At 27.3% G+C, this 288,358-nt stretch overlaps 16 protein-coding genes across 29 annotated transcripts in view; 9 read left to right on the top strand and 7 right to left on the bottom strand.

The window, feature by feature from the left end:
• LOC103570629 (kinesin-like protein KIF21A) overlaps positions 1–1,368 on the top strand; it is a 10,525-nt gene extending 9,157 nt beyond the window's left edge. For both annotated transcript variants that reach the window (XM_008548428.3, XM_008548426.3), the window contains one exon: positions 1–1,368. This exon is cut by the window's left edge and continues 684 nt beyond it. The gene's annotated coding sequence lies outside the window, so the exon portion shown is untranslated.
• Positions 1,172–5,054, bottom strand: LOC103570628 (bifunctional arginine demethylase and lysyl-hydroxylase PSR). Its single transcript, XM_008548425.3, has 5 exons — positions 4,537–5,054; positions 4,236–4,441; positions 2,883–3,165; positions 1,610–2,198; positions 1,172–1,332 (listed from the first exon to the last, which is right to left on the bottom strand). The coding sequence occupies exons 1-5, from the start codon at positions 4,607–4,609 to the stop codon at positions 1,308–1,310; spliced, it is 1,176 nt and encodes a 391-aa protein (XP_008546647.1). The 5' UTR covers positions 4,610–5,054; the 3' UTR covers positions 1,172–1,307.
• Positions 5,055–12,317: 7,263 nt separating this feature from the next.
• On the top strand, positions 12,318–52,490 carry LOC128667986 (uncharacterized). Its single transcript, XM_053740035.1, has 19 exons — positions 12,318–12,430; positions 12,492–12,556; positions 16,956–16,985; positions 18,009–18,111; positions 22,977–23,094; positions 35,667–35,790; positions 42,097–42,216; positions 42,628–42,797; positions 42,911–43,104; positions 45,143–45,175; positions 45,404–45,516; positions 45,622–45,805; positions 48,686–48,883; positions 48,950–49,794; positions 49,861–50,110; positions 50,222–51,070; positions 51,304–51,407; positions 51,495–51,700; positions 52,461–52,490. Exons 2-19 carry the CDS (start codon positions 12,535–12,537, stop codon positions 52,488–52,490), a joined length of 3,693 nt encoding a protein of 1,230 aa, XP_053596010.1. The 5' UTR covers positions 12,318–12,430; positions 12,492–12,534.
• Positions 52,491–110,782: 58,292 nt separating this feature from the next.
• LOC103570661 (uncharacterized) lies at positions 110,783–174,004 on the top strand. The gene is made up of 21 exons (XM_053739855.1): positions 110,783–115,007; positions 115,041–116,311; positions 126,576–126,619; positions 133,281–133,371; positions 139,668–139,676; positions 143,382–143,456; positions 148,083–148,302; positions 149,935–150,055; positions 156,385–156,491; positions 162,160–162,301; positions 162,382–162,828; positions 162,916–163,066; positions 166,820–167,554; positions 168,847–169,068; positions 169,140–169,592; positions 170,155–170,286; positions 170,385–170,610; positions 170,752–170,901; positions 172,380–172,472; positions 173,176–173,329; positions 173,407–174,004. The coding sequence occupies exons 1-21, from the start codon at positions 110,783–110,785 to the stop codon at positions 173,705–173,707; spliced, it is 9,369 nt and encodes a 3,122-aa protein (XP_053595830.1). The 3' UTR covers positions 173,708–174,004.
• Positions 174,005–184,003: 9,999 nt separating this feature from the next.
• On the bottom strand, positions 184,004–196,953 carry LOC103570625 (ran-binding protein 9). 2 transcript variants are annotated; one of them, XM_008548422.3, is made up of 9 exons: positions 196,752–196,953; positions 195,037–195,392; positions 194,096–194,283; positions 192,077–192,189; positions 191,438–191,998; positions 189,952–190,269; positions 189,134–189,317; positions 184,296–184,660; positions 184,004–184,185 (listed from the first exon to the last, which is right to left on the bottom strand). In XM_008548422.3, the coding sequence occupies exons 1-7, from the start codon at positions 196,951–196,953 to the stop codon at positions 189,184–189,186; spliced, it is 1,872 nt and encodes a 623-aa protein (XP_008546644.1). In that variant the 3' UTR covers positions 184,004–184,185; positions 184,296–184,660; positions 189,134–189,183. The 2 variants fall into 2 exon arrangements, with proteins under 2 accessions (XP_008546644.1, XP_014297880.1); XM_014442394.2 differs by lacking the exons at positions 184,004–184,185; positions 184,296–184,660 and adding an exon at positions 188,138–188,866.
• Positions 196,954–197,433: 480 nt separating this feature from the next.
• On the top strand, positions 197,434–200,186 carry LOC103570660 (cytoplasmic tRNA 2-thiolation protein 2). Its single transcript, XM_008548464.3, has 2 exons — positions 197,434–197,517; positions 198,893–200,186. The coding sequence occupies exons 1-2, from the start codon at positions 197,453–197,455 to the stop codon at positions 200,184–200,186; spliced, it is 1,359 nt and encodes a 452-aa protein (XP_008546686.1). The 5' UTR covers positions 197,434–197,452.
• Positions 200,187–202,303: 2,117 nt separating this feature from the next.
• Positions 202,304–203,015, top strand: LOC103570624 (uncharacterized). The gene is made up of 2 exons (XM_008548420.3): positions 202,304–202,414; positions 202,588–203,015. Exon 2 carries the CDS (start codon positions 202,597–202,599, stop codon positions 202,906–202,908), a length of 312 nt encoding a protein of 103 aa, XP_008546642.1. The 5' UTR covers positions 202,304–202,414; positions 202,588–202,596; the 3' UTR covers positions 202,909–203,015.
• Positions 203,016–204,541: 1,526 nt separating this feature from the next.
• LOC103570623 (partitioning defective protein 6) lies at positions 204,542–208,907 on the bottom strand. Its single transcript, XM_053740152.1, has 4 exons — positions 208,399–208,907; positions 207,019–207,381; positions 206,671–206,949; positions 204,542–206,604 (listed from the first exon to the last, which is right to left on the bottom strand). The coding sequence occupies exons 1-4, from the start codon at positions 208,453–208,455 to the stop codon at positions 206,242–206,244; spliced, it is 1,062 nt and encodes a 353-aa protein (XP_053596127.1). The 5' UTR covers positions 208,456–208,907; the 3' UTR covers positions 204,542–206,241.
• A 292-nt stretch (positions 208,908–209,199) lies between these two features.
• LOC103570621 (vacuolar fusion protein MON1 homolog A) lies at positions 209,200–213,159 on the top strand. The gene is made up of 5 exons (XM_008548418.3): positions 209,200–209,550; positions 209,616–209,926; positions 211,647–211,890; positions 211,955–212,430; positions 212,716–213,159. The coding sequence occupies exons 1-5, from the start codon at positions 209,356–209,358 to the stop codon at positions 212,957–212,959; spliced, it is 1,470 nt and encodes a 489-aa protein (XP_008546640.1). The 5' UTR covers positions 209,200–209,355; the 3' UTR covers positions 212,960–213,159.
• Positions 213,160–213,177: 18 nt separating this feature from the next.
• Positions 213,178–215,401, bottom strand: LOC103570619 (pre-mRNA-splicing factor 38). Its single transcript, XM_008548416.2, has 2 exons — positions 215,286–215,401; positions 213,178–214,149 (listed from the first exon to the last, which is right to left on the bottom strand). Exon 2 carries the CDS (start codon positions 214,128–214,130, stop codon positions 213,237–213,239), a length of 894 nt encoding a protein of 297 aa, XP_008546638.1. The 5' UTR covers positions 214,131–214,149; positions 215,286–215,401; the 3' UTR covers positions 213,178–213,236.
• A 160-nt stretch (positions 215,402–215,561) lies between these two features.
• On the top strand, positions 215,562–219,331 carry LOC103570618 (ubiquilin-1). 3 transcript variants are annotated; one of them, XM_053740150.1, is made up of 5 exons: positions 215,562–215,670; positions 215,829–215,985; positions 216,188–216,383; positions 216,475–216,766; positions 217,935–219,331. In XM_053740150.1, exons 2-5 carry the CDS (start codon positions 215,884–215,886, stop codon positions 219,091–219,093), a joined length of 1,749 nt encoding a protein of 582 aa, XP_053596125.1. In that variant the 5' UTR covers positions 215,562–215,670; positions 215,829–215,883; the 3' UTR covers positions 219,094–219,331. The 3 variants fall into 3 exon arrangements, with proteins under 3 accessions (XP_053596125.1, XP_053596124.1, XP_053596126.1); XM_053740149.1 differs by having other exon boundaries at positions 215,562–215,740; XM_053740151.1 differs by having other exon boundaries at positions 215,568–215,670; positions 215,797–215,985.
• Positions 219,332–220,824: 1,493 nt separating this feature from the next.
• On the top strand, positions 220,825–230,902 carry LOC103570617 (uncharacterized). The gene is made up of 5 exons (XM_008548411.3): positions 220,825–221,520; positions 224,791–226,081; positions 228,380–228,465; positions 230,106–230,230; positions 230,306–230,902. Exons 2-5 carry the CDS (start codon positions 225,051–225,053, stop codon positions 230,807–230,809), a joined length of 1,746 nt encoding a protein of 581 aa, XP_008546633.1. The 5' UTR covers positions 220,825–221,520; positions 224,791–225,050; the 3' UTR covers positions 230,810–230,902.
• Positions 230,903–232,277: 1,375 nt separating this feature from the next.
• On the bottom strand, positions 232,278–238,543 carry LOC103570616 (adrenodoxin-like protein 2, mitochondrial). Its single transcript, XM_008548409.2, has 4 exons — positions 238,248–238,543; positions 238,069–238,181; positions 232,569–232,701; positions 232,278–232,482 (listed from the first exon to the last, which is right to left on the bottom strand). The coding sequence occupies exons 1-4, from the start codon at positions 238,403–238,405 to the stop codon at positions 232,392–232,394; spliced, it is 495 nt and encodes a 164-aa protein (XP_008546631.1). The 5' UTR covers positions 238,406–238,543; the 3' UTR covers positions 232,278–232,391.
• LOC103570615 (uncharacterized) lies at positions 233,119–235,642 on the top strand. The gene is made up of 5 exons (XM_008548408.2): positions 233,119–233,224; positions 234,042–234,272; positions 234,350–234,591; positions 235,007–235,179; positions 235,256–235,642. The coding sequence occupies exons 2-5, from the start codon at positions 234,061–234,063 to the stop codon at positions 235,412–235,414; spliced, it is 786 nt and encodes a 261-aa protein (XP_008546630.1). The 5' UTR covers positions 233,119–233,224; positions 234,042–234,060; the 3' UTR covers positions 235,415–235,642.
• A 105-nt stretch (positions 238,544–238,648) lies between the features above and the next one.
• LOC103570614 (uncharacterized) lies at positions 238,649–250,642 on the bottom strand. Its single transcript, XM_008548407.3, has 6 exons — positions 250,039–250,642; positions 248,530–249,972; positions 240,586–240,706; positions 239,917–240,510; positions 239,096–239,233; positions 238,649–239,009 (listed from the first exon to the last, which is right to left on the bottom strand). Exons 1-6 carry the CDS (start codon positions 250,495–250,497, stop codon positions 238,891–238,893), a joined length of 2,874 nt encoding a protein of 957 aa, XP_008546629.1. The 5' UTR covers positions 250,498–250,642; the 3' UTR covers positions 238,649–238,890.
• A 6,662-nt stretch (positions 250,643–257,304) lies between these two features.
• LOC103570658 (CUGBP Elav-like family member 2) lies at positions 257,305–284,472 on the bottom strand. 10 transcript variants are annotated; one of them, XM_053740086.1, is made up of 16 exons: positions 284,413–284,472; positions 284,046–284,152; positions 281,479–281,555; positions 280,730–281,414; positions 276,772–276,947; positions 273,453–273,535; positions 271,801–271,849; positions 268,318–268,526; positions 265,243–265,380; positions 264,890–265,175; positions 264,711–264,824; positions 264,587–264,628; positions 263,917–264,099; positions 262,334–262,615; positions 260,827–260,980; positions 257,305–259,733 (listed from the first exon to the last, which is right to left on the bottom strand). In XM_053740086.1, the coding sequence occupies exons 4-15, from the start codon at positions 281,326–281,328 to the stop codon at positions 260,853–260,855; spliced, it is 2,289 nt and encodes a 762-aa protein (XP_053596061.1). In that variant the 5' UTR covers positions 281,329–281,414; positions 281,479–281,555; positions 284,046–284,152; positions 284,413–284,472; the 3' UTR covers positions 257,305–259,733; positions 260,827–260,852. The 10 variants fall into 10 exon arrangements, with proteins under 10 accessions (XP_053596061.1, XP_053596059.1, XP_053596060.1 ...); XM_053740084.1 differs by having other exon boundaries at positions 260,823–260,980; positions 284,327–284,466; XM_053740085.1 differs by having other exon boundaries at positions 257,305–259,730; positions 260,823–260,980; positions 284,327–284,466.
• Positions 284,473–288,358: the final 3,886 nt, after the last annotated feature.

The following is a 288,358-nucleotide window of genomic DNA, read 5'->3' as shown; positions in this document are numbered from 1 at the left end:
AAATTTTTTTATTACAATATTTAGGATATTTACGAGCGAGTTGCAATATAATTGTATAGGGTTCAGTAAACAAAAGTTTATGTGAAGTTATATGTAAAAATTTTTCTGTAAAAGTATATAGTAGGATTGTGCAAATAGTTTGAATTAAAAAAACAGTTTTTGAATTTTAAAAAAATCTGACTTCGTGAGATTTCAAATTCGAAAAATTCAAATTACTTGTGGGTTTTTAAATTATTAAAAAAATTTGAATTATTTGTAAGTTTGAAAAGTAACAGTAAAGTAATAGAACTAATACCCGATTACTCCATGTATTTGTATATCTATATTTATAAATACATGGAGTGATTGGGTACTAGTCTCTAATTGGATATTACGTTTTTTATCTTGACTTATAATAAAAAAATTTTTATAATTTAACAGAAATTAGTTAAAAATTTTATGATAGAAATTCAAATCGAATATTCAAATTTGAATAGAATGATACAAAAACTTGAAGATAATTAAAAAATTTACGAATAATCCAAATTATTCGATTTGCACACCTAATATATAATATATAGCAATATATACGAAGTAAAAAAAAATGTTATAATAAGAGAAATATTGTTGATTACTAAATTTTTTTAATTGATGATCATGATCATCAATAAAATATATATTTATCTAAAAAATGTATTGTCCATTATTTTAAAAATTTTCTTTACACTGAAAATCGCCATATTGTAATCGAAAATAATTATTTTAAATCTTTTTGTTATGTATGGTATTTTTACTCGGGCTACAGGGGTAGATAATTAGTGATTTATTGTACTATAGAATGAATGAATTAATTAATTAGATAATCTAATAATGAATTAGTTAAATGACCAACTGAAGAGATTTTAAGTGCAGTATTTTTTTTGTTGTTGCATTTAAGTATTGATGAATTTAAATTGATGTAAATTTTTTTTTACTTTTTTATTGTAAAGCAAGTGATGGGGTCATTAGAGTTTAGAAATAATTAAAAATAAAAGATACCGTCGCCTAATATTTAGATACTGAGAAATAATTTTTATGTAAATTGACTAAGTAGATGCATCTATATATAAATATACAGATACATTTATATATATTATATATTTGAATATATTGAAGGCTGTTCTGATACGAGGATTAAATTAAATTTTGGCAATATCTAGCATTCATTTTATTATGAACAGATAGATTGTTCCAATAGTAATTATAATATTTATTCTCAGTACAAACAATAATAATGAATTAATACTGTACAGTTGAACCTTATTGAGGGCTTCAAGTACGTGACATTGTCAGGGCTGATTGTTTAATTTTCTTCTGTAAAATAAAATTTAATAAAATTAATTTTCACTATTTTTGTCTTACTTATTTTATTACTTAACTAATAAAAATATTTATTTATCACAAACTATTAAGTTTGAGAATAAATACATCCGAACATTTTATTACAGAATTTAATTCTCAATAAATTTGTTCTGATATATTTTTATCGTATTTCCAGTAGTTTAGCCGGAAATGTGATATAAATTTATAAAGTCCACTCAATAATTTTTTCTATATTAAAACTTTTTTATAAAAAAAAATAAAAAAATACCTTTTCTTTTTTTTGTGTGCGGACAAAGATTCTTGTCCACTATCCTCTTCACTGTCCTCAGACTGACTGGAAGAACTGCTAGAGGATGAACTACTGGAAGATCCGCTAGAGGAATCACTTGCAACTCCCGTATCCTTCTCGACGTCAATAGTTGATGCCAGTGCTGCTAACTCAGGCTCCTTGTCCATCAAAACCTTTAGCCATTTACGAGATAATTTAGGTCTACCGCGTACAGTTTTGTGCCAGACGACAGGAAAATTTGTACGGGAACAAAAGTTTTGAGTGATGGCTATCGTCTCGTCGAGATTTAAGACGACGTGCCACCAGCCACCAGGTACAAAGACGGTATCTCCTGGATTCTGCAAGACCTCTATTGGCAAACAGTTTTGTGGCCACGTTGGTAACTTCGTTCGTGGATAAATAACTGAAAACCATGTAATAGCCTCATCACGCTGTTTTCCACCTTCAGAACCAGTTACTTTTAATAATTCACGTGGTGTGTGAGTTGGGAAGAGACACCAGCGCTTGTGGCCAGAGATCAGAGCATTCCATGCACTTGTGCCCAACGGGTCAATGTGGATTCCAGTTCCTAAATTTATTTTCATAAAAATAATGCCTTTTTTAAATTTTATTTTTGTATTTATATTAATTTTAAAAGTATTTATTTTTACATGACAAAATTTGTGAAAAGGAAAAATTAATTAATTGTATAACTAAAAGTGACTCATTCGCCATAAAAAAAAGTTTTTTTTTTCTAGAACTTTAAGTAAAATTTAAAAAAATTCTTAGTGCGATTTTTTACCGGAAACCAGTAACTTAAAATTTAAAAGTTTAAAAAATAAATGATGATAAAAAATTGTAATTGGAGTAATTTTAATAATTAGACTTCCGGTTGTAATTTTTATAAATTTTTAATAATTAATTCTTTAAATATTAAATTTCGAAAATTTATTCAGACCCAAATTTTATTTATTAAATTTAACAAATTAATTATTCCAAAATGATAAAATAAAAAAGTTTTGTTAAAACCCATTTTGAAGATTGAATTCTGATTACAGTTATAATAATTTATAAATATTTATTATTAATTTTGTCTAATATGTAATTTATTGATAAAAAATTATATGGTCAGTAACATTCGATAACGAAAAAATTCCCAGTAAAAAACAAGAACTAGAATTTTTTTTCTAATTACAATTTCAATTAATAAATTTCTTTTCTAAAAATATTTTAAACAAAATTCTTTTGCTCTACAAAGAAAAAAAAAATTTACCCGATCTCGCTGGACCCATGACAAACCACCGATAAGGAGGTCTGCGATGTTCGCCAGCATGCTGGAATAAATCATCACGAAAATACTTAGGTACAACATAATCTTCAAGAAGTTTTTTTCTCCTCGGATGTTCTCCAAACGAGCTGTCAAATATATAAAGCGGCGAGTCATCATCATTATTACGCATATACTGGACGTAATACTTCATTTTCATTTTAACGCTGTATCCCTCATTGTCTTCTCCACATTTAAATTTTTGGTTACGATACTTTTTGGCTAATCTCTGTTACAAAGTATAAATTAAAATAAATTTTTAAAAAATTACCAAACAATCAACCAACAATTAATCAGACAAATTTAAAATCATAAATAAACAGAGTAAATAATCAAAAAAATAATATTTATAAAAAATCCACTGATCAATTTCAAAATTTTTTAAATGCGCATTCTTAAAATTTTTATTTTATTAATTGTTTACTCTACTTATTAACAATTTTAAATTTATCTGATGTCTGCAACATTTGCACTCATTTATATTATAAATTAAGTTCATTAATTAATTAATAAATTATATGTGTGGCTGTTATTTTTATTGCTAATTATATTATTTTAAAAGTTGGAATTTATAAAAATTCAATCCTTAAGAGCTTAATTTTTTAAAATTCAAATTGTCTGAAGTTCAAACTACAAAAAGTTATATTTTAATGAGTTTGAATGTAGCAGACATCAGACAAATTTAAAATTATTAATCAATAGAGTAAATAATTAATAAAATAAAATTTAAAAAAAATGCGCTTTTAAAAAATTTTGAAACTAATTAGTGCATTTTTTATAAATATTATTTTTTTATTTATTTACTATATTTATATATCATTTTAAATGCCTGATGTCTTCTACATTCACACTCATTATATTTTACAAACCCAAGTAGCACACATACTTTTGAGACATCTATAAGATATTAGTTTTCAGGATACTTTTTGAGATATCGATAAGGCACCAATATGTTGATTAAACGATCAGAAATTTATGTCACCAAAAAAATATCAACTTAAAAGACTTGATACATGTGACGACAAAAAGTAAATTACAAATAGTGGTAAAATAAGTCTAAATGACTTGTCAATTGACATAAGACAGGAAAAACAACACAAATTTTCTGTCTCCGGAACCAACATTTGCATGTCGTATTTATACCAAAAAAGGTGACTGAGACAAAAAAAAATTTATCTTTTCCTTTTAAAAGACATCTTAAAGTTGACTCTGTGTTACTTGGGAGTTGAAATTGTAAAAATTAAATTTCAAAAGTTATTTTGCTATGGAATCAATTATACAATAATAAAAATAATGAACCTCTATTGTCCATTTATATTGGGCTTTCCAATCAGTTTGAACACCTTTAATTATCACAGGTTTGTAGGGTTTCTCATATAATTTAATAAATTCATCACAACTAACTAGTGATTCATCAATACGATCAATGTTGTCTTTAAACTTCCAAAATTCACTAAATTTTTTAACATACTCGTGTTGATTCCAAGCTGATTTATCAGCTAGCTCTGCAACAATATGAGAATAATAATTAATTAATTAATAATTCAATAGATTAACAATTGAAATAAAAGAAATAAGAGGTTAGAAAATAATAAATTACCAGGTCTTGCTTTTTTTTTAACTTCTTTAATACGCTTCCTGGCTCGGTGATCAATTTTTTGTTCCTCAGACATAATTATATAATATTTTTTAAATAATTTATAAAATATATATATTAATTAAACGTATTTACAAATTTAATATGAATAAAAAAAAAAATACGTTATTGTTAGTGTCGACTGTACAGTTTGATTTATATTACAATATCTATAGTTAAGACACAACTTCAATGTTTTTTATTATTTAATTAATTAATTGTTAATATTTAATAAGTTTATTTATAAAAATATTTATGTAAAAATTATAAAAATAATATTTTCGGCAGTTCTTTTATTATTCGAGACGATTTTAGTCATTGGTGGTATAAAAGTGAGGTTGTAATTCAAATTTGATAGTTGCTGAGGTCGATTGTTGATTATTCGATAATCGACACATCGATAATCGTGCCATGAGATTGAAAAATTTAAGTAGAGTAGCGACTTGAAGTATGTCGATTGAGCTTTCGTTTGTTTTAATGCAGTTATTTTATGATACTGAAATTATACAGCTGATGTCTAAACATTTTTGGATTTTTTTACAAGCGATAAATTTTTAAAAATAGAAAATTTGTCAGTTATCTTTGTAATGTAATATACTATTTATGACTATGCGACGCTTGATGCATCTAATTTGATATTTTTTTTTTTTGAAAGCTGAGACTTTTTCATCAAATATGTAATTTTTACAATATGTATATTTTTTGTTTAAACAGAATTATTAATTGTTGAAATACATTACCGTTATACACTATATTTTTCATGATGACCTGCATTAAAACTTGAAGTTTCAGTGTCAGCAACAAGCCAGAAGCTAGTTAATTTAAGACCAATGGTGCGATCAACTATTAGCCTACGCGTAAATTATGATTTGCAATTTATAATCAAGCAGAAACTTTAAATACTATTTATTATTTACAGTAATTTTTATAAAACAATCACACAGTCAGAACTGTCCTTGACGCAAATAAAATTAATAGTCTGAAATTGCTGTTAAACTAATTAACAGTAACAACTAAGTGAGCAACAACACGTGGAATTTACATCAACTAAAAATCTAGGTGTCATTATTGATGAAAAGCTGAGTTTCTCTAGTCACGTGGATAAAATAACTTCACAAGCATATAAGATTCTCGAGTTCACACTAAGATCGGGAAGAGAATTCAGGGAATCTCATACGTTAGTTCGACTTTTCTCAGCTCTCGTGCGTCCGATACTTGAGTAGTGCTCTATAATTTGGTCACCCTATACCAATCTTCTTGTCAACAAGGTGGAAAAGACACAGATCAAGCTTTGCAAATACATAGCATACTATATGCGAACTAAAGGATTAAATATGAGAATCAAAGAAGTGTATGATCAATTTAAGATCAGCAAACTCTCCTACAGAAGAGATGTTGCTGATCTTGTATTTTTCTACAAAACCATAAACGGCCACATTGATTTCCCAGAAATTGTGGAACAATTTGGTTTTGTTTGCAATAAAGTAGGAATAAGATCACGAAGGTTGCTGAGTACAACTCAATCATCAAAAAGCTACGTGCACTATGGACCGAGGAACAGGATAGTGAATTCAATTAACGGCTATTGTGCTTCCATAAATTTCTTTGGTGTTTCCTTATCAGGTTTCTCAAAAAAAAAAATAAAAAATATTGGACCATGTCATTGATATAAAACATTAATATAAAATAATAATATAAAATAGTATATTATATTATATTCTCGTTCAATGTAGTTACTAATTAATCACTACTTTTGTAATAATTAAACAAGATGTACAAAGCCGATTGGCGTAAACAAATAAATAAATGAATACACTAGTCCCAAAAATTAAGGGATCGAAAAAAAATTCGAAATTTTTGGGTGATTTTCAACATGCTGTAACTCGGTGAAAAATGATCATAGAGTGAAAATAAAAAAAGCAAATTGTAGCCTCAAGTTTTTAGTTTTCAGATCTGAGCCTTAAATTTTTTTATCATGCACGGTTCCGGAGTAATCTTAAGAAAACTGACGAAAAAAAAAAATTTCAAAATTTTTGCTAGTCTTTCAACAAGTCTATGGACTTCAATAAATTTTTTTTGATAATCTGGCTTTATGACTCTTTTAGGAAATTTTATGCTCTTTAATTTGACGGCCTCAAAAAGTCTCTACAAAAATTTGGCGCCGAGTTATCATTCCCTGATTAAGAAGTCTAATTTGAAATGATTTGAAAAATCTAAATTATTTAATATTGTTTCATATCATAAATGATTCAATTTAATTTGAAATGATTCGAGCGTTTAAATTATTTCAAATAATTTTAAATCATAAAATAATATTTCGTTATTTTTTAATTCATTATGATTTAAAATTATTCATTCCAAAATTTATAATCAATGCAAAATAATTTAGACAATATAGAATGATTCAAAATAATTAAGAGTTACGTAATCTCAAATCATTGCAAATGAGATTTCTTAAACAGGGTTGATCAAAGCAAAAAAGTTCATTTTGGCTTTGATAATCAATAACTCCGGACGTATTGGCCGTACAGAGAATGGAAGTAGAGTTTTGAAAACTGGAAAACATTCTCTATAAGACAAAATTAGTGGCTTTTGATGGAAAAATTTTTTTTGAAGCGATAATGTTTATTAAAAAACAGATAAAAATTCGCATAATTAAGGATATTTAGAAATCTTGCTGTAACTTTGGATATAATAGATGAACAAAGGATGTCGTTTTTTTTTAACCTCAAAGTATCCTGAAAAAACCCTGAAAATTTCAAAGAGCTGCGAGTTTTCTTAGAATTTTTTTCGATAATTAATCTTTTTGATTGAAGAAATCAAGATTATTGGTGAAAAAAACATTTTGAAATCGAAAAAATGAACAAAAACCGGGAAACTACAAATTCTGAATGCCTTTTGCCAGCAGGAAAAAACATTACTTCTTTCTTTCCAAGGGACGAAACACATACGTTTCTGATACCCGCTGAATGAATGCATTCGCAGTTTACGTGTTTGCCTATATTTAGTCACGGCATTAGACTAGAATTAGCTAGTTTCGACTGGCTGTACAGACACTGAAATTTGAAATTTCAATGCTAGTATCATAAATAATATGTAGTTTTTTTGCTTAGTAATTAAAAATTATTATAGCAAATTAATTATTATATTTATGTATTAATTATTATCTATATATTATATAGTATAATATATTAAAACTAATAAAAATTATTAGTATTAATAATTTTTGCTGCCAGAGTTTCACTGCAAATAGATTCCAGAAAACATATCCTCACACCTCGAGATTTATACATCTGGGCTACTCAAAATTTTACCGGCGTTGATTTCACTTTTATAACAAATGATGAGTACTTACAAAAAAAGAATGTTTCAGACATACAACACTTGGAGTCAAATACGATGAAAGGCATACATAACAAGCATTGCACACTTTCTCATCTATTATTGATAGCTCAAGATTGTATTAAAAATGTATTAACATCCTCAAAAAGTTCAAAAATTAAAGTTCGTTAATCATAGAGTTGTGATTATATTTAATTATTCATTTTTTATTATTCAATCAATGAAGTAAATATTTTTTTTTTTATGATTTCAAATATTTGATAATGATCGTGATATATTATTAAAATATGATACAAGTAAGATTTAATTCGGAAACACCACAGCATGGATGGACAAAAGAATGGACGTTACTGCTTCATATGGTACCAGCTCGCCACCTTACATTGGATTACCCGTTGCCGATCCACATTCAAAACTAGCCGTCGTTAAGAAAGCTCATGAAGAGCGTTCAAGTTTGATGTCACGATTCTTCCCATTGCTATAAAATTATACTTTAAATTTAAATGGTAAGGTTTTAATTACATACCAACACTGACCCGAACCAAATACTCAAAAAATGATGAAAATCGATTTATAACCTGTCATTTTATTTTATTATTCATTCATTTACTTCAGATATATAAATTTTTTTTCCATTACTTTAAAAACATCTTCCATCAAGGAATTATTACTTGAACCAAAAACTTAAAGTTCTTAAAATAATATATATAATACGACATTTTTAGTTGAAGACAAGTGGTCTTGCTTGAAGAATTCAATAGTATCGATTGAAGATAATATGGTTTCGGGTCAAGACATGAGAGTTATCCATCAAAGATACAAAATCTTTAGAGCCAAGAAAATCTAAATCAAGATAAGAATTTCTTGAAGCGAGACAATTGGTTTTCTTCATGAATAAATTCTTGGCTCAAGAAAATATTTCTTGAGTCAATATTAAATTTCTATCAGTATAGGAGTGAAACCCATATAGATAGAAATAATTACCATTTATATGGGTACCATTCTTTAATCGGGATTACAACATATTGTGACCGTTACTTTAAACTTTTCTTCGTGTAGTAGTGATCGATTGTTGGGAATATCAATAAGATAGAATAATAAATGATGCAGCGATTGAGAACACATCGATCGGGATAGTGAGATAGATAAGTCTGAATATTAAATTGACTTGGCAAGGTCGATTGTGACATATAATAATACAATACATATATAAATACTTAAATATATATATGTTGTAGGTTAGATACATGAGTCACGGTATCGCGTGACGCCGTAATGGACAGCATCGAAAATGTAAGCAGATATATCAATGGATTTGTCGATTAGTTTGCTTGATGACGCTTATTGTTCAATTGCATGTGTTATTTTTGTTTTATTGAACGCTATTTCTCGTTAATAGTTCATTCATATATTTATTTATATCTAACTCTATTGAGTTTTCACAGTATTCCCAGAAAAACGGTTTCGTTATTTACTGTAGAATTTAATTCGCGTTTAACTTTTAATCTAATTCATGACTTAACTATCGAAGTTACGTAAAAAAACATTGATTAAATTTCTTTAGAAAGTTTGATTCCCTAAAAGTTTATTTTTGCTGTATCTTAAATAGTTTTGTTATAATCGTTATTTCAAGAATTACACTTTTTGTTACAATTTCAAATTTTTGTCATTGAGAATTCAAAATTAAAATTTTTGTGAAAATGTCAAATTTAGATAAAAAGTCATTGATATTTTTTTATTTTTAGTAAATTTTGCACTAACTTTTAATAACTTCTGACAATTAAAATTCAAAAAACTCAAATTTTCAAAAATAATTTCCCATGTCAAATCAAATTTTTTATTACACTATTAAATTAACTATTAATTAAATTTATGACTGAACTATCAGAATTACGTAAAAAATTTTTGCTTATTTTTTTTTTTAGAAAATTAAATTTCTTACAATTTTTCCATATATTCAATAATTTCCTTAAAATTTAATGAAATAAAAATTTTCAATGCAAAATTACTTCTTCTATTTAAGGGTGCAGTCTAGTTGGTCATTTTTGAAAAATCGTTTTCGTTTTTTTTTAGATTTTTTTAATGTATATATCCAAGCATTTCGTGCGAAATTTTTATAGAGATCCGAGCAGTGTAAGTGTATTTTTCTGAATCTGAAGGTCGACAACCACGAATTTACGCGTATCGAATATGTGAATCGCTACAGCTTGGACATTAAAAGAGAGCAGAACAGAAAAAAAGAAGACCAAGTTAGAAGCAAACGAAAGTTTTGAACAAAAAAAAAGGCATTTTGTACGGTGCAGGCATCGCAAATTAAATTTTGGTAAGTTTTTTTTTTTTTTTTTTTTTTATTTAAAAAAACTTTAAACAAGTTTATCTCAAAACTACGTATTCGTCGACGCCAATCACGCTTTCTCCAGAACCAGTGGGCTGATCCCTCTGAAAGTGTAACCATATATTTTACACATGATTACTTACCGGATAGACTGAAATCATATTAAAATTTTGATTTTAACTAATTGTTTTTTACAAATAACAGGAAAAAAAAAACACTTTTTTCGTGATTGAGCTGACTTGCCTTTAAATTATGGCGCTCCGTTACAGTAAACCTTTTGTATGAACATACTTATAAAAATAAATAAAATGTTTTTTTTTTTTTAATATTCAAGACTTCATTTATCATCCCTAACAGTTTTTGTATATTTATCTTTCATAGCAAGCTTGCAAGAAATTCCCAAAAATAGACTATTTTTTTAGCCCACAACAAGACTACACCCTTCAAGAGAGTATAGTAAGTTTTGTCCAAGCTTTTCCTTTAAATTAAATCTCTAAACGCGAAATAAAGAACAAGACAGGATGCATTACTCAATAATCGAGCAATCTTCGTTTATATTTTTCAAAAATTTTCATTTGTTCAAGAGAATAAAGTGGACAAAGTTTGAATTAACTGCGCAAGTGCAACAAGGATAGCATCATTCGTCGACTTGAGTGTGATAAAGAAAAAAGTAGAGATCTCTCTCAAAAAATAATTTCCCTTCTTTATATTACACTTCTCACTCATCGATCAAAGTAACCAAAAAACCTCCATGAATATTTCTTATAAATAATTAAATTTCCTGAAAAAAAGGTTCCTTGATATTTTTACCTAAACTTGACAATTAATTTTAATAAAATCAAATAAAAAAAACGATTTCATCTTTTTACTAAAGAAAAAAATAATCAAATAAATAAATATATAAAGAAAAAAACTACCGTATAATTAAAACTCATGAAAAAATATAAATACTAAGCAATAAATTGAATGACAAAAAACAAAATATTTGAATCCCAATATAAACGTTTTACTCTTTAAGCTTCACCCTTCTTGACCCGTCCTACGTCACGAGTCTACCCCCGATATAAAAAAACAAGCTAACGGGGTTAGGGGTAGTAAGTAGTACGCTCAACGTTTGGCGTCTGCGTCCTAAATACTCATTACCTCGCAGGCGCGTTACGTCACAGTTGACGTATCAAGATGGCGTATCTTCAGGCGTCTGTATTTCCGAACAGTGCTCGAGACCGAGCTTTCCGCGTAAGCTCGTAACTCTTAATAAAAATAAAATTCTAGTACTATCACATCAATTAAGTTATAATTAAATTAAATATTAATAATAATAATAACAATAGTTTTAAAAAAGTATAAACTTTGAAATATTAATAAAAGTTTAAACGAAATGTACTCGCGTGTTAATATTTTAACACTAGGTGAATTTTTAACAATAGTAAGAAACGAATCCTGACAACTGGCTTTCATTGCCGGCTTGTTAACACATCGATATGTTAATAAGGACAAAAATAAATCAGGCCCTAATAATTGGACCTCATCAGAAATTTATAAATAATAATAATAATTATTTAATATCAAGTTCCGATTCACTTACGAGTAAATTAAATAGTGGAGGTAAAAATAAGTGTATAATGCTCGGTGATAAAAATAAATTAAATTGTTGGAGATTAATGGACATAACAACAATAATAATAATAATTAAAAATTTAAAAGTATTTTATTTTTTAGAAAAGGTGAACGTGTTAAGCCGCGACATCGGTGCAACGCTGTCTTATTCTTACATAGAGAACACGCGAGGATGGGCTTGCAACCGCGCGGCCCGTTTGTTGTACAACTACCCCTGCTGCGCGTGACCACAACCGAGTTTCTGTACCTCGCAACCTCCTGGTTCTTCACGTCGATGCAACCGCAAGTGTGTGCGCGAGTTACACGCGCTTGACCAACAACTATTTATTATTTTATTATTTTTATATTTTATTTAAAACGACATTTTATTATTTATTTATTTATTTATTTTTTTTTTTATATAAATATATTATTTTTTATCAACAAGGACTTTTTTAACCGGTTTCGAGGTTAACGCTCGAGCTCCGCTGGCCATAACCTCAAGATTTTTACCGGTCGGAAGTTTTTTTTTATTGCGATCAATTTTAAGAGATCGATTTTATGTCAAGATAAAAATTGCTGCAAGTGAGTTTTATTTCTTCATTTTTTTGTGTTGATTGTAAATAGTTTTTTTTTTTTTTTTTAGAAAAGGATTCGAAAACGATAAAAAACTTTTTTAAGGATTTACAATGTCACTACTTAGTGTTACTGGTAAGTTTTACTCTTGTAATTTTTTTTTTCAAATTTACCAACTAGATAAAATATTTTATCGCGTGACCTAGGGGTCATTCCCTCTAGATACTCGTTTCCTTATCAGATTTTGTTAATCCGGGGGTGAATTTTATCTAAGCCAGATTTATTTCATCTTTGATGTAGGATTTGCTACTAAATTCTTTTAAATCTATTGATCCTGAAATATTTCTCATTTTAATAAATATAGAGGAGATATTTAGTTTTTATTTACCGCTGTCGGTTTTTGAGATTAGTGAGACGTGAGAGTTTATGTAATTTAGTGAGCTTGAATGGTGACACGAGTCAGTTTTTTTTAGACACAGATACCTGGTCCTAAATTTACCTTGCTCCGGTTATTTTCCACACGGTTCAGTGACATCAATCGGGGATCGATTTTAGGTATACAATATAAAAAAAACTTAAAAATATAAAAATCAATAGTGATATTGTTCGCTGGGGAGATATAAATTGCTGGGAATAATAATCGAGTAAATTTAACGGTATCATGAACTCAAATGTCCGGTCTTTGGCTCTGATGTTCAACATGCGTTGCTTCTGTGATAATTCAATTCAACCACAGTATGTTATGGGTTCATAACCCAATTCACTTTATAGATATATTATTATTATTATTATTATTATTATTATTATTATTATTACTATATTGTGTAGTTTGTTGTTCGATAACAATTCAGATGCAAGCTTATAATTTATCGTTAAATATTGATTTAATTTACTCAAAGTTCATTATTATGCCAACGATAATATATTGCACAGTCTTTACTTGTAATACATTGCACAGTCTGTTTACTTGTAATATATATATTTTATTTTTTTTGAGTTTGAAATTCACTTTCTGAGATCAAACTTGATTTTTTTAGTTCTGGCTTTTACTTTTGGATAAAGCATTATTTAGAGATAATTTAGTTTTTATTTTAACCCTTACACGTTCATAACTATTCCAAGACAGTAGAAATGTTTTTGTTTATTTATGTCTACCTACTTTGATCTAATTCAACATAAAAGTAATACATAAGATAGAAATTGTGTATATTTCAGTGTTTTTGGAATGGGGACACATATATCCCTATATGCCTTCAGGTATTTATTTTTTAATGGATCACAATAAAATTCTTGTCGCTTTTATTTAAAAATACACAGAAACTATGGTACAAAATACAATTTATTAAATTATATACTTATTTATAATACTAAATATTATGAAATTCTACAAAACTATTACGATTTGAAGTATAACATAAATGAACATTACATGGAGAGCGCTGTATATTTTCTATTACTAACTTTTACCATTAGATGTGAATGTGTTCCGCGAAAACTTGAAAAAGTACTATAAAATTCAACATTATAAATCTTAAAAAGATTTTACTTAGCCAGTATATTATCGTAAATCGGAAAAATTATGCGGGGACAAATGTGTAACTTATGCGTGAAAGGGTTAAACTTTAATTTTGAAGTTGAATTTTAACTAAAATTTTAATATTTTGTTTGAATTTCAATTGCTTTCAAAATTAATCGTTGAGCTTAGATGTTTATTTGCACGAGAAAATTTTATTTTTTCAATTAAATTTTATTTTTTTTTAGTTTGCTGTTGTGAAATTACTATTCGAAATTTCAATTTTGGATTTAGAAGTGTGGCTAATGATTTTTAATTTAATAATTTATAACTTAAAGTTTTTATTTTTCACTGATCAGCAATTCCAAAATTTATTAACTGTAATTTAAATTTTTATATAAAATTTGAATTTTAAACTTTAAAAATGGCGAAACATTTAAAAATTAAATTTTGATTTTTTAACTTCAAACATAAATAAAAGCTTTCATATTATATACAATAGTAACATTTAAAATAAACTCCGAAAATTTTTTCTATTATTTTCTTTGCCAAAAAAAAAAAAAATTAGTAAAAAATAGTTAATATTTCCCTGAACAGCAGCAAAATTATTTTTCCATCTCAAAGCTCTAGAAGAAACAAACTAAAGGTTCGTCTCTTCTTTCTCCTCTTGTTATTTTTTCTTTCTTTTTTTATCTCAGAAGAGCGCGTGTGAGATTCAAGTGCCTACGATAAGGGTCGTACGTCTCGAAAGTGTCTCACCTCATTTCTCTTAACACTTTTCTCAATGAACAAAACCTCCTCGTCCATTATCACCAAGAAACAATAAACCAACAAAAAAAAAAAAATAAAAATAAAATCTTGTAAAATCCAAATCAGCCCTTCACACTATTAAAACAATAAAAAAATCACTCATTATTTGTCCGCAAAATTTTATCACAATAATATCGTGGTAAAAAAATAATGATAAAAGTAAAAAAAGAAAAAGAAAAGTAAATTATGGAAAGTGTAGTATAATGAGGCCACCGCGTGTTGAGTCTGTCATCGACGAGAAAGAGCTTTTCGTGTCTCTGCATACGTCAGAGACACAGGAATAATAAGAGACACGAGAACGAGAATGAGAATGAGAAGTAGTAAAGGCGTTGGCGCATTTGAAAAGGACACATTCTCTCGTTGTTGACGACAGCCAAGTAGAAAACGAGCTGCTGATGCTTTTTACTTACTCACTCACTCATTTTCTCTTCCACATTCCACCTCCAGTTTACTCATTTTTTTTTCTTTTTTTTATGTATTTTTATTATCATCATTATACTTCTTATAATTTTTTTTTGCACATGGCAAAAGCTCGTTTCATTGTTTTTAACAAATATATTTTTGTTATCAACTTTTATTTGTCTTTAGGGATATAATTTTATTTAGGGAAAATGAGTCCCCTAAGAAAAAAAATATAAGTAGTGTGAGTAATATATATTGTGTGCTCAAATAAGTAGTCGAGATTAATATAACTCAGACAAAAAAATTTAAAATGGAAAAAATGAGGTCTTATAAAAATTAAAAATTTTTTTTATCTAATTTTACATTATTTTGATCGTCAGCAACTTGATAACAATATGACCCAGCTGTGGATAAAAAATTTTAATATGGGGAAAAATGAGCAATGAAAATAATTAATCAAAGTTACAAAATTTACTTTCTTTTTGTTCTATCAACTAAAAGTTAATTTTTTATAGTTATAAATACTCAAATATTTATATTAAAATATTGATAACTTTTAAAGATATTGAAGGAATCTAAGTAAATAATAAAATAAAATAACGTGTCAATAATTGGGTCTGTTATCATAAAAATCCTTTCTACTGAATAATATTTAAAATAAAAAATAGTTTAACCAGTATTTGACTAACTTATCTAACAAAAATTTTAATTAAATTATTTAAATATAAATTTTTACTGAAATTAGATTTAAAAATTTTTTTAAGAGTTGTAAAGTTAAAAAATACATTTGAGGCTCCATTTTACCTCGTGTGATTTTAATTTAATAAAATTACTTGAATAAAAATTTGTACTCCAGATTTTAGATTTCAAAATTTTTTTTCTAAAGAAATTTTGGATGGCTCTTTTAACCCCACGTTTCCCATATACCCCCATTTTATAATCAAAAAAATATTTTGAAGTCCCATTTTACTCCATGTAATTTAATTTATGAAAATTTTATAGGATTCATCTTGTCCCATTTTCATATAAAAATTTTAATTTAAAATATAATTTATTTGTTATATTTATTTCATTACTTTATACAGTAATTTAGTATAAATACCTACGTATATACTTTTTTTTTTATTATCTTGTTGATTCAACTCAACTGGCTCCCTTCGTTCTCATGTGTCATGAAGATACCGTAAGATTTTTATCACTGAAAGAGAGAGAGAGAGAGAGAGAGAGAGAGAGAGCGAGTGAGAAGTAAAAGTTTCAACAGGTATCCAATATCTACCCCTTGGTAAAAGACTTGATAAAATTTAACCATAAACTCCTCGTCATGTTAAATATAAACGTCTGTAACAAAAGTTTTTTAAGGTATATCCCTTTTTTTTATTGTAGGCAGAGTATTAAATATATTTCACAAATAAATAAATGGCTACTAAATATTTAAATAAGTTTATGTGGGAAATAATTCACAAACTGGCTGCCAAAATAATTTGTAGGGAAATATATGAATAAGTTACGTCACGTAGATCAAGTAAAAATTTTTTTTTAAATTTACGTAATGTTTAGTCTGTGGGTGTTATTTTTTTTTTTTTTTTGTTTGAATAAAATATTCGGTCACGTTTTTCCGCAATCTGTTGATCGGAATTACCAACACGAAATTTTTATCGTTATCTTGGATATTTTATATTATGGATTATAAACTTTTTCAATACGACAAACTTTGTTGACGGAACTGAAAAATCTAAGGAAAAACGTGATACTCTTTTTGTTTCATATATTTTTATTTTAGTTCTAATATGAATTTTTTTATTTTTTCAGTTAAAAAAGCCGCATTCGTTGGGGTCCAAGGTAAGAAAAATTTTATTTTATATTTTTTAATTAAAAATTTTGTATTATTTTAAAAAAAATATAACATCAATAATGTTTACTTTAACGTTAATTTTTAATCCTCATTTTTCATTTAAAAAATGAATTTTTATTTTTTATTGTAATTTTTTTAAAATTCAAAATTGCTTTTGATCAAATTAATGATCGATATTTACTATCCGCGAAGATATAAAACATTTTTAATTTTAAATAATGACAAAATTTCAGTAAGAACATTTTTTTAAAAAATATTCTCAGGCTTTTTACTAAAAAAAATATAAAAAATTCAAACATTAATACATGAAGTTGACAAAAAAACGATAAAAAATTTTCTTGAAGAACAGGCCTATAGAAGAAAACAGTTTTTTGATAATTTTTTTTTTTTTAAACCGTCGTCTCCTTTTTCCAAAAGTATGAAAAAAAATATGTGCCACAGTAGTGTAAGCATGTTTTACAAAAAGTTCCGTCATTGTACCAGGGCATTGAAGTTATAAAAAAATCATTACTCTGTAAAAATAATTTTATTTTTACAATTGGCATGAAATAAATTTATTTTTTTTTTTTATTTGTTGAATTTTCATGCCAAGGCACAGGCCAAATGGCAAGGTGAAATCATACAGACGATCTTACAGCAGTAGAAAAAATTTTAAGTGATCAAAGAACAATAATATTATTCATTTAAATCAGTCATTCAGACAAAAATACAATTAACAATGAGAGATGTAAAGTTCAACGATACACCGTTACAAATTTTGCTAATTTAAAGTTATATTTAGTAGATAATCATACAACTTGTTCTTATTGAATAATTTCGTAGGAAAAATTAATTAAATTTTTATAAGTATTATTGCAAGCAGTTTGGATCTCTAATTTTCAATTTGACAACAAATTTGACCAATAGCAACTTGAAGTAAAAAAAAGAAAAAAAAATTAGCTTTTACTTGAATTGAAATTCTAAATAATATTTCTAAAAATAATTAATCAAAAATAAAAACATTTTTATAGCTCAACAATTCAACACTTATGTGACATTAAAATTACAAAATGTCAAGTCTACAACGGTTACCGTAAAAGGGGCCAATCCATGCTGGGAGCAAGATTTTCTTTTGTAAGTACTTAATATTTATAATAAAAAATCTCTTGTTTATTATTCTTTCATACTCGAATGACTGAAACATAAAAAATAAAAATAAAAAAAAAAAAAAAAAAAAGAGACAAAAGAGGTTCCACGGAAGTATGTCTGGACATGAGTCGTGCCAAGAGTCTGTGAAAGAAGTTGGATCCGTAACGTAAATGTATATCATTGCATACTTGAGGATGAGAAATGAGGTGAAATGGACTTATTCCTGGGCGGAATATCTAGGGCTATATTTCCAGCGTTATAGAGTATGACGAAGCGTGCGCGAAGTGAATGGGAACTGGGTTAAAGGTCACTGGAGGTTATTTTGCGAGCTCAAAGGGCGTCGTCCGACAATTTTCTCCATGCCGTGATAGTTAATACAATTGTAATTTATATATATATATATATATGTAGACCACATGTAGACATATATGTAATTAATCAAACAATTAGTGTGTTACCCTTGTTGTCTAGGTAACCCCTTCAAACAAATATATTCCCCGATTATGTGGAGAATAATAAGACAAAAAATACGGGAAATGATGATAGTAAACACATAAAATTTTATTATGCTAGATCAAACTGTAGAGCCCAGTTTTTTTCTATAATTTGCAGTAGCTTATAAAAATTAGTACTTAATATATTCAATTTTATAATGATTGATTTTATTTTTACACTATAGGTTAAAACATTTTTTAGTAAGGGCATTCTTAAACACTGTCCTCTCATTTTTTTGAAATATTCAATGGTTTTCAACTGTCATGACCGTGTTAAAATTTTGTTAAGTAATTAAGCAAAGGGCGTGTTCAGAAATACACTCTGGAGATTGACAAATACTTATCCAGATGGTTAGTACTCGGAAAGTCACGTAGTTTACTTCAAGCCAGAGGAACGAAAGAGTACCTGATACCATATTTACCTTCTCCGCAGAGTTTATGAACGCTTTATGGTAATATCGAATTGTTCCTCTGGTTTTACCAGGGGATATTTGTGAACGCAGGAATTGCACATTTCTCTTCCAGAGTGTATTTCTGATCATGCCCAAAGATTGAAGTATTAATTGGAAAAATTACAACGTAGTTACAATCTCGCCGAGAAATAAGTCTAAAGAAAAACATAAACTTGCAGTTGTCATCAATTAAAAGTTAAACGAAATTTAGTAAATAAATTTAGCCTAATAAATTTGGCATTTTGCATTATGATAATAACATGAAAATTTTACCGAAATTTCTTCAACAAATTTTATTTAACTCCTAATTGATAAAAACTGTAAGTATACCAGGGTCAAAAATAAAACTTGATTCAGGCTCGCTTCGCTTTATTTTCTTTTGAAGTTATCGATTTGCCGACGATTTTTCGATAAGATCTCGACTTTTTCAACTTGAATTAAAGTTTTTTCAACTTTTTTCATCTTAGTTTCAACTTATTTCAACTTATTTATATTTTTTGGTCTTAGTTTGAACTTATTCGTCTTTACTTCGAGCACGATAGTCATTTACATTACTTTTGACTTGCTAAACCAAGTCGAAAAAAAGTTATTTATTCGCCTTTCTTTCGCCTTAGTATATAAAAATTATTTCACCTTAGTTTTGACTTTTTTGCCTTATACTTTAAGTCGAATAAGTCTACATCAAGTCAGTTTCGACTTGATTTAGATTTTTTCGCCTTACATTTTAAGTCGAATAAGTCTAAACCAAGTCTATTTCGACTTGATCTTGACTTTTTCGTCTTAAAATTTAAGTCGAATAAGTCTAAACCAAGTCAATTTCGGCTTGATTTAAACTTTTTTGTCTTAAATCGTGACTAAGTAAGCCAGTTAAGTCTAAACCAAGGCGAAAACTCGACTTGGTAAACCAAGTCTAAATCAAGTTTTATTTTTGACCCGGGTAATATTTTTCAAAATTCAACCGTTTACTTTTTTTTAATTAATTAATAAAATTTTTAATACAGTTATGACAGTTCAAGGTTGTTGAATATTTATAAAAAGTGGGAGTTATTGTCTGAGAATGCCCTTAAACTCATTATATTTTTTAAAATAATTAACATAATTTTATTAATAAGCTATACTTTTTGAGAAAAAATCTGAAAACCGCCTGACCCTGCGGGCTAGCCCCAGAACTTCCAATTGTTTCCGAGCTCAGGGAGCTCACATAAATTCACATAATTACTTGTGAATTTTTGAGCTCTGCGAGCCTAAAAATTTGTTAAACCGGTAAAACATACCTTCACTGAAAAATTATAATTTTTGTCCGACGATATCTTTGGAACAAATGAACAGATTTGAACGTTCTTGGTGGCTATCGAAATGGCTCAACAAGACTTAAAACTGATTTGTAAGTTACTAGCGTACATGTTTCGCGCGCAAGCGCGCGCGTGTCGTTTTTCATATATTTATTTTAATGTATATTATCGTGTCATTTGTATATATGTTTTTGCTTTCGACTAATTACATTACGAATAGTTTGGCTTCACATATATTTCATCTAAATTTTATTATTGGATACACAAAAAACCAAAAACAAAAAATCAGTCTATCGGTTGACCCTGTGGGCCAGCCCCAAAACTTCCCGCTGTTTTCGAGCTCCTTGAGCTCGAAAACATTGTTATAAATACATTTTCGAGCTCTTCGAGCTCGAAAATACTTTTGTCTACCTTTAGTTTCGAAAAAAAAACGTTTTTAGCATTTCTTTCTTCCACAATATCTCTCAAACACATCAACCGATTGAGATAGTTAAGGTGGCACTCGACGCGTTTTATTAGGTTCTAAAGCTTATTAGATTCTAGAGCTTATTAGATTTTGAAATTGATCAGATGAGTCACTTCAAAGATAATCGAAAAAAACCATTTCTTACCATTTCTTTCTCCCGCCATAACTCTCGAACGAATTATCCGATTCTGATATTTGAGGTGGCAATCGACGCGTTTTAATAGATTCTAAAGCTGATCAGATTGTGGAATTGTTTGGTTGAGTTGTTTCAAAAATGTTCGCAAAAAACTGTTTTTTACCATTTCTTTCTCTCGCGATAACTCTCGAACGAATTATCCGATTTTGATGTTTGAGGTGGCAATCGAAGCGTTTTATTGAGTTTTAGAGCTGATTAGATTTTGAAGTCCATCGTATAACTCGTTTCTGAGAAATCCATAAAAAACTAAAAAAAAACTTTTTTTTTTCGTAATTGGCCAATATCTTCGAGTCTACTTGATTAAATGATCTGAAAGTTTCAGAAAAGTTGATGGCCAAAAAGCTCTTTCGATTGCTGACTTAACCATCCAAATTGGTTTATTAGTTAAAAAGATATAAAGAGTTTACACACACACACACACAAAACGTCGACATCTGATGAAAACTCGATTTTCGAAAATCGGACCGAAACCAATAACTTCCCTTTTTTTGAAAATTTGCAATTTTCTTAGCGGAAAGTTAAAAAAGGGGGATCTTTGAAATAATGGTTAAATGCAGATATACTTCTTATCGGCGAAGTTGAATTTTTTTTTCTTTTTCTCAAACCTGGGAGCGATTATCAGCCCTCGGAGTTTCTGGGTGAGTCCTCTATTCACATAGTTGTTCGACTTCAAGTGAAATTACGCACTGTTTACATGTTTTTTAATGGGATATACTTTATCTTATTTAAAAATTATATTATAAATAGTATTAGTTGATATTTTTTCTAATATTTCGTTGAGCAAATTAATAATCGCGATGTTAATTTGTATAATTTGCTGCAAAGCTATAATTATTACAGAGTGCTCGATAATTTAATTATGCTGTCACTGTAATTTTTGTATATATTCTTGTGTAATAAATCCATTCGAACAAACGAATTATTAATATGGAGTAATTAAAAAATTAACATGTGTAGCAAATATTAATAAAACTACACTTTTTGATTTCCCGCTATGAAAATTAAAAATTTTTACAAAAAAAGGCAAGTTTTCGGTTTCGGTCCGATTATCGAAAATCGAGTTTTCATCAGATCTCTACATTTTGAGGTCCTAAAAATCTTTTCTGACGATTTCCGGATGAAAGCGCGCATGTGTGTAAACTAATTTTTGTTGTACGATATCTTTGGAACGAATCAACAGATTTGAACGTGCTTGGCGGCAATCGAAAGGGCTCATTAGAGCTGATGAGATTTTGGAAGCGATCATTCGAGTAATTTTCACGTAATTCGAATAGTAAAAGTTTTTTGGGGTTTTTTGTGGCATAACTCGAGATTCACGCAACCGATTTGTTTCAAAATTTAATCAAATCTAAGTCTTAAGAAACTCTATCGATTACCGTAAAGAATGTGCAAACTGGGTTAATTCAATCCAAAAATATAGCCGGACAAAAATTACCTTTATTAAGTGAAATGTACTTTCTTTAATTTACAAATAATTACGTTTTCGAGTTCAGGAGCTCGTAAAACAGCGGTAAGTTTTGGGGTTGGCTAATTTTTCAGATATTTTGTTATCAAATTAGTAATGATATTTATTTTTACTCAAATAAATATTTTTAGCTACTGCAAAGTTTATTGTTTAAATTTCAAAAAAATTAAATTATAAATCACAAACAAAATTCAAATTAGCTCTCATAAATTGCTACTTGTCATATTTTTTTTCCAGTCTTGTTATTTTCTCCATAATAAATTACAGAATTAATTAAAATTTCATTAAAAATTATACTTATAAAACTTGTATACCAGCATTACAATTATTACATTTGTATATCATCCAAGAAGATTTTATGAAATACGCTCAAGTATATTTTCTTTAATACATATTTTTTGGGTTGTATATTTTTATAGAAATATCTATTTGTTCAAGTTTTGTTGCTAATTTTTCTTTAATTTTATTTTTTTTTAATTTTACAGTGAAACGAATGACGTTAATACTGGGTTATTGGTGGAAGTTTGGAGCAAAGGGATGCTGTGGGACCGAGCACTTGGTTATCACTACATACCACTGCCTGAAGTCTCATATGCAAATGAGGTAAATACCGTTAAATGCATAATTAAATCTCAAATAGTTAGCAACATTCTTTAAAGGATCCTCAGGCTCCGTTATGTAGAAATTCATTTTTACACTCGATAATTCATTTTCTAATCAACAATATCTACATATATACATTCATACATATATCTAAGCTCTCATTAAATTTCGCGACTTTGAATTTTATAATTACAATCTTCAAATTCATAACCCGAGTGGTCGATAATATTAATAATTCTGCTCTTGCTTAACTGAAGTTTTAGTCTTTTGGCTATAATTTCGATAATTTATTTCTCAATTTTAAACTGTTAGTTTTTGAAATATTGAAATTTTAAGTCGGTGTTAATTTAGCTACAAGTTTTTCCTAAAAAAGTATATGAAATAGAAGTAATTATATTTATGACATAAAAAAATTATTGTTAAATTTTTTTAGTTAGCAAAAGTCTTAACCTATCTTAGTTTCCGGTGTACTGGAAGTCACTGGTTTTATCAGGTGCGATAAATAACAAACTGTCGCAAAAGCTCATAAAATCTAAACCAATTACCCGACCATGAAGTAGTGTAAAAAATATATACCGGTAATTAATGTTGTTTTCAACTCACATAAATAATAAATTACCCAACTTCAGTACACTACATATATATACATTTATATTTATAAAGAAGGGCGGGCAAGATAGATCTAGATGGCCTCAACGGGCTATCTTAAAAATTTCGTCAAAAGTTCATTTTTTTCTAAAATTTGGTTTTAAAGGATATTTAAAACACTTATCGTCATTTTTGTAGAAATTTGAAGGTCCCAAATTTTTTTTATGAATTTTCTAGTGGACTCAATAGGGTTTTCTGCGTGTGAGGGTATTACTGCGGATTTTTTTGTTTTGATTATAAATAAACATTAAATGAGCTTTTTAATTTTAAAAAATTACTGCTAAGTGATTGAAACCTTAAAGAAAGTAACTGCACAGTATAGTTTTCATGTACAACAATTATTCAATTTGTTATTAATAAATTAAAATTGAATGGTTATAGTGGTAGAAAGTTAAGTTTTTTTTGTGAGTTCGTGTGCGAAAAAAAGTGGTACTAAAAGGTTTTTTTTTAAATAAATAACTCAATTTGTATATTTATTGCATCCAGAAGTAAGATAACCCTATCTTTAATATCAAAAGTTCAATAAAAATTGAATCATGATCAATTAATATTATTTATTTACGAACGCAGTCTTCGAACCGCCTATAGTTGAATGCATTTGCACCCATTACTGCGGTAGTAAAATGCTTTTATTCTAACCTATAAAAATAGTGGATCAAAATTTTTTCTCTTCGATCAAGTTAATCTTTTTGTCAGTATATAAATTGTATCTATGATGTTAAGCATCACAATTCTTGTCAATATTAGGAATGTAACGTGTGTTGTGTTAATATGTCATATATGTTTTTATAAATGATGATTCTAAGTTCTTTTAGTAATTTATATTATTAAGATATATTATAAATTTATATTATTAAGAGAATGAGGAAAATTTTGTTCCAGCCATATCTGATAGAATAAGTTAATGTTATTTGATATCGTTCAGAAAGGTCTTGACTTGGATTAGTGCTTTTTCATAGTTTAAACTATTTTTTATTGCCGAGTATCGATATAAATCAATTTATCTATATCATTCAAAATACATTCAAATTACTTGGAAAAAAATAGACGATCTTATTTATTTTTTTCGAATAAATTAATATTTTAATTATTCTATCACTAAATATCCCTGATTAAAAATATTCATTGAAAAGGATTGAAAAAGATGAGAATTGAATACTTTTGAGTACTTTCTATACCTCCAGATTTTCAGCTGGGCCTAAAATTAATACTTTTCAATTCTATTGAATCCAAAAATAACATAAGAATTTCTAAACTTCCGAGGAATTGAAAAAGATTCAAAAGAATTGATATTTTTAATCTTTCTGAATACTTTTCAATACCAAAATAATTTCACATTTCGGGTCACGTGTGGGATTGAAAAAGATTCAAGTGAATTGACATTTTTCAATCTTTCTGAATCCTTTTCAATACCTAAATAGTTCGATATTTTGGATCGAGTGTAGGATTGAAAAGAATTCAAATGAATTTAAATTTTTTAATCTTTTTCAATCTTTCTCGATACCAAAATAGTTCCATATTGGAAGGTATTGAAATGATGAAAGATTAAATTCCTTTCAATACTTTTGAATTCCATTTTAAGAATTACAAAGTATTCAAATGATCAAAATTTCAATTCTATTCAATACTTTCCAAAACCTCCGTATGGATTGAAAAGAAATAAAATCATTTTCAATTCTTTACAATGAGTATTTTTAATCAGGGATTACTGAATATATATAACTATTGTACATATAATTAAGAAAAAATAAGAAAAATTTAATCCATGCCATGTTTTCTATGATATAAATTTTAAAAAATTTTACTGTGTGTAGATTTTTTTTCTAGAATCGATTTTAATGAACAGTTAAATTCAAGTCATATTTCATAAATTGGGTAGTAATATTCGGGTAGTCACGTAATGACTAGGTTGCTCGTAAATTTTATTAATCAAGTTATTTTATTAAACTAATAATTATCTTTTGAACTTGTTTTCTTTTATTTCTTATCTGATCCCGAAGGTTTTCATAATTGAGTTAGCCGCAGTAATATAGGCACTAAGTAGTTGGGTCATTCGCAGTAATATATGCATATGACTTTTTTCTTAAACACTTATTATTAAAAGAAAATATGAATTTATCGCATTGTTGATTTTTTTTTCAAGTTAATAATCAGTAAAATTTTGGCAAAAGAAAAAAACAATTTATCGTTCTCGTAATAAATTTTATAAAATACTTCTTTACGTTAAGTCACCTATTATAAGTATTTATTCTTGTTCAGAAAATTTTATTCAAAACCAAATAAAATATTTTTAGACAAAACTAAAAATCGTAATCCGCGATTTTTACACAAAGAAGCATATAATTCTATCTTCTGTGATTTGTTTATCATATATAAATTACTTTTAGTCAAAAAAATCTATTATTTTGGTTTTAGAGCTGGTCAAAAACGGTTAGAACCCGTGTTCAGAACGGTTATTCTTAAGAAATTGACATTTAAATGCAAATAGCTTATTCGCATTACTGAATTTTGAAAACTTAGCAGCAAATAATTTATTGAGAATGAAATAGTCTACAAAAAAAGACCTATGACATTATGTGATAAAACTGATATTTTCGTCAGGAACGTTAAATAATACTGAAATTTACCATGAGTTTAAATTTGACGTTAAATAACTTTTGAAAGAATAAATTCATCGGAAAATTTTAAGAGACCTTTATTGTAGAGTTTTTAATTTCCAACAAGAATCTGCATTTACTTTTTTGGTACAATAATTAGCTGATGAGTTATAAAATTCCAAATTAAAAAAAAAAAAATTCCTCGTTTTATTTAAATGGGAAATAGAAAATTACAGTCAGGAAGTACTTAATATTAATATTAAAAGCTCAAATTTTAACAAGCCCTTTGTTTTATCCTACTGAGACTTTTGAAATAGTCTTTGAAAAAAAAAAAAATATTTAATTTTTTTTGAATCGGTATAATATATATATATTTACAAAAAGCGCGAGTATGCCCAAAAGGGCGAGGAATCGGCCTCCGGTCGACGGAGGTGGACTTAGTTCCCGTTACATTAATTATAATATTTAAAAGATGAAATTCTTTATTACTTTTGTCTCTTAGAAAAATTTTTTCCTTTAATTAATGTAATTACTGGTGGCTTATTATCTTCATAAAATAAGTTAACAATTAGATTAGAAAAAAAGGGTGAAGAAGTGATATGGTGATTATTAGGTCAAAGGTCAAATACAGTTAGTTAGGTGTATATATATTACAAGGTTCAGATCTTTTGCTCATTCAGTTAATAATCTCGTCATACACATGGACCTTTTGAACACGTGCGGAAGCTTTATTGATCCGTGGACGGTTGTAATGGATAAATTATTTGCATACAACACGTCCCTTCCTCATCATCTGTTAATCCGTTAGCTATGTTTTAATCCTATATAAATTTTTTTATTTTATACTATTCTTGTTTTACGAATTAACGATAAATCTTTTTTTTTGTACTCTTATTTTGACTCGACCATTTTTAAAGTCTGCAGTTTTCAAATTTGAAATTACAATAGTGGTTTCTTAGTTTTTATGATTATATTTTGTAATTTTAAAAATAATATCATTATATATGTTTATAGATGTTCTAATAATTTGGTCAAAATTTTCATTTAAAAATTAAAAATTTTTAGTTTCAGATATATAGATTTTGAGATCGAGTATTAAAAGTTAATTATTAATTAAATTATCGATGTAATCTTCCATATATATAGAACTTAGTTTGTAGGAAATACAAATATCTAACAAATCTCTAATAGTTTAGCCAAAATTTTAATTTATAAATTCATTCAGTAATCAAAAGTTTCAAAATTTTAAAACCGAATCTTCAAAATCCAAATTCAGGTTAAACAATCAAAGACACACGAATAATGTATATAATGTCATTTTTAGGAAATTAAATTTTCTAATATAAGATTGTATTGATACTCATCGTATGTTTAGAGATCAAAAGCTTAAAAATTGGAAAATTGAGTATTTAAAATTCAAATTCTGGTTAAACTATCAAAGGCACATGAAAACTGCATATAACTTGATTTTTAGGGTAGTAAATTTCTTATAAATTTGTATTGATCCTTTTTTATCGTACCTCTAATAATTTTGTTATAATTTTAATTTCAATTTTTGTTTTTTTTTTTTTATAAATTTTGAGTTATTTTGTCATGAGACATATTTTTCATGTATATATAAAATATAAAAAACTGGACTTTTAAATTAAATTTGAATGAGGAAAAGTTAAAAGTATATCTAAAGTGCACAGTAAGTAATGAACTAAATTAGGTTACGTTTAAGAAGACACGGGTTTCGTATCTCGAGATCTTCTTCTTGCTCAACAAGACTAAACTCATATTAAAACTAGTAGTTGAATAGGTATCGTAAACTCAAAACCACCTGTCTCTGGTGTGTCCTTTTTGGTCTCATCTCTCGAATCGACTTTAACTATTATATATATACATATATACTGACAGCGACTTCCTTTACCTGGCGTCACGCCAACTTTTCATTCAATGGAATAGTCGACAAGCATTTTAAAAAGTCCAAGATGTCTTTTTTTTTTTTAATGACAGTATTATGCTGCGTTAACATAACCGCGGTTTTTATAAACTGACCCTTTTAAATTTTACCTTGAGCAGATAACACTGACTGTGAGCTACACGTGTTCTTTATTATAAATTTTTTCTTTTCAACAATATTTTTTTTCCAATAAAATTCTTTTGTCATGAAATGTAGAACGTAATGGCGGTGTATTAATATTTTTTCTTTCTGTTTTTAAACTATTAACTCTTTTATCAGATATACTTTTTACATATTTATTTATGTGTATATAAATATGACTTTTAGGTTTTTTTTGCTGCTTCACCTCTGCCCTATTATTATTGTTTATTTAATGGATCAATGCTTATTACCGAGTTATTAAAGATGCATCGATTACCGCGAGGTAAATGTGGCAAAAGGTAACTGAGACAGGAGTTTATAGTTTAAACTTTTTCGAATGTATAACTCACACTACTAATCAAGGTTATTATATATATACTTTCGTTTACTGTAAAGATGATAATTTTGGATACGATTTTTATTATTCACAAGTTTATTCCTGAGATGAGGTCACAGTGGGTACTATTTTAAATACACAGTCTTTATAGGGATTATTTTAAATTCTTAATTTGAAATTCAAATTTTTTTTTGAGTCAATAAGTGACGATTTAACTAAAAGGAGTTTTAAAATGATACAACGATAATTGCAGTCAAGCAATTTAAAATGTCGAATAACAGTTTTTATTTAGAGAAGAAGGGCCAAGATGAATTCTCAAATTTTTTTCCTCTGAAACGAGGCGATATGGACATTTTGGGATTAAATGAGCCACCCGAATTTCTGATAAAAATATTTTTTAATCTAAAATTATAAGTACTAATTTTCAATTTAACTCACCACATATAAAATGGGATTTTAAAATATTTTTTTGATTTTAAAATATAGAGCCATAGAGCTATAAGTCCATAGAGCCATATGGACAATGTTAAAAGGACCACCCAAAATTTCTTTAAAAAAAAAATTTTGAAATTTAAATATGAAGTACAAATGTTTATTTGAGTAATTTTATTAAATTGAGAATTGCATGAGGTAAAATCAAACCCCAAATGTATTTATTAACTCTACAAAGACGCAATATAGGGGTCGAAGGAAAATACGAGCCATCTAAAATTTCTTTAAAAAAATTTTTAAATCTAAATTCGGTAAAAATTTATATTCAAATAATTTACATAAAATTTTGTTAGATAAGCTAGTCCAAGATTGTTTAAATTATTTATTATTATAAATATTATTCAGTAGAAAATATTTAATGATAGCCGACCCAATTATTGGCACTTTATTTTATTTTATAATTTTATTATATAGATTCCTTCAACATCTTTAAAAGTTATTAATATTTTTATAAAGGGGAGGGCCGGGCAAAACGGAGTACTTAAGGAAATGCTAAGTTTTCGAGGACTCAAATACGCTAAATCTATTTTTTTTAATAATAATCAAAGTCAATAAATAAAATTTTCAGTTGCCGTTGAAAAAAAATAATTTCCATTTTTTCGGGCAAAATTGGGTACCTCCTAAAAAACGTAAAAAAAAAAATCTAGATTTTAAATGAATTTGATACAATTAAATTGATTGTAAGTAATTTACACAAAGAAAAATTAAAGTTTACATGATTATTGGATACGAAGAAAGAAAAAGAAATTTTAATAGTTTTTATCATAAAACAAAATTCATTAACATTTTTCGACTGACACTCAATTTTTGAAAAAGTTTAACGAAAAAAAAATTCAAAATAATGCTCAATTATATATACAAAAGTGATTTTGGAATGGTTAAAAGGCATTAAGAAAAAAAGTTTTTTTTTTTTTTATAAAATTTCGGGGGTACCCCGTGTTGCCCGGCTCTCCCCTAATTTTTTGAGTATATATAACTATAGAATATTACCTTCTAGTTGATAATACAAAAGATTGAATAAGAAATGTCAAATTTCTTAATTGATTAATTAAAAAAATTTTCTTACCGCAGCTCATTTTATCCCATATTAAAATTTTTTATTCATAACTGAGTCATATTGTTATCATAGACTTGCCTGACGATTAAAATAAAGTAAAATTAGATAAAAAAAAAATTAATAAATTTTTACGAGAATCTCATTTTGTCCATTTAAAATTTTTAAGTCTGAGCTACAGTAATTCCGACTACTTACTTGAGCACAAAAAAAAAAATACATAAAAAAAAAACACGCTATTGACCTTTTTTTCTTGGGTCCATTTCCCTTTCTTCTTTCTTTATACCAACACTCTTTTCTCTATAAAATATTCAAAACCGTCCCAATTAAAACCGCACTTACAAAACCTTATTTAATTTTTTCGTTTTTTAAAAAACCAATAACAATAATCCTTACATATTTACAATTGATTATAAATACATATGATAAAGGTCCATTACTCTTGACTAACATCTAAAAGAAAATGGTAAATTTTTAAAATTTTAATGGAACAATGAGTATCCCTTTCGCTAATTAAAGATCGATTAATTGCAAGTATAATTTTTTTTCTTTTTTAATGAACTGGAGTCGTACGAACAAAAAAGAAATTTTTTCTCAAGAGTACTAATGTTGTTGCATAGGGACAATCTAGGTCATGCTTCTTTTTCTCTTAAAATATTCACTGAGAGTAACACGCTAGATCTACATACGTGGCTGGGATTCGATTCTCGTTAGTATTGCCGATGTAGGTTATAAAAAACACCAACCCGGAGTACGATAACATCTTTAAGCAGTCGTTAAAGGATTATTTTTAATAGGAAATATTACCATTTATGTATATATATTTCTGTTATATCCATTATTTTCTATCTAAATTTTATTTGTATTCAGAAATGGCTTAAATATCCCAAGTCATCAGAAAACGTTGAATGAATACACACATAGATTTATATATAAATCGATAACAAGTATGTGAAACCTTAAAAATAATGTACTTTTATGATTACTTTAATATTTTTTTTTACTCAAATACTTACAAGTGATAAAATCCCTTAATAGCTTACACTTTATCGAGTCTTATAAATTTACATTATGATTATTTAATTTTTGTTAAATAAAAAAAAAGAGTTTTTTTTCTTTATATAAGTAATATATGACCTTTTCTTTTTATCGGAAGTAATATAAGGAAAGACGCTATTTCTAACATGGACATGATAAGAAAGCACTTGAGAAAAAAAACATATCATACTCGGTTCAGTAAGCAATCTCCTTTACGTCTTGCCCTTGATTTATTTCCTTATTTTATTATTATGTAATACTGTATAATAATAATCATAATAATAAATTGTTTCTTGGAAAATTTTAACTTTTAAGGCTTGTAGTCTTTTAAAGGGTTTATTGTTATCGAGGGATTAGTAGATAGTTAAGTAGAAAATTTTATTATCTATCAAAATTTTTAAATTCATTTTTATCATTGAATCAACCGGAATTCGAATATTTTTAAAAAATGTTTTGGAGAAAAATTTTCGAAATTAAATGTATATTTTTTAGACTTTAATTACTTGTAATTAATTGAATAATTATTATATTTTAACGATTAAGTAATTTACAAGATAGAAAATTTTATAATCTACAAATATCTATTTATACATTTCTATCCTACTATTAACCGGAAGTAAAAAATTTTAAAAAATCTTAACAATTTTTTTAGAAAATCGTAATTTCTGTCTACTGCAATAAAAAATAATAATAATGACAAATGTCTAGTATGTGATACAATGTATATTCATTACCTGAAACATAAATATGAATTTAAATATAATATTGAATTTATCTCACTAATAATTTAATTTAAAGCAAAATGCATAGGTGGTCTGAGACGTTTTGTCATATTTAATAGTTGAGTTAAACGTGTGCATATTCAACATTTATGTAATATATACATATAATATTATTGTATATATTTAAATGAAAGAAATATGCTCGAGTAGTAGTTTCACTACCGCTTACGTCAGACCCTCGGCGTTATATTCTCATTGTTCTCCTCATTTGATAAATGTTGTTATATACAAACGCATTTACGTCGACTCTATAACACCGACACTTGTGAACAATATAATAACAAGGACATTGCAATCATGCGATACATGCTAGGGATCATGGGGAGAAGAATAATTTATGGCATACATACATACATACATACATACATATATATATATATATATATATATATTTATACTGAAACATTATCTAATAAACATACCAACACTTTTATACTTATTTAATTTTTATTTTAATTAAACTAATTTTTCACTTTTTTTTTTTTTTATTTAAATTTCCTCACGCTTTTCTTTTACTCATTTTTTGGGTTAATCGATTTTAATAACTTGCGTGAGAAAATGACTTTGAAAAAAAAAAAAAAAAAAATTTTTTTTTTTTTCTATTTAATTTCATTATTATGATCCTGGCTGATAATGTTAACAACTTTTTTTTACAAACATGACAATGGGGTTTTAAATAATTTATTATTATTAGTATTTTATATATTTAGTTCAAGTTCGAGTTCAATATCGCGTTTTTTTTTTTTTTTTTTTTTTTTTTTTTTTTTTTTTTTTTTTTTTACCTACCGAATAAATTTTCAGTAGTTACTTTAGGAGTAAGATATCAATCGATTTAAAATCATAGTAAAGTTGTAAAGTTATTTTTATACTTTTATCATATTGAATTTTAGACAAAAATATATTTAAAACTGGGTCAAAATTTTTTTTTTTATAGAAAGTAATAAAAATATTACAATAAATATGTTACATTAAATTGCGATATCACCCAAATTATCAGAGATCAAAAATTTTAAATCTAACTTTTTGGAAGGAAATTTAATTTCCTAAAAGTATTTACTCTTCGAAAAAAATCTGGAGACACGGTAATATTTTGCGCTAAGTACACATTCCAACACATATGTACATGGCGGTGCGAGACAACCGTGTCTATATCGGAATCGTATATCTACTGAACCTCTTGCATAATTTTATCTACTAATTACGATAAAATATTACTTATTACTACTATATACCCATTTAATTATTAATATTTAATCATTCTCTATCCAGTTCAATCGAAAATTATTGAACTGAATAGTCCCGAGTCAAAAAACAATTTCGGATTCAGGTCTCAAAGTCCTCAATAAGGTTTTTGAGGATCAATTTAGAATTTGAAGATTGACAACAGTATAGAAAGTTATCCTAGTTTAGTCCCCAAAGTAGTAGTTATGTCCAATGTTACCACTTTAAGGACTGAACTGGAATAACAAAATCTGGATTAGAGCCTCAAAATACTCAAAATATAAAGGAATAATTTTATCTGCATTTAAGCCTCAAAAGTCGCATTCGTCGTTTTCTCTCCCCTCCTCTTTTCTACAAATAAAATGACCTCCTCTTTTTTCTTGAATGCAATATTGCTGGTAAATTATTATAACAGCATAATTAAATGTCGAAATGAAATGACATGAGTGTCAAAACTGTTGTATTGTTTCAGTTTCAACGCTTTTTAATTAAAAAGTAATTAATTTTTTTTTGTACCTACAATTTTTCTATCTAAAATTTTTCAAAGTCGGAAGTATAAATTTTGATTCGTTGAGGATTTTAAGATCTTAGTTATAAATTAAAATCGATAAATTATTCGCATTTAGACCTCATAATTCTCATTGAGGATTTTTAGTACTAAAGTAGAGTTACATTCTGGGGGGCAAATAAAATATCAAAGGAATTAAGGCTTTTGAGGACTAAACTAGAATTTGTTTTTTAACTCAGGGTTATTCATAACTATATCTATAGTTTCATAATTTGTATATTTTTTCAACCTGGCAGAAAAGTTTACTCGAATATTAATTATAATATATGCTAACTCTGAAGTTAGCTAATGATAGATAAACTATCAATTAAAATCACTAAATTTTTACCAAAAACAGATTTTTTGCAATGGGTACGACGATCGCAAGAAAGACCAAGTAACTGCGATAATGTAGAGTTGAAAAAAAAAAATTATTATTTTTTGTTAAATATACAATTAAAAAATAATTTTTGAAAATATTTAGTATATGCTATTAAAATCAATTCTAAGTATTTAGATATCAAACGTTTAGAAGATACGATACGACTAAATAATATTTTTTCACCATACCTGCACCGAAAATTTAAATCTGCCCTTTTTATAAGGAAGAAAGTCGTTCTTTTCTTTCATGAGACTTCAAAAGATAGATAGATTTAGCGCATGCGCCATTCTTCCTACAAACAGAGGCAAAAATTTAAACTTTCAGATGCAAATCTGGTGAGAAATCGTATACATACAATGGAAGAAAGTAGGACGTCCAAATCCACGTGTCTGCCACCCTCTCCTTCGGCTCGGACAGGCAATTATACACGTGGGCTGGAATGTCCTATTTTCTTCCCTCGGTGTGCAATATACTATTGTGTGTTAACGCACACGAAGTAAGTTCAAATATTTTTTTTTATTTGTACAATTGAGTCGCGTTATAAGTCCACTTAGTGTCTCTCTCATATTAAAGCGAGTCTGGTTAAAAGAAAAAGATACAAGCCGGACTTAAAACGCGATTCGACTTATACTGAATCTTTTTTTGGTGAGATTATGAAATCATAATTAAAAAATTATAGCTAAATTAATTATAGTCAGACCTCGTTATAAGACTAGTTCGGGGCTGTAAGGGAAAAATTCTGAGAATTGAGGTTCTCCCACTATTGTGCTTAACAGTGTTTTTACCCAAACCTCGCTATAAGACTATCGTCATTTTGTGTTTTATTTATCTATTATTCGGTTCAACTTGCCTCTATTGTACCGTGAATCTATTTTATGTATAATTATAAATACACAGAATTTTGTCGTTCTTTTTCCTTAATTAATTATTTAAAACCACGAAATTGTAAGTGTTCTTTATGAAAATAAATTACTTAATTTACAATCTATATGTATGTACATTTTATCTCGACTTAAATTGTACTATTCGTTAGTTTTACAGCGAGGTTTCGACGTAAAATTTTCATTGAGTTGTTGGTGGGGGAAACGTTCCGAGCGAGTTTTAACAAATTGAGAAGAAGAGGGTTATAACGAGGTCCGGCTGTAATTTTCATATTACATAATTTCTTATAAAAATTTTTTCTATCTTCTAAGATATTGATTTTACGACCTTTATTAAGGAGACTAAAGTTGTAGAACCTCCTTAGTTATAAATTTATATTAAATTATTATTGAGATATATTTAAATCAAAGAATAAAAATTTTATTTCGTCAAAAATTTTTGGAAATCTGTAATTAATTGTGTGAATTATTTTATTAATTAATGACAATCATAAATTAAATTTTCAGGATGATTGTGGACAATGGGTAAGCTTAGACTCTGAGGTAGAAATGCGTGGAGGAGAAGTTGTAGGTACAAAAACACCAACTGGGCACAGTCTTCTGATATCCTGCCGCTTTGAACAACCTTTTGGTAAATACAATTAATTAATTAATTAATTAAATCGACTGAATATATAATAATAGAATAAAATAACCGAATAAGAAACCGAGATCTAAATTTTAAGTTTAAAATGATAATAATAATTAAATAAATTAGCTGAGACAATAAATAAGTTTAAAAATAAAATTTATGAAATTTTAGTGATAGAAGTTTACTATTAATAAATAATAAGTTTATGTAGTGAAAAAAGGGAAATTATTTTATGTAAACGTGAACGTTAATGAATTAGGAAGATGGTGTGATCCACGAAGCGGATGGAAAACCGTGATAACGAGCGATACTGCAATCAAGTTATGGGCATCACGGCCTATGTGTGGTTCAGGTACCCTCCGCATCATCACACCGTGACATCCCAATGGAAATAAATATATATTATCCATGGATGTGTAAATATCCTTACAGTTAAACTCAAATTTTAATTGTTATCATTTGTTAAATAAACTACATTTTATTTTACTGATCTTTATACTTTAAATTATGGTAATCGTGCAGTAAAATTAATTTTTTTTGGGATAGTAAATATGCTATTCAATTTTATATTTAACTAAACTGTTGATGTTATGAAAAAAAAGTTTATTACAATTCTTAAGAAATTTTACTTACTACAAAAAAGGTCCTCATAAATTTTAAGGCAAACTCAATAGTTTACTAGTTATTTTGAATTGAAAATAAAAATTTAAAGAAAAATAATTATTTTTGAATTTTAAGATTTAGAATAGAGTTTTAATTTTGGATGAAGGATCAAAAACATCATAAATGTGTAAAAGAAAACATTCATTGGAAATTAAATTTATTACAAACAAAGTCCTTATAAATTTGTATGTGAGATTAATAATCTGGTAGTTATTTTAGATTAAACTTAAAAGAAAAAAATATTATTTTTGAATTTCAATATTTAGAGTAGAATTCAAATTTGGATTAAGAATAAAAAATATGCATAAGAAAATTTTTTTAGGAAACCAAATTTCCTACCAAATTTTTCTATACATTTTTACTGTATTTCTAATAATTTATTCAAAATGAAAATTGAATCAGATCAAAACTAAAAATTTTTAGAAATTAATTTTAAAAAATGAATACTAAAAATATTTTTTATGCAAAAAAAAGTTACAACTGCATAATAACCAAAAAATTTACGCATCCACGGTATCGAGCTTTATCCGTAATTAGCGTGACAATCCTCTAGCCCGCCACTGCACCATCTTGAGTGTTAAAAAAATCATTTTTTATTTAAATATCTTTAGAGTGACCCGAATATCTCAGTAGCCGTGAATTTTTTTACACCTCGTAGTATTTTTTTTTTTAATTCTTTCTCCCGCTACACTCACTTTGATCATTCAATTAAATTAATTTTCAAATTATCTTAGCCCACACACTACCCCACCACTATATATATATACGTATATATTTATTAGCTCTAGTATATTTTCTTCATCATTTTTACTTCCTTTCTTAATCACTTATTTGTTATTTTTAATTTAAAAAAACAATATATATATATATATATATATATATATATATATATATATATATATCACGTTTGTTATTTTCCTTAGTTCTTTATACTTTTATTTTCTCTCACAAACAAAAGTAAATAAAAAAAAAAGTTTTAAAACGTGAATGTTTTTGCTTAGCACTATAAATATTGTCCAGTTATTTTTCTGACCTATTTTAAAAAACTTTAATACTTTTATTTACGTCTGTGTGTTAATACCAAATGTATTAAGTGTTATAGCATACACTGAAAATAATTTTTTTACGCCAGCACTTGAGTTTGTGTGTATACGTGATTTATTATTTAACCAAAGTTGAATAAAATAATATATATATATATATATATATATATATATATATATATATATATTATTTCATTTATTTATTTATGAAACTAAATAACGATAACAAGGAAACATGTAAATTGTAAACACGTATTTTTTTTTTTTATTTTCTGAATTTATTCGCGACTAATCGCACTTGAAAGTGAGCAGTGGCGCGGTGATAGCAAGGATTCAATTTTTTATTTATCAATTTTTTTTTTTTTTTTAAATTTATTTTCAAAGGGTTTTTAAATTTAAAGCTGAGGGTACCTGGTTAAGCTATGGCTGCGGCACTGTATTTAAAAATAAAAATATCCTTGTTATTTTAAATACTTAAGTTGATTATGTTAATTTTAATTCCCGAATGATAGATGTTTAGATTTTTAGTATAGATTTTTTTTTTTTTAAGGAACTTGGGGCTTTTAATTAACATTTTTTAATTCTCTGAGATCTTATAAATTTCCGGTTTATATTATTTTTTAAGGAAACGAAACTAAATATCTAAATATTTTTTGTAATTTAAAATATGGTTAAATTTTAGTTCATTTAAAATTATATATTTGGAAATTGATTAATAAAAATTTGATTAATGAGTTGAGAAAATTATAGCCAACGATTAGATTTTGAAAATGGATCCAAGTTAAATTTTTTTTTCTTTTAATTTTCGAAATATAAATTTTTTAAGTTTTAATTTTTAAATCTTTTGTTGTTTACTTCTGATCTTAAGGAAAGGATAAAAATTTCTTTTACAACAGATTGAGTAAAAAAAAATTAAAAATAACGTTTGATAAGGAAAAAATAAATAATGAAAGAGCTACCAGTCTTTTGATTAAATTATCAAAATGATTAAGTATTGAAATGACTTTCCAGAGGTCTTATTTCTCCTTCTACCTCATTAGCATACTCTCATTTATTTAAGTTGTCACCTTTCATCTTTTACAAATTAACTATTTCCGCTTTAAAAATCTCATTTTTTTTTTTTTTTAAATAAAAAAAACTTGAAACTTTATCAATAGCTAGCAGGCGGATATTTTTTTTTTTTGTGCTTTAAACGTAACAGTTCACTACTATTGTGAAAGAACTGAACTCAACGGAAAAAGAACTGAATCGAGATAAAAAAAACCCAGATAACATAAAAATCAAAGATTCCCATGAGATCGCTAGTGCAACTTTTCTAACCAACTGGGAATATTTTTCTTTGTAATAAATAACAAAGTTTAAAATTTTTTCTTTTTTTATTTACTGTACATATTTATTTATATTTATATTTTGATATAATAATATGTGAATACATATATTAAGAATTTTATTAGAAAACATACTTAATGTAAATACATACCGTGTAAAAAAAGTTAATTCCAAGAATATATAAACAAAGTTTGACATGGAGAACTTCTAAATTCGACATAGAATGGAATTTCAAGTTTAACATTTTTTTAACTTTTAGGATTTTAATATTAAAAAGTATTATTGATTTCGAAGTTTATGTGGACAAATTTCAAATCAAATGGAAACGTTTTTAAACCATAACTCTGAGAACGTGCATTAAATAAATTTTTTACTTCCAATAATGAGATTTCAAATTAGAGATTTTTTTAATTTTTCTGAACGAGGGAAAAATTTAGTAAATAGTATCTTATATAACTAGTGTTGTCATTGAGTATTATACTCGATGTCACTAGTTGTATACGATATATTTTATATAACGAATGCGCAAAATTATAATGCCGTTAAATTTCTAAAAACATTATTTTTTTTCAAAATATATAAGCATTTTTTTCATCACGGGCGTAAAGGTGTAAGTAAAAAAATTTTACGTTCGGTTACTTTCGTAACTGCTCGTATATACCTTCAGTAGTCTGCGGTGTTCGGAATTATTCGGTTGGATTCGTTAAAGTTTAAATTATGATTATTAATCGTAAATAAATTACAATTATCATTTATTCATTTATTATTATTCTAATAATACATAGAGTAATGAATTTATAAGAAATATTGTCTTCTTTAAAATTAAAAAAATTTGTTTGGCGCCTGCGCGCGTGCGCGTTAAGCGTGAGCAAAACTCTCATCACGGGCGGAGAGCACATCAAAAAGCTGATTGGAGTGCTGACGTGTTAATAATAGTAATCTAAGTTACCTGTGAACTAAGCAGCGAATAATTTGACAATTATGTTGTTGCGACATAAGCGTAAAGCTTATGGTGCATTAACATGAGGACGAATGTGATGGTCGTTATGAGCCGTAGACGAGTGTGTCATAACCTTAAAAAGAATGGCGTGATCATGACTGTCATGTTCGCTTCTTAGTCCACCTGTAGGATACAGTATTTTTTGCAAATCCTGCTATGAAAGTTTAATTGTCGAGAAGTAGAAAATAATGATTTTATTTAAAATCAAATTTTTAAGAATATTCAATTGTTTATAATACATGATGCATATCACATGAGCGACAAAAAGTAATGCGTGATTCCAATGTGTGGTGGCGTTTCATTTGCTTCAATTAGAATCACGTGGTTAGTTATAGAGAGCAAAATTAAATGAAATCATTGGTCGTGACATATTATTACTGCGTTAGTATAGTAAAGTAAAAACTGTATAATTATAACTTTATTTAACGCACAAGTGCGTTCTAGATAAATGTATAGGCAATGCTGAATATATTTGACGCTTCCGATACGACTTATAGTGCTCGGAGATTGAACTTTCAAAGCAGGTCTTGCAAAAAAATTTATCTTCAGATATATCTAGGCCAAACTGCATACATATAACATATATAAAAATATATGTCTTATATATGCAGTTTGGCCTGGACATATCGGGATGTATATTTTTTTCGTATGGGAAATAAATTGCATGAATTTTATTCGATAACTTATCAAATTAAATACTTAGGAAAAATATTGTAATTATATTTGCTATAACTTTGATTTTTTTTATAAGGTATTAACTGATTAAAATATAATAGATTAATTCTCGTTGATTTAATTTTCAAAGACTTTTGAATCATAAAAATCTGTTTCCCATAGTTTATACAATAGCATTAACGTGCCAATGGGGACAAATATTCTTTGGATTTTTCTATAAATTGGGAAATCTGCCGTATCATTCATTTTTGAAACAATAAAACTTTACACCCTAGTTGAACTAAATTACGGTAAATTACCGCATTTTTACCGCAAGCCCGTAATTTACTGCAAATATGCTGCATATCGCACCAATTTACGACAAAAATAGGTAATTTACGGTACTAAGAAAATTACCATAAAATACAGCATTTTACGATAAAACACCGCAATGTTAACGCAAATTTGCGGTAAAATACCGCACTTTTACCATAAAATACCTGCGGTATTGCCGCAGTTTTACCGTAAATTTATTGCAAAATGCAGTATTTTACGGTAAATTACCAGAATTGACCGTAATTCGGATCCGCTAGGGCAAATAAAACTACTTTTTTTTTTTACCGCTTAATTAAAAGCTCGGGATTATAACATCGGAAAAAAATTTAACATCACTACCAGTGTTATTTTAGCACCGTTTTCGGGGTTGAATCTAACACCAATAAAATCTTAACAACGGAATAGCCAGGACTTACATCAGTTTTTTTTACAGCGTCATTTTTAGTGTAATATTCTTTGCGTATACATTGTATATATAATATTAAACTAAACCACTTATATATATGATACTATTACCGTTGTTTTCGTTTTATACTAAACAAATTTGTGCTGGTTAAGCTGGTTAGCAAGAATATCATCATCTCAACAGAATTTATCTCATTGTCCCCAAGATATTTCAATGAAATTGTTGAAAATAGTGTTATATGTACAGTAATAGAACTAGCAAAAGGTCATGGGAATAAAGCTACATTACTACTATACAGATTACTACGATGGACTATCTAGATTTCTTATCGTAATAGTCTAGTTATAAGAAGACATTTTATTTTATTTTATTTTAGTTTCATTTCATTTTCATTTATTTTTTTATTTTTTTTAGAAATAAAAATAGTAGTTGTAGAAAAAATAATAAGAAAATATGTCTTTAGCATCGTTTTTTTTTTTTTTTTTTTTAAATAGAAATACTTTTGTCAACTGGCATTGAGGTACGTTTTTGTCGTATGACTTTACTCAAAAGAAAATAATCTAAACCCTCAAACACGTAGTCTCTGGAAAGTCTGTTGCAATAATGAGGGTTTCGAGAGTTTAAAAATAATAAAACCTCCAGAGGGAGTTTTATCTATTTATTTTTTTTTTACATTTTAACTTCTATTTATTATCATTATTTTTTTTTTGTTTCCTATCTTAATAAACATGTAAAACTTGCTCGTTAGACATTAGACAACTGTGCACAGAATAGAAGAAATGTGTTATTGATTTCGAGTACTTTCCACAATTGATTTTACTTTTTTTATATTTTTGTTAATTGCTTTGTTTTTTTTTTTTTTATTTTGTCAAAAGACCCAGAGAATACGGAAGCTGCGGATTTGCAGAGGAAACTCGAGATGTTGAATAACACGATGGACCAAGAGACAAGAGCCGAACAGGCTAGGAGACAAATACTTTATAATATAGGACACTGTAAGTATTCTCGACTATTTTCTACAATTATTTCAAATCATACTTCGCTGTATCACTTTTTTTTTTGCTTAATTTTTGTTTTTACTCTTTTAATTAAAATCACGAATTAACTGATACGTTTAGGTTAAAAATTACAGAGAATTATATTTTCTACAAAATTGTTTATATGCATTTTTATCATATCTTTGATAATTTAGTCAGAATTTTAATTTGGAGCAACGTAAAAAAAATATTGGTAGAAAAAATATTATTTTTGGAATCTAAAAATAAAAATTATGATTAGGTATGATTAAAATAAAATGAAAACAATCAACAGAGAAAAAAGTATCTTGGGTATATTTATTTATACAAAAGTTAACCAGTTATATCACAAGTTGACTAAAAATAAAATAAAATATTTTTTTTTTCCAGCGGGTTACTCAGAAGATTCCGACTACACGTCAGACCTAAATTACCCAGTGGGAGGGCAGGGTGCTAACAGTTCAGCCTCACAATTTCGTACCGCCGCTAATCAACTGGCAACTCCCCAACGTTCACTAGAAACCTCAAGGGAAAATAGCTACGAGCGTGATGATCACCAAGTACTCAATAATTTTAATTTATTTAAAGTCATAAAGTCTTATTTAATTAATTAAGCCGCTTTCATGTCTAAACTATACTAAACTAAAAAATTAAAATTATAATTTTCATTAAGATTCCAGCAACAGTAGGCGGTAGATTGACTGCGAGTTACCCTAACTACGGTACCGGAAGTCGTGGGCATAGTCCGCGATACGATGAACCATATCCTGGTGAAAATATACCTCAACGTTACATTACACCCCAGAGTGGGGAGTCTTCCGAGCCACTTTCATATAACAGTAGACCTCGGGGTTATAAAGAGTACAGGTAAAAGCTTTAAATATATTTTTAAATCCCTGGAAATTTTTTAAAATAATAAAATACACTTACATACATCGCGGTACTTTCTATTATTTTTTTTTTTTCAATTTTTAATACAACTACTAGTGCTATTTTTATTACACGGAGAAAAATGAGGCTCAGAAATATAAAAATTGATAACAGAAAACAGATTAAATTTTTTTTTACCAGACCAAACTTTAAAGGGTCTAACTATTTATTTTTGTTGTTGTAATTTTTATCAATTTAAAATTGAGCATAATAAAAATTATAACAATATTTTCAAAATTTTTTTTGTGTAATTTATAAAAATTATTACTTAGTACAATAAATTTTTTAATAATTGATTTCATTTTCTCACCGGAGGTTAGATTATTTTTTATTTCTTAAAATAATCAGCATAATTTAAATTAATAAGCTATATTTCTTCAGAAAATGAGAGAGGGTTCTGTTTCCCAACGGAAGACTTTACGTTTACTGACAGAGCTTAGAAATAGAAAATCAGGTTTAATACAAAGTTTCGGGTGATGATTAAATGCAGATATATTCCTTATGGGCGAACTTATTTGTTTATTTATTTATTTTCAATCGTAAGGTTTGACCTCTTTCGATCATATACAAAATATTTAATACATTTAGTGAAAAAGCTTAAATGTATAATTTGTAATTAACAGTTTAACCCAGACTCGACTCAAAACTCAGACTCAGCTCAAATCAGCCCGACATACTTTTAACAGTTCCATACTCATAATTATTAATATCGATAATTCATTTGATTCTTCCAAATCGATTAAGTAATTAAAGCATCTTTGACGAAATAAATCTAGTGATTCTGATGAAGTAATCTCAAATGGAAGTGAGTTCCAAAAAGTACAACCTACTATAATAAAAGACTTTTGATAGCAAGCTGTGTGTGCTAAAGGAACCTGAAGTGTATCAGTTCGCAATGGATTTCTACGTGAAATTACATTAGATCTAAGTTTTAGTTGATGATTAAATAAACTCGGTCTTCCAAGACACAACACTTTATAAAACTCGCACGCAATGAGGTATAATTACGATTCCGTAACTTTAGCCATCCTAAATTACGCCTGTGCTGTAATAGATGTTCATCACGTCTAAGACGCAAAATAAAACGCACACAATTATTTAATGACACTAAAAGTGATCTTTTAAGATCGCTTAAATTTTTTTTCCGAAAAAGTTACGCGCTATTTACATGTTTTTGTTGAACTATGCTTTATTTTATCTAAAAAGTAAAAATTATATTATAAACAGTATTAGTTGTTATTTTTTTATAATATTTCGTTTACTTAAAGCTGTTGTCTTTCATAGATACAAAAAATTCAGTATTTAATTTCAAAATATTAAAAAAAATTCGTCAGTAATTTTGTAAGATGAATATCAACATCTTTTAGCGCGAAGTTAATATATATATATATATATATATATATATATATATATATATATGTATATTAATAATTATTTATAATACATTGAACCAACAATTGCAAAAAAAAAATCTAAACCTACAAAAGGCACAAATTGAAAATCAAGACTTCTTCACTGATAATAAATTAAACATGTTGAGTTTTTATAATCTTAAAGACGAGTCATGAACTCAATTTTTCTTATTCTTTCATAATAATATAAATAATAGATATATATTTTGTGACAGGTTAACTAAAATATTAATTTATTTAAAGGAAATAAACAAAATTTTTTCCCGCGTAATTTTAATGTAATTCGAATGATATAACATAAAATTAGTAACATTAACTACTTTTTTATTCAGAAATGGCTGAGACAAAATTTTCCTATTTCTTTTCGTAAAATAGATTGTATTAAAAATTATACTTTTAAAACTTGTAAGCCAGTATTACTATTATTACATTTATATATTGTCTAATAAGATTTTATAAAAATACGCTCAAGTATAATTATTATTCGAGCCATTTTTCTCTGTGTAAACTAACTGGCTATGGCCAGTAGTTCTTTCTTTACTTATTTTGAAATTTTTTAACAGACGACGGAAGCACACATGGGATTATGAGGACAGGTACGATCGAGTGATTGTGTTTTTTTTTTCTTATCAATAATTATTTCCGTCATCCATCAAAATAATTAAAATCACTCGCTATTTTAATGTTTTCTCACCGTTCTAATGTATATAAATAATCACAATCGTTTGTAAATAAACACATTAAACATCGCTACACTCATAAAAATTTCATTGTCAAATTTTAAGATAATTAATATTTAATACTAACTAACTGTTCAATTACAGTCAAGACGGATGGTACAGTGAAGGATACGATTATCAGGGAACGAGAATTGATGATTCCCGGGTATTTAGCGATACTGAATATTATCCTAGTACTACAAGTTCTATTCGGCGTGGTAATTATGATTATATTAGTAATAATAATAATTAAAATATTTTAATATAATAATAAATTCCAGAGGTTTAGTAATTAACGTATTAATGTTTTGTTTATCTTGTAGTCCCGCATAGAAAACCGTCGTTAGAAAGGCAAAATACATCGTACGATGAACAGCATTACAATACTGACGGATATAGTTATAATGACACTAGAATATCTAAAATGAGCGCCGTATATCCAGAATGTCAGACAGATATTATGCATAATGATTATTATGACTCACGATATATCTACCAGGATGAAAGGTAATTTTATTATTTATTTAACGAGAAAAAGGTCAAGTAAAATACTTTTTTTTTAAATAATTAATTTTAATAACCAAATTTTATTTTATATTAATAATTTATTACAGACCTTTTTAATTTATAGTATAAATTTATTATTTTAAATGTAACTATAAAGAAAAAATATTAACGCTATTAATTATTTTACTTGATTTTAAATTCAAGACGTAACAGACTCATCCCTATAGAGTTTTATTTTTTTTTTTTATGTTATTGAACTATTTTGTAGATAGATTTTTTTTATTTTTTCGTCGACGAGATCTCCCGAATGTATTATCCGATAGAGACGTTTCTATCACCAGTTGAAAATAGATCTTGAAATTGATCGCTCAAACAGTTTTCAAAATATTTGAGAAAGAAAGAAAAAAAAATTTTTTTTTTTGTTTTTCTCAAAAATCTCGGGGTCTGATTAACTGGATTAAAATTAGCATAGAGTCTAAGTTTAAAAAAACTCTTTCAAATGTCGCAAGAACCATCTAGATCGGTTCATTTATTAAAAAGATATGGGAAGTTTTCATTCACACACGCACACGCACGCACGGACACACGCATATCTCTGAAAATGTTAGAATAGCTTCCTAGTACGTCAAAACGTCGATATCGGGGTCAAAAAAATAACTTTGAATTTTTTAAAATTTATAATTTTATTAGCGGGAAATTGAAAAAATAAATTTTTTTATTTTTATTAATTTTTCTTTTGCAATAACATAAGATTTAATTTCTCATTAAAAAATAATATATGTTCCTGATTAACAGAATCGATTCGAAACGATTTGCAATGCTAAATGCCTATAAGAAGGATGATTCAAATGTATTCGCAGTATTCAAAAGCATTGAGAAGGATTTTAAAATTTTGTTTTTCTAATCGTTTCTTTTAGTTAATCGTTTCTTTTATTTAATGCCGTAAGATGGATGGTGGAGTTGGATTTGAAATTTTCGAAAAAATCAAAATATACCTGCAAATAACATCAAAAAGGATATGGCACTCGTTATGAAGGATATAGTATATTTTTCATGTATATCTTGACATAAAAACAAGAATTTCATATTCATAATTGTTTAAAATATTTATTTATTTTTTTTAATAAACTGCTTTTCACAGCTGTACAATTGTTATATTTTTTTATTAAAGCAATATTTTGATTTTCTTCTTATTAACAATCCATTTAGTTTTAATCAAAACTTCCTTTTTTGGTTTCGCAATTTAATTTTCAATTTTCTCATTGATATCAAAGTAACTTTAACCTAAATTCAATTTAGTAGCTATTAAATTGCGTAAATTGAACGTAGATAAGCAATAACATAACCAGCATAGATGCAATTTCGAGAAAATTACGTTTAAAGATTTCAAATTATTTTTATTAAGATTTATCTCAAAATTATTCGAGCACAAATTGTGATTTCATTAATCAATAACCAAGAAAAAAAATGTAATAGTTTGAGGATCTAAAGTAAGCGAATCCATTAAAAATGAAATTAAATTTTGTAGTATAAAATATAAAATACTCAATCTCATTCTTAAAAATTTTACATAAGACTTGACTCAGATTTGAAAAATTACTAATCGTACACTGTAACAAAAAAATCGATATAAGTCAACGCTATACCGGTGTTGAGGTTTTATCGGTGTTAAATTTAACCTCGGAAACGCTCTCTTCAAATGAATCAGTAAAAAGTACTCCAATCAGTAAACATTCATTGCACCAATAGTCCCAAGTATATTACTAATTCAATCAGTGACATACTTGGACTGATTCAAAGTGAATATTCACTGATGTGCAGGTTTTACGGATTCATTTTAAGAGAGCGGTGTTAAGATTTTTCCCGGTTTTAAATGATGTTAAAAAAAAGAAGTTTGATGTGTGAAGTATCAGTAGTCAAATGATATTTCAAATACAAAAATTTTCATTGTTTCAAAAATGAATGATATGACAAATTTACTCATTTATGAAAAAATATAAAGAATATTTGTCCACAATGGCTCGTTAATATAATTTTATAAAATATGGGAAACATTTCTTCCGATAATTGACGAAACTATAGAACGTTATATGAAAAATTAGCTGTTTTACTTTTCAATATGATTTTACTATAGAAATTGTAGTATTTAAGAACTCATAAATTAATATCACTTATACTACAATAATAACTCGCTCAAATTAGGAATAATACCACAATTAACAGCGGTAAAGAAAAGGCAAAGAAAGAATGTTTATTGAATTACAAGATGTTCGTTGTTTAATTGTCAAATTAAAACTGACAGGCTCTAGTCGCGTTTCTATAAAACAAGAGAAGAAGGCATTTGTTTTCTAGATATTTAAATATTTAAAAAGATCGGTTACACTTTCGTTACAGAATCATTTATAAGTCAGGGGCGATCGTCGATCACTCTAGACAGAAAAAGATAGAGAAAATGATCTCTCGGAATACTCTTATCATCTTATTTATTTATCCGCGCAGATGCAACTCAAGAATAAATATACTATTTTGTAACGATTATTATTTTGAAAAATTGAAGTTACTAAATTTTAATTTAAATGTAATTCATAAATGAATCAAAAATTCTTAAACTAGATAAAAAATCAAACACATAAACAGGTTATTGCACAAATACATTATACATTCTCTTGTACAACTTTATATTCTTTCATTAAATAATAATTGTTTTTTTTTTTTTTTTCAATGCATACTCTCATTTTAATCCTATGTATCAAAAATATCTATTTAATTGTTTAGGAATCATTTGGTACAAAATTCTAAAAAATCGATATTGATACGTTATTGCTTATCTACGTCTAACTATTAAGTCTATAATTAAATCTTAATATAAAATAATTTAAGATATGGCCAAGATGATGAAGATCGTCAGTGGGACAGCGGAGGAAAATGGTATCTAGGACCTAGTATTTATCATGAAAATAAAAGAAACCGTAAAAGTTTACCTCAAAGACCAGCATCAAGCATCGGGATTCATCGACCTAATTATCGGCCCACAGTAACGAGACAACGTAGTTACGAATCCGAAGAACTTGACTACAGGTAACTTTTCATAACCTCGTTATCCTTCCAATCAATCATTACTTAACTAACCAATAATAATTTCAGTGGCTCGCGCCGAAAGAAAACATCTCGCGCCTTATCTCGCCAAGAAGGAATAGCAACTGGTAAAAAATTACCCCCCACTCCGACTAAACCCAGCAACGTCTTACTAAACCGTAAACCGATATCTCTACCTGCAACTCCCGGACGTCAGTTGCCACGCACACGAACGCCCTCTGAAGAAAGTTACTACAAACAAGAATACAATGAAGACTACAACTACGCGTATCGTAGTAGCCAAGACAACTTGGAACAAGAACAAGAATTAGAACAAAATCAACAACTCAAAGTACTAGGAATAGTACCAGTATCAGCTTACGATTATTCCCAAACAGTAATGAGCGTTCAGGACAATCAATTTGATGATTACTCAGTAAATCAGTATGACTATCAAGGTACACAGCAAATAAATTCAACAGTATATACAAATGATTATAATCAAAGTTTGTATGACCAACAAACAGTTGTCCAAGATACCCAACAAATAAATAATGATTACTATCAAGGTTATGTTGGACCTGCAACAAGTTACGCAGATGAAATTTATCAAGACAATACATATCCTAAAACTTCAATTAATGATCAACAATATCAATCAACAGATATGATTATTGATGATAATTATCAATCTTATGATGATAAAATAACTGATAATTATCATGATTCATATATCGATTCTTATAAACAAGATGCATTTCAAGAATCTTATAAACAAGATTCGTTTCAAGATTCTTATAAACAAGATTCATTTCCAGAATCTTATAAACAAGATTCATTTCAAGATTCTTATAAACAAGATTCATTTCCAGAATCTTACACTGATTCATACAAAGAAGATAATTATCAAGATAGTTATAAAAATGTTATCGAAGATGACAATAATAAAATTGATTATAACGATTACAATAATGTGCCAGTAAGTAATTATGATGATAAAAATATTGTTAGTACTTCATCATCAATACAAACATCTAAAATATATGACAATGAGGATCAGTATATACAACAACAACAACATGACAATAATAAATACAAAGTTGCTACAAGTGTATACGACAATTATCAGTTAGATCAATCGGTACCAGTTACAGTTGATAATTATGCTAACCATGTTACCGATAATAATTACGATAAAGAAAAAATAACTGCTGATTATAATAATCATGGGTCAAATTATTATGTTGAACAAACAAATTTTAAAGATTATGATAATTATAATAATGAAGGTTATGATGAAAATTATCAAGATAATTATCAGTATGAGTATGATGAGAGCAGGGAAAATCAGGTTCCTGAATTATCGGTCACAACTCCTAAGGGACAGACTAAAGTAAATGGTTATCAGATACCGGTTGATAAGAGTGAGGATTATTATTATGATGATGAGGAAGTAGTGCATGAGGTAAAGAGAAATGGAGATCTGGTACAAGAGGTTCCGACTAAGGACTCATTTGAGACGGCGATGATTTCAGTCAGTGGATTACTGGAACGCAAGGGATTTGGTGACTCGACGGCGGTATCTAATGCGGGTTTAATTGACCCGGGGATTACTTCTACAGGAATGACTGTGGGAATTACTTCTGTGGGTCAGGTAATCACGAGTCAAGTGGAGACGGTAACTAGTGTCACCACCACGGCGATGGTCCATCCGATGAGCAATGGTAAGCGACCATTGACTAGGACTGAGTCTTATATTGAGGAACCGATGGAAGATGAGTTTGTGGGAGAATTACATCGCAAGGACTCACAAATGTCACATCAAAGTCAGGCCAGTCAAAGAAGCAATCAGAAACCTAAATTAAGCAGAGGTGATTCTTATGCGTCTGATTTTGAGGCGAGAGACCGGAGGGAAAGTTATCAGGCGAATAGAGATGACTCTTATGGGTCTACTGAGGAACAGGATAGCTTTAAGGAACCGCTTTCTAGGACTGACTCGTATCAGAAGAGAGAGTTTAGCAGAGGTAACTCGGTTTATGGACAGAATTACACAACCCCGCAGCCTATCTCCAGGGCGGAGAGCTATCAGAGGGGGTACTTTAAGAATCAAGATTCTATTGATGAGACTGAAATCGTTTTAAGTAGCGCTATTAATGGAGAGTACAAAATGAGGGATGAAACTCTTGAAAGGTGAATTTTTTTTTTTTTTTATTAAAATATATTGATGTGGGTATTCGTTCCACAGGAAATTCAATAATTTATTAGATGAAATGAAAAAAAAAAAAATTTATTTCATTTTGAAAATTTTTTTGAATTTTAAATATATTGATGTGGGTACTCGTCTCACGGAAATTTTAATTCTAAATACCCTAAAAATATTTTTATTTGCTAATTTTTAATAATGAAAAAATAAATATTTCTAGATACGAGAAAGGTGAAGAAGCACTTGCTCGAGGTTCAAGAGAAAATTCCCTCGTAGAACCATACAAACCAACACCACCGATGTCCAGATCAGCAAGTCCTCGAGGTAACTTTATAAAATATTTAACAAAATTATTTTTCTGCCATATGTGAGAATTTGAATTTAATTTTCCATTTTATTAATCCAACTAAGCAGAGAGTATAACGAAACAGGCCTCGTTGGAAGAAAGTGTGCAAATGGACACGCCACCGCGAAGTCCTCCCGAGCCGCCTGCGGACGAAGAACTACTGGATCTCGTTGGCGCACCACCTGTGCCAACTCAATTGAAAGAGCGCCCCGAGATGACTGCTAAGCAGCGTTGGCACTGGGCTTACAATAAAATCATCATGCAGCTAAATGTAAGTTCTTTTTTTTTGTTTTGCTTTTTACAGGATTTTACTACCGAAATAATTAAATGAACTTTTACAATTAATTACTTTTGAAAGTTGACATTGACAAACCCGCATAACGTCATGTCCTTCCTCGTTATTTTAAATCAATAAAATCTCGAAACAATGAGTAAATAAAAAAGATATATGTATACATATATATTGTAGGCATTCATGTAAGTTTTAATCGATTAAAGTCTATTCAATGGCCTTTATTTTTATTGCATGACCTTACTCAGGGTCACTCGGTCATAGACCGAACATTGAACTTTAATTAATTTTTTTTTTCTTATATTTTTATTAGGATACGAAATTATTTTTAAACAAATTTTACCATACTTGACATTATTTATCTACTTGAAAATAAATCATAAACTATTGAATTTAATGTAAAAGATTGATCAGTACTTTTTTTAGGAAATTTAATTTTCTACAAAAAAAGTTTTTATAAAACAAATAATTTTTTAAAATTCAGATTTAAGTCTTTAAATGAGACCACTAGTGAAATTTTGAAAAATCAATTTTTTTTTCTTTTGCATACTTCAATAGTCTATACCTTCTAAAATAACATACAACAACTTGTAGTGCATATCTCGAATAGTTTCTTTGAAGAGCAGCCGCTTATCGGTTCTTGAAAATACATTTTTCAAAATTGTTGCATCTATAACTCGAAGACAAATCATCCGATCGATTTGATTTAAATTGCAGTTTCTTTCAATTTTTTTCTTAGTCTGAGGGTCATGATACGGGAAATACCTAGTTTTATAAACTGTTTGGTTTTTTTTATTTCATGCACTGTAAAAGTCGCTATCACTGTAGCAGTGGGGGACTTTTTTTAACGTTAGGAGATTGTGAATAACTCGCTGACTTTTGAATCTTTTGGTCCAAAAATTTTATCTTATATTGATTATATATTCCAAAATATATCCTCAAAACATTAAAACATTCCATGCATTAGTTTTCTTTAAAAAAATTCCCAAAAATCATCGTTTTTTCAGGCGATCACACTAGTGATCCTCCTTAAATTAAAATTTTGTGAAAAATATCAATAATATGACAAAAACATATGAGAGCAAATTTTTAGGAAATTATATTTCTTACAAAAAAGGATCTTATAAAATTTTATGCAAACTCAGTACTTAATGAGTAATTTAAATTTAAATCTTTATTATTAATAAAAAATGATATATAAATGTCGATATTTTTTGTATTAAGTTAAACTATTAATGTACTATTATTATTATTATTATTATTATTGTTTATTGACCATGAAGTTGTAACTCTTTGCGGCCATCCAAAGCTCATACATTTATTCATATATCATACATTCGTGTAATTAACATTAGGCGATTATTCACATTTATTTAACATATTTAACAATCTAGTCTCAATCTCAATCATCATTCAATTATCAAAACGAAATCCACGCAAGATAATTCGTAACTTGATTTACGGAATTCCAGAAAAGTTGGCTGTTGTGTACAATTAGCTGGTAACTTATTCCAAACTCTGATAGCACTAACCAGAAATGTCTTATCTTATTTAGCACTATGACCAGTAGGCAGCACAAGATAATCTTGACGAATGTCACCTCTGCGAATATGAGGCTCGATAATAGATAGATAAATCATTTCTAATTAGTGGTTTTTGATTTAGATATATAATAATACTCTAATAGTTTAATCTATCAATCTCGCGATGTCTACACGAAACAAAAATTTTTGACGGGTAGACCGCAAGCTACATAATTACCATGTGTATTTATGTATGAGTTTTTATAGTTTTTTTTTATTAGAATAAAATGAAAGAAAATGTAGAGTTGGATTAGCGATAGCTTACATGGAAGTTCCATTAAAACGAACTTGTCAGCCAAGTGGATATCGCACTCGATCGTGTGTGAAACATCCTCAATTTCTGAGTACTGCACCAGAATGTAGACTAAAGTCTATAGATTGTACCCTAGCTATACTTTCGACACCTGACTCTCACAGCAGTCGTGTGTGTCACAGCCGGAATATTGGAGCAGAAAAACGACCTGACATTGTCACGTTTTTTACAAACATGTGATTTTACAGGAAATCGTTATATTTAGAAAAAATAAAAAACAATTAGAAAAACTTGGAAATATCATTTTTTTTCACAAGCACTCGAGCTTTCAATTTTTTAACAAAAAAAAAAAAAAAAAAAAAAATTATCATTCATTATTTTTAACAAATTTTCTTCAAATTTGATATTATTTAACGCGCAATTTAAAATTACTCATTCACTATTGAAATTGCAATAAAAATTTATTAGTACCTTTTTTTAAGAAATTTAATTTGCTACAAAACAGGCCCTCATTGATTTTCATATAAATTTGATAGCTTAGTGAAAAATATAATTTATGTATAAAATGTTTTTATGAAACAAATTTTTAAAATTAAGACATGTCTTTAAATTGAAATCTTGTAAAAACTATCCAAGATATAATAAAAAAATATAAAAGAAAATTTATAGGAAATTGAATTTCCTGCAAAAATGTTTAATATATATATTTTTATATAAATTTGAGATTTTAGCTAGATATTTAATTAGAAGATGAAACAATTTTAGAAAATTAAAAGTAAGGGCTTAAAATTATAATTTCCGCTAAATTATAAGAAAAATAAAAACAAAGTAATAGGAAATTTATTTAATTACTTGCATTTATTGACGTCATCTTACGGAAATTCATTAAAGTTTTAACAAGGAAAAAAAAATTCATCAAAATTCCAACTTTCCTCTTTGTAAAAAAATAGACGGAAAAAAAAAAATGATATTGAGGAGAGGCGTATTTTTAAATAAAAATAAAGTATTCCAATAATAGGGAAATAAAACGACTTTTGTACAATTGCACTAGTTTATTGGTGGTTTAGATTTTTTTTTTCAACGATAAATGCAGTCATGAGTTCTTTCAACTGTATCTTTAAACTTTTTTTACTACTTTGCATTTTAAATACTGACTCGACTATTTTCCTGACATTTTAATTGCTATTTTAGTTAAAACTATTTTATAACTTAACCAATAGAACTAATGTTTTAAATAATAAATTACTTTTAAATGTTAATTATTCCTGATAATTCTATTATCTTGCTTATATTATAAACTAAAATAGATAAAAATTTTAAATGCAATTTTAACGATTTATAAATATTTTTCTTGAATATAATCTAAAATAATTCTCAATATTTATTTCTGTAAATATTTAATCATATTCATAATTTATATTTCAATATTCAATATCTCGAAAAGTTATTTTTGGAAATCGATTATCAGGCGTCTGAATTATGGCCGATGATTTTTTACTCCGCTAAAGAAATTTTTTTTTTACTTTTATTAATTTTTAGAAAATTAGTTGTCAAAACTTGATTACTAAGTTGTCAAATTTGTAGCCTAAAGTCTCATTAGTATATTTCAAAGAAATCTATCGTTTGCATTTGTTCTCATGGTGGAATTTTCAAAGAATTTTGCTATGATCTATCGTAATTCATTGATGTAATAACGCGCCATGTTGCGATGATAGTGGCCACAATTTTTAACGGATTTTAATGAAACTTGGCACTCTTATTCTATGAATGATTAGCTCAGTTCAGTTCGAAGATGAGCGAAATCGCTCCACTATTTTAGAAATGTCGGATATTTTAAATTTTAAAAATAACGAAAAATGCTACTTTTTTTTTTTTTTTTTTTTTTTTTGTACATAACCTTTTAACGGACATATCTATCCTTACTATGTAAAAGAAAACTTGATAGCTGATAAAATGAGTTATACTTTTAATGTGTTATATTTAGTTTTATGATAATTTTTTCCAATTTTAATAAGGATTCAAAGTTACATGATTGACTTTTGTGATATGGTAAAAATGTCATTGACTCATTATTATATATCTTTGAAAGTTTTCGAGGTATGATTATAAAATTTTATATACTGATTCTTCAGGCAATTATATTAATCAAATTCAAAAATTTAAAAGATCGGTTGAGTAATTAGAAAATGACGGCAATTCAAAGTTTTCAAATTAATGAAAAATGTTGCTTCGATGGTTTTTTTCTTTAATATCTTTCTAACTGACACTTCTATTTTTATAATTTTTCAAATTTCGATAATGGTTTGAAGTTACATGATTGATTTCTGTGTTATGGTTAAAATTCCATTGTTCTATCTTTGGCGGTTTTCGACCTCGAAATTCATCAAAAATGTCATTAAAAAATTAATTCATATTTTAATTTTATCTTAGAACTTCAAAAATAATTAAAGCATGAGATATTTATTCCCATTTCGGATGCCGAATGGCTTTTTTTTCTATTGAATTCTTAAAAAAGTCTAAATTTCTATTGATTTTCAAGTTATAACTTTTTTTCATTTAAATTTAAAAACCTCGCGACAATTTTATTATTAAAGCCTAGAAAATATTTTTATTCTCTTTAATAAAATTCATTAAAAAAATACCCTAGTTAATAAATATTCATGCCTTTCTAGCCCTTAGTTATTTAATAACGTTTACTTACAAACTTCATAAATAAAATATATGTTAAATTAATATTCTCGGTAGAGGAAAAATCACAAAGTCGTACCATGATAATATACATAAGCAAAGAGCTTATCATCATGTTATAAACACACGTCTTACATACTATATACAGTCTCCAGTATCAAAGTAATTAGATTAATGTACAATAAGATTGATGATCTGAAAATAATAAAAGATTTTTTTTTCTTTTTGTAATATAAAATTACTCAACTTATTAATTTTATCTGGTTTCAAAATAAAACCAATTAAATTAATTACCCAAGTTAGCAAGTGGATAAAAAATGTGTATAGCAATATCCGGTTTTAATCTATGTAGGCCATAGAATAGCATTGAAAGCCCGTATGAGTTAGTGGTATCACTTTTTTTTTCTCAAGGACTTTTCCCGCAGCGCGGGTTATCACAAGTAAATTAACTCGGATGTTTAGGGTTTTTTTTTGAGTCTCATTTGTATCGTCACGATTACCGTTGGTTAGAAAAAAATAAAGAAAAATTAAAGTTAGTTCATTACTTTTAATTGTAATAAAATTAAATAATAAGAGATAGAATTGTTTTGCGAGAACAAAAAATTTAGAATAGGATCTTGGAGACAGGATATAGGATACGGAATGCATAGCAGGAATTTTATTAATATAGTTTTTATATAAAAAGTAAAGTGGGTTTGAAACTGCGGGAGTAAAGAGACTCAGCAGGAGAAGCTATTGTGTTAAGTGAAAACGGCAAGTGGTCTATCGTAAACTTTATTATTGTTTCTGTTTGTATGATGTCGTCCGTAAGATCTGAGATCTTGCTGGTCTGCTATTCATTTGATCGAGGACATCAGAGTGTTGTTGTTGTTGATGTGGAATGCTAGATGATAGGTTCTTGATTGTCGTAATAAAATTCTTGCATATTTTGTGTAAATAATTGTTATCGGTGTTATTGTTTTTTATTGGATACTTTTTATTGCTGTGTTAATGAATGGAAATCAAATTTTGTTGTTAATTATAGAGTTTAGATAAGCGCGGATGTGTTTTGCCGGACGAGGTTGCTGGTGTTCTGATAGAAAAGTTAGTCACTGTTGGACTTGAGAACGGTCTTGTGTTTTTTTTTAAATTTTATGTAAAAATAATTTTATTGAGTAATTTATTGAAAGCAAAATTATTAATTAATTACAAGTTTTTGTTTTATAAAATTAATTGAAGTTACTAATTAGTTTAATTGATTGTTAATTAATAATAATAATTGGTGGCTACATAAAACTTTTTTTTATGTGAATATTAAAAAATTAATTAATAGAAAAATAATAATTGGTGACTAAATAAATTATTTTTACATGAACATTGAAATTATTAATTAAAACATTTTTTAATTAAATCAATAAAACTAATAATTACTAATTAATGATTAGAAAATTATTTTAACTAAAATGACTAGAAAATAATTGACAATTTTAATTCTATTAAAATGTGATTTATTAAAAAAAAAATTAATAAGTAATGAATAAAAATTATTCAATTAATTTATAGATAATTAAAATAATTAATACTAATAAATTATAGTAGAAATAAAAATATTTAAAAAATGTATCGCCGAGAAAAATCAACTGAATGGGCATTATTATTTCCTTTAAAAGCCGGTTTATTTGCTGTCAAGTCGTCAATATCATGTACAATAAATCGTGAAAAAGATAAAAATCAACATCAACAGCAAACAAACATATCAAAAAAAAGTAAAATGCGTCGTGGTTCATCACTCTCAGATTTAGATAAACTCCAGGGTAAAATTTTATTACCGACTCATGTTAGGTCAACTGAAAAATGTTACGAGTCACTTCCACAATCACCAGCGCTGTCAAGAACAAATTTAATTCAAATATCTAGTAATCAAGTGCGAGGAAGTATAGGCGATTTGATGAATCTTAAAAAATATGCTAGCTCGACTTGGAGTGTACGCAGCGAGACACTTATTACTAAATTTGTTCCTCTGAGTACCGTGACACCGCGTGGCAGCCCTTCGATGGAAAATCCTGAGGATGAGGCTGATAAAGGTGAAAATAATGACCAAGAAAGTGCGGGTGCTTGTGCTTGTGCTGGTGAACCTTTGACATGTGCACAAAGAACTCAGCGATTGAGTCGGCTCATTAAAAAACATCGCCAGACTGTTCGTAGTCCTTTGAAAAAAGATATTGTAAGTTTTTATGATTGAAAGATATTTTTTTTTTTTTTCTTATTTTACGTCACTTTTTTCGCTGACTCAAATATTTTTAAGTTATTGACTTAATCCCTCAAACTTTTTTTTATTTTAAATGAACATTAAATATTTGCATAAGATGCTAACGGCAAATATTTATTGAAAATAAAAAAATTTATCTTGTGTCGGCACTTTGAAATTGAGATGAATTTTATTTTTTAAGACTTTTATTTTTCAATGGAAAATTTTCATGACAAAAATATTTTTTAATAAAATTAATTTTTTTATTGGATAGAATATTAAATTTTGGGTAAAATTAGTTAAGATTTCATTTGAATTGCTGTATGAAATATTTTTAAAGTTTTATTTAAATCATTAAAAACCACGTTTTTTATTTTTTGGTAGTTGATTAAAATTTTAAGGTAAATTTTTTTTTCTATATAATTAATCGTTCAATTTTATGAATTATTTCAGTAAAATGACATACAATCTATACTTAAAATAATAAGGAAAATTTGGTTCTAGTTATTGCTCAATGATAAAATTAGTTAATGTCATTAAATTTGGTATTGCTGTAAAGATCTTGACTTTAACTTGTGCCCTTCCATGGTTTCAATTTTTTTTTATTGCCAAATAACGAGATAACTCAATTTTTCTATATCATTTGAAATATATTTAAAATACGATCGTATTTATTTTCTTTAAATGAATAAATATTTTAATTATTCTGTCACTGAATCTAGCTGAATATCAATAGATATATATATATATATACATAGATATTATTATCTATATTATTAAGAGAGAAAGAAAAATTCAATCCATGACATGTCTCTGTGAAAATAAATATTAAATAAATTTAATTCGGTTTCAATGAAAAGGTCTTGACGTTTTCATAGTTTCAAATGTTTTTATGATGATTTTTTAAATAAATAATCTATCTATCAATTTTATCTTTTAAAATGAATCAGTGAAAAGTATTCCAATCAGTGAATATTCACTGCATAAATAGTCCCAAATATATAATTCAATCGGTGATATACTTGAGACTGATTCGCAGTGAATATTCATTGATGTGCAGCACTTTTCACTGATTCATTTTAAGAGAGTCCTATATAAATAAAAATTAATAACTAAATGTGTTTCTAATAAGCACAAAGTTCGAGAACTACTGGATCAATTTGGCTAATTTTTTTTTTTTAATTTTCGCCGAAGTCCGAGAAATGTCTTTATGAAGAGTAAAATTGGAAAAATTAGACGGAAAAACGTAAAAACCCCATTTTTCTTTTTTCCATTCAATCCTTTCTTAGCTGTCAATTCTAGGGGTGGCGATCTGAGATAGATTAATCGATTTTTCAGGGTCGTAAAGATCGATTTGAGTAATGAGTCGAGTAAGTGAATTAATTTCAGATACCCTAAAATCGATTTTCGATTTATTTACTTACTGTTTCGTTTTATTCAAATAGAACACATGAGTACCGAACCATAATATAAAGAAAAATACATTGGAAGTTTAATTAGTAACTTTATAATTACACTGTAAAAAATTTTCGGAGTGGATGACTTTTTATTTATTTACTTCCCTTCTGAATAAAATTCACTCTGAAGGAATTATCGCGAAGTGGATGATTTTTAATTTATTTAATAGCCTCGGAGTTAATGTCACTCCAAAGGGGAGTTTTGAGAATATTATTTATCAGAAAAATTACTAATGCATAGTGAAGTTAAAGCTTTTATATTTTGATATTTATATAGAGTACGGAAATAACTACGTGCTCCCTTTCCAAATATTCACGCGAAATAATTTTAAAAAATTCTAGGCATCTTATAGTGATAACTTTCACGCTTATATAGTTAAAGAAATAGACTTAATAATTCTACTGAGTTACAAACTGTCATATGACTCATATCAACCATTCCACGAAATAACATTTTATATCGTACCGAAATATAAAATATTCTCATAAAAACCATGTCTCTATAGCTATTAAATAATTAAATGTTTTCACTATGTATTATATGAAATTATAGTTTAGTGAGTTAGTAAAACATTTAATAAATTAAAAATATAATATTTTACGTTTAATTATTACCTGTCAATTACTTATTGAAATAATTATATTTCTCATAAACAGTTATTTCTATTAAATTTAAATTCATATAACCATTAAAACTGCGGATCGGATTGAAATAACAGCCGCGTCATCCCGAAATCCGTTCAAAAAAATCTCTATTCACTCCCAATTTTTTTTCAGTGCATAAACGCAACCTTAAAATTAATATAAACTACTTAAATGCATCAGTCGGTTTGACACATTCTCTTTCTATGATATTCAGTGACAAATAGTTGTTGTTTATTACTGTGACATTAAAAATGTAAAAAATATAATAACATTATGTAAATTTATTATTGATATTACGGTGGTTATTTGATAGCCAATCAATAAAGTGATCACTCTGAAATATATTTATATTCAATTTTTTGTTTGAATTATACATTTGTGACTGTATAGCACCACAAACTAATCTGTTCTGGAGACCATTACTATAAACTAAAAATGTCATAACGACATGTAAACTTTACAAGCGACATTACTAGAAATTTACCAGAAAAGATAAGTTTGTGGGATTGCAACATTCCAATAGCTTTTAACAAGACAGAAGGACGTCTGTAGGGTCAGCTAGTTTTTTATAAGAATCCCGGGGTTGTACAATTATTAAAATCAATAAGTTTAAAAATTAATGACAAGAATTGTTTTATTGAACCTTAATGATGGTAAAAATAAACGAAATATCTGAGAATAAATCGGTCAGGATTTAATTAAAATTATATTTAATAAACGTGGTAATGATACTCGGGCAGTCACGTAATGACTGCAGGTTAATCGTTTTATTTATTTTTGCCGTTTCAAATATTAAAAAAAAATTACTAAATTATTGATAGATAAAATTGTTTAGTTTTCAAACTTTATTAGAACCCAATTTTCTAAAAAATAAAATTGAAAACTTTATGTTGTTTATTATTGAAGTTTACTTCGAATGACGTAAGATTTAATTATATCTTTGCCCACAACAATTATAATTGAAAAATAATTCCCCGGAAAAGTTTAAAAATTAAATTGCCCGTTTGAAAAATATTAATTCTGACAATTTCTCTTGACAAAGCCCTTGAATTGATGATTATTACAATAATAATAATAAATGGTTGACAGTGGAAAGATTTTTAATTAAATTTCCGAGGATTTATTTCGTTATTTTTATTTTTGCTTCCTCATTAGAAAAATAGCAGACGTGAAACCTCTGTTATGGATCTCTTGTCTTATTTACCATTACTGTTATTATTTTTATTATTATTTTTATTCACAACACAATTACTATCATACCTCTGATATTGCTGGCAATTAGTAAAGTTGCAATTCCATTTTTCCTCAAGCTAAAAAAGCTTAAAAACAACAATATGATTAACTGAGTTATTATTTTTAAATTTTTATTATATATATTAATTAAAATAATAATTAATTAAAATTTTTATTTGATTCTGTAACGTGTTAATTATAAATTTAAATGTGTAAATTTGAGATAATCATATTTATTAAAAAAGTTTTAAGTTTTTTTTTTTATTTATATTTTCTATTGCCTGAATAATGAGGAAAAAGAATAAACGTTGAGTAGTTTAATGAACCATGAGAACGAGGAGGTCGGACTTAACAAGTCCAACAGATTACATAAAAGGTCTAAAGAACAAGTCTTACTTGAAACGTAAAACTTTATAATTTTTTTTTTTTTTTTTTTTTTTTATTCAAAGCTCGTTTTCAAATTTTTCTCTTACGTCACTTGTTACGTAAATTTTTTTTTTCTTTGCCGGTGGATATAATGTAAAAATGTAAAGAGGGTAAAGCTGGTCATTTAAAAAAAAATTACAATGCGAGGTTAAATGAACCCATAAGAAATAAAGTTAAAAAAATTTTAAAATTGAGAAAAAAAAAATTAACAGGAGTAAATGAGCTTTGACCATTATTTCTTTTTAAATGTGGGATTAAAGTGCTAATAAAAAATTCAACTTATAATTTTCCAAATTGATAAAAATTAAAAACAGTCAAATAAGCCATTCAATTTTTTTTTTTTACTGTTGGATTTAATGGACTTCCAAGAAATCAAATTTTTGAAATTTCAAAATTGGTAAATAATAAATGTAAAAGACGTAAAATGGGTCATTACAAAAATCAATATAGAGGTAAATAGACTTTTACAAAAATTAAATTAACACTTTCTTTCTACATTTATAAAAGAATTTGGCGCCATTTTTAGACCGGATTGCGATTTTTTTTTCTGTCCTCCCGTTTATTACGTAAAAGGAAATTCATTCTCATTTTGATCTACTTAAAATGGTTAATATTGTAACATGTTTCGAAGTCTCCAGAGTTACAGGCTTTAAAATATTCATAATACTTTTTTACAACATAGTGCTTTAGATTTATTTAACAGTCTTGTAAATTTATTTTCTCGTAAAATTATTAAACTGATGAAACATTTTTTTATAGAAATGAATAATGTCAAGTTAAGGAGATTGCTATGTAAAAAAGTTAATATCAATTTAAAATAAAATCAAATAATTGGTTTAATCACATTAAATGACCATTTTACTCTTTCAAATTAATTAAATTTAAAACTTATTGGAATGTTAATATTTTAGTAAATAATAAAATTTATTTTAAATCTCCAATTATTTAAAAAAATTTTTTGTTACTTTGAAGTATTTAATTGATCTTTAATGCGCAAAAAATTTTTACCAATTTTATCTGAAAGTTTAATTTTTTTTTTTCGCAATTACTCGTTTTGTTGAAAGCAATACAAAAAAAATAGTTTCGCAACTTTATTAAAAAAAAAAAAAAAAAAAAAAAAAAAAAAAAAAAAACAATCCTTTAAATTTTAATTTGCCGCTCAAACTTTAATCACTCACCAAAGTAATTCTGCATTTTTTTTTGCGTCCCCTTGAAACCAATTTAGATTTTTTTACGTAGAAAAATTTTTCTAAAATAATAATAAAAAAGGCCATTCGGCAGCCGAAATGGAAGTAGATTTTTCATTATTTCTTTAATTATTTAAATCCGTAAAGTAGACGGTGGCGTTTGAAGGTTCATCTAAAGCTTATAAGATCAATTATATTTATGCTTGTCAATTTTTAAAAAATACTTTGTGTATACTTTAATGTTGAAATTTCAAAAGTGTTACACGGCAGTAATCAGAATTGGAACAGTTACATAAATTTATTAAAAAGTATAAGAACGAATGCACTAGCTAAATTTCAATAAATAAATAGGTAACTTTCGTTAAATATAAAAAAAATAGTACTGAAATATAAAGCTCATTTGATAAGCTACCTGAAAATATTTACAAAATTCAACTATTATGAATTACTTGAAAGTTATTAAATGAGAAAGTAAAAAAAAATGTTTTTTTCTATTTTTCTGAAAATTTTGGAATTCATCAAAGTACTAGAAAAAATTATCAAAAGAATAAGCAACATAGCTTAAATTAAAGCAAATCAAATGAACATGAAGATTCAATCACCAAAAATAGATTATCTCTTTAAGATCAAAAGTTATTTGACGATAAATAAAAAATAGTTGAATTTTTTGCAAAATTAAAAAATCTTGAAAAATAAAAAAAAAAATAAATAAATATATATATATATATAAACTTTTTCAGCAATAGTATTTTTGGAACCTACTTGAGTCAAATAGATAGAAAATGTTAAAATTTTTGTAAAGTTGCGTCATGAGGACAAATACAACAGTTAGATTTTTATAAAATCTACTAATTAATAGACATTTTTTTAATTTCAATAATTCGTAGCCTAGTGTCCGTTAAAAAAAAAAATTTCACCTTAACAGTAACTGGAAAATAACAATTAAAATTTTCCACATCATTAAATTTATTAAATTATGTATAAATTATAATTTTATTTGTTTAATATAAAATAAATATCCTGAAAATAGTTAAGTCTCAAGAGTTTGTATAAAAAACTATGCTAAATAAAAAAGTTAATAAAAGTAAAAAAAAAATATAAAGGTTAGAGGGAAGGAATGGAAAGGAAGTTGAGCAGCGAGGTGCAGTCATTTCCTGATTTTCAAAGCTTCACTTTTTTACATGTTAAGTTTAAAAATAGTTTTTAGTTACAAAGGTGCTTTTAGTTGAAATAAAAATGAGGTCGAGATTTCTATAAAATAAAAAAAAACCATATATTTTAAAAGTAATACAGTTTGTCTGAATAAAAAAAAAACGAGAATATAGAATTTTTTTTTTATCATCCATGAGTATGATCCCAGTGGATTTATATCAGTACTCAGCGTTGAGTTTATTTTTTTATTTTTATTTATTTATTTTTTTTCTCAAATATCTCTATGAAAAATGATCATTTTTCTGATATCAGTCAAATTTTTATTTAAACGAATTACTTTGTCAATAATTTTTTTTTCCTCCGACACTTAAGTCTCAATAGAGTTTATAAAAAGAAAAGAAAAGAAAAGAAATAAAATTTATTTGTAAAAAAAGACACCTTTTGCTACTTTGGAAGATACTTTTGTGAGACCAAAGAGTCGTATCGTAACGACGACTCTTTTTAGTCTCTTAAAACTTTACTGAGATCGAGATCGATTTAAGAAGTTTGAAATATTGAAAACGATACTGAAATCTTTCAAAGAAAATATATATTTTATATTTTTCATTGTGAAAGTCAATATTTTTTTTTACGTATATATATATATATATATAAAGATTATCAAGTACATGTATGAGTTTAATCGAAAATTGTATTTTACTATTGCGCGAAACCAATTTCAAAGCGTTTGTACGCTACATAAAATATATAACTTGTTCAAGTGTGTACTCGAGCCTTTATTCACCTTTTGAATATTTTCTCACTATTTGTCCCATTAAAACTTTTTTTTTGTGCATCAAATTCAAATACCTTTTGTTAAAGTGATAGCATGTATTTTTTAATTATTTTTTAAAAACAATCAAAATATTTTGTTTTAGTTATAAAACTGTTACTTTCCCGTAAAATTTATTTAATAATAATTAAATAAACATAATTGATTTAATTATTATTTTTAATCTATAGTTATTGATCTATTTGAACGACAATATCGCTGATAAGCATTTTTAGAACGTCGACGCAGTCCACCTGTACACGCAGAGAAATTTTTAGTTAAAATTCCCAAAAAGTATGATACTGTGAGGACATGTGGTAAATATCTAAATTTTTCCCATTCGATCCATTTGTCTACACGGAAAGAAAATTATGGGAAGTATTCCTATGTATCATGGGAATGGTTCCCATAATGGTGTAGGAATTGTACCCATACTATTATAGGGATAGATCCTATATATTATGGGAACCATCCCTATAATAGTATGGGAGTAGTTCCTATACCAATATGGGAACCATTCTCATAATATTATGGGAACTATTCCCGTACTATTGTGGGAATGGTTCCCTTATTGGTATAGGAACTATTCCTATAATATCGCGTTACTAAAACCAAAAGGGCGTATCTCAAAATATACGCCCTTTTGGTTCTGCAGAACCAAAAGGGCGTATAAAATTTTTTTTTTTGCTCCAATCAATGTAAAAATATTGAAAACATTAAAATCTATGGAAAAAACGAAAAAAAAATTTTTTTTGTTTTACGCCCTTTTGGTTTTAAGCAAAAATTTTTTTAAAGTCATAAGGGCGTATCCTATTTTTTCGGTTTATTATTAATTATAGGTCAGAGTAAGAAAAAAAATTGCAAGGGTAATAAGAATTATCACTCCACAACTTAATTTATCTGAACAAATATTTATTTGAATAAAAAACCAAATTTCTTTATTTAATTTTGATCGAATCTTAAGTTTGTCACAATTTTTTTAATTCAACAATTAATGTAAAAAATATGCATAATTCGGGAACGAAAAAATTCTAAATTCTATGAGTGCTGTGAAATTTAATTTAATCAAATTAAAAAAATGCACATTTAGATGGTTCAATTTTTCATAGGTGCATTTTTTCATTTTTCAATCAAAGTTTCATTTTCTGTTTCCTGTTTTTTTTTTTTGCTTTTTATTTTCAAAAATCAATTACCGTTGTTCTTGAGAATTGTTATGGTTCTAGAATACCAATATATCAAAGCAAGTTTAATGACCTAAATCATTTTTGTGCATCAGGCACCGTCCCACAAAAATATTATCAATATTATTAAAGATTAATTTTCAGCGATGGTAATAGTTTATAAATTTTTTTATTATTGTCAAATTATGTTCTAAAAAAAATTAAAAAAAATTTTTTTCATACTCTTAGCTACAGATGATTCTGACGATGGAGATGGTATAGGACTAATACCCTGATGAATTTATTTTTTCTCTATTTTTTATTTGTTGTTTCACTTAAATAAATATTTGTTCATATAAATTAAATTGTGGAGTGATAATTTTTATTACGCTGGCAATTTTTTTTCTTACTCTTACCTATAATTGATAATAAATCGAAAAAACAGGATACGCCCTTATGATTTTAAAAAAATTTTTTCTTAAAACCAAAAAGGCGTAAAACAAAAAAAAAATTTCTTTCGTTTTTTCAATAGATTCTAATGTTGTCAACATTTTTACATTGATTGAAGCAAAAAAGTTTTTTTATACGCCCTTTTGGTTCTGCAGAACCAAAAGGGCGTATATTTTGAGATACGCCCTTATGGTTTTAGTAACGCGATATTATGGGAACTATTCCCATAATTTTATGGGAACCATTCCTATTATATCATAAAACTTTTTTTTCGAAAAATAGTGTAGAAATTTTCCTCGTGATATGGAAAGATTTAAATGAAGCTTTTTTGAAAGTTTGAGTTTTTTTCCAAATTTGAGATTTTATCAAAATTAAAATTTTTATTTCCAAAATTTGAATTTTCTTGAATGTTCTGTGCTGACAAAAAATTTCTGTTAAAAATTTTAATATTTTTTGCCGAATACGAATTTTTTTTTCATTCTTTGAATTTTTGTTTTTATATTTGATAATATTTCTGTGTATTGTAGAAGTGATTTCACACTTTTCTTTAAATTAATATTTTCATAATAGTATGGGAACTATTCCCATAATATTATAGGAACCATTTCCATCACATTATAGGAATGGTTCCTATAATAGTATAGAAACCATTCCTATAATATTATGGGAATGGTTCCTATAATTTATAGGAATCGTTCCTATATATTATGGGAATGATTCCCATAATATTATAGGAAGTATTTCCATAAATTATAGGAACCATTCCCATAATGGTATGGGTATCATTCCCATAATTATAGGAACTATTCCTATAATTATGGGTAACATTCCTATAATTATAGGAACTGCTCCCATAATTTATGGTCGTCATTCCTATACTGATATAGGATGAAATTTCACAAAGTTATGGGAATCATTCCTATAATTTTCTTTCCGTATACGTATAGATGAGAATTGGACTGCCTCGACGTTCCTATAAGGAACCTGAGATGCAACACTGTATTAATTTTGATATATAATGCAGTGGGTAATCTAACCTTACTTTGGGGTGCCAATTGGTACCCCCATATTTCATCTACACTATGACCTATTCATAACTTGATTGCTACTCAGGGGCGAGCACTCATGAGCAGTTCCACCCTGTCATAACCCCGACGGTTCAACAACAATTCGAGTTTCCTGCTGATTTTCCACCCAATCTTTCACCTGCTATTATAAATAATAATTACATGGAGTTGAAATAGAATCAATAATAATCCAATAATCGATGACCAGGACCCACCGGGTCAATTGAAACCCCAATGAGGCCCAACCTGGACTTTAATAATATTAAAAATAATTGAATCAAAATGCAAGAACTTTCAGTATGTAACAAAACATAATTTAAACTGCAATAAATTGAGTAGAAAAAAATTTTAATGATTGTATGAGATAGAAGGCATCTCGTGGCGACGATGGCGTTTTCAATTATTAATGAATTCAAATGAAATTTGGCATACTTTTTTTTTTTTTTTATTAAAAATCAAGGTCAACTTTGAAGATGAGCCCAATCGGTCAATTGGTTTAAAAGTAGCGAGTATTTAAATTATTTGAAAATTTCAAAAAAATCATCTTCTGTTTATTTACCTTCAATACAACTTTTGAACCAATAGCTCGTTTTTTTTAATGTATCTTAAAATTCATGCGATTAGCTTCGATTGTCTCTATTTAATTTACCATTTCCATAATTGTTTTAAATAGTTCGATAAATTTGAAAATTCAAAAAAATATTGACAAAAGTTTTTAGCGGCTTTTGCTTTTAATATCTTCTGAATGCTACTTTAAAACTAAATTTCATCAATGGCGTGTTGTAGATAATGAAATAAGTCTTGAATTATACTGCTGTGGATGAGTAAGGACGAACTTTGACTTGTCTCATATAATCAAAGAGTTAAACGTTCGAAGAGTAGAAAATTAGAGTGTTAAGGTGAGGCCGCGTCTTCCCATTTTATCTCGAAGCGGTCTGTTGACAAAGTGCAGGGAACTACTGCTATCGGGGGGCTTCTTCAAGCTCACTTCGACTAGAGTCTCTCTATCTCCTGAGATAGTAGGTTAGGCCTACAGAGGTATGGACTCGTGATTGCGGTTAGACACCACGCGTCAATGGGGTGAGTTCTTTGAACTCTCCTCTGATTAATGCTCACCTTTGGTCACTTGCCTATACTTTTTGACTAACGGTATCGTGTGGACAGGAGGGCAGGTAAAGACTTCGTAGTGCATGTATATATGAAAAAAAATGTTGGGAAATCCAAAAGTGCACACTTCAATCGATTATTTTATTTTTATCCATTACTTTTATTTTAGAATATTAATTTTTTTTTTTACCTAAGAATTTTTATTCAACTTATAAATTATCAATTTGATTTTTTTATATCTTATTTTTAGTTTAATATTTTTTTATTAGCATTTTTTTTTTAAATATCCCACCTTTTTGTCTTAGACGTCGCTTTTTTTTCAAACCTATATTGTTATGCTAGTGTTGCTGTCAGTAGTTGATGGAGAGAAAAAATGAAAAAAAAAAAAAAAAAAAAAAAAAAATAATAATAATAAACAGTAAAAATAAAAATGGCAGTTAAGTTTTTCTTGAATAATCAGTTTTACGTTTTTAATTAATTACAATTGAACTAAAAGGATTTAGATCGTAATTTTTATAAAAGTTCTTGCGATAATAAATACAAAGATAACAAAAAAAAATTAGGTGGATTAATTGTGTCTATCGAGGGTTATCGTGTTAACGAAGTTTCATACATAACAATTGACATTACAGGTTCCTTGAGTTGAAATAATTTTATTGTATTTTAAATTAGTAAAATAGTGAATCGACTTAACATTAGGTTCAAATAGTTCCTCAATTAATTCTCTATATGCTAGTATACAATTTGTCCTATTTGTGTGTAATTAAAAAAGTGTAGAAATATTTTTGTGTGAATAAAATAGTCAGAAAAAAACCGTTCATAAAGCACCCTCGGCGCTTTCACGCTTGTGGTGTGCAATAGGGCGAACGTCATCCCGTAAAAAAGGAGATGAACTTCGGCCTCGTTACATTAATTAAATTAATTACACTGTTGTGACTTCATTGAAAAGTGTACCTTTCGTTCAATATGATGTTGTAAAAGCAATTATATGATTTGTAAAAAACATATTGAGCCGTCTGGCTAACCCTGGTTAAGAAATATGATTTGCTCCATGTTAAGTGTATATATCTATTATTTGTCGATTCAAATTGTTTTAAATCATTTCAAATTGTGTTGAATCATTCCAAATCATTTTTTTTTAACAGGGAAGATTGCGCCTACGATTCTGAAGGGATCTAACTAAAACTTGGCACATACATTTTTTGGTTCGATAGCTTGATCAAGTTCGAAAATTGGCCTAAATCTGTCAATTACTTCAGAAGTTATAGGTGTTTAAAATTTTTCAAATTTAGAAAAAAAATCATCTCTTGATTTATCTATAAATAATTTGAAAACCACAACTTATATTGCATTATCATTCAAGATATTTTAAAGCTTTTTTCATCAGCTTAAATTTCTGTTTCTCAACTGGCAATTTAGACGATTTATTTATGTATTTTAATGGCCTTGAATATACATAAAGGGTGATAAAAATTTTTGTTTAATTAATTTTTATCGGAAAGCTTGAAAATTTATAAATGAATGATGAAAAGTCTACTTCCATTCAGTCACCAAATGGCTTTTTTTACTCACATTTAGAGTAATTAAACCAAATTTTCAGTTACTATTGAAAAAAAAAAAATTTTTCCTCCGAGCAAGCAAAATGAATCACCCCCTAGAAAAAGTCAAAAATATTTTTTATTAAAAAAAATGAATATAATACCAAAATTAATTTATTGCAGGATTAAAATCTAGTGTTCCGTCGATATATAATTAATTATGAATCACTTAATTGAGTATTTAAAAAGTAATCATGACTTTTAACATATGAATAAAAAAAAATACTAATTTAATTCTACTTTATTCAATTAATTATTACGTAATTAGTTATAAAGTAGTGAAATAAAAAAAAAATATTGAAATTTTATAAAAAATACTTAAACAAAAATTTGAGTTAAATTTAATTTTCATCACTCAAATGACCTAGTTTATACAAAAGTTAACGCACGCGTCTTGGTGTATAAAAAAAAAAAATAAAATAAAAAAAAAAAAAGAAAGTGAGAATTGCTGTCACAAAGCTCAAACGCGCCTTTATACATATCCAGCAGTTTTTTTCGTTAAAATTAAAAATGCTCGCGGTCATATGTCGGATTTCTGTATGATATCATTGAGGCTGTCGAGTTTTATAACATTTGATAAAAAGCTCCTTTTTTTTTGTTTTAACTAATGAAAACAAACAAAAAAACAAACTTGACATTTTATTTGATTTTTTTTTTCTTTATATCTTATTTTGAATATTTATTTGTAATTAAATAATGTTAAATATATATAAAATTACATATTAGTCTATAAATACCAACTATTCAAGGCGGTTTAATTATTTTAATTATTCGTTCGTCAGTTTATGTAGGGTATGAATAATTATGAGCTAGCTGAACCACTGAATTTTGGGAAGCTAGACGTACGTCGAAGAATTCATGCATATCCTGGAGGCTGTGCTTTAGGATACGTGGAATAGTTTTTATCCTCGACGTTAACAGACAGCCAAATATTTATTATTTAATAAAAACTTGAAATTTTTTCAATTTTTATTATAAAATAGACATTTTTTTACAATTATAAATACGTTTAATTCTAGTGTGAATTTTTCTATAAAAAAAAAATCGAATGGAAATAAAAGAATAAAATTTAAAAATTCAAATGACTACTTTAATTTTTATTTTAAAAGAAATAAAATTTTAAAGTAGGCAAAATTTTTCGATTTAATTAAAGGATGATTTTTGTCCTTGAAATAAATGAAATTGAATTTTAATGTTTTTTGTAAATAGTCGCGGAAAATAAAATTTTGAAAATTTAAGTCATGTGTTACGTTCCCGTAATATTTTATTGATTAAATTAAATTAATTATTTTTATTAAATTAATTTTACGCAATATAACGGAAATCGGTTACGATAAGAGAGTCGCCATGGCTCGCGGGTAGTCAAAACAGATGACGATGCATGAGACCCGGGCCACGACGATTCTCTCACAGGGAACCTGAGATGCAGCGTCAACATTTTGTCAACTTTGTTGGCTCTATTATATTTTTATAATGACTAAATAGTCAGTCTTTGGAGAGAGCTCCTAGAGTTTGAACCTCTACTCTGCTCTCTATATAGTTAATAAACTCCATAATTAATTCTAAATTAATTCAACCTTATTGTGAGGTGCCAATTGACGACCCCAATATTTTCACCTACACTATGACCTATCCATATCCCTATTCATACCCAGGGGTGAGCGCTTACTAGCAGTTCCACCCTGTCCTATAACCCTGAGCGCTCAACAGCAGTTCGGGTTTCCTTCAAATTTCCTGCCGATTTTCCATCCATTCACCTGCTGCTATAATAAAAATATGGAGTTGGAACCGGTACCAAAAAATACTTTAAATCGCGAAAAACAATTAAAATTAATAATTAATAAAATAATTGACGATCACGGCCCACCAGGGGTCTATAGACACTCTAACGAGGCCAAACCTGGATAAAATTAAATAATTAAAAATAATTTTTATTTTTAATTAATTTTGGGTAATTTCCCAAAACGTAACACATGAGTTTTTAATTTTTATTTTAAAAAATTAAAAAAAATTTTTTTTTTTAAATAGTCGAAATTATTAACGCGTGATTCTACAATATTGTTAGTAATTATATCTGTCGACTCAACTTATTTTTACATTTGAAATATCAGGAACTTGATTTTTTGAATTATTTTTCCTACTTTAATTTAAAAGTAAAAAAATAATAATGCTCGTAAGTTTTTATGATAAATTATTTTACGCTCATTGAAATATTTTTTTTTCTATTTCATGAAAAATAGAACAAATAAAGAAAATTTATGATAGAACGATTAAAACTACTTTTATGGATAGCGAAACAAAAAAAAAACTTTAACTGTCACTAATCTCAAAATTAATCTACTTTAAATTTCATTTTACCGCTCGAATTTCACATTTCTAGGAAACTTATTCTACAATTTGTTTGTTTTTAGATTCCTTTAAAAGCAATTCACAATTTTTTTTTACACTTAAGATTTTTTTTTAAAATACTAAAAACTACAAGCGCCTTGAAGTAGACTTCTGAAGCCCATTGACATTTTTTTCAAGACAACGATTCGTAGCCTAGTCTTTGTAAAAAAATTGTTTCATCTAAATTGTAATTATTTTAGAAGATAATTTTGAATTTCCCGGTAAAATAAATAAATTTGTATCTGCCCATAATTTGAACTAATGAATTTTTAAATTTTGTCTGTTACAGGTGAGTAAAAAAAGAAACATTTCAATCAGTTAATCTGCTCTTGGTGAGTAGTATCAATGCTTTGCCTCAGTAAATTTAAATTTAAATAATGTAATTAATCTTAAGTCACCTTAACACCAAGATTCCTTAATATCCGCACTTTATTATTAAGCAGTGAAATTAAAAAAAAAAAAAAAGTGATTTACAGTTCGTCAAGTGACCTCAAAAAAATAGTGTGAGTTAAAACAATAGTCAACAGTGTGTTTTCCAGAAGAATATTACCTCTGACAAAATATTTTAAATATTCATAAATGGATAAAACCATATGTGTTTTACGGTACGAGTTTTTGTCCAGTACAATTACTCCCATTCTCTCTTTCACTTTGTCTCTCGCTCATTTTACTCTGTTTTTATGCATATGACGAACAAATTCAAAGACATTCCATTTCATATGCGGGTTTATCACTCACGCCAGTCCCGGATACGAATATAAAGGAAAAATAAAAGAAAACATAAAAAAATATAGTCATAGAAAAATGAAAAAGATTTTAAAAGTAGGTATAAAATATAAACATTTCATTGGAAATTACGATCAATAACTTTAGTTTATGAAAAAAATATTTTTACTAATAACTACTCCTATTTTTCTTATGAAGTATCATCCCATATCATGATAGCAATAATTATACATGGAATTATGGGATATACTCATAATTTTTTGAAGATTTCATAACTATAGGAACAGTTTCTACTATTATGGTAATATTAACCATAATGGTATGGTGATGATTAACATAATCGTATGGTAATGATTACCATTTTGGTGTGTTCATTATTACTGTAATGTTATGGTAATCATTACGATAGAATTTAGACATTCGTAACATCATAGGAATAGTTACCATAATATTATAGTAACTATCACCATAATAGTATAGTAATCATTATCATACTATTATGGTATTTATTACCTTAATGTCAAAAACATTTACCATATAAATGGGAATAGTCATCATAATGTCATAGAAAAAATTACCATAATATTATGGTAATTATTACTATGGTATTACAAGAACAATCACCATAATGACATAGGAACAAAACCCATTTGATAGAAATAATTATCATAATTTGGATGGATGCTATTTTTACAACCGAGATGTTAAAAAAATCTATTTCCATAGGGTGTGGAAATTATTCCCATGAAATATTGTAATCGTTACTGTAAATTTCTCCGCACGTACTACTACTACAGTTACCACTCCTACTGTACGACGACTACTACTACAACACGACTACTATTGTTATTATTATTATTACATATAAATTTTATGTCGATATATTTATAGGAATATCTAGGCTACAGACGATAAGCAAGCTAAAGCATATTGTAACTCGTAAATTCAACAATAGGATTATGTGTACGAGTATTGTATGTATTGATATCATCGCTATAGTTGTTCTGGTACTTCCGGACATTTAAAATGTTGTCGTTAAATCCAGCAAGTCGTTAAATTTAAACCTTCGACGCATTAGCTTGTTGATATTTTTATATTTATTTATTTTTTAGGCTTCTAATTAATGATACTTTTCAAAAAAGTTACACAACAAAAACTTATTTTTTTCGAGTAAATAATACGATCGCGTGACTGAGATATTTTACGATTGAGTTTTGATTTCTACTCGTATTAATAAAACTCTTCTAGGGTAATAATGATGATATTAATGTATTTGCATGTAATTTTATGCTATCAAATGGCTTAATTATTTAAATTTAATGACTTTATTACAAAATAAATCAAGTTTTTTTTTTTTTATTTTGAGATGGAGATATAAGTTCATAATTAGGTTCAAGTTTTAGTTGATCGAGATATTTTGTCTTGAGAATTTCATAAGCTAATAACTTGTTCAAATATTTTATCAGATCTTTGGTAATTTAACTTAAATTTTTGCTTAATAATTTACTGATTTTTAACATCAAAAAAACGAATTCTATTTCCCATAAATTTGTTTTCTAATTCGCGTGGGTATAAGGTTTTTTTGAAAGAAATTTAATTTGCTAAAGAAAAAGATATTAATGATATTTTAAGTAGAATTGATACTTGATCCGCAATTTTAATTTATAAAGTCTATAAATTTAATAAAAGTTACGAAATCAATGAAATTGGAACGTCATGTTCAATTTAAAATTCTGACAAAACTATTAAAGTTATGATAAAAATGTACTGAGATAATTTAATAGGAAATTCAATTTTCTATAAAAAAGTGTCTTATAACTTTCCACATAAATCCAATAGTTTAAAAGATATTTCAATTTGAACCAGGCTACAGTGATAATATTGATTATTGTCTAAAGAACTAGACCCACAAGCTTTTCAAGCATTATCGTTACGTGACGCAAATTATCGTAGTCCGTTTGATCGTCTCTACACTCGCATATGCCTAGTGACATACCGGAAGATCGTTTGTCAAGGTGATTAGTGCTGAATGTACTTGCAGCGACGTCGAGCAGTTAAAGTCCGATAATTGTCGTACTATTTAGTTTCTAGATAGTCAATGGTGACTTCTTCTTCCGGTTAGACAAACGCGAATCATGTTCTTCTTCCTCTTTCCTCTTTATCTCTTCTTCGTCTTCCACCCGTCTCTTACTTTGCTATTTCTACTTTATTTTCATTTCACGTTGATTTTTCATCAAAAAGTCAAAACGAGTCCATGCAAATTTTATCCTCACTGGAATTCTCAATTACTTTTAAACATATATTTTTTTTTTACATTAACATCATCACTATTTGTTGAAAAAATATTTACTTCTAACTCGTGATTTAAAAAAAAAAGTTTTTTTAAAGCCCTAATGAAATCACTAAAATTTTTGGTTTAAATAAAAAAGTTTGATATCTTTAGAAATACTCAACTGATTATTATAAAATTTCTTGTAAATTAAATTTATTTTTCAAACCAGGAGCTAAAATTTTTAGAAAAAAAAATCAAGCGTATTTCGTTACGGGAAATATTAAAAGTAAAAAGGAAATTTATTTTTGATGATTATACATTTTGAGTATCAAATTGAAGTATATGATCTAGAGACTATCGGTATACGATTTAAAAAATTATTTTTTGTGATTTAACGAGATGAAAAATTCGAAAGACGCTTAAAAGTATAATTGGTCCTAATTTCGAAAGCTTTAGGCCAAAAACAAATTTTAAAAATATCGGAACAACGCGTTATCTATATTTTAAGCAATAATTATTTTAATTGTAGAGAACTTATTTATAATTATTTAAAAAGTTATTGAAGTACAAAAATATTTGACCTAATTATAATAATTATAATTTATAAACAAAAAAAGTATTAATATTATTTTTAAATATTTGTCTAGTTTAAGTTTTGTTAACTTGACAATACGGTAATTTAACAATATTTCATATAACCAATATTGATAACATATAATTACATAAGCCAACGTAGAGTTAAATATAATTAATTCATAAGTTCTTGAAAAATTTAATTAATTTTAAAATTATTACGGCACACTTGTATTGTGTCAAGACACATTCACTTTATTTATTAATTTTTTTTTAATTTTACAGTAAAATAATAATAATTTTTAGAACGCCAGTTTATTCGATCTCTGTCGGACCTGTATTGCAGAAATCACTACTGAGACCTATAACAGAGAACAAAGCTTTACTCATTTAAAATCTCGGTGAAGGGGAAGTTTAGTTCCGAGTTCTACCACCCGAATGATTTTTTAAACCTCCTTTTATCTAGAATTTTTTCATTACACTGTCATAAATTGGGAGTGAATTCGGAGTGATTACGGATTTTATTTAAATTTGAATTCACTCGGAGTTTCGGAGCTTAAAAAAAATAATTTTGCATACAGAGTAAATACGGAGCTTGTTTTTTCAGTGAAGTGATTTCGGAGTGATCTGGATTTTATTCCAATCTGCATTCACTCCAATTCAAAATTTTCAATTTAAAATAAACATCTTCTGGGAGTGAATTCCACTCTGAGGGGATTAATAAATAAAGTCATCCACTCCAGATTTACTCCGCCTTTACTTCTTTAATTTTTTACAGTGTAAACTCTAGGATTTTTAAAATAATTAGTGTATTAGATAGACTTAATATACTTTCTAATATACAACGTCGATGTTATAATGATCTAATTTATATAAATATATACACATATATGAAGCAATATGTGGGATAACGTTGATGTACTCGGTGTTATGAGATGAAAATCTTAACGATAAAAGAGGTCAAGTGTTTGCAATATCGTCTTCCTGCCACGTTTTACTTCCTTATCGCATTTAACCGCTTAGATATAAACCGCTAGAAAAATATTTTATACGCCCCTTGTAATAGCGTACGCGTAAATGAATAATATTATAATGATGCCGAAATATATATTTATTTTCCCATTACTTTTTATACCGGAAAATCTTTCTTGTGAAAATGTATTTATGATGTGAAATGAAATTTAGATGCTGTAATATAAAAGATACTGTCTTCAGACAGTGAACATTTTTTTTTTTTTTTAATACCAATTTAAGAAATTGTTATTAGAAATAATTGTGTACTTTTAGGGGCCGCTTTCTCGGAAGCTGGTGATAGATTTCAATTAGGGGTTTGAAAATCCCTCAAGTTTTTATAAAAAATTTAAAATTTATTGGTTTTTTTTTATTTTTTATGGACTTAGACTCAGTAATTTTCTTTAAATTTGGAAGAATCACTTTCTGGGGCACGAGCGAGAGTTAAAAAAATTTTTTAAAAAAGAAAATAAAGTTTGGGCATTTTAAATTATTTATAGATTTGAGAAAAAAAATATACATTTTTTATCAAAATTTCCGGTCAATTTTTTATAAAAAAAATCTACGGAAGCTAGTGCTCAGTTATGAAACTTTATCATATATTTCATTTATTCAGAATATTTTGTTGATAAAAAATACACTTTCTAAATTTTTTGTTTGGTAACTAAAAATATATATGATCTTGAACTATTCTTCACGTTTGTTATTTATATAAGCAGAAATTTTTTTAGTAAAAAATACTCAAAAAATTTAATATTGTAAGGACTTGTAGTAAATACCTAAACTTTTCCTATGCACATTGAAATACTAATAATAAATATATTTATTTAGCATATTGCTTCATAAGTTATCTTTTTAGAATTATTTACAATCATAATCGTCATTATTTATCAATAGGAACAGCTAGTTTTATGTATTCTTTTAACATTTTTTTATAAATTGGCAATCTATCTCCTTTCTTTATATTTACAGGTAGTTTATTATACCATTTGAATCCTTTATTTACAATTGTTTTCTCAGCTGAAGGTCTCCGTATGATTTATATAGAGTATTGTAAGCATGTATTCCACATGAATTTAGTTAGATTCGAGAGATATTAAGGAGTTTGTGTATGGATCTTCTTATGGATTAAAACACAAAAATTGAAAATCAGTCTCTGGTTAATTGACATACAGCTTACCACCGTTATTATAGCATTTATACTTGTGTTTCTATTTTACATTTAATATTATTCGCATGGCTTTATTTTGTAATTTTTGCTACATTGCCATGTGCTCTTTATTGTAATTCAGCATAATGGTGCTACAATACTCAAAATGCGGAGCTATTATGGTTTTATAAATCATACTTTTTGTATAATTGCTGGCTACATACCTAAGTCTCGATAGTACGTTAATTTTTTTTGCGACTTTTTTTCTTACGTATAACGCCATTGTAAAATGTTGTACTGGACAATATATACGTAAAGTGCCATTTCTACTAACAACATAATAAAAATTTAGTTACTGGCTAAATGTCCTCATAGTACCAAACTATAGGTAATTTTTACTGAAAAATTCCCCGCGTGTACATTTATAAAAAAAAAATTATTTATTTTTACTGCCACTATTTTTCCAAAAATCAAGATTTCACATTCCGGGCTTAATTTAAAAAATTTTTGCTTTCAATATGAAAGGAAACAAAAAATTTTCAGTGATTGATCATGATCCATTTGATGAATTGACCACATTTGGTTTTCTAAAATTTCCAATTGTTTTTTTTCTAAATTTTCTATTATTCTTCAAATTTAAAGATAATTTTGTTAAATTATGCATTAACTTATTTAATTTTGTCAAAAATAATTTGTCTTGTCCATTTTACCGGAAAATTAAATTTTTTTTTCACTTGAAATTAGAAAGTAGTCTGAATTTTTTAATATGAAAAATTAAGTGTCTCAAAAAATAAAAAATAAAATTTTCAACTCTGAACTTTTCTAAAGACAATTTCATTGAAAAAAAAAAAAAAAAATATTTAATTAACTTGACAGATAATAAATAAAAGACATAAACGATGTGATGAATAATGTAAAGTAATATTGAAGTAGAGTAACAACTATTCGAGTACAGTAGGAAAACCAGGGATAACGAGTTTGTTAATGTGTATATTTAAAACATAAAATATTTACGGTTAGAGCAAGTTTATTCGACCAGGGTTTCCCTGAAAATCAATATCTCGGTTGGGTGTATGACCAAATCGACGTATTAATGCGTGAATGAATATCTTTAATTCATGTATATTATACATAAAAATTATAATAATAATATTAAAAAATTAGGGGTTGAATTATACCACCAGCAGACCAACGGAACAAGAATAAGAAGAAGTAAAAGGAGGAAAAGTGTCTCGAGGACAAAACGGTGGAAAGCTGGCTAGAAAATCAATATGGCGGTGGGTGCGTGGCACAACCACAGCCACTTTCTCTCACATTTTATCTTAATATTTTATTCTTTAAATAAAAATGAACCCCTCGTATTCAAATCGACAAGTCTTTTTTTTTTCTTAAATATTTTAAATATTGTTTTTTTACCCGGATCAAAAAAAAAACTTTGTTCTGCAGTAAATATTTAAAAATTTGAGGTTAGAATAATCTACATAATAATTTAAAAAATAAATATTTGAATGCAAAAGCACCATTTGTAAATACGTACCTGGAAAAATTTCGAGCATGCGCATTTAGCATCTAGAGGGTGCTCAGAATGGGAGCTGTTAGTTCGTATGTTGCTCGCGGGTTCAGGAGCTCGAAACGCACTGGGTAGTTGTGGGGGATGTTGGAGGTTGTCAGAGGGTTGTAAAGAGAGGGCATTGTGAGGAGGCGGTAGTCACTGTAGAAGGACAGAGTGGGAGGGAGAATTGTCGGTTAGTAGCGAGGGTACACGTTGTGGCAGCCGGCAGTAGTGAGAGCCGTGCGGCCTCTACGGCCTCGCTTAATTTTATTCATTCAATAAATAATAATAATAATAACAATAATAATAATAATTATAATAGTAATAAATAATTATCTTGAATAAATAAATGATAAATAAAATTTAATTTAATTTAAAATATAAATATAATCTGTAAAAATGTTTAAATTGCGGGTTTTTCATTTAAATATTTTCGGGATTAATTTGTGTGGTGGTTGTAAAGATATTTCAAAATCAACTGGATAAGTGCGGGGTTTGTCAGATAAAATAAAAAAAAAAAATGCTGGGGAAAAAATTTATTTTAATCAAAATTTGCTAGAGTTTAATCAAAACATAAATAAAAGGGACAAATGTTGACATGACGTTGTAATAAAAGTAAATAATGCTGAGTAAATAATTAAAGTTTGAGACAGCTAAGCGACAAGACAATTTTGTAGTACGTCCGACAAGTTAGAGAAACTAGGGTGTTGTTATTTTCTACTTAATGCCTCGAAGACTTTCTCAAGATAATAACGGATTATCTTGATTTTAAAAAATTATAAATATAATTCTTTAAATTTATTTAGATTTTTTATAAATTGAAGTATTTTTTATAAATATTTTATCTTTAGATTATAACTTATTATTTTATTTAAAATCGATGAGCGATAGGACCGATACGATGAGACGGTACATTAACTGTAGATGTGTCGCTTAAACAATTTTACAAGAATAGAATTCTAGAGATGGAGATGGAAGAGAGAAATATTTAAGCGAGTTTGATTTTTCGAGACGGTTACCCGGGCAACGGTACTCTAGCTACTCACAAGAACTTTAAAAGAGAGCTTTAATTTCAATTTTTTTTTTTTTTTCCTAACTACTGGCTAGTCGTGAATTTTTTTTTTTTTTTTTTTTTACTAACGTCGCATCGGGTTGCTTAAGTAACAATAAAATAAAACTACAAGACTTCATCCCACAAACTCGACACTAAGATTTAATAGACTAAATAAAATAATTTATAGGACTTTTTTTTTTTTAATTAAAGTTTTTATTTTTAAAGAATTATTTATTTACAACTTATATTAAAAATTTCATATTGTTAATTAAAATTTTGACTTGCACATTTTATTTTTTATTTAAATCGATTGACTTAAATTTTTTATTAAAACAATTAAATTTAAATTTTTAAATAAAAACTTAAAAATTAAATTTATTAAAAAAAGTTTAAATATTTCACTTCTAGTGAATCCTTTTTTTTATCCTCTTAAAAATAAGTATCAAAAAGTAGTCTCACCCAAGTAGTATTCAACTACAACCAGCACCGACACTAGTAGAGAATAGCTCTTTTTCTCAGACACTAAAATTTGTCGAGCATTACCCGGGAGAACGAGTAGACTCCCTTGCGGCTGCATTCACTCACTCACTCACTCACTCACTCATACCTTAACATCTAAAACAGAGATATAACTTTTACACCAGGATCCGTTAAATTACCCACCCGATGTATAAATTCATTCGGGCTGTTACTAAATACTATTCTCTGTTCGCGCTATTCTCTGACAATTGATGGCCTTTCACGCGGTTTTTATCCAACCGCTACTTTATATATGTCCAATCATAAAATATACATTATTCATATCAATATGAAAAAAATAATTTTTAAATTTTCTCTTTAATTATTTTCTTCTCTCTAACACAAAAAATCCGTCGCTCAAAATTAATGATACTGAAGTTAGCCAACGTCTAATAATTTTTGAATTTTTTTAAAAACGGTAAATTAAATCAAAAAAAATGTTTTAAAAAATTGCACCTGTGGTTTTTTAAATTTTCTATATGTGCATATTTTCAGTTTTTCTTTTTTTTTTTTTAAATTAAATTGTTTATGAAAAAATCTGAAAATTGTCAGTTGTCTGTTAACTTCAGGATCATTCAAAATTATCCATTTTTTATTCGGCTTCAAATCAAATCTCTTTATTAAATAATTAATATACTTAATAATAAGATAAATAAATAAATATCTTTTTTTTTATTTTATTATTTCTTAATAAGAAAAAAAAAATGTATCGTACAGACCAGAGATTGAAATAATTGTATGACCTCAGGCACGTCAACTGAAGTGTAAACGTGAGGGTAAAATTGACCTTTTTATACTCACGTACATTTTTTTTTTTAATCAATTTGATAAACCTTTATTTTTAATTATATACCCCAGCATTTTTTTTATTATTTTTTTTTTTTAATTAAAAATTATAATTTGTAATGAAAATTATAGTTAAATATTTTCTTAGATAGCGTAGATAGACTCGTCAAAAATATAAAATAAATATTTAAATGAGATTTTAAAAACTTACATTTTATGAATTGTGAACTTACTAATTAATTTAAATAAATAAATAATTACTATGCATTCAGAATTGCTGATAAAGACTTAATTAAACGACCAATCGAATATCGTCAATTATTAGCTAAAATATTTATCTCATGTGTTTATTCTGTGATTAATATAAATAAAAAATAATAATTATAAATTTATTAAGTATCGTCTATTAAACAACGAAGTGTTAAGTGTAATGGCCTATTATATATGTATATATATATATATATGAACAAGTGTGACAAGTGTTATAACAAGTGATGCGTGATGTACCTGATTAATTTAACTGACTTTCTTCCTTTGCTTTTAAGCAGAAGAGATAGAGACAGAGACAGAGAGATAATGAGAATGAGGGAGAAGGAATGAGTGTTTGATATCACGTGTCAGGTGGTTTTGAAGTGAGTCCAAGTTGATTGGAATTTAGATACAGCCTTTGTGGTCTGAGGTAAGAGATGGTAGTTTAATTATTTTGTTAATATGTTTCCATGGTAACTATTTTAATTATTGAGTTTTTTTTGTGTCCGTAATAAAATTGCTAACATGTCTGATTTGAAAAAAAAATGATTAATATCTTTAGAAATACTCAACTGATTATTATAAAATTTCTTGTAGATTACATTTATTTTTTAAACCGGGAGCTAAAATTTTTAGAAAAAAAAAATCAAGCGTATTTTATTATGGAAAATATTAAAAGTAAAAAGGAAATTTATTTTTGATGATTATACATTTTGGGTACCAAATTGAAGTATATGATCTAGAGACTATCGATATACTTTTTAAAAAATTATTTTTTGTGATTTAATAAGGTGAAAAATGCGAAAGACGCTTATAAGTATGATTGGTCCTAATTTCGAAAGCTTTAGGCCAAAAACAAATTTTAAAAATATCGGAACAACGCATTATCTATATTTTAAGCAATAATTATTTTAATTGTAGAGAGCTTCGTTTTTTTAAAAGAAATTATTTTTAAATCCATTAAACCTTGGCTAATTACCGACCGTTGTTATTAAAAAAAAAAAAAAAAAAAAAAAAAAAAATAAAGGAAAAATTAATTAAGAGACGCATCTAAAATAGAAAAAAACATGTAATTTATAATTATTTAAAAGGTTATTGAGCAACAAAAATAATTGAGCTAATAATAATAATTATAATTTATCAACAAAAAAAGTATAAATATTATTTTTAAATGTTTGTCAAGTTTAAGTTTTGTTAACTTGACAATGCGGCAATTTAACGATATTCCATATAACAAATATTGATAACATATAATTACATGAGCTAATATAGAGTTGAATATAGTTAATTCATAAGTACTTGGAAAATTTAATTACTTTTAAAATTATTACGGCATACTTGTATTATGTCAACTCACATTCAATTTTTTTTTTTTTTTTTTTTTTTTTTTTTTTTTTCATATCAAATTGATAGACTGATTATTGATTTAACAAGGATCTGCTTGAGTGAGTGAGTAAGTGAATGGTTTAAATTGACTATTATATTTTATTATGCGGGATATGAAGGCGTGAAATTTGGCACCGGAAGCAGTCACTTATTTAGCGGTAAAGATGCAAGTTTTTTTTTCTCTGTTGAAAAACACATGTTACGTAGAATAATGTACTCTTGCCAAGACACTTGTTGACAATCGCAGTTGGTGGTCAATAATATATTACTTTATTTCGGTGGCTGCATTCCGGGCTAATGGGAATTTCTGTTTCGTCTGTTCGCTACCGGAAGATTTATTGTCGGTACTAGGTCACATATGAATTGTATTGTTGACTTATCAGATAATATTTTTAGAGATTATTTCAGTGATACGAACTATTGTCAAGTTTTTTTATCAATATAATTGATCTTAATCGATTTTGTTTCTAATTTTTCGGCCGAAAAAACTCATCGACTGAAAATCAGGACATTTTATTTTATTTTTTTTCTATTAAATAGAAAATTTTGACCCAACCATTGCGCTGACGTAAAAATTTATAGAGACACTTTTTACCGGAAATTTAATTTCCTACAAGATTATTTCAGTATATTTTTCTCGTATCTTTGATAGTTCACATATAATTTTATTTCAAAGTGCTCAGGATTTAATTTAAAAAATAAAAAATACTTATATACAAGATTTGTTATAAATTTAGATTCAAATTTGATTCTATTGAGTCTATGTAAACATTCAATAAGATTTTTTTGTAGATAATTCAATTCTCCATAATTTATATCAATACATTTTTATCATATTTTTGATAGTTTAGCCAAAATTCATATAGAAAATTTATAGAGGAGTAAATTCGTAGGCTTTTTAATTAAAATCCCGATAAAATTAATGGAGGCGCGACAAAAATTCGTTGAAACACATTGATGTAAAATTGAATTTTCGAGCAAAAGATAAATCAATAATTTTTAACCTGTATCCAATATTCTAGACAGTAGTAATCTATCACGGTAAAAATTAACTTACACTATTACACTATTGATTGCTCATAAGCTGATAAATGCAAACCAATGTCAATTGTATAGTCTTGATATTAAACAAAGTTTAAGTTATCCAATATACATGTCATATTTAAACAATCATTTTTATCACAAGAGTAAATATTAAGACCAACCCAATGGTCTCCAAATCAGATTTGCCGGATATAAACTTGGGAATTCAGTTTGCTAAGTATTCACAGTAGAACAACATTGCTAACTTCTGTTTATCTGCAATTACCTTCAAAGTATGAAAAAAAATAATATATATATATATTCCAATCAAAAATGTTTTTTTTTTATTTTTCTTAATTTTAGACAAATGGTCACCGATCGGAAAAAATAATTTAGATTTGCAGAGATCTAATTTTGCTCATTATTTAAATTCAGATCGATGCTAAAAAAGGTAAATTATAAAATTTTGTAAATTTATAACTTTGATCTGATAAGAGTTTTTATGATCTTGGAGAAAAGTATTGATTTCAAAACATTTTTGGTCTACTCTCTAAACATAAATTAGTGAAAATAAGTGAATATTCACTAATTCCAAGTGCGAACCGAATCACTAATTCCATAAAGTGGTTTGATTGGCACTCAGAATTAGTGAATATTTATTTATTTCACTTATTCATGGTTAGAGAATATAGAGATCTATGTGAATTTGAGTAGATCTTAATAGATCTATTGAAGTTGATGTAGATCTAAAATTTGAAAAAATAAGATCTTTGTTTATTTAAACAGATATTTTTGGACTACAATTATTATTTTTTGGGATTTTTTTTAGTTTAATATTGCCTGTATGAAAAAACAATATATGGATAAAATATATAAAATCATATATGTTTGCAACAAAAAAATATATGATATATTATTTTTTATATTATAAAAAATCATACAGAGATTTTAGCCGATTTAATATTAAATTATATACCGTAGTAAATATATTTCTTCTATATGGTTTGCATATATATTTTATATATGCTAAACATATACGGATTCGTATATGATGAATTTTATATTTTTTAATATAAAAATAAATATATCAGAAAATATAGTTGAATTGGCCACATATATTCTCTGATATTTATCATATATTTTTACATATATTTTGATTATATACGTTATTTTCATATGGGTGAAATTTGTACTTTTTACAAATTAAACTTTAGAAAGTTAAATTTGTATAATTGAATTCTTATGAAACTTTAAAAATTTAAGTTTCGAAAATTTTAATTTTAAAAGTTCAAAATTTCTAAAATTCAAATTATCATAAATTCAGTCAATTTTTTAAAATAAATTTAACGTAGGTCCAAAATTTCATAATTCAAATTACAGTATATTTGAACTACCATTTTAACAATACGGTAAAAACAATGCAAACCTCGTAGATCCATATCCATATACTTCTCCTTAGACCGAGGTCGATCTAAGGAGAATAATATAGATTCAAACTGAAAAGAGCCAAATTATCAAACTGTAAAAATAAAAACAAAGGCAATTTCGGCGTTCTAAAGATCATTAAGTCATACATTTTTAGGAATTTCCCTATTCCCTTCTAATTAATTTCTTGCTTCTTTATACCTGTAATTTTTTACAGTATACAGTAGTTTTTTGATTAACTCAAGGAGTTTAAATGTCGACATCTTAAATCGTTAAACTTTTTGTTATTTCTTATTCACTATTTTACTTGCGTTTACTGCTGGCGCCCAATTGTCTTACACTCGACTGATGAACAAGAATATAACCCAGGAGAACAAACGATCTTTTTTCTTTTTCTTTTCTTTTATTATTATTATTGTTATTTTTTTTTTGTTTTCACTTCAAGAAGCTTTACATTTTTTTACGTCACTGAACCCACGGCCTTTTGAACTCTCGCCACCTAGAGATTATGAAAAAAAAAAATAATTTAAAATAGCTGAATGTTAAGTTGACAACGGACAAAGTTCACTTAATATTTTATGGAGCTAGATAATTTTATTTTAAAAAACTTTATCATTATCGATAACTACTATAAATAATAATGGATTATATTCGATTACGCACAAGTATTATAGTCCATTATCTGAACAATATATTGAGTTTAAGATTTAACTAAAGTAAAGTTTAGTACCAACTCCATAAACTTGAGAATCGAGACCAAACTTTTACAACAACCGACAGCAGCTGACAACTTTTAAGTTTTTTTTTTTTTTTTTTTTTTTTTTTTTTTACTATAAATTTAACTAATAAGATTTTATTTGTTACTTTATAGTATTTTTAATACTTAACTTCAAGTAGATTTTTTTTATTTTAATAAATCAAGACAAGAATTAAAGTCAACAATGGGGAAAAAAAATTTTTTTCATAAATTTTTATTACGTTTACGAAGATAATTTTTATAAAAACTTTTCACCGAATATTCCAGTATGAATTGAAAAGTTGGAAAATTGGCGAATAATTTAAATTCAAAATCAAATTTAAGTATCTGATATTTTATAATTATTTCTTAAGTTTAGAAATTATTTAAAAATTAAAGAAGAATTATGAAGATTTCAGAAATTTAAATTACTTACAAATGCCCTAATAATTTCAGAAAATGTTTAATAGTTTTCCATTTTGTGTTGCATATGAGTAATTTGAAAATTTATAAAAATTCAAATTTATCGAAAGTTTTAATTATTCAATTTAATTTCAACACTTTTTATACAACCGTGAAGAAAATTCTTTATAAAATTTTACAAGCAGTAGTTATTAGTAAAAAAAAATATTGAATTACGAAGAAATAAAGTTCAAAAATCTGCAGAATTTTATACGATTTCCTTAAACTTTATGAAATTTTATAAAAAGATTTTTTTCTAGATACGCCTAACAATAAAATATGTGTTTTATGAATTGTTCATATCGGATTAAACATTTGTATGGTTTATTTTTATCAGGATTAGGATTTCAGTGTATAATTTGTACACTTGAATCGGTTTTCACTTTTATACTACTAATAAAATAGAGACGTTCGAGGTACAAAGCTTCTAGGTTTACTGTTCATAGTACAAGTATTTAACTTTGTATAAAAGACACCCGCATTCTCTGTGAAGACAATCAGCTATAGTTACAACATTATTATTAACAATAATATTGGGATGATTCCATTAAAATTTATTTTTAAAAAATTTCCATTGTTCAAATATAAATTTCCATTAAACTATTGGATTTAGGTCATAACCAGTATTCATATTATTTGCAGAAAATTGAATTTCCTATGAAACAGGTCTTCATTGATTTTTTTGTAGACTCAGTGATTCAATAGTTATTTCTAATTAGTTTTCCTAAAATTGAAAATCAGTTGTGACAATTTTGAATTTTTAAAACTTAGAAAATTTCAAAATTATTATTAAATTTTTTTGAAAAAAACTATTGGTTTATATTTTGTTGAAAATTGAATTATTTACAAAAATGTTTCAGTATATTTTTTTTTTGTATCTGTAATAGTTGAGTCAGCGTATTGACTAACAAAATTTTAAAAAAATTTTCAAATATTTTTAAGAAATTAAAAGAGAAAAAAAATTTTTTTAAAAAAATTAATAACTGCAAGATATAATGAAAAGCAATTTTTATAGCCAGTAAATATAATACAGGCCTTAAATGTATATTCTAAAGTGTAGGAGTAACTATAACTGAATGTAACTGAGAGCAAGTAATCCTCCTGAGGGCTTTCTACAATCTCATTAAAAACCAGGAGAATACCAGGGTATTACGAGTTATGTTGGATCCTGAGGTTTATAGACATCCCCTTGTATGGTTGAGGCTACAAACACCAATTCAGCTTTTAGATTGCTGTACATAATAATTTCTAAATTTAATATCTATATTCTACGAATAAAATTACTATCTCCAGTTTACTACCCGTGTGAAAAAAAAATTCGTTACAACAATATTTTTTAAAAATTAAATATGTATTATAATTTCAAGTTGAGCTTTTTTCTAACTTTTAGGATATTAAAAGTAAATAAAAAATATAGTTGATTTAGAACCGTTTGTGGGCGTATTTCGAGTCAAATGAAAACGTTTTTAAAACTTAATTCTAAATATATATATTTTTGGATCTCATGGTAAGACAGTACATCTTCGTTTGGTTAAAAATTAAAAAAATTTCAAAACTAAGTTTTAAAAACACAAATTTTAGTTAAGCTGTCAAAAATGCAATACAAATATATAGAAATTCATTTGTAAAAAATTTGATCCCCCCTCCTCATTGTATTTATGTATTTTTACTGTATCGCATTAAAAGTTTATCCAAAATATTTATTTAAAAATTCCCGTTAAATTAGACTATTTTTTAATGAAATTTTTTTTTAATATATTTTTGAACTTATAAATTTAAGTAGCCTAAAGAAAATTAATTTTAACCGAAATATAGATTATATTATACGGCACATCAGTGATCCATTTAGCTCTCTCGTATCACCGAATTTATTAATATAAATAGGATATATCTTGATATTAGTAATTAAATTGTAATTTGAAATAGCGATGAGAGATAAACCGTTGATTTGAAGCTCGACCATCTGTATGTTTGTGAGTCAAATAAGGTTGAATGCGTTGTGGTACAATTTGACACACGCTACCGAGCTCCGAGCATTCAGCTGTATTCCAATTATTACTAAGTGCCACAGCTTGTCATGTCCATGTAACCATGTGAGATTTCATTTAATAATAATTATAATAATAACACTACATGAGAATCAATGTCTCATTGTATGATATTTACATCGGTTCCAACCACGGCAATGACAATATTATCTAGTTTAACTTCTGATATTTATTGTTAATTATTTATCATTAAATTAACTTGTCATGAATATTTATTACCATTGCTAAAAAAAAAACATAAATTTTAAATCAGATAAAATGCCCAGAGAAAATTTATATGTTTGTTATTATTATATTTATTAAATTTATGCTTCTGTAAGCAAAACTAAATGCTTACATTTCCCAGTATATACATCGGAATTTATGTATTTAATTATTTAATTATGCTCTTACTATATTTCAATGAATCAAAATAATGATATTAATAATAATAATAATAATAATAATAATAATAATAATAATATATGTATATTTACTTATATGCATAAAAATATCAAAGGATTATTTTTTATTTTAAAAAATATTTTAATGCAGTTATTGTGAAACTATTCATATTTCCGTGACAAATTGTTGCGCGTAAATGCAAAATATTTTTTATCTCTTGTATGTATTGAAGCTTAAAGTATGTAGTTGTCAATTGTAGAATACTAGATGTAAAAAATCGGGAGTGAATTTAAAATCCGAATTTAATTTGTCACTCAGAGTTTGTGAGTTGGAAAAAAAAAAGTTAATCAGCGTACGAAATAAAGTTTTTATCAGTGGAGTTATTTCGGAGTGAATTTAGAATTCATTTTAATCCGCTTCTATAAAGGATACTATGGAGTTTTAGTGATAGAGTAAATTTATGATTATTAAAAAAAAAAAATTTATGCGAAATTTTAAATAAATTTTTTTTTTTTCATAATTTTTACTCATATTTTTATTAATCATATAAATAAGACTCTTTTTTAGAGTAACTTTACTATGCGCCGCAATTAACCTGTTTTGATTCTACACATTTTTTAGTCTAAAATCGAAAAAATTTGAGGAAAAAAAAAAAATAGAAAAAAATTTGAAATTTAATTTCTATTTTTTAAATTGTTTAAGACGGAATTGTAGATTACGATTTTTTCCGAGGGCTTTTTTTTCTTTGTTTTTGTATCATTGGTGCAAAAAATAACATAATTTTCAATACAGATTATTATAAACTATATTGCGTGCAATAGTGATAACACGATTTCAGACTTTATGATGCTAATCGACTATATCCTTGTCTGAAATCGTTGTTTCATCCTTTGTCACACAATGTACTATTAACCTTATTTAAAATATGTAAAAACTTTTATAAACATTTCAGTCACAAAATCGCCTCATAATTTTATTTATTTATATATAAATAATATCTTTTCGAGAAATATAATTCATGTATCATGAACAATGAAATATGCATCACTATTGACGTGGAAAAAATATTAATTTTTAACAACGCATGTTGAAAAGAGGTAGCGTCTACATATAGTTGAAGCGTAGGTAACACGGGACCGTTAAAAAAATAGTAGATTTTTAAGCTTTTGAATATGGTGAATATTCCTTTTTAACTTCCATTTGAAGTTATTATCAAACCAAATATACAATTGCCATAGAAAAACATTTTTTTCTCAGGAAGGCGAAACGGACCACCCCCCAAATGGGAAAAATTATTTCTCCTTTTATTTACAAAAGATGATAATAATGAAATTTTTTGTATCCAATCTAGTGAAAAAAGAGATTTGCAATACTGTTAATTAATAAAGATGTAGTAAAAAAAAACATTGACGATAAATAACTTATTTGAAATGTTAACATAGCGAAGAATCCACCATATGTATTTTTTGTGGCGGACAACACATTGAGTCCACTGTAGAATTCTTAATAAAAAAAAATTTTTTTGAGAAAAAATTTTGAAAAAAAATATTGAGACACTCAAAATTGTACAAAGTTGATGATTAGAGTCGTAAATGACAATCAAAAACGATTTTGGAAAGAGATGTTTTTACAAAATGTTCGGGATGGTCCGTTTTGCCTACACAGTTCCGTTTGAACCGCTTTTCCTCTATATGTATGTATAACACACGCCAAAGCCTGGTAGAAATAAAAAATCATGACATGAAATATCAACAAAAAAAAAAAAGAAAAGTAAAACAACACAATTATTAATATATGAGATGTTCATATAAAGTTATAAATCAATAATTTGACAGCTTATCAGCACACTCAGTACATGTGCACTGGATTACTTCCACATATGATCAAGAGAATGACATGGTATGTATCTCGGTAGAGATTGTCGAGTACCAGTGCAATACAGCTTATATATACTATATGTAGTTGTTGGGTGTAGTTAGTTCCAAGTCTTGTTTCCGCACCAGTTGACGATAAATTTCCTCAGTAGAGAATTATTAAGGAGGTATTGCTGACTTGATCTTCTCTATCGGTATTAGTAAGCGTCGAAGCATCATCTAGACCATAACCTAAATTCCATAGCTAAGTGCACTTTTGTCTCATAAGATAATAATCTTCTTACTATTCAAAAGAATAAGTAACTGATAATATATTACTCGTGTTTTTTATCTCTAACACCAATGTACAGACTATAGAATATATATATGTATAAAAGTGTTAGTAAACTTTTGTGATTCCAGCATAAAAAGTTGAAAACAATGTTGAGGTAGTTTTAAATTCATTTAATAGTAACTTTTTGTTTTATCAGAAAGCTTTTTCACTATAGAATCCGAATGCTGTTTTTTGAACTATAAAATATCTGGACCCTGATATCGAGATTTGATGAATTTACGAGATTTTTCTTAGTCTTTGTTATATTGATGAATAAAAAAAAAAAAATAAAAAAATGATTATTTAATTAATAGAATTGATTTCTTTGGTAAAAATTGTAACAATGAAACTCGTGAGGCTTGTTGCTGATGAGGTTAGGTTATAAAAGTGACACTAGGGTGACTGGAGAGTAGATTCGAGTGGTAAAGCTAGGATGGGAGTGTAAGAAAAGTCAATGACTCTTAAACCATTTCAGCACCGGGAGTCTATCGATCGCGAATATTTATAAGTATCAGGTCGTGCGCGAAATGAATCTCACAGTGTAACAACCGACACGTACGTAATAATCTCATTGTTGAGAAGAAAGTTTGAAAAATAAAAAAATTAGTGATAATAATTTTAATTAAATGAAAAAAGAAAAAATAGTTTCTTTATAAATGAGATTTGCCGGTTTTTGATGACGATCCTTTGTTCTGGGTAGGCTTGAATCCACTTGATGGTCATTCCTTTTCTTGCAATGCTCAGCAAATTCACTATTTTATATTCTGTGTATAATACCTCGTTTAACTGTTCCAAGCTGGATAAATTCAGGGTATTTCGGTTGCACAGAAGATTCATTTGACCTCCGCATCTCTGTAGGAACATTCACAATTTATTAATCCACTTCCTCAACATTTTTGTTTATTTTTTTTTTTTTTTATACTTTCTACTCGACGCATTTCGTGTTTTTGCTTAAATATGTATTATTTACGTTAAGTATGAATATTTTTCATAACATTTTAAGTGTCATACATTCAACCTGCCCGAGTATTATTTTAAATGCCGTTTCATATTTTTTACTAAAAATTTCGGATAAAGGTATGCTAAAATTCATCTTGTGAAGACATTATTTCAAATGAAGGAACATAAAAAGTTTTTGTAAGCCATTTATAAAAAGAAAAAAAAGTTTTTAAACACGATCCTGCAGTTATATATTGTTGTATATGATCCTACACCTATATATTCATAAAATTTTAACAAAAATCGGGTACATATGCCGACAGCAAATATTTTAGCGTATTAATTAACAAGCGGCTGAGTTCAAATTTTAGTCGTTTATCATTATTAATGATCATCAATGAAATAAATATTTCCTAAACTTTCATTAGAAACAATTACATATGATCATATCGATACTGCCATTCTAATACGTCTTATCCCACATTTGGGAAATTTTTCAGGATATGATGAAAACATTTCACGGTCGGCAATGAAAAATTATTTGTATTATGTTTACATTGATATAATCTACAAATTTCTTTTAAAAGTATAAAGTATGCATAATTATTTTCTTACTCATGTAGTTAATTGCTTCTTTAAAATTAAAAATCTTAAGCGTGACTGAACCTATATTAATGTAGGATATGACATATTAAAATGCGCGGAAGTCTGCATACGAGATATGATACATTAGAATGAATATTTATTTTTAAAAAACTAAATAAACAATTTGACCTCTAAAATTTTTACATAAGCTTCAGATTGTTACAAAGATTCAATTTTTCAAAAAAAGTATAAATGTGAAATTTTGTGGGATACGACGTATTAGAATGGCAATGTTGATAAATGTCCTTAACATGAACTTCGACATGTAAGAAGTCGTTTCAATTCAAATTTCGGTTACATATGAGTGTATATGATCATTTACAAGCAGATATTAATTACAAAAATTAAAAAAAGATGGTATACGATTCTATCTGCTCATGTTGTTCTTTCAGCACATACAATTCACTTAAATCACAATTATGATAATATATAGTTGTATACTATCACAAAGAAATATATATTGCTATTTATTATATAGAAACGAAGTATAATATGACCTTATATGTTTATAGTAACAAATTCAGCATATAATTATAGGCAGTAAAATTATAATTTCCGTCATATATGATTATAAAATTGTCTATACATTTATATATGAACTCATATGTTCACACTATAAATTGACAGCTAGAATTATCTAGATTGAAGTTTTGGTTGTAATCACATATGTTCATATTCCGACTCAGAAGATAATTTGAGTTATTTTGTTATTAGAGTTTCGCAGGATATGACTATTTACTCATATATTTTTTGTATTAAACCATATAAGATCATATACAGTCATTTTTCGTTAAAAATCAACGCAGATGAAACGATTTTAAGAAAATAATTGTTTTACATAATATATTTATTTACAAATGTATTGAGAAATACAATAATTAGATTTTAATCTCATTAAAAATGATATTGAAGGAAATGTCGACACAAAAATATCAGTTGACATTTAATATATGTCATTGTAATGCTACTGGTTGTGCTGGAACGTGGCCTCTTTCATTCTACTCATGATAACAATTGCAGACAATCGATTTCTCGTAATTGTCCGTACGTTTTGCTCTTCGATATCCTGATTCCTCATACAATGAAAATCTAGGTTGTCCAGCATATTTTATCTATTGGCCTGCAAATGAAAAAAATTGTTGTTTGATTGCATTTTAAACGATTTTTTTTCCATTGTATCGCGAAATTTTAAAATTTTAATTGAAAATTAAATGCGAATTATGATTTTCTTTATGACATTCAGCTTGACAACAAATTTTTCACGCTATTGCCCGACTATTATTATTAACGCTTCTATTTTTTTCTTTTTGAAGCAAGAATACTTAAGCTCTCAGAGACGTATCTCGAAGGGTGCAGACATCTGAGAAATGATATTTCAGAAGGATGCTGTGATGAATAATGTTCAAGCTAGCTAGTCTCGAAGTTGCGAAAAATAAATAAAAAAAAAAGGTACGGGATATATTACTAGATAATAGTAATAGCAACCCAGGTTGTAATTTATATCCAGTTGTCATAATTTCTCTTCTACTCTTGGTGTTTGTCCCACTGGGTCTATTATATCTCTCCGCGGAGAACAAAGACTTTAATCAAACCCGACGGCAAAAAGCAAAGATAAATGTTAAGCAGATGAAAATAAAATGTTATAATGTGTAAATTTTATAAAACAAGATCCGCGTGATGTAAAAAGGAGCCAGCCGTATTGCTTTCGGTAAGCTGAAAAAAAAAAGAAATCCTATTGCCAAGCTCTGATCCCACAAAATCCAGATTTAAACCCCAAGATTTCTCTTCATTCTACAGCATTCGTACTCACTTTTACGTATAACACAACATCCTCAACAAAAAAAAAAAAGCTCACCTGGAGCCTTCGAAACTCGAGATTTATCATGACATGTCGCCTTCATTTTGATGCTTTTCGAATTTAACTTTTTTTTTTATTGCTCACTAAAAAAAAAAATGCCGCCCCAGGATTTTTTGATACGCTTACAAATCTTGTTTGGCACCTTGTCTCTCAATTTTAAACGTGCCGTGAATAAAACAAAATATTTATCAGACTTCACAAGACTACTGACGTTGCATTTCGTTATTTGAAAATTTTATTTTTGCTGTATGCACAGAAAAAACAATACAGTGGTGGCAACTCTCTGGAATAGTAGTCAGTACTATCCAGAGAGTAGTGGAAACAGTCTAGATAATATACAGTACTGTTTGAAATTTTTTTTTACTCCATACTATCCCAGAGAGTTGCCACTAATATATTATTTTTTCCGTGTGATATACTTTTTAATTTAAATTATATAAGTCGTATGTTATTTGAGATACGAAAAAGTTTATTTAAAGTTACTTGCTTCAAGTTAGTATTTTTATAAATCATATATCTAAATTGATACTTAAGCTAATTAATTAAATAAAGTTATTCCGATAACTGCGGTAGTAATCGATTTGCAAAAAATTATTGTATAGTTTAATAAAAAATTTACCAGTTTTATAAATAATTTTATTGGCATAAAAATGTCTATTTTATTATTCTAGAAGTAGGTTAATAATAAAATTTGTATTTTCAATAATAACCTGACGCAATTGATCTAAATTTCTGATCTCGAATTATTGAAAATTAATTTTTTAAATTTAAGTTTACAAAAAAAGTTGATAGATTTTAATAAAATTGTAGTCATTTAAAATGTTGGAAAATCCAAAAGTGCCTACCTCAGTCGCTTATTTTATTTTTAATCATTACTTTTATTTTATTTTTTTTTTCTTATAAATTTTTAAATTATTAATTTAATTTTTTGATTTCTTATTTTCAGTTTGATTCTCGTTTTAAACATCCCGCCTTTTTATCTTACATGTCACTCTTTTTTTAAATCCAACTATTATGCTAGTACTGCTGTCAGTAGTTGATGGAGAGAAAAAAGGAAAAATATTATTTTTAGTAATAATAATAATAGTAAAAATAAAAATGGCAGCTAAATTTTTCGTGAAAAACCAGTTTTATGTTTTAAATTAATTACAATTAAACCAAAAGGATTTAAATAGTGATTTTAAAAAACTCGTATCTCTGGGATTAAAATGTTTTATATTTAATTAAGAGAATAATCAATCGACTTAATATTGGGTCGAAATTATTTTTTAATAAATTTTCTTTGTATTAGTATACAATTTGATTCATTTTAGTGTAATCAAAAGAGCGTAAAAATAATTTAATGTGAGTGAATGAGTCAAAAAAATAGATTGATCATAAAGCCCCCTCAGCGCTCTATTTATAAAATGTGATCGTAATTTTATGGTAAGGTAAGAGACCCAGTATCCGATCACTCATGTACTATTTGTATATCTATATTTGTTAAATTTTACTAAATATACATGGAGAAAAAAATATAGTAAATTTAACTAAAAAATATGAGAATAATTAGTAAATTTGGATAGTAATCTTAAAACGCTTATGATTTATATGAAAAATTCATAAACAGATAAGCATATTTTACAAATCGTTTAGTAATTTATCATATATTGGTTATGAAAAATCTCCTATATTGTATATTCATTTTTAATTATATTTAGTAACTTTACTATCCCTGTTTAGTAAATTTTACTATCTTAGAATGGAAAAAAATAAAATAAAATTTTTATTAGCTTTTAACTTTTTATTATTGCTATCATTTTGATTATTATTGTTATTTGTCATCTGTATTGGAGTTGGTGTCGATTATTGTTTTTTAAAAGATCACTTGTTTCAACCGAGATTCGAACTCTGATCTCCCGCGCGCGAATCCTTTTCTATGTCTGACGGCCCGATGTCTCCTTTGGACAAAAGTTTAAGAACTTGTAATACATATTTGTATATGCTATCCCCATCAACTTTTAATTTCATCTATACGTAGTAGAATTTACTATACAAATAGTAAGGAAATATAATCGTGATAGCAAAAATTACATTGCGTATAGTAATTTTTAATATTTTGTATAGTAAAAAGTCCTATATTGTATTAGAAAATTTACTTTCTTAAATTTGTATTTATTAATAGTGCTTGTAGTAAAATTTACTATACAAATAGTAAAAAATATAATCGTCTTAGCAAAAAATACATTACGCTTAGTAGTTTTTAATATCTTATTATGTAATTATTACTAACTAGTAAATTTTACTAAACGTTTAGTAATAATTACAATACAGAATGTATTTTTTCATATCTGTTAGTAAATTTCACTATAAGATTGTAATTTTTACTATACTGTTTTCTCCGTGTACTAATTCCCTGATCGAGTACTAGGTCTTTTACCTTAATAATTAAATAATCATTTGAATTAAATAAAAATGTAAGAGCAAAATTAACTAACAAAAGCAATCAAAATATTTTGCGCGAAAAAAAGATCTTTGTCAATTGAACTTATTATTAATTGTAATAATATTTTTAAAAATTGCAGATAATGATAAGGAAAATTTTTTTAAAGTAGAGAGATCTAGTAAATTTTCATGAGTACACGGCACTAGTAATGAACTTAAATACTAAAATAAAATAAAATATTTTTAAAATTCCCGTGATGAAAATTAATAGCTCATTAATAAAAACAACTTAATAACATATTTCTACTGCGACTCAGCAGCCCAATTAATAAAACTCGTGACCATAAACTCAAAGACCAGCATTCGAGACCTGAGACTTGAAAAAAAACTCAACCGATCTGAAAAAGATTCTCATGTAGAATAATTACCGGCATTTTCTTTTTTTTCACCCTGTCCTCAATACCAATGTCAGGGTACACAAGACAATAATTTGAATAGAAGTTAATAGAAAAAAAAAATTTTTTTATTTAATTGAAAGATTAATCGACTTAAATCAAGTAAATTGACCGAGATTTAAAAAACAATAAATTTTGATTTAAAATAAACGATTACGAGTTTTGATAAAAAATATATTTAATAGTAATTTGATTCATTTTATTAAAATTACTTGGATATTAACTAAGTAAGATGTTTACTTACTGCTAGCCATTATTTAGTATAAACGATTCCAATAGCATGGTTACTTGATTCAATAAATAGTTATTTGAAACAATAATTTTTTTTGGTCAATCAGTAAAGAGCTTGTGAGTCAAAAGATAATAAAGTCGTTTAACTGCTTTCAATTCTAGTAAAAAGGCTATAAAAAATTTCAGAAGATTAATAAAATTTTCAGTAGATTAGCTTTAAAAGTTTGCTGTCATCATTTTAGAGTCTAACGAAGACTGTAACGGAATAGAGTAATTTTTTCGGGCATGCCAATATCTCATAACAGATAACCTGCCTGAGGGTAAATAAAAGAAAGAAAGTCCCCAAGTGGGCTAAAAAAATTAAAAAGTAATCGATAGTCAATAAAAAAAAAGAAGTAAGTAGGTCGAAAGTCGATTTTTTTGCAGAAACTTCCTCGAGCAAAAAAAGGGCAGGGAAAGTATAGAGTATAGAGGTTGAGATGATGCTTCTTGATTGTCTTCCCGTCTCAACAAAAACAGTTTCAGGAGCTAGGGGTGAAAAATGATAGGATGAGTGGTAAAATGTGTTGAGGGTTGTAAAAATCGGCCATTACGCTGCCAACAATAATGTCTTTCAAGACTGTTATTGTGTCGTATTCACAGTTGTGGTTTTTTTTATCCTTTTCCAAACAGTAAACTTTTATAGACTATGGGTTTTTAGCTGTTATTTTTTTAAAACAATAATCATTTTCGGTTTTTGAGGTCAGTTTTAGCTAGTCGGCATAACCTACTGTATTGTGGGACAACGGAGACTAGTAACGACCATAAATCAATGAATAACCGGCGGAACGAGCGAGCAGTTCACCCCTCGACATGCATAATTAGGTACACGTTAGCGTATACGCTGGTGTGTATTGCGACTTGATTGTGATCACACACGCACATACTCGTGCTCATTCCGCTGCCTGGTTATATGGATTCTGTTGGTGCTCTAGTTAACGCTATTAATCTTTTAAAATTTTCTTAAGCTTAACTTTTGAAACATTTCTATACCTTTTTTTAATCTTTATCTGATTTAATTCTTAACAATTTATAGCAAATTTTATTTATTCATTTTTGTTGTCCATAAAAAACTTTTTATTGCAATTTTTGTTCAATTATTTTCTGTGTAAGAGTGAATCAAAAATCGCAGGTGGTAAAATTCGTAGACCATTAGTCTTTTGAATAATTATTTAAAAGAAAAATAAAATTCGAATAAAGTTTGTTGACTTGATACAGAAAATGTAAATAATGATTCTTCAACTCTCAAATAAAAATAAATAAATCTGTACTTAGACAAGTTTATATTTAGTATATAAAGAAGTTTCGAGATTGGAAATATCTTGATAGTTAGAGTACACTTTGTAGTAGAACAAACACCAAGTAAAACAATGTAGAAATCGATTTGGTTATTTTATGTCCAGTATCGTTTCTGTTAAGCTCGACATTACTTGCCGTTGTTTGTCGATTTTGTTTATTTTTTTATCCAACCGTCCTGGCCAATCGAACGTAAAAAAAAGTAAACATAAAATACGGTCTATCAACTGCAATCGGTAGCAAATATTTCTCTTATCGGTTTTCTTTTCCACCATTCCTGCTATTAGCAAAATTTTTAATTCTTCTAAAACTTACAATCAGCATAAAAAAAAATTGAAAATATTTTTATTATAAATTTATAATTCAACTATTTGCTTTAATTTCCTTTCATATGTACAAGCTTAAACACTTCCCTAAATAAAATTGAATCGATTTAAACTGGTGACAAGCCTATTACTTACCGGATGCGTTTCCCACCAATTCAGGCCTTCATTCCTGTTAATTAAGATCACGGACATTGAGATTAATTCACAGCACGCGTCTTACTCAAGCCTTCATTCCCGTCTTATCTGTTGGTATTTGTGTTATGTACCTGCCACATTTGCAAGTCTTATCCTTACATACTATTTATCAAATCAAACATCTCGTACACCCTCGTACCAGGAAAGACTTAGCAATAGTTCTACATTTAATTGCAACAAATAATTTATTTTAATTTAAGACTAAACTTACATTTAAAATAATGAAACAAAATTTCCAGTTTCCATAGAAAAAAATTTTTTCCCGGATAAGCAAAACGAACCCCCAAAATTGTTAATATTTAATCTAAGTGCACAGTTGAAAATTTTGTGTTCTTGAGTATAAAAATTAAATGGTTTAATACATTGTGTCAATTGTTTAACACTATCAAGTATAAATTTAACTAAAGTTGAATGTGTCATCTGAGCTCAACAAGTTTTAAATCTGTATTATTGTTTGATACAAGTATATTATGTTAAATTAACACAAAAAATTGAGTAGATCATTTGGGACATGTGATTTGTGTTGAATTTAACACAAAGTGTTCAACTGTGTGACAAGAGATTCGCAATGCTGTTAGTAAATTAAGATGCGAAAAAAAAAATCATTGAAGATACATAATTTATATGAAATTTAATTATAGCAGACACCGTATATATTTTTTGTGACCATCAATACATTGAGTCCACTGAAAAATTTCTAAAAAAAATCTTGGGACACTCGAAAGTGTACAAAATTTATGAGAGTCGTAAATGACGATTATAAGTAATTTTGAAATAAAAGAACTTTTTTCAAAATTTTTAGAGTCGTCCCTATTGCCCACATAGTCCTGTTTTTCAGCCCTTTCCCTATATTGTTATATATTCATGAACACATAATACTTTTTATTAATGTTTAAGTTTTAACATAAAAATTATAGAAAATTCTAGGGCGCCAAATTTAAAATCGTAAATTTCAAAATTATTCAATCCGAATTCGAATATTCGGTTCGAAGTACACATAATTTTTATCTCACTTATGATAAATTATGAAAAATTATTTACAAATATTTCAAATTTTTTTAATAATTAGAAAACTGACTAACAGTATTAATATTTCGATAAAAAATCAGGAGAAATAATTTTTTTATTTCCTTAAACTTTCCATTTCGTCAAAACCTAAATAAAAAGTTTTTGATCTTGAAATTTTTTTAGTGAGAATATTCTTTGTAATTGTATGACTTTCAATTGTTTTTCCAAATACAAAAATATGATTGATTGAAATATAAAAAATATTTAGAATCAATTTTTGGTAAACTGACTTTAATATCAGTCACCTCATGCCTCCATCCAATCACCAGAACACTGAGCGTGAAATAAAATTTTACATTGCACGTTAAATGGCATTCTGGCATACGTCGCATGCGTTTGTGTGTGTGTGTGTGTGTGTGTGTGTGTGTGTGTGTGTGTGTGTGTGTGTGTGTGTGTGTGTGCATACGTAATACATTCGAATATGAATGTTGCGGATATTTTATTGCATCTGAATTTCAATAACCGAGTGAACCGTTAATTTGCCTCCAACGTCAACGCTTTTTTTTATTTTCATTCTCTTAAACTAGATTTTTATATTTTTTTATATTTTTTCTTCATTCATTCAATTGATCGAATTGACTTATATATTCTAGTCACGTTACACAAGTGGATGATTCTCGGTTCAGTTTGTTCCTTCTCTTGTAATTTTTTTTTTTCTTTTCGTTTTACTCCAAATAAATATATTTTATATCTTAAATCTTGAACTCAATTGCTACAGAACAGTACAATTCCCTTTGCAGTACTCGTTATAGTATCGATCACACTCATTCTATCCCAGTGGCATTCCCAGGAAATTACGCGCCGGCAAATTGGACATTGATTCCTTTGCCCACCTACACTTTTTTTTCAATTCATTCAAACCCATCTAATAAAATACTATTCAATTCCTTAGTAATTATCGTCATTTATTTATCTACCATTCTTTTTTATTATATTTAAAATTTTTTTTTTTTCAATTTTAATTTTAATATTCCCCCTCCCGTGACTCCGATCCTTATTCGAAATCCTTGAATTCTTTTCCCACAGGGGGATTCCGTGATACCCAATGACCTTTTTAAATTCCTATTAAATATTACCTATCGATTCTTAAGGGAACCGCTACTTTTTTAAATTATAATACTTTCTTTCTAACGTATATATAAATATATATGTATGCGTATATGCAAGAAAAATTTATCAGTCTTATAAAAATTACATCTTAATTCTGAGACTAAAGTCTCGGAAAGTAAACAATTTTTACGTCAGGGTAATTTTCGAATTATAAAGATCGATATTTTATTTTTTTCCATAATGAAATTTGAGTTTTTGATTTGAAGATGCAGCATTGCAGTTACGTTAAAAATGTATAGAGGCTTATTTATAGGAAATTTAATTTACTATAGAATTTTATAGACAAATTTTTTTCATATCTTTGATAGTTTACTCACAATTTGAGTTTGAAAGTGAAAACTTTATGTGAAATCAAAAATTAACAAATTTCGAGACTGAGTATTTGAAATTTAAATTCTGGTTAAATTATCAACGATACATAAAAAATGTATTAGAATCTATTTGTAGAGAATTGAATTTCCTACAAAATTGTATTAATATATATTTTTCATATTTTTGATGGTTCAGCCAAAATTAGAGTTTAAAAGTAGAAATTCTTTATAAGATCAAAAATTTCTGAATTTCGAGATTGTGTATTTAAAGTTAAAATTAGGATTGAATTATCAAAAATACGTAAAAAATGTAGACAAACTTTGTTGTTGATAATTAAATTTTCTACAAAATTGCACTCATACATTTTAACCATACCTTCAATATTTTAGCCGAAATTTTGATTTACAAATCTACGACTATTATTCTATTTTCGCTTTATAGTCAAATAATTTTGTAGCTTATAAAAAAGAATTGAAAACCGTTTTTGTTCGACATTATAATCACCACATTCATCTTTAAAGCCAATAAAAACGCTCACAAGCTTTGTTTTCTTAAAAGAAGTAGAGAAATGTTAAAAATTCATGTTATCCATTTAAAATTATAAAAAAGTAAAATGGCCGACAAACATCCATATTTTCCAGTCATTTCCCATAAAAGTTTTTCTTAGTTCGCTAAAAACGGACATAAATATCGGCTTGACTTGACAACAATAAACATGAACTTACTATTTCTCAAAATCCTAGACTTTTACTTCCGTTTCCACTGTACCAGAAACGCGATTCCCTAAATGTTTATTTTCATGTCAAAATTATCGTTAAATTTAAATCTAAATAAATTTTTTACCACCAAATGCTGAAAATATGGATGCATTAAAATTAATAATTTACCTGAAAATAATTATTTCACAAACAGAACACACTAAACATTTGTTCTTTAAAAAGCTAGCGGTTTCCTTATCCAATTTAACCATCATAATTTTTTTTTTCCTTCGTCTTAAAAAATAATTTTCTATTTTTTTTTTTTTTAAGAAAAAAAAACTTTTGCGGTCGGGCAGAAAATAAATAATGTTAAAAAAAAAAAAAATAGAAAAGTATTGTCTGCATACAAAAGTAGATATACTCAGACATATATACATATATATAAATTGTAGTAAAAGGGAGAATAGTACAGAGTACTTGGGAAAGGGAACTCTCTAGCTCGAGAGTATCTCGTAGTTTCGGATGCTCACCGAATATTGATCTTCTCAGTGCCCAGGACTGGCACACGCGTTCTCTTTGCCCGAGAGATCCATGCAATGTAGTAAAATACTAAAAAGGACGTCAACCTATTAAATATAATAACAATAACATATAATTTATATTTAAACTACATGAAATTAAATTCTCTTATTTGTAAACAAAACAAAAACAAAAAATCATAACAACTATTTTCTTTGTCTATGATAGAAATTAAAGCAGTATGCTTCGTGCTAATGGAAATTTCTCATTAAATTCGTTATACATTTAAATATACATGTATATGAGGAGGCGAGAAATGCGTGACCCAACTCGTATGTTTTCTGTTAACAAGTCAACTAGTTTTTACATTTATTATTATTATTATTCTTTTATTTTATTTACTCTATAATAATAAAAATAACAATAGTTGTTTGTATACAAAGCGATAAAATTACTCTTACTCGTTATTGAATGATAGCTCGATACTGTGCTAGAAATATTTTTAATCGTGTATTCCAATAATATAACAAAAGTATCAGGTGTACTGTTTAACTCAACGGTGAATTGAAGATAAAAAAAAAAAATTTGCTATTTATGTAATTTTAGTTCTTTTCTTTTTGATATCTGCATTTTGTTCATCTTTGTATGCATATCCGTAACGTTGGAATGGATATTGTATATTGGAGAATGAATGGCGCGTGTTCTGGTTATCGAATAACAAGAGCTTGCGTGGCATCATCATATTTTCGATATACATTTGGCTAAATTGGTCTAATAGAAAAGGCCATTATGTTTGACACCTTTTTTCAGTATTATTTGTATTGTTCTTACTTTTGTTAGTATAAGGAACAAATAAGGGAAAAAATTATTTAAATTTATAGATCTTCGGAAATACGAATTTTAAAAAAATTATATCTACTTTGCTTATAGAAGATCTGCGTAGATCTCGGAAAATTTAAATAGATCTCCATTGATGGTATTGTGAAATCTTGAGAGATCTGCTGAACTCAGTGAAGATCTTTTGAGATCACCCAAGATCTAAAATTATTTACGATTTGAGATCTTTAGAATCACCATAAGTATAAAATCATTGACGATCTGCCGAAATCATCAGAGATTTTCAGAGATCGAATTCAAATTTTAGATCTACTTGATCTACACTAGTAGAGCATAGATCTAAATTACTTTTTCGCGGTTTAAAATTGCTTAGGGCTTTTTGAAAAATGGAACAAGTTGATCAGCCTTTTCTCAGACAAAAAGAATTTCTTGGCACAAGAAATATTTTGTATTATGAATTGAAGACAAAAATTTTTCTTGGCTCAAGAATTTTTTCCTCGCCTAAAAAATTATTTCTTGTTCTAAGAAAATTTTTTCTTACCCCAAGAAAATTTTTGTTTTCACTTTATAATACAAAAAATTTTTTGCGCCAAAAAATCCTTTTTTTCTGTATAGACTAGCTTACAATTTTCAGAAAAAAAAATGCTTATTCTATGATCATGACCCATTTTAGCTCTGACTTTTCTTAGTTTTCAACGAAATAATTCAAAAAATAAATAGTTAAAAAAAAAAATTTTTTTACTCAAGATTTAAAAGTGAGCGCACTGTTTGGGTTCGATCGATTTTCCTCAGTATTTTCTAAAAAACGTAACGAATCGTATTATTGCTTTGAAAGCACAAAAAAAAGAAGTAGAGAAAGTAATTCATTCTAATCTAAGCTCTCCCCTATATCTAGATTCTAAAATATATGCAGTCCACATTGGACGTGGGTTCGAATCCCGCCTTTTACACACAGAAAAAAATTTAGGTAGGCATTTCGATACAACGAACTAAACGAAACGTTTTTCTGAAAGAACTGCTGTCGGAATTACGGCTTCTTTTCAACGATGACCGACATCGTTTTAAGAACTAAGATGTATTTGACTCTAACCTCTTTTGATATTTATGACTTTTCGGAACACAATTAAATTTTTTAAAATAAAAAGTATTTCAATTTGCTACCCCGGTAACCAGGTGGTATTGTTACCCAACAAAAAAATTTTTTCTTCAGTTTATTATTTTGCTGTTCTGGTCACACAAGAATCTATTGTGCTGCGTACAACTATTTTTATGATTTAGAAAGCTCGAATTGAAATGTACTTGACGTTGGAACTTATTCTTACTTTTATGATTTTATTTTTATTTTTAATACAAGCTCATTATTATTACTATAATTGTTTTGTAGGATCAATTATTATTGATTTTTATAATGTTATATATGTTATAACTAATGCAAATATTTTGCTTTTAAACGGCCACAGGGGATCAAGATTTTATGGTCGAATAAAATATATTATCTATCTATCTAGAGTATACACAGTAAATATTAGGCGTGGGTTCGAATCCCGTTTTTGATACCAACTGTAATTTGTAGGTAATTAAAATATGGACAATACAATTATAAAGTCGGAAGAAAGTAAATGATAAGAAAGTTTATTAGAGCACAGGTATACCTATATATATGTTATGTTTTAATGGCTGCGTTAAAGTTTATTGTCCAACTAAATTCTCAAAAAATTTCATACAATAAAATGACGTATAATTAAGTACTATATTGATATTAAATATTTTTTTTAATGGTAAAAATTAATTCTGATATTAGGTTTTTGAAATATAATATTGTAAAGATAAAATTTTACGCTACAGTCGAAATTCTTTAAATTTAAAAAATTCATATTTTGAAAGTTTGAAAATAAAAATATTTTTAAATTCCGTTTGAAAGATCAAATCTTAAGGTTAAATTTTTACAGTTCAATGATTAAATTCCGTCGAATAGTTTTCGAGATATCGAATTTCAAAGACAACCTATTTCTTATTCAGAATTTCGTTTTAAAAAAAAGTTTATTTTCTTTTAGCTGCACTATGTTTGGTAGTGTAGAATTACGTAGATACATAAAGTGAAAGAGGCTTGAGCTCGATCAAGAATTAGATTTTCTTTACTATCCTCTTGGCGCGAGCTTTAAAGCTGTTCTCCTTTCGGACCGAGACATCAAAGGCTGAATATCTTACGAATCAGAAATACCCTCAAAACATTTTTTTATCTCTCTTGCTTGAGTTTCTTCGAATGAAAATATACAAACATGTGTTTATATATACAAATTTATACGTTTCTTAACTAAAAGTATAATCATTCATTATTTTTTATGACCCTAATAAATTATACTTAGCGAATGCAGGTTTTATAGTTTAAAACCAGGGCTTTAAGCGAACATGTTTGTCATATTTTTAAAAGAAAAACTCTTTACTTACTATTGCAAACAAGATAAATGACGGCGTAAAAAAAGAGCGAAAAACGCTCTTCTTACCCGGAGGCTTAAGTTTGTTTAATGACTCGTCAAGTAAATAACCATTTTTACTCTGGAATAAACTACAATTTTAAAATAAATTACAGCAACTCGATTACCATTCAACTCACAAATTTACTACCGTTCAGTTTAATTCATTTTAATTTTCTCAGCTTTTTTTAATATTCTGCAATAATTTCCATGTCATAGATTCATTAATAATAACCTAATTATATAATAAAACCCACACATTTTATTTTGAAAAATAATTATATGAAAGAAATTATTTGGTGATATTTTAGAATTCGGTAAATAATTAAATAATTTTGAAATTTTACTAAAAATAATTTATTTTTTTTTTAACGTGATTATATCTCAGAAAATATTGGTTTTATGTTGAAAATATCTTGACACAAATTTGTAGAGCGTTGAATGTTTTATAAAAAAAGATTTAATGAAATTATGATGGGATAAGACTTGAAAAAGTTATGATGAGTTTAAAGTCTTGATTTAGTATGTGAATAATATTACGTGGAAGTTTTAGCGATTGTATCTTGTTAATTATTAGTTTAATGTTTAAAGTACTTGAACAAATTTTTATAGATTATTGAATTCTTGATAAAAATCCTCGGGTGGCAGTAACAAAAAATGAAATTCTATCACTCGTAAAAGTTAAACATCCAATTGTTGAATTATTTTTTTTTTAAATTCAAAGTTGACTGGATGTCTCACGGTGGCCTTGCGTGGTACTTTTTATTGTTGTTAAAGCAATTAAAATTTTTTAATTATTACTTTAAAAAATATATTTCGTTCAAATAATAATTATCTGATTAGAATTAATTAAAAAATTTTAATTATTTGAATAATTATAAGTTTGTATTTTTTAATTTTTTTAATTATTTTAAATATTTAACTTATAAATAATAATACAAATTTACAATTCCGGTACATACGTTGTTTAATACAAAGCCAATATTATTGTTATCTACAGTCACTATTAATTTAATGTATATTTAAAATAATTTAACATTTTTATTTAATAAATCAGGTGATAAAATTATTAAACCCATTATAAAAACAATTAAAATTTAATTGTACAAACAACAACATTTTCGTGAGTATACAGTGCCCAGGTGGCCTGACAAAAATTTTAAATAAGGGTTTGAAATGGAACCCTTGAAATTTCTCTCGTTGACTTTTTAAAAAGTTACTAAGCTTAATTTATCATTAAAACTTGTACTTAAAATCAAAACCTAAACAGTTATTAAAAGTACCGTTAAATATAGATATTTCCGTCTCCGTCATATTCAGTGCGATCAGAAAGCAGACGCGAAAACAAGAGTTGGCACTGTGCCAACTTAAAGTTCACGTACTGCGAAATTGAAATTTAAAATTTATTATTACTATAAGCTCCTTAAGTTCAAAACCTACCCACTAAAAATAACAACGACAGTAAACAATAATAACAAAGAAACTTTTTTATAAAAAAAAAAAAAATAAATAACTTTGTAATTATGTGACTGATTTTCCTCCTTCATTTCAAAACTTTATTTTATTTTTATTTGACTTGTTTTTTATTGACTCGTGACTTATCATGACTTTGCATGGACAAAAAAAAAAAATTACAGTCCACCCGGAAGCCGTAAACACCCTAAAGGCTTCGATAAATCGATACGGACACAGACTTAACGGTTTAAAATAAATAAATAAAAAAAAAATAAAATAGAAAAGCATTAGTTGTTTCTAGGTGAGTTGACTGAAATGTTTTAAAATCGTGTTTATTTATCTTAAAAGTACTCTTAGCACGAACAATTTATTTTTACCAAATAAACAGACTGATGTATAAATACGCTTAATTTAAAAAGGGATTTTTCGAATTAAATTTTAAATCTTTAATCTTCCTCCATTATACTTAATGCTTAATACTCAATAGATCAGATAAATAATTACTTTGAATTTTAAATAGATTCGATTTAATGTCATTTTTTATTAACGTTTCAACTAAAACTGTAAAACGGTTTTGCTGAAAGTGACGGACGTGAAAGCCGATTTTGCTGGAACGAATCGATACTTTGAGATTACATAGGAAGCAATCAGGACTGTTGCTACTCGACTGGGAAAAACTGATCGGAAAATATCTACCGATAAATAAACATTTCCAATGTAAATTTATTTCCTTTTTAATCTCAATGTCGGATTTTTTTTTTGTTTTTCATATCATACTGAAGGAAAATAATAACAAAATAGTTACCATGGAACATTTTCTCATCGAAATATTTGTATGCTAACGTATTTTCTTATTTTCAGATTTTGGTGACAGACTGGCTACAGTGAAACAATAATAATAATAATAATAATAACAATGATAAAAAAAAAATAATAATAATAATAATAATAGTATTTAAAAGTGCAATGAAAGACTTATAAAAAATGGATTATTTGTTGGAGCATATAGTTATTTTTAAACAAGTGTTTTATATTAGAAAATTTGAGATGCAAGACCCGATTTGATTTCGCGAAATGTTTCGCACTTAGAAACAAGTGTTTCAATAATAAGATTGTTAATCCAAAGGCTAAATAAGGAATTAATAATGGATACGACAAGATTAAGTGGACCGGGATCTGGCAGCCCGGCACCAGAACATTCAACAATGCCGAGTTACACGGGACTAACTGGTGACGGTAATGTCGACTACATTATCAGTGATTATATGGAACGTTTGGGTGAGCGTTTAAACATTCTTGAAACGGAGCTAAAGTATGCGTGGCGTGCATTGGATTTATTGAGTCAAGAGTATATTAAAATGTGGGAAAGGTTGGAGAAGTTGGAGGGGTTGCTTTATGAGCAGCAGACTGTGATTAGTCAATTAATTGAATTCTATGCAAGTGGAAGTCAGCAGGGTGGCGGAAATGGCGGGGGAAGTGCTTCGGTAAATGCTATTGAGGAGGCTCCTGGTCAGAGAGGATCTGTTGGTGAATTGGATGCCATTGCCAAGAGTCTGGGGCCGTCAATGGGGATTGAAGATACTAGTGTACTGAGAGAGAAATTGGCACAGCAGGAACTAGCACGTATGCATGGTATTACTTCCCATGAGAGTGGTCCCGTTGCTGCGATAACAGACATGCATCGGAGTGTTAGAAACTTGGAGACGCTAGAGACTCTTGAGGAGGAAGTTGCTATGCCTGATGAAGCATTCTATCGTAGTTTGAATAATGCTTATCGGGAGGATTTGATTTGTGGTGAAACTTCACGGCCTGCTTCCCAGCTAGGAATGATTTGGGAAGAGGCTGAAGATGTTGACGATTCGAATGGAAAGAAGGAAGAAACATTTTCGGGGGATAAAGTGGCTAAAGATAAAGAAGACAAAGACAAGAGTAAAGATAAGGATAAAGATAAAAATAAAAGTAAAGAAGAAGTTGTAGTTGAGAAATCGGATAACAAAGAGCAAGATACTGATGCGGATGAAGGTGAAATATTTAGTGCTGCTGATTACAAAAGTTATCGGGGAAACACACCTTGTGTCAGTGAACAGGATTTAGCGGAATTGTCGAAATTAAGTTCACTGGACCAAGTTGCGCTGGAAAAACTTCATGAGCTTGATAAATTGACTAGTAAATTACAAAAAGACTCACAGGATTTAATTGAACTTAACACTCGACTAATGGAGTCGCCTAAACGCCACCAGTATAATTCTGAGACAGAAGCTAAATTGGCTGAGGAAGCCAGTAGTATAGATGAACAATTACGTAAAATATATGCTGAGACTGATGTTGACAATTGGACGTATTCCAAGAGTCCAGGATCCACGGGCCGATCCATATCTCGTGTTAGTACAGACTCGGGACTAGCAACAGACGGTGATTTTACCGCAAGGTCCATATCTCCAAGACTGAGTAATACACCAAAGAGTCATTTAGACTCATCATCTATTCACAGTACATCGACTTATACACCCCCGCGTTTAGGTTACACTACATCACTTTTGGAAAAAAGTCCTGAACCTGTAATGCCTTTGCCTATTGATCCGGGTAATTTTGCCAAAGGCTACGCGGAAAATAAAGAGCTTACGGATTTAATGGCCGAGAGTTTCGTTGCAGTAACCTGCGCATCATCCACTATTGGCTATAGCACTACTACTGATAAAATTCCGTCGCCAACACTGTCAGCAGGCAGTCAGCACAGCGTCCATAGTATCCACAGTATTCATAGTGTACAAAGTCTACGTACACGTCACGATGGTTATTTCGGCAGCGCAGCAAGACTTAACTTTGAATTCCCCGAGAGTAGAACCCCACCGAGCCCGTCGCCTAGTTCGCCACCTCCGCCGGCTCCCCGTGATTCTAGTGACAATTTTATTATGCCCAGTGACCCAGCGGATCAGCGTGAAAACGAACTTAAGCGAGTCCAAAGTCCCAGTAGTAACTTTTTAAGAAGTACTGAAAAATTAACTGAAGATAGACTCTCGTCTCATCCACTGTCACCAAAATCACCTCGTGCATCACCTAAACACGTTAATAAACCTTCAAATATAATGGCCACCATTTCTGATTCTGGGCTGTCCTCAATAAGCAACTGGAGTGGCATGGATAAGTCTCCTTGCTCGCCAAAGACTTCGATCTCCAAGATGTTGACTTCCTACTCGCTGGATCACACCAGGTCAATTATTACTGCTAATCAAGCTTTAAGAACTGTCAGCCCTATTCCTCCGCTTCCAGCGTCAACTACCAGCACTATTTCGACAGCAGCAATTCAAGAACCACTTTACGATACACCTGAAGGCCGTGATGTTTTTGGTAATGTCAGTGCGGCCATCACGAGTCACAACTTGCTAGCAAATCACGTTCCATACTCAACCGCTAAATCTCCAGCTTCCAAAGAAGATTACGCTTTTGGATCAATTCCTGCAGGGGGAGTTAATTCCAGTCCGAAGAAACGTGGACGTGCTCAAACACTTCAGCACCAACATACTTACGATACTGTAACACCGGCAGGTTCAATGGACATGATTTACCGTCCAGAACAACCAGCAATTTATTCGGTTGCAGGTAATCGTCAACACTTCATTACCGGTGTCTACACAAGCAGCCCAAGTAGTTCTAGTCGCTCTTTAGTACCACGTACTACAAGTGCTGATCAGTTTTACCATCGAAATGCTAACGGCGGTGAAAACTTTGCTAATTATCAAGAGGCCTACAGCGCAATGCAGTACGCAGAGGCTGCGCTTTCTGGTTATCCCCATCACCGGAAACCTACAAGAGTTATGTCTTACGGTGATAGAATGGCTTACAAAAATGCTATGTACAGAACAAATATGTTTCCAACAGATAATATTACTGATGCATTATCTTATTATCCGACTTCCACAAATCTTCCACAAACAGAAGCCACGGACAGTATTAATAACTCTTGGCTTCGTGAGTCACAGATACCTCATGACTCAACTTCTTCCAGTATACGATCAATGACTTCGGACGGTAGCTATGCTCAGAGTTCTTACAATGATCGTAGATACCCCCAGCCACCTAGTTATCAGAGCCATCAGCAGTACTATGCAGCTCAGAATTATCACCAACAGCAGCAGCAGCAGCAGCAGAAAACAGCGCAACAGAGTTATCAGCAACAATATCAGCAAGCTTATGCACAGCGTTTAACGAGTTCAGAGAGCAGTGCATCAGAAAGTTTCCAGCAACATCGACAACGACCTAGAGGTAGTGAACATCCGACTCAATATATGGTTGTTGATAAAGACAGACAAGTTATTGCCCAAACTCAGGGCCAACAGGGTTATTATGATCCTTCAAATGTTATCGTATCTCAATCAGGTTATATCAGTATTAGCGCAGACATTAAAGACCGCGAGGAAGTAAAAGTACCAAAAAAAGTACGCCGTGGCTCGTCTCTTAAAAACGCAATGAGTTCAATGAGCCACTGGTTGCCAGATCTTCATCTCAAGCGCCATAGAAGTCAATCATTGCCAGGTGGCGTTCGTCGGGAAGATCTCGATGTTTCAGATTCTGGAAGCCAACAAGAGCCCGCGCCGGTTGAAGTTAAAACATCCCGTGGCAGATCGCACGCGGCGCGAAAAAAGAAAAAGCATAATTTGGTTTCAACTGTTTCAGGAATTTTACAAAAAGCTAAAAGACGAAGTCATCACTCCCAGTCACTCTCTGATCCCGAGCAATCTGAAACTGAGTGGAGTAGCGGCCGACAAAGTGGCCTGTCCGAAGACGAGGACAGCGTAATGTCGGATATTAATCAAGATCCTCCTTTCTTTGCCAAAGTACGTGCGAGCCAAAAACGAAAAACTCCTCCCACTCTTGCACAGCAGCAACAAATGCAACAGCAGATGCAACAACAGCAACAGCAACAGAATCCAACGCTTCCGTCTCCACAGCAGCAACATCTGGACTATCTTCAGCAGCAACAGGCTGCTCTACAGCAACAGATTCAACAACATCAAGAGCAATTACAACTACAAGCTGCTCAAGATCGTATGAAGGAACGAGATTTGCGCAGCAAGCATGAAAATAGTGAGCATGAGCTTTCAGATAATTTAACAAACGCAGAAGACGGTCATGATGGCTCAGGAAAAAGTACAGGATCTGGTTCCGGTGGCTCTACGAACATGTTCCCCACAGTTGGAGACATAAAACGCTCGACAGGAAGCTCCGACGAGGCTCCAAATGAAAAAGCACCTAAATTACCAGTTGCGATGATGGGAGGTGCCAGCATGGAGTTTGCAGTATCAAGAGCATTAGGTAAATACCGACAACGTCAGTCTTCCACAGTCTCAGACGATCAACCAACGTCTGAAGATGCCTTTGACAAAAAATCTGATGATGGACAGCTGCAGGAAACAATTGGTTCTAAAGAAGGTAATGATGCAATTGATGGTGAGATGCAGGAAGAGCAGCAGCAGCAAGATCGTGTGAATGAAAAAAACGAAAAAACACCGAGTGCAAAGCCTCCAGAGCTGGTTACAAGTCTGTCCGAGGAAGCACCAGCCTCAGAGGGAAGTCCATCGGCTTCCAGCACTCGGGGCTTTGGCTATGTGACTAACAGATTTTTGCCTAGACACCAGCAGTCTTTAGAAATACCTTGGGCGGGTTCTCGCAGTGGTGAAGGAGACGAGGATAACAGAAGTACACATTCATATCGCAGCACATCTCGCGTGTCTTCCAGAAGACAGAGCACCGAGGATTCAATAGACTCCGAAGATGAATGGTATTGTTATGAGTTGAGAAAACTAGAGGAACTCGAACGACAGTCACAAATGGATATGGAAATGGCTCAAGTTTTAGTTGAAGAACCAAATGAAGAACAAGCTCCTTATTGCCCTGATGAGGATGTTAAACAGCGTATGTCATTCGTACTTAAGGAGTTAAAACTTAAGACCATTCCGAAGGAAGATAGTAATAAACTCATTGAAGAGAATAATGACTATAACATTAAAAAAGATAATAATCTTATTAATAGTTTGCGCGGCACTAAAATAAATGGGGCGATTCCGCTGCATCGACAGAGACCTTACGAAGACGACGGAAAACCCATTCCTAAGAAAAAAACTGCTGAAAGTGTTGAAACCGTTTTTGCAAGGGTCACTGATTATCACACTTGGGCTCACGAAGAGGAAGCACGTCGCGATGAACGAACGGCTCTGCTACCAATGGACGAGGGTTCTTCTGGGGAAACTTCTGGACCTGACAGTCCCGTTCACTCGATGGACGAATTAGACGAAGAGCTAGATCTTCGCAAAGACTTAGAAGAACAATCTAGACGGAGTTCCAGTGGATCAACAATGCGACGAGAAAGCGAAAAGCAGCTTCTCCATCAAGGATCAGATTCACTATCTCGTGAGGGAAGTGTCAGTGTTCCTCCTAGCGAAGTGTCCGTCAGCATTCCCGGTGGTTGGGACTCTGAGAGCACCGTCCTCGAAGGGGAACGCGATGGAGCTGAAAGTGCAGAAACCGCAACTCTAAGTTTACCTAAAATTAAAATAGACTCATCGTCCTGCGGTAGTTCAGACACAACTCTGAAAGAGGGACAAGTAAGTCCCGGACCTCCTGGTTCCAAGTGGAAGCTCATTAAAGCTTTGAAAGAACGCAAAGCTGAAGATAAGCTCAAAGAAGAAGAAGACGCCACTGCCAAGGAAAGCGTTGTTCCTCCTCCTCCTCCCGCAGTGAGTATTATGATTAAGTGAGGACACGAAAATCTCAACAAAGTGTACTCGAAATTCGGATCTTGGTCTTGGAATTTTAACCAGGCCTAGCAGATATTTCGAGCACACTTTTGTTGTGATTATTCATAAATGTGATTTTTAATTTTTTTAATGCTTTTCTATCGATATACTTTATATATTTCATTATTAATTAAGTAACGGGTGGTTGTAATTAATGCAAAAAAAAAAAAACAAAGTCAATAAGAGGCAACTTTGGTTATTTGCTCTCTATTAATGTCAATTACGGCAGTTTAAATTTGAACGAAATTAGAATTAAGGATAAAAATTATTATAATAAAGTAAAGTATTTATTATTGTTTTTAAGTAAAAAGCTTGGGAGTTTTCAAGTCCTACCTAATAATATTAATGATATTAATAATAATTATAATGATAACAATAATATTAATGCAATGATCAATAAGGTTTATGAGATGTCTGGCATAAACAAAGGACTCAGTATAATAATGAAAGCTTACATAAAACCTGTACTGTAACAAAACATAATAACCTGGTGGTGCTTTCAATCCATTAAGATTAAAATGAATCAATAAAAAGCCAGGCAACTACCCGACCGCGTACACTCTACCCACATTAATGTACTCAATACTGAGTACTCCAGTCCTATACCAAAAAAATATCTCGAGTTAAGTTAATCATGTTTTAAATGTGGCATTAGCTCAAAAAAAACAACAGATTTAAATAAATGTCAAGCTCAAGAGTGAAAAAAAAATTAAACGTGACTGATAAAAAGAATAAAAAAAAAAAATCTAGTTATTGATCTAGTTGGAAACGGGGCAATGGCTTTTTATCTTTCATTCACATCGAATTCACTTGCATTTTTAAATTTTTATTAACAACAATCATGGAAATATAGGTGCTGATAAAGTTATATGGCCTTTTTTTTTTTAATTTAATTGTAAATATTCATAATGTTAGTTTTTAGAAACAGATTGAACTTTTCTTTTTTTCGCGAACGCAAATAAATACTTATTTTAACTTAGTCGAATTGGTAACAGACCTAATACTTAATCAAGACTTAGTAGCCGATCAATTTTGATTTAATATATAATTATATAACTGTTACTTAACAAATAATAAATAGACTGTGACAAATTTGTGGACTTGTTCCGGAGTGCATTACTCTGCACGCGAAGCGATTTCTTTTGAACTTCGGAATTCATATTGAAATAAAATTTTTATGCACTTCAGAATTTTTACAGTGTATAAGAATTATTGTTTGAAATAGCGAGCACTGATATGCATTTTAATGTAATGTTTTTTTAAGCGAAACAAGTTTAGAGTGTTTTAACATTGCTCAGTTTAATTTTAATCGAACTATAAACGAATTAATAATATAATAATAATAATTCTATATTAACAACAAAGAGGATTTTTTTTTTATTTATTTTTTACATTATACACGGAAAGAATTTTGTAAAAAATTTTATCCTACTATTGTGAGTAAATTGGGCCTAAGATAGATAATTACTGTTCTGTTTTTAAATATTGTTCGGTTAATTTTTAAACAAAAAAGTCTGGAAAAGCAGTAGACCAGTACCAAAACTTCTCGTTGTTTTTGAGCTCCTAAAAAAATTCAAAAGATTAAGTTAATGTTATTTTTTGAATAGTTCGTCACCAATATCTTTGAACTAATCAACCAATCTTAATGTTTTATGCGGCATTCGACACAATTTTTTAACCTTTAATTCTAAAACAAAATTAGAATGGTCCGATTTTATTGGTCAAGACGAGATTCAACCGGATTTTAGAGTTTTGGAGCTGATTAAATTTTGAAATCAATCTATAAAATATCCTGAAAGTTATCCAAAAAGAACTTTTTGTTCAAAAATTTTATTGGTCGAATAACTCAAAACATACTATTCCAATCAAGCTCATTTTTTTACAAAATCTAGGAATTAACAAGCCGCTTCGAATGCCGCATACGCATTTACTCACATACTCTCGGACATCATCTGGAAAATAGTCGGACCAGCTTTGTAGGACCTTAAAACATCGAGATTTATTCAAAACTCGGTTTTCGAAACTCGCTCCGAAACAAATAACGTCTTTTATCGAAGAATTTTAATTATCTTAGCGGGAAGTTAAAAGAGTAAAAAATAAAATAAAAAATATTAGTTTTGATTTTTTTTGTACTTGTTTTGGTTTTGGCCCAGATATACTCTGAATTATTCAGTAATTTTTTTTACACTCCTCATTAAACTTTAATTCTGACTCAGTCCAAAGAACCTTTTACGTGAATTATTTTGTATGATACTTCGTAAACACGATAACTTATGAAAAACATTATTCGATTCTTTTTATAATATCTTCATTTTGTCAATTGGACGAACCGTATTGAAATTCATTGTCTTAATTTTTATTGTTTAGTTTTAATTAATAAAAACTTAAAACCTACAATTCCATCACATAAAGCTCACTGTTTTGTTTGTGTCTTTTTTTTCTCACGGGATATACCGTCACCAACTGACCTATCTTCATCTAACTGACGTGACGGTATCATCTGTTATATATTTAATGTACTATGTGCAATGCAGTCATTCTAGCAGTTATACTAGGAGCGCGAAATACAAAATGTGTTTTTGTGTCATTATTACACATGTCGTATTTTTTTTTTTTTTTTTTTTTTTTTTTTTAGCTCAAAATTATCCTTTTTGATATGGGCAAAATAATATCAATAAATCTTCCATAGTGAATTAATTATAAAAATTATTGTAAAAAAAAGGTAAAACGAGTATGCAACATGCATTTTTTTTTTTTAGTTTTCTTCATGCATTTGTCCCCAATTAAGTTTTTGGGGTTTGCGCAACCGAGTAACAGTCCCAGCGTTTTTACATAATCGGCTACGGGTGTATTTAATTTATTCATTTGAAATATTAATAATAGTTGAATGCTTACATGATATTACACTTCAATTTATTTACTGAATAATTACAACTCTAATACATATTTATACAAAATCTGACTTGTATTTTGTTAACTAATTTTCAAAAATTAATGGAAAAGTGATTTTAAGTATTGGGTCTTTTACCACAGCCAAAAAATATAAGTATTTTAAAAATTTTTTAGTCATAAATGAATATATATGAGTGTTCAAAAATAAAATCTTCTGACTGATATACTAAAATAAATTATTATTTAATAAATAATTAAAATAACTATTAAGTTAAAAGTTTATTGGTCCATAGATTAAGTTTAGCTATCAGAATTAATAATCTCAGAAGCTGTAAATTAACTTTATCGATTACACATCTGATTTAAAAATGATTTGCCATAATAACAGGTGGCATAATTACTGGAGATAATAATCCGCAGGACGCAATGCAGATCATACTCACATGAGATTTGATGTAGGAATTACTATTGCTCTAAATTCAATAGCACAAATTATGATCGGCCGTATAATTTGCACTTTACATACACACACGAGCGCGCGCGCGCAGATAAACCATCCGCATAGTCGAAAAAACACACGCTAAATCAAAATTTATTTCTGCATTCCACAAATCGATTAATTGCCATAAAATTAAAAGTTCACTATAACTTCAATTACTAATAACAATTATTACATAATAAATTATGAAAAACAAATATTTAAAACAGGGAGAGAATAAAAGACCAAATTTCTCACTTTTATATTAAAATATAAATTTAAAATAAAATAAAAAAAAACATTATAATAATAATGACTATTGACTATATATTCATTACAATGCGAATATATGTGCGGAAGAATACTTTCCATTGCAGAGGTAATTTGCATAATGATTACTTGATAATAATAATCTACATTGTCATAAAATAAATATTTAATCATCGCTTACAAAACAAACTTTTTTTTTAACATTTACGAAATAGAATTAAAAAAAATTTTTTTTCTTTAAATATTTACAGCATAGAATTTAAAAAAAAACTCAAAAAAAGCACATTTACGGAAATTTCTGCTTGCACAAATAGAATATTAAAATAAAAAATGCATTTGCTATATTAATAAATAATAATTATTAGAAATATATTAATCTCGCGGTTATCGCTCGGTGTCAATTAATAAATTACATATAATAAACGGTACTCATTTTGGAGGCTCATCGATTGTTCTGGCGATAAATTTATAAATTAAGGTATATATTTAATTAAATTAAATTACTCGTGTTAGTTTTCAAAACGCTTATTAAAATTTGCGTTAAAAAGATCATTACCGTTCTTTGAACGCAAAGGGTAAAAATAAAAGTGTTTAATTAACGACTTTTTAAAGTTTAAAGTATGAAAAATTTTTTTCCTTCTTTATTTTTGAATTTAATTATCTAAAATGAGTTTAATATAATTTTCCATGAAAATTTATTAACTATTAATTAAGCGATCATTGGCTTAACTTGTGTTTTGCAAAAAAAAATCTTTGATGTAATTGGAAATACTTGTACGGACATCGAATACTAGAATGTTTTAGAAACAAGAAAAGTTTTTTGAACTTTGATAAAACTTCTGAAAGCTTTATTTTGTTATAGCGAATTAAAAGTTTAGAAAAAAACATTATTGTGGTTGGTTATTCTGAAGCGTGTAAAATTTTCTTAATCGAAAGATTTAAACAATGAAGGAAGTTAAAGAAATTTTAAAAAATTCTTATACAAAATTCACTTATTAATGGAATTAGATTAACATTTGAAAAACTTTGGAAAATGCCATAGATTAGTGAAATTTTAAATCTGTTACTTTGACTTAGAAATTTATGGAAATATTTCTGAAATTAAAAAAAAAAATTTTCATGAAATTATTTAATAAATTTTATTGATTAATGAAATGATTGAAGAAACTAGAAATATGGGAAATTTAATGAGAATGTTGAAGTTTGTTAACGAAATTTTTTCTGGAATTGCAAAAATACCAGAATTTTGCTTAATAAAATTTTTCTGAGTTTAAAAAAATTTCTAATTTCTTTAGACTAGCAAAATTCAGTGATAGAAAAAAATTCGTAATATCAAAAGTCGTGATAGATATATTATGAAAAGATGGAAATGTTTTAAAAAATTTATAAATATTCCAACAAAAAAAAATTACACGAGATTAAATTTTTTAGATAACTTTTCTAAAAGTTATCAAAATAAACTTTGAATCGTAATACTTGTTGCGAAGTTTCCTCACAAACTAATCCCTGGTGTAAACGAAAACTAACACGAGTGTAGATTAATAAAGACTGTTTAGTAAATAACCATAAACTTAGTCCCCGATAAAGACAACAGTTACCGTTAGTCAAAAAAATAAAAAACTCTTGGTCGTGTAAAACAAAAACCATTAATCATTAACCATTTTCCATTAACCATAATCATTAATCATATATCAGTAATAAAATCATCATATCATTAAGCCAGCGGCGGAAGTTAAATCTCGTTTAAGAAAATAAAAACCATGACGGTATATAAGGATTAAAATCCGGGCATCAGTGTCACAAGTTGATGACAGCATAGCTAAAGTAAATTTAAGGGAGGGTTTAACGATCAATCTGAGTTGATCGGTATTATAGCGAGGTCATGACTTATAATAAGGTATTAAGGGGCCACGGGCGACGTTTAAGCTTTTAGTTATACATGACAACCTAACTATCGATCTTCGTATCATATTTAATACGATATACTAATAATACTTTACTATCATCAATCCACCTTTTTTCATTTCTTTTGTTATTAATCACAAAATCTATACGTTCATTACATGATCGGACTTGATTAAGCCATTAAATAATTATCATTCATTCATATCATTCATCATATCATAAAATATAACGAGAATTTAGTAGAAAAAATAATAGCTAACAGCTTCGTAGATAAATATTTAAAGAGTAATAATGTAGTGATATCGCCAGTCAATAGCGGCCTAATTAATCCCTTAGTACAGTAGTTGAAACAAGACATAATTAAAAATTTTTTTGAATGAATCATTATGACGTCCCGAGAGTGATTCTCTGATGGATTTTATTTACTGTAGTAGCGCTGAACTATTATAAAAATACGGAAGCATAGGCTATAATAACGGTAAATACACAGAGAAAAAATAATAATAATGATTACCACTCTACATAGTATTCATACTCATTTTTTGAAAAATGGTAAATAATGCCATGTAGAATAGGATTTATTACCATTTTTCTGATAATGATTACTATAATACACTGAAACAAGTAAAATGGTAAAAATCGTTATCTAGCATGGGAATCAGAACTATGTAGAATGCTACTCAGTCCCATGCTTAAATAGCTGTTATTACACGGAGAGAAAATTATAGTAACAGTTACAATATATTATGGGAATGGTTCCCATACTGCATGGTAACTGTTTTTTTTTGAAATGTTGATTATAGGAACGGCACCCATATATATTATGGTAACCATTCCTATAATTATGTATATAATTCCCATACGGTATTGGAATAGTTCCTATGGAATTATGGTAATCGTTACTATGTACCTATGGTAATGGTTACTATAATATTATGGTAATCGTTACCATAATATTATAGGAACAGTTATCATAATATTATGGGAACCATTCCCATAATATTATGGTAATAATTCCCATACATTATGGGAATGATTACCATAATATTATGGTAACCATTACCATTTACGCTTAGGAACTGTTACAATGTGGTTATAGGATCGGTTACTATTTGCTTGTGGGAACTATTCCTATGAGTATGGTAATCATTACCATGATTCTTTCACATGCGATATGGGAACTGTTACCATAATGATAGGAATTGTTACCATATTTATGGAAACCTTCCCAAAAAGTATGGGTCTATATCCCATAATCCCAAGTAATCATTACCATAACGGTATGGGATGATATTTCATAAACGTACTAGGAACAGTTCCTTTAATTTTTTCTCCGTGTACAGTTTAATAAATATATAGAAGACAAAGAAGTAAATAAATTGTTTATTACTAAATATTTCAATTTTTGAAATTATACTTCACCTTTTATCAAAAATGATATTCCATTATGAGCAATATTTTATTTATTACAATAGATTAATTCAATTTTTGCATTTAAAATAACTTGAGTTGTTTATTTTGTCATAACCTTATTTACTAAATATAAGATAAATAAAACATCATAAATGTTACTAGGTAACATTGTTGTCATGTCCATTTACTTAATTCTCTCGTCAATGTAGAATGGTAATCATTTCTATGCTAGCATAGCCGTTACCATGTAAAATAAGGGGGAAGGGAGAGATTACTCTGTCCCGTGACTTTCAACGTTAAAAAATCCTCCTTACTAGGTAACAGTAATGGTTACCATTCTACATAGGAATTTGAACTATTCTTTTCTCTCTGTGTACTGGTGGTATGGTTAATAATCGCGAATCGTGAGTAAATTGCTGTAAAATATGGTATTTCTTATTTTCTACGATTTTTGCTTAATTATCATATTTATTATTTTTTCCTTCACTATACAACTTACTAGTTTTTTTACAAAATATATCGTTATAAATCCCTTGTTTTTTAATATCCTAAGCTCATTATTCCTTATACCCAATTTGTACGGCTGTGACCCGACCTGTGCTTAGCCTGTACTACATCATTGCGGTGATGCCCTACACTTCACCTTTGCTGTGGGAGTATAGCGGCAAGGGAAAACCACAGAGAAAACCCTTACCAGTATCGTTGTTTCGGAACGGGCGAAGTTCCAGTGATCGGCAAAATTTCCATTCCGTCCGTGCCTAGTGCACAGAGACCTCCGCTCAAGCTCAACGCGTCACTCAACCAAGTAGCAATCATGCTCGATGCTGCTTAACTTTGGTGATCGCCCGAGTCACAGGCGAACTGAACGGCTGCCTCTGCTCCCACTTAGTTATTATATTTTTACCTTATTTTTTAAAGATTATCGTATTTTACTAGTTTTTAAGTAAATTTATACAGCTACGATAAATTAATGTGCTGTTCTGTATATTCACGGCAAAATTATTCATAGCGATCACCGTAACCGTTCAGTAACGAATAATTACCGCGAATAACGGTAATTTACCCTACAATACGGTATGTTTGATTTTGAATTGTATTTTTGCCAAAGTGCCATATTCAACTAGTTTTACGGTTAATGTTTACTGTTAGGTAAACTATTGTGTTTTTCGGTGAATCCAACGTAAAACTTCCTTGTGAAAATTACCGTAAAGATGTAAGATATCGTTACAGCACAGTAATTTATAATCACCATTAAATTTTCGCTTGATATTGTACTGACGGTTAATAACTAGAATATCAGTGAATTATCCTAAAATACTGTATTTTTGTTTTCGTACCGTATTTTTTGCCAAATTACCACACTTGAGTAATTTTACGGTTAATTTTCCATGGTGCAGTAAATTATGTTTTACACTGTACTCACCATAAAAATTTCTGTAACAATTACCGTAAAGATGTAAGATACCGTAACGGTACAGTAACGTATAATTGCCATTAAATTTTTGATAAAATCTTTATTGGTGGTTAATAACCGTAAGATTGATGAAAGTATACCTAAAAATACGGTATTTTTTATTTTCACAATAATTTACATAATATTTATCATAAATTTTCTATGGATGATATGAGATTATAAATGTTATATATAACAATTGCCATTAAGATATAAAAAACACCATAAAAGTAAAATTACGATACATATTGTATATTGCATATTGACCGAGAATCGCAGTAAGATACAGTATTTTAGACCTTTTACCAGATTACCATATTTTCTATATTTTATAGCATATTTATCATAAATTTTAAATAACAATTACCGTTAAATTCTCCAAAACACCATAACACTAAAATATCCGTAAATTTATAATAAATTTATGTTATACATAACTTTTTCGTGTATTTATGTTTGATAACCATATATTACAGTGTTTTAGTGCTTAATAACCATAAATAAAAAAAAATTACCGTAACACTACATAAAAGCAACCGTAAATAAAATCCATTGGAGTTGGGAATTGAAGAGATTAAATAGTTTATAAATTTGTATTTTTATTTACGTAAACAACAAACTTCCAAGTTGTTAATAATGTTTTATGTAATTTTCTTAATTTAATTTTTTTTTTTTAAGACACCCTCGGGTACGTAGTTTTTACCGTATACTTCCAGTTTCCTCGTATTTTAGCGTTTCAGGATATCGGGCGCAGCTGGGCTCTGAACAAAAAGAGTAAACTAAGCAAAGAAAATAAAATAACCAAGGGCTTAAAAAAAACGCTAAAAATATAAGAACACCAATAATAAAAGAAAAAAAAATATACATATAAGAGAGCAAATACGAATAGACTAGATTTGAAAGTTTGGTATTAAAAAAAATAATGCGGCTTAAAAAACTCAAATTTTATTTATTGTTATGCTATCCATAAGTTTAACTTATATTTTTATCTCTATTGTAACAGAACAACAAAAGATGAAAAAAAATAACAATAATTAACAATGTGAATTATACGTGATATATTTATACAAGTCTTTGTAAAACACTTTTTATATTATTATTTAAAAAAAAAAAAAAAAAGCGAACGGAATTAAAGCCAATCATTGTCAGTATTTAAATAATAAACGTTTTATAAAATAATGAGATTAAAAATATTGATTATTTAAATATTGTTATATCAATTTATTTATATATATTATTGTCATAGTGAAGTTAATGTTTTTTTAACTTTACATAAAAAAATCATTTCAATGGATTCAATTGTGGCTTTTTTTATATCGATACTGACACGATTGCGCTTTGATATAAAATAAATAAAAGCTTAGAAATAAGTTGATAAAAATAAACTGAAAAGCTTGAGAACCAAGAAAACTATGTACTGGTATTGTGATGGTTAAATTAAAAAAAAAAAAAATAGGAAATAGCACGAGATGATGTAGCAAGAAAACACGATCGCAATTTCGCGTGTTTCCTATTTTTTTTTTTTTTTTTTTTTTTTTCTTCTAAAACTTTTAATTAAGAATGAGGAGTTGAGGCAAAGCATTGCAATCATTCACTGAGTTTTTAAAAATAAAAATTAAATAATTGAATTAAACTCAGTGGATGGTTAAAATAAGATTTAGTTATAATTAATCTGTTCGCACTTAATTTAATATTAATGTTTATACAAAAAAATATGTATGTTATTTTGTTATGTATATTGTAATTGTTAATACTTAATTTAATACTAATAATAAAATTGTTTTTTTTGTTAGAATGGCAGTGGCGCTGGAGGTGAATCTGGTGGTCGAGCTAATGGGTGAGTTTAATTTCATTATTGTTTTTTTTTAAATTAATTAGAGTTAACTTTTTAAAACTACTCCCATTACAAGTCTAACTGTAAAAGAAAAGTTTTTTATTATTTATTTCTTGAACTAATTAATAGAAAGGTGGTAAATGAGCCACCGAAAAACAAAAAAGTCAGTGTGATTTTTTAAAAATTATATTTGTTTTAATCCGAAAATAAATTGGAATAAAAACAATAAAAATTTTTAATGTGGGATAAAATGAGCTACCCCACATTGCTTTAAACTAAATTTATACTTTTTAGAACAATGATTGTAATTTTATTTGGTCTAAAAAAATGACAATTGACTACATTAGAACTTTTTAAAAGTTTATATTATAAAGTAAAGTTATAAATGTAAAATCATTAGGACATATTTTCATCTATTCATAATACACCCAACTCATCCTTATGTGTAATTTATAAAACTTGGAGGACGCGTACAAAATACATTTGAATTCTCAGCCCAAAATTTCCAGACGAAATAACTCGGATAATAATTTACATAAATAACAAGTTGACAGTTTTAAAGAATAGGATAAATTTAAAAGTGATAATAGGCTTTAAGTTTTCTCAAATTTTACGTGAAATTGAGAAACTATAAAAGTTTTTGTCAGTTTTAGTCTACTATATAGTTTCTGGATAAATATGAAAAACATGATTTATGTTGAAACACAATATAAGCTTAATCTAAATATCGGGTGGTATAGTCAGTATCTAAAAGTTATTGCACTGACGAAGAATTTTATTATTATTAATGACGCTATTTATTTAAACTTGATTTTACAGCCAATAAATATTAACACTGAAAAAAAACATATTGCTGTAAGAGCAATACCACTAGATCATAGTGACCATCTAAAGTTTAAAAAGTCGTAGATTGTTAATATAGCGCTTTACTTGTGTAAAGTTTAGATTGCTATGAGGTATAAGTACCATTTGTGGCCACTGCTCCATTTTTGGACATTTAATACCTGATTTTAAATAATGGAAACGCATTAAAAAAACTTTAATTATAATAGTGTGGTAAAAGTATCTTCAGACACATTTGAAAAATTATTTATGCCATTGCGTATTTTACAAATTATTTTTTTTTTTTAAATTTCTAAGTGGCTAAAACTGACCCTAAAGTGGCCAAAAACAGTACTTCTACCCTATTACCCATACAATGGTTTATTAAATCAATTAGATAAATCTATATAGATGGTTGCTACGGCAATATCAACTATTGCTATATTAACCACTCGGATTGATAAATTAAAAATTTAGGATTGCTATGATAGCAATTTATGGGAATCGTTAAGAGCCAGTTTTTCAAATCAAGTATATTTTTAATCCGGGTTTAAATTATTGCTGGTCTATCTATATATTATTACTGTATAGATATACTAGCAATATTAATTTAAATCTGGTTTGAAAAACTGGCCCTAAAACATCAAAATATCAAGTATGAATAGATTATCAAAATTTTTATTCAAAATTGAAGATAGTAAATGCAGCAATCTAGTATTTCCAATTTAACGATACATTTTATAGTAACTATTTACCATTACACTGTAAAAAATCGGGAGTGAATTGGGAGTGATTACGGATTTTATTTAAATCAGAATCCACTCCGACATTCGGAGTTCTGGAGTTTCAAAAGAAATCTCTCCACATACGGAATAAATTAAAGGTTTGGTTTTTCAGCCGAGTGATTTGGATTTATTCAAATCCGCATCCACTCTGATTTGTAGTTTAAATATTTAAAATAATTTACTTTTCGAAGTAAAGTTCACTCCGAGGGGATTAAATAAATAAACAGCCATCCGCTTCACATTAATTCCGGATTTAATTCGCGTTCATTACGCAAATTTTTTACGGTGCAGTAATACTTCAGATGGTTACGATAACCACATTTTTCTTTCAGTGTATTTATTAATAAGTAACTAATTAATTATTGATATTTCAAAAGTATGCTGTTCATTAAACTAATGATTATTTTATATTAATTTTCTTTCCATTGATATGATAGAAGGCTAAATAATTCCCACAATCTCATTACTCATTAAATTACAATTGTACAACATATGTTATTTAAACAACAGACAAGATATATATTTAACCAATTACTAAAATAATAATAAACGAGCACTCTGCAGTTACTATGTAACTGTCCGAGTATCACTACCAAATTTATTAAGTATAATCATGCACTGATAGAAGTATTTATTTGATATTAATTTATGTATTTATTTGAAACAGTCTTTCAACATTTTTGGCTGAAATAAGCATTCGTTTGCTTTAAATATAGATTTATTAATAGTTAATAAATCTCATTTGAGTGAACATCATTTTTAAAAAAATAAAATTAAACAGTCCTATGAATTATTTGTCATAACCCTTACTTAATTAACTTCATGTGTCATTTCTTTCTATTCAACGAAACCATTTATTAACTAATAATAAATATTATTTGGCTCAAATAAATACTTCTATCAGTGTGAGATTCTTAAAAAAAATTTACACTGTAAAATTTTTATCATCAGTCGTCTAATATTTTTATTTTCTAAAATATCTTAACTACGAGGAAAGTTAAAAAAAAACTGATTAAATTTTAAAGGTTTACCAAAGGGCCTTTGTTTATCATTGACACAAATAAACTGAGTATCTAATCTCAAAATATTAAAAAATTTAAATGTCAGTAATTTTCGAATATCATATATCAACATCTTTTGTCGCGAAATTTATATTTATATATTTATATATTTATTACTTATTTATTATAAAACTTAAGACATTGCATTAACAATTACCCGGCTAGAAGTATTTAGATAAGACCTATTGGGCTCTTATTGGGTTGCCCTATATGAACGCCCTATAGGGATTTCACGCAAAGATTGGATCCTAATTGGGCAGACCCAACTAGGCACAATAAGGAAATACCTAAGATGTCCTACTAGGACATCCCTGTAAAAAAAATATTAAAATACGAAAAACAAATAAGATAATTTTAATGAAATCCGAAATGTAATCTAATGTACTACACGGAAAGAAAATTATGGGAATGATTCCTATAATTTTGTGAAATTTCATCCTATACCAGTATAGCAATGACGACCATAAATTATGAGAGTAGTCTCTTTAATTATAGGAATGTTACCCATAATTATAGGAACAGTTCCTATAATTTTCTTTCCGTGTAAGACCATTACTCAAAAGAAGTGTGCATGATTTAAATTGATGAACAAATCCCGGTGACTGCTGGGTCCGAACCAGCATCCTTTCGATTCAAAGTCTTCAATGTGATCGCGCAAGTGTAAGTAGTACATTTATTATGAAACTAAAGAATAACAGATTAAAAAACAAAAAATAACACTCCGAGTGTATAGAAAAAATTTTTAGCTGCCGTTAAAAAAAAATTTTTGTTTTTTGTGGCCAAAAGGGTATACCCCAAAAAAAAAGGTAAAAATTTTTTTTTTATTTTAACGTCGAATTTTCCTACTTCGGTCCCTCTCATGCCCCAATTCGAAAATATTGACGACAATTTTTAATTTTTACATTAAGATTTCTTACTTAGGCCCCACTTAGAACCCAGTTGGAAAATACTGACCATAAATTGTTTTATTTTTGTTTGGGATTTCCCAATTGGGTTCTGATTGGGCCTTCATAAGGATTTTCCTATTGGGAACGCCTCATTGGAACCCATTGAAGTTCAGATACGTATATGTGTATACACTGGACGATCCCAAAGTAATTTAGAGTCGGGTAAACAAAGACATCTAAAACTATGAAAACTATGACGAAAATTTAAATTAAGACCTTTTCTGCACCGGAAAAAGCAGTAACTTCACTTACTGCTTGTCTATTTAACTAATGTGAAATTAAAATTGGTAAAATAGAAAGACAGTAAGTGAACTTACTACCCTTTTCTTAAGTACGTCAGTTTTCACTGATACTACATTAAATTTGTTTATTATAATACACTGTAAAAAAAAATCGAGGTGAACGCGGATTAAAATCCAGAGTAAATGCAGAGCGGATGACTGTTTATTTATTAAATCCCTTCGGAGTGAAATTCATTCCTAAAGAAAGTTTGGTTCATATTAAAACTCTGAAGTGGAGTGAATTCGGATTGAAATAACATCCTGATCATTTCCAAATCACTCCGCTAAAAAAACAAACTTCTTATTTACTCCGTACGTAAAGTGAATTTTCTTAACTCCAGAACTTCGAGTGACGGAATAAGTTCGGATCGAAATAAAATTCGTAATCACTCTCAATTTATTTCCAATTTTTCACAGCGTAGAGATATGCCAGTATAAAATAAATTATTACTATACGTTGACTCATTCATTCCATTATATGATTTAAGAATTTTAATTTTGTAAAAATATAAAAAATGAATTATAAGTGTGTATTAAATACTGAACAATATAAAAAAGACTGTCTGTAATTCAGATGAATAGCGTATAGTATTAAGTATTATACAGAAACTGAAAATTGCTAAACGGTTTTTAATAAAATTTACTATATTGGATAGAAAAATTCATTACACATATAGAGAAGTATAATAATGTAGATAATATTAATTTGCATACTTGAATAATAAAATTTACTAAATATAAACAAAAATTTAATTTTCAAGATAGAGAAGGTAGATAAATGTAGATAGATTAGTACCGATTACCAAAAATTTTTTGCGGAAATAAATATTTATTTTACCACAATAAGATTACATTGAGATAAAAAAATGATTTATTAAATTATAATAAATTATGTTGATAGGCACAAAATATTTTTTTCTCCCAAATAAGTGACTAGAAATTTCGTTACTAAATTTATTTAGCACTCAGTAATAAATCCTTCTATCAATGTAGTAAAAAATACACAATTTCATTTGCGTTTTAAGTTAACAATATAAATTCAGTAATTTTAACTCATATTTTCAAGTACAGGTTCCGATATTTTTTTCTCCGTGCAAAAATAATTACTTATTGTAACTATTCTATTTTATCCTGATGACAAATATTTATCTAGGTTGTGCACATACTTTAGGATAAATATAGTTGGTTTTTAATTAACAAGCTATCCCATTAACATGATATTTAATTTCTCTATTCCCTTGACTTTGCCAGCCTAAATGAACCCTCATTAACCGTTAATAAATATTTATTGATTACCAATAAATATATATATATATATTTAATAATTACCGTAAATAAATATACATTGAATAATTTACTCCATATCAATATACATCTCACTAAATACACGTAAATACTTTTGCCAGTGCAAATTTACTTAAACAATTAAATTCACAAAAAATTTTATTAATTTCTAACATCTTCTTACAAATTTTAATTAATCTGCAACTTAGTACTGTCGCGTAAAATGTAACCCAGTTCGTCGAAAGGAATAGTGTCGAGCAAGTCCGCGAGCGAGACTAGGAGATGATTCAAGAATGATTAATCATCAGATTTATTTGACATGCGGATGACTAGAGAATAGATGTGTCTACTTTACGATAAATTAAATATATATTTAATCTATTCTATGTATGTAAATCGCTGATTAAGAAAAATTATTTTAAATACTTCAGAACAATTTAAAATTATTTAAAACAATTTGAATCGATTAATACATAGATATATACTTAGCACGGATTAAACCATTTTTCTTAATCAGGGATGATAGTGGCTCGAAAAAACCGTCGATTTTTTGTTTTTTTTTTTGTCGAGTCTCATATGAAAATTTGTTGAATACCTTTTAAGTTCCCTCTCAAAAAATCAGCTCGATAACAAATTTTTAAGAGATCGAAACATTTTAAATTCTTGAGCGACGTTTGGGTATGAATATTTTGAACTGGAATTTTTATCATATTAGAGAAATGAAAAATGAAAACTATTACTGTCACGAGAAAGAAAAAATGTAGAAAAAAAAAAACCTGAATTTCGATAATTTTATAAATTTTTAAAATTCGTAAGCGATTTCTTTGAAATTTTTTATCGAGCTGATTTCTGAAGAGGATTATTAATTTGTTAAACTGACAAATTTTTATACGAGACTCAAAAAAATAAAATCGTTGGGTTTTTTAAGCACCCTAATGTATATATGTACAAATATAAGGGAATGGTGGGTTAACTGACACCCAGTGTGCAAAATGAACTAACCCAAAAACTACAATACAAGATCGTAGCCACTACCACATGAGATTCGACTCAGTCCCATGTTACGCAACCCAATCTTGAAATATGTGAAAATTTTTTTCACAACAGATAAGGCTCAGTATAATCCGACATTGTACCCAGTCCAATCTTGTTCTTTCCATGTAGTAATTTTTTTAAAAATAAAAGTAAAAGATTTTTTCACTTTTTCTTTCTTGTGGTGGTCCATTTTGCTCGCCTAGAAAAAAATTTTTTTCTATAAGTAAAAAAATAGAAGATTCACTTTATCCAAATGTACATAGATCCATTACTTTCTTAGCGCTTCCGTTTTGCGCGCCGTTCAACTACATAAATATATAATAGAAAAATGCTCATTACATTTACATATTTATTGAATCGTTAGTTATCAGTACTGCTGTATGTGATTAAGCACTTTTAATAAGTGTATTATTTATTTATTTATTTTGCAATTATTATTTTGATTGCAGACATCCAGGAGATAATCCCTTCTATAGCAACATTGACAGCATGCCGGACATTCGACCACGCCGGAAATCGATACCATTGGTCTCGGAATTGGTACGTAGTTGATTATCCATTATCCTTTATATTCATTCGATGCATATATATTCAATATTATTATTATTATTATTATTATTATTATTATTATTATTATTATTATTATTATTATTATTATTATTTTATAATTATTGTTATTAAGTGCTACAGTCTATATTGACAAGGAATAGATTAACTCAAAAGACCACGTTATCTTTTGTCTCTCTCGTCACTTCAGTATTAGGCATTGTTGTGGTCATTGAAACAATTATTTATATTTTTATTTATGTATCTGTTTAATTGATTAATTCAAATTTATTTTTTAAATTACGTTCATATCGGATTGAGAATTGGAAAAGAATGAAGAAATGGAAAGTTAAAATTTTTTAAATAATTGCAATAGAAAATTACACTATGAAAAATCAGGAGTAAATCCGGAGAGAATAAAGATTTTATTTTAATCCGAATTTAATCTCACTCAAAGTTCTGAAATTTTTTAAAATAATGTGGAGTAAATAAGAAGTTTATTTTTTCAGCAGATTGATGTCAGTCATATGACAGTTTATAATTCCATGGAACTATATAATGATAGAAAATGAAAAATCTATTTCTTTAACTTTAAAAGCGTAAAAGTCTTCATTATCAGCTGCTTATAATTTTTTAAAGTTCTTTCGCGTGAATATATGAAAAGGAAGCTCGTAATTATTTCTGTACTCAACATAACTGTCAAAATATAAAAGACCTTACAATGCATTAGTAATTTACTACGGGAGTTTTTACTACAATTTCATTCTGCGGAGGTTTATTATAATTAGTATTTTCCAGAACTACCCTTCGGAGTGAAATTCACTCCAAAGAGAAGTGAATAACTAAATAAAATCATCTGCTCCGCATTCACTCCGGATTTACTCCGCGTTCAATCCGCCAATTTTTCACAGTGTAGAAACATAGAAAGAGAAAAAGAAATCAAAACGATGATTTAAAAATTTCCATTTCTGCATTTGCAAAATTTTTTCAAACATGTTAAAATTAATCTTCACTTTGACACAATTCTCTTTTTTAAAATGAATATTTAAATCTGAACAATGAAATTTAAAACTGAAAAAAAGGTTTGTGACATAATCGTAAACATTAAAATAATAAAAATAAATAGTATAATAAATTTTATAAAAATTATTCACAACTTTCTGACACATAAATAATTTTAATAAATTTATCCATTTTCACGTCTAGCCAACGGCCAGCATAAATAAAAATAATCCATTCATACAAATAACTTTAACAACTTTTTTAATTTAAAAATTTTTATTTTTAATACTTCTATCTTATTTTATTTTTATCATCCATTCAGATGACCTTTTTTTCTATTGTTTTGTCTAGACAACGCTAGAAAAAGTTACCCGTAACTTACAAGACACTAAAAAATAAATTATAATAAAAAAATAATAATAATAATAACAAGCATTTTATTTTAATATATTTGACTACAACAATAACCATATACTTTTTTTTTTATAATTAAACTATAAGTTTTCAGATTGTTATTATTTTCAATTGTGGCCAAAGAAAACTATAGACAAAAACCTCACATTCCTTTTTTATTTCATCTGTTTTCTCTTATCTATACAAAAGTACTATTCATAATAATAATAATGATGATAATAAAAAAAATGATAATAATAATAATAGATAATGATGATGATAATTACAAGCTAAATATTTTTCTAGGGCGCCCGAGCGAAATCTGGGTTGTGTGTGATAAATATTTTTTTTTTATAGCAAATATGTACAATACTAATACATGATATATATAAATATGATTTTAAAAGTATCTTTAAATAAATATGTGTTCTGCGTTTCAGTGTACCACGCGGATTATAACGCGAATCGTGACTATTAATTCAAGGATAATCTATTTTTTTTATAATTTTTTTTTTATTTATTTCCTACTAAATTATTTATTCCAACTAAAATTTATTTAAATGCAAATTAAATGTTCTTTTTTTAAATATTTAAAATTATTTTTTGTCTAAAATTAGGGAGACCGCTACCTTTTGGAATCGTTAAAAGATTAATTCATTTTTTTTCTATCTGTAGAAAATTTTAATTTGACGGCACACTAGATCGAGAAAATTTTTAAACGTGATTCCGTGATATGGTTTTTTCATAAATATTGAATATATTTACGTGATACTTTTTTACTCGTTTATTAAATTTACAACTCGTTCAAAAAATTTTTAAACAATATAACGGGTAATTTTTTTTCATCAAAATCTGTTGTTCAAAAATGAAGCAAAACTATATAGCTGTTTTAAATTTTGAAATAAGATTAATTTTTTAATTTTGAGGTCGAGGATTGAAAATTTAAATTATGATTAAACTACTAGAGATGCAATAAAAATATATGAGAACTTATTTGTAGGAAATTTAATTTCCTATAAAATTGTATCAATTTCGAACATTATTTTCGAAATCAAAAGTTTCGAAATTTAAAAACTGAGTACTTCAAATTAAAATTCTGAGTACACTATCAAATATACAATAAAAATATATCGAAAATAATTTATAGTGAATAAAATTTCATAAAAAATTCTATCAACACTTTTTTTTTCGAATCTAATAGTTTTGCCAATATTTGTATTTGAAAAATTTGAAGATATTTCAGGATCAAAAATTTTTAAATCTAAAGATCGAGTATTTGAAATTGAAATTCTAGTTAAACTGTTAAAGATACCATAAAAATAATTAAGAATTAATTTCTAGAAAATTAAATTTCCTATAAAATTGTATTGATACATTTTGATCGCTTCTCTAATAGTTTGGCCAAAATTTTAATTTTAATATCCACGTCCAATATTTATGTTTGCTTCATTTTAACGAGACTCAATAGTTCAACAAAATCAATAAAAACTTACAAAGTTTACAATTCTGATTTCTAAAAAATATTTTATTTTTTAAATTATAAATTTTTCAACCCAAATATTCAGAGTACTTTTTTTTTAATTTTCATAGCCCACAAAAAAAATTATAACCACGCAGTTAGTATATTACTGTCCGCGATATATTTTTCGCGCGGTGAAATAATTATCGATAAAATTATCCGACTCCTGAAAGTACTTTTCCAGCGCGATTGCCCTAAAGCTAACGGTCTTCTAAATAAAAATTCACAAACCTTTGTGTTACCCTGTATGTTAAGTGTGAATTATTTTTCAATCTAATTGTTTATTGTGTTTTGTATATTCCCGTTCTCAACATCAGATATTTATTTTATTTTATTTTTATAAAATAACAAGAAATTCACCAGAATTTTTTAACGTCGATAAGTTCCAATCAAACCAATTCAGTAAAAAATATTGTCTCAAAAACCCATTTATTTAAATCATCTCTAAATTTTTATAATTTTTTTTTTGTCAAATTTTAAAAAATAATCCTAGAGTTTTACTTTTAACGTAAAAATTAGAATTCTCTGTTTTTAACTCAACAAAATATTTTTTACTGCATATATATTTAAATTCTCGTGATTTTCTTATTATAGTAGTTTATATATCTAGTGTGATTGTGTATGAGACGCGAGTTGTGGCAATTAACACCCAAAGTGTTCAACACAACGAGCGTCTTATACGTAATTATATTAGACATATACATTAATTTTTGTAATAAATATTCGAAAAGTGTGCCAATGACTGGCTATAAACGGTAGATAATAAGAGCATTTACAAAAACATGATGATAAATTTTGTCACCAGATGATTCAATGAATTACTTCTATACTTTTTTCATACTAGCTAAAGATCATATGAGTAGAAAATAATATTTTGCGCACAACTGACGAACAACGGAAAATTAAATCTCTTTATTATCCTCTGTGTTATAAATAATATTTTTATCTGCCAAATGTAGACAGTAAATGTCATATATTTCGAATAGATGTTACAAAATAGTATCTTATACATCATGTGGCATCGGTATTATACTCAAGTGTAACTTTGGTGACACGAACGAAGCGAGTATTGCCAACACACGAGAATATAATACTTGATGTCGCTAGATATATACAATAGTTTATGTAATGAGTGCACGAAGAAAAACGCCATTAAATTTTTAGAGTCAACGTTATAAAAATAATTCACTTTATTATCATAAAAAAAATTAATACTCTATAGAATTAAATAATTTGTTTAATAATATTAACCTAAGTAATAAGTAAAATTTACTCAAAAGAAAAGAAAATAACATCTTTGGTGTTATGTCATATCAATTAATATATAAGTATAACTTAGTAGCATTCTTAAGGAAGTTTTATGTAAATCTGTGTCACGAGTCTTGAGCAAATCTGCTTGATTAATCTTGGAGAAGTACCATGCAAGATACTTCCCTAAAATATCTTAAGGAAATCTGTTGCAATATTTAGCTGATACTTGCGTGAGACCCATTATGTCAGACTTGCTGCAGAATCACTTATGATACCTGCAGATGACTACTCCTTACTTCTTGAGCTGCGTATTCAGCGTTAGTATAGTAAATGCACTGCTGTGCTTAGGAAAAAGACAATCTTATTGCTTCACTTACTGCTTTTCTATTTAATCCATGAAAAAAATGGATTAGATCTGATCTAATTTGATTTACATAGATCTTTGTAGATCACCTTAGATCTATGTGCATCAAAAAATTATTTCAAAAACAAAAAAAAAATCAATTGAATCATCAATTAATTAATTAATCAAAAGTTGTTGTAACCTGATCATTTATGTATTTAAGCGGGCTTAGCATTCAAGTTATAGAAGATAATTAATTTTTGAGTTGATGAAAAAACGCCGTCTGATGGTCTCGAACCTGGGACTTTCCGATCACAAGTCGAATCTACTACCGCAACGCCAATACACGAGCTTGATAACACGGAATTTTTTGTCATATTAATTTACCTATAAAGTATTAACTTATCCGAGAAATTAGAAGACATTAAAAATTTTTGTTCGTTGTTAAAGAATATAATTATTTTGAAAAATTTAATTGTCAGTATAAGCTATTTCACAAGTATTTAAAAATGATTAATAATTATACAATGCTTAGACCGCAGTGTAGGGTATGAAAAATATTATTTTTGTAGAAATATAATATAAAAACGAAGTCCACTGTTAAATATTCAATCGTTTCAACGGCTTAGTGTGAACAATTATTAATTTTAATTAAATGTTTTTAATTTAACTTTATTTTGAATTATTTGCATACTATTAATTATTTCTAATTTGTAAATAACAATTCTTAGTATTAATTACTTCATATGATTGAATAGAATGTTTAGAAATTTTAGATAAAAATGAACTTTAGTTTTTTTAAATGAAAGAAAAAAAAAATTACTGAAACCCTAATGAAATCGGTGAATATTATCATTAAACGAAAAATAAAAAAAGCCAATTGAAGCTTACTGTATCAGCTTTAACGTACTTTTTACAAAATTATAAAATTGAAAATAGAATATTATGAGAAATTAAGTCACTAAATATTTTGTAAACACCTTTAAATTCATGGTGTTAGATATCTCAAGCAATTCTGCAACAATTCTCACCTAAAATTATTGTAGTAAAAAAAATATCTTGATTAAGGATTACTGCAGACTGTTGCTACAGATTTCCGTAAGTCTTTAGAAAAAAATCTTAAGAAAGACGATGAAATCTACAGAAAGTATACTCATGAAGTCTTTTTTATCTTTTTTAATCCGTCTTGTTTAAATCTTCCGTAAGAAACTTGTTAAAAGATTTTTATTAAATAACTTGCTTAAGACAAAGCTACTAAGAAGGTTATAAAATTCAGCTGATGTTGGATTGATCCACACATGCGCGATGATTAATTAAATGTGTATGTGCATTCTGGAGATTTTTTTATGTTAATAAAATGACTAAGTTCAGAGTGACATAAAAGAGAAAGCTGATAGATTAGTTATTGACTCGAATTATCGAATAAAAATATACTCTGCCCATTTCATGAAAACCTCGTGATTTAATATATAAAGTAATGATTTAAAATTTATTGAATCACAGTTTTGTCCAATCAGAAAAGATTGGATTTTAATATGAAATTATATGAGACTGATCTTAGTAATTTAACGGCGTATTCTTCGGTCATTAGTTACATAAAATAATTTATAATAAAATTGAATATTAGTTAACAATTTAAAAAAAAAATTAAACTAACCAGCATATGATGCTATTCTTTGTTTGTTCTCTGTGGCGCCCATTGTTGTATCTACCTGAATCACCTGACAAAATAAAACCACTTACTGAACCTCTCAATAAACTCAAATAAATCTCCACCTCCAGGTCTTGAAGGTACTAATTAAATGCCTCCTTAGTCAACAGAATTTAAAACAACAAATAATTAAAAAAAAATATATATATATTATATTTTTTATTAACAATTGCTTGCTCGAACGTTGCATGATTATTTATTACTCGTTCTATTATTCTCTGTCTATCTCTATCTCTTTCTATTTCTATCTCTTGTCATTTTTTCTCTGTCTTTCTTTCAAATTCTTCATATCTTTCTATCTATCCATCAAATCTATAAATCTATCTATCAATAAATATATCTATCTGTTCTATCAAGTCATCAATTATAAAAAAAAATCATAATCATAATCCTTTAATTGATGTAATTAATTAATTAAAAAAATCCTTCTAAGTGCATTTTATTTGAATTAAAATTCCTTTTTAAAGAGTTAAAGTTAAATTTTTTTACTTAATTATTATGTTTTGTATTTAGCAAGCCCTCGTTGTTACCAAATATGCAAAAAAAAAAAAGAAAAAAAAACATTATCTATTTTTCTTAGTCTCTTCGACCTAACTTGAGTTTTCTTGTTCTACGCACAAGCACGCTTTCGCGCGAATCCTCGAGATCGAAAAAGAAAAGCAAACTGGAGATTGTGTGGTAATTATGTAAACAAGGATTACTTGGACCGCTTGCTAGAGCTTATGCTTTTTTTTTTTTTAATTCACAGAATCTATTAACAATAATATTTATTAACAGGTAAATTTATATTAACAATAACAATAACAATGACAATAATTATGTATTAATATTCAAATTCAAATTTATTACTTAATCAATTTTTTAGTTACTACAAGATAACAATAAATCGAAGGATCGCGATGATCGCGAAGCTTTCCTCCACATTTTTGCATGTTTTCTCCTTCGCGATATGAAAATATGTCTTATTAAATACACTAATCAATTAAATTTTTATCGAGGGTTAATTCATTTTTAATAAGTGAAATACAAGTTTGGGATAAAAAAACATATATTTAAAAACTGTTTTTTATTTAGTCTACAAATTAAAAAAAAATAATATTATATTTTTTTTTTTTAAATAATTTTTAGTTTAAGAAATAAGAAAAAAATCAGGAAATTAGAAAATTGTTTTTTAAAAGCGAACAATTTATATAAAATGAGTTACAATAATTTTATGAGCAACTCATATATTTCATTTTATTGTTTCCTAAAAACGAAAATAATTATCGTAAAAAACTAAAATTGCAACTAAAATTCTTAGCTAGCATCTTAAATTATAAAAATGAAGCGACATAAAAATTCCTCTAAATTTTAACGAACTTTGAATTAAAAAAAAAATGAACTTTACAGCTGAGTTGGAATTTTTTTTTTTATATCAATTATTTTAAAGACTTTTTTCCCATTAAATTGCCTGTTAGAATTTCTAAAGCTGTCTAATTGCAAAAAAAAAAATCATAAAATTTTTTTTCTCATTTGAAAAAAAAAAAAAAAAAAAAAAAAAAAAAAAAAAAAATCTTTTTTTTGCCAAAAGAAATATTTACAAAAAGTAACATTTTATAAGCCATCAATTAAAGTTTTAAAATATATTTTTTTTTACTACAATTTTTCCAAAAAATAATTATTCGATTGGTGTACTAATTAGTGTAAAAAATAAGACTTCTTTTCATAAATAAAAAAAAAAAAAAAAAAGAAAAAAAAACAGTATAATATGACGTTTGGTCTTTACACGTGTGTCTTTAAAACTAATAATCCTGAGATATCGCACGCAGACTGCATCCAGCGTGATATTTAAAAGTAGCAAGGTAGCAGTAGCCAGTAGTCTGTAGTAAGAATGTATAGAACTAAAAAAAAATTAAAGACGAAAAATATTAAATAGTCTAGGTCCTCGCTTACATCACGAAGCGCAGTCATGTGTCATAAATAATAATTATTTAATACTAATAAATAATTTATTAAAAAAATTTATATTTCAAGAGGAAGTACCTCTGGGTGTGTGAGTGTGTGTGCGACCAAACAACAAGACACATATTATAGAATTGCACAATACGTGCAAAATCTTAATTAAAATCTTTGTGGTCACAAAGTCCCAGCTGCCATCATACTCCCACCCAATTACCATACACTAATTCAATTAGAACTTTTTCACTTGCTATATACATATATATTAATCCACAACATACATTCATATATTTTATCCCTTACTATAACACCCTTACTATTATAATTAATTTATAACATTTAAATTTGTCATATATATTATACTCACGTAAGTAAAGTCTGTTCTAAAAAACTTCATAGTTAATTTCAAAATTTGACACCATTCGGAACTTTGAATTGATCATTTCTCGTATTTTCAAAAAATTCCAAAGTAAAAAAATTTTTAATCCCCCAGTTCTTGTTCTAGAAATTTTTTTTATAAAGATTTAAAAAAACGTTCATCGTTAGTATTTAAGTCTTTTATTCGATGTTCTTCAAACCAGCAAAATTCTCAAATTAAATTATTTTTGCCTAAAAAGTTCGAAAAAACGTGATTAACAAGTATGCAGTCAAAATTTTTTTTACTTTTGAATGTTTTCAAAGTTCCAAAAATTATCAATTCAAAGTTCAGAGCCACGTCGAATTCGAAGGTTCACGACTGAAAATTTTTAGAACGAATTTCTTTCATACAGGTATATACTATATACACAAACATAAGACGACACATTTGTAAATTTATTTATTTAATTACAAGGCTTCTCATTACATATGAAGTGACATTTAAATAGTTCCGCTAGTTATAGAACTTTTTTTTTAAGCTTGTTCATTATCAACAATTGAATACTAATTACATTATAATTTTAATCGAGTCTAAGTGCAGATAAAAATAATAAAAAAATTTTTTTAAATTACGCGCTGTACATTTAATGGTGATGATTATCATATTGTAGTTTTACTTTAAATATTTTTTCTGCCATTGGTGTAAAAAAAATATTTTGAGCCTTTTTGGATTTAAATGCGTGATATAGGCAATACGTTTTTTAAATAAAAAACAAAAAAATGTTTGTTAATTTTAAACGAAGCCACTATCATTAATTTTATTATTTAAAAGTTAATTTAAAAAAATAAAAATTACGGGTGTTCTAATAAAAATATGACAAAAATGTATATAAATGATTTAATAGTTTATTAAATTATCTACAAAAAAGGTCTGATTAAATTTTTAGATATATCCAATAATTTAAGCGTAATTGCAACTTTAATAGAAAAATTAACTTTTTACATATTATTTGAAAATAAATTAATACCTTATTTCTTTCTTCTTATAACTTAAAAACTATCAGATATATGTTAATAATCATTGAGACTTTTTTTGTAGTATATCAAATTTCCTACAATTTTTGTTTAAAAAATTTTATTCTAAAACTTATAGTTTCGATACAAATTTAATTTTAAATTAAATTATTTCACTTTATGATCGCAACCACTAAAAATTTCAATGGTAATCATTACTATCGAATATAATCAGTCTATTAAATTTCATAAAGTGTGAAAAATTGTAAATAAACTGTAAATATCACAAATATTTAACTAGCACAAATTTTCAATTGAGATACTCCTACCCTCTCACGTAGTTTCCTGTTCATACATATCATGTGTGCACATAAATGATTTTAAAATAAAAATGTATCAAAGAATAAAAAAATTAACGACTTATGGTAATAAATATTTAACTTAATTAAATGCTAATCTGAGTTTTATTTTCGTAGACAATGGCAGCGAAGAGGAGCGCAGCTGGATTAACTTCTGCAGTTCCAAGAGCGACGTTAAATGACGAGGAATTGGTAAGACTACCCTCAGGCCATTTTTTATGATTAATATAGATCCAGGGAACTTTTAATGTCCATAGGAAATTATTCGTTATAATAAAAAGGAATAAAAAATTAAAGAAAAAAAAAATTTAGTGATAATGATAAAAAAAAGCTGTGACGGGGATTCGAAACCCGGTCTTTAAGTTCTCGGTAGTTGATTCTTTTAATATAATGAATTACTCGAGACGTCAGCGGTGATTTAACATAGTCCGGCGACGTCAAGGTTTAAAATATGTTTTTTTTTTATTTTAGAAGAAAGTAAAAAAAATTAATTTAAAAAAAACCTTTTGTTGAATTTTAAAAAATGTATTTTCTTTTTTCCATATTTAATGTGCGGCATTTTATCCTCATTTCCACGCTATTTTATTTCACGTAAGTGTGGCTCAGTCTCTCTCAAATCTTTCTTTTTTCTATACCACAACATCAATTTATCCTCATACAAAAAAAAATCCTCGTCTTTATTTAATTAATTATTTAATTTTTTTTTTTTTTAATATCCTCGAGCCTTACTCTTTTGAAAACTCTTAACCCTCACTCTTTCTTCCGGAGCAACGAGTAGCGATTTAGTGACTCAATATCTATATCAATATATAGCCAGTGTAGGAAATATATATGACATTTTTATTAATGTACACTATATTTTATATTCATATGTTAAAAACCTGGGATAAAACAAAACACCATTTTGGGAAAAAAATTTTTTTTTTAATGCTCAGTTGCGGTTTATAGAAAAAAATAGAACATTAATCAGTCGGAACAATGCGGGCAATTATAAATTTTTAGTAAAAAAAAATTTTTTTTATCTGAATATTTGACTAAAATACAATGGGCCGCAATTGAAAGTAATAAAAATTCTTACAGTAAAAATTTTTAATTGGTCTACTATTCAGACTGACCAAGTTTCCCCATAATTTATTGTATTAATTGTAATTGTTTATTTTTAAACATAAAAACTTTTTTTTTTCTTAAAAATGGTCTTACTTTACCCTAGGTTGAATATGCATATATATGAATATTATAAATAAATATAGAGGTAACCACAAAAAAAGCACATTTTGTGATAACGTCTTGTGTCATAGAAAGCCAGAGATGTAGTGACCCGCACCAATACAATGTAAATATCAGGATTCAGATATAGGAAATAAGATACTCAATAGTATAACAATTCATATTTATAATATAAGTACAATAAATAATCCGCAATATAGATTTACGAATATTATTCCCATTGGATATTTCTACAATATTTTGCTGAACAACTTCAAAACCCAATAGCCATTTCTATGTTTATTTAAAATGTTTCTCCAAATAAATATACCAGGTTTTCTATAAAAGAATAACGAGATCTATCAATATTTACTTAAATTCATATAAATCCTCGTAGATTTAAAAATTTTTATAAATTTTTTTTTAAATCCCGAAGTCTCTGATTATAAGAATTTCGAATTTTATTCAGAGTCTAATAATTTTTTATCCTTTGTTTAGTTGTAATCTATATAGATTTACACTAATACACTTACGTAAATCTAAGTAGAATAAGATATTTACACGCAAAGAAATGTACCGTAAATATACTACTATATACAATGAGAAGATTGAAACTGGTATTCCTGTAGCAGTTTAGTTATTATTACAATACAGCATAGTAACGAAAATTTTCGTTTGATTTCCCTTTCAAAGTAAAGTAGGTATAAATATGGTAACAAAGTACTTATATCAGTGCCGACTTGGTGGATCCAAATTACGATATTTTACTGCAGAAGTGCGGTATTTCATGACAAAAGTACAGTATTTTGACACTGTAATTATTACAGTGCTGCATAGATCTCGTTTCATGATAGCAAAGTCTGTCTATTTTAAAACAGCTCAGGAAAAAATCAGCATACATGATCATGCATAATTCATGTCTGACCATGCATAATCCATGCCTAATTATGGATAATTTATGTATGATCACACATGATTCATTTATAATCATGCATGAATTATGGATGGTTGAACATGATACATTAAGACTCATCCATGGTCTAGGCATGTTCATGCGTGAGTATTCTTATCCAAAGGACAATTCTTTTAGACTGATCAGACTTGATTATTATTGATCATATACAATACATATCTGATCATGTATGATTTATAACTGACCATACATGATTCATATCTGATCAAACACAATCATACATGCCCACGTCGGGTCATTTAGAAAGAGTTTTCCTCCTCTATATGAACACTCATGTGTGGTAATGTCTGATCATGCATGGTCATGAATGATTGATTATGTCCATATCTGATGATACATAAGAATTTTTAAACATAAAATTTACTGAAATATTTTTAACCTTTGTCATGTCTTACCATGCTTGATCATATGTGATTAGTTGATTACTTACATCCCTGCTTGAACATTCATGACTGTTGAAAGAGTATCCGAATTATCCATAAACGGCCATGCATGATCATGAATGATTAGTTATGCTCATACATGAGAATTTTCAATCATAAAAATTACTAAAATATTTTAAACCCTGATTATGTCTGGTCATGTCTTATCATGCTTAATCATACATAGTTACAAGAGTATCTGATGCATTGTTCACACATGGCCATGTATGATCATGAATGGCAACGCATGATCATCCGTGACTTTCTGCCTCTCGTATTTAACATCAAATGACTTCTAGTGTTGATTATAAATAATCATGTATTGGCAGGGAGTCTAGTATATGGTGGGGACAACTGAATCGATTGCAGCGCTCGCTGTGGACACTATTTCGTAGAATCATGCTCTTGTTGAACACAAACACGTGAAAGTTAAAGATAAAAATAAATCATAATAGTTGTTGTGTTGTAAATTACAGAAATTGCAGAAAAAACAATATGTCATAATAATTTTTGAACCAAGAAAAATGGTATTCTTGGTTCAAGATTTTTTTTCTTGAATCAAGTCAACTTTTTTATCAGTGTGGACTGAGTACTTTATAGCAATTTGATAGTTACTTTATTTTTCGTTTCGTGTGGTAATATTTATAGTACGTTTCACTCTGCGTACCTAGATCTTCGAAGATCAAAATTATTATTTTTTTAACTTTTACATCGAAAGTTCAATATTCGAACGTTGTGTGGCGCTATTAAAGTAACAGTTTGGTGTGGTAGTAGTACTAAGCTATAGAATTTACTTTCGAGTACACTGTGTTACAAGGTTGAATCACTTTTGGGCACCACTCAAAAGTTAATTTGCTGTAAGACATGTATACAAATCATGGAACAAACGTCATTCACTTCCGCTACGTTGGTTATATACAATTTCAAATTGCATTTAATTTAATAACAAACAAACAAACAAAACTTTATTATAGAGTTCATTTAAAAAATATAATTTAATTTTTTCATAAGAAAAGGACCGAAAAATAAGGTCTTTGAAATATGGCTCTTGGGTTTAGAAGTTGTGCTGCTGATTTTATTGAGTAAAAAATTGTTTTTTTTTTTTTTTTGTTACCTCAGGTTGTAATTTATTAGTTCTATTTTGTTCAATTTATTTATTGACGGCTTGAAACATATTCATTTTAATATCCCGTGGATTTAAATTAAATTCAATTATTGTTAGAAAAAGATTTCATTTTTTTTTCTTTGTTAAATTTTCTTCAGCTCAAAAATTTTATAAATCAAAATTTCTATTTGAGTATTAAAAATCAATAAAAATGTATACAGAAAATTTTTCAAAAAATTCAATTCTCCAAACATTTATTGTGTATTTTTAATATTTCAACCAGGATTTAAATTTTGAAAACTCAGTTTTCAAAATTCAAAATTTTGAATTAATATCTTTTTACAATAATTAAAAAAATTTTTTAAAAATTATTTTCTTGCTAAAATAAACCATCAGGATTCCAAAAATATATGTTAATCTTTCCTTTTTGATATTAATATTCAAATATCGCGATTCGATGATATTTTAAAATTCAATGTTTAAAAACTAAAATCAGTCCGTGAATAATAATACTCTTGCATTATTTTGTCCAGAATATATCACCGTTCAACAAAATTAAATTACCAATACTGAATAAAAAAAAAAAACAAAAATAAAAAAACGGTAGCTTTTTCTATGAGTTGTAATTAAAAAAATTATTGAGCTCTCATAATTCTTAAAAAACAACCTGAGTTGATAATAAAAAATAATAGAGTAAATACAGATAATTAAAAAATGTCTGGTTAATAAATAACTGATAAAAGAAATAAAAAAATTGTAGAAGTACTCATAATACCCTATAGAGCTTTTTAGCGGATCGATATGCTTCACAATTCACACGAGCAGACAAGAGTACCAGAGAATTTAAAATTATTTAAAAGCTATAAATTCACAGTAGCAAAAAAGTACTGAAAGATATTGAACCTCTAACAAAAAAAAATAAATAAACCAACCGTTTTTAGTAACAAAAGAACTGATAAGCATGTGAAGTATGAGATCCCTGAAACATGTACCTAATCTAGACCTTGAAGAATATAAATATATATGAAAAACTCAGCAATTCCGTGATAAAGAAAAAAAAATGGTATCGCGAATCTCTGACCGAGTTTGTGTGCTCCATGCCTCCTCTGCAGAAGATGCACGTATACAAGAAAACGCTTCAAGCGATGATCTACCCAATATCTTCAACGACGCCTCACAACTTTGTAACCTGGACCGCAACATCTCCGACATACTGTTACGAATGCGAGGGATTACTTTGGGGTATTGCACGTCAGGGCGTACGTTGCATGGAATGCGGCGTCAAGTGTCACGAAAAATGTAAAGATCTGCTCAATGCTGACTGCCTGCAGAGTAAGTTAAAAAGTAATATTACCAATTTATTATATATTTATATCAATTAAGTAGAAGATCAACTAGAATTACATCTACCTCCATTTCACTCCACATTTTTTTTTTTAGATATTATGACAGCTGACAAAATATAAGTGCATCCTTAATAATTTTATGGTTTATTCTTTTTGTCACCAAACAATTATTAAAAAAAAGAAAAAAATATCTTTGACTAGCGCTAAGGATTCGAACCCAATACTTTTGGATTAGTAGGGTATTCGAAAAAAACATTTTTGAAAAAATTTTATTTTTGAAATATCTTCGAACGTACCTTACCGATTAAGCTCAAATTTTCAGTGTTTATAGTAAATAACAAGCCGCGTCGAATGACACCTCGAAAATCAAAATCGGTTCATCCGTTCAAAAGTTACAGAATATTTACATACGTACGTACGTACATACATACATACACTCGGACATCATCTTGAATTTAGTCAGAATAGCTTCCTAGAATCTCAAAATGTCAATATCTGTTGGAATTTCGATTTTCACAAATCGGGGTGAAACCAATAACTTCCCGAATTTTTGAAAATTTGCAATTTTCTTAGCGGGAAGTTAAAAGATTTAAAAATGACGTTTTTAAAGTTCGTATACTCAAACTCTTATGGCGGACAAGCTTCCGTCACGAATTATTAGATTTTTTTCATTATTAACTTCCCAAGTTTAAGAAATAAAAAACCACAAGCCATAAACTTGAATATTTTTACAATATGATAAGATTTTAAAAATATAGTGTTACCGTTTTAGTTATTTAAATAATTCAAGTTAAACTTTATTTTTTAATCTCGTTCATCGACAGAGACACATATTATTGAGAGTTTGGCAACGTCGCGGAAGCAGCTGAGAGAAAAAACAAAGATAGAAATACATTAAAAAGAGAGACGAGATTAGAAATAAATTTTTCCCGCTTTAATTTGAATATCGATGTTTAAGAAGTTAAAACGCGCTGTTGTCACATCTTTTTATTAAATCATATCAGTCAAAAATAACCAAGTCATTTTATTATTTTCTCATTAAATAAGTAATAATTATTTATTTATCAATTCGTTATGTTATTATAAATTAAAATGATGGATTTTTATAACTATTAGGAGAATTTAGCAAACAAAAAAATCAAACACTACCTTGACTCACTAGTTTCGCTCGAACCTCCTTAAGCCGAGATTCGAACCCAGTACCTCGGAATAAGGATTTAAAATGAAAAGTCTTATAACTTAAAAACTATTAAAGCTATCTTAATAATTTTTTCTTTTATCTTATTATTAATTAGAATAAAAGGAACAAAATTATTCTAGAACCAAATATAGGTAGTTGGCTTACTAATTGGTGCGTAACTAATTCTCAGTACTAACTTGTCGTCTTCCGTCTAAAGTTTAACTAAATGTGACGTCAGTGATGTTATTGAAGTGTAACAGATGATAGAGTGATAATTAAGAGTATTGAAAATAATAACCGGGGATAACAAGCAATTTATGTTAATATTAATAATAATTCATGACGCATTTCCACTAGTTTCATATTAGTTTGTTAGCGAGTATTGTTGTATTATTAAGTACATAACGTGACTGTATTAATTAATAACTTTTCTTATAGGGGCCGCGGAGAAAAGTTCAAAGCATGGAGCCGAAGACAAAGCTAACAGCATCATAACAGCTATGAAGGAAAGAATGAAGCAACGGGAGCTCGAGAAACCGGAAATATTCGAGCTTATTCGGTGAGAATAATTTTGTATTTATTATTATATTTAATTAATATATTGTTAGTAGATGCAACCGGTAACTTGATCGCTATTAGAAATTTTACTCATCCATACAATTTAAAAAAAAAATTTAATATATCTATATATTGATTATTGCCAGTGGCAAATTAGGTCAATGTAATATAAAAAATTTCTAGCGTACAATTCTCGATTCGGACATTAAATAAATCGAAGTCAAAGTTTTAATTGTTGTCACAAAAAAATTTATTTCATTTTTTTTCGGCTGAAAATATTTTTAAATTGATGGCAAGTGAACATGTCTAAAATGAATTTTAAATGATGCGATGTCAAAATTCAGTGATGAGTATAAACTCGTTCAAATATAAATTATGATTGGCATCGGTCGAATGTCAGTACTTAACTCTACGGAAATATGACGTCAAGTTCAATGCAAACTAGGAACTAAATTTTGACTTGGCTTGTTTGCACAGTACTAAATATTTATAAAGACTCCGATAGATAATTTAAATATTTAAATATTTATAAAATCGCCTGGAGCAAACTACTATATGCTTATATATAATATTGTATTGTTTAATTTATACAAATTTAAATAATACACATGAAAATTCTTTAACTTTATTTAATTGAGGTATGTCTACTTCGTAAAGGGGGGGCGTGTTACATTTTATGCCATTTTAAACGATTTCTTTATGCCCTATGCATTTAATTGGCTGTGAAAATGAATTTAGCCAGAATCATATTAATTTTTATTAATATTTATCCTTATAATAATTTTGTTAAAATCTCGCGCAAATCTTCTAGTGTTCCAGTTATCTGTGTCTGTATATGACTGTGAATTCTGCTGCTGAAATTGATGAAAAGCATTAAATTGCAAATCTTGTGCAAGGCTTACAAAAAAACTTTGTTATGTTGTACCTAAAGAATTGTGGAAGCTAACACGTGGCTTGTTGATAAAATTACTTATGTATTTCTTAAGAAAAACACGCCAGAAATTTAATACAAATACTCACGCATGGCTTGTACCAGACTTGCTCGACAAGCACTAAATATGTGTCGTACGCCAAAGGAAGGGGTAGAGTAACGAAGATAATTATGAGGCGATTCTCGAGTAAATCCGGAGCAAGTCATGCGTGAGTATATAATTAAAATCTTTTTTTCTAAATTACAGACAATCGATAAAAAAAATAAATTTCTTTAATTTTGCTGTTAAAAAATACTGAAACATTATTTTAAATATCAATTTTTAATAAAAATAATCTTATTTTAACTGATTATTGGTCAATATTGCGATTTAATCTCGAGCTTCCAGATATTTTAGATTATATTTTATTAAACTGCAATAAACCAACTACACTGAGAGAAAAGTGCATGGTTGTGGTAACTAGAAAGGGATGGAAATGAAAAAATAGTCATCTTAACTAATATTTCTAGTTTCTTGAACTATATCATAGTGCCCGAAAGTATTTAAAAGTAGTAGTTCTAACTAAGCATTTGTTTTGTTATGGTAACTATTTAATATTATTTCTCAGAACTTATACTTCAGCAGAATCACGAATGTTTCAGCAATTATACGATTATAATTTCATTAATTTAGCATCATTAAAGTCGTCGACGAATATAATTAAGGATTTTTCTTCACTATTTTTTTGTAATAAAAATACCATTTTTTACTTAGTTACGTTCGCTATTATCATTGTTCATTGAACTATAACACAGCTAAAACAACTATGATATCATCGTACATTTTACAACTATATATTAGTTATCTGAACGGAGGGTAATAGTGGAGGCTTCATTGAACTATGTTTTTCATAGTTCAGAAAACCAGTTTTTTCTCTCAGTGTAAATACTAACAAACCTTCGATAATACCTCGGGTTTATTATAATGTGTCTCATATATTTTTTTTATCATATAATTATACATAAATGATCTAATATATATTTAACTTATCCAACGAGTTAGTAAAAGTTTCATGTCACGAAATGGCGGCCGTGTTACAACTATGCAAATTTTTATGATGACTATAGATATAGATACCCATATATATTTTATACCCCACTTTATATCTATGTAATTTAATATAAATATATAAATTCACATATATTTTATTTATGACCACAGATAGTAATATCTCGTCAAAATGGCATCTGAATTATAACGTTTTAATTAACACCCTATACAATATGACTTTATGCGAGCGCATGAATTAAATATAAATCGGCACATAACCTATTTATGAGCGTCTATAATTAAATTTGCATTTAAAAAATAAAATAATCTATAGCAAACAGTTAAATCTGATTCACTCAAACTAATAAAATTCATTTTCTGATATCCGTAACAAGTAAAATACCATTACAATTTATTGAATAATGCAAAATCATATAATTTATAGTCCAGCAGTCAACTATGTAAATTATTCAACCAGCAATTTAGCATCAAGTAATTTTTTAAAAATTAAAATATAATGCAAATTGTCAATAATTAAAAATTATAACTAATAGCGATCAAGTGAAAAAATTTTTAAATTTACATTTAACAATTATTACTTTCTTGCTCTTTGTCTGAACTTCAGTTTCAAATCGGAAAGCGTCAATCGGATGTCAAATAAATATTTTTATAATTTAATGAAATTATCATAAGATTGTAAATATCTAATTGAATAAATCAATAGTTTAGTTAATTAAATATAGATTATATTTATGACCGAGTTTACTTATAAAGTAAACCGGTCGATTTACGATTTTAGGGCAAAAGAGTTGACGTTAATTGATTTGATTTTATTTATTTATTTTTTTTTGTAAGATATAAATTAATAATAATTAAGTGACATGTAAGTAATATTAAGCAAGTGGTGAGTTTATTGAATGGATAATCACGGTTCACGGTAATATTTAACGTGACTATCGGAGTTTAGGTCAGTATTTGGAATCGACGAGAAAGCTCACCTCAATTACTCGACTTCAGTCAAGCAATCTGTGCTGGACGGCACGAGCAAGTGGTCCGCTAAAATCGCCATCACAGGTTTGTTGGGTGATAGGGTCATATTAATATATAAATCATATACATCCATGTATCCGTATATATATATATATATATTTATATACCTGTATATATTCAGGATACTACGATTAGATATTCCAATTAATCTAAATAAATTAATTCATAAATAAGCTTCCGCTCCAAGTAATGGAAGTATTTTGGCTGACCAGCTCTTGCTGTTACACGTGTAACAGTTTTGTTGTGCTCATGTGTGTCTGTTTTATTTGTGTGTTGATTGGGTGACTTTTATTTATCGATTTTTTTTTTATTTTTAAATAAACGAACAGGGAAATTTTATTGGTATTTAAAGGGTCTGTAATTTTAACGAATAATTTTTAGAGCTCACGAATTTTGGAAATGGAATCTATATAACTATTGCGTTTTTTTTTAACGGAATAAAAATCATATATGAATCATTGGGTCTTATACATCAATGTATGGATCATATATGTCCAAACATCCATATATGAGGTTTATCTGCTCATATATGAACTATATGATACTAAGATAAATTAAACACGTATGCTCCCGAAAATTTCTTTCTTGCTTTTAAATCTTTTAAAACAAAGTTACATAAAAAATATATAGAATCAAATTTCTAGAAAATTTCATTCCTTATAAAATTGAACTCATACATTTTTTTAATTTAATCAAAATTAAAAATTAAAATTTTTTTAATTTTGTAAAATCATTTTTCAAATTTCGAGTCTTAGATTTGAAAACAAATCTTGTTAAATTACCATGATAATACTAAAAAAATGTATAGAAAAAAATTTGTACAGAATTTCACTCCTTACAAAATTGTATTTATACATTTTTATCTTATCTCTAATAGTTACATAGAAATTAAAATTTTCAATAATTCGCGCTCTAAAATTTACGTCACTTAATAAATTTTTTTATGGCAGTATAAATTACACCCTTAAGTTATGATAAATTAAAAGAAAATGATAAAATAACAGTCATCCTTATATTTAAATGTCGCTACTTTATTATTAATTATTATTTATGTATTACCGCTGGAATAGATCCAATTGCGCCGATGATTATTTTCAGATCGCTGCAATGGCAACCCCTTTTAATAAGTGTTACTTTTTTTTTTTTAAATAATCGATGTTCTAGTGCTCGTTTTATTTGTTTTTCTTTTGTTATAAATATGCTACCGATGTGTGTAAAATGTTTATTTATTTAATGTTTTTTTCAGTCTTGCCAATAACTCTATACACTTAAAACAACTTTCCAGACTTTATGAAAACTTTACCGTCTGTTTGTGCATTAGATTTATTTTTTATTTATCCATTACACTTTGCATAGTTATCGAGTGACCTAATAACAAATAACAACAACAATAAGTAATAATTTTTAAAAATCATAATAATTTAATAGATTGAATAATTTGATACTCGAGATATTAATTTGCATAGCGCTGACTTTAAGATTGATCGATTGGCTATAAAGTTATTGGGATTCGCTGGTCAAACTACCATCGAGTCAGCATTTATTTGAGTGTATTTAATAATAATAATAATGGAGACGGTGATAAGTTTGGTTTATAACAAGACGAATAGTTTTGATCTCGTTATTTCAGGTTAGCTAACCCGAAGAAGAGACAATATCGCGATTTAATTTAACTCAGGTCACACGCTGAGGTGTCTATAGCAACAAGAATCGATAGAGACTGTTCGAGCTGAGCGACCAAGCGTCATTCATGCCCAGAAGCTAAACCAAATCTTCTCTAACCCAAGTAATCTCGGTGGACTAACCAATCTCTGTTGGAACCAAACTTGGCTATGGATTTTCATTCGATTTTACTACCACATAATATTCATCTTACAGACACTCTATTCATTAATTTCAAATCTATTTCAACTGAGTTATACAGTAATTTTTTTAACAATTCGCTTGATTTTAGAAAAAATGGGAACTTGGGCAAAATAAACCGGAAAATTTTTTTATGAGTTTGCTCATCATACTTTTTTTTAGTACCAATCATACGAAAATAATAATTTTTTTTTTAAATTATCCCTCACTTTTTTTATACTATTTTTGGTAATAGTCCACTTCGAGTAAGAATCCTGAATAAATTATTAAAGTTCCGTTAAAAACCGATGGAAATAAATTTTTAGAGAATTCAATTTTATAAAAAAATGTAATCATATATTTTTTATCGTATCTCTAATAATTGAATTAGAATTTTTAATTAAAAATTAAAAATTATTTGATAAAGTGGCAATTTATAAACTGAGTACTTGAAGTTAAAATTGTAGGTAAATAATACCATAAAAGTATATGAATACAAAAAATTTGTATTCATATACTTTTATCATATCTCTAATTATTCACTCATATTTTTTTTAATTTAAAAATAAAAAATTTTTTATCAAAGTAAAATTTCATAAATTGATAGATCGAGTATTTAAAACAAAAATTCTGATTGAAATACCAAAGATAGTCACAATGTATGCGACCAAATTTATGGAGCATAACATTCCCTAAAAAAAGTTATTATTAAATTTGATGGTAAACTAAGTAGTTAACAAGTTATCTTGATTGAAATAACAAAAGTACAAGCTCGTGCATAAACTTCCCAAGTCTAATTAAAATTCATAACTATAAATAATACAAATGCGATAATATTTACGAGGATTTAATCAGTTTTGGCCAAGAGCCATCGTGTTAGATTAACTATAGACTAGTAAGCAACAAGTTTTCTTATTCTACCTATGCCAGTCTGACGGAACCGAGACTCACTACTTATTCTGTTTAATTTGCGACCCCTGCCACTATACAATACTATTACTATAACTATTACTACAACTACAACTACTACACACTACAAAACACTATCAACAACTAGCGCAATGTTAATTCACCAATAGGTTAACAGGTGGTCCGTCACGTTTGTACTAAAATATTATAAACTGATAGTGTCAGGTGATAAATTCATTTTATAATTTATTTCTCAAGTAACTCTCTTTCTCTTTCTCTCTCTCTCTTTTTTTTATCTTTTAATTTAAAACATTAAATCACCCGCGAAAAAAATAATCTTAAAATTTTCAGTCTCCAGTAAAATAATAAATTAACTAAAATATTATCTGGGTTAAAAATTAAAAAATTCGGTCTACTCGTGCCGTTGAATTGAAGATCAAGAGTTAAAAAGAAGAGTCAAAAAATAAAAATGAAATGGAAAATAATTTTAATTACAGAAAAATAATATTACAAAGGGTTTTAACCAACGTCGTTATTGTTGATGACGAGGTCATTGTATTATTTTCAGCACGACCTTTTCAGTCGACCCGGATACACACATTGACAGCCTAGAGCAGGCGGAGATGATCGTCCTCGAGGGTACCAGCAAGTGGTCGTGCAAGATCGCCATCACAGGTAGCCCATAAAAAACAATTACACTTACACATTTACATCACATAAGTCAACTCATCACCTAATTTACATAATAATTAAAAAAATATATATAAATAATTAAGGTGTGCCAGTAATTTAAACTAATTAAAAATTCTAATTATTTGTCAGATGTGAGTTGATGATTAAATATTTGAAATTCATATTAAATATCCAAATAAAAATCTTACAGTTGATTCGAATTTGAATCGAATAATTGAAAAATCTAAAACATACGAATTTTTTTGAATAATTTCTTTCGAATTAAACAATTTGACTTTTATTCGAATATTTTGAAAGCCAATAGAATAATTACTAAATTTTTGAATAATTAAAAAATTTATAAATAATTTTTATTCGAACTTAATAATTCGAAAATGTTTAAATAATTTGAATTTGAATCGAATAATTTGAAAATAAAAACTCACAAATAATTTGAATTAGTTTTGAATAATTCGAATTTAAAACGAATAATTTCAATTTGAATTCGGACGGAATTATCTAAATTTGAATCTAATAATACGAGTTCGGTTTGAATAATTCGAAAATTTACGAATAATTTTAATTGTGATCAAATAACTTAAAAATTCACAAATAATTATAAAATAAACTCATAATTCGAATTCGGATTGAAGTATTCGAAAAGTTGAATTTAAAATCCAATACTACTTGCACACTTCTAATATATAAAATAAAATATAAAAAAATAAATAATTTTCCTCGAATCATCAATCGATGCAATGTAATGACACACGCATTTTTTATTACAAAGCTTTTCATAACTAAAATAATAAATAATAAATAAATAACAGTATGTACGTGTTAAAAAGGCAGTAGGTAATAGTAATAGTAGGTAAAAGTTGAATAATAAATAAAAATAACAAAGAGTATTTTCTTTCCTTGGTCTCATTTGTTCGTATAGTACGCCCGTAAATCGATAGTTTAATGCACGGCAGGTGCAGCGCCATCCCTGACCTCACTACATCTCTTCTTATGATTCTTCCCTGGGTTAAAGGTTTAATTTAACCCTTAACTTGGTCTTCTTACTCTCATATTATATTGCTCTTAATTTATTTTATTAGAATTTGTCGATTATAAGTTGGAGCTTTCGATCTTATCGTCAGATTTTAGGTGAAGTAATAAAAAAAAAGTAAATTATTTTTTTTTAGATTTAGGTTGAATGTTCGGTGAGTTAATAGGATAAAATAGTAGTTTTGGTGGATGATAAAAAATAGTGGGATCAATAAACACGAAAGGAAGCTGGTAGTTGACGGCTGACAAAGTAGATGAGGAGAAAAGGAAGCTAAGGGGTTGAGCCAGCGTTTAAATTACCAGTTAAATTTATCAAACCCGTCTCCAAGCTATTATGGAGTTCTTTTCTTTCTTTTTTTATTATTTTTATTCTGGCTCTTGCTAAAGAACTCGTTTTTTCTACGTTACTTTTTTTTCAATAACGGATATTACGTATTCATATTTGATAAGTGAATTTTAGCGAGCTGACTTTGTAATTATTTATTAATTATTCATTTTCTTAGTTGAAAAAAATTTATATTAAAAATTTACTTTTATAATTCGTTTTTAATTTAAAACCTCCATCTTAAGACAATTAATATATTCGTCCAATTTATAATTTTACATGTTCTTTAAAGTTTTATTTTTTGTATAAAAACTTTTTTATTATATTTTTTATAAACAATTAATCCATCATACGGCAAAAAATATTAATCACTGAGTTTAAGTTCATGATTATTTGTACTTAGTTTTGAAATTCAATATTCCAGTGAAAGTTTATTTTTTGAAAAAAAAGGAATAATTTTAGCCACCCATCTTACGGCGATTAATTTATTCATAGAATTTATAACCTCTCGCTCTTAATATTATCATTTTTAATTACTAATTCCTGAAGATCATTTATTTTTTTATTTTTTTAATATTTAATCATCCATTTTGCGGAAGAAAATAAATTATTTATTCAGTTTTTATTAATTATTACTTTTACTTATTTTTTAAACTAATCACTGCAATAAAATGTTATTTTTCTAGTATAAAAAAAAAATTTGAAATATTTTTAGCCCTCCATCTTAGGGCAATGCTTTATCTATTCAATTACATTCTTATTTTACAATTTCAAATAAAATTTTTTTCGCCTCCAATCTTACAGCAGAAACTTATCAACTCAATTCCAATAAATTTATTATTTCCATTTTTTAAACAAATATTCTTAATAACAATTTAAAATTTTTAAATAATCTTATAAAATTGGGCATTCATCTTACGGCAACAAAATATTTTTCAAATTTAAATAAACTAATTTTCTTGCTTTCAAAAAACTTTACCAATAAAATTCGTTGTTTTCACTAAAAAAAAAAATCATTTTCAATCTAACTCATAAAAATTATTCCATCTTACAGCCAAAATCAATCCTAATATTTTTCTATTACATATTACAAAAACAAACACTTAAAAAGAAAATTAACTTTTCAACAAGTAAACAAATTTTTACACTAAGTGATAATTAATTTTCCTGTTAAAATATTCGTCGAAAAGTTTCCATCAGTGAAATTTATAAAGTTTAGAATACAGCTGATAAAAAAAAAAAAAAAAAGAAAAGGTGAAATAAAAAGAGAGAAATACGATAGCCACAGAACGGAAGAGGGTAACAGTTGGCGTTTCTTTCCGCCCCAGTAATCAAATCTCTTGATTCACTTCCGATTAATATATATATATATATATATATATATATATATATATATACTCTGAAGAAAATCCGCAAAGTAAGCCAAGTGATTTTTATTCTAGCTTCAATAAAAAATGATAAAAAAAAAATAAAATCCAGCAAAGTTGCACTCGAATAAATTAATGAAACTTGAAATTTTATAAATACTAAATTAACTGACAGGTATTAGATCCATAAATTAATTATTTATGGACCTAGGATAACTGAATCAATCACAGTGACTGGCAAACATCAATCTGTGAACAAATACGCGTATGATTATTCCTGAAATCAATGGTGATGTTAAACAGTTTGGGTGCTGGTATCGTGGCCACATTGTCCTCACAAACTGGAGATAGTTTCTCGCTTGACTCCACTTCTCAATCACAAACATACCTATACACATTACCGTTTACATATCAATTAACGTTATGGACATTTATATTTATATATATATACTATTATACCACACAACATTATATTAATTAACATATCATCCAGGCATCGAGCCAGATAACCAGGGCTTCAGGAGACCAGGAAACATATCTAAGGCTTTATTAATTTAATATTTAATATTTATTGTCATTTATAATCGTGATAAATGCATGTTGATGTTTTTTTTTACTCACAACCATGAGCACGCGTTGCACAATTAATTTTTTTTCCATTAAAGTATCAATTTATCAATTTTAAAATTACTTATAAATGTGGGAAATTTATTAATATTCATTTAGTTTTTTGTCTTTTTATTCATCTTACAGTAACCAATTAATCCGTTAACTAATTTCAGTCTAAAGATTTTAAAACAAGTGCGTGGTAGATAAATTCAATGTTTTTATGTACAAATGAATGTTATATCAATTTCCTATTCATCTTATGGCAAAATATAATTTTTTTATGTCGATCACTAATAAATTTTTTTTATATGTGTTCGGTAAAACTCAATTTTTCTATAAAAAAAATTATTCAGAAAATTTACGAAAATTTTTTTTTTTTTTAATTAACTTCAAATATTTTATTTTAATTTAAACCCACACTAATTTTTAAAAATCATTCTCTTTCCTTTCTTTAAAAAATTTTTATCATTCATCTGACAACAATAAAAAAAAAAAATAAAATTTAACAAAACTAAAAAAATAATTATTAAAATTGATAAATAATACTAATAATCTATAAAATAAATTAAATAAATCACGCCGCGCTTTGTGCACGCTTAATGAATAAATTTCGTCCTTAAAATTTTTCTATATAAATGTGTGTGTCGTTTTTATAATTATAATAATAATAATAATTACATTAATCATCTTAATAAGCATGTTTGTAATAAAAAGTACCCAAGTATTCCCTATATAAATTATAAAAATTCACCAGTTATATTATTATACCTGCATAGCATAATTATAAAAAATAAAATTAATTTAATTTAATAAATAAAAATGTGTAAAGTAGACAAAGACATTGAGTCAGAGGTCAGGACCAGAGTTAAGTAGACACTAAAACTTTATAGTCAGCATTATTACAGTTGTTGTGACTCGATTAGTGTTTTGAAACAGGCATTAAGGGACAGGAGAAAGGGGCTTGAAGCCTCTGTGCCTCTGCCCTTAGTGCATCTAGTCAGCTAATTCAAATGACCGACCACGGACTTTTTAACTTAACTATCATATCCTATCCCATCCATGAACCAGCAACGCAGTAACCAGTAACCTGGATAAAGGATAAAGGAATATATGCACCAAGACTAGCACTATATTACAGTTTCACAACTCCCATTTACCAACGAGACGACAACTCATTTCCATCTGACTCTCCCTCTCGCGGTTACTACTTTACTCTACTCTAACAACTGTTCCCATAACATAACTTGAACTTTATACGTAATTTATTTAAACAATATGGTTGATAGTGACGTTGGTCCTTCGAGCCAGTATAAAAATGTAGAAATAAAAATATCTCATTGTCAAGATTTGTTTTAAACTAAATGACTGATGATGATTTGGATGAAATTAAGCAATAATGTCGTAATCAATATTTTAAAAAAAATCGAGTTATTATGATGAACGTACGTAGTATCAACTTTCACATTATCTGTTGGCTAACTGTTGTAACTGCATGGAGTAATATTTGAAAATACCGTTTCGCGAAAACGTCGTATCTTAGTATCTGGCATACTTGTTACTAATTTGAATAGGTTATGGTCTTTTGGTAAAGCTATAGTCCAAGCTAAATTGAATAATATGAATTCATACGTGCATTCGATCCCTGAAGTTGACCATGAATCGTACAACGAATTGATTGCAAATGATACGATAGAAAAAGATGTGAATGGATATAATGGGGACTTTGATTTTCAAATGGAAGTAACTGCAATAAAATATGGACGAATTTTGAATGTTATCAGACATTTGTATAATTATTTGATTATTATCTATCCATTTTATTAGTTTTTACTGTAGTTGAAGCAATTTTGATCGTAAACAAAAGCAAAATTATAAATCATAAAAAATAAAAAAATTTTACTTATAAAATAACTCAAATTAAAAGCTGTAATTGAAATAACTTAATTTTATTGTTGTTAAGACGTTATTGCGTAATACCATTCAATGAAAGCTCTTTACGCAAAAACGAATTAACTGTTTTTATGATTAGTTATTTATATTTATTCATACTTTGATACTTCGTACTTCTTCCTTTTAGAAAATAACAGTAAATGAAATAAAAAATAAGAAGAAATTGATTAATAAAAAAAAAGATTCGCTAAAATCTTGATTTTTTATTTTTGTTGGTTACGACGTCATGGCATAATTCTATCCATTTGATTCTTTGGGCCAGTGTAAAAATGCAGGAATAAAAATATCCCATTATCAATATTTAAGTAAAAAATTAGGCAATTAAGCAACCAATTAACGTTATATAATTAATTGAGCAATTATTTTTTAGTTATCTGCGCGCAAGGACTTATTGCCAAAGACAAAAGCGGTACTTCAGATCCCTACGTAACAGTTCAAGTAGGCAAAGTTAAGAAACGTACAAGAACAATAACTCAAGAATTAAATCCCGTTTGGCATGAAAAGTTTTACTTGTACGTATAATTATTTCTCAAGCTCTCCAATGCTCAGGAATTGTATAAACTTTTTTTTTTTTTATTAATTTTATTTCTAGCGAGTGCCATAACTCGTCAGATCGCATAAAAGTCAGAGTGTGGGATGAAGACAATGATTTAAAATCAAAATTACGTCAAAAACTTACACGCGAGAGTGATGACTTTCTTGGGCAGACAATTATCGAAGTACGAACACTCAGTGGTGAGATGGATGTGTGGTATAACTTAGAAAAACGTACCGACAAAAGTGCCGTTTCCGGTGCAATAAGACTGCACATAAGTGTTGAAATAAAAGGAGAAGAAAAAGTTGCGCCATATCATGTTCAATACACTTGTCTTCATGAAAATTTATTCCACAGTTTGTGCGAAGAAAATGCCGGTATGGTTAAATTGCCTCAAGCTAGAGGTGATGACGCATGGAAAGTATACTTTGACCCTCCCGGTGAAGAATTAGTCGACGAATTTGCGATGCGTTACGGAATTGAAAGCATTTATCAAGCTATGACGTCAGTATTTTTAATTAATCATTAATTGCCGATAACAAATAGTTTGTTTGGGTTAAGCTATAATTAGTTTCATTGGTTTTTTAATAGGCATTTTCACTGTTTGTCAACAAAGTACCTGTGTCCAGGAGTGCCGGCAGTAATGTCAACACTTTTGGCAAATATAAATGCTTACTATGCACATACAACTGCGTCGTCTGCTGTTTCAGCTAGTGATAGATTTGCTGCTAGTAATTTTGGTGTAAGTATATAAATTTATATAACTCAATATATATATAGATACATATAGATTAATATATGTATGTATGTATGTAAGTAAATATGTATGAATGTGTGGGAATAGAGAAGAGTTCCATTTCCATGTTGATGCTAAAAGACAGAGTGAGAAGAGTAAGTTAAGGCGAATGAAGGAAGAAAGGGGACTGAGAAATGCTGCAATTTCCTGGGAAACAGCTCCATCCGTTACTCAAGAACCCGTTCAGGCTCGTTTCACAATGTAACCTCCCTTCATACCCTGAAAGACCAGGGTCTAGGGCTTGTACACGAATGCCGTAACACTTAAACCCTATCAATTCTAAGGCAACACACACACACACACACATATATACACAGACAATCAGCCCAGCTGACGTACGAAAGTTATTTCGTTTTCATGTCACACACACTCTGAAACCGTTTCTTCAATGCATTTCATTTCAGAATGTGGAAAACCTCAACAGGTGGCTCATCTTAATTTTCTTCACGTCATACATTCTTTTTTTTTTTTTTTTAATATCTATAAATATTTATCAACCTAAACGCGAAGGACTATCACCAATTTAATCATTTGTCTCAATTATGAATCCAATCATCATATTTTAATCGATAAAAAATTACATCTTATAACTCATTTTAAGTCTCTACACGGAGATAATTTTAGTTAAAATATTACCATGCCATTTATTATAAAAATTACACTACTATAAATCAAGTAATCTTGGGCTATGATGGCTTTTTACTCTTAATTTACAAAATTTTATTTTTCTAGTGAGTAAAGATAAATCTGATTAATTTTTATTGATGAGATTTCTGTCAAAGTAAACAATTTGCTTACTTCAATTTTCATTTGTAGATTAGTTTGTCCATTGTTGATTTAAAATCAATTGCGTTGTCATAAATACCACTGAGCTAGAGAAATAAAGTGAGATCGTCTTTATTTTCCAATTTACAATCATGAGTTTGTGTGTAACTTGTAAGTTGCACGGAGCATAAGGACAAATTTAGCTGAAGCCGAGATTGACCGTAGATTGAAAAAAATTACCGGCTCATTACTTTTCGGCGTACAGTAAAAATTATTTTAATGGATTCGAAATTTTGTTACAAACAATTTTTCATCATAAAATTAATGCATTGTAATGGGGTGGAAAATGTAAACATTTAAAATTAAATCGACTCGCACCAAACGACGACGATCTCCTTCTCCAACGATTCAAACAGCAGTCAGTAAAGAAAATAGACCCGATTTTAATTCACTGGGCTCGCTACCGTCGAGCTCGTCGGCAGTTTGATGTTTTAGGGGTTGGGGCACTGATCTGAATAGTAACTATTCAGATCAGTGGGTTGGCTAACTACGACTACTTTGGTGCTCTATAGCTACAACTACCTATATCTCTGTTATTTTGCTGCTATCCATATTTTCAAAGGGCCAAGAGCATATAAGCCCAACTTAGGTGGAAGTTTATTTCATTTAAGTCTATTTTAATTTAATTTATAATTTATTGTGTGAATTGGACCTGGAAGATTGTAAGGATTCTGAAAGAATCTGTTGGAGGATTGGAAGCACTGATTGGAAGTTTTGGTCATGGAGGAAAAGAATTGGTGGAAAGAGTGTGCCTGGTTATGTTTCGCGATTGTTGGAGTAAGTTAAGTCGTTTTATTTATTGTCGGGTTAACTATTTATTTATAGTTATGTTTTATTAATCCTTCAGTACCTGCGCTATGAGTTTTTTCTCACACTTGACTTCAAATATTTTTTTATTACTAATTTCAAATGGAATAACCTAGTGAAATTTTTTTTATCTTCATGGCGTATATCATGTATAAGGCAATCTATCATGGCCAAGTACAATTATTTGGAAATAAAATAGTTTTTTTAGAGCCAAGGCTACGAAGAGGTGATATAAGACAGGATTACCTAAAATTACCTGCAAGTCATCTAGTTAAATATGAAAAATCATTTATAATATCTGCTATACGAGTTTAGAATTTACTGCCACCTAATTGTATGAATTTACCGTCTTTAAGCATTTAGAGATGCTTGCTATAATCATTTTATCAGTGTACAAAATAATAATAATCATTATTAACAGTTATAATAGAATTATAATAAAATTAAATTAAAATTAATTAAATGTAATTGTAAATTACTTAATAATTGCAATAATGTTTGAAACTTGATTGTTATAGTATACAAAAATTGTAATTATATGTATTAAGGATAGCTGCAAGGAGCTTCGACTCCGTGGCCAAATAAAAATTTTCTATCTATCTTCATAAAATTTTATGCTTTTCATGATTATGAAATTTAAAAATTATTTCGAACATAAAAATACTTTGAAAGGATTTATTTTTAAAACCCATGAGACTTTTTCTCATCACGCGAGTAAAGTAAGACGTTAAAATGAATACGGTTCGGCTAAGTTCAGGTAGTTCCGAATTTTTTCGGCAATCACCCCCATTTTTTTCAGCCGTTACATCTATAATTATTTACAAAATTTTAAAATAAAAAACAAGTAAATTATAAAAAATTTAAAAATGAAAACAAGCGAAATATTCAAATAAATTATAATTACGTCACTACTAGGAAAGTACACAATATTTTTTTTCTATTTAACTTGAAATTTACAATGAGACAAGCGTGAGACTTTTTCTCATCAAGCGAGTAATGTTTTACGTTGCTCTAACACGGGTGCTGAAGAGTCAATTGAAATTTATGGAGTCGCTTATTTATTTATTAAGTCAGTCGAGTCTAGTAATATTGCATTCAATCGAGTCACATTTGTAGATCAGTCGAGTCAGTTTCATTCGTCATATTTCAATCTATTGCTCAGCTTTCATCATTTAATTATTTGTAAAACGACTTCGTTTTTATAAATGATATAGTAGTTATATTCCAATTAAACACATTTAATTAACTATTTAAACTTATAACCTTTCTGATAAGTTTACGTATAAGAATCTCTCTCTTTAATCATAAATACTGAATGGCCCAGTACGAGGTCCATTCTCGCCCTTTGGTACTGAACTAGCCTAGCAAAGGTAAGTGAGTACCTTAACTCTCTCACACATGGATGGGCTCTTATTTAGTTAAGGCCATTTTTAATTTCATTGAATAAGGCTACCCATTACAGTATTTTAAAAAATAATATATCGAGAGGTGAGAGGAAACAAAATTAATACATATTCAAATAGTAGGGTATAAAATTACATCTTTTCTGCTTTTAAAAAAATTACTCACTAGTAAAGTAAAATATTTTAAACGAAAAATATTAAAAATTAAAATTCAGGACGGCCCGAAACTGCTAAAAATTACAGTGCGGTTTTTATTAAAAAAATTAATCTCCTTGTAGTTCTAAACTCCTGAAATTACTTTTGCGTTGGATTATAAATTGATTGGAAGCTTGAGCTTAATCTCAACTTTGAATCGTGAGCTCGATCATATTTTTCTCATCTATGGTAATTTTTTTTTAATTTTTAAATAAAATTAAAATGAATGGTCGTGATAAATGAAAAAAAATGTATATTAGTTAAATGAACAAGCTTTCAAATAATAATATTGGAAATAATTTACAAAACATTTTGATAAAAAATATCAGGGCTTGAAAATTTATCGAATTTATTCTCGACTTGATGAATGAGTAACAAAAAAATTATTTCTTTTTTACGAATTCTATGATGCATAATTTTTTTTCTAGTCGAATTACTGATTCTTATACAAGAATTAATTTATTTACAGAAAGAAAAGTTCGTAAAACTTCTAGACCAGTTACACAATTCACTGCGTATCGATTTATCGATGTACCGAAACAACTTCCCGGCATCTAGTCAAGAGAAGTTGATGGATTTGAAGAGCACTGTGGACCTTTTGACGAGCATAACTTTCTTCCGAATGAAAGTCCAGGAGTTATCGAGCCCGCCGCGCGCGAGTACAGTAGTAAAGGACTGTGTCAAAGCGTGTCTGCGTTCAACTTATCAGTTTCTCTTTGAAAACTGCTACGAGCTGTACAACCGGGAGTTTCAAGTCGACCCGAACGAAGCTAAACGTGACCCTGACGACCACGGACCGCGTCTAGACTCACTGGACTTTTGGCACAAACTTATAGCATTAATTGTTTCGGTAATTGAGGAGGATAGAAATAGTTACGCGCCGGTGTTAAATCAATTTCCACAAGAGCTCAACATCGGTCAACTGTCTGCTGCGACGATGTGGGGGTTATTTGCAGTAGACATGAAGTACGCACTCGAGGAACATGAACAGCATCGTCTCTGCAAGTCTTCGGCCTACATGAATCTACACTTCAGGGTTAAATGGCTCCACGCCAACTACGTTAAGGACGTACCGCCGTACAAGGGTGCAGTCCCTGAATATCCAGCCTGGTTCGAGCCTTTCGTAATGCAGTGGCTCAACGAGAATGATGACGTTTCACTCGAATATCTCCACGGTGCCTTCAATAGAGATCAAAAGGACGGGGTAATTTTTTATTTTTTTATTTTACTAACTTTTCACTCTAGGCTCCTTACACTGAGAAAAAGAAAATTTTTGTTTCAAGTAACTATTTATTGAATCAAGTAAATATGCCATTAGAATAGTTTATATTAAATAATGACTAACATTTATGAAATAGTTTTATTTAACACAAGTACTTCAATATCCTTATTTTAATAAAATAGATTATTTCAAGCAGATATTTATTTTAATAAAGTGATAGTTTATATGAACGTCAATAACATTTACTGAACATAAGTAAACATCTTACTTAGTTAATATCCAAGTAATTTTAATAAAATAAATCAAATTACTATTAAATATATTTTTTATCAAAACTCGTAATCGTTTATTTTAAATCAAAATTTATTGTTTTTTAAATCTCGGTCAATTTACTTGATTTAAGTCGATTAATCTTTCTATTAAATAAAATTTTTTTTTTTTCTATTAACTTCTATTCAATTTATTATCTTGTGTACCCTGACATTGGTATTGAGGACAGGGTGAAAAAAAGAAAATGCCGGTAATTATTCTACATGAGAATCTTTTTCAGATCGGTTGAGTTTTTTTTTCAAGTCTCAGGTCTCGAATGCTGGTCTTTGAGTTTATAGTCACGCGTTTTATTAATTGGGCTGCTGAGTCGCAGTAGGAATATGTTATTAAGTTGTTTTTATTAATGAGCTATTAATTTTCATCACAGGAATTTAAAAAATATTTAATTTTATTTTAGTATTTAAGTTCATTTTTAGTACCGTGTACTCATAATAATTTATTATATCTCTCTACTTTACAAAAATTTCCCTCATCATTATTTGATATTTTAAAAAATATTATTACAGCTTTTTTATAAACTTAAATTTAAAAAATTAATTTTTAAAAGTTCCATACCGGAAATTTAAACCAATTGCGTCAGATTATTATTGAAAGTACACATTTTATTATTAACCAACTTCTAAAACAATAAAATAAACATACTTATATCAATATAATTATTTATTAAACTGATAAATTTTTAATTTAACGATACAATAACTTCTTGCAAGTGGATTACTACCCCAGTTATCCAAATAAACTTAACTAATTAATCAACTTAAGTATATGAATACTTATAATTTATGAAAATATTAACTTGAAGCGAATAATTTTAAACGCAAAAATTTTTTTCTCAGTAATCTCAAGTCATAACCTAAAATAAAATAATTAAAACCCTCGTAATTAAAATGGACTATAACATTAATTAGTAGTTAAATAAATAAAATAAAATTTAATAATTATAGTTCCAAAAGAGCAGCGAGCACGCCCTTTTCAGTGTATCAGTAGTCGACGTATTTACACAATTGACCCAATGCTTCGACGTCGTATCAAAACTTGAGTGTCCTGATCCTGAAATATGGAAGAGATATATGAAGAGATTTGCTAAGACTATTGTTAAAGTACTAATGTCATATTCGGATATTGTCAAGAGAGAATTCCCAGGTCATCTTAAGGACGAAAGAATTGTAAGCAACATAATAATTAAAAATAATTAATTAATTAAAAATTAAATGCATTTAATTTTCTTAATTTAAAGGCCTGTATATTAATGAACAACATTCAACAATTGCGAGTACAACTAGAGAAAATGTTTGAATCAATGGGCGGTGACAAGTTAGAAAATGATGCGGCAAATATTCTTAATGAGTTACAGCAACAATTAAATGGTGCTCTTGATGAGCTCGCGATGTTATTCGCCAAGAGTTTAGAACCGAGAATAACTGTTTCCGTCCGAGAACTCGGGGATCTTCTGTTGGCGATAAAAGGAGGCGGGCAAGTTAATTTGACGCAGCCGGCACAGCGCAATGCGGTTGCTGTCGAGGCTGATGATGTTCTAACACCGCTAATGGATCTACTGGACGGTAGTCTAACACTTTACGCTCAATCTTGTGAAAAAACTGTACTCAAGCGATTACTTAAAGAATTGTGGAAAATTGTTATGAGGATTCTTGAAAAAACTGTTGTCTTGCCACCTATGACTGACAAAAGTGTAAGTTTTTATTTATTTCATTATTTACGTACATTTGAAAGATACTTTTTGGATTGATTCAAAATAATTATTAAAGCTAACACCCATGTTAGTAATGAACTTGTTATTTTAATTTATGATAAAAAATAAATTATAAATTAATAAATAATAAGTTAATAAATAAATCTTATAAAAAATAATCGTAAAATAAATGTACTTGTACCGAATACATATAAAAAAGTTTAATTTTTCAAAAAAAATATGAATTTTAATAAATAAAATTCAAAATTTATCATCGGAAATTTTAAAGTTGTAAAAAAAAATATTTTTTTTGTAGGGCTTTAAATTATGTACAAAAATGTATCTTGTGTTATTTTGGAAAATTAAATAATTACTTAGATATTTTTGTTTAAAATTTCCTGAATTCTATGATACCGTTAAGGGTTAAATTAGTATTTAAATTTAAATAATAATATTTTTATAAAATATATAATAAATATGTGATATCATTTGGATATGTTATGTAATACTTTTAATGTTGAACATCCAAATAATTTTCTTAAAATAAAAAAAAATTTTGTAGATGATGTTCAAGAATTTGACCGACAATGCGAAGAATCTTGCGGCAAATGCCAAGATCGAAGATATGTCTCGAATATTCAAAAATCACATGGCTGGAAAACCAGACGTCAAGAATGCTTTGAGTGGAGTAATGGTAACTCTCGAGAATCTTTCCATACAAAACTTATAATAGCTTTTTTATTAAAGCTTACACTTGGAAAGTCCAATAAAAAAAAACTTTTACATTTTCAGGACATATCAAAAGAAGTAGAAAAGAACTTGTCGCCGAAGCAATGCGCCGTTTTGGACGTCGCACTGGACACAATAAAGCAGTACTTCCATGCGGGAGGTAACGGCCTGAAGAAAAACTTTTTGGAAAAATCGGCTGAGCTACAGAGCCTCAGATACGCTCTCAGTTTATACACGCAGACAACGGACACACTTATCAAAACATTCGTCACAACTCAACAAAACCAGAGTAAGTATTCTCTATTTTAAATTTAAAAATACTAAAACTAGAAAATAAAATAAAGATGTTGACAAATACTTAAACCCCCGGTTGAGATTTATCATGAATGTTGTGTAAAACGCGTAAATAATTATCGCGTATAAAAAACAGTGCCTCTGAATGATGCAACAGCCCTACGTCAACGTCAACGTTCCATGAGCAGTGATAGGGGTGATGATGGTGATGATGAAGGAATGGAAGGCTTAGAAGAGCCCCTTCGTCAAAGTAAACCGCCGTCTCTTAGACATGAAACTCGACAAGGTACCAGAGACAACAATCTGCTGAAAAAAAAAAAAAAAAAAAAAAAAAAAAAAAAAAAAAAACATTGAGACCTTTTTATATCTGACTAGATTTATATTATTTTATTATTGCACACCTCAAATACTTACTCAGCTTACATCTACACAATAAAAAATATTGTGTATCTGTGTTAAAAACGTCCGTGTTAAATTTTTTTGGTTCATTATTTTGTATCAAATCAACACAATTCTTTATGTTCCTTTGAAATTTTTTATCAATTTACTATTCGACACTTTGAAAGTTTTACCTAGTATAAAAATTGATACTATCAACATTTATTAAGTGTTACTTTAAAATCAACCCAAAAAAAGCGTTGAAGTGACAGTTGAATTGTGTTAAAAAAAATGTCTTCCTTCAATTCACGCGGGAAGCGCCATTAAGTACTAGTTCTGTTTGGCTGGTTATTATTTTTGTGACATTAATTTTATTTATTTTCAATTGGACATCAAAAATTAAGTTGACAAAATTCATGATTCGTATAGTTTAAAAAAAAATTGCATATACTACTTTTTTACTTTTCTACATAAGTTTATTATTTATAGTTTTATATTTATAGATAATTGATATTATAATTATTAGTTCATTTATTTTTTAAACGTTCTATTTTTTAGTTTGTATTTTAAATTAATCGTATATTTCATTATTCATTTATATAACTACATTAAAATTTATTTGGTATGTTTATAGTAATCCGCTTATTTATTTTTATATATTTCTATATATATACATAGTATTTTATTTTAGAAAATTAATTTTAATATCGTTTTTTATATGAATTAATTTTGTGTTTTCGATTATTCATTTATGACTTGTGTCTAAATAGATTTTTAAAAATTCAGAAGTTTACTTCACAGTATTTTCCGAAACAGTCAAAGATTAATGACGGCGATAGTACAATAATATCGGGATGAATATAAGTCTGTAATGTTAGCAATTTATACAATAAAACTAAACCTATACCACGAGTTTGAGGTGTGCATTTTCATATTTTTTTTTTTTTTTTATTTTACATTATATCAATTGAGACGTTTAGGTTTTTTTTTATTCACGTAACGAATTAATTGAATAATTAATGGATTATTTACTTATTATTAGAAACTTCAAACATATGAATAAAGCATGAGTAATTAAATAAAAAATGTCTCAATTGTTAATCATCGCCGCTGAAGCTGTAAATGCTGTTGTTACTGCTAGAGAAATGGAAAAAAAGCTTCGCCGCCAAAGCAAATCATTAATCATACGACTTTAAATCGATAAAAGTATTTTTTCATACGGAAACGTACAATAATAATGAAATATTACTTGTAGGTTATCTGAACTAGAAGTAGCGGTAGTGTGTAAGATAAATTACTTTTAGGTTATAGATTATTTGTGGCTATATAATTATTCATATATACATATTACATATAATGATTACTGAGGTGTGATTATTTTTTCAGACACACTAGACGGTGGATCGGTGGGTGTATTAAGTCTCCAGGTGGATCTATTTACTCATCCTGGTACTGGAGAACAGAAAATCACCGTCAAAGGTCTTAAAAATAATTTAATTATTTATTTTTTTTGGTTTATTACAATCAAATTATTGGTTAAGATATAGATCAGGGCTCCACATTTTTTCAAAGATTTAAAATTTTAATAACCGTAAATTTTTAAATGAAATGAATTCATTTAATCCGTTAAATTTTACGGTGGATTACTGTAAGGAATCAAAATTGAAACTAAAAGCTTAAATCTTGTACCCTCGGATTAAAAAATAATGTCGATAAATTTTAGTATTTTCAATTTTACATGATAAATAGTTATAAATTTATAAATAATATAATAATTTATTGCTGTACGATAAACGGTGACGTTTGAAAGTTCAATCTAAAATTTGCTAAAATTAATAATAAACTGAACAATTGCAACTGAATGTTGCATTGTGCGTTGACAATTTAAAATTTTAAAATGGAATATAATAAAAATTGAAAAAAACCTACTCAAAAATATTAACAAATCGCATTAATTACGAATTTTAATGATGTTGACTTCATAGGCAATGCATTTTGTTATCTAATAATTAAAAAAAGTATCATCAATCCGCCGCTACATGCTGATGGAATTTATCCAGCGCTATGTAATATATTAGATCGTTGCTTATTGAATATCTGCGGAGTCCTACTTTTATATAATTACCAAATTATCAACTTATTAGTCAATAATGTATGCACTAATATTAATTATTATTAATAGTAATCGACGCAAGCGATTTGAAGTGGACTGAAGCGTCATTCAAACCATTCGTTGAAGTTAATTTAATAGGACCTAATTTAGCCGAAAAGAAGCGAAAACACGCTACTAAATCAAAGAGTGGTCTGTCACCAAAATTCCAGGAGACTTTCGACTTGTAAGTTGTAACTTAACTCAATAAATAAGTTAACTAATTGATTAATTAATCAACTAATTATTAAAAATAAATTACAGTATGATTGGAAACGATCAGCAGCTGCTTGATTACCTAGAGCTCCATGTCTGCGTAAAAGACTACTGCTTTTTCGCCCGCGACAATCGTCTAGTCGGTGTGGCCATAATCCAATTAAAGGACATCGCTGAAGAAGCTTCACGTCCTTACAAACTATCACTAGGTAAAAGAATACAAATGGACGAAACCGGTTGGACGATACTCCGAATTCTGTCGCAGCGAAACAATGACGAGGTTGCCAAGGAATTTGTTAAACTGAAAAGCGACATCCGGCAGGAAAACCCACTACCCAATCCCACTTGAATAAATATTAATAAATAGAATTAACTAAATACCAAGTTCTTGAGCTTTGAAAGAGCTCCAGATCCATAACCTGCAACCCAGATAAGGTTATAAAGCTTCGAGCTACAAAAATAACAACAACAATAATAATAATATTAATAATCATAACAACAGAAAGATTATTTAGACTTGAAGACATATAAAGTCTTTGCAGAACTGAATAAATTTCGATCGCACAATCATAAAATCAATAAAATGGCGTCGTTTGGATTTATTAAGATGGCGATCACATCGATTAATTATTTAAAAAAAAAAACCTAAAAGACTACGCAATAAATTCGGTGTATACCGAATTAAAAAAAAAAATAATAATAAATAATAACCTTAAATGTTATAAAAAAAAAAAAAAAAAAAAAAAAAAAAACAAACGTTCGATCGTAATTAAATATATGAACATAAATAATAAATGAGAACGGGATTACGACTGTAGATATAATTGCGAATTGTTGGATAATTTTTTTCTAATCAATTAAAAAAAAAAATAGATAAATGTTTTAAATAAACATTTGCGCACGACCAAATAAGGCGCGTCCTGACGTCATTCATGACGTGCCGATAGATTTATAATAGGCCCCGTTAACTTCTTAACCTCGAGACAGAGAATTCTCCTTCAAGACACCGAGTACTGAATTTAAAAAAAAAAATTAAATTAAAATTTGTGTGAGGTTTAAGATTTAACAACTCGAATGTATTTAAATAAAATAGATTTAATCGTTGGCTCTCTTTTTTTCCATCGTTTTTAATCCAAGACTAAATTCGACATGAGATAAATATTATAAATCATCTTATAAGTTTCTACAATGTAGTTAACGTCTAGATAATTATTATTATAAATAATAAATATTAAATATTCGCCAAGCTTATTCAGATGCTGATAATTAGAACAACTGAATGAGTTATTTATTAATCGAGATATTTATTATTGATAATTAACTATTATATTAATATAAATAATATAGGAGCGATGTTTCGATACGAACGCAGTCTCGCTCATAATTAAAGTGTCTATTTTCTCTGCAGCCTAATAAAAAAATATATATTATTATCGTAATCTATCTTCAATGTAGCCGCCATTTTGTTAATGCCCAAAGCTGATTCGTTAATCGGCTAGTTAACAAACAATTGGCTAGATGGCGTCCTAACTGAGATCTGTAATAAATAGTTATAACTAAAAATACTTAAATAATTAAGGCAATCGCCTAGCAAAGCCCGATATTGTTATTTAAATTATTTTTCCTTCGCTTCTCTTGTAAGCTTAATAAAAAAAAAAAATATATATATATATATTTCGTATATTCTGTGATAATTACTCTTAAATAATATTAACACTACACGTATCACAATTCTATTTAAACAGATATGAAATATATATTAAAAGAAATAATATAAATAAATATCTAATTAATTGATTAGTAATTAAATACTTCCCGTGCCGCGAAAATAACACAAGGGAACATAATATACAAATAAACACTCCCTGCAAATTGGTTATATTTAATCTTATGTTTGAACGTGAGAGTAGTTTTGAGTCCCGAGTTCGAGTCCCCGAGCCGTAAAACGGCAGGAATTTGAATTAAAACAAAAAAAAATAGGATTGAACAGACTGTTGACCAAGTTTTAAATTTAAAAGTTTAATTATATTTAAATTTAAATTAACACAATTGTTGACAATACTTATCGCTTGAAATATGACATTAGAGTAAGAATGAGTTTTATTTAATCGTATAATTAGTAAAAAAAAAATTTAATTTAAAACTTCTTATAGAGAATGCTGTAACCGCCTGAGAAAAAATACTCAGATATGATCACATAATATCAGATATAAGTTCATATATAGTTATGTATAAACTGAAATGTGATCCGAAATGAACATATGTGATCGCGCATAGTCATATCTGATATCCTGTATGGTCACATATTAAGCTATAGTAGCTTCAAATATGATATCAATAATGACTCACCATAATGTCAGATATGATCACATATAATTAAAAAATATTGAAATACGTATGTGATCATATATAATCACGTAAGATCATATATATTCAAGGCTAATAATACATGAGTATACAAATTTCTAAACAATAGTTGATATTGTAATATTAACCATATATGAAAAGATATGATCATATATGATCACGTATAAAGACTTAGATTTGATTGTATACAATTATGACTATTTATGTATGATCAAACAGGACATTTTTCGAAATTTGATCATATCAGAGTATTCAGGCATAGTAATATATATGCTCATATATGACTGTATATGATTATATATGATCTTATTATACCTGTTTCCGAACATAGTCAAATCTGAGTATTCATACATGATAATGATAATATATGATCACATAAGGCTTTTCTCGAAATTCGATCAAACCTGAGTATTAATGTGTGATCATATATGAATATTTTTACTTAGGAGGTATTATTTTAAGCTAATATTTAAAATAATGTATACATACATCTATCCAAAAAATTGAAACAACAAAAAATTTTCAGAAATTTTGTAGCGATTTTTGGAAGAATGTATTTTCGTGAAAAATGGTCGAATCAAAAAACTAAAAATAGCAAATTGAAGCTTGAAAGCTCTCGTTTGAAGATCTTCTAAAAAAATTTTTTTGAGCCACAATTATTGTGTAATCATAAGAAATAACTTGAAACAAAAATTTTCTGAAATTTTTGGTTTTGTATTTTGGGGCTAAGAGCCCGGGAAAATTTTTTTTTAAAAAAATCAATGCATAGCTCAGTTAGGAAATTAATTTAGCTACAGTTTGCTCTTTTATTATCTCTGTACAACAATCTGTTGCTGAGATCTTGGTCTCCAAATGAGAATAGATTCTTTTGTCTTTGATAATCGATATCTCAGCAACTAATGGTTGTACAGTAATTTTGAGGGCAGCTGTAGAACCTCGAATAAATTCACCTCAAGTCTCATTTTCGATTTCAAAAAAAAAAACATTCTTTCATCCCTAATATCGATTTGAAAAAAATATAAAAAAATGACTTATTATGGTTTTTTAGTTAATCAACCGCTACTATAGAAATATTTGTGGAAAGGTTAATGTTGCCAGGTGATTTTACAGCTTAATGTATTCTCAAACGTTCTGTAAATTTTCAAAGCGATTCATTAAAACGTTTGTCTAGACCGATCAAAGTTTCACAAAACAATATAAGGAACAAGTTTCGTTCCTTTTATTGTGTAATCATCATCAAAATGAAAAAATTATTTTTTTTTTTACTCTACTTACATTTCTGCATTATTTATTCAGTAAAGGTAAGATAAAGAGAAAAAGAAATTTTTGGGCTTTTTTTCTACAAAATTTCACGAAAAATAGTCCTGAATTTATTTATTTATTTTGTTTACTTAACGTTTATTGATTAAGTAACCCAAAAATGTAAGAAAAGTAATAAAAAAAAAAAAACATTTTTTCATTTTGATGATGATTTACCAAATTAAAAAGACAAAGCTTGTTCCTATAGTGGTTTTGTGAAACTTTGGTCAATCGGTCCAGACAAACGTTTTAATGAATCGCTTTGAAAATTTATAGAACGTTTGAGAATACATTAAGCTGTAAAATCACCTGGCAACATTAATCTTTCCACCAATCTCTGTAAAGTAGCGGTTGACTAAGAAACCATAAAAAGTCATTTTTTTTGTATTTTTTTCAAATCTATATTAGGGATAAAATAAAATTCTTTTAAAATTAAAAATAATGAGGTTTGCGGTGAATTTATTTAAGTTTCTAAAGCTGCCCTCTCAATTACTGTGCGACCATTAGTTGAAGGCCGATATCTCAGCAACAAATTGTTTTACAGAGACAACAAAAAAAAAATTGTAGTTAAATAAATTTCCTAACCGAGATATGCATTCATTGAGACAAAAAAAAATTAAATTCAAGTAAACATGTTTACTTGACTCATAATACTAAAAATAAGAAAAAATTTACTACATCGAAGTATAATATTTCTTATCTTTATAACGATTGTTTAAATCTACTCATGAATTTCTACAGATAATGCATTTTTACTAAAATTAAAAAAATATTTTCTTGGTACGATTTAAGTAAACTAATGCTTAAATCAATAAATTTACTTGGAAATCCACACGTTTTTCTCTCAGTGTTGATTTTCTTTGAAAGAAAATTTTGCGGGTCTGTAGCCCCGAAAAACAAAATCAAAAAATTTAGAAAATTTATGTCTCGAGCTATTTCTTACAATTATGCAATAACCATGGCTACAAGATTTTTAAACTAGAGATTTCAAGCTTCAAATTATTTATTTTTTATTTTTTGATACGACCATTTTTCAAAGAAATACAGCCTTCCAAAAATTACTGAGAAAATTTATAAAATTTTCTTGTTCCTCTAATTTTTTGGATAAGTGTATATAATTGAAACACGCACACGTAACACAAATATATGTATATATCGCATACATTTCATAACATGCGGAATTGTCGAGATATGAATGATTACTAATATTTTTTTTAAATCTATTAATTAACTTTTGTCTTTCACGTTCACTTAATAAATTAATTAATTCATCCATTTATTAATAACTTTTATTATATTTTATAATTAATTTACCTATTAATTAAGTCCCGCGTGTATCGAAACATCGGACCGTAGGGAATTGAATGGCGATTACGTTATAATTTGAAAATAAAAAAAAAATATTAATAAAAACATAAATATTAAAAAAATGGTTAATCGACTGAATGTTAAATGTGTTATTAAATATTTTCATCTCATTAAAAATAACATGAGCTAGTTATCACACGCACCAAAGAAATAATTATAATAATAAATAATTAATATTATCGTTAATTAACAAGTAAGTGATAAGTGTAAATTTATTAATAACTTGGAATATCGTGGAATTTTTGAAATAAATAAAAATGACATATATAATAATGATTAAATAAATAAATAATAATATATCATTAATTTTTGATCACTGTGTTCCATATCAATAGGTATTCTATTAACGAGTTAAGTAATTTAATTTTCATTTTTTAATTAACGTTTGAAGTGTAACTCGTTAATGGAAATATCTAAAAGCCTCGAAATCCAAGTTTGGATTTAAAGAAAAATATATATGTATAATATACGTATATATATATATATATATATATAAAAATATATAAATTATAATCCTGGTTGTTATCAATGGAATTAAAATTTGTCCCGTTAATTGTACAATAAAATTTTTATTCCGAATATAAATATATAAATATAAATATAAATAAATATAAATATATGAGTGGTGAGATTTAAATCGAAGCTAGTGCTTATTTATTAATAAAAATTGTCTAGTTAATGAAAGTGCTGGCTGATTGAAATTTAACTGCTGTAAATTATATATATATATATATATATATATATATATATATATATATATATATATATATATATATATGTATATATATATGTAACATATACATGTTTAAGTATTTGCCACGTAATAACCTAATAAAAAGAAAATAATTAATCTGAATGTGATATAGAATTCTTATTGTTTATTGTTTTAGTTTGAATTGTGTAGTAATTTTTGTTCTGCGATTATACCGTTAATTTCATTACCTCATTCACATGTATACAGCTTTATATATTCCCATACTTATAGCTACACATCTATATTCAATATTTGTTTACAAAATCATTTTAATATAAAAAAAAACAGCAAAGGTAAGATTTGTAATAATGTCCATAAATTATTTAGATTTTTTTGGTCTCACCGTTTAAACTATTCATCCTCTAAACATAAAAAAAATTTATCGAAACCTAAACAAAATAATTATGTCTCAAAATTCGGTAATTTATTTTTCAGAAAATTTTTTTTCGTATCCAGACAGTCCTTTCCGATATTTATGTATCTACATGGTAGCATCTATATACAGAAGTACAAAGGCTAGTGTACAAAAATATCTATCTAAAATTTATTAATTAATTTTGATGATAAAATGTAGTTAAACAAGTAATTAAAACCTATGTTTATCAAATATTCTAGTTTTTATTAAGCCTGTAAAACTTGATTTATTTGTTAGACATGAAAACTGCATTACTCTTAGCTGCTTTGATTTTTATTTTATTAAATTTCTAAATTTTTTTTATTTACTTCAGGTTTCTCGGTCTTTGTAAGCTTATGTTGTCAATATGCCAAAAGAAATAAAAAATCTTTCGAGACGTAGAAAATACCAATTAGCGAGTAATATTTTAAATACACGTGAATTTGGCAATCAAATTTATGAGAACCAGCTTCATACTTCAAATGATTTAAAAACAGAACTACGTTTTTGGTTTTCCCAAAACAATCTGTCACAACGATCCACAAACAGCTTAATTGAAATTCTTAGGAATCATGGACACAGTGAAGAACTAAATAACGACATACGAAGCTTGATGAAAACACGATGACATGCTGCTGGAGAAATTATTCAAGCTAATGGTGATGCATATGTCCATTTTGGATTTTCTTCTGGATTAAAGCGCTCAATAGAAAAATATTTTATTGAAATACCTAATACGATTTCTATTCAAGTAAATTGTGACGGGATGTCATTTTTCAAATCATAAAAAAGTTTTGGCCTTTACTGGTGGCTATTGAAGCAACTTTCTATACGGAGTCGTTTATAGTCGGTTTTTATCATGGATTTTCTAAGCCCGAAGATGCGAGTTTTTATATTTCTCCATTCGTCGAAGACATGAAAGAGATTTTTAGCACTGGTATAATAATTTATGAAAAAAAAATTAATATTATTATTAGCGCTTTCATATGTGATGCTCCTGCAAGAGCTTTTTTAACACTCACAAAACATCATAGCGAATATTTCAGCTGTTCCAAATGTTGTCAGGAGGAAGAGTATGATGGTCGTGTTTACTTTCCTGAGCTGAATAGCGCTTTGCGAACCAACGAATCTTTTAAAAATATGAGCCAAGAATAACATCATCGAGGAGAATTTATTTTGCATGATCTAAATATTAGCATAGTAACACAGTTCACTTTGGATTACATGCACTTAGTTTGTTTGGGTGTACTATGGAGACTATATACTGTATATAATCTTCATAGGGTGTACTTGAACGTTTAGTGCAATTTTGGTTTTGAGGTCCACGGAAAGTGAGGTTATCTGATGACCAGTTGAGATTAATTGAAAAATTCACCGATATAAAGAGGTTTCTTCCATCAGAATTTTCGCGAGAACCAAGATTTTTTGACGCCCGTGAAAAATGAATCATACTTGGCCATGCATGGCCGTATATGGCTCATACATGGGCATACGAACTTTTTTAATACAGTCATACATGGCCATATACAGTCATACAAAACCATGCATGACCATACATGGTCTTGTATGGTTCATATATGACCATGTATGACTGTATTAAAAAAGTTGGTATGTCCATGTATGATTTAAATTTACCGCGCTCATGTACATACCTATGTACCATTAACCGATGGAAGTAATAAAAACCCCCTGTTCCTTGTCGAAATACTCCTACTTGGTTGCCAAATTTACAACTAAAAGTTGCCTGCATGGTTAATAAAAATACGTGTTTCAAAATTGTAAAGGTTGTAAATGGATAAATTAATACTAAATAAATTAGTTAATCTATAAGAAATATTTAGATGCTCACTGGTAAATCAATAACTATTCCTAATTACTAAATTAAAACCAAGTTGGTACAAGAAAAATTTTCGGTAATAAACAGAATGAGAACTCTTTTCTTTTCTTTTCTTTTTGTGATTTTATTTAATTTTGCTTTCCTTGTACATTTTTATATTGCAAATTTTTCTACTCTATAAGAGACGTTGTAAGTTCTCAATCAGCGTTCGGTCTCTTTTTACTACGATTCCTTGGGTTTTATTGCTGACTAAGTCGTTTAGCCATCGCTGCTCTCCCTTGAGCTTCCCGTCTGGGGTGATTAAAATCGCTAAACACAAATATATATATATATATATATATATATATATATATATATATATATATATATATATATATTGTCATTTCATCGGAAAATATTAATGATAATAATGTTTTAATAATAAAAAAATGAATAATGAATTAATAAGGAGCCATGGCGTTGATCGAGTTTAAAACTATTGCGAATTTGGCTTTCGGCAACACACGCATGTGTAATATACATTTTTCTGCCATGCGGCCGAAAAGTGGCAACTTTCGGGCCGCTGCCCTGAACGAAGTTGCAACTTTCCGGCTTCGTCGAGCAGAAAAATAGTATACGCACCTTGGCCAGTAAAAAGGAAAGCCTTAGACCACATGTTTGTCAGCCTCGGCTTCGCCTCGGCCAATAATTACATGTGCTCTGAGACTTTTCTTATTTTACTGGCCTAGGTATGTAATATACTATTGAATCACATTTTAAATTTAAAGGTAAAACAATATTGCACTTGCGATTGCACACATTATACATGGGATCATAACGAATAATAGTAATAATAATAATATTGATAATATGATAATGGTGAATTTTAAATAACGCTGTGGTCGGCTCGATATTGTTTGCGCTCTAGAACAAATTACAGTGACATTTGTAAAAAGATTAGAATATACTCTGAAAGTCTAATTTACTATCTTTTATTCTTCCTAATCCTTTTCTGTTATTATTCAACTTTTTTTCATCAATAATTTTATAAATGGCAAGTATTTCTGAACGTAGATAAGTAATAAGTCGTCCATTAAGGCCTACTTTAAACGCAGTTTGAAATTTATTAATATCATTGCTAGTCATGTATTAACAGGACTACGTACTTTTAGTGAGGGCAATATATATAACATCGATTCCAAGTTGATGGAAATATGCCAACCATATCTATTTTTAACTTTCCGCTATGAAAATTGAAAATTTCCAAAAAAAAGGGAAGTTATTGGTTTCGATTCGATTTTTGAAAATCGAGTTTTCATCCTCGGCCCAAAATACGTAAGAAGCCGTTGCTAAAATCAATGGACATAAAAATGTATACGGACCTTCCTCTTCAGGCGAAAGAATATAAGCTGTACATGGGGGGATTAATAGAAAGAGCAAAAGAAAGATAAATGATTTGAAGACCCTTATTAAAAGAAACGATTCGAGAAAAAAAAACTTAAATAGTTTTTAATGCTTTTGAATACGTTGAATACTTTTGAATCGCCATTCTTATGGAAGTTTAACATTACAAATCGCTTCGAATCGTTTCTTTTAATCAGGGGAGATAGTTATATCTATATGACACCCTGGCGAGAGCAGACGGATTATTTTGAGTGGAAATACGGGGGTCAAAAAAAGAGGCAATAAGTGGAAAAAAGGAATCAATGAAAATACACCAAATTCAATCAATCCGAAGTTTTTTTTCGTAAAAAAATTCGAAGGCTAGCTAGAGAAAAGAAAAAGAGAGTAACAAATTAGTAGGAATAGGAGAAAAACGCAAAGATTAGGAAATAAGGAGACAGAAGAAAAAAAAAGAGTAGTGAGGTAAGCTGGTCAGCTCAAGACGCAGACCGATGTCAAAATTCAAAAGTAAAAGCAATGTATTAAATATATTTCGTATATACCCAAGTAGAATAGGGAAGATTTACTTAAGACTAGATTTAAAAAGTATAAAGTGGAAATGTAAATAAAGATATATATGTAGAAGTGAAAACAAATGTAAAAAACAGAAATTTTTGAGTAAGAAGACAATAAAATATTATTATTATTATTATGTATTAACAGTTCTAATATATCAGGATTTCAGCCAACAGAATCACGGTTTAGATTTCAGATAAAAAAATTTTACTAAAGTAACTGTAACTAAAAGCTTCAACTAGTGATTAACTTACCGGACCCGCTTATTTGCTAACAAAAACACCCGGTGAATTTTATACTCACATCATTTATGAATTAACAATCACCAAATTTTCATTCCGAAGGTTTCTCCAACCAACGGACCCATGATTTTAATAAGAAAATTAAATAAAATAATAGTAAACTGTGAATCAGGATGAAACTTACTGGACGGAGACGTTGATAAGTTCAATAAAATATACGACCAATTATATGATACTGAAGTCAGCAGACGTCCAATAACTTTTGAATTTTTTTTTAAACGACAAGTTATAAAAAAAAAAATATTTGAAAAAATTGCACCTATGGTTTTTTATATTCTCTACATGTGCATATTTTTATTTTTTCTTTTTTTTTTAAATTAAATTATTGAAATAAAAATTCAAAATTTTTTAGCTGTCTGCTCACTTCAGGATCATATCTCTTATAATGATTTAATTATTCAAATTTATTGTGACAAATACAATAACTTATCTTTTCCTGTCACCATAAATCCATCTATTATATTTTTAAATTATTTATGAATTTAATCTTCTGATTTTTAATTGTACATTATTTGAATACTTATTATGATGATTTGTATCTTAAGTGATTACCAGCCAGGACCGCATCCTGAAAAAAGTAATTGACGTAATGAATTCTAACCTCGGATAGATTATACATGATTGAATAATTAATCAATTAATTAAGATAAATATGATCAACTAATAAGTAAATAGTACCTTGGGTTTGGTATGTGGTCCACCACGAGGAAATCGTCCGATCCAATCTCTCTTTCCATTTTCAAAATCAGTTGAAAACAACCAAATAGTATTTGCAACCATTATACATAAAGCATACACTGAGTGATCAACCATTTTTATATCCCACCGAGTTGGTTATATACTTTTGATGTATTAATTAACTAACCAGAGAGGTTTATTGTTATAATTATAGGTAATATTTACACAAAACCTTCAACAGACAATAGACTGATGAAGTGGAAATGGAGATTCTAGGCTCTAAGGTTCTCGAGTTTGAGTTGTAGGTCAGCTGGTTATCGTCGTATGCAATCTATCTTTTAGCTTTTACCGATGACAGCGCCAATCTTCAGAGATGAAAGTTTTTTTAATTCCGGTAGGTAAAAAAGTTTTTTTAATTATTAAATAATAATAATGAAAAATAATATTAATAATAAATAAAAAGAAAATTAAAATGAATGTGAATGTAGCAGACATCAAACAAATTTAAAATTATTAATAATTAGAGTAAATAATTAATAAAATAAAATTTTTAAAAAATGTGCATTTAAAAAAATTAAAAATTAATAAGTGAATTTTTTATAAATATTATTTTTTTAATTATTTACTCTATTTCTTTATAATTTCTAATTTTTCTGATGTCTGTTACATTCACACTCATAAATTTAAATTGATGTGAGTGTGAATGTAGCAGATATGAGAAAACTTATAAGTTTTAAATAAATAGAGTAAATAAATAAAACAATGAAATTAAAAAAAATTCGCGTATTGATTTTTCAACTATCTAAATACGCATTTTTTAATTTTTATTCTACTTACATTTTATTTATTTATTTATTCAAAAATTTAAAAAATTTTCGACTGTCAGATACATTCACACTCATTAATTGATTAAATATTTTAAAGAAAATTTAACTTATAATAATAATACACGGAGAGAAAAAAATGAGAATTTTTCCAATTTTACTTGGGGAAAATTCCTTTGTTGGCATTGTAAATTTTACTATGTCAACATGTGGATTGAAGCTATGTCACATGGTAAATTTTGCATTGTTACATAAGAATTATTCCTATATTAAAAATGTAAATTTTCCCATATCAACATTGGAAAAATAACTATGTAATATAGGATCAAATCCAATATCAACATGGGAAAAATTCCCATGTCGACATTGGAAAAATTTCCCATGTTGAAGTAGACATTTCCATGTATATAGAAGTAAAATATTTGTAAACTGATGTTTTTTTTTACGTAATTTATTAAGTAAATCAAAATTAATTCAAGGAAATGATGATTATACAGGGGAGGGAGGAGGGCAAAATGGGTCCCTTAAGAAAAAAATTTTTAAATCCTCAGTTTTTTTTACTTGTTTTACTTTTTTTCACTCCCTTGCCAAGTATTTGATCTTAATTTGTTCTGTCCATTAAAAATAAAAAATCAAAAAATGTGTGGCAAAATGGCCCCCCCTCAAAAAATTTAAAAAATGTGAGTTTTTCAGCTTGCATCACTTTTTTTTTCTTCTGCTGAGTTTCTGGTGTTAATTTGGTGTGTCTATCAAAATTAAAAAATTCCGAAAGGTTGGGTAAAACGGGCTCCCAAAAAAACTTGATATATCTTTCTTGCTTAGTTTATGTTTTGAAACTTTTTGATTTTAGTATTTAGTATAAAAAAGAGTTGATAGTAAAGATTTGGACCTTAAAATAACTTAATTTAAAGTTTTCTGTTGAATTACTACTCGATCATTTCTGTTACAAAAATCTTAGGAACCCGTTTGGCTAAAAAATATTTGTCGGTTTTTAAAGGCTAGGGAGCCCATTTTAATCCCTCCCACCCCGAACACTTTTCATGTTAAAAACTTTGGGGGGACCATTTTGCCTCTTCTTCCCCTACTCGTTTATATTATATCAAATTTATAAAAACATTTGTTCATTGGTAGGTGCTACAAAAAAATTTTCATTAAATTATACAAAATTTTTTCAGAAACTTTGAAATTCTATTTTCGTAAGTTTTAAAACCTTCGCACATCCCTATTTTATCGCTTTAAAGCCTAAATGATAAAAATGACCAAATATTTGGTGGTTCAATGATTTTAGCTTTTTGTGGATTTCTCCCATGCAATATAGCAATTTTTCCTATGTTGACATGGGAATTTTTCTCATGTCAACATGAATATTTTTACTATGTGAACATAGGAATATTTACTATGTTAACAATAGAATTTTTCCTTTCCAACATGGGAAAAATTCCCATGTCAGCATAGAAGAAATTACTCCAGGAACATGGGAAAAATTCCTTATTGACATGGTAAAAATAACCATGTCAATGAAGGAATTTCAGCAATGTTAACAGAGCAATTTTTCCATTTCGACATGGAAATTTTTCTTATGACAACATATGAAAGATATTTCTATAAAATATGGTTATATTCCCATTTACCATGGTAAAATTTCCCATGTTGATAAAGCAAAATTTGCCATGTCAACAAGGGAATTTCCTTTAAGTAAAATTGGAAAAATTCCCATGTTTTTTTCTCCGTGTAGTAATAATAATTAAATAAAAGATAATAAGGATTTTATTAATTAATATACGTATTTTTAAACAATCATTTATCGCTATATATTTATCGAATGATTTTAAACGAAATAATAATAAAATAATAATAATAATAATAATAAACATTAATTAATATTCTATTAATTGGGTTAACATAAGCACAAAAAAATCAAAATTATAATTATTAATAATTAATAAAAATGTACACAGGAAGCTTGTAAATAAAAAGAATTTGAGGCAGTAATTTAATTGGTAATTTGGTGCTGTAATTATTTTTAGAGAAAAATGTTATTTTAGGTTTTTTTTTTCTTTCGTTATTCTATTGATATTTAGGAATTTAGAAAAATTATTTAGTTTGAATTTTTAGCTGAATTTAAATATGAAAAAATATTTTATTTTGAATTAAAGTAACTTGGTAATTATTGAGTTTAGATGAAAATTTTTAATGATCTTTTTTTTGTAGGTAATTTAAATCTACACAAGTTGGTAAAAGAGTATTTTTATCGGATTGTTGATAAATTAATTTAATGTACTTGGTATGTACTTTCGAAAATTCAATAACTAAAAAATTGTTAGTCTCAATTAAAATATGAAAAAAAAATGTATGACAATAATTTTTTGGGAGATTTAATTTTCTACAATTTTATTTATCTTCAAGTTTATTCTATCGCCAATACTTCAGTTACAATTATCTAATAAGTACGATCTGAAAAAAATCAAAATAAACAAAACCTCAAACATTATAATCTCTAAAAATAATAATAGCTCATCTAATTACCTTGTTATCACGATCTCATGACTCATTCACGAGCATTACAAAATTAAAAAAAAAAAATAAATAAAAAAAAAATTCGTTGATTGTATCTTTAGTAGAAAAATCTTCAGGTTGAGCTCTGAAAATGTTAATGAAGGGTCAACGAGACAATAATTAACGAAATAATTATTTTTAAAAATCCTCAATGTCCAAATCATCGCTGTATTAGCATAATTATTATCAATAATTAATAATTAATAATAATAATAATAATAATAATAATAATAATTAATAATTAACTTTATCTATTGTACATAAAACAATAACACTAAAAGTTATTTTTAAAATCTGAGTAACCTAGTATTGAATTTTATCATTTGTTTACATAATAAATTTTATTTAAACGCACGCTTACCAACTAATTGCATACGATTTATATTTATAATTTTTAAATTGTATCGTTTTAATTATTATTTTTTTTTTTTTCTTTTTTTTTTTTTTTTTAAATATAATATTCTATGTCGCATATAAAAAACAATTACTTAATTATTTTATAATAGAGTACAAGATCGTTCCTTAATTAAGTTAGTTCTTGTTTTCTGCTTTTTTTTTATTTTCTTTTTTTTATTATTTAATATAATTATAATTATTTATTTATTTATATATATAAACTTAAGACCTCGTTAATCACTTAATAAACTTTTCTTCGTTCTCGATAATTTAAATTTTAAGTTTCCAATAAAAAATTTAAAAAACAATAACCGCGTTCAAATAAAAGTTATTGCACAGCTGAAAAAAATTTTTAAGTATTTTTAAAAAACTACTTTTGATTTCAATAATAATTAATTCAATTTAATGATTATTTTTAAATTAAAAACTTGAGAACGAGGAAACGATTGTGAACTCCGCGAAAAAAGAATTAATTATTTAATTCCCATATAATTATTTGCCTCTTCGTTGACTACCAAAGACTGTTTTATAGACCAAGTGTCATTTTGGTTGGCAGATTTGAGCGTGTTCACATTTTTATAATTAATAAATTAATTAATTATTAATATATATTTTTTTGTTTGTTTTATTAAATTTTCAAAATCCGTTTTAAATTCTTGTGGTGTGAGATCGTTGAGTATATATTTATATATCACCGACAAAAATAATTCGCGTTGACTTTAGCTGAAGAGGCGCGCTACATCGCGAAGTTGTTGCATCAATAATATTGTCTGCTCCACGTTCCGTCTCCGCATCCTAAAAGATCTTACTTGTAAAACAAACCAGTACAATCCATTAGCATCAATCACTTGGACTCTCCGGCAATATTTTTTTTTTTTAAACTTAAATTCAATTAATAAATTTGAATTTTTTTTTTTATTTAACTAATTGGCCAGTACCCATACCCATAACAATAAATATTTATGTAGCGCGTCGGATAAAATAATTTCGTTGCTGGCTGAGTCCATCGTATGGTATCGATTGTCAGGCACTTTCCTTGAAGATAAATACGAGATCACTCACCACACTCGGGCAGGTTGAAGAACTGGACGTGACAGCAGAGGCAGGCACCGTCAATATTGAATAATATTATCCACGACTGCAAATCCACAGGCTCCTAAACCCGCGCTTGACATCAGACGGACTAATTCTCGAACGTGAGATATTGCGACTTCTAGAGGTGGTCGTCGTGGAAGATTTGTTGACTCTAATTAATAAAAATTAATTATTCATTAATATAATATTTATATGTAATGGCCATAGATAAAGAATAACATAACAACCCAAAAAACAAACAATTTTTGTACCAAATTAATCCTTAGTAACTAAAAAAAAATTTTTTTAAACCATAAAATCAAAAAAAATTTTGACGCAAATTAATTGTCAGGGATAATTTAAATTTAAATACTAGATTGCAGAGGGTCATTCATTAATTAAAATTAAAATTAAAGTAATTTGGTACATTATTTCAAAAATACTAAATAAACTTTTCTCGTTACACGTTAAAAAATTTTTTTTTGATTAATTTTTCACGTTACGATATTTCTGCTGTAATTATTTTAGTAGTACAGTGTCAAGTTACTTTAGATTAACTGGATTTAATCATCAAGTATAGTCAGTAATTTTCTAAAACTGAGTCAAGGATTATAAAACATTTTTGAGATTTTTCTCGGAGATTGAGTAATAAAATAGCATAAAAGTAATTTGTACTTAAATAATTTCGAGATAAATTCAATTCAAAAGAATTTAGAATTTTCAGATGCAATTTTCTCAAAATGACGAGTATGTTAGCTTCCACGTTGTTCCTTATCTACGTATATATTATTTTATTATTTAATTACCTAAAATTGCAGAATTTAATCTAGCACAAACTGTTTCACGTTCTTGCGGATCCAATTGCCATCCAACGGGTGAATTCCAGGGATTTGAATACGCTAATAAACTGAATGCATCTTGAAGCATTTTTTTGTTTCCCTCATTTTTACCATACGACTGTCGAAGATGAATTGATTGTGAATACAACTGACGACCAAATTCAAGCATCTTCTCAATTGCTTGTTTATTGCCACCACACAATTGTTTTTTACTACTTAGTTTTGTCGTTTGATTATTATCTATACTGTTGCCGTTTTGTTGATTTTGATTGGCACTATCTATTTCTATAAAATTATTTTATTTTTATTAATACTTTTCTTTTTATAGCTCTATTATAAGAGGACCGCTTTTTTTTAAAATAATTAAGTATTTTGTATACTTTTTCTACACTCATGCAGGAACTGCGACCACGATTTGCGCGTTATTTCTATTAAAATAGTATATTACACACCAAGGGAGAAAAATACCCAAGCAGAAAGCGAGTCCTATCTTCCTCCTTGGTGTGCATACAATTTTTCACCAAATCTGTACCTAAAAATTTAAATTTTTGCCCCTGTTCGCGGAAAGAATAACGCATGCGCTAATTTTCATCATTTTTCTTCTTATAAAAGAAATGAACGACTTTCGTTACTGTAAACAGAACAGGAATGTAAATTTTTGGTGCAGGTATAATGAAAAAATATATCCTACATTTTGTTCGCGTGCCTACACCGAAAAAAACACGACTTTCCGCTTAACAGGGCTGAAATTTAAACTTTCAATGCGAATTGAAATATCTTACTTCCCTCTCCTGATATGTAATATCCCTAATAGCACAGTTTGCTTAGCAAAAGTTTACTTACAAAGCTTCCTTGAACTTTTCGTCAAATATCCATCAACTTCTGGGTTTTCCGTTTTTGACGAAAATTTATATACAATTTGACGTAAATTTACTACCCGAATTAAAATGCAAATTCACTTCATAAGTTGTATACGAATTTTCGTCAAAAATGGAAAAGCCCGAAGTTGACGGACATTGGACGAAAAATTCAAGGAAACTTTCACTAGGGTTATCTTTTCTAGTAAAAAAGTTACTTTTAAATTGAGGATAAATTAACCGCAAATTTTCCTTTCCAACTTTTGCTGTCAAACTGTCTGCAAATTCGGACAGGAAATTTCGGTGATTTCAATGGTCAAGACACTGTCAATTTCAAGCTAAAGTGGCTATTAGGGATACTATTGTTTCTTCCCACGGGAAAAAACAAATTCGCAATTTACGCATTCACTGTTATTTGTCCGCGGCATTGGGCTGGAATTAGCTTGTTCCTACCGGCTGTACAGACATTGAAACTTAACATTTCAATGCTGATATTATGAAAATAATAACAAATTCCAAAAAAAAAAAAAAAAATTATTTTCAAATCTATTAAAAAAGATAACGGTCCCCTTAAATATTCAATAAATAAAAAGTACCCATATCAATATCTTCACCATTACACTTGTAACCATTTGAATTAGGACTACCATTCTGATAACCATTTGTTGTATTTTTCAATCCATTGATATTATTAATCGTTGGTGTATTACTTTCCATTTCCATGTCAACGTCATCTTCTATTTGTCCATTTATAAATTGTTGATCCGCGGTACCATTCAATGTATTATTTAGATTCATTTCTTCTATTGTACCGTTTGATGATTTGCTGTTATACGCTTTTGTTGATTGTATTACACTTGTCTGATTATCATTACTTGGACTTGTATTTATATTTATACTAGTATTTGTGTTTGTATTTGTGTTGGTGTTAGAATTAATATTAGTATTAGGATTAGTATTGGTATTAGCGGATGTAGTTGTCGAAGTCCCAATAGTTTGATTAACTTCAGAATCACTTCCGTTAACCATTTCAACAAATTGACGACACTTTAAAGCAAACATTAAATTTGGATCTCGTTCTAGTAGACCTGGATATAACCGAGACGTGAGGTCTATTGCTTCACCCATACGACCTGCTAATACGAGCTTCAAAATTTCTGTAAATTAAATCAGTTAGTCAGCAAAACTTTCTTTTTTTTTTTTTTTTATTTAAATACAGAATGTGGGTTTTATACTTTGTCTATTTTTAATTGAATTAAAATCTTCTTCGAATACTTGTCCTGTGCTTGTGGCAAATGCTTCGGCAGTGTCACAGTAACCGTGATGGACAAGATACGTTGATACCATCCTAATTTTTTTTTTTTAAATTATTAATTATTCAAATGATTACTAATAGCTTTCAAGTTATTTTATATTCTAGGGTATTATTTTTTAAAATTAATTTTATGAGTTGATAGAAATTTATGGGTGTAGTCTAGTTAGTGTAAACAAGTGCTGTCGGTTAGCAGCAAACGAAAGTTTTGAACAAGAAGAAGGCAAGGCACTTCGTACGGTGCGAGCATTGCAGATTAAATTTTGGTAAGATTTTTTATTTAAAAAAACTTTAAATGAGTTTGTGTCTTAAAAAATATTTATAAGCTTGATATAATACAAATATTTTTGAATGTAAAAGTCCAACTGCTCGAATCTCATAATCAATGCACTTTGGCAGTATAAGTGTAATCAACAATTTTGTAGAGGACAAAAATCTCTAAAAGACTGATGCTATACATATTGTTCGTAAGATGAGCCGTGTTTTCACTATTAACAAAAATATATAAAAAAAGTGAAAAATTGACTTGTGGAGCTGATACAATCGACATGGATCGAGTTAGAGCAAAATAATTGTAGACTTTCAAAAAGCAACAAATACTCTACAACTAAAAACTGGTTTCAAAAAGATAGCTTAAAATCCGACCAAGTTATAGCAATTTAAAAAAAAAGTTATCCGATTTACATGCTTTTTAAATGGCAAAAACTTTAATGCTCGAGAGCAAGTATTTAAAATTAAAATTATGAGCCGAAATTTTCAGGGAATTCTTTTCTCAACGTAAAGAACAAAATTTTCTTGTGTCAGCTAAAAAAAAAAATATTCGTTTCAAACGAAGCACTCTAATGTAGCCATTGTCATACCGAATCTAAAACACTTCGATTTATTTGTTTCAGATAAGCCGTTGCCAAGATATCGTGTGAGAGCTGACCTGCCTCCAAATTATGGCGTTCTGTTTGAGTACGAATTTCGTGTAAAAAAACTCAACGCAATTTTTCAATACATATCTTTCATAGCAAGCTCACAAGAAATTCCCAAAAATAGCCGATTTTTTTAGCAGATATTTAGACTACAACCTTAAAATTAGGGTGGATTAACTGAAAAATTAAATTTTTAATTAAAATTTTCGCAAGTTATTGATTAAATTGCGACAAGTTGTTCTGGAATTTATAATTTTAATCATTAGCTCGTTGCAATTAATTTGAATGTAAATGTTACGGTAGTTATATACCTGTTTTTTTTTTTATTTTTTTTTCCCACAATTATATAGTTTAATTATTATTAAAGTGAGAAAACTTTGATTAGGAGGATCAAATAATTTTTGACGCACGAATTTAAAAAATTTTTAATTTGTTGAGATTTAAAAAAAAAAAATAAATTACATTAAAGTTATTTTAAAAATGTATCAAAATTAATTTCCAGAGAACTAAATTTTTTATAAAATTTTACTTATACATTTTTCTCGTATCTCTAATATTTTAATAAAAATTTTAGAATCATTTTGGAGATCAAATTTTAGAAATTTGAAAGTAAAATACTTAAAATTGAAATTTTGGCTAAACTATTAAAGATACAACAAAAATTCATGGAAATCAATTTGTAGAGAATTGTGTTTCCTATAAAATTTTATCCATATATTTTTATCGTATCTCTAATACTTGAGTCAAAATTTGCATTCTAAAGTCACAACTTCTTTATACACATATTTTTGCTCAACTCACGTATGAATCTATTTAAACTTTATAAAAATTCAATTTATTTAAAAAAAATTAAAACAAATTTTTTTTTTATTGCATCTGAATCAGAGCCTCCAGTTAAAATACTTCCGTTTGATAAATTCTAATGAAAATAATCACTACCCTCAAAAAAAATAAAAAAATGTTTACCGCGAAAATATAAAATTCACTTGAAGGCAAATTTCTAAAAATAAAACAAAATTAAATACTTGTGTAAAACAGCTTGCCACTGGCCCTGGCCATGATCAGGCGTCGGGTAATTGATAATCTGTAATCTCGTGCGTACACGCAACTCATTAATCATATCACCAATATCAAACACAAAAGGTGTCTGTCCAAAATTAGCATCAACAACTTCTCCGGGTGTCTGCAAACCTACCGTCGGATACAAATTGGGCTGCAAATTAAAATAAAGTAAATAAATATACAAAAAAAAAAAATATTAAATTCATTAATAATTCAATGACAACTATATTTTAGTACCAAAAATAAATCAGTCTTAAAGACTACCAATAATTATCTACCACAATAAAAAAAATTACCATTCATATTCATGTATCTTTAGACACTAAGAATTTATAAATTTCAATGAAAATTCTTCTAGAAAATAAATAAAAATTTTTAACAGTTAATTTCATTATGACGTAGTTTTGTTGGAAACATTTTCGATGCAACAATAATATTTGCAGATATTTTTTTAAAAAATTTTTAATCGGGATATTAATTCTGAGATTTATCAACATGGAACCTATTGGTAGACTGAGATCGTACTGAGAAAAAAAAATTTTCTAGGAAAAAAATAATTATAATAATGATTTTCTTAAATCAATAAATTATTAACTTCTCAACTCAAAGCAATTAATTTTTATATAAAGAAAATGATAAATTAAACTTCCTAATAAATTTTTTAATTATAACAAAAATTGCTTGAAACAAACTCGTGTTCTATTTGCTGATAATTTTTCGTACTTCAATAAAATGTTTCGTATATTGAGAAACGACTTTATGGCAAATTTTAAATAAAATGATTTCTCATCTCAAGATTGTCTAGTCTTAAAAAAAATTATTTTCTTTCTCCGTGTTTTAGATTTATTTACTAATAAAAAGGTAGTTGTCATTAAAATTAAAGGTTAAAAGAAAAAAAAATTACAGGTAAATCTGAGAAGGCAGTGCCCAAATGTGTTCCATTTTTAGTGTAAAACGCAGTGTTGTCAACTAAATTAACACCACATCCAATAACATCACCCGTAGTAAAAGTCGGTCCATAAGGTTGACCAGTACCCGATGAACAAAAACTGTGTCCATCATCACCATGGTAACCATACGAATGTTTATCCCATCCCGGAAGTCTGTTAACATTAACGCCATGTGCTGATAAACCTATACCCATATAACCATCTCTGCCTTTGCTAACTATTTTAACTTCAAAATAATAAAGACCACAGGCAGCTGGTATCGAGTGCGTTGTGCGAACACTGGCAGCGTCTTTGTGTGTTTTTCCAAAACCTAAACATTAAATCAATAGACAATAAATATTAAAATTTATTAATTGACCAGTATCCAAATAATAATTAAATATATATATATATATATATATATATATATATATATATATATACATATATATATATATATATATATATTATTTAATAGCTTAATAAACTACAAGGTCCCTTTACCCACGAGCCCAGCGACTACTTCTAGGTCACTGGGTCAAACCCGTCCTCTCTACTCCTCTCAGCTCTCATCGATGTTACTCTAAATGCTCACACGCCAGCTATTTACCAGCTTCAACTATTTCTTACATACATTTACAACTTCCTTATTATTTATATACATATATATATATTTTTTTCATTTCATACACGTGCACCTACACGTGTTATTTTAAATATTAATCATTACTCATACTAATTATTATTATTATTTATATGCCTTATATTTCATTTTTATATTTATAGAAAACAATAAAGTTATAAAACTAAGACCTGGTCGTTTTATACTTCAATCGATTCAAGGTTTTTTTTATCAATAATTAATTATGTTTTAATTAATTAATATATTTATTTATATAATTAATTGTTTAGGAAAAAATAATTATAGGAAATTAGGCAAATCATTGCTAATACACATTGCAGTATAATAGCATAAATATATATGCACACATATAAATCTTTATATATATATATATATATATATATATATATATATATATATATATATATATTGACAGTATATTTATACGACAGAGGGCGTAAGATAAATAATGAAAATAAAAGTCAAAATAATATTTTTTTTTATTTTGACAAAATGAAAGTAAATTTCCAGACATAAAGAGAAAAAAAAAAAAAAAAAAAAATATATATAAAATGTATATAAAAAAAAATGTTTATGTGAGTTTGAAATTTAAAATATTAAAAATATAACAGCTGTCATTGACATTGCAAAAATAATTATAAAAAAACTATTTATTTAAATAAAATTATTATTTTTTTTTATTTTCCTTATTATTTTGTTCCGATAAAATTAAAGCTGATGTATAAAATGAAAAATGGCTAGAACTGGACAATAAATATATATTTATATTTAGGCATAAGTGGATCTAAAAACGTAATGAAAATAAAATTAAGTGAACGATCAGCTGATTCCTTTGTTTAGGTCGCTGACACGCGAAAAAAATTTACTGCCATTTTAAATCAATATTTAGTTGTAATGATTTAATGAATATATATATCAGAATAATATATGACAACAATGATAATGGTTAGTTAATGTGATGACATTGAATGTAGGAAATAGAGAATGGTAAAAAAAAATGTTGTCAAATGACAAAGAGATTTATGAGTAAGATTATTAAGTACGTACCTTTGTAATGAACGCGAAGATTATTTTGCGAGAGACCAATGTAGTTGTACTTGTCCTTAGGGCTCCATGATCGTGGCAAGGGGGTTTCGTCCTCGTTGACCATCGGATATAACATTTTTAATCGATCGACTGGCTGATTTTCCACGGAATTTATTCGAGACGAATCCATAACACTCTGTTCCTCGCTGGTGGCAGCCATCATCGTCTTCCACAGCCCCACTACTGGCTGATGACACTCTTACTCTTACCCACTCTAACCCTGCGTATGGCTTGTCAATCCCACTGTCTCACTCTTTCACTCCCAACACTACCACGGACCTAGTCGTTGTCGTGGTTGCTGCTTCCTCGTTCTCGTCAATTCCAACTTCAAACTGAAGGCTCTCACTCTCTGGGTTTAACTGCCCTATGTCTTATCCGTAGTAATAATCAACGCGCAGGCTTCATTATCCGTCTCTTTTTCTTTCCTGTTCATACGATCGAGATATTTGTTCTGTTCTGAGTTGTTCTGCTTCTGGATTATTTTTGAACTACTCCCGCCATCTCCTGGTGGGAAAATTTAACAAGGGGTTGAAAGTGACATCTAGTGGCGGGAGGTTTAAATAAAGAGAAGGTAACGGATTAAATTGGAAGTTGGGAAAGGAATAATGACGTTTTAGTTTCAGACACGTGTTTTATATATTTTTATTGTATTATTAAGAAAAATGTGCTCAATAAATAATGATTGTGGTGGTCAGGAATTAATGAAAGGATATCAAGATTTAAATACGTAAGTTTTTTAAATTAAGAAACAATTATTGACACTGGGTTATTATTTATCGGAGTAACTGATGGTAATAATAAATTATAGTTTTTTCGGTAGAACCTAAAAAATATAATAATAATTTACCTGAGTTGAAAAAAAATAATCGCGACTGTCAAAATAGACTAAATTTACTAATGAGCGTTAGTGTACCTGACAATTGATAATTTTTTAAATTTTAAAACAAATAAATCAATTGTAAGTGGAATGAAAATTAAAAAATGCGTATGTAGATGAATGCTAAATCCGTACGCGTATTTTTTTATGATTTCATTATTTCAATTTATTTATTTATTTGAAATTTGTAAATTGTCTTATGTCTGCTACATTCACACTCATAATTTATTATGATAATTGAGTAATTTAACTTTCATCAGCTAATTAATTACTATTTTATATTTTAATTATTAGCGTGTTATCATCCGGATGTTGTTATTTTAATTTAAATAGCAATTATTTTTATGGAGCAAATAGTTATTTAATTTAAAATAATTAGTCGTAATGATTAGTACACTAAAAATTAAGACCGACTATTGACAGAACACACGTGTATTAAATGATCCTGAAGTTAACAGACAATTAAAGATTTTTATAATAATGAAGTTAGCCGACGTCTAATTTTTGGATTTTTTTAAAAACGGTAAACTGTAAAAAAAAATTATTTGAACAAATTGTACTTATGATTATTGTGATTTTCTACCTGTCTATTTTCAGTTTTTTTTTGTCATTGATTTGTTAAAAAAAAAAAAATCAAAATTCTTAGCTGTTTGTTAATTTCAGGAACATCGATTTTGAATTTGTTTTTCAATAAATCAATTACAAAAAAAAAGAAAACTAAAATATATGCACACGTAGAAAATTAAAAAAACTGCAGGTGCAATTTTTTGAAATAATTCCTTTCATAATTGATAGATTTGAAAAAATTTCAAAAATTATTAGACGGTGACTAACTCTAGTATCATATATATTAACCCAAGTTGTTTGAAAATTCTAAACCAAGTACTCAGACCAATCTCTTCAAGTTACTTGAGATAATTGTAATTTATTCTTGGGCATTACTATTAAATTGATAAAGTTTGTCAATATAAATAAAAATAATAATTATTTAAATTTAAACTATTTAATTATCACTTTTTTATTAATCAATTTTTGAATGAAAATATTTAGATTTTTAATTAAAAAAATTAAATTAAATACCTTTATAATTTTGAAGGTCAAAGTTATTTAAATATAAATTAATAATAATTGAAGAATAAAAAAAAATAACTTGATAGTGTCAATAATTAGATTTTATATTTTATCTATTATGCTACTTGTTTATTAACTTGACTTTAAATTTTAGAGATGATGCTAAATGTCGCAAGTGCAATGAAAACAATGCAACAATAAAACTACGCGGTAAAGATAATTATTGTAATGAATGCTTCTTGTTAAGTGCGACGCACAAATTTCGTGCTACGCTTGGTAAATCAAAGCTAGTTCGTCCAAAAGATAAAGTTCTCGTTGGTTACTCTGGTGCAGCTGGTTCGGTTGCTCTGCTCAATTTAATAAGAGCAGGCATGCATGAATCAGTACATAAACGTCTCGTTTTCGAGAGCAAAGTTATTTATATTGATGACGGCATGCTGAAAAAACAGGATCAGGCCCAAAGACAAGCTTTCATTGATCAGGTCAGGACTCAAATAGAATCTCTTGGATTTCAGGGATACGTGACCAGTTTATCTGAATGTTTAAATGCTGATTCTGATGTAAATGTTTATAAACTCGACAATTACACTTGTGAGGACAATGATGATCTGAATAATTTATTCGACCAGCTGACGAATGACACAGCCAAGCAGGATCTACTGAAGAAATTGAGACATCGACTGATAGCATCAGTGGCTAAAAAACTTGAATGCGGAAAAGTATTTCTTGGTAATGATGCAACCAATCTTGCCGTTGACATCCTCAGCAATGTAGCAGTAGGTCGCGGAGCCCAGCTGGCTGTTGATGTTGGTTTTGTTGATGATCGCTTTAAAAACCTGATGATTTTACGACCGATGAGAGACTTTACAAGAGTGGAACTTGATCACTATTTAAATATTAATGGACTAAAGGCCTTGGACACTGCAAAAGTAACAAAGTCTTCTGATCCTTTTGCTTCAATCCAACAACTCACTGAAGACTTTATCCTGGACTTGGAGTCCCAGTTCACCGGGACAGTGTCTACTGTCTTTCGAACCGGGGACAAAGTATGCGCGAGTAAGCAATCCCATAATGATAATAAAAGTAATGACGAAATTTGCGTTATTTGCAATGCACTGATGGACACAAGGCCTCTTGATGATGCAACTGCTATCAAAGCAACTTTATTCTCAAGGTTTATTTCCACCCAAGGAATAAAATCTATTGTTGACGTTAATGTTGATGATAATTACTCTGAAAAATTAAATTGTGATAATTGCCAAGGCGATTGTTTTAATTCAAAAGATTTAACATTACAACAATTACGTAAATTTTTATGTTATGGTTGTAAATTAATTTTTAATTATTCGTTTGATTGTAAAAAATTACCTCCTCATATTACCAACAAGTTACGCGAGATAATTTGTATGCAAGATATGCGTGAGCAAATAAAAGATTTTTTATTATAAATTATACAAAAGTTTATTTTCATTTCCTACATTTTCTAAGTTATTTTGATTTCATTTATTTAAATAAAATGTTTCAATTTGCTGTAAATTAATATTTCATTTTGTATAAAATAAATAAATTCTTGCTCGAGGTTATTTTTTAAATTTAGGCAAAAGTTACAAAAATTTTTTAAAATTCATTTTCTGAGCTGTGAGAAAACCTACATAATTTTTTTTGTTTGGGCAAAAAAGATTTTTAAATTATTCCAATAGCCAGTTAATTTTTCTACTTCCTTCGATTTAGAGAACCAACTAGTAATAATTTTGATCCAATCAAGCAAAATACAGCAAATTAATATTCTATATATAATTTTATCGTAGGCTTTGACTCGGATTGCCTGTTGGGTAGACCTCAAATACGAAGCAGCAGGTTCCAAACTTCTAATTGAGAAACTTAATTCGGAATAATTCAAACATGATCCGAAACAATTCAAAGCTGGCAAAATTGACTATAGATAGATGTACACTTTAACATGGATTGAATCATTCCAAATGAGATTTCTGAATCAGGGTCTAGAAACACAAATTGAAATGTCACTTTTGTATGGAATGATTCTAAGAGCAAGATCTAAAAAAATACTAGGCCATAGTTTTCCTTAAAATCTAGAGAAAAATTTTGTAGATTAGAAAAATTTTAATATTTGACCCATAATTCGACTGTACAATTTTTTTTTATCTATGAATTTAAATTATGTTGGTACGTGTACATTTTTTAATATCCGCAAATAACTCATAGGTAATTGGACTCAATATTGTTGTTATTATTTAATGTTTATTAACAATTATTGTACAACGTTTCATCCTTTTCAGGAATTTATCAAGCACTGAAAGACAAAAGTAAAATAATTTATAAAATATATAAGATACTATAAATAATTAGTAAAAACTTAATTAGATGATTAAATTCATACCAATTCAAATTTACAAAAAAATTCAAATTCAAATTGCTAGTCATTTACCTCAATTGGTTAAACATTAAATGTCAGAACTATAATTAGACAATTCTGACCTAAAATAATAGTAAATGACACAATATGTTTTTCCCAGTACATAAATAATTATTCTTAATACACATAAATAATTATAAATCAAAAAATCATCTATTTTATCTATGAAATTAATGATACTGAAGTTAGCCGACGTCCAATAATTTTTGGATTTTTTTTAAGCAATAAATAATAAAAAAAAAAAATATTTGAAAAAATTGCACCTATAGATTTTTCAATTTTCTACATGTGCATATTTTTTTTTTTTTTTTTTTTTTTTTATTAAGATTCCAAAAAATTTCGACATGTAGAAATTCTAAATTTGAGACAGATTTGAACTCAAAGTTGAATTTTTCGGATTTTTTTCCTATTGAAATCGATTTTAGTTAATCTGAATCCAATAGGATTTCAATCAGATTTTCCCACTAATTTACAAATCTTTAAATAGTTTATTATCAACTGTCTGTCCATTGAATTTCAAAATTACAATGTATTTTACCGCCAAATTTTTATACTTTTAATAATATTTTTAAAAAATTCAATATTAATAATACGAGTGTGAATAGAGCAGACATCAGACAAATTTAAAATTATAAATAATTAATAAAATTATATTTATAAAAATGCACTTCTTAATTTTTTAAACGTGGATTTTTTTTTAATTTAATTTTATTAACTATTTACTCTATTTATTAACAATTTTAATTTATCTGATCTCTGCTAGATTCACACTCATTTAATAATTTAAAATATAAATAAAAATTCATAATAAAAAAAAAATTAATTAATATTACAAAATAATAATAAAATACAAGTAATAATCGAAAATAAATGAGCAATTGAGGTGTGCGCTTTTGGATTTTTCAACACTTTCTTTATCTTTACTAAAATTTTAAAATTAGTCTTGCTGCTCGGTTACTGATCTCGTAACCCTAAATAGAAAATTAATATATAAACAATTTATAACAAATAATAAATAAATTAATCAATAAAATCCAGGATTCCAAAATTGTACACATTAATTTATATCAAACATCAGAGTAAACTTTTTTTTAGTTTTCTGGATGCGTATAAAAAAATCATTACCAACTTTCAAAATCATTTCAGTTTTACCAACAGCTGTTCTGCTGTTGGCTCTCAATTGTCATTTATCTGTGTCCGAAAAATATTTATAATAGTCAGGATTGATCAATAAATAAAAAGGTAAAAATATTTATCAACAAATAAAAAATTTATCTCATTAAATAAAATAAAATAGAGTAAACATTTTGTGTCAACAATTTCTTAAATCACGTAATTGCGTAATTACTTAAATAGGTTAAGAAATTTACATATTTATTTACCTAGTTAGTTATATATATTTATAATTGTTATAGAGCACAACAATGTCACTGCTGGTTACACCTTGGTTCCGTAATGTCTTCACTGACATATTCGGAGGTCTTCTGAACTTCCAGGACCATCCTGAGTGTGCAAAACACGAGCTCCGAGTAGTTGACTGTCTTGAGGCCTATGGAACTCATCACGGCAAGACCAAGTGCCGTGTTCTCCTGGAAGACTTTCGCGAATGTGTCTGGAGGGACAAGCAGATCTTGAGAATGAGGATTATGAACATGGAACGTGCGCGACAGTACCACGATGGGGAGCGTGAAGCTGATGGTCTTTTTGCAAAAGCTCCGAGACCAGATTCCTATTAGTTTCACTTCAATTAATTACTAATTACTTGATAATCAATTGGTTAATAAATAAATTATTATTAATGTAGTTTATTCTAAAAAATAATAAATTATACTGTAAAATAGAATATTTATTTGTTGTTATTTTTTTTTAAAGACTTTTGTTTCAAAGAATTACATAAGTATATACATTATTTTTATTCATTTATATTTATTATAATCATTAATGGAGTTAGTTTTAATTAATCATGTATTGTATATTTATTAATGTAATACCATTTTTTATAATACTAATTAGTAACCAATATATTTATTGAATAATAATTTTTTTTTTTTTATTGAAATTTAAAAATCTTTATATTGGTTTATAAAAATATAAAGATTTTAAGTGAAAATTTGTTTTTTAATTGAGTGATTGATGAAGTTGATAACTAATTAATGTATAAATTATTTTAAAAGTAATTATTTATCGGTTTCAGATTGAAAAAAATTTTTAGTGAATTTAAATTTTTAATTTAATTGAGATATCTTATGAAGGAATAATTTTAAGTAAAACATTATATAAACTTTTTTTGTAGAGAATTTACTTTCCTACAAATTTTCTTATACATTTTTGTTGTATCTCAATAGTTTAGTGATAAATTTAATTTTAGTTACTTAATTTATAAATTTCATAAAATAAGATATTGAGTCATAATTTGAATTGTAAAAAAATCATCTGGCCCTTTTTTATGGAATAAAATTTCATAGAAAACTAATTTCACAAATTGATATCTTAATAGTATTATTTATTGAAAATTATATGAGTGTGAATTAGGAGACATCCGACAAATTTAAAATTATAAATAAATAGAGTAAATAATTGATAAAATAAAATTTTAAAAAATGCGCATAAAAAAATTTTGAAATTAATAAGTGCATTTTTTATAAATATTATTTTTTTAATTATATACCGTATTTATTTATGATTTTAAATTTGTCTGATGTGTGCTACATTCACATTCGTAGAATCTCAAATAAATTTAACATTCAAATAAAATAAATTCAAAGATTATTAAAATTTATATTACAGCTAATCTACTGCAAAAAAAAATTTTTGCATAAATAAAATTCTGCCGTAGAAAACTTTCATAAAAATTACTCATCACTTCATTACTCTAATCGTCTAAAATGAATTGCCAGCCAACTGCATAATTATTTAAATTATTTATTATTTGCTCATAAAAAAAAAGTCATAAAATATCAGATCGCAAAAATCTGATGATAATTAATTTAAATACATACATAATAATATTCATATATATATATATATATAAACATATATATATTGTCAGTTTGAAAACATACAATTACAAATACAATTATTAACAATTAATAACATTAATAAAATGTTGATTGTTGATTATATTAAAATTCCAAAACTTTAACGTTAAGTACATGGGTCATTACAATAATTATCAATCAATTAATTAATACATGTGTAAATGGAGCGTGCACGAATAGGCGTGCCTTAATAATAATTGGACGATTAAAATGGAATGGATGTGCATTATAATACTAATAATTATAATATTAATAGTTGTAAGGGAGAGGAGGGCCAAATGAGATGCCTTTTTTTAACTAAAAAAAAAAAAAAAAAAAAAAAAAAAAAAAAAAAAAAAAAAAAAATGTTTACATGTGGACGTAGATAATAAATAACGTATAAGCCAAAATAGATGTAATGTGGAGAAAATTGCGTTTAAAGATTCAAAATTATTTTTAATTCAATTTATTTCCAAATTATTCGGGCACAAATTGCTTCTCTGTGATTTTATTAATCAATCCCCAAGAAAAAAAAATATAGGATAGAGGTAGAATTTGTGGCCACTGCTCCATTTTTGGACATTTAATATTCTATTTTAATAAATAAAAAAAGTGTAAAATAAAAGTACCATTATATAGCGGGTTAAAAGTATCTTTGAACACATTTTAAAAATTAATTACGTCATTGCGTCTTTTACAAATTATTTTATTAAAATTTTTCAAGTATCTAAAACGAGCCCTAAAGTGGCCAAAAACGGTACCTCTACCCTAATAGTTTAACAACCTAAATTAAGCAAATCCATAAAAAATGAACTTAAATTTTGTATCACGAAATAAAGAATAGCCAATTTAATTCTCACAAACATTTCATACGATATGACTCGGTTTCGGAAATTTACTAATCATACTTGGCGACAAAATCCAAATAATCTAACGTAAATTGACACTGTATTGCTAGAATTATTACAGCAAAAATATTGTAATGCAAAAAATTAATTACAAAAATTTTTTAACTTGTAATTAGAAAAGTTTATTTAGTACTTTAATTTAATAGATAACGCTACAAATTACTTTAATTTTTATTCTAATTACTGAATGGTCCTCTGCAATCTAGTATTTAAATAGAAACTAAGCACAATTTTATTTTAACGTTCAACTACTCGAAAAAAATTTTTTATTTCCTAAGGATTAATTAAGTAAAAAAATCTCAAAAACGAATTTTTGTAAGATGACGAATTATTTATTAACTGCGTTTATATAGACTCTAGAAATATGGGGTAAGCCGATCCGTTGTTGGAACCATTTTAGAATTTCGACGAAAAAAATTTTTTATTTAAAATTTATTTTATCCCAAATCGACTTTTTGTCCATTTGTAATAAAATAATCTAGATAATAAGCACGAAACAAATTTTTTTTGTCGAAATTTTTAAATGCTTACGATTTAGTGTGACCAACTCATCCCATATTTTTTTCTGAAGGAAAAATTTTTTTTTGTTAGAAAGTGATGTTTTATTTTGCCCCACTCTCCCTGATATAATTAAACATTAATAATTAATAATTAATAAAAATGAGCTATCAACACTTAATCCATTGCTTAAGTTTTTTTTTATGTTTTCTTCTTAATTACTTTTTTTCAATAACTAACTTATTTACAATTACTCGGGATCATTTGTTCTGGTAGAGGAAAAAAAATAAATAATTCCTCAAAATATTTACATTCTAATTGATATATATATATATAAAATAAATTCGTATATTTTAATTTTAAAAATATAATTATATAAATTTCTCGAACGTAATTATTATTTTTGATTAAGTACATTCGCTAATTAATTAAGTACCATGTTAATACTCAGGTTACGTTGTCATTTAAAATAAAATATAAATGAATCATTGATAACAATCATCTCATTAAGCTGCACATAATATTTGTTACTCATAACTAATTACTGATTACTCATAAAGTTATTACTCATATAATTATTTTAAAAAATGTTCGAGGCACTTGGAAAGGCATTTTAGACTTTAATATTTAAATTTCCCGGGTTACCTTAAAGATGAAGAACACCTGGTTGGTCATGATTAAAATGATTGTGAGGTTGATGGTGTTGATGCTGGTGCTGGTGCTGATGTTGATGCGGATGCTGGTGCTGATGTTGATGATGATGATGATGGTGGGAAGATGTAGGAATATCGTCATGAAGCGCAACTCCCGTCAGATCAACTATTTCGTCAGCTTCCTCGTCGCTTGCGCTTCCTGTGACGATACTCTGAGTTGACTGATGACTTCCTGACGACAACTGACTGTTGCGGGAAAAAGAACCGCGTCTTGGTGCAGCCATTGCTGCACGTTGATTTGCTGGTTTAACGGTAATTATTAAATTTGATGAGTTCGCGATCATCATATCCGTCACCTAGAATTTTATTTATTTAAATAAATTTAACTGGTAATTTAATTGGGAATTTTATTAATTACTTACTTGATCAAGAGTTTTTCCAGCAACTTCGATACCATTTACTTCTAGTACTTCGTCATTAACTGCTAGTAATCCAGTACTTTCAGCAAGACCACCAGGTACAAGTCGACTTATAAATACACCTGGTACTTTTTCAAATCCACCGCCAGCTGATGGTGGTAATACACGAACACTTTCACCATCTTTAATATAAAAACCTAGAGGTTTATCGGAGCCGTGTTTCAATAATCTCACACGGCGACATGTTTCTGGTAAAATATCAACATCTATAATAGCTGATACCTGTTTAATAATCAAAAATTAATTAATTAATTAAATAATTTAGGAATTAAGATTGTGGATTAAAATTACCTGTCTAAAGTCATGGGGGTTTGAAACAAGAGGTCTGGGTTTACCAGGAGTGCCGCCCAGAATACTCGATATTAAATTTTTTGGCTTGAGAGTCCCGGTTCCGGGATTATCATCGAAACTGTCTCCATTTCGGGTGATTATTATCTTAAGCAATGACTTTGCGGCCAGCAGAGCACGTGCGAGATTATTATCATTATTTATTGGCAGCAAATCATTGTCAGTTGGATCCGTGTAGCGAATATTAAAATTTTTGTCCTTCTCATCTTTATTTAGCTCGTGTTTCTCGGCGAGTATTTTACGAAATTCATCGTAACCAATTGGATTATTTTTATTTATTGAAAAACGGATGATATCTGCGTCGAACTACGTCACAAGTAATTATTAGTACTTTTTATTTAAATTGATAAAGAGGCGCAATTATTGACACTTTTTTATCGTTTATTTAAGTGACTAATGATAATAATAAATTCTATTTTTTTTTATAGAAATTAATTTATGACTTAAAAAGAGTATTGTCGCTGATATCGAAACAGACTAAATTTAGTATGGTAATGGAGTAATTTAACTTTCACCAGCTAATTAATTACTATTTTATATTTTAAATATAACAGTGTTGTTATCCGGATGTTAAATTATTTTAATTTATGAAATCAATTATTTATATAGAGTAAATAGTTAATTATTTTAAAATAATTATTATCAGTGATTAGTACACTAAAAATTAAGATGCACTGATTATTGACAGGTCACACGTGTATTAACCCAAGTTATTTAAAAATTTTAAACTAAATATTCAAATCCATCTTTTTACGTTACTTGAGATAATTTACGAGCAAATAATTGCAAGTACGAAAAAAAATGTAAAAAAAAAAACGCAATCTAGACTGGTATATTTAACGTTCTAAAATATTTATTTAAATAATTAAATTTCGCAATAATTTAAATTCATAACGAATAATTATTTAAATTTTTAATAATGTGATTAATTAAAACAATTTAAAAGTTATCAAATAAATAATTTATCTGATTTAAATATTTAATTTTGTTTTAAATTATTTAAATAAACAAATATCTATTTAAATTTTTTATTTAGTTTTTTTTCCTTCGACAAATTAATAAAGTGTACTTGTTGGCGAATAATTAGTACATCAGTATCATCTCAATTAATACATTTTATTAATTATTTATATGGGCTGTTAAGTTTTATAAATGTGTTAATTTTAATTGTTGTTTCTGTAAAAATATTAATTAAAGTATTTCTAAAAAATGAATTAATATTATTATTATTAACTTTAAATATAATAAATAAATAAATAAATGAAATAAATTTGTAAGTGTCAATAATTGTATCTAAAATTTTTATTTGTTCAAAATCCATACTTTACTTTTGACAGCAACAATGTTGCTGTCAATGTGATGATGTTTGCTCTTGGACATTATTATTATTGAATTAGTAAAGTCGTTTAATATAAATAAAAATAATAATTATTTAAATTTATAAAATTAAATTATTTAATTATCACTTTTTTATTAATCAATAGTCATAAAAACATTTTACAAACTTGTTGGCACGCCCGTTGATAAAAAAGAATTATTATTTTTCCAACTCGTCTAAATTTCACTCCAATCTTGTAGTTAAAAAAAATCTCAATAGAAAATAAACCGTTTGTTAAACGTTGATTCACTCAACTTAAATATTTAGATTTTTAATTTAAAAAATTAAATTAAATATCTTTATTATTTTTAAGGTTAAAATTATTTAAATATAAGTAAATAGTCTGTTTTAAAAAATAATAGTAATTAAAGAATAAAAAAAAAAATAATTAAAATAAAAAAAGTTTTTTTATTTAACTAACGCGATTTTACTTACACGAAACGATCTTGTCCACCTCCACGCCTCCTACCACCCGTCGTGTCATAGCATCATCAGTTTGCTTTATTTTTTTATGGTGGCACCACTTTTTTCAACATCAATAACAATTCCAGATCCGTGTGCTTCCATCTTACAGCTTTTATGCCATCTCCAACTGCGCTAAAGACTCATCTTACCAACAAATAGTCAATTATTTTACATCCCTACTCCTGAGTCAGCATAAGTTCTGGTCTAAATCTACGTGCTCCCATCTTACAGCATTAATTCTATCACTAAACTTTTTTTGGTTTATATTATACTTGATCAGATCTTTATTACCAGCAACCAGTTTAAAATTTTAATCTTAGGACCAAGTGTCAACCTTCAACTGTTCAACCTCTAAATTTTTTATCAATAAGATAAAAGTAAAACCACCAAAATGTATCCAAGTTTTGTGTAATTAAATTAAAGGAATAAAAATAAAAATGGCATCAGTTGAACCAGTTGATGATGGAATTGTTGAACCAGGTATTGAACCTGGTGCTTCTACAGAAACAATGCTGGTTACTGATGACACTTTTGAAGAATATGAACAATTAAATCAAACTATAAAACAAAAAATAGATAAGGGATCATTTTCTCCCGACACTGATTTGAAATCATCTCTAGATGATTCCGCTGTAAGTATTTTTTTTGTTATTAAAAATAAATTAATTAATTAAAATAAAATAAGATAATTATTTAGGATGAAACGAACCCGGTCATGGATGCCGGAGATCCACTCCGTTGTAAACATTGGCTCGCTCAGAAAAAACACATCTTTGTGCTGAGTCAAGCTGGCAAGCCCGTTTACTCCCGACACTGTCCTGAAGACAAGCTGGTGACCATAATGGGAGTGATGCAAGCTCTGGTGTCATTCGTCCAAGCTGGTAATGACACCATAAAATCAGTTCATGCTGGAGACACTAATTTCGTGTTCCTTATCAAGGGACCCCTGATCTTAGTGGCAGTTTCCAAGACCCTCGAGAGCGTTGCCCAGCTTAATTTGCAACTGACGTAAATATTTAATGACATCATTTTCCTAGAATTATACCCTCGTAGCAACTTCTGTGCAGTCTTGTTCACAATATTGTCATATTTTTATTTATTACACCGACTTAAATCGTACTCAAGATACTTCCACTAGATTCTTTTCTACAGAACAGTAAAAATATTCCTGCAGATGATTACTCCAAAGACTTAAATTTCGTACCATCTTTCAAAAGTCTTGCTAAAGATTTGCTGCAAAATTAATCAATACTTTAACAATACCCTCGCAATATAAATTTAAGCAAATCTGTCACCAGTATAACATAATTTTTATCTATAGTTTTTGCATAAAAATTTTATCATCTGGAACGAGAAATTTAATCAACTAATTTGTTCAAGTTATTTTTGAAAGATAAATGCTATTAGGGAATTTTTGTGATGGACAAAAATAAAGAATATAAGCTCCTGGTTAAAAAAAAAACTTTTAAATGATTCGAATACTCAAGTTTGAGGGAGGAAACCGGTCTGAGATACAAAAAAAAGAGCATATTTTTGTGATTTTTTTTTTTCAGAGTACCGTCTTTATTAAAATTCTTAAAATTTGTGACATTATTAAGCATTATTTCAAGAATATTCTGCTAAATTTTCATAAAAAAATATTGAAAAATAAGCTAGTGGTAATGGGGGGAATCGAGTCACCTTAAAAAAAAAGTCTCCATGCGGTAGGCAGGATAACTCATGACTGCCTCATTTGAAATCAAAAAACCAAAAATATTTCTTTAAAACATAAGTTTATCTTAAATCTGAACGAAGGACTTATTTTTTTTTCAATAACAACTTGTTTTTTTAATTAAACGAAAGGAACAATTTTCGGCAAAAATCAGAGTTTTTTGATCGCACCTTATCAAAAATCCAAAAATAAATATTTTGTTTATTCTTTCGTTCAGATCCAAGATAAACTTATGTACTAAAGAAATTTTTTTAGTTTTTTGATTTCAGATGAAGCAGTCATGAGTTATCCTGCCTAAGACATGGAAACTTTTTTTTTGAGGTGATTCGGTTCTCCCCACTACCACTGGCTTATTTTTCAATATTTTTTAATGAAAATTCAGCAGAATATTCGTGGAATCATGCTTGATAATATCACAAGTTTTAAAAATTTTAATAACGAAGGTACTCTGAAAAAAAAAATCACAAAAATATGCTCTTTTTTTTGTATCTCGAATCCCTTTCCCCCCTTAAATACTCTTGAATTTTAAATTCACATTTTAATACTATTTGGTTGGGTAACGAGGTCAATAGTTGGACAGCGAAGAGAATTCTAAAGCTTCAGATAAAAATTTAGTTATAAAATAGTGACATATTGAATTAACAAAAAATTCAATTGGCGTAAAAATATGAGGAGTTTTGAAATCGGGTTTATTTTTTTTAGAATTGCTCGTTGCTTAAATTCAGTACCTACAGCAATTCCAGTGGCCCTCATTTAAATTTAAAACGCTACAAATTATATACAATTTTCAAAAAAAAAAACCAAAATTATACTTCTTAATTTTTTTTTTTTTAATTTATCGAAAGAAATAATTATTGTCCGGCTTTTGGTCTCGTTACCCTAGCATTCAAATTTTTAGATAAATTTCTTAAAAAAAAAAAAAAAAAATGAATAGGATACCATTAACTATAAGTCTAGCTTAATTGAAATTAAATCAGTTGGTACATAATTTATAGTACTGATTTGAAATAATTACAGTTACGTGTACAACCAGATTCTATTCGTGCTCACGCAGTCACACTTAACAAGAGTTTATGAGCAGAGACGTAATTTTGATCTCAGAAGATTGTTAACGGGTAGCGAAAGATTGATAGATCACTTGCTTAATTTTATGGACCGAGAGCCGGCATTTTTCCTTGGTGCTGTCAAATGTCTGCCTCTTTTACCTTCAATGAGAGATTCAATTACGCAAACAATTATTCAAACTTGTAGTAAAATAAAGGTAATTGACCCATAAAAAATTTTATGTATCAATGTATAAAGTAATTTAAAAAAATTTATTGCAGAATTTGGTATTTGGATTATTGTTGGCAAATAATCAACTGGTAACACTAGTAAGGATGAAAAAATTTTTCATCCACCCGGCGGACTTGCATTTGATACAAAATTTAGTCGCAAGCTCTGAGTCTTTCAAGACAGCCGAAGGATGGACGCCGATTTGTTTGCCAAAGTTCAATTCCAATGGGTTCATGCACGGGCATGTTTCTTACCTTGCTGAAGACTGCCAAGCCTGTTTGTTGCTGCTCACTGCCGACCGCGACGTTTTTCAGACTCTTTCGGAAGCCAAACAGAAGATTGTTGAAAAATTGAGGCGCACTAATTGTTTGGAAGCTATTAATGAGTCGATGAATCGTGTGTCAGTTACAACTGCTGAAATTGGGTTACCGGAAATGCGACATGTTCTTTATAAATGTAGAAGTACTGCACAATTTTGGAGTCCTGGTTTTCAGCCTCCTTATAATACTGATCAAGAAGTTGAAAGGTAACTAATAATTACTCAAGTCATTAGTAATTAAAATATTTTTCGATGGTATCTCGTTAAAAAGCATGTGATTGCGAGTAAAATGAGTACCCGCATCACTATATTTAGATCTAGTGCACCCCAAGCACAAAGTAGCTGTTTAATTAATAATTGAATCAATTAATTACCACTTTATTCGAATATATTAATGTAGGTACTCAAGTAACGCAGAATCGCGTCATCTACCTATAAATTTTGTTTATTATAATTAAAAACATTAATTAAAATTAAAATAAATTTTTCTAGGCTACTGGGTCTCTATCAATGTCTACATCATCGTCTCCACTCGCCTACCCGTCCACTAAAATTAATATTCCAGCAGCTAGAAAAAGAGACGATGCTAGCATGGGTGACCTCAGGTTTTGAATTATACGTAACTTTTGAGCCTCTTGTAACTAAACCAGACGCAATAAACGCAGTAAGTAAACTGCTCAAGTGGATTAAGAAAGAAGAGGACAGACTATTTATCCTTAACTCACCGACTTTTTAATTTTAATTTAAATTACAACAACAATTACAATATTAACAAATAAATAGTTAATTTTATATAAAATAATGTATATTGTATAAAAAAAAATTAACTTTTAAATCACGTTAATTAAGTAAATTTATTTTAGTACATATGTACATGTTGCTCATTATTTATATTAAGTATTAAAGAATTATGTAAATAAATTAAGAAAATTTTTATTTACGACTAAATTTATTTTTTTTTTTTTTTTACAAAATCCTTTATTATAAAATTACAATTATAATTGTGATTAAAATTAGTACCGACCGCGATCGCGTTCTCTTCGTCTTTCACGATCGCGATCTCTCTCCCGGTTTCTCTCGCGATCATCGCGGCGATGCCGATCCTTGTCACGGTCTTTATCCTTCCGATCTCTCCGTTCTCGTTCTCGTTCCCTTTCACGGTCGCGTTTGCGATCCCGACTCCTAGATCTCGCTCGATCACGATCAGATTTTTTATCGGACCTTGAGTGTCTCTTGTCCCGGTCCTTGTACCGGTCACGATCCTTGTCATAATTTTCTAATTTTTTTCGATCATCATTAGGCGGTGGCATGTCTTCGTCTTCAGATGACTCTATTCCTTCATCAATATCATCCTCAAGAGCTGAAATTTTAGCCTCAAGTTCGTTGCTCTCTTCCAGAACGTGCCGCTTTTGAATACGAGGTAAAATAATGTCACAAGATCTTTCTTCTCTTAGAAGATTGTCAATAAATTCGTCCATGTGAATTATTTCATAAATTCCCTGCTTATTTTGTGCTCTGAGCTTGCGATTGTCATTAAAAAGAGGCTCCAAATATTTGTAACAATCCAATGATGTCCCTGTTAGTCGCATATATAAAGCACCGAGCGCGCGAACATATTTAAATTCCTCGTTTTTTATAAATTCAACTATTATATCTTTCTCTGGTTGAATTTGCAGCATTTTTAAAATCAAACATAAAAATGGTGTTGGTTTTATGTTACCCCCAAATACTCCACCGATATATCGCAACTCCATGGCCTTGTCGACAAGTAACTCGGCAGTAAGAGCGAAACATTCTTCTTTCCAATATTTTGAATCGTATATTCTTGATCGTATTATTTTTTCAATTAAATACTGGGGGTTTGTACCTCGGATTGATTTCGCATCTTTTACGGTACGATTTGCCATTTTTCAGATTTTATCATCACTAAAAAATATTTTTATATTAATTATTATTATGAAATAAAATTTAATACATTATTTAATTAACCCTGATTAAGAAAAATGATTTAATCCATGCTAAGTGTATATCTATATATTAGTCGATTCAAATTGTATTGAATCATTTTAAATAATTTTTCTTAATCAGGGATGGAAATTTTTAAAATAAATTTTTGATAATAGTTAATGAAATTTATTGATAGGTCATAAATATTCTTTTCGGCTGGTAAAGAATTAAGTGAATACAGAAATTAAATATGTACTTGAATATCAGAACGTTTTTAACGCAACGAAAGTGAAAATAATTTATGTAATTTGACTCTAAAGGTGACTTAAGGGGTAGTTGGGAATGGCCTGCAATTTTTAGTTGACGTGCGAAACATTTCAGAAATCTAGATACATTTTTTACTTTTCATTTTTTTTTAAATTTTCGTTCCCATCTACAGGTATATAATTTAATGTATTTTAATAACTTGTTAATTAAAGCGAACAATTTGCAGTCACTACATGATTGTCCGAGTATCAGTTCAAAGTTAATCAAATATGATTAACTTTGAATTGTTAATTAAATCCCTACCAATTTACTCTGATATTTTGATTATTTTTATTATCATTCAAATTTGATAAAACGAAAATATATAGATAACAACTATATATTTTTTAACTATAAATTAATTTATGTAAAGAAAATAAATAAAATGATCGTCTTTATTTTCGCGCGTCATTTAAATTGCGAATAATATAGATAAATTGATTTCTTTGAATCCTCTCAATACTTGACAATAAAAAAAAATTAAAACCATGGAAAAGCACAAACTAAAGTTATGATCTTTAAAACGATATCAAATTTAATAACAGTAACTAATTTTATCATAAATTACAATAAAGTTTATCTTAATCCCTTAATAACATAAATTATTTTATTGTTTAAAAATTCATTTCTATTCAAATTTTAAATATTGAGTCAAAAAACTTTAACAAAATCTTCAAAATCATCTATTCAAAAATTATAACCTCACTTTCTGCCAAAAAAATTCATAAAAATAACATTTCATTTTTTTAATAAGTAAATTTAAAATTCATGCTAATTAATAATTATTTCATTAATTAAACTGTACTTACATTTGGTATTTTCAATTGTAATAATTACAAATATTAATTACTTTGTTTGTAATTTATAAATCTCATAATTCACCTCAACAAAACTACAATAATTGTTTTTTTTTTAAACCCCTGGCACGAACTCTGGCGGGAAAAATTTGAATTTATGATTTGTTCTTTGGTTCGAATCTAGGTTTGGTTCAATTTACCCTACAGATGACAGCACATGCTTGTTTAAAAATATGTATGACATATACATATATTATGTATCCATATATATGAGGAATTCATTCTTATCAATGTATCTTTCATGACTAGCGAGAAGTTGGGAACATGCAGGAGCTAAATACGCTTCAATTACACTAACCGGAGACCGGAATTTGAATAAAATAATCTAAAAAAAAAGGTATATCAAAATTTGTTAGTAATAACATTTATCAGGTAAAGCGTTTCGACGCCTCGGTGATTAATTTTAAGTAAGTAGATGATAAGTATAATAATTATTTATATTTAATTTTTAACATCGTGTCAGTACGAATATATAGATTAATAAAAAAAAAATAGATCGCAGTAAAAAGTACGAGTCATCACACACACACACCAGCAGTACAAGTCCAAGATGGCAGAAGGCCAGGAGACAACCAATAAAATAACGATTTTCGTAAAAACTCCAAAAGATAAGCATTCTATTGAAATAGAAGAAAATGCGACTATCAAAGACGTAAGTTATTATTTATTTATTTTATATCATATTATTTCTGAATTATTTTATTGGTAATTATCTTCGGTAATTATTATTAATGTGACGTACACAACACGTCACATTTACCTTCACTCGTAAAATTTTTGGGTTAGACTTCTAGCACATTCTTGATTATTTAAAATTTATAAATTATTATTTATTTATTTATTTTGTTTTTTAGTTCAAAAAAGCTGTTTCAGAAAAATTTAACGCGGCAATAGAACAATTATGTTTAATATTTGCTGGTAAAATAATGAAGGATCATGAAACACTTCAGACACATCATGTTAAAGACGGACTAACTGTACATTTGGTGATCAAGACACCACGTCCTGTTCAGGCTCAACCTGAATCGGCTCCACCACCTCTAAGATCAGGTAATTCAATTAAATTAATTTGGAGCTTAATTTAAATTGGTAATAATTTGGAAAATTATTTATTTCAATTATGTTTGGTTGTTTGTGATAGTTCCTGACATTGGTGCTAATCCTTTTGGACTGGGTAGTCTTGGTGGATTGGCAGGGCTAGAAAATTTGGGAATCGGCTCGGCGAACTTTGCTGACCTGCAGCAGCGAATGCAGCGAGAGTTGCTATCAAATCCGGAGACGATGCGTCAAGTGTTTGACAACCCGCTGGTACAGAGTTTGATGGACAATCCGGAGAATGTGAGGTTACTTGTGTCGGCTAACCCTCAGATGCAGGAATTAATGCAACGTAACCCGGAAATAAGTCATATGTTGAATAATCCGGATTTGTTGAGGTAATTTTTTTAATTTAATTTTTTAAACGACTTAATTTAATAATAATAATATCCAAGAGCAAACATCATCACATTGACAGCAACATTGTTGCTGTCAAAAGTAAAGTATGGATTTTGGACAAATAAAAATTTTAGATACAATTATTGACACTAACAAATTTATTTCATTTATTTATTTGTTATATTAAAAGTTAATAATAATAATATTAATTCATTTTTTAGAAATACTTTAATTAATATTTTTACAGAACCAACAATTAAAATTAACACATTTATAAAATTTAACAGCCAATATAAATAATTAATAAAATGTATTAATTGAGATGATACTGATGTAATAATTATTCGCCAACAAGTACACTTTATTAATTTGTCGAAGGAAAAAAAACTAAATAAAAAATTTAAATAGATATTTGTTTATTTAAATAATTTAAAACAAAATTAAATATTTAAATCAGATAAATTATTTATTTGATAACTTTTAAATTGTTTTAATTAATTACATTATTAAAAATTTAAATAGTTATTAGTTATAAATTTAAATTATTGCGAAATTTAATTATTTAAATAAATATTATTTTAAAACATTAAATATACCAGTCTAGATTGCGTTTTTTTTTTTTTCCATTTTTTTTCGTACTTGCAATTATTTGCTCGTAAATTATCTCAAGTAACGTAAAAAGATGGATTTGAATATTTAGTTTAAAATTTTTAAATAACTTGGGTTAATACACGTGTGACCTGTCAATAATCAGTGCATCTTAATTTTTAGTGTACTAATCACTGATACTAATTATTTTAAAATAAATAACTATTTACTCTCTATAAATAATTGATTTCATAAATTAAAATAACTTAACATCCGGATGACAACACACTATTATTTGAAATGTAAAATAGTAATTAATTAGCTGATGCAAGTTAAATTATTCCATTACCATACTAAATTTAGTCTGTTTCGATATTAGCGACAATACTCTTTTTAAGTCATAAATTAATTTCTATAAAAAAAAATAGAATTTATCATTACTATCAATTACTTCCATAAACAATAACCCCATGTCAATAATCGCGTCTTTTTTATCAAAATTATGTTTAGAAAATTTTGAAATTATGAATCTTATAAAATAAATTATTAATAATAAATAATTGTTTGTTACTCTTAAAGACAAACGATGGAATTGGCACGAAACCCATCGATGCTTCAAGAACTGATGCGTTCCCACGACCGCGCACTATCAAACCTCGAAAGCATTCCAGGCGGCCATAGCGCCCTACGCCGTATGTACCGTGACATCCAGGAGCCGATGCTGGCAGCAGCAGCCAACGAGCGCAATCCCTTTGCCGCTTTAGTGGAAAACAGTACCGACAATGTCAACAATCCTCAACAGGGCCAAGAAAACCGGAATCCTCTCCCAAATCCATGGAGCCCAACAGAACGTCCCGAAGGCTCTCCCGCTACTCCCGCAGCTCCAGGTCTCGGAGGATTAGGTCGCGGTCTCCTTGACTCGCCTGGCATGCAAAGTCTTACTTCTCAAATGATGGAAAATCCTCAGCTGCTTCGAAATATGCTCGGCGCTCCCTACACTAGATCTATCCTCGAAACCATGGCCGATGATCCAGCGATTGCCGAGAGTATACTTTCAGCAAATCCGCTATTTAGATCAAACCCACAAATGCAAGAACAAATGCGTACCATGCTCCCAGCTTTCATTCAACAAATGCAGAATCCCCAGATCCAGAATGTTGTCACAAATCCCGACGCGCTTGCTGCGATAATGCAGATCCAACAGGGAATGGAGCAACTTCGCACCGTAGCTCCAGATTTTGTTGGTACTATGGGTGGTCTTGGTGGTTTTGGTGCTACTACACCAGCAACAACTGGTACCACACCTCAAACTGGTACTACAACCAATCAAACAACTGGAACCGGTACAGTAACTGGTACCGGTGGTACTACAGGAACTGGAACTGGTACAGGAACTGGCACTGGTACTGGTACTAATCAATCATCAGATTCATATTCAAACTCACAAAACGCTTTATCCCAACTTATGGCTCAAGTTATATCTTCAATGGCGCTTTCGCCAAACGAAGGAGTAGACGGACAGGGATTAGGTGGAGGTCTAGGTCTAGGTATTGGTGGTAATCCTGTTGGACAAAATGCACCACCACCTGAAGAACGCTATCGCACACAATTAGACCAATTATCAGCAATGGGTTTCGTTAACAGAGAAGCTAATATTCAAGCTCTGATAGCAACTTTTGGGGACATCAATGCCGCTGTTGAAAGATTGCTTGCCAATGGGCAAGTTTCAATGAGCTAACCGCCAATATTCCAGTAATATATTAATATTAATAACATTATTAATTAATTAATTAATTGATATTCCTCACTTTTAAAATAATAATAAAAATAATACATTTTTTTTTTAATTTATAATTTTTTTATTACCTCAAAATTTTTATTTTTATTGTAATTAATTATTTAAAATAAATAACTAACATTGATTATTATAACTAATAAAAATAAAAACTTTGAACGGTAAGTTTAAATAAATAAATTAAAAAAAAAAAAAAATAGCTCTTGGCATTAAAATTTCCACTTTGCATTTCAATTAATCAGTTGTTATTTTTAATTATTAAATATTTAAACAATTAATATGTGTAAAACTTTTAAATATATATATGAAGAGAGTAACGATTATTTTTCACGGTGTCATATGCATTAATTAATTAATTGATTATTTAGATATGTTTTTTTTTAACTCGCACTCCGGATTATTAAATGTTTATTACATAACTAAATTTATGTTTTAACGATCGCTTAATTATTTTCTGAGGACGGTGTATGTATGTAATTTTTTTTTTCTTTTTTTTCGTATACAAATATATATTAAATAATAAACAAAATATAAATTTATATAGATTTGTAGTGAGACCAAGAGTGCTTAGATATATGTTAGATTAATTATTAATTACCGATTATTAATTATTGATTATTGATTTGTAATTGTAATTAATAATAATTACAGGTAATGTTTAAATTAATCGAGAAACCCATGTCTCATTGTCAAAATACTTTGGAAATATTGTGAATAAATATTTAAAAACAAGAATACTTGTAAGAATTTATTTTATTTATTATACTAATTAGTTAAGAGTTTTTCATTAGCTTAAGTTTAAATGGATTTTTTGTTTTTATAAGAGCACTAAATTTCCTTAAATTTAAATACCAACAAGATATATTTATTTTTAATTATTAAAAAAATATTTTTGGCATTTAATAGTTTAAAATTATTAAAATTTTTAAGTCATAGAATTTAATACAAAGTTCAAACAGAAAAAAATTGTAAAGAACCAAAAATCCGTTAAAATAACTACCAACAAGATAAACTTATCTTAATAAATTAAAAATTTATTTCTAAAAATTATTTGTCATGTTTAAAAATTAAAAATTATTATAACCCGTAAACTTTTGAGTTAAAAAAAAAAATTTGAATCAGTAAAAAGTTGTAGAGAATAAAAAATCGGTTTAAATAAGTACCAACAACATATACTTCTTTTTAAATTAAAATTTTATTTTTAAAAATAATTTTTGATATTTAAAAACTAAAAATTATCATAACTCGTAAACTATTGAATTTACAGAAAATTTCGTTTCATACAAAACTAAAGAGCAGTACATTTACGTTAATTTAAGTACCAACAACTTACATTTACTTAAAAAAAAAAACTCCAAAGTTATTTTTTAATAATAAAAAAATTGAAAATTCCTGATTCAAATTCCAATAAATTAAAATGAAAAACTATTAATGGTAAAATTTCCATTGAAGCATATCACAATCAAAATTCTCCAATCCACCTTTACTTTATAAAAATTTTAAATAAAATTTAACTAATTTCCGTTATTACCCTAAAAAACGAAATGTCAAAAAAAAAATTACTCCAAAAAAAAAGCAATAGTAGGGATAGACAATCCCACGACCGTTGGAAGATGATCAGTGTTTCTCATTCATACACAGCACACAAATATTATCGTACATACACATACACACAAGTCAGCTAAAGTTAAAGTCTGCTCCAAAGCAAGTTTCGTCCGTCAGTCGAGCGTTGCCGTTCTTATTGACCGCGTACTCTTTTATTTAAAATAACAAAAATCAAACTGTAACTACGTCTCTACATTTAACATCAACATAAATCTCTCCGTCTTCCGTCTTCATTTTATTTATTCTTCCGTATTCCCTATTCCTATAAAAGTTTTTTTTTTATCTATAAACTGATAACCAGTGGTGCTTATTTCATCTAAATAAATAAAACAGTGATTACATTACAAATAAAACATTCAGAACCCAGACCTCAAATGAAACCCAAGATAAACCCTAAATCGTCTATTTTATACCTGTTGAAATTTGTCCCAATTTTAAATTATTTAATAATTACTTACATTATTTAATTTATTATTATTAAAAGTCATCATCATCATCATCATCACCATAATAAAAAATTAAAAATCACTAAACACCTTACCGGGTTTGCACCTGGAATGTATTAAAAGTATGGCGATAGACGCGCGAAAAAAATTGTGAATTAAAAATTAAATTTAAAAGAATAAAAGTGCAAGTGCAGGTGCTAGTTCTGGTGGTGATGCTAATGCTAGTGCTGGTGTAGGATTTAAAAATTAAAAAAAAAAAAAAGTATTTCTAAGAAGATTCTAAGTGTTAGTATACAAAAGCTACGGAATGTGGGACGAGGTAAGAAAATACATATATTCTATCTCTATCATCTCGTAAATAATGATCCGTAGGTTTAGTTCATGTTACTATTTCCTATTCCTGTACCTATATCTATACCTACAGTAACTGTGTCTTTACTTTTATCTGTTAGTTGTCGGTTGGTGTATTTAAACTGTTGTAACCATTAAATTGTTACCGTTCAGGGCCGTCTGGGGTTTGGGTCTTTTGTTGGATTATATTTTTAAAGTTTTGGGTCTTGCTGTTGGGTCTGTGACGAATTACTTGAATAAATTTTATTTATAAATTTAAATTACACTTGTTCAGATTCCAGGTCTATGTCCAGGTCCAGGTCCAGGTCTAGGTCTGGATCTAGGTTTAAATTAACGTCCAGAGCTAAGTCTAGGTCCAGATCCAAGTTCTGGTCTAGGTCTTAGTTTAGGTTTAGATAAAATTGTTCAGAAGCCTGTTAAATATAATTAAATTTACAAAGATTCCATATATTTCCCGCTTAAAATATTTAAAAAATTTAAGTTTGTGATTTTACTTCCTGTATTGAGTAATAATTTAACGATCTAAAGATCTATGGTAAATGGAGACTGTAGAGTGTGAGTAGAGTGGATGTGGATGTTAATGTTGATGTGGATGTGAAGGCACATTCCTGTGGGTAGCTTAGAGGTAAGATCACCAATCAAGTAAGCAATACACAGAGCAACCAACGTTGCTGTAGTAAGTTTAACGTTGTTTTATCCATATCCCGTGTGCTCTGATATACGTTGTCGTTTAAACCCGTTTCTACAAGTCTTACTTATACTTATACTTGTTTTCTCATTCCATTTCGTGCGTATTATTTATTTTTATTTACGTATACTTTGGTTTTTTTTTTACTTTCTTCTTTTTCCTCTTACTTACTGTATCAACGATAGATATGGAGATTTTTTATGTAATAGCTGGATAGGCGGATTGACGCGAGGATCTAGTATCTAAGTGGATAGATTATTCAGATGGAAGGATTGATGAAAAAAATTAAAAGAAGTTTATTGATAATTAGATGATATTGAGGCCTCAGTATTTGACTTGAAGGACATTAGACTTTTGATTTATAGATGGATTTAATAATTAATAAGTATGGAAAGATAATTTTTTATTGGGAAATGTAGAGTTCGTTTTTAGTACATAAGAAAAAAAATTGGTCCCTGCGTAATTTTCTTCAGTTTTTAATCCACTTTACGAGAAAAAAATATGATAATAACCCAGGAAATAGTTTTGAGAGAAAAAGCATTGAAAAACTAAAAAAAACTATGTAATTTTCAATAAAAAAGTTTTAAAAAAATGTGTTATCCAAGTTTTTTTGGATAAATATCTATAGCACTCATAAATTGAAAAGCTTAAAAAAAAATGGTACTAAAACGAAAGATGTATCTCAAATACTTTTTTCTTATCTCCAAAAAGATTAGCAGCCCCACTTCTATATAACTACCAAAAATTTTTATTAAAAATATTATTATTGATTCAAGAATTTATTATTATTATTATTACTGTTGTTGTTATTGTTATAGTTATTATGATTATTGTCGAGTAATTTATTTTAATTGAAAACCAAAGTATTAAAATTTAAAATTATTTTTCCTTTTTTTAAATTAGAATTATTAATCAGTAAAAAAATAGTGTTCATTTTTTTTTCGATTAAAAATCTAATCTATTAGAATAATTCCAAAGTCAAGATTATATATTTTTGAATGAGTTTAAATGCAGCAGACATCAGAGTAAATAATTAATAGAATAATATTTACAAAAAATACACTTACTAATTTAAAAATTTTTTTAGATGCGCATTTTTTAAATTTTATTTTATTAATTATTTTTATTCTATTTATTTATAATTTTAAATTTGTCTGATGGCTGCTACATTCACACTCATATTTTTGAACAGTTTCTTACTGCTCAGTCTAGGGAGACGTTTGTTTATATACAAGTATATATATCGGTATGTTTATATAAGTATGTGTGTGTATGTTTATATCGATGTAGTGCAAAAATATAAAATTTTGAAGTTCTGCGAATTTTAAATAATTTAAGATACAAAAATTAAAATTGAAAAATTTTTAAGACAGTTAATGTTTTTGAAAATTTTGTAAGTATTAAAAAATGAAATTTTAATTTTTTTTAAAAAATTATTTACCAGAGAAAAAGAAAAGGCTGTATAAAAAAAAATTATTCGAAAGATGTCACTTATAAATATGAAGTTTAAAAACCTACTGTAGTTAAATTATTTTTTTAAATTAAATTATCTCTGAAATAGAATATGACATTGACAACATTATTTATAACTCATTTTTTAAGAGTCTCGTGTTATAGTTTTGTCCATAATCGTGTGAGTTGATAGTAAAAACAAAAATATTGTCTTAATATTAATATTTGATAGTCGCTTGAAAACTTCCAAAGGTATTAGGAAAATTTTTTAATTCTTGTTTAAAATTACTGTCGTTTTTAATGCTACAAACTTCAATTCTTTCAAAACTATGAAGATATAATAAAAATTTATAGACACTTATTTTTAGAGAATTAAATTTACTTAATAAAATTTACTTAATTGTATTGATATATTTTTATCGTATCTCTAATACTTTTCCAAAAATAATTAAATACTAAATTTTTTTTTTTCACTTAAGAAAAGTTCCTCAAAAATAACTTAGATTTTTTTTTTTTTAATAAAAATGATCTCATTCTTATCAATCCATATCTCAAATTAAAATTCCAAATTCCATTTCCGCTGACCAAAAATTTTTTTAAATCTAAAAAATTACTTTTCACTATCAATAATTTAAAACCCTCTACAAACATAAAATATATAGGTATAATATATATATTTGTAAAGGAACTCGGAGCAAAATGTCACAATTTTTTGGACACAAATTTTTTTCATTTTTTTCTATCAAATTCTTAGTTACTTGTTTGTAAGAAACGGTATGACAAGTTGGTCAGTTCAGACAATGCCGCCAATTTTTAATTTTCGAAAAAAAAACAAAATTTATGTATACGCAGAAAATTTTTAAAATTGGCCTTACTGTCCAGGCTGATCAACTTGCCGCATTTTTTTCTAAAACCAAGTAATTGAGCATTTAAAAAAAAACATATTTGTTCCAAAAGTTATCTCTCATTTCACTCCGAGTTCTCCTATATATATTTTTTATTTCTATTAATGTATATATGGAATGTATGTATACGTTAATAAATTCTCGACAACGATAAAAAAGTAATAATTAAGCCAGAGTATTTTATTTTTAATAGGGTGAAAAAAATTGACATGCTGGCAGCTGATTCGTGGGAATTACCTTCGAGTTCAATATCTCCTCTTCCGGCTGTTAAAGGAAGTAAATTACAAACTCAAAACAACAGCCTGCAACGAGAACATGTATTTAAATACAATAAAGCGATGAATAATTAAGCCCACCATAAAATAAAATCAAATGAAATTAAAACAAAAAGAAAAAGTTGAAAAAAAAAAAAAGTCACAAAACCAATGAAATGTAATTTACCGTACTGAAGTTATGTTAAAACATATACCGTCGACGCAACCGGCGTCGAGGAACCACAATCACGAATATCAAACTCAAATAATCGGTCACCATTTTGGATCTGGTTCAACTACCTCACGGGGTGTTTCTCGGGAGGGAAAAAATCCCGATAAAGATTCACGGGATTCAGGACCAGGACTCGGAGGAAGATTATGCGAGTCAGCGATTTATGACTCGTTGCATTCAGTCCATCCTTCTCATAAAACAAATCCAGCTTCCGTTCATCGACATCCGCTTAACCACTCGCAACTTAGTGTCAACAACCTGTCCGCGAGATTCACCCACTCCCATTTGAATTCCCTTAATCTTTCCGCACTTTCTGCCTCAAAGCATTCAATCGATAGCGCAAGTCCGGATACGCATAATCATACTATTAATAATAATCATCATCATCATCTATTTCATAATCATAATCATAGTCTTAGTAATCATAATCATAATCATCAAGGCCAGATCACGCAGGTGCCAAACGAGAGGTTACTAAATGGCGGTCTTGATATTTCCCGACTGTCAAGACTACCAAGTCGTACTACACCATCACCAGCACCTGTTGCAACAATTCATCCACCTGTTTCTTCACAACACACACAAGTACTGCCACATTTAGCTACCAGTCCTGGGCCGTTACATACCCAAGACACTTCCTGGTCATCTTTTTGCCTAAAGGGAGCTAGTCAACCAAATGGTAGCGGGAATGGCAACGGCAATGCGGGAAATAATAAAAACCAAGAAGCTGGCGTTAAAGAAATGCTCACTTTTCTGGGACTACTTTGTCTTGTGTCGCTTCTACTTGCAATGCTGTCCCATATTTTTTTACTTAAAATATCTCCTGTTTCAACTGCGCCCGCAAGTGTAATTAGTCCTGAAGAGTATACAATTGTTTATGAAGTTACGCTGGCACTTTGTGCGCTTGCAATGTCGTTGAATTTATGCTGTCTTCTGGTCTGTGCTATACAGTTTTTATTTGCTATGAAGCTCGTCAAGTCATCTTATAATCAAAATAGGTAATTTATATTTTTTTCTTTTTATGATTTGGTTTAAAATTTTTTGTGGCAATGGGTAGCTTGTTAAATTCTGAATCGGATGAGTACTTGCATTAATATATTTTAATCAAGTGATATTTCATAAATTTAATTATTGATTAAACAGCTACTTGGTACTTGGGGTGTATTAAACCAAAACACTGATGTTGGTACGCGGAGAAAAAAATTAAATAATTTTTACTAAATTTAAAAAAAAAATTACAATCCAAGAAGTAATTAAGAAACGTTAAAAAAAAATGAAAACTTTTACAAAACTCAAAATAAAAATTACCAAATATTATTTAGAATAATAATTTTTGTTGATGATAAAATTTACTGCATTTTAAATAAAATTTACTAGCGACGAAATAAAAATTATAATGTATCAATAATCTTTACTATTGAACTTAGTAAATATTAGTTACCGCGCTTTGTAAAAGATGTATAGCAATTTATCTTACCGACATTCTAAAATGTACATTACCTACGTAGAATTACATTGGAGATGTAATATTTATCAACTACAAAACAAAAATTGCGACTAATGTGCTAACTTTTAATAATTCTAATGACAATTTTTACTTTTTGTAAGATTGAACTATTTTTATATGAATCAGTAAATACTGATTTTTTCCACGCGAAAACTTAAAAAAGCTGTAGTGTAATTTTTACAGTTAGCTTGAATTTTCTACAGGTGACAGTAATTTTTTATGTATATTGTAGGGGTGTGCGAATTCTCGAAACTTCGAATTATTCCGCGGCGAATTGAATCGAACAATTCGATTCAAGATTCGCCTCGAAGATTTGAAAGATCCGAATAGTTCGAAATATTCGAATATTTCGAAAGTTTCAAATAGTTCGAAAAATTTTAATAATTCGAAAGATTCGTATAGTTCGAACTTTTTTGAATCTTACCTTCATTGAGTTTTTTGATTTAATGCAGCCATAAAGTAAAAAACCTAATAGTAGCCGATCAGGGAACTAGTACCCTATCACTTAATATATTTGTATATCTATATTTAGTAAAATCTAGTAAAGATAGATATACAAATACATGAATGATTGGATACTAGATCTCTTACCTTAAATACTAAATTTTTCAGATGCAATAATATTATTTACCGAAGATTCGAGAAAATTTAGAACTATTCGAATCTTCTGAACTATTCAAATCTTTCAAGCTATTCGAACCTTTGAACTATTCAATTCTTCAAACTATTCGATTTGATTCGACTCGAACAAGATTCACACACCCCTAATCCTACTTTTTAATTTTAGATAAAATTTTTTAATATCTAACGATAATTATTATAGAATTTAAAATAATATTTTTCTTGCTATAATTGTACTTTTTATTTAGTGTTATAAAAGCGTTTTAGCTTTAAATAAAATAAAAATTACAACTTAAAATAAAAATTATTAATGCTGTGAGCAATTTTTGTATTTTTTAAGTAATTATCTCTACTTAGGACTGTAATTATTATGATAAGTAAAAATTACAATCTAGATAGTAATAATTAAAATAAAAAAAAACTAATTTTATACTAATCATCGTAATTTTTTTATGGACTGTGATTTTTTATTTGAGATAGCAAATTTTCAATTATGGTTGCAATCATTATTCAATTTTGAGCTGCATTTTTCTCCGTGTACTAATTTTACTCATTACCACGTGCTCTTTAACATGACAACATTAAAAAATATTTTAATTAATACGAATGATTAATAATTATTGTAATTCACTTGTATTAATTTTGAATACTATAGTTAATACAATTTTTTAAAAGTGGTAATTAATTAATTGAATCATTGATTAACTAATTAATAAACAGTTGCTTTGTACTTGAGTTACATTAATTCCAAATATATCGATGTGAGTACTTAAGTATATTTAAATGAGCTCCTGAATAACACTGACAATTAAATTTTCTTTTAATTAAAACTTAAATAAAAAATGATTAAGTACTAACTCTCGATTGCTTATTAATTTAAGGATATAAATAATATAACAAGTGCGTATGTAATTCCAGATGGTATTTATTTATGTGATATTGAATCTGAGCTACCGCTAGAAAAATTTCTCACGATGCTATTGCTACTGATGCCCTTCGAGGTACAATGACCTTTCCTATTCTATTTCAATTTTAATTCTTCCAAGCTAAGACTTTTATTAATAGGTGTTGCTATTATTCTTTTGATGCTTGTATTACATTTTTTTTTCTTCAAATTTATTAATTGAAGTGAATGATATGATAATTGACGGGTTTATTTGTATTGTAGGACGAGCAGGTACCTGGAAAAATCATCAGTGAGCAGAATGTGCGCAATTGGAGGCTTCTTTGTCAGCATTCCTATTTTTCTGACTGGTAAAATATATTTTTTTACTTGCATTTATTTTATATTTTAGTTATCAAAATAAAAATTCAATAAATTTTATTTACTTTTTAAAAAAATCTGGGTAATATTGAAAATGAACGGTTACTCGCCCTCTGATGTTACGCCTTCTTAGAAATTGAATTTCTGTAGAAATGACGTTAGAAAATTGATCAATAAAAAATGAAAATTACAGCACGAATTCTAATCTTTACTATGAACCCAAGAAATATTTTTTATTTTTATAAGTTTTAAAATTAAGAATTATAAAAATTTTAATTTAAAAAACTTGAGGATACAGTAAATAAAATTTTAATTTTAGAAATATTTAAAGTAATTATAATAATGGTAATTTATTATTATTTTATTCATTAACTTTATAATAAAATTAATTATAAAATTAAAAAAAAAAATATATATATAAATTGTCAATTTCAAATTTTTCTTTTTAAATAAATATTGTAGTTATCAAATCCATTAAATTTCCTTGGAAATAAGTACCTACATCACTATATTTAAATACCAAAATTTTTACTCGTGATATGTGGTTAAATTGAAAAAAAAAATATAATTTTTTAGAGAATATGTTATTTAACAATAAAATAAATAATAATTATAATTAAAATTGACATCATCCCATTTCCTAAACAAATAAAAATAAAAAATTTTTAAAAATCGAAGTTACGAATTTCAAGTAATTTTTTTTTTTTAATTTAATAAACCCGATTGTCTCATAAATTAGTAAATTTCCATTAAGATGAGTACTAGGGTAGTCATTAAAAATTAAATTTTCTTAGACGACCCCATAAAAAGCTTCTTCTTAGTGAAAAAATATGCGGTTTTTTCTTTTGAAGTAAAAAGAACACGTGATATCGGACGAGCAAAATTCATTATTCGATACAATCGCGGTTGTTTTTAAATATCTCATGAAATATGCAGATTAAAGGAAAAAATCGTAGGAACAATTTTGTAGAAAATTAAAGTTCTGACAAAAAAGGTCATGTTCATATTTTTATAAAATGTGTATTTATGAAGTTATTTTAGAAAAACTTTATTGAGTTCGTATGGATTGAGCGTGATAAGGATTACAAATAATGAAAATAACATCTTTCTACGTATTTAGAAAGTATAGCAAGCATTAATGATTGATAAGTTACGGGTTACGAAGTTGTTTATATTTAAGAAAAAATGTTATTCTTAACATTCATAATCCTTTAAATGCTCAATTCATAAGATCTAAAAAAGTTTTTTTAAATATCTCCGTAAATACACATTTTATAAAAAAATGAATACGACCTTTTTCGTCAAAAATTTAATTTCCTATAAAATTGTTCCTATGATTTTTTCCTTTAATCTGCAAATTTCATGAGATATTAAAAAAAAACGTGATTGTATCGAAAAATGAACTTCGATCGTCCTCGGGCATGTGTTTTTTATACTTAAAAAGAAGCTTTTTATGGGATGTCTGAGAAAATTTTATTTTTAACGACCACCCTAATGAGTACCCACATCACTATATTTAAATAAAAAAATTCAACATGCGATTTCTTTTTTTTTTTAATTAAAAAAAAATTAATTTTTTTAAATAAATAAATAAATAATAATAATAATAATAATAATTATACAATTATAGGTATGATACTTTATACATTCATCCAATTTCACTCAACACCAGCAATAATAATGTCAGTATTCATTGGGCTTGGTATTATATTTTGCGGTTGCGCTATGGTGCACAATGTCTTTGTATGGCAGAGAGTAAGTATCAATTTACTCACTTCTAAAAAATAAAATAAATCAACAATAATAAAAACAAAATGTATAAACTGATAGGAAAAGACGAATGCGGTTAAAGAATTGGCACGAGCGCAATGTGAAGCAGCGCTTCAACTTCAGCAGCGACAAGCTCTTCATCAACAGCAGCTTCAATCAAATGCTCGACTGTCATCAACAATGCCGCGAAATAATTTAAATTGTACAAAAAATGGGACAGCGACAGTAATTCACGGGCACCCACGTGGTCAGTATCACTCGATGCCTTACAAACATCACGATATAAGATCACAGATATCTCCAGCTTTGCTGACAACTTTGTCCGCCAGTCCTGCTGCTCATAATCACATTGGAGATCATAGAATTTTGACAAGTCCACCGGCAACTCCAGCAGATGATCACTCGCTACCAACAAGTCCCATCAATAAGTCTATTAATAAATCACAGCATTTGCTGCAACGTGACGCCAGCGGAAGTGTAAGTCCTGGTTTACCTGCAGCAACTCTTGACCTCAGTAGTGCTGCTACTACTAACAGTCCTCATGAATTATCAACTCTTGTTTAAATTTATAAAGTTATTCTTGCCATTATTGTAATTATCAGTTTATTAACTTTAGTTCCTGAACTGAAAACCCAACTTTTAAGGGCGATAGTATTTTTTTTTTTTTTTTAATTTAAATACATTATTTTATTTGTTACTTTGCTTTTATTATTCTTATTAATATTATTATTATTATTATTATTATTATTATTATTATTATTATTATTATTATTATTAATTATTAATATTATTTTAAATTGATTTATTAATCTAGGAATTTTTGTACAGTTTTTATTTGTATATTTTTCTTTTCTATTCTTTTCTTTATTTATTTTCGATGGAACATTAAACTAAATTATTACCAAAAACGTGCCTTTGAGTATTTGATAATAATTATTATATGAAAAACTTCGAGTTTAGAGAAAAAAAAATTTACAATAATTGAAATTTTTTATTGTTTTTGTAAAAATTAATTAGTTAAAAAAAAAAGTTATTTATTTGATAAATAGCTAGAATTTTATAATAAATTATGAAATTTAATATTTATAATTTTTTAAAATACTTTTTATAGGGAAAATTTCAATTTATTTTAGGTCATTTTACGCATAATTTAACAAATTTTAAAACAAATTAATTAATTTTGGGAAAAAAATTTTTACTTAAACGTCAATAAAAATAAAAATCCGATTTTTGGATAGGATTCAACAATCTACATAAAATTATAACTTTTACTAATAAAAAAAAATGTTTTTAACCAAAATTTTAAATAAAACCTCAAAATCAAATCAATCAGAATAAAAATAAACACTTAAAAATTAAGTTTTTATTTTCAAAAATAAAATTTTTCATTTTACTCAGCCATCATAAACTTTACAAAAAAAATGTTGAAATTTTTTTTAAAATAAAACAAAATTTCCAAAAACAATTTTCTCTACACAAGAAATTTAAAAAAAAAAATTGCCACGAGAGACTCTAATAAATTAAAAAAAAATAAGTTATTAAGTTAAATCACAATAACAATTGTTAATTGTTAAAAAAGCCAAAGTACTTACAGCATAATTATGTATAAGTATATATATAAATATATATATACATATATCAATTATGAATCACGATAAACTATTAATTATTGATTAATTAAATTGGTTCTGTCTGTCCTGTAGTCATTAATCATAAAAACTATTTTATTTATATGTATCATATACTCTTAATTGTTTATGTATTTTAATATTATTATTATTAATTTTAAATTAAAAAAAAAATATCAATAAAACAATCAATGTTACGCCCAAGTCAATTTTTGAAAAAATAATTTGTATAAAATAAAATAGTCGTTAATAAACGACTCAGGAAATCATAAAAGTGTAAAAAAATAAACAAAAAATTTGTTATTTAAGAAAAAAAAATATTAACAATTTAAAAAAAAATGTAAATATTTAAAAAAAAAAGTTATTTTTCATAAAATAAATAAGACAATTTATGAACATTTAAATAATTATCTGTTTATAAAATATATATTTACAAATTTATTCCTAATTTTCACAATATACATTGTGACCTATAATTAAAATTTAATTTATAATAATTTGAATTAAAAAGGCCGAAATCATGCTCTGGCGTCATTTATTGTCGTGGGTACACGCACTTCTAGGCCATCAAGTTCTTTTGTCATGATAACTTGGCATCCTAGGCGTGATCTGAGCAAATGAATAATTTTAATTATTGCTATTTTTTTGTTTTACTTAATTTATTATTTCAAATTTTTATCTTAATAAGTACTTACGTGTCGCAAAGATCGTAGGCCAGGTCCAGCATGTCCAGTTCTTCGTCAGTCGGTTGCTCGGGCAGAGAATCATAAACTTCTTTTGGAAATATTAAATGACAGGTACTGCATGTCAAAGTACCTTCACAAGCACCTGAAATATTTTAAGGTTTTTAATTTAAATTACTGCATTCAAATCAATATTAAATTAACAATTTTATTTAATAAAATTAGAAGCAACACATAAGCGGTCGTACAGTAATTTTTTTATCGAAGAATTTTAAAATAAATTTTCTTAGAATTTAAATCTATTCAATTTACTGTTATGCAGCATTAAATGTATGTTATACAATAATTTGACAGTAAAATAATTAATTCATCATCACGCTGGCGGAAATAAAAATAATTATTATTAATATTTTTAGTCACGTATTTTATGATTAAATTTTTCTAGTAATTATTATTTAATTATCAGGTTATTTTTCTTAAAACTTTTTATTTATTAAAAATATTCGGAATTCGTTTAATCTCAGAAAAGATGAAAAAATAATAAATTTTTTAATAAAATTAAACTTGTAATTTATGCATCGACACGAAGTCAACAGTATTTATAAAAAACTAAAATTTTATTCTTACCATCAGTAATAGTATTTTTTACAAACAAGAAGAACGTAAAGGTAAGTGGTTTCTACTGCGGGCTATTTGAATATTTATTTTTATGTCAAGTAAATTTAATAAAATTAAAATTTATTTTTTCAAAGAAAAGAAAATTTTTAACAAAAAGTTTTTACGATCGAAAGTCTAGCCAAATTATTTTTCAGTCTATTTAAATATTTAACGATATTAGTAAATTTATAAATATATGAAGCTACTGAAGACTCAAAGGTTTTTTATCCCTAATTACTCCCACATTTCCTACATGGAGATAATATAAATCCCAGACAAATTTCGAAACTTCTGACACTGTATTGATTGTATGCATTATTTTGAGTGTGCCATCAACTGATCCCAACAATTTGATCACTTGTCGGGGAACAGTTGTCATGGAACCATTATTTTGATTTTGAAAAATTCTTAGCATTTGTTTTTGAGATATAAAATTCATTTGGGGATCTGTGAAAAACTATTAAAGTTTAAAAACCAGGAAAAAAAAATTTTATCAAAAAATTCATAACTTTCCATTTCGATTATTTTTAGCTAAAGTGTGGTTTTTATAATCTTGATATAAAATATATCAAGAAAAAAAGTGTATTCTAAGACGATCTAAAAAGTATAATTATTTTGAACATCGTAAGGAGGCAACCCTAAAAATCGATTGACTCTTTTTAATTTTTCACAAGATCTGTAACTAGCACTGTGTAACACTATAGGTCCTATTTTAAGTTCGGTTTCGTTCAAATTTTACTTTGAAGTTGATGTTAAGGTCTTTCAGACCCATAGTGAGTTAATAATTATTTATAAGAAAATTAAGTTATATTTATTAAATGTTTTCAGGTCTTTACAAGAGTAAATCATGTGGTTATCAAAAGTGGTATCGATTTTAGTCTACATAATATTTATGAATATCTGTCTAGCTAAATCACGAGACGAAAAATTTAATTTTGATAGAGGTCAGTTTGTTCTTATAGGAGAAGCAGGACCGGAAAACGAGTTTCGAAATCTAATGCAAGGTGAATTAATTCATCCTCGAGCTGTTCTTACCGTTTCTGATGATTCACTATATGAGTAATTAAATAAAAAATATCAGTCATTATTATTATTATTATTATTATTATTAAAATAATTATTTAATGTTTTTAAAGAGCCGGATCACTGGAAATTAAAATCGGTGTATCCAAAATGCACCATCACTCTACATTAGAAATTGTGAGGAGTGTAAAAGTGATTAATATCGTAGAATTACCAGAAACTTCAAAGATAGTTTTGCTAATCTTAGAAGAAGAAATATTGGATGTAAAATTAATTAACTATAAACACACTTCATATGACGATCAATATAACGAATGTAAATTGATTAAAGTTGGATACGTAGAACTTAATTTGGGTAATAAATTAAAATTATTGACATTAGTTAATACTGTTGATAAACATTATTTTTATACTTTAAAATGAAAATCAGTGCACTGTAAAAAAATTGCGGAGTGAACGCGGATTAAATGCAAAAGATATAATTTTTCACTTATTTGATCCCCTTAGAGTGAAATTCACTACAGAGGGGAGTTTATTTTCACATTAAAACTCTGAATCAGATTGAAATGGAACCACATCACTTCGAAATCACTTTACTGCAAAAAAAAAATCCGTATGCGAAGTAATTTTTGTTTAAACTCCGGAACTCTAAGAGACGGAGTGAATTTAAATTTTAATAAAATTTACATTCATTTCTGTTTTTTTACATTGTAAAAATTTTTCATTTAAATATTAATAAAATAGTCTTATTAATTACATTATATTTTTAGCCGGTAGTGAGATCACTCCTTTTCTTCTAATGAAGGAAAAAAACATTCAGTTATTGAGTCACATGCCTGATAAAGGCTGCCCATCTGACTTAAATAAAATAATCGATTTCAAAAGTTCGCTTTTTACTGATTATGTTTATTGTATAAAAGAAACTAAAAAATTAAATTGTCGTGTAAGTATACTATATTTGAAAATAATAAGTGATTACTTTGCAAACAATAAATAAATCATTATTTTTTATTTTTAAGAATAATTATCCAGGAGCTTCTTTAGTTTGTCAAGACCACGATACAAGTGAATTCTACTTAGCTGGAGTTGTCATTGGAAAAAGTCGTTGCAAGTGGATGCTTATAAATACTCCGAAATTACACGCATCTATTGAGGATCATTTAAAAACTATTCAATAAGTCCATTCTCAGATATTGCCCCTCACTTTTTGAAAATTTTCAATTGCTTTCAACTGTTATGAGCGATTCAAAATTTTGTTAATTAATTAAAAAAAAAAAAAATGGAAGCATTAATAAAAAAAATGATGACGTAGTCTAAAATCTTCATGTCAATTTTATAACTCGAATTTTCAAATTTTTTAGGCTAAAATTTATTGAACCAATTTTATGTAACCCCTAATTGATAATAACTGTGAGTGATTTTTTTAGTAGATTTCATAGAAATCTAACTATTGTATTTGTCCTCATGATATATATATATATATATATATATATATATATATATATATATATATATATATATACGATATAACGCGCCGTTCTCCAACGATAGCGTCCACAATTCTACACCGATCTTAATGAAACTTAGTACATTTATTCTATGGACGATTACCTTGGATGAGTTCGAAGATGAGCCAAATCGACTAATAAGTTTAGTAGATATGATTAATTGAAATTTTGTAAAATTTTCAAAAAAAAAAAAAAATTGTTTACCGATTCAACCGGATGTATTTTTTAAACGGAAAGAGATAGCTTATTTTTGTTTATTCTATCTGAAAGCTCGCTCGATTGTCTTCAATTTTCACTATGCAGCTCATCGATTTGACCACTTTTTTTGATAGAAAAATGGTTTTAGAAACTTACAAAATATTATAAAAAATAATTTTATGAAGGTTGTCACTTTGATTATTACCACAGTCTTAAACCAAATTAAACCAATCGCTTTGAAACTTGGTATACGAATTCTGTAAGTGACTACCTTGATCGAGTTGAAAAATGAGCTCAATCGGTCGATTAGTTTAGAAGTTATAGCATCCCAAAATTTTCAGAATGTAAAAAATTCATATTTTTACTTATTCTTTCTTCGATATGTTTTGAATGTTATAACTTATCGACTTTGTATAAGATTCATCTAAAAGCTAATGAAATCTAAAATGAAACTTGCAATTGCATTGGTTCTTCTACTTTCAATAAATTCTTCAGAATCCTAGCTATTGTATTTATTAGTAAATTTATGAAACTGATTGAATTTATATTATTGCTGTGTAACACTCATAAAATCTAAATATTTCAATTAAAGTGTGTAAATTTAATTTTGTTTTAGTGACAGTTTTTATGACTGATTTCAAGTATAGCCTTTAGATCTATTATAATTGAAATTTTAACTCAAATTATTTTATTCAATTTCGTATTAACTATTAATCCTATAGTTAAAAAAAAGGATACTTTTTCGTAGATAATTTGATTCTCTTTAATTTTTATTTTCGTTATTTAACTTACCATACCGATAATTATTTTAATTTTCTAATTTCAACTCTTAAATTTTTCGCATTCAACTTTAAATTTTTTGCCAATTTTTTTTGGCTCTACAACCTTGAGAATTTCTAAAGATATCAAAAAAAATTTATTTTGTTATTAATGTTTATTTGAAAGGTTGAAATAATTAAATAATGAGAAATCTACTTCCATTTCGGCTGCCGAATAGCCTTTTTTTTAATTCTATATTCCAGCGAAATTGTCCTTTTTTCTATTAAGGTTTTAATTTTTTTTTTTTTATTAATTAATAAAATTCTAATACGGTCATGACAATTCTAAGTCATTGCATATTTTTAAAAAGTGGGGGACACTGTCTCATAATTCCCTTAATTATTTTTGTTTATTTCGTTTTATTTTGCACGTCTCGAACGCAAATCAATTATATTAAAAGTGACAAGCACAATGTAGTTTTATTTAAAACCCGAATTCTTTTTCTTTTAATTAAAATTTCCTCCAAAATAATTTACATGAAAATTACACCGGATAATTTTCATAAAGAATTTCATTTCCTACAAAAAATATCCTTACAAATTTTTACTTAAATATTAAATTAGTAAATTTAATTTAAATCATAATTTCATTCAAATAATTTGTAATTAATATCCGGATTGTTAATCTTTGAATTAAAATTGCAATTAAAATAATAAATTTATATGAAAATTATCTCACTTTTTTTTTATAGAGAATTTAAGTTACGAGTGTGAGACTGTAGCAGACAAGAGACAATTTATAAATTTGAAATATGATACTGAAGTTTGCCGACGTCGAATAATTTATAGATTTTTTCAAAAACGAAAAATCATAAAATAAAATATTTTTTAAAATTGCACTTATAGCTTTTTAATTTTCTACATGTTCATATTTTTAGTTCTTTATTTTGTTTTTTTTTAATTAAATTGTTGAAAAAAAAAAAAATTAAAAAATTGTCAACTGTTGCTAACTTCAGGATCATATGTGAAATAAATAAATTAATTAATTGAAATAATGAAACTGAAAAAAATGCACATACGGATTTTGCGTTTATTTAAATATGCATTTTTTAATTTTTACCCTACTTAAATTTTATTAATTCATTCTAAAATTTACAAAATTGATAATCGTCTGCTACATTTACACTGGTTTTAATTCCCTACAAAAAAGGTCCTTGTAAAATGTAGCAGTGTAAATGTAGCAGACATCAGACAAATTCAAAATTATTAATAAATAGCTGCATTCACACTCACCCTTATAAATTGTAACCAAAACCTATTAGTTCTAATTAATTTAAAAAATAGTTATAATATTACAAAAATAATTACCATAACCATCTAAATCAATTTCATTATTGACAACAATATCTAACAAACTATCTCCAACTTTTCCTTTGGCTTCAATCCTCTCTCCACTTGCTCTCACAAACGTCACTTTAACCCTATAAATACAATATAAATTAAATAAATAATTAATTGATTGCTAGAAAAATATAACAAAAACTTACTCTTTAGCATCTTGAAGAGGTTGGCTTGTTGACGTAAATCTTTTACTAAAATTATTTAAATAACTAAATTTATTACCACGTGAAAATGATACGGTCGTAATCAAACGTCCTAAATTTCTAATCAGCGCCATTTTTTTATTTTTGTAACTTTTAATCATCCAAAAAAAACTTCAATCGTAGAAATAAACAATAAATACTTAACAAAAAAATATATTAATAACTATCGCATGTCTCCGATCTTGACTGTCGCCTTTGGAATACCTTTAAATATATATACATATAATACATTATATTACAGCCCCCACTATTTTTTCTTGACACGTCACATGATGAAATTTTTCTCCACTATTTAAAAATTGTAATATTGATGCCAAAAATATTTTAAAACAATCAAATATATATATTTTTATAGCGTATAAATTATTTATTTTATCATTAACCAACTAATTAATTAACTTAACTTAATTAATTACAATATTTACAATACAACGCCATTTTGTTTTAAAAATAGCGCCATTTTTTAAAATTAAAATACTTAACGTTTTTATAAAAAACTACTAAAACTCGTTTATAGTTTAAATAAAATTAGTTATAAATAATATTTATTATTATTATTTAAAAAAATATATTAAGATTTGTTTTTTCATATTTCTAGAGGATCAACTACCATGAGATCGTCTTCATCGATAAATTCTTCGTTTATAAATTCCTCTTTGATTGTCGGGTCTTCTTTTATTGTCGGCTCAAGAATCTCACTAGTTTCTAATTAAAAATAAAAAGCCATGTTTAATAATTAATTTTTTTAAATAAATGATAATTGTTAATTTTGATTATAACGTATAATGAACCTTGTGAAGGGGGAGGAGGATTGGATGTTAGAGTTGGATCTTTGACGTCAGTCTCAACTTGTGCCGTAGTCGGATTAACGTCCCCTGTTATTAGATTTGAACTGTTGTCAACTTTTTCAACGACGATGATCACATTTCCTGGATATATACATTTTTTTAATAAATAATTTAGCTTATTTTTATATAAAGTACCCAAGTAGCACAGAGACAACTTTAAGATGTCTTTTAAAAAGATAAGTTTTTTTTGTCTCAGTCACCTTTTCGGTATAGATATGAGATGCAAATGTTGGTTCCGGAGACAATTTATGTTGTTTTTCTTGTCTTATGTCAATTAAAAAGTCATTCGGATAAGTTATTTACTAATATTTGTAATTAACTTTTTGTTGTCACTTGTGTCAGGTCTTTTAAGTTGATATATTTTCTGTGACATAAATTTCTGATCGCTTTATCAACATGTTGGTGCCTTATCAATATGACAAAAAAATGTCTAAAAACTGATATCTTATAGATGTCACAAAGCCAAGTGTACTACTTGGGTATTAATTAATTTTAAAAATTAATATTGGTTTTATAAAAAAGGATCAATAATTTTTATGATACTGAAGTTAGCCGACGGCTAATAATTTTTGAATTTTTTTTTCAAAACAATTTTTTTTTTTTTTTTTTTTTTTTTTTTTTTTTGAATCGATTTATTGAAGAAAAAAAAACTTTCAATTGTCTGTTAACTTCAGAATCATGAAATTTTGAGTAAAATTGAAAGGGATCAGCAAAAAAGTGATCGATTTGGTGTAGAATGTCCCATATACATATAGTATAATTACCTGGATTGAGATTTTGTTTTTCCAAATTTTGTTGTACAGAATTATTAGTATTCTGTGAAACATTTTTATTTACTTCAGCTGGTGCTGTTACTGAAGAATTATTATTTACTTTTTTATTGACCAAAGTTCCAATAAATCTTTTTGTTTTGGTTATTTTATTACCTCCAGCTACTGATATCACTGGAGTACTTTTATTTACCATAGTACCAATTATTCTTTTAGGATTTTTGTTCACTCCTAAAGCAGTAACAGAACTAGGTCTAGAATTAGAAGTAGAACTAGAACCAGAACCACCACCAGAAGCAATACCAGATCCAGAATTCGTGAGTTTAAATTGACTCCTGATAACTTTTGAAGCAACTGTTTGATAATTTGCTTTAAAATTCCCAGGTACGATTCTTCTAGGAATATTCTTATTAATTTCGACCACCTTTCCTTGAATATTCTTATTAACTTTAATAGTAAAACGTTTTGACGAATTATCACCGTCAATAGAAATAACTTCTGGATTGGCTTTGGTAACTTCGGCAACTGGTCTTTGAGTTTTTTTTACATTTACTGTTTCAGCAAAGTCAGAAGCATTTTTATAAGAATCTAAAATCATAAAATATTATTCTTAATTAATTAATTACATATTGTAGCCATTGTATTCTTTAAAAAAAGTGTTACCAAATATTGCATGAGGTTTCACGTACTCAGCACCTTCAGGAGGTGACCAACCTTTCTGGACTACTTCTATCCGTCTGTCTATTTCCACGACCACAAATTTAAACCCGTCAAGATTTAATTTCTGTAATAACAACAATAATTAAATAAAGATTCTACACATTTTTTTTAATGGATAGAAAATTTTTAAATATGTTTTTTTAATGGTAGATAAAAATATGAACCCAAAGTAAAAATGATTTTTTTTTTCAATTCATAATTTTAACGAGCTTAAAAAATATTTAAATCACTTTTAGGCACACAGGTGGGTGTGAAAAAAAATTTGATACAAGAAACGTATAAAAATTATGAAACGAATATCATTTAGTTCCACTACATCAACCATCTATGATTTAAATGACCAACAAAAAAAAGTTTTTAATTATAAATTGACGTAGATAAGCAATAAAATGTTAACTAACATAGCCAACATTTTGAGAAAATTCCATTTAAAGATTTAAAATTATTTTTAATAAAATTTATCTCGAAATTATTCAAGCACAAATGGCTTCTATGTGATTTTATTAATCATTACTCTAAAAAAAAAATATAATAGTTTGAAGATCTAAAATAAGCAAATCCATGAAAAATGAACTTAAATTTTGTATCACAAAATATAACATAGCCAATCAAATTCTCAAAAATGTTTCATACTTCTTGATTCAGATTTGACAAATTACTAAGATCATACTTGACAAATATATTCAGTTAATCTAAAATAACTTTACACTGTATTACTAAAATACATTATAGTAGATATATTGTAAAAAAAAATTTGTAACAAGAAACCTTTGACAAAAGGTTTGATGCAGTAAATATTCAGTCAAGTTTGTATCAAAGTGATCTCAAGTCTACTTCAAAGACGTAATAAATTAATTTTAGAATTGATGCGAATTTACTAGACGAAAAGTTGGAGTAAATTCATGATGAAAGTCATATTTGTATCACAGATCTAAATTCATTTAGTACTTTTGCAATCGCATCCCAAATTACTTTAATTTTTATTTTAGTTAATGTATGGTTCTCTGCAATCTAGTATTTAAATTCAAGTTACTTAACTCCATTTCGCAAAAAGTTTTATCTCATATAATTAATTTGCGTCAACGATATTTTAGATTTTATGATTTTAAAAAATTTTGTTTCAACGCTAAACTATTAAAAAAAATTTTTTTAGTTACTATGGAATCGTTTAGTATAAAAATCTCAAAAATTATTTTTTGTGGGCTGACACGTTATTGCTTATTTTCGTCCAATTATAAATAATAGTTTAAATTACTCTATTATTTTCTATTCGAGGTAATACTGATGGTGCTTTTTCTGTTTCTATTTGGATTTCATCATCACTTTCATTATCGTCATCACAAACTTCATTTATTTCTTCAGTTGGCGGAGTTTCAGTACGAGCAATTTTTTCATTATTAGTAATTTTTTCATTATTTTCTGACGAATTATTAGTACAATTTTCAGCAACGCTATTAGATCTCCAACCTCCGTGTCGTTTTACTGCAATATAATCGGCACCAGCATCAGCTAATAATTTAGCAGAAGTACGTCGAAATGTATGGCCAGTATATAACTCCGGTTCAGATAAATTTAAGTAATTAGCGATTATTCTAGGAATCCCACCAATTTTATTTATTCCTATCGGTTGTTGATAGCATTTACCGTTGTAGTATTTTAAAAAAAAACGATTCCATTCTGTATTTTTTGGACGTGCTGCCATATACTTTTTTATTATTTCACAAAATGCACCGACAATAGTAAACGACCTAGCAATTATTGATTTTGTTTTGGGTAATTGGACAAGAATTGTCGTTGAATCAACAATTTTAACATCACTTATCGTTATGTTACACAATTCATCACGTTTACATCCACCACTGATACCAAAGATTAGTATTGCCTGAAAATAATTATTTATTTATTCAATTAAAAATTATTAATATAAATCGTATGAAATTAGTTGGTAAGCGTGCGTTTAAATAAAATTTATCATGTAAACAAATGATAAAATTCAATACTAGGTTACTCAGATTTTAAAAAAAACTTTTAGTGTTATTGTTTTATGTACAATAGATAAAGTTAATTATTATTTATTATTATTATTATTATTATTATTATTATTAATTATTGATTATTGATGATAATTATGTTAATACAGCGATGATTTGGACATTGAGGACTTTTAAAAATAATTATTTCTTTAATTATTGTCTCGTTAACCCTTTATTAACATTTTCAGAGCTCAACCTGAAGATTTTTCTACTAAAGATACAATCAACGAATTTTTTTTTTATTTATTTTTTTTTTTAAATTTTGTAATGCTCGTGAATGAGAGTCATGAGATCGTGATAACAAGGTAATTAGACGAGCTATTATTATTTTTAGAGATTATAATGTTTGAGGTTTTGTTTATTTTGATTTTTTTCAGATCGTACTTATTAGATAATTGTAACTGAAGTATTGGCGATAGAATAAACTTGAAGATAAATAAAATTGTAGAAAATTAAATCTCCCAAAAAATTATTGTCATACATTTTTTTTCATATTTTAATTGAGACTAACAATTTTTTAGTTACTGAATTTTCGAAAGTATATACCAAGTACTTTAAATTAGTTTATCAACAATCTGATAAAAATACTCTTTTACAAACTTGTGTAGATTCAAATTTCCTACAAAAAAAAGATCATTATAAATTTTCATCTAAACTCAATAATTACCAAGTTACTTTAATTCAAAATAAAATATTTTTCCATATTTAAATTCAGCTAAAAACTAAACAAATGAATTTTTTTTTAATTCCTAAATAACAATAGAATAAAAAAAAAAAAAAACAAAAACCTGTAGTAACATTTTTCTCTAAAAATAATTACAGAACTAAATTACCAATTAAATTACTGCCTCAAATCTTTTTTAGTTAAAACCTTTCTGTATGCATCTTAATTACTAATAATAATTTTTTTTTGTGCGCATGCTGACCCAACTTAGAAAATATTAATTATTATTTATATTTTTACCTTAGAAGCTAAATATATTTCATCCGGCGCTTCATTTAAAAATTTCTCAACTTCACTTGATGTTAATGTTTTAGCTTTTTTGCTTTTATATCCAACAGATTTTCGTTTTAAAAATGATGTCAGTTTTGCATAAGTTTTTATATTAACACCATCATTTAGCAAAATAGTTGTTTTTAGCATTGAGTATTGTGCCCATAACGTTGCCGGTGATAAATTTTCAGCAAGAAAATTAAAATATGATAAAATAACACTTTCAGAGAATGCAGCTTCATTATTTGTTTTTTTCCAAGTCAAAAATTTTTCATAAGTCTTGTTGTACAGCATTTGTGATCTCCTAGGCAACAAATTTAATGGATCATCTGGTGCAGGAGAAGGCGTATTTTGCGGTGTACTCTCATTTGTTGATTCACTCATCGTTTATTAAAATTTATAATAATTAAAATAAGTTTTTTTTTTTAATTAAATAATATGATATTTTTTATATATATTTATATAAAATTGATATATCTATAACTATTTTTTATGAGGTTATGAAATTGCACTAAATGACAACCATAAGATTTAAGATATGGTAGTTTTCAATGCTCGTTATTTAATTTGCGCATGCTCATGTAATTGTGGTGGGTGTAAACGAGGTTCATTTGATGATTTTTATACGTTTTCTATAGTAAGATTATTCACGCACGCTATAGCGTGTCTAGAAATAATTATAATATTTTTTAAAGCTCGCTTCAATCAATTTCAGAAGCGTTTACATATCTAAAGTATCTGATAATATTTATATTATATTTTTCTAATCTTTTAAAGTCTTTGAGTAAAAAAAAAATTATTCATTTTAACTACTGATGATTAAAAAAAGAATACTTTTTGGTAAAATGGTAAAAAAAATCTGTATTTTTTTTTTAATTTCCCACTATAAAAATTAAAAAAAAAAAATAAGGAATTTATTGATTCTGGTACGAATTCCGTAATTCTAATTTTGAACGGATGATGTGTTGGAATCCAAGAAATTATTCCTGACTATCTTCCACTTTTTTAATTAAATTATAGAAAAAAATATGAACTCAGTAAAATTAGAGCAAATTTTTTTCTTCATTATAATTAATAGTAAATTGCATAACTGGTGAAGTGAAATATTTTTTTTCACCATACCTGCGCCGAAAGTTTAAATTCCTGTTCTTTTCAGAGGAAAGAAAATCGTTTATTTCTTTTATGAGAAAATAAATGATAAAAATTAGGGCATTCGCCATTATTTCTACAAACAAAAGCAAAAATTTAAACTTTCAGGTGTATATCTGGTGAAAAATCGTATACGCATCTCGGAGGAAGGACGTCCCAATCCACTACGCGGATTAATATGTCCTACTTTCCTCTCTAGGTGTGTAATATACTATTATAGTATTGGCAATTTTTTTAATCAACCGATTCAAGCATTCTTGGTGGCAATCGGAAGGGCTCATCCAGACTTAAAATTGATTAAATTTTACAGTAGATCGGTCATGTAGTTTACGAGTTATACGAAAAACAAAAATTACTTTTTTTTTTTTAGGTTTTTTGCGTATAACTCATAAACTACTTCCTCGATTTGCCTCAAAATGTAAGCAGTTCTAAGTTTTGATAAACTTTTTCGATTGCCACCAAGAACACTTGAATCGATTTATTTGTTCCAAAGATATCGTCAGACAAAAATTATTTTTTTTTTAAAGTGAAATGTGTTTTTGTCTGTCTAACAGCTTTGTGAGCTCAGGAGCTCAAAAATTTACAAATAATAATGTTATCGAGCTTCCTGATCTCGAAAACAGTGGGAAGTTTTGGAGCTGGCCCGCAGAGTCAAGCGGTTTTCATATTTTTTATCATGAGTCGTAAGAGTGCATGCATAGTCCGCAAATTCCATTAATCGTAAATTCTTTTTTAGAATAGTTGTAACAAAAAAAATTTTCAAAATTCATATATCAACGCATTCAATAAAGATCTTACAACTGTTGATGTGGTTGCTCCAACATTGATTGCTTCAACTCCTCGAACTTTTATCAACTGACTAACGGATTCGTCATTGCTATTTTCCTCAGAAGTTGAGGATGAATCTACATCTGACTCTATAACATTAAAAATCTTAGCTTTGGTTTGTACAGATTTCTGAGTGTCGCTTTTGGTAAGTGCAAGTGATTTCCAATCAATATGGCGGTTTAAGGTTACAGTGTTGTTTCCAGTATTGGTAGCCAAATTTACAGAGCTACGACGAAAAGTATGGCATGTGTATGACTTTGGATTTTCCAATTTTAAATAATTAGCTATTCGTCCAGGCATTTTTGCAAATGTATTAATACCAATAACTTGAACAGTACACATACCATTTTTGTAATTTAAAAAAAACCTATCATTGGTAGCATTTTTCGGTCGTAAATTTGCATATTTTTTTACAATACGACTAAATTCAGTGCCAATGGTAAAAATTTTTGGTCGCTTTGTTTTAAAATCTATGAGTTTGACAACAAGAAGATTGCCTTCTGATGTAATATCTTGAACTTTCATATTTGTTAATTCTGCTTTCCGGCAAGCTCCACTTATTCCAATTATTAATGCAACCTATAAATATTTTATACAATTAATTATTTTTAAATGGATTAATTAACACAAATTATAAATTGTTTGTTTGTTTTACCTTTACTGCCAGGTATATGTCATCAGGAGCTTCAGTCAAAAATTTATCAATATGTTGAGGAGTTAAAATACTCGATTTTTCACTCTTAAATCCTTCAGATTTTTTTTTTAACAAGGAAAGTAAATCACGATATCTTCCAATATCGATATCTTCTTTTAAATAAATTATTGTTTTTAACATTGAATATATTGACCATAAACTAGATGGCTTATATTTTTCAGATATTTCTTCAAAATATTCAATCATCATTGATTGTGATACAGACGTTAATTTATGAGCGGTTCTCCAACTATCGAATGTTTTGTAGGTAATTTCGTAAATTCTCTTTGATTTTAATGAAAGTTCATTCTCAGGTGCTAGACTTTCTTCAACACTCATTTTTTATTTTTTTAAAACTTTATTGTAATTAGCGTTGTGAAAATGATCAATGATAAAAACATGTAATAACTCTTAAACAAAATGTACTGTATAAATTGTACGACTCATTCTAAAAATATTTAATGTTGAGTTACGTTTGTTGTTATGATAATGGTAGAGTGCGTTTGAAAAAGGTAATAACGGTTTTGACTAGAGGGACTAGGGTGATTATAACCTCATAACATCACTGCAGTGGGAAAAACAGAAATCTATATTGATATTCTACGATAGGTCACCGATTGATAAGTAACCATTTAGGGTTTGCTTCGCAATATTTTATAAAGCCCAAAAATTAGATGTCGAATAAAAATTAAAAAAAAATCATTTTTAGTAAAATAGTAGAGAAAACCCTTTAAAAATAATTTTTAATCGGTTACAGATTTTTAGGGAGGTTCGAGCGAATTTAATGTAAAAAGGATTTTCTAATTTTAAGATTTGAAACTTAACATATAGATGAATAAGTTCTGTATCTATGTATTCTCAAAATTTGAATATGATCCACTGTCTAGTTTCTTAGAAAAAAAGATTTAAAAATAACGTTTGTAAAGTTCTTATACACAGACTCTTATGGCGGACAAGTTTCCGTCATGACTTATTCGATTTTTTTCATTATTAACCTCCCAAGTTTAAGAAATAAAAAACCACAAGCCATAAACTTGAATATTTTTAGAAGATGATAAGATTTTAACAATAGAGTGTTACTGTTGTAGTTATTTAAATAATTAAAGTTAAACTTTATTTTTTAATTTCGTTCATCGAAAGTGACACATATTATTGAGAGTTTGGCAACGTCGCGGAAGCAGCTGAGAGAACAAACAAAGATAGAAATATATTAAAAAGAGAGACGAGATTAGAAATAAATTTTTCCCGCTTTAATTTGAATATCGATGTTTAAGAAGTTAAAACGCGCTGTTGTCACATCTTTTTATTAAATCATATCAGTCAAAAATAACCAAGTCATTTCATTATTTTCTTTTATTAAATAAGTAATAATTATTTATTTATCAATTCGTTATGTTACTATAAATTAAAATTATAAATTTTTATAACTATTAGGAGAATTTAGCAAGCAAAAAAATTTCAACACTACTTGGACTCACTAGTTTCGCTTGAACCTCCTTAATAACAAATTTTTTTAATTATAAAAAAAAAAGTTAGTATAACTTTGGCTATCCCAGATAACCAAATTTTCTCGTCAAAAAATTGAATGTCAGTTAGTAACTATCAATTTGACAACAACTTGTCAGCAATTTCATACATTGTGACTGTTGACTTTAATCTGCCTTAAATTTTTTCAAAAATTTGATGACAATTTACAGCTGCAACTTGTGGTACAGTTAACACAAAAAATTTCCTGCAACTTTTTGACCGCAAGCTTACTGTATCCAACTTGGCAACAAGTTGCGACAGTAGGATGTTATCACTTTACCGTCATCTTGGCTATCTGAGTAAATAATAATAATAATCACCCATATAGCTAGACTTTTCCCGCAATTAAGTTGTGGAGAAAAATTTTTTTGTCAATGTGCTGTCAAGTTGAGAGCAACATCTGACTATCAAACGATTGGTTGCAATTTGATTTCAATTTAACCAGAAACTTGACATCAATCGACTGCTGCGATTTGTTGCCTTGACACAGATAATTTCTTGCATTAAATGCAAGCAAAACAGTTGCTTAGAAATTTACCAGCAAGGTACCGCTGACTTATGCGCACGTCAACTTATTGTAGTCAAGTTCTCGTAGTAAATTTGTGTCAAATTGCAGACAAAATGGTTATCTGGAATAGCACTGATTTAAAATAGTAACTTACTTTTGATGTTGGAGCTTCATTATTACTTGCCGGTTTAGTTTTTATTTTAACTTGATTTCCCTGGTTATTATAGAATTTGACCCGTTTAACTTGCTGATTATTTAATTGGACCCGATTCACTTGCTGACTATTTGATTGGACTCGATCCCCTTGCTGATTAGTATTCAATTTAACACGATTTACTTGCTGAATATTTAACTGAACTGGACTTCCTTGTTGATTATCATTTAATTTTCCTTGATTTTCCGATGACTGATTAGTCTTACATTGTTCCGAATTTACTGGCAGTTGATTAGTCTTTAATTGTCCCTGATTAGTAACCAACTGTTCTCGCTGAGTAATCAATTGTCCCTGATTTACTGGTAATTGGTTAGTATTTATTTGAAACTGATGAGTTACTGATTGCCCCTGATTAGTAACCAACTGTCCTTGCTGAGTAATCAATTGTTCCTGATTTACTTGTAATTGGTTAGTATTTAATTGTCCTTGATTTACTTGGTACTGATTAGTTATCAATTGTCCTTGCTGCGTAATCATTTGTTCCTGATTTACTGGCAATTGGTTGGTAGTTAATTGTCCTTGATTTAGTTGGAATTGATTAGTTATCAACTGTCCTTGATTAATCATCGATTGTCCTGGATCAATTATTATATGTCCGTGATTAGTTATTAATTGTCCCTGATTAGTAACCAACTGTCCTTGGTTAGTTACTGATTGTCCCTGATCATAAATTAAATGTCCTTGATTAACTTGAAACTGATTTGTTATCAATTGTCCCTGATTTGTCACCGATTGTCCTGGATCAATAATTAAATGCCCTTGATTAGTTACCAATTGTCCCTGATTAGTAACCAACTGTCCTTGATGAGTAATCAATTGACTCTGATTTAATGGCAACTGACTAATAAATATATGAGTTTGATTAACTGCTGGTTTAGTTGTTTCAGGTAAACATGATTTTAAAATAGTACTAGCTTCCATTTTACTACAAATTTGTATAGGATTGTTTCCCTTTTTATTATTAGCTTTCCATCCTCCGGCAATACTCAGCATATTGGTGCTATCATGAGCAAGCAATTCTGTGGAGGTACGACGGAAACAATGTCCTGTATATTTGTCAGCATCTGGTAGCTTTAAAAATCTTGCTATTTTTCTGGGTACACCTCCAATTTTATTTATTCCAATTGGCTGCTGGGTACACTTTCCTTTCTGGTAATTTAAAAATATTCGATTTATTTTAACATCTTTCGGTCGTAAATCTAAATACATTTTAACCATCGTGTAAAAGTCGCCGTCGATAGTGAACTCTCGCATTCGTTGAATTCCCATTGTCGCTGGGGTTGTGACAACAAGACTTGTTCCATTGTCGACAATATCTCTGACTGTTAAATTACACAATTCAGGTTTTCTGCAAGCACCGACAATTCCAAAGATCATAATAACCTGGAAAAATATATAAAAATAAATAAAAACTTTAAAATTATTATTTATTAGTTAATTATTGATAACCTTTTCTGCTAAATATATTGAATCTGGTGCTTTATTAAGAAAATCTGAAATATTTGTTTTGGTCAGTACTTTAGCTTTTTGGTTTCTGAATCCAGTGCCAAGTTTTTTTAAAAACCCGTGTAATTTTTTGTACTTGGCAATGTCAATATTGTTATTCTGGTTCAGGGTGCTCTTTAGCATCGAGTACTGACTCCAAAGAGTTGAAGGTTTTTTAGTTTTATGAAGCTCAGCGAAGTACTTTAATAATATTTTTTCCGAAACATCATTGTAATTATTTTTTTTACGCCAGGCTGTGAAGTTGTCATAGACTTTGAGGTACTTATCCTTGGAATATTCGGGAACAGAACTGTGAGAAACTTGAGCCTCTTCTTCGTCTTGTTCTTCAGAATTTAACTCCTCGGTTTGTTCTTGTGGTGTTATTGGTTTATTATCACTGCTTTCACTATTGCTGGTCTCCATTTTTCTAAATGAAAAATATTTTTTCAACACTCACATGAAAAACAAGATATATTATGTGCTTTATATCGACAAACTAGAATATAATATAGTTCATGTGAGCAATAAAATATTTTTCATTTGATTTTTTTTTTTAATTATATTTTGCTTTAGTTCGTCACGCTTCCTAGTGGCGGGAATTATTAAACATTTTTTTGAACTTTGAATAATAGATCTTAGAAAATTGTATAATTAAAAAATGGCAATTTAGAGAAACCGATTGCCAGTCACTTTATGTATTTTATTGATAATTAATTAAATGAGTAAGATAATTAAAAATTTTATCATGTACCAATGATCAAATTAATTTTTTTTTACTTCACAAGAAAAATTAAAAGAGAGGATAGAAACTTAAGGATTTTTTTTTATAATTTTTAAAATAATACTTTATTAATTATAAGCATGAAAAATATATATATATATATATATATATATATTAGCATTTATTTATTTTGGTTTCTTCATAATAGCAAAAGCATTAAATATATTACAGCGCCATCTAGTTCAGATATTTTTAAATTTAAATTGCGCGTCAGAACTTTCGCGTAGGCGCTGGTATGTTGTTGCACTAAGGCTGCGGAACGCAGTTTCATTTCAGTTTCAGTTTGTATCAGCAGCTGGCGAGGTCGGGATCTGAAAGTGGTCGCGGATGTTAAATTCCGAATTTTACTCGTTTAACTATCGGATTTCGTAACTTCATTAATCGAATAGTTTAATTAACGTATATAAATAGTAATAATTAATGTGGATAAGTGTTGTGTGTAGTAAAAGTTTAATTATTTGGAAGGAAGTGTTCGGTAATATAAGTTTCCCCCGAGATTGAAATACTTTAATTTAGAATTTTTTTTTGTATGTTAATTAACAAATGAATTGTTTTTTAGCTCAAATATTTATGATTTGTATGTAAATCTCTTGATTTTGAATTTCTGAATAATTTTTTCTGTGGGTGCACTTCGAAATGCGCTGCCAGCAGTTCTAACGTAGCTCGCCACACGGAGAGAAAGAGAATGGTAATAATTACCATTCTACATGGTAACCAGTTCTATTTTTTAAAGCATAGGAATCATTACTATGTAGCATGGGAATGATTACCATTCTTCTGGTAATATTTACCATACTATAGTAATCATGCTACTGGTAAATATTACTTTGTAGCATAGTAATCAAAGCCATGCTAGAATGGTACTGAGTCCCATGCTGAATAGTATGAAAGCAGTTTCAATATATTGAGCGCTGCTATATATAGTATATATCCAATATAACCTGAACATATATTAATCTTAACTACTACTTATATCAATGAATATTATTTTTATGAAAATTATCAATCATACGAAACTCAGGTATTATTTGACAATGTATCATTGTCTATTGTATTCTGATTTAAAATGTTATTCTACCACACGTATCGTCACTGCTGCAGATGGAGAAATGTATATTCTCAAGCACTGGATTTAATATTTTTAATTTAGATAATCAATGTTCAATTTCATGTTGAATCGATGTTCAATAAATAATCCCTCATTTTAAAATAATATTTAATTATCCCTGATTAGACAAAACGATTTGTGAGGATCCAAACTGTTTTAATCGTTTTAAATCGTCACGAATCGTCAATTGATGATTAAAAAGGATTGAAAACGATTTAAAATTCCGAACCGTTTAAAATATCTATGAATCGTGAACTGATGATTAAAGAGTATCTATAACGGTTATTGTTTTTAATATATTATCTTATTTATATGACTTAAAAGTCTTAAATAAATCCAGATCCTAAAAAACAACTATTAAGAGACTTTTTTTTTAGAGCACTTAAGCTCCTTCGAAAATATTCATTAGCCTTTTTCCAGAAAATTATTTTTATATGAAGATACGAAGTTCAAAAGTTGACTTTTTCATGATTCTATATAATTAAGAACGATTTACTTGAAAATTATACTTAAAAGCAGCCTGATTTAACGATGTGGACTGATTTGCAATATTAAAGATTCAAATTTTTTTTAATTATTTCAAATAATAATTTACAATTCAAAATAATCGGAAGTTGAAAATTTTCAACTCTTTTGAATTATTTCAAATCATAATTTTATGATATGATACAATATGAAATAATTTAGATTTTTCCAATCATTTCAAATTCGATTTTTTAATCAGAGTAACTTTAAATGAAAAATAACTACATTCGGCTTTGATAATATTGACTTTTTGATTTCAAAATAAAAATTAACTAATCATTTGTTTCTGCTTGCAACTAGGTTGATGAGCAGAATATGCTCGTTTTGGATTTCAGCGTTTCTGACTTGAATCTAATTGTACAAGAAGAAGATTTTAATGCAAGCAAAGAGACGGAAAAAATTAATGAACCGCTAAATCTTTCGTCTTCTTCAACAAATACTATTATAATGACAGAACGCGCAAACACACGAGGGCGTCCAAAAAAAAAAAAAACACACGGTCCAATTTTAAAATTTGATGCAACATCGTTTAAAAATAAGAATCACCAAGAAAAAATAAATAATATTTTGCAACGGGTCGTGGCGGAGCACGATATAATGGAATTGATAAAAAGTAAACAAGCTATTCTCATTTCTGAAGATATGAAGAAAAAACTACCTGAAGGCTTGTTAGACGAACAAGTAAACCTGAATATGGTCAAAAGATATTACGAAGAATCAGCTTTTGCTAAGCTACAGGTTTTGTAAAAGCGATGGCAGAGAAGGAGGTATTTACATGCAAGATATGTAATAAAGAGGCAGAATCAAATTGCTTGCAGTACGATTGCTGCCTCTTATGAAATCATTTCAACTTAGCCAAATATAGAATTTAATAAAATCGAAGACCCTAATAAAGAACAGTTTAGCCGGGCGTGTAAAAAACGATGTACATAAGGTAGTAGAAAGACCAGGTCGACTGTTTTTCTGCACCATTTCACGCAATTCAATTTATCGAGACCCGTATCATAAATGTTTTAAGTTGAGAATATAATAATTCTGAAATAAGTGTCTTACCAGGGACACTTCAAGTGGTGGGCGCGATCTAGTGGCGAGCACCGAACTATTTCCGCTGCTGCTGTCTAGCACCATAACTTTTTAAATCAATAGTAATTAGGTTTAAATATATATGTATAAACCTCGAACAAATATATATATTTATTCTAAATGAATATAGTTTTTTGTCTCTAAGTAATATTTACTAGAGTTAATATAGTAATATTTTGCTTTAATATTTGGATTTGTTGGCACTATAAAATAGTTTAGTTGTCCATTAAATAAATATTTTTTTAACTTTGCCAAATGGTTTTATTATCGTAGAAAAAAGGTTTTTTTTTGTCCCTTCTAATTAGTACGCATGATTATATATGAGAAGTCACCTATAATAGGGTGCTTCGTTTTAGATGAGGATTTTTTTTTCGTTCCCCACCGAAAATCTTGTTCTGCATGTAAAAATAAAAAATCAGTACAATTTTGAAGTCTTAATAACAATTTTAAGAACTGCAACAACGTCGTTGAAGTTTTCCCATGCTAAAAGGATGTAAATTTCGATTCTTTTGTTTTTATTGAATAAAACGCAGCTTCATATTAACGTAACTTATTACACGAAGAAAAAAATATAATTTTCAAATCACCTAATTATGAATTGATTACCAACTCAAATATTCTCCGGACTTAATCACCTAAAAATATAAAATAAAAAATAAATAAACACATAGTATGATTTTTATTTAATTAATTTATTTATTCTTTGTCTGTCGTTTATACACTTGTATAAGAGGTGTACATATTTCATTATTTAAATTTCTTTTTATTTAATTATTTATTTTTTTTTTTCATGGGATTAATGATAAATTGTAGAATCTTTTATTTCCAAAATACGTTTTATTCATATACAAACGTCTAACTACGTTGTTATTTGTTTTTATATTATTTTTTTATCATCATCCTCATTCTCATTATCATTATTATCATTATCAATTTTATCATTATCAATAATCTTTGTGTTTTAATTTCAATTTACACCCATCCCACTTTTATTTTATTTCTCATTGTGCAATGGCATCTCCACGTTAATCCTCAGTAATTAATTAATCAATTAATTAATTCATTTATTTAAAATGACATTACACTATATGACAAATGACACTAAAAACTGTTTACATCAGTAAAAAAATCTAATTGTCATTGTCATACGTTTCATCATTCCTTTTTATTATTTATCATCAATATATATACATATATATATTTATATATGTATGTATATATATTCTTTCAATTTAAATCCCTTAGTAATTGATTATGCGTGTCATTTTTATTTATTATTCATTTATTTATTTATTATTATTGTTATTATTATTATTATTATTATTATTATTATTATTATTATTATTAATATTATTAATATAATTATTAATTACGTTTGCAAAAAAAAAAGTTATTTTACCAGATATTTTTAATTATTTCACGTATTCATTACATTTTCGCATAGTCAATAACAAAATAACAATTCACAATTTTACTACCTACTCATTTTTTATTTTTTAAATCCATTTTTTTTGTTTTTAATTATTACTTTGCTACGAACAAAATCAGTCGTATCGCTAAATTTTTTATTTATTTATTCATTATAATTATATGTTTATATATATATATATTTATTCATTTATTATATTTTGTATTCTTTGTTTGTGTATACGAGATAAAATAATCGCGATTTGTCGGAAAAAAATTTTTTCTCAACAAAATGGGACTTAATTATCAATTATTATATTTTTATATTAATAATTTATAAATTATAATAATTAATAATAAAATTATAATAATTATTAATTAATCGTCATTGTCATTATTTTTATTATTATTTTTTTTTTATGTATATGACTTATAATTTTCTCATTACTATTGAGGTAATTTATTAGGTACCACACCGCGTAAAAAGCATATAGGACAGTGTTTTTGTTTTTGTTTATCAATCGCACTAATAATGTTTTTTTTTCTCATTAATTTTTGTTAGTAATTTACTAACGCTATATATATATTTTTTTATTTAATTTGTATTTGTTATTTCTTGTTATAATTTAATTATATTTATTTTTTTTTGTATATATATATATATTTATATAATTTATCATGTAAAATGGCCATTATTTTTATTTATATATTTTTTTTAAAATTATTCACTCGCATATTTTGTTATCCCCTCCCGTTTAAAAAAACATTTTCATATTTTAGTTAATTTTTTTTCTTTATATATATTTATATCGATATGGGCGGTTTTGTTTAAATTCTATGGTATAGTTTTTTTCTTTTTTTTTTTTTTTTTTTTTAAATTTAGTTTATAAATATCAATAATAATTAATAAAATTTTTAATTAATAATTAAATAAATAATTCAATTACTTAAAATGTTTATTATAAAAAATTAATTTTTTGTGTTAATTTAATCTATGTAATTTTATTATTTATTTAATTAATTAATTTAATAAAAAATTTTAGTATTTGTAATTGGAAAAAAAAACGCATGTATATTAAAAAAGAAAACTTTTAATCACGAGATAGCTGATCGATTTATCAGATATTATTTTTTTTCTGTAATTGACTATAATTAAACCGTATCTGATACATACATGATGATATTTTAAAAATATAAAACGAGAAAAAATGACAATACAAAATATTGTATCTGACAGATTTATCAAATATTGTTACATTCAATAATTTCAAATAAATAAACCGTATCTGATAAGTATATGATGAGTAATTATAAAGAAATATAACGATAAAGTGACAATACAAAAAACTGTATTTAATATATTTATCAAATATAGTTATTTTAAATAATTTATCATAAATAAACTATATCTGATACATATATGATTGTGTAAATATTAATATCTGACCTATACATGATGATTATATTAAAAAGAAAAAGTGATATTAAGAAAATTATGTTATATCTAATTGATTTTGCTATCATATATTTTTTATAAATTATATGACTATATAAACTAAACTGTTTCAGATAAATACATGACTTGAAAAAAAAAAGATTAAGAAATTGAGCTAGAAAAATTAAAAATTAATATCTGATCATTAATGTTTTCAATTAGGATTATCATATTACTTATATCTGATACATTTATATATTATCTGATATTTTAATCATATATGACTCATATAATCAATAGTCGTATAATATTCACATTTGGCAGATTATAAAATTTTATAAAACCATATTTGATATTAATATATAATATATATGCATCAGATATTTGTATATGATTCATATACAAACATAATTCCAAAATCTGTTACTGATTTTTCCTAGACACAAATAGCACATATATGACATAAATAGCACTCATTTAATCAGATATAACCATATATGAGTTTATATAATTTTTTAAGAAAATTTTTGTCCTATAAGCATCATATATGATCGATTCATATACTTTGGCAGATTATAAAACCGTATATGATATTGATATAAAATAGTAAATATTCATCAGATATCCGTATATGATGCATATATGATATCTGATCATTACAAACAAATATAAATATATATGATCACCCTAAAATAAAATTTTATTAAAATGCATTTAAAATATTTATCGTATCATATAAGCATCATATACAGTTAAAATACTTAAAAATAGTCAGATACCAATCAGATAACATTAATTCTAAAAAAAAATCAAAGAATCAATCAAATTACGAACACTGTCTACTTGGAAAAAATTTTTTTCTTTATCATATAACATCATATACGCTTCAAAATATCTGAAGTTCAATAAATTCTGAATCAGATACATAAAAAAACATTTAGATATAAACTTACAATCATATAAATCTTCATTTAAAACATTTAACATGTCATATAAGCATCATATACGGTTAAACAATCACACATCGATCAGATAGCTTCTATTTAACATAAATCTCAAATAGTCTATAAAATTACGAGTACTATATCTCTTTCTACAAAGGTAACTCTTTAAAATAAAACAAATATAACGAAAATAATATTAATAAAACAAATAAAACAATTTAATTAATACATCAATGGACTGCATTGAAATGCTTAAACTTTGGACGCTTAAGTCTACCAACATATTTCTTTTAAACAATAAACAATAACTAGTTTAAACAAAAAAAAAAAAATACATCATTCAATTAATTAATTTTAATTCATTTAGTTACTTTTTTTTAATTAACTATTATGTAATACTTTCCCCAAGCGACAATGACAAATTAATTTAGTTTATTTATAAATTAATTTGTGCTTGGATATATGGGAGGGGTTTTAATTATTAATATTATTATTAATTTATTTAGTTATTTGTATTTTTTTTAAGTCAAAGTGCGTTAATTATTGTATCACACAAATCAATCGTGCTATCAAGTCTTTGGTATTTCACCCGCACGCAATTAATTATTTATTTTTTTATTTTTACTTCGACTATTATACATATATATATGTTTAATATATATATAAATAAATATATAATATATATTAGTCATATATAGTAAGTATTTTATAAAGAAAAAAATTATAAAATTATTAAATATTTATTATTATTTTTTTTTCTTTATATATATATATATATATATATATATATAAACTAAATGATTTTAAATAAACCTGTCAAAATACTGTATTATTTTGGTAAATTTTGATAAATTCTTTATTTTCTTTAGTTTATATAATTTGGCTAATATATATTGATTAAAGATATATATATATATATATTTTTTTTTTATTTAATATAATATATATTTCATTATCATTAATTAATTTTATTAATGTACTTTTTTTTACTTAATAGTTTTTTTTTTTAGAATTTTCTCACGTCTTTTTAGTTTAAAATAACGTACATCAAACAAGTGTACGTTTTTATATATTTTTTTTAAATTAATATTTGTAAAGTATAAAAAAATACGTGAGAATACAACAAAAAAAAAATTGCCTATTAACAACACAAAAAAAAAAAATTAAGACATAATTGACACAACAAAAAGGCGTAATCCCCTTACAATTAATATATATTTTTTTTTCGTAATTAATTAATTAAATTAATTTTCCTTAACTAATTTAATTAGACATGTTAATGAGTGCGTCTGGTATTAAATAGTAAATAGTTCGTTTTGGTTTTGTTTGTTGTTGTTTTTTTTTTTAACAAGCTTCTCTTCCACATCCTTAATTTTGTAATTGACGAGACGAAGAGAGATTGCGGTGCGTTGCGATTTACTTATTTTATTATTTTTTTTTTAAATTATTTGTTTTGACGTTGAAAAAATTTAAGACGTGTGTGTTTGGAGGGGACTCTTATAAATAATAAATTGTAATAAAATAAATTGGGGATCAGTACGGAAGGGTTGATTTTTTTTCGAATTAGCATCAAATTTTTTTTTAAATTGTCTTGAAAAGTTTTAAATAAATTGCTATTATAAAATACTTCTAGTTTGGCAGTTAGGGGACATCTTTCTGAAGATTAAAAAAAAATTAACTAAATCGGTTAATAAGTTTTGCAGTTATTGAAAGAAATTGTTGGGAAATATGGAAAAAAATTTTCGATGTTCGCCAACTTTAAAAATTGATGACTTGGATAACTATCAATCGATTTATTTGATTTTTTTTTTAAAACTTTTAGGAAAGTGTCCTGTTCACTCGAAAATTAACGAAAAGATTTTTTTAAAAATATTTAATAGTTTTCAAAGAAAAAAAAATTATAATTTATAATCAACCCTTATCACCCCTTAGAAAAAAAATAAAGCGGTAATTTAAAAACAAAAATAAACTAAAAAAAAAGTTTATAAGCAACAAAAATTAATAAGCGGAAAAATAAACGTGCTTGTAATTTGATTTTTTTTTTATAAAAAAAAGGCTTGAAAAAAAAAAAAAAATTTTTTTAAAGATAGAGGATTTGGTTTTAAGGATATTTGGGATCAGTTGGTTTTGTTTTTTTTTTTGTTTTTTTAAAAATTTGTAAATTACACACACAGGCACCACGCGACAAAACGACATACTGTGATCAAATATATATATATGTGTATATATATTTATTTATTTATTTTTATATTTATATATATAAATATATATCAAGTGTATGTGTATGTGTGTGTTTGTGTGTAATTTTTATTTGCGAGATAGACATGGTATGGCACACAGTAATATTCCGGCCACAACGTCACAGGCCTGCACCTGCTGACACACAACAAATACACAAAAATGTTAGTTATTACGCGCGGTAATTAAAAAAAATAAAATAGTAACAATTAAAAATAATAAATGAGTATGAATATGAAAAAATAAATAAATAATGAGTAGACGAATAAAAAGTAGATAATAAACGAGAAAAAGCGTTTTTTTACGTTGCAAAATTTGTGTCATGCTCGGTATTTTTTTTTAATGATATTTTTTTTTTTTTTTTTATTTTTTTTTTTTATATTATATTATTGACGGACGGAGAATAGAAACATAAAGTGTTAGTTTTTTGTTTGAGAAGATTCTAATATTTTATATGAATAAATAATTATTGCGGAGAATAAATGCACAATTATTATGAAGTGTAATTGATACATTGAAAAATGATTTTAAAAATCTCATTAAGGATCAAAAATCTTTTGGAAAGATTACCCACAATGAACATTTATATTATAACTTTTTATGTCATATTTATAATTATTAATAATATATATTTTTGTAAAATTCACTTATTGGATATTGTTCAGGACGAAAAATCTTCTGGAAAGAGTACCTACAAGTGATGATTATTGTCATTCGTTAATATGAAAAGATATCAGAATCTTCTCTCGCATCCGTGATAATTAGTCTTTATGTTAAAAAAAAATCGCGTGGCTTTATAAATACATATATGTATATATGATATATACATATATACCTACAAGCAAAGTTAACATACACACATTACAACTGTAGCAACGATTAACAATACAGCCACGATAATAATCTTCATAAAATAAAACGAGTAAAAAAAAAAAAAAAAAAAAAAAAAAACTACCAGCTAGTAATCTCGCGTATCACAGATAAATTTAACTACATGAAAAATATATTAGAAAAAAATATCGCGACAAAAAACATTGAATACTGTTTGACTAGACGTTGTTCCCGTTTAATAATAATTATAATAATAATATTGTACATATTTAGATTGTATTGACATTTCCGAAGTGTTGATTAATTTATAAAAATATAAATTTTTTAATTAATTAATAATAAATATATATGTATATGTATATATATAAAAAAAAAAAATTATATACAAAAATCTACCTACAAAACTGCGCCTTTTTTAGCACCCTGTTAATACGGTTTGGCAGCTTCTTTGGCTCGTTTATGTTCAACTTTAAGTCTCTTAGCGCCTATGTGAAAACCATTCATTGTTTGAATAGCTGCTGCTGCACTTGCTGGATTGTCATACGATACAAAACCTATTTAAATTATTAATTTTATTATTAAAAACAAATTAACATTTTTAAATTTGATGATAAAAAACGAGATAAAAATTTATCATTTAATTCATTTCAAAGTTCAGTTTTTAAAAACAAATTTTATTTTAGATTTAATGAGTTTCGATTAATAGGTTTCGAGATATCAAATCGTTAATGTAAACTTGAGGCGACAAATATTTTTATTTTTTAATAATTTATGACTTCTAAAGGGGTTGAGATATAAAATTTTACTGAAAATATTTTGAGCCAGTTTCTCGAGGAACAATTTTGATTTTAAGGTTTAATGGGGTTCGATTATTAGATATTGAAAAATTGAATTTGGAAAATTTTTAAACTTTAAAAGTTATTTAAATTCATAACTTCAAAAGAATTTTGAATCTATTCCAATTTTCAGGTACATTTTGGGAAGGGATTTTTATTTTTCGTCGAACAGAGTTCGGTGACTAGTTTTCGAGATATTGAATTTTGAAGGTGATTATTTTTAGAATCAAGAAAGTATGACTTTTTAATTATCTTTCGAAATTAGCAAACTTTAGAGGAATTGAAATCGAAAATTTTGACTGGGATTATTTTGAGTCAATTTTCGAGAAACAATTTCGACTCTTGGTTTAATGAGTTTCAATTAATAAGTTTCGGAAAATCAAATTTTGAAAATTTTTAGACTTGTAAGAAATTATTGAAATTTCATAATTTTTAAAGGAAATTTTGTTGAAAAATTATGAATGGATTTATATTCAAAGTGAGGTTTGAACTAAAATTTTTATTTTGGTCGATCCGATTTCGATTATTAGTTTTCAAGAAATCAAATTTTTAAAGTAAACCTTAACCGCCAAAAATTAAAATTTTTATTTACATTTTGTTTTTGAAATCCACAATTTTTCAAATTGACGTTTTTCATAAAATTCAGATTTGAGAATTTTTTTAAATTAATTACCTGAGACTAAAATTTATGTTTTGATTTTTCCTAAAGGATAGACTTTCGTCTAATCTTTATTTTTGGTGACTTGACTTTCAATGATTTATTTCCAAGCTATAAAATTTTAAAAATAAATTTTCAACGCCAAAAATTTTAATTTTTTTTTTTTCAACGAATTATTTTTTAAATTATAAAATTTCGAAAATCCTTGTCACGAGAAAAGTTTTTAACTTTAAATTTAAAATTGTAAATTTCAAAATATTTTGACTAAATTTTGTTGTTTTTCAAATGTCTTAAAAAAAAAAATAAAAAAATTTATTTAATTTACATATCTCTTAAATTCCCAGAAACAAATTTTAATTTTTCGGTCATAAAACAAAAAAAAAAAATTGATAAATAATTAATAATAAAATTACCAAAGCAACGACTGGTATTTGTCTTGAGATCAACGACAACTTTAGCAGACAGCATGTTACCAAAAGGTACAAAAGTGGACGCAAGATCAAAATCCGTAAAGTCTTGGGGTAAATGATAAATAAATAAATTACAGCCCTCAGGGCCCTCGATTTGTTTTCCAGCAGCATTTATAATCATAGCTTGTTGTTGTGCTGCCAATGCTGCTGCAGCAACAGCAGATGCAACTGATGAATTACCAGTTGTTGTTCCAGTCTGTCCAGTTGTTGGCAGCGTCGAAAATCCTAGTGTTCAATTTTAAAATATTTTGTGTCAATTAAATATTTTCTCATAAAAAAAAAATATCAAAATTTAATAATAAAAGAGAAGAAAAAGTTTAGAAGTAAAAGGCGAAAAAAAAAATGATTATGATATGCAATATATATAAAGTCATAAGTGTGTAGTTGAATATATATATAACTTAAAATTAAATATCACTAGAGACCTATCTAATTGTTCATTACACGCCCGCGACAAATGTTACTCACTATGTTTTAATCCTTTTTTAATCTCTTGTACACTTGATGAAGTACTTGTACTTGTAGTCACAGTTTTTCCAATGAGAGCTTCGCACATTAATGTGTTATCGTGTTGTAAAAATTCATAATTTGTTTGTTGTATTTTTTTTTCTAATTTTAAATTTATAGTTTTTTGATGATCGCGAGATTAATGAAAGTTTTTGGTTATTTCTCATGATTTTAATTTATAATATCTTAGTAATTATTAAAAAAAAAAATTTGTATCATAATTTTTTTGAAAATTAGTTATTTAATTTTGGCGGTTTTTTATTTTTTAAATTTATAACTTTTAAAAGCTTCAGGGCTTTAAATAGTAATTTTACAAAAAAATGATCATAAGATTTCTTGATGAAAATTCAATGTACAACAAAAAAAGTAGAACTGATTTTTCCATATTTTGAATATTTAACGAGATATTTTAATTTTAGTTTTTAAAAAGTTTTTTTAAAATTCAAATTACGGGTAAATTTTATAAATTTCTAGAGTTTTAATTTTTTAATTTTGTAGGAGAAATGAATCAAAACTTTTTTATTCAGAATTTAGTGTTCTACAAAAATGGTATCAATTAATTTTTTTTGTAATTTAAATAATTAGAGGTATTTTAATTTTTTAACGTTTTTGGCGTAACGAATAAAAAAAATTGTAAAGTAAAAAATCTACTGGATAACTAGATTTCTAAAATGTTTCACATATGAATGCTAGTATGTCAGCCGGAACTACTTCAGAAGATGCCCTTAAGCAGACGAATTACATAATTTTTTTTAATTTTTGTTGCGTGAAAAAAGTTCCAATCTTCAGGTACATAAAATTTTGATATTTAACTGAAAGTCCGAAGCTCAAAAAAATTATTTCGCTATTTTTGATTCAAGAAACTATTATTGAATAATGAATTTTTAATAATTAATTAGATAATTGTAATTAAATCCATGAGAATCTAAAAATCCACCAACCTCAAACTAATTAATTGTAATTTAAAAATAATGAATTATTGCATAGCAATATAAAAATATAAAATTAAAATGCAATACCTGCATATTGTTGTAAACTTGAGTAAGCACTGGTCAATGTATCTTGAAGGGTGCCAGCACCATTAGCACCAGCACTTAACGATGCTGTTCCAGCCAGAGAATTAAGCGTAAGTGATACAGGACTAAATCCATTAGCATTACTGACTGCAGTTCCATTATTAGTAACTTGCGTTGCTGTTGGCCCTATAAACCATCACGATAATCTTCAATGATTTTCATTAATAATTTTCTATATACATTAGCAAGTTTTTTATTTTAATACTCCACGGTTTTAATACATAAATTTTAACAATAAATCTGTCCACAAAATTTTATTTATGCTTTTTGATTATTAATTATTTAAGAGGGACTATTCCACTGTAAAAAACTTGCTGAGTGGACGTGGATTAAATCCATAGTGGATGATTTTGTATTTATTTAATCCTTTGGAGTAAAGTTCACTACAGAGCGGATTAAAATAAAATTCACTTCGTATGTGGAGTGATTTTTGTTGTCGGAACTATCAGTGGCAGAGTGAACTCGGATTGACATTAATTCCGAATTGACTTTCGATTTTTTTACAGTGTAAAATTACGAGTCTCACACCCTCAAAAAAAATTGGTTTTTTTAGCTCGCTAGTTTTACTTCACTTAATTTAATTGTATCAATAACATAATTTAAAAATACTTACACTGAGTGAGACTTCCTTGTGAATTAACTAATCCACCCAAGGCTGCAATATAAAAAAATCAATTAATTTAACAATAATTAAATAGATAAATAAATAAAATAAATAAATAAGAAAGAAAACTTACTGCCAGAAGGTACTTGAATATTAGCAGCATTAGTCATCGATGCAAGTGCCATCAGATCTTGCATACTCATGGGTGAGGTAACACCAACGGGATTAGCTGTAAGATAAACAAAATCTATTGGCAATTGTGTTATTAATAAATATAATTATCAAGTATATTTAATAATAAATAAATATTACCTCCGATGTATTCACCAGTATTGGCACCGCCGAGTGTTGCCAGAGTTGCAAGTCCTTGGAGATGACTCTGGGTCATTTCTGGTAGACTTGCGACACCCTGAGGAGTAACCGCCGCTGCACCATTTAGTCCAAGATGCTGTTGAATAAGCAGTTGATGCTGTACGGTGCTCATTGCTGCGGGATTACTTGCGCCAGTGGGACAAACAGCTGAGGGTCCAACACCCGGTGTCAGGGTTGTTTGTAGCTGTTGAAGTAATTGTGCGGATGCCAATGCATGAGTATCATTCTATAATCAATTGATTTTTTTCTTTTTTTTTTTTTTTTTGATTCAGCAAAAGATTGTTTTGACTTACGTTCGTTAAATAATGAGGCGCTGGCATACCAACGGTACCCGCGATGTTCCATAAATTTGCTTGGTACTGTTGCAATCGTTTTTGATCTTTTTCTTTTTGGGTATCAGCAAATTTAACGACCAATGGTGATGAACAACCCTAGTAAATTTTTTTATTATTAATTGTTAATATTTGTTTTGGGAAATTATTAAATTGCGAGTAATAGAAAAAATTTTTTAGAAATTGACCGTGTAAATTATTTTGGATACTAGAAAAAATTTGGTGAGAGTTCAAAAAATTAAAGAAAAAAGTTTTGGTGGCTTCAAATAATCAAATTTTGATTTTTTATTCATTTTGAAAAATTTAAAAAATAGTGGCGGAAAATATAAGAGATTTTGGTTTTTGAATTTTTCTGATTAGGGACTGAATTCGATAGAAGTTATCATGAAATAATTTTTTGAGGATTGAAGAGTTTTATTTAAATAATTAAGTTGCTGGTATCTTTATTGGGGTTGAAGAAAAGTGTTACAAAAGGTTAACTTTATATTTAGAGAAATCGATAATTAAGGCGGATTTCCGGTTATAATTTATTGAGCTAAAGTAGACAGGGTGGGGGATAATTTTTAAAGGCTTTTGTTAAATAGAACGTTTTGTTTTATATCTTTTTGATTATCTGGAGCACTGATCAGAAAAGATTTATGGATAAAAAATGAAAATTGTGGTTGATTAATTAGTTTTCGAGACAAATTTTTGAAAAAAAGGAGAAAAATAGTCTAGACTTTAAAATTTCGATTACGAGAATCAGCATTAGAATTCAATATTTTTAAAACTAATTAGGGTAGAAGTACCATTTGTTGCCACTGCTCCATTTTTGAACATTTAATACTTTATTTTAATTAATAAAAAAGTGTTAAATAAAATTCCCAGTTTAATAGTGTGATAAAAGGATCTCAACAGATTTAAAAAATTAATTATATTATTGCGGCTTTTATAAATTATTTTATTCTAATTTTTAGTGTCCAAAACTGGCCCTATAGTGGCTAAACACGGTACCTTATCCCTATTAGAAGTAAAAGGATCAAACATAAAAACTGTAAAGCAAAATCTAATCTTTAAAACGATTGAGTTAAAATTTTTTATCTAAATTTATTTAGAAGTTATGGATTTTTAAAGAAAAATTAAGATTTTAGGCGTTGAAATATTATTTTCAAAATATTATAACTTCGAAACAAATAATTGAAAGTCAAATAACCAAAAATAAAAATTAAAGCCAGAAGTCTATCCTTTGGGAAAAATCAAAACGTAAATTTGAATCCAAAGTAATTAATGTTTTTAAATTTTCAACTCTGGCTTTTATAAAAAGCGTCAATTTTTAAAATTCGATAACTCGAACACTAATGATCGAAACCCAATCAATGTAAAATGAAAAAATTAGCTTAAAAGCTGACTTTTGAATTAAATAAATTAAAAAATTTTTATCTCAATTCATTTTCAAATTGTAAGTTTTCAAAATCAAATTTAAATACAAGTTTTAATTTTTGGCGGTTAAAATTTACTTTAAAAATTTGATATCTCGAAAATCAATAATTGGAATCTATTCGACGAAAATAAAAATTTTAGTTCAAACCTTCGTTTTAATATGAATCCATTCAAAATTTTTTAACAAAATTTTCTTTAAAAATTATGAAATTTCAATAACTTCAATAACTTTCAATAACTTCTTCATTCAAGTCTAAAGATTTTTTAAAATTTGATTTTTCGAAACCTAATAATTGAAATCCATTAAACCAAGAGTCAAAATTGTTTCTCAAAAATTAACTTTCAAAATAATCCCAGTCAAAATTTTCTATTTCAATTCCTTAAAGTTTGCTAATTTTTAAAAATAAATAAAAATTCATACTTTTTTGAATCTCAAAGTAGTCCCCTTTAAAATTAAATATCTCGAAAACTAATCACCAAACTCTGTACAACCGAAAATAAAAAACCTTTCTCAAAATGTACCTAAAGATCGGAACGCTTTTTGTGCAATGAAAATGAAAAAAAAAATTTTATAATTTGACTGTTTAGAAATGAGTTAAGGGGTAATTAATAATAATAAAGGGTGTTTGCGATGTTTGGGTGGCATACTAGTACTTACTGTAAAAAATTCTGACCCTGGCGCAGTGTAAATGTCCGGGTGTAAGAATTTTGGTGTGAAAATTACACCGGATTCGGTGTTAAATTTAGGCGGTGTGAATTTAAAATTTTTATATCGCCAAACGTGTAAATGTATAATTCAGGATAAGTTTGCGTTAAGAAAATTACTCATAAAAATATTGAAATGTTAAAAATACTATTCAATATCTAAATAAAATTAATGTAGTTATTGATTAAGTAGTTAAAAATATTGTCCCCTTTCTGGGCAAATCTCACAACTACATTGTTTTCATAACCAAAATTATGAGTGAAAAACATTCTTTAGTGATGCTACTGCGTAAAAAGCATCAAATTTTAATAATTATAACAGAATGTTCGAAAGACTTTTATTTTAATACTTCCATTAACTTCCATTATTAAAATTATAATTTTTCAGTTACGAGATTTGCCCAATAAGGGGGCGATATTCGATGAATATTTATTATTAATTAATCAAAATACAATAAGTAACACGGAATGGTGTAAAAAATAGTAGATTACCCCGTGTTAAAATTACAGGGATGAAAAATTTACACCAAGAAAATTTTACGCCGTTATTTCACTCTACACGGCCGTGTAAAGTTTTTCAGGTCATTTTTTACGCCGAAATTTTTTACAGTGTATGTGAAACATTTCAAAAAGTTTAAATCCAATACATTTTTTACATTTTATTTTTGTTCCGTGAAAAACATTCTGATTTTCAGGTACATTTCTCAAAGCCTACTATTTGCAATAACCCCCATATAATTTAAATAAATCTTTTGATTCTCAAGTCATAACAAAAAAAAAATGACATTTCATTTAAATCCTCTCTCAACCATCAATTACATTATAATAACCATAATGATACTCTAATAGTAATAATAATAACAATAATAACAATAATAATAATAATAATAATAATAATAATAATAATATTACCTCCATTGTACGCGAATGATGCAGTGCTTTAATAGCATTAATGGCATGCTGTTTAGTTGCAAATGTAACAAAGGCACATCCTCTGCTTTGCCCAGTACTATTATCCCTCAGTACCGAGCATTCTTCAATTGCACCATAAACGTCAAACATATTTCTTACATCATTTTCACTGTATTTTTTTGACAGCATGCCAACGAATAGCTTCCGATCTGTAATCAATAAAAACAAAAAAAATTCCCCAATATAATTACCTCACCTTGCTATACTAATTATCAATTTTTTATTACCACTTAAGCCTCAATAAACATTAAAAAAAAATTAAAAAATAATTATGAAAATAAATTTTTAAAAAATAAAAATATAAATAAGTATAATATTAATATACTAAATTAGTATTCAAGTTAAGAATTCAATCCTGCGTGTGTGCGGGATTTTTAAGAATATACTTCCGGTGTGTGCTATGCATACTCGTTTACAAACGACGGATGCACCATTTCTTACATACCAAATAAGTTATCATTATTATTACTTTTTTTTTTATCGACTTAAGTTTTTATTTAGATCGTGACCTTTTAGTAAATCTCGTATTATTATTATTATTTTTTTTATTGTTGCTGCTGCTGTTAGAAAACGAATAAGAAATATTAAAAAAAAGAAAAAAAACATTTTAATGAATTATTTAATAATATACAGAGACAACGACATACCGTTTACATTACATGCAAATTGCGTAAATACCTCGCTGGTTATGTGTGCTAATATGGATTGTACGTAGGGAAATTATGGAGGGAGTAATCTTGAAGGCCTCGGCTTGGGCTATAGGTTTTATTTGTCATCAATAGTAATATCACTACTAACACATTGTATAGCTTAGTAATATTTATTTATAAATAAACTGTCATTAATTTACCTGGACAATTAGTTATAAATTTTTTTTTAAGAAATATATAATTCAACTTGAGTTTATTATTTTTTTTTGTTGAGATTTTAATTTTCTTTTGAATGAGTACCCACATCGATATATTTTGAGTAAAAATAAAATTTTCTAAATTTATAAAAAAAAAAAAAGTTGATCTTTAAATTATTAAATAAATTTCCTTTTGAATGAATAGTCACATCGATATATTTTGAAAAAAAAAAAAAAAATTCCAAAATTTTTTTGAAAAAAAAAATGATTTTTTTGAATTAATTATTAAATTTCCTTTCGAAAGAGTAGTCACATCATAATGTTTAAAAAAAAAAAAATTTTTTACTTTCGAAGTAAAGCAAATTTTTTTTTTTTTAACGACCACCCTTAGAAAAATTTTGATTTGCTGAAATAATAATAATTACCTGGAAGAGAATAAGGAACAGTTTGAGATTGTGGTGCCCAATAAGTTTGATTAATAGCAGGATACTGAGTACCAGCGCTAATATGTGCAACACCACCGTACTGTTTTTTACTCTTCATAGCCATTTTCACATGCAAACTTAAATTAAAAAACGTCCAGTGTTCACGTAATTAACCAACAAATTAATTAATTAACAAGACCCACCAACACATATAATTATGCAAGTATCGTACGCCCTCTATCGCGGTTTTATTTAAATTTAAATATCGCGAACCCCCGACTTAATGCCACGTGCCAGAGCGAGAGTATCGGCATTGATGTCTCTAACGTTATCATAAATTTATACATTTATTATATTAATAATCCTAATTATTTATTTAAACAATTCACTCACTTAATTTATATGTTTATATATTTATTAATAACTAAATCACAAATCACACATTCAAATATCCTTCACTCCTATCTATTGCGCAACTCACACTTAAATATTACATCTCAGTGCAATGTTTTAAAGTAATGCTTGTGTAATCCGCAGCACACAATATTACAACAACACTCACTTTTAAAACAATGGCCAATAGTAATATTAAAAGACGACACGTAATAAATTATGACGATTCAAAAAATACAGAATTCAATTTCAAATAATAATAATAATTCAATTACTTAGTCTTATCGTTTAACTACTTATTAATCACTACGGCACTACTATACATTTTATTTTACTTTATTTTTTTTTTTTTTAAATTGTTTACTAAAACCGGCAACGAAAATATTTATTGTAGTTAACACAAATGCCGGTGATGGCGACTAGTAAGTAAGTAAGTAAGTATGTAAGTAAAGTAAGTAAGTGTAATAGTAAAATTTAAATAAAAAAAAAAAAAGTAAATAAATAAAATAGACGTAGAAAATGTCTGTAGTGACTACACAAGTGTTTAAGTGTAGTCTTGTAGACTCGCAACACTCAACAAGTGAGCGGATCGTTCATCGTCGCGACATCATACGCATACCTTTATTTTATTTCTTTCTTTTTCTTTTTACATACTCTATTATAAACACACATACATTTACACACACACAAATATATATGTATATATATACATATATTTACATACGTGTATACATATATACATGTCCACGTACATACATGTATATATATATATATATATATATATACATATATATCGTATTTAACTGTTTAGTCAGTCTGTTTGTACTCTTTTACACTTTTGCCCCCCACCCTACAATATATTTTTCTTACCGTGCACACAAAGAGAGGGAACATACATATTTATGGTCTTAAAACCAACTCACGATATTTTATATTTGTCATTTAGACGCGTTATATTAAAAAAAATATACATACATACATATATGTTTTTTTTTTTATAAAAAAAAAAAAAAAAAATTTGAAAATTTTACCTGAAAAAGTTGTTAATGCATATGAATAATCGATTTCGTTTGAGCATGCGTGTAATACAAAACATACAACATGTAACATTGAACATATCGGTAATACCGACTTAAGGGATTAATAATAATAATAATAATAATTATAATTATCATTATTAAGTAGTTAATACAATTGTTATTATAATTTGAAAGAAAAAAAAAAAAAAAAAAAACACATTCTACGTCTATGGTTTTTTTTATCTTATCACTTTACCTGTTATCGCTTATCGTGCAGTCTTAAAATAATTATGAATATGTTTGTTTTTTTTTCTTTTTTTTTTGTGGGTTGGTTAATAATAATGGACAATTGCCGAGTGTTAAGACAAGCAAAATAAGTAGACAAGCACTCGGTATAGATCAAAAATAAACAAAATGTCAGTGTTATTAATAGAACGTGGTTTCATTCCACACTGCATGTCTTAACAACTAATATATATGTATATATATATATATATATATTTTGTTGTTGTACTAGGAAATATTTTTTTAAAATATTACCTGAATTGTTATTGTTAATAATTTGTGTATTACATGTACATACACATACACATACGTATTTATATATTTATAGTTAGTTATAAATATATATATATATATATATATATATATATATATATATATATATATATATATATATATATATATATAGAATATAAAAAAAAACACATACACATGCGTAAATATTTAGTTAACTTACCATTGCGGTGACCACTGTCCGCAGGCTTCATTTGGATGGGCCGGTGCATCTGGAAAATAAATCAAATTTTTTTTTTTTATATATGTATACATATATATATAAATATATATACATAACTACGTATATATTTTTTAGTGGAAGTTAATATATTGTATGATACATTGTATTGTTAAATAGGTCGTGATTGGCTAATTGATAGGTGTTAATTATTTTTAGATTTTTTTTGTTCAGGTGTGTGTTTATGTGTAAGAGAGAGAAAGACAGAGTGGGTGTATGTATGATTTGTAATTGACGATAGACAATACGGTGGCGGCATTCGACGTTTAATCTAGCAAGCTATTTGAATTAGACACTGATGGTAACTTGTCATTGTAAGATTGATGATATTTTTTAAAGAATGACTTATGAATCATTTTTCTCTATGGAGGGAGTGAGATGTTAAAATTGCTGGCAAGTTAAAATGAAGAGGAAGAAAATAATTTGTGAATTAAAATGATTTAAATGTATGATCCTGATTTTTGGATTTTTTTCAAAACATTAAATTATAAAAAAAAAATATTTTAAAAAATTGCACCTACAGTTTTTTAGATTTTCTATGTGTGCGTTCTTTAGTTTTACTTTTTTCTGTAATTGAACTGTTGAAAAACAAATCAGGAAATTTTTAATTGTCGGTTAACTTCAGGATCGTTTCAAATGTTGGTATTTAGAAAAATTTTTATTTTTGGGAAGTGGGAGATTTATTTTATGGTGATAATTGTTAAAAAATTTTTAATCAGGAAATAAAATATAAAACTATGATAAGAAAAGTAAATTTGCAGATATGATAAGAAAATTAATTAAAATTTTTATCGGTCAAGTAATTATTTGTATTACAAATAAAAAATAAGAAGAAAAAAATTTTTGACACTTTATGAGACTAATTTGCAAAGAATTTTATTTTTTACGAAATTTGATTAATGTATATTTAGTGTATCTTCAACAAAAATTCAACTCAAAGTTTATATTTTGAATTCAATTATTCAAAAATTCAATTTCTTTTGTTTGTTTTTCGAATTTACAGACCCAGTATTTGAAATTAAAATTCTGATTAAACTATCAAAGATGGGATAAAAATGTATAGGAACTAATTTATAGAGAATCAAAGTTCTTACAAAATTGTGCTGATGTATTTTTACCGTATCTTTAATTGCTTAGCTGAATATTTTGATTTTGAAGTGAAAAACATTTTATTCGAGTATTTAAAATTAAAATTTTGGCTAAATTATCAACCATCCATAAAAATCAAACAAGAACTAATTTATAGAGAATTAAATTTCCAACTAAATTGCATTCATACATTTTTATCCCATCCTTGATAGTTCAGTCAAAACATATTCAAAAATTGATAATTATCATTATAATGTAATTTTAAAAAATTTAAACCTTCAGTAATTTTAAAAATTATTTTTCTAAAACAATTATTTGAATTTTAATTTAAAAAATCTCTCATTAAATTCTTATTGCAACGTAATTTTTATTATTTCCTTACTAAATAATTTAATAATAAATAAAATATTAATTAATTTAAAATAAACGTTTACGTAAACAACAAAAGCGCGCAATTACAATATACTAAATAACGAAATTAAATAAAAATAAAAACCAATACTTACTCCGTTAAAAGTTTTTATATTGTGAAGTGCATTTTGAGCCGCTAGTGCCGCTCTTCGTGTATAAAACGTTACAAAACAGCAACCTGAACAAAAAAAGTACATTAATTACTTTAAAAAAAAAAAAAAAAAAAAAGTTATGCCAACAAATAATTGAATTGAATAATAAATAATAATGAGTAGTGATTGACGGACGGAGGTTGAAGGATGAAAACATTGTTAGTATATATATACATATATATATAAATATTTTTTATTTTAACATAGCTAAGTTTCCTTGGTGTTATGTGGATGGGCTAGACGATCAATAAACCGAGCACCGAGTGGATAGGAGTTGAGTTGGAGTCGAGGTAACGGTGTAGTGGTTCTGCTAGTAGAGCTATAGCAGAAAAGCTCTACGGACCTGGGCTGTAGCTTGCAAGCGAGCCTGTAGCTCCTATTCCAAGCCTGCCTTCCTGCCTGCTTGCTAGGTTGCCTGGTGGTGTAGCTCGATTCGAGGTTCGACTCCACTTTCTACTCTATTCCACTCGTAGTATACCAGCTCTACTTGCTCTACACTTGGTTCCTTTCTAACAGGTACTGCTGAGCCTTCAACTTACTCACTCACTCTTTTACTCCCTCACTCACTTACTCACTCACTCACTCACTCATTCTCTCTGTAGTCCTAGGGGTTGGTTGTACGTATATTTATCTGCTCTACTGTGCCCTGTACTATAGTATTTCAACATCGATCTCAACTTGACTCGTTCTTATTTCTCCCTCTTTTATTTTCCCACCCTCTATAATTTTCATTCCGTTCCTCTTTCTACTCAGGTTATATTAAAGCTATTGCTATATATATATACATATATATATATACAGAGAGAGAAAGATAGAGAGAGAGAGCTACTGCTCAAGCTGGATGAGAATATAGAGCTTTATTTTACTTTTTTATTTTCATTTTATTAATATAACCTTTTTTTTTCATCCCCCGATTCTTTTTCTTATTTAGTTTATATTTTCTTTGTCTGATGAGTATCCAACAATATTACTCCCGCGTTATTTTATTATTTTTTTTATTACGTAATTCAGTCTTGCGATACTAATGGTTACAATTATCTTTGTTTCAATTATTTTTTACGATAATTATTAATTAATTAATTGAATTAATTTTTTATAAAATAGTAAAATTTTTATAATTTATTTGAAAAAAAAGGAAATGGAAAATGGGAAATTTTGAATTTTTATTTTTATGGATTTAATTTAAAAAAATTGTAAATTGTTTTCTAATTAAAATTTGAAATTTAAAAATAGAAAATTAATTTTTTTTTGAAAAAATTAAGTGTTGAGTTGTAATTTTAAATTTAACAAATTAGAAAACTAATAGATGGAAATTTTTTATTGAAACTTAGAAAAAAAGGTTTTTTTTTCTCTTAAAAAAAAAATAGGAATCGTAATTATGATGTTTTTTTTTATGATAAATGGATATGAAATGTTAAAAAAACAACTGATAGAATAATTTGTTTGCATTAAATACACGTATAATTTATTAACATTTAGTAAATAAATTATTTACGGAAATTACTAAATAAATAATTACTAGTAAAAAATGAAGTAGATACAAAAATTAAATAAATATATGTAACTGGATAACCTCTTAATAGAAACTAACAGTAATAAATCAATCCCATTTATATAAAGTTTATACACCACGTGGATAAATATTTGTCATTTGAGTAAAATAAAACAGCTATAATAAATAATTATTATAAATATATACAATGTATATTCTACTTAAAACATTTGAAATTATTATTTAAATTAAATCTCAATGATAAATATAATTTCGCGCGTTTAAAGTCACAAATTTTAATGGGTTCAACAAAATTATTTTAATCTATAGCTGAACAAAAAATAGGCTCAAGAGGTTCGAAATAAATTTTAAAAAAATATCTTCCAAGTTTCAGGTCTCTATCTCAATTTTTACTTTTTTCATCTTGTTGTACCTTCGAAATTATAGTAGCTAAAAATCTGTAAAAATTTAAAAATTTTGAAGAATAGCTCTTATTGTAAGGATAAAGTCTACACCCTGTAAAAAATTTTGTGGACCCGGTGTAGTGTAAATGACTATGTGTAAAAATTTCGGTGTGCGAGAGAATTATACGCCGTTATTTTACACTACATGGCCGTGTAAAGTTCTCCGGATCCATTTTTACACCAAAATTTTTTACAGTGTAGTTTCAAATTTTTTGAACAATTACTTGTGTCAGAATAAAAAATTAATCGTTAAAAGACAAAAACCCCATATTATTTTTATTATGGGGTACAAGTTAGAGTTGAAACAGAGACTGAAACTTGGAGGATATTTGTGTTTATTTGTTTTGAACAACATAAGACTATGAGAACATAAAAATTTCGAAAAGTCCAAAATAAAGACCACCCTAATGTACATACATATATATGTATATATTTATATTATATTTGCTATATAAATAATATCTATATATTGTACAATTGTAATTTAATGAGTACTGTGGAAATTATAAAGCTTTCTAACATGTCAAGGAAACAAAAATTAATGAAAAAAATAATTAGCTTAATCAATAAGATATGTTTCAACCATAATTAATTATTAAGTTAACTATTAATAAAAAAATATTTGCCGTAAATAAATATTTATTAGCTATTTAATTTAACCATTAAATGTTAAAAAATATTTTTTTTTTCAAATAGTTTATAGAATTAATTTCTAATAAATTGATAATAATAAAATGCTTCTATCACTTTTTGATATTATTAAAGTTTCCGTGCAGGGAAATAAACTATAAAAATTATATTTTCCATATAAAGTAAATAATAATCATAAAAACTTTATAATCAAAAACTCATTTGAATAATTTTCAAGTAAAAATAAATTTCTATTCAAACTTTTATCAAATGACCAGTTTTTTTTTTTTTCACCACAAAAAAAAACCTAAAAACTTCAATTCAATTTTATTCAGTTTCATTTTGATGAATAAATTATTCCAATACCAATTTTCTTATTCTTTATATAAAAATGAGTATCAAATATTGTATTTCCAGTACAATTTTTACTAATTTTTTTTTTAATTAAAAACACCTCAAAAATTAATGTAAAATTACTCCAAAATAAAAAATGAAATTATTAAAAATAAATTTTAATATTTTTTCAATAAAATCAAATTTCTACTCTAATTTTTCTAATGAACTATCAAATTTTTATCTCAAAATTTCTACTCCAATGATAAAAAAAAATAATATTTAAATTAAAAAGTAAAAAATTCTACTCCAATGACAAATTCAAGAAAATAGTAATAATTACCTTGATGAGTGCCAGTGTATTTATTTCTAAGAACATTGATCTGATGAACACGTCCAAATTCCTCAAACATTGTTCTTAAATCATTTTCCTCCATATCATGAGGCACCTGACCTACAAACATCTTTATGGTGTCTGGATCGGGTTTATCTCCAGCCAAGTTCCCGATATCCCCGATGCTGGACAAAAAAATTAACACATACAATAATACCCTCAGAATTAATTAAACTGCGTCTTTGTCTTCGCGACAGCTCTCCCACTTAACATTCAACTAGTTTTAAATGTTTAATTACTCAATCATATTTATAACAATACTTCATATTTACTAACAATAATAATAATTTAAATAAAATAGATAAAAAAAAAAATATGTATATATATATCTATATTATTGAAACATCTAGAATACACGCATGCGTGAGTAGAAACGTGAACTAAATTAATCAATACTGCGTGTTCTACCAATACACACCTAGCAAATTATTTTTTTTTAAATAAATAATATTTTTATTATTTTATCTATACATCTGATAAAAAAAATCATATATGTTTATATACTTTATATACTTAAATTACAGATAATATGTCATGTTTTTTTTTTTACAGTAAAATAATTCCCGTATCATATTTTTATTTAAAAAAAAAAAAAAAAAAAAAAAAAAAAAAAAAAAAAAAAAGTAATTTTGATAAAAAAAAAAAAAATAATAATAATATAAAACACTTACTCAAATAATTTGAAATCACTAAATAGATTATAGTACATTTCAGTTAAATTTGATTTAAAAATAAAAAAATTAATAAAACACTGATTGAGTTGATAAAAAATGAAATTATGTTGAAAAATTAAGGGTAAGTTAAAATAAGGAGTTAATAAGGGTCTAAGATTTATTTAGTTTAATTAAATTAAATAAAATTATATTGTAAGAGACACCCATGAAAATAAATGTCCGTCATATCTCTTTCGTTAGCTGACTACGACAAAATGCCATCGACTTGGACAAAAACTTAAGTACGGTATAGTAAATTTACTTTTACTCTTACACGTTTATTTTTCGTATATATATGACGACTAAAATATATGTATTATACATATATTATATTAAAAAGTATATGTATAAATGCTGACAATAGGATATTTTAAGTGAGAAGCTAGCAAAGTCGAAAGAATAATCGAGAGAAAAATTCTTTCCAGACAGAAGAGATTAACGTTTGTTTACATTTGATTTTTTTTTCAGTCTGCTGGAATTTATCGAGAATATGACGAGTAGTTTTTTTTTTTTTTTTTTTTTTTTTTTTAGAAAAAATAGACGGTTGATTTATGGTTTCAGTCTTTGGTACGCGGATTTTTATTAGGGATTACGGAGTAGTTTTGTGGGTAATTAAAGATTCGCGGGGGCTACTAGGAGAGATTGAAAATTTTTTGCTGATGAGAATGAGATATTGATGGGGATCGTTAATTATTGGGCAGATTATCCGATTCTCGGTGGAAAGAGTACCCACATCAATTATATTTGAATTGAAAATTTTCAAAAATAGAAAATATTAGATTTTTTAACAAATTTTAAATTCATATAACTTTGTACGAATTGAATTTTTGGAGAGTTTGTAGAAATTGCTGTGAAGCGAGTACCCACATCAATGTAGTTGAATGAAAAAAATTTTGAAAATTTTTAAAATTCTAAATATTAAATTTTTTGAGAAATTATAAAAATTACTGAGAAATGAGCATTCATAGCAATACACTGTAAAAAATTTGCGGAGGGAACGTGAATTAAATCCGGAGTGAATACGGAACGGATGTTTATTTATTGAATCCCCTCGGAGTGAAATTTAATCCGAAGAAGAGTTTATTTTAATATTAAAACTCCAAATGGGAATTAATGCTGACTTAAATAAAATCCAGACCACTTCGCTGAAAAAACAAACTTGCTATTTACTCCGTATGCGGAGTGATTTTTTTCTGAAAAACTCCAAATCTCCGAGTAACTGAGTGAATTTGGATTTAAATAAAGTCTGGTTTCAATCCCGATTTTTTACCGTGTAATAGTTTAGAAAAATTTTCATAATTGAATAAAAATGAAAATACTTTTTTCGAAAACTGAAACGTTGTATTGTTATTGTACAAATTAAATTTTTTGAAAATTTTTAGAAGTTGCTGTTGAATGTACCCACATCAATATCTGTAGATGTAAAAAAAAATTCGAAAAAATTTGTGTTATCTATCATATAATAAAATATTTGCTATAATAAGTACCAACATTTTTTGCCAAATCAAAAAAAAGGCAAGTATTAAAAATAAAATAAAATGTAATTTGATGAAAAAAACGATAAAATGGTTTGAAGCATTACCTAAAGACGCAAAAATAGTATATAAGCGTAAATAGATTAAAATCTCAAGAGGGATGTACTGAAAGCTCTTTACACACTACATCATCATCATCAGCGTTCGTGGTATATATATATTACAAGTTATCTATCTAGCGTGAATTATTGATTAAACGAGTATATAGTTGTCGTGTGGCTGTAAATAGTCTCCTCATCTCTGGTGATCGTATGAACGCAAGTCTCATCGTTTTATACTTGCGACATTACTTCATTAAACTCTTTATACACCAGCATAATATAAAAACTATACATAGCTTTCTCATTTGATAACTTTATAATCGACATCATCATCCCATTCTATATTTTATGAAATCTAAATCAAGTTGTTTTAAAAGTATATTATTATAGACTCGTGACTGATGACTAGTGACTAGGTTGCGAATTTTCTAGACTACCATCTAAACTAATTTAATGATAAGTATATATATATATATCGGTAAACTTGGCCACCGTTCAACCTCTCCATTCATTATATTATATATCATCCACATATACTTACATATATCTAATCTACTAAATTAACATTACATGACTTTAATTTAATTAATCAATTACTCCGTACTCTTTACTCTATATCCTTAATAATATACTACCTCAAACACGCTCATTATTTTTATCAACATATGTAATCCATTATATTTACATTAATCTTTTAGTTGATCAAATTATAATTACTAAATTAACCCTTTCTTTAGTAAATAAATTTAATTAGTATTTTTGAGTATAGAGTAATTTTTAAAAATTTAAATCTTGTAAAATTAATTTTTTTCATCAATAATTCTAAGAAAAAAAAATATGAGCCATTTTTTAAATCGATTTATTAAAATAAAAATCGATATGTTAGATTATTAATTGATTCATTAAGAGTATAATCGATGTATTCATTTATTGACATTAAAATTGATTTATCGATTTATTCATTTTAATACATCGATTTTATTAATGAACCGAAATGTTAAAATTCAAATAAATCCATATATTTAAATTTAAATTGATCTAATACTTTCAATAAATCGATTCTTTAAATCAATGCCGCGAACAAAATTAATATCTTAAATTTCCGATCATATTAAAATATCGAATTTTATAAATCAAAACATCGATTTTTTTCGCGATATCTCTTAAAATCAATCGATGTATCAAAATTGATACATCGATATATCGATTTATTTTTCAATTAGTACCGCGAAAAAAGTCATTTTATAAAAATTAATTCATCAATATCGAAAATTTTCCATGAGTGTGAATGTAGCTGACAATTGTCAATTTTTAAATTTTGAAATAAGTGAATTAAATAAAAATCGAATAAAATTAAAAAAATACGCATTTATAGAATTTGATAATGAGTATGTGCATTTTTGTAATTTTCATATTTTTAATTATTTAATTCGTTTATTGGTAATTTTAAATTTGTCTCATGTCTGCTACATTCACACACATAATTCTCCATCATATTAAAATACAAAATTTTATGAATCAATCGATCGATTTAAAAGTAAAATTATTTTTTTTATTTTCGTAACTAAAACTAACAACTAAAAATAAAATGAAAAAATAAGTAATTATATACACTTACATAATATCATCATTATCACAATTGTTTATTTGTTGTTGCTGGTGTTGCTGTGTCCTAGATGACTGATGATGTTGAATCGACGATTGATGTTTTGAATACGGATGTGGATGATGGAAAACATTATTACTAATATTCGTACAACTATTGTTATTTTTACTGATACTATTATTATTATTATTATCATTTTTAATATGATTATTAACAGTACTCGTTTTAAGTCCACTAATTACATTGTCTAATTTAATATTACATTTATTATTATTGCTACAATTATTATTATTGTTATTACTACTATTATTATTATCATTGTTATTATTATTATTATTTACTAAACTATTATTATTATTATTATTATTATTATTGTTATTAGGGGTACTATTATTGTTATTATTATTATTACTATTATTGTTATTATTTAAATAATTTTTATGTTTATTACACGGCGTATTATTATTATTATAGTTATTATTTTTATTATTATTATCATTATTATTATTGTTATTATTATTTTGCACGTGAATTTTGTTAGCATTCGTGTCCATCGACGGTGGCGAGCCCGGCGATATTTTGCCCGCCAGTGCGTTCAGCGATTGAAGCATTTTAAAATTTTTTTTGTTTAATTTTTTAAATTTACACACATACACACTCCAGTTAGTCTGAAAAGTTTTTTTTTCAATTACAAACCCTATGGAAATTTTTTTTAGTCAATCTGTTTCCATTTTTTCTACTTTTTTTTTTAAAATACTTACATTATCTGCTAATAGCAAAAAAATTGTTTTTTTTTTTAGATGATTTTATTTGATCTATTAGGAATCATCCATTGCACCTAAAATTAAAAAAATAATAACTGAATAATTCTAATTAGAGTACAATTATATTTAATTGTATTTTTTTATATTTTGACGTTATTTTCAGTCTGAAAAAAAAACTTTAGTTTTTTATTTGCAATTAAATTAAAAAATTAAGCTGATGATTAAATAATTTGTGATTTTTTTTTGCAATTCAAAAATTATTTAGGTTTTTTTTATTGCATAGTAATTAAATTATTTCATTACAATCTATTTTTAAATTTACTAATAAAATTCTATAAAATTCTTTAATTTAATTTTTTAAGGTAATTGTTAAAATTGATTAGAAATTTTAATTAAATAATAGAAATTCAATTTTAATAATCAAATTTTTTTTAGAGTAATTTAATTTTCTAAACAAAAAATGTTCTTGATGTTAAATCGAAAAAAAAACTTCTTTTTCAATCAAAATTAATTTTTATATGTATGAATTTTTTTGAAATTTTTATAGCTCATTAAAAAAAATTTGAAAATTTTTTTCTTTGTCGTCAGTTTAAAAAATAAAAATATAAGTCTGAGACATTTTTCAATTTTTACTGACGATTTCAAATTTTAAATTTTTCATATCAATTTTTAAAAAAAATTTAAAACTTCGATACTTCCACACAAAATGAGTGAAATTTAAAGAAAAAACTGACAAATTTTTTTTTTTATTAAAAAATTGTCTTAATAAATTTCTAAAATTTATCAGAAATTTTTTTCTAAATGTTTCAAAAATCAGGTCAATTTTTTAGATATTAATTTAAAAATTCATCAAAGTTCTCAAAAAATTAAATTCCAAACATGACTATTCTCAAATAAAACAAAAATCTACAAAATTCTCAAAAAAAAAAAAAGTTAATTTACAGAATTTTATTATTTATAATTTCATTTTTTCAAACTTGTATAAATATCAAGCCCTCAAAACTCCAATCAACTAAAAAAAAAAATTCAAAAAAATGAAACTATAAATCACCTGTTTCCCTAAACATAAAAAACCATCATTACATCTAAAAAAAAATTCCATAACAATAATAATTATATACTATAGTAATAATAATGCTGTGTGATAAAATCCTTATAGTAAAATGTACATGTAATAGTAATAGTAATACAAGGTAGTAAAAACATGGTTTGTGTTGTGTGCACATCAGTACATTATACATATATATATACATATATATATATATATATATATATATATATATATATATATATATAACACACAAGTAAAGCAGAGTGGTAGATGCGCACAACTCCGCTCGAGTATCGATCGTTTGACCTCAGCTGCTTTGTAAGCTGTGCACTTGCGTCCCGTATTTATTTCACAACTTTAAGCTCAAGTACACCATAGTTACCATATTTATATATCTTCAAAAAATTACCCCACCCCATTTCACCCCCAATCCCAAATCCCCATTCCCCAGTTCCCAGTACCCAGCCCCCAATTCCATTTTTCCCACCCACCAAAAAATTCAAAAAAAAAAAAAACTCCTAAATTAAGCCAACAAAAAAAAAGTCGCACTAAAAATATATCAAATAATAATTATTATTAATTTTAGCAGCTTACATGTGAAAACATAGGGACACTATACATAAGTGCATCATGCAAATATACACATATATATATATTTATACTTATACATATATATATGTATTGTATTATATATTTAGCATGCGTTTTATGGATTATGGAGACTAGTCGCGCGAACACGTGTATTGGTTTGAGTTGGTATTACACGGGGTTGTTACTCCCTCTCTTTTAATTTTCTTAATATTTTACCTCTCCTTCTTATCTCCTCTTCCTCCTCGACACCTTCTACTCTTACTATTTATCTCGTTCGCACACATCTATACTATTTTACTACATACTGTACTAGTACTGTATTCACTCGACTCAAATAACTCAACTCACTCATTCATTTTTTTAAAATTTTCGTACTTGTACGCGTTAATTATCTATTTATATAAATTTTTAAAACTTTATTTTTACTCCCTAATTTTATAAACATCCTGTGTAAAAAAAAAGTAACAATTTTATTTATATAAATCGCGAAATTTCGCTTCCTCACACACACTTTTTATTTTTTTTTATTTTTCTTTTACGTTACGGTGGTGCAATTTTTTTTTATTATTTATTCCTAAGCCTATCCATGCAAGAAATAAATTACAAATTATTTACATGCTAATTTATTTAAAAAAATTAAATTTAATTAAATTAAATTATTCATTAATAAATTGAGTATTTAAATTGAATTTTAAAAAAATGAATGAAATAAGAATAAAATGCGTGCAAAATTAAAAAAATAAACATGCGGTTAAAAAAAAAAAAAACAAATTTGAAATAAACATTCCACATATGAAAATATATATTTTACAATAAAATAATAAAAATAATTATAAATAAATAAATAAAGTAATTAAATAATTATAATATTGATTAATTAATTAAAAATAAATAAATTTAAAAAAAATATATAATTACTTACCAAAAGTCATTTTAAATATTTTGTAAATAATTTATGTTGTAAATCCTTCGAACACAACACCCAATTTAAATTCACCACAAAATATAAAATAATACTCGGTACATCACCTAAAAATAAAATAATTTATTTAATTTAATTAAATAAATAATAATTTCACAGACCACACACAACACTAATTATTTAATAATTAAGTAAAAAAAAAAAAAAAAAGAATAGTTAAAACGTCACGACGCGAAAATATTATTATTATTTAATTGGTTATTAGTAAAGTGAATAATTACTTAATATGTTACAGGTTAAATTGTAAAATGATAATTAGCAAAAGCATAAATAATACTATTTATTAATAATCTAGAGTAGAACAAACGTAGAGAGACGAGGACGATGACGACTACTACAAGTTTGACGACGACGACGACGATCGAGGCTCGACCGCGATGAAGAGAAAAACGAGATCGTCTCGCGCCTGTCCGCCCCCGCTGGTTGGCTTTACTCCCACCTTGTTCCCATGATCGACATCCTCTGGACGCCTACTACCCTTTCTATTGAGCAACCCCTAGAGTTCCTGCAGCTAAAACCCTATAGAACCCACTGGGTTTCATCACCCTCCTGATACTCCTCCCTCGACTCTACCCTCTACCCCTGAGTTCTATCCCTAATACCGAACAACCCTCCGTTACTACAACCAACCTCTAGTGTACGTACATCCACAATTCAATACTCGAAAATTTTTCCTTATCTTGTCCTTAATTTTATTTTTTATAGAAAATGAAAATGTAATATATGTAAAGAAAGATTTTAAAAATGTATGGTTTATATTTACAACTTATGATTTATGATTACTTAATAAATTTTATCGTCTAAAAATATTGATAATGATATCAGAGGTTTGTTTTTAAATAAAAGAGTTGAGATAACAAGTTTAATATGAGTATGAGTATGAGTTGAAGAATGAAATTTAAGACGAAAGAGGCAAGGCCTTGTTGCTTCTAGACTTAAAAAGTTTGCGCGAGTGTAACACTTGCCTTTTTTTACCGAGCCTTTACTTGTCTTACTCGTTATACACACATCTGTATATATATATATATATATATATATATATATATATGTTGCTTGTTATTATTATGGATGTTTGTACATATATATATATGTATGTATGTATAAGTAATAATGGTAATGCAAGAGTCGTGTATGTGTGTTGGTAGAAGGCTTATCGCACAGGTTTATCTTAACTATTTAAACGTGTACACAGTGAGAAAGATAACAATGATAATGTATATAAGATGTTGGCTTTGATGGAAAATATATATCACGGTATTTTAATAGTTTATAATTTAATTTCATATTATTATAATTATTATTGTTATTAAAAAAAAAATTTCAATGAAATTTTAACAGATTAAAATTAAAATAAATTATTGATTCTATGGAATATTTAAAAGACTTTTTGTTGTAATAAATTTTCTTGAACACAGATATAAATTTATATATATTTTTGACATATATTTGATAAATATATCGGTATTTTGATTTAAAATCTGTAAAAGATATAAATTAAATCTCAATATTTAAAAATATTTTTAAATTAAAATTTTGACTGACATATTTAAAATATGAAAAATATATTATATAAATACATGTTTGTAGAGAATTCAATTTTGTATAAAAAAAAGTTTTATGTAACTTTGTAGGTAAATTCAATAGTTTATAAAATATTTTGATTCAAAGTCAAGTATAAAAAATTTATTGTTTTTTAAATTTACAAAAGTTTTATTTGAATAATTTATAGTATTGTTATTATTATTTTTATTGAACTAATAATTGAATAATATAAAATACTTGAGTAGCAGTGAACTATTTACATAAAATTTTATTTATTTGAAAATTCATCAAAACTTAGTTTTGATTGACTCTAATGATAATTCATTAACTGAGTTTTACAAACTTTGAATCGAAATGTAGTTAGAAGATAATTAAGTTTTTGGATTTTTTTTTTTTTCAACAAATCAATGACAAAAAAAAAAAAACTAAAAATATGCATATATAGGAAATTAAAAAATCCGAAGGTGCAATTTTTTAAATTATTTTTTTTTTATCAGTATATTATTTGTAAAAAAATCCAAAAATTATTAGACGTCTGCTAGCTTGAGTATCATATTAAACCTAATTACATTTTAAAGAATAACTCGTTAATTATTAAATTTAAGTGAAAATATATAAACATCTTGTTTGTAGGAAATTTTATTTTCTTTAAGATTACTTATGTTAACTTTTACTGTATCTTTGATAGTTTATTAAGAAATAGGATTTTAAATAAGCAAATTTGAAATTTCAAAAATAATAATAATTATTTTTACCAATAATTATAAAAATATTTAATTAAATTCCAATTTGCAGTCAGAACTTATTGAAATTCATATTAATTGAAATAAATTCTTCCTTTGTTGACAATATAATTATTTTTTCCTGAAATACAAAAACTCATGATAAAAATAATAATCATTTATTTTTTAATTAAAATAAATTAGCTTTGATAATAAAGTTGAATATTTTTAACTATTAACCTTGTAATGCAATAAAAATTTCATTACGAAAAATATTTCATTAAATTTCAATTTTGGTCCATTGAAAAAAACAAAAAATAGTAATGAAAATTTAATGAAAAATTGATTGAACTCTCTGATATGAAAAAATTTAAAAATAACTCAATAATCAAAATACCATCAACAATTTTTTTTTCGTTTCAATTTTAATTGCAAAAACGTTTTAAAATCATAAATTTAAAAATGTACAATATGTATTTATAATTTTTTAATTTGAAAAAAAATTTAATTCAACAAGAGCTAATTAATTAATTAAAAAACAAAAATTATTAAAGATAAATAATAAAAATAAAATATTGAAAAAAAAAAAAAAAAAAAAATAGATTGAAATGATAACAATACGTCAGTTATCAGTGTCTGTTATAATATAGACAAGCGTATAAAATGTATATTTTCTATCCAGGGAATATCAGCACGCGAATCAATAGTTGCCTATAACGCAAATAATTTAGAAGGTGAATCTTGTATTAACTGTCTACATATAGTACATACATTCATATATATATATATATATATAGTATTTATTCGCTGGTCTTTGTTTTAATTCGTCAGGTCTATTTTAAATTATTTACTTTAAGAACATTAATCGATATCCACATTCTCTAACAATGCAATTTTTTTTTTATTTAAAAAAAAAAAAACAAGCAAATAATCATGATAATAATGAAAAATATTGCAGCATATTTTTTACATACGTTTAATTGGTTATCGCAAAAAATGAAGTATGGATAACGAGTTATGTTGAAGTAAAATTTATATAATAAAAAATAAAAATAGATGCGTTGCACGTACGAGAATGGAAATCACGAGTGGAAGCTGGTGCTACTGCTGGTTCTGGTGGAGCTGTTGCTGTTGCTGTTGCTGTTCCCGGCAGCAGCTGTGAAATGTTTATGAAAGCCCGACTAATTTATCATACCTCCGCCCCCATTAGTGCACAACTGTATCGTAATAATAAGAACGCAGATACTAATACTTTAGGTGTATGTTGCTGTGCATGAGATGTTAAGTGTACATTTATTATTTTAGATAATTATTTATACTCGTCAAAGTTATCGGTTATAACATCCAATTTTATTACTAGTTTTTTATTTTTAGATTTATTTAAATTGATCAGATGATGAGAAAATAATTTATAGATTTAAATAAATAGTCTAGTCGAATTGAGGAGAAAATTATGCATTAAATGAGTACCAACAACGATATGTTTAAAAAATATGCTTATTAATCATTTAAATGTTAATTAAATAATTAATAAATTTTTTTTTTTTCAATACTTATGTGGATACTCATTTTACTTGTAATTGTCTCAATAAACAGCATATAAGTTAAAAAATAATGTAGTAAAAATTTTTTGTGTAAGAAATTTCAAAATTGTCAATACAGAGTTGCAAATTTTTTTTTTTCAAAACATATTGTTGTGGGTACTTAAACAAGAGGAAATTTAGTCAGCAATAAAATAATGATAATAATTTAACATATAAGTACTGTTGGTTTAAAAAAATATTAAATACGTAAATGGATTTGTATAAATAGATTGAGAGTACAAGAGACAGGGCTTTGAAGACTGGTGTTGCATCACTATAAGGCAACAAGCTCGTCCTTGCATACTAATAAGCTCAAAGATGTTTCCACTATAGACATATAGACATATATCTATCTCACTCATACGAGTATATAACTAGTACTTAGTTCTCTAGAGCATGTCGGCTA

Source organism: Microplitis demolitor, chromosome 6 (genome assembly GCF_026212275.2).
Source record: "Microplitis demolitor isolate Queensland-Clemson2020A chromosome 6, iyMicDemo2.1a, whole genome shotgun sequence".
Taxonomy (NCBI): domain Eukaryota; kingdom Metazoa; phylum Arthropoda; class Insecta; order Hymenoptera; family Braconidae; genus Microplitis; species Microplitis demolitor.
Note: the sequence above shows the minus strand (reverse complement) of the source record. Positions and strands in the feature narration are given on the sequence as shown.

Excerpts from the sequence above, each read along its gene's own strand:
- LOC103570628 (XM_008548425.3), bottom strand. The coding sequence starts at position 4,609 with ATGTCTGAGGAACAAAAAATTGATCACCGAGCCAGGAAGCGTATTAAA. Across the intron at positions 2,199-2,882 it reads CATGGGTCCAGCGAGATCGG|GAACTGGAATCCACATTGAC; the intron begins GTAAATTTTTTT and ends AAATAAATTTAG. Across the intron at positions 1,333-1,609 it reads GCACACAAAAAAAAGAAAAG|AAGAAAATTAAACAATCAGC; the intron begins GTATTTTTTTAT and ends TTTATTTTACAG.
- LOC128667986 (XM_053740035.1), top strand. The coding sequence starts at position 12,535 with ATGTCACTACTTAGTGTTACTG. Across the intron at positions 16,986-18,008 it reads CGCATTCGTTGGGGTCCAAG|CTCAACAATTCAACACTTAT; the intron begins GTAAGAAAAATT and ends ACATTTTTATAG. Across the intron at positions 42,217-42,627 it reads ACTTTATAATATAGGACACT|CGGGTTACTCAGAAGATTCC; the intron begins GTAAGTATTCTC and ends TTTTTTTTCCAG.
- LOC103570661 (XM_053739855.1), top strand. The coding sequence starts at position 110,783 with ATGCCGAGTTACACGGGACTAACTGGTGACGGTAATGTCGACTACATT. Across the intron at positions 156,492-162,159 it reads GTGCAAGATCGCCATCACAG|TTATCTGCGCGCAAGGACTT; the intron begins GTAGCCCATAAA and ends ATTATTTTTTAG. Across the intron at positions 167,555-168,846 it reads ATAGAGATCAAAAGGACGGG|TTCCAAAAGAGCAGCGAGCA; the intron begins GTAATTTTTTAT and ends TAATAATTATAG.
- LOC103570625 (XM_008548422.3), bottom strand. The coding sequence starts at position 196,953 with ATGATGGCTGCCACCAGCGAGGAACAGAGTGTTATGGATTCGTCTCGA. Across the intron at positions 192,190-194,095 it reads TGGCAAGCTGTTTTACACAA|GATGGTATCAACGTATCTTG; the intron begins GTATTTAATTTT and ends AAAAAAAATTAG. Across the intron at positions 190,270-191,437 it reads TGGTGAAGATATTGATATGG|AAATAGATAGTGCCAATCAA; the intron begins GTACTTTTTATT and ends ATAATTTTATAG.
- LOC103570660 (XM_008548464.3), top strand. The coding sequence starts at position 197,453 with ATGTGCTCAATAAATAATGATTGTGGTGGTCAGGAATTAATGAAAGGA. Across the intron at positions 197,518-198,892 it reads GGATATCAAGATTTAAATAC|AGATGATGCTAAATGTCGCA; the intron begins GTAAGTTTTTTA and ends TTTAAATTTTAG.
- LOC103570624 (XM_008548420.3), top strand. The coding sequence starts at position 202,597 with ATGTCACTGCTGGTTACACCTTGGTTCCGTAATGTCTTCACTGACATA.
- LOC103570623 (XM_053740152.1), bottom strand. The coding sequence starts at position 208,455 with ATGTCCAAGAGCAAACATCATCACATTGACAGCAACATTGTTGCTGTC. Across the intron at positions 206,950-207,018 it reads ACCCCCATGACTTTAGACAG|GTATCAGCTATTATAGATGT; the intron begins GTAATTTTAATC and ends ATTATTAAACAG. Across the intron at positions 206,605-206,670 it reads CTGGAAAAACTCTTGATCAA|GTGACGGATATGATGATCGC; the intron begins GTAAGTAATTAA and ends ATAAAATTCTAG.
- LOC103570621 (XM_008548418.3), top strand. The coding sequence starts at position 209,356 with ATGGCATCAGTTGAACCAGTTGATGATGGAATTGTTGAACCAGGTATT. Across the intron at positions 209,927-211,646 it reads CAGCTTAATTTGCAACTGAC|TTACGTGTACAACCAGATTC; the intron begins GTAAATATTTAA and ends AAATAATTACAG. Across the intron at positions 211,891-211,954 it reads AAACTTGTAGTAAAATAAAG|AATTTGGTATTTGGATTATT; the intron begins GTAATTGACCCA and ends AATTTATTGCAG.
- LOC103570619 (XM_008548416.2), bottom strand. The coding sequence starts at position 214,130 with ATGGCAAATCGTACCGTAAAAGATGCGAAATCAATCCGAGGTACAAAC.
- LOC103570618 (XM_053740150.1), top strand. The coding sequence starts at position 215,884 with ATGGCAGAAGGCCAGGAGACAACCAATAAAATAACGATTTTCGTAAAA. Across the intron at positions 216,384-216,474 it reads TCCACCACCTCTAAGATCAG|TTCCTGACATTGGTGCTAAT; the intron begins GTAATTCAATTA and ends TGTTTGTGATAG. Across the intron at positions 216,767-217,934 it reads AATAATCCGGATTTGTTGAG|ACAAACGATGGAATTGGCAC; the intron begins GTAATTTTTTTA and ends TTACTCTTAAAG.
- LOC103570617 (XM_008548411.3), top strand. The coding sequence starts at position 225,051 with ATGTTAAAACATATACCGTCGACGCAACCGGCGTCGAGGAACCACAAT. Across the intron at positions 226,082-228,379 it reads TCATCTTATAATCAAAATAG|GACGAGCAGGTACCTGGAAA; the intron begins GTAATTTATATT and ends TTTGTATTGTAG. Across the intron at positions 228,466-230,105 it reads CATTCCTATTTTTCTGACTG|GTATGATACTTTATACATTC; the intron begins GTAAAATATATT and ends ATACAATTATAG.
- LOC103570615 (XM_008548408.2), top strand. The coding sequence starts at position 234,061 with ATGTGGTTATCAAAAGTGGTATCGATTTTAGTCTACATAATATTTATG. Across the intron at positions 234,592-235,006 it reads ATACGTAGAACTTAATTTGG|CCGGTAGTGAGATCACTCCT; the intron begins GTAATAAATTAA and ends TTATATTTTTAG. Across the intron at positions 235,180-235,255 it reads CTAAAAAATTAAATTGTCGT|AATAATTATCCAGGAGCTTC; the intron begins GTAAGTATACTA and ends TTTATTTTTAAG.
- LOC103570616 (XM_008548409.2), bottom strand. The coding sequence starts at position 238,405 with ATGATTAAAAGTTACAAAAATAAAAAAATGGCGCTGATTAGAAATTTA. Across the intron at positions 238,182-238,247 it reads CCTCTTCAAGATGCTAAAGA|GGTTAAAGTGACGTTTGTGA; the intron begins GTAAGTTTTTGT and ends TTGTATTTATAG. Across the intron at positions 232,483-232,568 it reads GCCTACGATCTTTGCGACAC|ATCACGCCTAGGATGCCAAG; the intron begins GTAAGTACTTAT and ends TCATTTGCTCAG.
- LOC103570614 (XM_008548407.3), bottom strand. The coding sequence starts at position 250,497 with ATGGAGACCAGCAATAGTGAAAGCAGTGATAATAAACCAATAACACCA. Across the intron at positions 240,511-240,585 it reads GAAACCTCATGCAATATTTG|ATTCTTATAAAAATGCTTCT; the intron begins GTAACACTTTTT and ends TTATGATTTTAG. Across the intron at positions 239,234-239,916 it reads AAAACAAAATCTCAATCCAG|GAAATGTGATCATCGTCGTT; the intron begins GTAATTATACTA and ends GTATATATCCAG.
- LOC103570658 (XM_053740086.1), bottom strand. The coding sequence starts at position 281,328 with ATGCTTCAATCGCTGAACGCACTGGCGGGCAAAATATCGCCGGGCTCG. Across the intron at positions 264,100-264,586 it reads ACAAGGAAGTCTCACTCAGT|GGCCAACAGCAACGCAAGTT; the intron begins GTAAGTATTTTT and ends GATGGTTTATAG. Across the intron at positions 260,981-262,333 it reads AAATACCAGTCGTTGCTTTG|GTTTTGTATCGTATGACAAT; the intron begins GTAATTTTATTA and ends TAATTTAAATAG.